Source organism: Ornithorhynchus anatinus, chromosome 4, assembly GCF_004115215.2.
Source record: "Ornithorhynchus anatinus isolate Pmale09 chromosome 4, mOrnAna1.pri.v4, whole genome shotgun sequence".
Lineage (NCBI taxonomy): Eukaryota > Metazoa > Chordata > Mammalia > Monotremata > Ornithorhynchidae > Ornithorhynchus > Ornithorhynchus anatinus.
In genome coordinates this window covers 609267-858513 of record NC_041731.1, presented here as the reverse complement: position 1 = coordinate 858513, position 249247 = coordinate 609267, and the positions used below count along the sequence as shown (strand labels likewise).

Here is a 249247-nt window from a genome sequence, read left to right as displayed (position 1 = left end):
ATTACAGAGTTTACAGGGTTGGCTGTCCACTCAGACTGTAAACATTAGTGAGATCCAGAAAACGGTCCAAACGACCCCTCTGACCCCACCTGAGCGCGGTCGCCTCCTGCCAGCACCTGAGCGGCAGGGCAGGTCTAAGGCCTTTTGTGAGGACAACCCCCGCCGCTGGCCAGGGAGGAAGAAGAGGAGGAGGAGGAGGAGCGGGCCACAAAAGAAAGGAGAAATGCTTGGGATGCTCTCGGTGACTTTTAGATCCATTTCAGGCCCTTGGAACGACTCCTGCTTTCAGAAAACCGCAATGTCCCCGGTCCCCACTTCTTTCCCTCCAGGGGTTTCTGAGGGGTGGTCTGTCAGGGTGCAACTTCTGTCCATCCACCAGCCCCTGAACTGTGCCACTTGGGTCCCCAACCTCCATGACACGGCTCCTCCCCCGCCCACCCCCTCACTGCTCCATCTCCTAAGGTCCGGCCTGGACCTCTTCATTCCCTCGCCAGGATCGAGTGACCCAGCGCCATCTTGGCCGAGTGCGTTTAAAGCCAATGCCACTAGTACCAGAGACAGAGTCTCTCTTGGCACATAATGCAGTTGAGGAGCAAGTCCCCTCAAGGGCTCGGGTTGCTCAGCCTTACCTACCCAACCCTCGGAGACACCTGCCAAGGTTGTGACCTCTTAAAACAGGTGAGTTTGGCAAGCTCATTTTCATTTTCCACTCTCTGGGCTTCACATTTGAATGCCATATCTAGGAGAAATGGTGGCGAGCAGAAAGAAACCCGGCTACCTCCTCACGGGGGAAAGCGTCTTCATGCCCTCTCCCTCCCAAAAGCAGTTAGGGTCCTCTCCCTGCAGACTGGTGCACAGGTCTCCTGCAGTCCCTCCCCTCCTTAAACATCCCCTTGACTCACAGAGACTTGGCCTGCCGAGCAACAGAACCAAGCAGTGCCTACCCCGACTGGGGCCAGGCCCCAGCTTATAGGACAACTTCCTCAACTCAGATTTGCTTCTCATTGGAAATGTGGGCCATTTGGAGTGGTCAAGTAGGCCCTGGGCTGGACGACTGCCCTCGGAGCATTTAGGCAAAAGCCCCGACCCCTCCTTCAGGGTTGCTTCGGCAGGGACTGGAATTCACCTCTGGCCCTTTTCCATCTCCCCTCCACTGCCTTCCCTGAACAATGGAGTTGGGCAGAAGCTAGGCTGCAGCTGCTCATGACCCAGCTAATGGAAGATGGTGAAGACAGGGCAGGGGAATCTGACTATGGCTGTGAAGACAAGAGGGAAAGGGAGCTGAGCTAGGCAGCTTACAGCCAGACTGTGAATCAGCCCATTCTTGGGTGGGAGCGGAAGAGAAGGATTTAGTTTCCTCCTCCACCCCCCAACATCACTTTGCCTGTTGCTACTTTAAATACCAGATTAGCTCCTGCAGTGTTGGAGGTATATCCTGAGGCTCTGTGCCCAAGCAGCATTCACTACTGCTGACAAGCTGATTAAATAACCCTTGCAAAGCTATTAGCCCATTGGCCAGAAAGAAATCTCTTGGCACAAACATGGGCCACCTGAGAGAGCCTCTCAACCCATTGACTTGAATGAGTGCTTCGTAACATGTCACCGTAAGCTCCTTGAGGTCAGGGAGCGTGTCTACCAAATAAATTGTATTGGACTCTCCTAAGCACTTAGGACAGTGCTCGGCACACAGTAACCACTCAGCAAATACCAGTGATTGATTGACTGATGGAGGTCAACTGGATCCAACTTGACCATTCCTGGTCTCTCTGAGAGGAAAAGAGAGAATCTTGGCACTAGGGGAGAGAGTTGGTTTGTTTATTTTGTGGTATTTGTTAAGCTCTTTCTATGTGGCAAGCACTGTTCTAAGCACGGGGGCAGATACAAATGTATCAGGTTGGACACAGTCCCTTTCCCACTTGGGGCTCACGGTCTAAGCAGGAGGGAATAGGATTGAATCCCCATTTTACAGTTGAGAAAACTGAGGCACAGAGAAGTTAAGTTACTTGCCCAAGGTCACACAGCCAGCAATCAGCAGAGCCGGGATTAGAACTTAGATTCTCTGACTCCCAGGCCCGTGCTCTTTCCAGTAGGCCATGCTGCTTCCAGGACTACCCACTCTGTGAACCACTCTGTTAAGGGTCCTCCCGACTCTGCAAATAGATAGAATTGGGAAGTCGGGAACTGGGATACTGAGGAAAGTCTTGGGATCCCCTTCCCGGCCGGACTTTGACAAGAAGATAAATGGACCATGAAAGTAGCCCGAGGCCTGAAAGGTCACTGTGGAGGGACCCCTGGGCAAGCATCTTTGGGGCCAGGCCTGTTGGTGCCAACTCAGCACTCTAGAATGGAAGCATCTCTTGGGCAAGGAAGGTGCATTTTGCTTGGATTGTCTTCTCCCAAGCACTCAGCACAGAGCTCTACACTCAAGATATAGATTTAATCAATCATTGGTACGCCCCTGAGGATTAGCAATGCCAATCCACAGCCCTGATCCTGGTGCCCGCCGGGACTTTGGAAAGGATGAGGCTGGCCAGGGGCAGGGCGGAGGCTGCCGCGTCTCAGTGCATTCTCTCAGCAGGTGGGACTCGAGTAAGGGCTAGTGTCCCTCCCATGGACATCTCTGCTCTAGAGATGAGCGACAGTGAGCCCCAGGCATCACCCCACCCGTCCCTGACCTTTGGGTTCGAGCCTTCTCGCAGGCAGCAGAGGATCACTCCCGGCCACTGGGGCCATGGACCCATTCCTTTACAGTGTCCATCCGTCCATCTGTAGATGGCCAGCTGAGCCCAGATGGAGGGCTCTTTCATACCTCCAGAGGTGAAGGCCAGGAACCTGGTGTATGACCTCTCTTGTGACCTAGACCGGAAAGGGACCAGCAAACAATTCTGAGTCTGCCGGGCAGACAAAGGAGCATTTAGGGATGCCCTCCGGATGATTAACTAGATGGATGTCATTCTCCCTGAGGAGAAATAGAGGTGAGAATTGGGCTGTTCAGGAGGGAGATATTTTTTCTTTTTTTGTTGGCTTGTTATAGGAGGGCCATAATCTGACTATGGCTGTTCTCTACCTGCCTTCCTGTTAATAGGTAAGAGGTAATAGGTTAATAGGTAAGAGGCGGCCTTTTTGCCTCACTGCCTGGAAAACCAATCACTGTCTCTCCTCCTTTTCCTTCCACCTCTCCTCCTTCTGCCTCTTCTCTTCCTCCCACCTTCTCCTTCGCTTCATCTCTCTTTCTCCCCGCCCTCTCTGTCCTCTTCTTCCTCTTCCTCCTCCTCTCCATCCCCATTCTCCCATTCCTGTCTTGACCATGACCCATCAGAAGGTGCCATTTCAATGGCCCCACTGAAGCCCCTTGTGAATCACTATAGGACCTTGATAAATTCTCCTTCTCCGCTGTTTGTTTGGCATTACTCATTTTGGGAGAAGACAATGCAGCTCAGAACGTGAATATTAATTACCAACGAGATTGCGCTATTAATCTTCCTTCCCCCTCCCCCGCCCGATCTGTTGCGGGAGGTGATGTATGGCAGGGACCGTAGCCCGGTCAGGATGCAAGGTGGAGGGCTGACAAGAAAATTAAGTAAAAATGAAATGCTCCGGGGGTTTGGTTAATTATAGTATTTGTGTGTCACACTGTGCAGAAGGAGACACTGAATCTGGAGCTCCTGGGATATTATTTCCAAGCTATACTTAGCCAGCCAACGGAGCACTTGCCTGAGCAAACACCGAAGGAGTGGGGAGCTGCCTTGTTCCAGGCCATCGCACATCGCACATCACACATTGCACAGCCTTCCAGCCTAACCAGGCTGGCCTACTCCCCGGGGTGTAGTCCCGGATTCCCGTTTTACAGAGAGACAGACCAAACCAGCCATTTCCCCAGGGTCTAACCTGGGTTACCATGCTACAAAGAGAGGCACCAATCAAACCCTTTAAGGAGAGGGACTGTCAACTCTCCTTGCAGGACAACATCCCAAACACACCATTTGGATCCTTTAGCATTAGCACCCCAACTTTCAAAGAAACAATCCGAAACTTCCTTTTTGTCAAGACCATGGCTTGGCTATTCATATGATTCTGGGCGATTCCTCACACAATAGCCTTATAAATGTTCAGTGTTTTCTCCCTGGGAATATTGCATGATAGCTACCTCTAACATCCACGGGGCACGTCTATGAAGCCTGGAAGAGGCTCGTATCCATCAGAAATTGGTGGAACGGAGAATCAAAACGCTTCAGGGTGGAATTTGGCACATCACATGTCTGTGGGAAAGATGCAGAGGTCACTGGAGGAAGTCGACAAAGACTCAATTCCGACCAACGTTTCTCAGTTCCCTGAAATGCCAAAGTCCAGCCCTGCCCAGTTGAGGGGATTCAAATCCAAACAGACCATCCTCTGAGTTGGCCACGGAAAGGAGGGAGCCTCCTAGCCAGAGGACACTGAAACAGGGCAGAAAAACAGGCTCAGTAGTCTAATTTAGGTTCTCATTAACTGATAGAAGTAGAAGCAGAAAATTTCAGGCAAGAGTAAAGCAGCAATCCAGATGTGGTGTTCTAACCCACCTCACACTCTCTGCACCTGCCTCCTCCCCCTCACCTCGGGGGCTTCACAGAGACTGACCATGGAAGGGTGGAAGGTCAGAGGGGTCCCCTTCCCACTTCCAATTACAAAACTGCCAGGGATCCAGCCCTGGGCTAATTTTGTAGAACACAGCTGATCATGGCTTCATCGCAACATTCACTTGAAAAGAGTCCCTTGCACCAATGGAAAGGGCCCACTTCAACATCCTTCTTTGCTCTGGTCTCTCCCATAAACACTTTGAAAACTAGGCTTTAATTAAGGCATCCATTATCCAGAATGTGACACAAAGACAAATCCAGCCAGAAACTTGGGCTGCAGGCGAGCAGCCCCAGGTCCCGGGTCCCAGGTCAGGAAGACCTACGCATTGTCTGCCTTTAGTTGATCTCCCACCTCTCCCTTTTAGCTATTAATGAGGCCATTTTTTGTAATGAACACTTGATAATCTAAATGAGGACCAAGGCCAGTCCTCCGTCAGGATTTTAGCTTCGGGTCTACCGGCAACCATCCAGCGGGTCTACCGGCAACCATCCAGAAGCTCCTTCAGGGGCTGTACATGTTAGGAGGGCCCTTATGTTCTCCTGCCTCACTGGACATTTCCCCTTTGCTCCTACCTGGAGGCCACTGGGAGCAAAAGGGAATTTCCTGTACACTGATATCTCTTGTCCAATTTCAGCATTCTTTTCTCATTTCCTGGGGGAAGAAAACCCTGGACCATCAGCTGAAGGGCTAAGATTGCCTGTCTCATTCAGATTCTTCCATGGTGTGGGGGAGAGAGGTGTCAAATCCCCCTTCTCCTCAGCTCCCCGGCACAGAATCTTGTGTGAAAAATTCTACGTAGGATTTTTCAGCAGTTTTCCCCACTGTCGTGAAAAAGAAGAACAATACTCCTCCTGTGGGTTTCCTACCTGCAACTCGGCTTTGCTCCCCCACAGGCTCCACCACTTGGCTGTCTGAGTCTCCCCAAACAGACTCATCCACCCTCAGAGCCACCACAGTCATTAAGCCAGGTAAGCTGGCAGGGGCCTTGTCCGGCCAGGAGGAGAGTGGTTGGGTCAATTCCCTCTCTTACCTCTGAATGTCTGAATCCCTGAAGTCAGCCTTGCCCACAGACCCTCGCTGGGGCTTCTCTGAAGTAGGGGCACTATGGGGATGCTGACACCATGGGAACACTACTCTCTGTGAGTAGTGCAAGCGGTTGCTGTTTTGGCTTCGCAGTGGAAACTTAAGGACAGAGCGGTGACCTTCCCATGACCCTAGGATGACCCCTTCTGCTCTGGCAGATGGGGTCGGAGGGCGGGGGGGAATGTTTGGCTTCTGCAGCTGCAACTCAGACCCCCGAAAGCAATCGTTCTGTTAGCAGGGGCTCTGGCTCCAAGAGATTCCACAGGTGGAGCAGCAGGGCTCTGAGATCACAGCCCGCTCCAGCCCCATAATGAAAAAGGACACTTGGAACCAGAGTTTTTTCACTGTAAGCTCTGAAGCCACCAGGAATGGTGAGATCTTGAGGGGTGGTGGGGTGGGTGGATGAGTGGGCGGGGACCTGGCCATCCATCCATCCATCCAACCATCAAATCACCCATGTCCAAGCCACTTCGGAAGTCAGAAGAAAGTGGACCAGGTGGGTCGAGTGAAAGGGAGCTGTGAGTTCCAATCCCGCTCCCAAAGAAAGCTTGCACATGTACAGAACCATCCTCCTGCATCCAGGCTCACAGGGCCGAGGGCCACCACGGGAGGTCAGCGGGAAGTCAGTGGGTGGTCAGCAGGAGGGCTGCTCTGAGCTCACCCAACACCTGCTTCCCACCAGAATCGGATTCTCCTTGGAAGCTGCTGGACCTAGGGAGACTTAAAGGGCTTTGAGAGCCCCAAGGACTCCTGGAAACCTAGATCTTTCCCTGGACCACCCAGGAATGGATCCTTCAGGGATAGAAGAATTTGGAAAATTCCCAGCCCAAGGCTGCTAGGTGGAGACTGGGCTCAGCGAGCTGATGATCATGTATCTACCCCCAGAAGTTATTACAGTGCTTGGCACATAAATGCTTGACAAATACTGCAGTCATTCAGCAAGGTCTCTGGAAGGTTTCCTACAGAGTGATGGTTTTCCCAGTGGAAGAAGGGGCTGGTGATCCCAACAGAGTGAAGCTGAGCCTGCCCACCATTCACCGAGTGAGGCAGGTGGCATTTCCTGGTGGTGTGGGCTGGGCATGGGCCGGGGGCATGGCCCCAGTGGCCCGGGCCAGGGACGTGGACCTGAGGACGTGGGCTGGGGGCATGGGAGGGGACTAGGGATGTCAAGGGGAAGCACATCCCTAAGGGTCCCCATACCAGAGATCTTCTCCTACCCCGGGCCTGGGCCATGCAGGCAACAGAAGGTCTTCTTCCTGGATCCAGGGAATGACACGGGAGGGGTGGAGGGGTGAAGGGGCTTTGAGTGTTCCACAATACGGGGGCCTGGGACACTGACCCGAAGCCCAACTAGATTGCATAGTGGAGTTGGAGATGTCCTGGCTAATTTCTTGCCTGGAGCCCCAGCCCCTCCAGCCTCCAGCCCCATTTACTGACCCGCAGAATGACTGCTAGCTCCAGCACAGCTGAGCTCTAAACCCTCCACCCCCACAAGCAAAGTCTTGCCTTCCCAGCAGGCCAAAGCACAAGGTAATGGCCCTCTCTCTTCCTGAGCCCCCAGGAGTGGGGAGGTTCGGGTGTTCCCTTCATTTACAAATCAAAAGCATTTAGAGACAATCTCTTTTTTTAAAACAAGGATTGCCCTGCCACTTTTTATTAGAAAAAAATATACATCGACCTCTGACCCATCCTTACCCAAGCATTCCAAAAATAGAACTCGTGTTCATGCAGGCGGATGCCGCACAAAAATGATAAGTGCATCAATGAGGACAAAATAATCCAATAGACTCTCTGTCGTTCCAACAATTTTCCAGTTTCCTTTAAAAATTCCAGCTGCCCAGTAAATTGTTGGAACAGGAGGAGATGTAGTTTAATAAATGAATAATATCACTTGCTTTTGATTATGTATTCCGTTGCTAGTTTTCCTTGTGTTAATAATGCATACCAGTTGTACAAAGTGCATGCTTTTTTTTTTTAATTTTGAACTGGCAAGCTAAAATGATCCATCTCTTCCTGCCCCCCTCCCCTCCCCGTTTTAAAAAATGTTGAATACAATCTAGAACCTCGCAGTTTTAAAAAAGGTTAGACCTGGCATACAGACTGCTTACATGCTTGTTTTGGCAAAATGATGAATCAAAGGGTTTTTGGCTTTTTTTTTCTTTTCTCTTGGAAGCAGTCTACAAGTCGAAAGCTTGCTGTGTAACACAATCGCTGGAGAAGAAAAAAAAATGGAATACCTGATGCTTTTAAATGTGTCACGGCCTCAGCTGCAGACTGGAACAGCCCCGGCACAGCGCCCCGCCCCGCCCCGCGGAGAACATGTCAGGCCTGACGGTCCCGGGCCGGGGGGAAGGGGACGGTCCTCCCACTCGTGGGCAGCTTTGGACTGGGGCCGAACCGCTGCCGGTCGCCTCTGGACCCGCCACGGGGGGTCACGCCGCTGCAGCTTTGGATTGGGGCCTCACGCCCCCCTCCCCCCGGCTTCCCCTGGACCCTCACCCCCTCGGGGACGGCCCGCAACACCGCAGCTTTGGATTGGGGCCCCGCCACTCCCCGCCCCCTCTGGCCCCTCAGCACCACCAAACGGTGGAGGGTGGGGGTCATAATGTAAGGCATACTTTGCTGGAAAAGTAACAATCCATGCTTCATGCTCAGTACTGAGTCACCCCGGGAGGCTGGCAGCGTTCCGTCCCCGCCGTCCCCTCGCTCTCCGGCGGGGGAAGGCCCCAAATCAAAGACCCGGAGGGAAACCGAGGCGGAGGCGCGGGCCCCCTGTCAGATGGACCGCCGCCGCCTCATCAGCCCGTGGCTCTCGGGGAAGCTGAAGGGCCCCGGAGAGACGGAGCTGACAGGGGAGGGGAAGAGGCTGTTCTTCAGTGTGCTTGGCGAGATCTCCTCGATCTTGTACGAGATGGAGTGAAAGTACTGGGGGTTCAGCTTGGAGCTGAACGAGTTCTGGTGGGAGACCACCCTGCTGGTGTACTCACGGGAGCGGTAGCACAGGCAGGAGCAGACGGACTGCAGGTCCGCGACCTCCGCCCGGAAGCGCGGCGGCCGGCCCCGCCGGGGGTCTCGGCCCACCCCGGCCACGGTCGCCGCCGTCCCCGCCGCCCCGCCGCCGCGGTTCCCGGCCAGCGACGCCCGCTCCTCCGCGTCCCGACGCTCGTCCTCGCTGTTCATGGTCAAGAACCTGAGCACCACCAAGTTGAGGAAGGCCCCGATGACCGTCAGGCCCACCAGGATGTACATGAAGCTGAAGGCCACGTAGAGCGGCTTCTTCTGCAGGGCTCCCTTGGTTTGCAGGGCTACGTAGTCCCCAAACCCGATGGTAGTCAATGTGATGAAGCAGTAGTAGTAGGCGTGGAAGAAGCTCCAGTCCTCGTACTGGGAGAAGGCGGCCGCCCCGACGCAGAGGGTGCCCATGCAGGAGAAGAAGCCCACCGTGACCATGTTCTCCATGGACACATCCGTGCTCCGCATCCCGCAGCACTTCTTCACGCGCTTCAGCAGGTGCTTGACGAAGGTGTTCATGCGTTCACCCAGGCTCTGGAACATGACCAGCGTGAGCGGGATGCCCAGCACGGCATAGAACATGCAGAACGCCTTGCCCGCATCGGTGCCAGGGGCCGCGTGTCCATAGCCTGCAGGAGGGTGGGGGTGGATGGAGAAAACACACGATGGCAGGTTAAAGAGGAGCGAGGCAAGGCTAGAGCGGCAGCTGGAGGGGAGGAAGTGGCTGCCTGGTGTCTGGCGGTTGCCCCCAACGGCTCAGCGCCTCCGGGCTCGGGGCTCGTTAGGCGCCTGCTGTACCACCACTGCTCTCTCTACCGCCTCCACCAGAGCCTTTGGTAGCATCCCTCCCCAGCTGTTGTCCGAAGCCCTAAACCGACCCCGGGCAGGAATGGTTACAGCCGCACTGGCCACTCGCCACGAGGCTGGTACCTGGCTCCTGGGCTTCCTCCTTCATGCCCGCCAAACCGTCGCCAAAGTGACCGGCCAGTCCTGGCTTCCTTGCCTTCTTCTGGGTACCTACCCCATGAAGAAAGTCTCAGCCTCTCCCTTCCCCTTCGCCCACGAGCCCCTGCAGGCTCTTCAGAGCTCCGGTCTGGTCCCCTTTGTACACCCACTGCTTGGGAGAGCTCTTTCCAGAACAATGGGTCGCCAGCCCGTGGGGGTCCCCTGCTACTTGTCTCTCCCTTCAGCGATGTCTTGCCCAAATTGCGGGGACGTGGGTGTCAGTGAACAACAAGCTGGCAGGACCCTGAGTTGGTGGTTGGGTTCGGCCCGGCCAAGAGGGCCGGGGCCCGAGAGTCGGGGTGGATGCCCTAGACTGCAGACGACAAGGCTTTCAGCCTAACTGGACGGCCCTCTGTGGCCGTGTCTGCTGGTCTGGCCGATGGCCATCTCCCGAACCTTCTCCCTCTGCCGGAAACCTCAGTGTGGGGTGGGTGGAGGCGGAGAAACCGCTGAGGTAGCAAGACTGGCCCAGGGCGGGGAAAGATGCTGGGAGAATGGGAAGTGGGATCACCTTCTTGCCCAGTAGCCGTGCAGGCGGGGAGGTCAAAGGGCACTGAGCCCCGGGCCCAGCCCCACCCACAGGGGAGTGGACACAGCCCATGTCATGGTGAGGGAACACCCTTGTCTCGCGGGGGTCACCAGCCAGAACTCGGGCAAGATAGTCCCTGGGCATCAAGGAGCTTCCAGCTTTCCATGTCTGCCCAGAGGCTCTTGGACTGAGCCTCTGCTTGGCTCGGTGCTGGACACTCTCTGAGCGCTTAGTAAATACCATAAATAAGGGAAGAGGAGGTGGTCAAAACATTGCAATCTGGTTTGTCTCTAATGTTGTCTCTTCCTTCTTTCCCTCCTCCGTTTTCCTTCTCCTGCTCTTCCTGGGCCACCTTCTGCTTCCCTGTCTCTCTCCCTCACTCTCCCCTTCCCAGCTCCCTCCCATTCCCACAGGATGGGAGTCCCATTGGGCAGTAGTTAGAAGGAGCTCAGGGCCAGACAACACTGGGGAGGAGGATGGTAAATGAACTTAACACCCCTCGAGGTTGCAGGGCTCAGTGCAAATTCGGCCACCTGATGGCACTGGCCTCGTTCTCCCAAATCACCCAAATCTTCTCTGTTCACAACCTTGGTGACAGGTTCAGACAGAAGACCTACTAAGGCCAAGGGTGAAACCGCTAACAAGTCCTTGTCTCTCCCTTCCTACCTCAGATAGCTGGTTGGGCACAAAAGGAAGAATTGAGATGGTGAGAAGGGCAGGCGGGGGAGGCCCGAGGGAGGAGGAAAGAGAAGCTGCACAAGCACCAGACAGGGGAAGATGAGCCATGCCTGACAAAGATGTGGGATGATTATTCAGTGGAACCCTGGAGTAGATCTCCCATGGGTCACACGGGGCATCCCTGGTCGGTCAATGGATCGGCCAATGGGCTGATCGTTGGATCCCCCAGCCCACGTATGTCTCCACATGGCACTGGGGCTCAAGGGGCGAAAGCGGTGTTTCTGAGCCTTAACCTGGAGTTCACCGGGCAGCCCCTTGCAATTTGGGGGTGAGAGGAGGGAGGAGAGACCACCCGGGAGAGGGGTTGGGAATCAAGAGAAGCTTTCCAGACATTCTCCCAACAGCTCCCAACACCCGCTCCATGCCCTCCTATCGAGAAAGATCCTTCAGAGTGAAATCCATCTCCTGCCTCCTTGCCTTCCATCCCGGTCCTGCTGACCCCAAACCGGCAGCCCTTGCCGCTCCAGTCATCGCCCCACTCCGGTTTCGGAGATGCTGCCCTGGCTCGCCTCTGGGTTCTGGCTCATCCCAGGACTCTGACTTATTGGCCTCAGAGAAACCGTTTTCCTTCTCCATCAGCCCCGGGGAATGGTTTCTCAGGGACACGGGGAGAGCAAGGTTATTAAGTGTAGCGGCATATCTGTCCTGTCTATTTAACTGACTGCAGATTACAAGAGGGCCTGAGGGTCAGTAGTCTGATCGCTTATTGTTTTTTGAACAGTCAGCTTCCTTTCTTGTATTGATTTTTGGCTAAAGTTCCGCCTCACCCATCGGACGTTTCCTCCAAGACACAGGTCTGGGTGGCCAGGGGGCCCCGAGGGGCCCACGGTCATTGCAGCTGCGGGGGTTTCATGTCCCTCTGTCCCATCATTCACACAAGTGTGTGCACTGACCATGCACGTGCACGCACACACGCACACACCTGCACACGCACACTCAGCAGGTCAGAGGTGACTGGCTGCTGTGGCTCCTGGAACAGTAGGAGTGGTGGTGCCAGCTGCAGAGCAAACCTGGGCTCGGCAGGGTCATTCATTCATTCAACAGTATTTATTGAGCACTTACTCTGTGCAGAGCACTGTGCTAAGCGCTTGGATTGTACAGTTCGGCAACAGATAGAGACAATCCCTGCCCAATAACAGGCTCAAGTCTAAATGGGGGAGACAGGCAGCAAAGCAAAACAGAACAAAGCAAAACAAGCAGTCTAGCACAGACATCATCAAGATAAATACAATCATAGAGATGAACACAAGGTTCAGCACAAGCCCATGGTCCCAGGGCACTCATTCTTACTCTGCTGCCTCTGACTGAAAAACCATGAAGCTTTGAACCCCGGCCCTGCAGCCCAAGGTTCCCAGTCGAGAGAGGCCAGAGATTAGCGGTCGGCCAGCAGTTGTCTGCCCTCCCTCGCTGCCCTTATCTACCTGACCAAACTCACCTGGGCTCGAGCCCCACCTGACAGTGTGGGACTGGTTCCTTGGGCCTGGGCAGGGCTTTCTCCAGGGAGGAGTCAACTGCCTGGGCTGAAGAGCCCCAGAAGAGCCCCAGGAGAGGGGAAGAAGGTGGCCAAGTGGCCGGGGGGAGAGGGAGACGAGACTGACCGTCTAGGGACCGGAGTTTCCCCTCCTCATGTTGATGGCGGAAGCCAGATCCTCTTTAAGGGCTCAGATCAGACTAAGGCCACTCTGTAGGGTCTTGGTTCAGGCTGGGCTGGGCCATTCTGGGAAGTGAACCTGAGGGGTCCCAGGAAGAACCCTCATGGACTCATTATGGTCCTGGCCCCCAGTCTCAGGACCCAGGGGGAAGGGTCTCCCTCCCCATCCACCTTCCACTGCACCCACTGCCCCACTACAATAGGACAGAAAGCCTCCTGCGATGAGACCCCCGTGACGGACTGTGACCTGCGTTCTCAACCGGCAGCATTCGCGGGAGAAGTTCGCCGAGGAGTTGGTGTCTGAGGATCGGCCCATTAATCTTTGCCATTTTTCAAGGAAGAAATTCTCTGCACTTCTAGTAGGATGGAGGGCTCATCCATCCTGCTTCCCTACCTCCCGCCCTCCCTCTTTCCTTCCCTTGCCCTCCCTCGCAAGCTCCCAGCTCTCTTTACGCCGGCTTAGCCCTGCTTTCCTGTCTTTCCTTTCCAGCCCTGGCCCTTCCCTCACCACTGGAGACCCAGCCCCTCTATGGCCCCCCAAGCCCTGGCCCTGGTGTGTTGCAATAATGATGATGGTATTTGTTAAGCGCTTACTATGTGCCATGCACTGTTCTAAGCGCTGATCACCCCAACCCCACGGTAGGGGGCTTTGCCAGTGTACTGCGGCATCACTACAGCTGCATTGGGTGAAGGAATTTGGCAGTGATGGCCACAGCCCCAGGCCCAGAGCTGTCGCTATCTGGGCCTGGATGGACATAATCTCAGGGATAGAAGGGGCAGGGCTCTTTTTGTGCAAACACACACACTCACACAGATGTAGAAAATTCTTGTCTGGAAAAACAACTTTGTTGATTTTCTCCTTTGGGAAGAGTCTCGAGTTTGCTAGACTCTGTTGTCCTCCCAAACCCGCCCCCACCATCCCTGCCACAGCTCCTGCCCACAGTCAGTATTTGCAGATTCCACTGTGAAGTTTGGTGCCGGATCCTTTCCAGGGAACGCCGCCAAGCTCTGGACCCCAAGCTCTGGACCTTAGCCCCGACCCGTCCCATGAGTCCATTCTGGCTGGAATCTACAGCCTTGCCAGCTGCCGAGAGTGATTCGTGCAGCCTTGCTAACTTTGTAACTGACTTGGGTTCACAGTGGTGGTGTCAGGGAGTAGGCGCTCTGGGACAGAGGCGGGGAGGGAGGCACCCACCCTGACAGGAGCAGCCAGACAGCCTCGAGACAAGCTCTGCCCTCAGGTCTCATGGCATCAAATGGGGCGCTGGAGGCAGGGACAGTGGCGGCAACCACAGACCTGGGACTCCCCCTGTGGCTGGCAGTTTGGGACACTGAAGTATTTTTTACTGACTTTATGCCCAATTTTAGCACACTTTTCCATCCATTCCTAGAGTTTATGGGTGGTGGGCAGCCCCCGTAATATGGGTAACCCCTCCCCGCGGCAGCTCTGGGGAGGGGAGAGAGGAGGAGGCAGAATGGCCTGGAGGAAAGAGCACGACCAGACCCCCTCAGCACCCCCACACAAACTATCTCACTGAGGTGGACAGGTGGAGCAGCTACACAACAAAGATCCGGGCTGGGGAGGGGGCTGATCTTGGCTAAAAGGAACACAACATCCAGAAGACCCAGGGCCCGAGGCAACCACCGTCCAGTTCAATGACCCCCTACCCTACAGCATGACTGGACCTGGAACTGGCTCAGGTCTAGCTGCTTCTCCATGGAGACACCCTGGCTCCCTCCCATCCATCAACAGCTTGTCCCCCAGTTGTGGCGGTCCCTCTAGCCTTGGCCAGAGCCCCAATCTAAGCCCCTTCACTGGACGCTGGCTCGGGACAACTTAAAAATGTGTCCTAGGTCACACCAATGGCCACCCCAGAACAAGAAATTTCTCCTCAAACTTCTCAAATGAAACACTGTTCTCTTCCTTGATCCCTAGAGGCCTAACTCCTCTCATTCATTCATCATTCATTCGAAAGTATTTGCTGGATGCCTCCTGGGTGTAGACCCCTGCCTGGGTGGCTGCCGGGTGCAGAACACTGTACTTGACACCCCCTGAGTGCAGAGTCCTGTACTTGGACATTTGGGGGGATAGAATAGAAGCCAGACACATTCTATGCTCTCAGTCGACGAGACAGACACAGACTACCCATACACCATAGGTGCAGAGGAAATCAGGGATAGAAGCGACCGTCCTCAGCACTTGAGTGTAGCCTCAATTTGTTTGCCCTGTCAGTCGCCTTTTCTTAATCCCTAAGTTGGGAAGACATGAGATGGGATGGTGGGGAGTCACTCATTGGGAAAAGTCTAATAGAGGGGGTGAGGTTTCAGGAGGGATGGAAGATGAGGTGAGGAGGGAGGTTGAGGCAGTGGAAAGGGTGTGAGCAAAGGACTGGAAGCCTGATGAGGATGATAATGATGATGATAATAATAATAATAATGATAATAATGACATCTGTTAAGTGCTTATTGTGTGCCAAGCACTGTATTAAGCACGAGGGTAAATGCAAGATAACTAGGTTCGTACCCAGGCCCTTTCCCACATAGGGCTCACGGTCTAAGTAGGAAGAAGAACAAGTATTGAATCCACACTTCATAGATGAAGAAACTGAGGAACAGAGAGGTTAAGTGAGTTGACCAACATCGCACAGCAGGCAATCGGCAGAGCTGAAATTAAAACCCAGGGCCTCCGACTCCAAACCCCACGCTCTGCCCACGAGGCCACCCGTTTCCAGTTAACGAGATGCTGGAGCTGGCCCCCAGGAAGGGAACTCGCTAAAAGATGCCAACGCTGAGGTCGGTGAGGTTGTTTCGGCAGTCGATCGGTGGTAGGGGGTGGGGCGGCAGGCCGGGCTCCAGGGGCGGCTCCATCCCCTTTCTGAAGCGAAATAGCACTTGGTAAAACCTAACAGAAGTGGAGCCGATGGAGCTACTGGCTGCCCTCCACGCCCCGGGAAAGCGGCCGCGCCGGGGCCAGGGATCACCAGCCGAGAAGCAACACGGTGTAGCGGATAGAGCAGAGGCCTGGGAGTCAGAAGGTCGAGGGCTCTGATTCTGGCTCTGCCACTTGTTTGCTGGGTGACCTTGGGCAAGTCACTTCGCTTCTCTGTGCCTCAGTTACCTCATCTGTAAAATGGAGATCGAGCCCGTGAGCCCCGTGTGGGACGGGCACCGTGTCCAACCCGATTTGCTTGTATCCGCTCCGGCGGTTAGGACGGTGCCTGGCGCACACTAAGCGCTCAACGAATACCATCATCATCATTAACAAATACCACAATTATTACTATTACAGAAAGCATCATTATTATTAACAAATACCACAATTATTATTATTATCTCCGTCCCCACCCCCAGCGCGACCCCCGGTTGTGACGGGAGCCCCCGCCGGTGCCAGTGCGACGCTTGGCCCCCAGGGGGCGCTCTGCAACCACCGAGCTTGTCCTCGGTGGCGGAGGATCCCGGGAGTGCCGCCAATCTGGCTGCGGTCCATCGCCGCCGCCGCCGGACGACAGGCGGACCACCCGGCAAACTTTAGCACAGCTTCGCTCTTCCTCCCTCCCCTCTTCCTCCTCCTCTTCCTTCCCCCTCGCCGCCCGCCGGAGCCCGGCCCAGGTGCGATGCGAACGGCACCTTCCAGCCATTCATTCCACCCCGTGCACGGCAGCCGTCTGTTTCCATGGCAACCCCACCCCCCCCCCCCCCCCCCCCGGGTATCCTTAACCAAATCAGGGGGCTCAGGGAGAGGAGATGAAACCGAAGAGAGAGCGTCCGGGAGGAGAAGGGGAAGCGGAGAGGAAGGAAGAAGGGAAAAGGGAAGGAGAGGAAAAGGGAAAGAGGAAGGAGAGGGGAGGGAGAAGGTTCCCGTTGACCACTGAAGCTCAATAATTCGAAGTCTCTGTCGATGGAAGTGTTTGACCAGTGTTTGATCAGGGACTCGTGATCAAAGCTTTCTACGTCTGGGTCTGTGCTACCAAATTCTCCAGATCTTCTAGGCTCCTTGTATCTTCCCCACAGTCCCGATGTTTCCGGTTTAGCGGGGAAGCTGCCGAGAAGCCCCTGCCCCTGTAGACGGGTTTTTTTTCCGGCTGCTTGGCTCCCGAGCCAGATAGGAAGTCCCGGGGCTTGGGGCCCCCACAGAAGGTGCCTGGCACCCCGGCAACCTGCACTCTCATCATGGTAATACGTAGAGGGAGCAAAAGAGTTTAAAGATATGTACGTAAGTACCGGGGAGTGGGCCTAAGTACATTGGTCACACAGTGAAGAGGGAAAATAGAATTGGCTCGAGCATTTAGTACAGAACACCACACCAAATGGGCGTTCAAAAAATGCTGCCACTATCACCTCCAACCCCCCGAAACCCTTCTCTAGCATCCCAGGGCCTCCGGCGCACGCCCGCCCACCCAGACTTTCTGACAGTGCGGCGGAGCAAAACGACACCTCGATGACTGATGGGGGGCTGGGAGGATATTGGTGCCTGAACCTTGTACCCGGCGAGCACTAGTGCTGGAACATTGTCTCCTCCAAGTTTCATTGTTATCATAAAGGATGAATTAGGTGGTTCATTAAAATGCCCAGATTGGTTCTCAGAACTGCTGTGTCATTAAGTCCCCCCTCCGCCCCTCAGCGAGGAGGATGATCGAGGGCCTGCCCCCAGTTATTCCTCCACTCCGGAGAGATGGTTCCGTACCGACTACAGGTCATATTCCTGATCCACAGGGGGCCAGCTATCATGTCCCCCAGCCCCCGCCCCATCCCTCTCCACACACGCACACACCCATACACAGAACGAGCAGCCTCCCTGGCCCCCTGGCAAGGGTAGTTCTGCTCAGAGAGGGTCAGGGAGCCAGCTGGGAGGGTGAGGACCAATCTGGGAAGAGCCCCGGCTGAAGTCTACAAAACCCCAAAAGGTGTGGGCGAAGCAAGGAGAAAACCGATGTTCACCAAAACCCACAGTGCCAGAACAAGGGGAGACCTGCGGAGGAAGCCAGCAGGACAGCAGGACAGCAGGGTCCAAACAGATATAAACAGGAGAAAACTTTCTCGCGCAGAAGGGGGGGTAGGCTGGTGAACAGATGGAATCCAGTTACCACAGGAAATGGTTCGGGCCAGAGCTTCAGCGAGGTGTAGGTACATCTATGGACACCATCAGTAGGGTGTAGACCTTTCCATTAGATTGTAAGCCCCTCGAGGTGAGGGGCCTTGCCTTTTACTTCTATTGTACATTCCCAAACTCCCAGTCTACTGTTTGGCACATAGTAGGCACCCAGTAAATACCACTGAATCCACCAATGAATGGAAGAACCCTGGCAGCTGCCCAGTAAATTTGTCTGCCCTGAACAAATCAACGAGATGATGGTTCCGTTGGTCGTGTCAGGGTAGTGAGCGACCTCTGGGATCTGGTGGACTACAGGTGGGGAGCCGATCCCATTCACTTTTCTTTATTCTTTATTCTAGGCAGCCACACAAAGGTGGCCTGAAGGGGTCCTTCCAACTTCCAAGAAACACTTCCAACTCAATAGCATCATAGACTACACCCTAGGGGTTCCCAGAGGTGGTTGGGAACTGCTTTCCAGGGTCGGCTATCCCCGAGAAGGGAAGAGGGAGAAAGTTCCAAACCTCAGTGCTGGGCCCTAGCCAAACTGCAGACTGCCTCGCTGGAAAGTGTGGGCTCCACCCACCCCAGACCTTTTTGGGGATGCCCCTGGCCCTATAACTGGTCAGACAATGCAACGGGCAATGGACCCACAATGCCTCGCTTCTCCAAGCTGCACTGGGAATAACAGACCTCTAAATCCTGAACCAGAAGAACCAGTTGGGGACAGGGGAAGGAGAGCCACCTCCCAGCAGAGCAGCCATAGAGCAGCCAGGGAGCAGCCCTGCTCTCAGTCGGGTCAGAGACAGCTACTCCCCCAAGGGGGGGGGGGGGCCCTGTCTCCGCACCCCGGATCCGACGAGAGGGTTAGCCAACCTGCTCTCTGCCCCTGCCAGCATCGGGGAGGCCTTGGCTGCTACTGTTCCAACAGTGACTTGGGGGAAAATCTGCCAAACTGAATCTCATCTTTGATTTCACCCTGCGGGGGAAAAGGAAGCAGCTCCACGAGAAGCACTGCGGGCACCTCAACGGGCCCAGCCTCCAGCCACAGTGGGGCCAGGGCAATCAGCGGTGGAGGGCCTATCTGCAGGAGGACGTGGGGGGAAGCTGTGTCATTCTATCCCTTGAGTTGAAGAGTAGCTTGGACGACAGATGCCCTGACCTTACTCATGCCTGGCCTCTCCATTTTTGACCACACCCCGGGTGGGTTGCTGTGGATCGTGACTGGCTTTAGTGTGGTCTAAGGACTCATTTCATGAGAGGTTTTTGAAGTTGGCTTTTGACACCTGATGCCCTAAAAGACCCCCACCGACCCAGCTTGCCGGCCCCATCCAGGCCAGAATACAGAAAACCTCAGAACCCAGGGTGGGAGGCCCTCCAGAGGTGTCGGGTCCAGCACCACCGTCAGCCCTGTCAGCCCCCGGGGAGGTGAGGCCACTCAGCATGGGCATCCATTCTATCGTCACCTCCAGCGCCTGAGGGTCCCCACCTTCCTCTTTGGTCATCGGTGCCACACATCTTCCAACCGCAGGTCCGGTTTTGACCACAAGCCACTGAAAGCCGTTTTTCGGATCAATGGGCCGCACCCTAAGAACGCCTTCCCAGCAGACAGTCATCGCCTCCCTCGACCCGGCCTGCCTAACCCACGCTCTGTGAGGACAGAATTGGAGACGGTGTCACATGGATCGGTCAGTCAGTCACTCAATCGTATTTATCGCCCCAGAGCACAGGGGGTGTGGGGCAGGGTGACTGCACTCGGCCCCCACAGTCCCCCCACCCCAGGACCCCCAACACTCAGAGGTGGCACACGACACTGGTGAGATCATCGCTGCTCCAGACATGCCAACGCTCACCCCATTTGCCTATCCCTGACCCCTAACACATCACCGGGGAGCAGCGTGGAAAGGGAAGATCCGGGTCATATTGTCAGCAATCGATACGGGACTCCAGCACCAGCCCACCCGGAGTACTGCAGCCCGGCAGTGCAGCTGACCCCGGGCTCCTGGAAGCCTCAGCCCATGGCAGTCAAAGAGAGGAGACAGTGCTGGGGATGGTCTGGGAAACAGAGGAGTAGCCCAGAAGGCAGGACCCTGTGGGTCACATAGAAATTCCCTCCATTGCTGATGCACTAACTGGTCCCCGGTTTCCTGAAGGAAAAGAGAAGAAATGCCGGACAGGGAAAGATTTGGGCCCCATGGAGAATGGGGCTTGGCATCTTGGGTTTAGGGCTGTCCTGACAGGAGAGAGATGGGTCTTCATTTACTCCTTTTATAGGCAGCAAAACTGAAGAACAGAGAGGTTGGGTGCCTCACCATATCTCACAGCACAGTCCGAACCACAGATAGGCTAAGTGTTTCGGCTACATCACACAGCAGGTCCCGATGCCCCGGCCTCCTGACTACCAACCCCAATGGAGGCTTTCCCTACCTCGGGACTCTCATTTTTGATGAAGAATACAGCCCAGGAGAGTGGGCTGACAGACCTGAGCAGTCTGCAGGAATTCACCCCGACTGATCGGCCCGTGTGAAGACCCCTCATCGGTCTTGGAGGTCTGCAGCCTTGCCTCTCCCCACTGTTCAGACTCCCGTGCTCCCCCTCTACCTGGGTGCAGCCCACCGCCCCCCCCCCCCCGACAGCAGCTGTGGCCTGGGGGACTCCCAGGACTGCCCACCAACCAAATCACCCCAGTGAGCCTCAGCGTGCAAATGCCGCTGTCAGACCTGCCTGGCCCCTCCCTGCGCCCCTCCCCCCCGCCTCCATCTACCTTTTGGGGGATTCTCCCTGGCTGGACACAGCCTGTTCTCCAGGGAGAAAAGGACCCTGCCAGGTCCTGAAGCTGGTGCCAACGGCAGTAGCGGGAACATATTTGGGGAGAGCCCCAGGGATGTAATGCATTGTGCTAAGCGCTTGGGAATGAATCTCAGCAGCCCGAGCCACAGGCTCTGCCCACAAGGAGCTCACTCTGACTCCGAAGTGGAGCTCTGGGCCACGGTCTTGCTTTGGAAAATGAGAAGCAGCTGCTGTCGGTGGAGGCAGAAAGAGCACACCCACTGGGGCAACTCTGTGCCCACCTAGAGTCTGCGAGGCTGATTGGCCAAGGTCAGGTGGAGTGTCAGAGGGTTGATGGATCCCCCTTGGGTGGCCCCTTCAGGTTGGGCTGGGACCAGGAATCAGCTCACAGAAATGGGTTGGACCGTCCCAATGCCAACATGCAACCACTCAACCCCAACTGGGAATTCCTGGGCCAGCCGAACACCTGAGTCCCGGGCCAGTGTCCTGTCAGGCATGGGGTGACACGACCCCCCGAGAAGCACCCAGAGTCACCGGGACCAACCACGATCAACTCATGGTCGGGGAGCACCTGGGGACAACACGGCCCTGTTTAGCTGCTAGGGGTGGATATACAGGACAGAGAAGGGGAAGGCCCTTCCCTAAAGGGGCTTACTTAGGGAAGCAGTGTGTCCCAATGGACAGAGCATGGGCCTGGGAGTCAGAAGGACCTCTGGGGTTCAAATCCCAGCTCTGCCACTTGTCTGCTGTGAGACCTAGGGCAAGTCACTTAACTTCTCTCTGCCTCAGTTACCTCATCTGTAAAATGGGGATTCAACTGTGAGCCTCGTGTGGGTCGGGTAATGTATCCAACCCAATTACCTTGATTCTAGCCCAGTACCTAGTACAGTGCCTGGCACCTAGTAAGTGCTGAACAGATACCATTGTGATGATGATGATGATGATGATGATGATGATGATGATGATTAATAGCAGTAGAAGTAGTATTACCCTCTCGACCTGGCCATCGGCAGGATTTGTCGAGCACCTACCAAAAGCAAAGCACTTGGGAAACTGAGCACTTGGGAACGTACGATCAAAAGAAAACACATCTTCCCTACCTTAGAGGGAGCTTAGAGGATAATCAGGTTGGCCACAGTCCCTGTCCTCTATGGGGCTCACAGTATAAATAGGAAGGAGAACAGGTATCGAATCTCCATTTTATAGATGAGGAAACTGTGGCACAGAGCAATTGGGTGACTCGCACAAGTTTCCACAACAGGCGAATGATGGATCTGGGATTAGAACTCAGATCTTCTGACTTGCGGGCCCACGCTCTTTCCATTAAGCCACAAACCTGGCCTTCCGAGCAGCCCTAGTCCAGGACATACTGGCCACCGACCCCAGCGGGCCCCTGGGGCTGACGGCCTCCCACCTTGCTCCTCTTCTTTGCAGAGTCCTCTGTGTTGGTCTTCCCCATTACACTGTAAAACTCTCCAAGGGCAGAGATCATGCTTTTGGTGTCTGGTACCCCAACCCAAGCACTGAGTTCAACTCAGCCCCAGGTGGGCGCCTGGCATGGGCTCTGCCCACAGTAGGACTCAATAAGTTCCACTATTACCGCTGCTGCTGCTGCTGCTGCTGCTGCTGTTTTGCTACTACTACTATTACTCCTACTTCTCCTCAGCTTGTTTATGGAACTTCCAATCAGAAGTACCACACACGTCCCAGTTCTCTACATCCCACACAAGCCTCCGTAAATATTCAGCGTTTACTAGAACACTGGTGCTAAATCGAGCCTGACTATCACCCCGGAGAGCCTAAATGATGGTGAGATCTAACCAATTCTCCCGACACATTTGCACGGTGTCACTAGCTACCTAAATAAGCACAGTTACTTGCTGCCCTAAACCTATCGCACACAGACGAACCCTTAAGCTTCTAAGAAGGCCGGTGTGGCTTTCACAACATCCTCTTCGCCTGCTGCCCCCCAGCCCGGCTCCAGGCAGGCCGCGCAAGAAGCTCGGGTGAGCGGCCGCGAGACGAGACAAGGTGAGCAATTACAGGGACCCGTGGGCTTCTCGCGTAGATTATCCCTCCCCAGGCCTCCGTCGGCACCTCTCCCTCCAGTCCCCTATATCGCCTAAGCCTACACGGCCCCGCGGCGGCCTTCGACTGACCAAACGGGTCCCAGGGTGCAAGGATGGAATGGCCGGTGAGAGCAGAGAGGGCACTCGTCTTTCGGGGAGCTTGTGGGGAGCACGGAGGTGGGGCGTGAGGGAGGGCACGTCGGTAGGGAGAAGCTGTATGGAACAAAACTAACGGTGCCTTTGGCGTGGCTCTCCTTAAACAGGCTCATCCCCTTCCCCCGTGAACAGCTTCCTCCCAACCTGGAGCCGAAGACTGGCGGGCCCCAAGCCTAAGGAAGGCAGAGCGAGAAGCCTCAGAAACCTGATCTAATGGGACTAGATAACCCCCAACACTTAGCACAGAGCTTGGCGTAATCATTATTATTACGGTACCGCTGAGCACTTACTGTATGCCAAGCACGGTACTAAGCACTGGGGTAGAAAGAAGATAATCAGGACGGACACACTCGTCGTCCCTCATGGGGCTCACAGTCCAAGTAGGAGGGAGGCACATAATAGATGTTCGACGAATACCACGGGTGCGATTATTCCGAGAGGCCCCCCCACCAACTGCTAGCCCCCAAACCAACCGCGCCCTCCTGTCATTCCCCTTCCCCTCGCTCATTTTAATTACCGTCTCTCACAGGCCAGGCCGATGGGCCTCTAACTGACGAACGATGGACGAGAGTCATACGATGTGGACATTCCCTCAGACGTTCGTCGCCTCTCTGCTGGGAAGCGGAGCTTCCAGGAGGGGGAAGCTGGGCGGTGGCCCTGGGTGGAGGCATTAGGCGGTGGCACTAGGCGGTGGTGTTGGGTGGTGGCACTGGGTCGCGGTGCCGGGCAGAGGCACTGGGCGATGGCACGGGGCAGCTGGCGCGAGGCCGACGAGCTCCCGCGGCAGGACGGGGCCGGCTCCATCCGCCTCCTGGAGCTGTCCCGTTCAGCACCTCCGTCCAGCCCCACAGCCTGGAAGACCGGATGGTGACCCGGCGAAGCCGCTCTGGGGAATAATCGTATCCCCGTACTAACCCATCCCGACTCCAAAGCCGCGGCTGGAGGAATCGTGTCAACTGAGTGTCTGCCCGGTGTGCATTCCCGCCCCGGGCACCGGGAAGGAGTACGCGGGAGTAGCCGGGGGACCCGGCTTCCGATGCTGACTCCGCCACTCGTCCGCGGCATGACCTCGCGCAAGTCGCTTAACTTCTCTGGGCCTCAGTCACCTCATCTGTAAAATGGGGATTAAGACTCTGAGCTCCGTTTGGGACGTGGACTCTGTCCGGTCTGATTATCCGGTATCTAACCCAGGGCTTAGTCCAGGTCCTGGCGCACAGCGAGCGCTTAGCAAATACCACTGAAAGAACAAACAAACAAAAAAAATAGACCCCATCCCTGGCTGCAAAGGGGAGCCCAGTCTTAGAGGAAGGAAGGAGGGGTTTGGTTGTCACACACACGAGGACAGTCTCAAACTCTTCGGAAACAGATCAGAGTCTTCGTGACACCCGCAGAAGCCCAATGGGGAGGGAAAAAGAAGAGTCGCGACTCTGGAGAATAATTGCTCCAGAAGAGACTCCATTTAATGGGTGGCTGGTCTTGTGGGGTGGAGGCAGGGGGTCGGTACCCAGGGATCCAGGGCCGGACTTGCTGGACACCCCAGAGAGATGATTCCCCGTGCTTCTACTGCCAAAGCCTTCACTGTAGCGGCAGGATACGGCCATCGTCACGGAAGACCCCCGGCCCCATGAGGTCGACCGATCGCATGGGCAAAGCGCCTCTCCCTTAGCCCGGGCCAGAGGTAATTGGCTTAATTGACTCCCCCTCTGAAGACCCTGTGGTGAAAGCGGGGTGTGTGGCGACAGTATCTCGGGGTTAGATAAAATAGAAGAGTGTCTACAAAGATGAGCTTGACTCCTCGTTGCTATTGTTCAATCCAAAAACAATTCTCTAGAGGACAGGGCTTGGGGTGGTTTTTGTCCAAGGCCAGGGAGCTCCTTAATTAGCATTTATATTGAAAAGACAAAAATGGTGGAAAAGAGGAAAGACGATTCTGTTTGTCCGCCAAGATGAAACCGACTCTCGCAAAAGAGCTCTGGCCCCCCACCTCCTGCTCCCAGACTCTCTCGGCCCGCTTTCGACAGGACTCTTTCCCGACGCACCTGTTGTAAAATTCTCCCGGAAAACATCTGAAGGAAATTCAACTCACGTTCCTACAGTAGGTGTGACGGTCAAGCAACGACTTGTCAAAGTCCCCTGAGAAGACTGGCCAGTCATCCCAGACGGAAAGGCAGCGGACGGTCTGTGCCTCGCTCGGACCGGGGCAGAGCCAGGAGGGGCTCTAACAGGTTGGTCCCGGGGAGGGGGGCGGGGGTGGTGGGGAGGAGACGGAGTGTGGGAGTTTCAGCTTCCCCAGACTTTCCGAATGCTAAGGTGAACAGCACGGGAGGCTGCAGGACCTCGGGGAAGCCAGGTCCAGATGGGGAGCTGATCTCCCTCACTGTCCTTCCACCCAGGGCGCTGCCGGCCCCGCCGTCAGTCACAATAAATGCAGGCACAGTTTCCGATGCTCTCGCTGAAGAAAGTTTTTTGCTGATACTCAGTTTTGGAGGAAAATGTATCTCTCTCTGTTTCAAGGGAGCAAAGTATCATTTACTTCTTGCTCCTCCTCTGTTTCCCTGGAAACAAGTCCCCACCATAGATGGGAGAGAGAGTGAGCGATGCCGACCGTCCCCGACGGTGGCCGATGGCAAGCACACCTACAGATGTGCCTGACTCAGTTGCTGATTTGGACTGGGGATTGCAAAGAGGGCTGGTCTGGTGATTTGGTTTGGAGTCGGGGAAGAAGGGGCTGGACCAGTGACTCGGTTTGGTCGGGGGAGGGGGCTGGACCAGCGATTTGGACTCCTAAGGAGGCAGAAACGTGCGGAGCACTGAGGTCCACCTTAAAGCGAGCAGCCACCGGCCACTGCAGCCCAAACTGCAAGAAATCCACGTAGGCCAAAGTGCTCACCGCTCTTCCCAGCGGGTCCCACCCCTTGTATGCAGCCTCCCCGAGGGACACTGTCATCATCTTCATTCACACCAATACCTCCGGAGTAGCAACAACCTGAACCTCTCTGGCCAAGGGGAACGGTCAAGGAGACAGACGAAAGACATGAAGACGGCGGATCACCGGACGGCCAGTAGGATGGGGAATTGGAGGAAGATGGTTCGAGTCCTCCCTTGGGGAGAAAGCAAGGGAGGGGTGGGGGAGCAAACCAAAACTCTGCCAAAAGCACACACTTTTCTGGCTGATGAAAAGAGATGCCCCATACGGTGTTTCCAGGTGGCAGTATATACTTACAAGTTCTGGACCGTGGAAAGACATTGTCCATCTCAGCTCCCCTAATAGAGAGCAAACCTCTTGGCTACCATAGGCTGGGAGTGTGGGAGGAGGGGGGGGGGGTGGGGGTGGGGGGACTTCAAATCACCTTGGACTTGACAGAACACCAACTGTTGGACAGAGAGACAGACGGGGACACACACAGGTGGCTCAGCGCACAGAGGCCAGAGTCTCATTAAGGGGACCCTCCAGACCCAGTTAGATCCTGGAGCAGTACTCTCCTTATTCTGTGCCCGACATCAGCTCCGTTCACAACAGCTTGGAGAGGAGGAGCTGGGCCCCCATGATCGATTATTCTTCAGTGGTCACCGGCTGCCCAACCCCGCTGGCATCTGTGTATTCTCCGGACCTAAAGTCACGGCTCCGACGCCGGGGACCGCTTTGCCCTCTTTTCCCTAGACACCAACTGCTCCGAGTCCTGGCTGTACTTCCCTCACTGCCTGGGCCAGGGGAGGGGGGAGCTCTGCCCTGCCCAGCCCCCCTCGGCTCCACCTCAAAAGCCCCATAGACTCCACCCTCCCGCTCCAGTACCCTTGGATGTACCCGGCTGGATCCTTAGCTGTGCCGGTTGCAAAAATAAGAGCCACACAGAGTCACATAGAGGTGTCAGGGTGAGGGATGGGTGGGGGGGGGGAGGCGCGGAGGGGGCTGGGTTACCGAGTTAAGGAGTTAAGTAGTTACTGTGCCAGGAACTGGTCAGATCCTCTATCACTGAGCAAGGCACCAAGGCGTGTGAGTAGCCGGAGGAGCCGACCGAGACCCGTTCTTTCTCTTCACCCGCTCTTCCACCAGTCTCTCATCACCAGCCCAGGCACCAGGTAGAACACCACTCTCCCCCAAACACCGACAGCCGAACAGCACCGAGGACCCAGAGAGCCAAGTGGCTGGCAGGGTCGGGGGGATGGGAGCAAGGGGAGAGACTGGGTTGGGGAGAGGGAGAGATGGGGGCACGGAGGGAGAACCAGGAAGAGAGAGAAAGGGAGAGCCGATGAAGAGGCAGAGCTGGGAGGGGAGGGGAGCTGGAGGGAGATCTGGGGAGAATAACAATGGTTAAGCGCTTACTACGTGCCAAGCGCTGTTCTAAGCGCCGGGTTAGATACAAGGTGATCAGGTTGTCCCACGTGGGGTTCACGGTCTTGATCCCCATTTGACAGATGAGGTAACCGAGGCACAGAGAAGTGAGGCGGCTTGCCCGAGGGTCCCACAGCAGACCAGTGGCGGAGCCGGGATTAAAATCCAGGTCCTCTGACTCCCGAGCCGGTGCTCTTTCAGCGAAGCCACGCTTAGCACCGGGAGAACCGGTGAGGGGAGGGGAAACTGAGGGGACCGGGGCGGGGATCTAAAGTGGGCTTGGGATCAGCCCTCCTTTCCTCTCAGGGGAACCTTCTCTCTCTCTCTCTCTCTCTCTCTCTCTTCCCCCATCTCCCCCTCCTCTTCGAGGCAGGGGGACCCAAACACACCCACGGGCCGAGAGACACCTAAACACAGAGACGGGCCGAGACACAGAGACGGTGGCCGGGGGTGGGGGGGAGAGACGCACCCAGAGACAGGGAGAGCTATGGGCCCGGAGAGGAGAGGCCGGGGCTAAGGGGCCTCGGGCGGCCCCGAGAAGAGTCCCGGAGAGGCAGGGGGAGGGAGAGGGAGGCCGGCCAGGGCCCTCGGGGCGTCCGGCCGTCGAAGCCGGGGCTCTCCGTAAGACGGGGATTACTAATCATCATCATCATCATCATCATCGTCGTCGTAATGCTAGGAAGCGCCGAACAAATACCGTGTCCTTACAGCGTTCTAAGCGCCGGGATGGAGAGAAGGCGATGAAGTTGTCCCGCTTGGGGCTCGCAGCCTCGATCCCCAGGTTACAGGTTAGGACCGTGAGCCCCACGTGGGCCAACCCGCTGACCTTGCATCCCCCCCGCCCCCCTTGCATCCCAGCGCTTAGAGGAGTGGTTGGCGCCCAGTAAGCGCCGGACAGATCCCCTCGTTACTGTGATCATCGATATTATTTCCTGTCACCGAGCTAGGCCCCCCGGGCGGCCCCCCGGGCGGCCCCGCGCTCACCGATGGTGGTGATGACGGTGATGGCGAAGTAGAAGGAGCCGGCGAACTTCCACTGGACGCCGGCCCGGTGGGGCTCGGCCTGGAGGATGACCAGCTCCAGCTGGCGGTAGTCGTCGCGGCTGATGTTGTACTTGCCCTGGATGCGGGCCTCCTCGGCCCGCAGCCGCTCCTCCTGGCGCATCTCGTGGTCGGACTCCAGCGCGTCGAAGACGGCGGCGCCCACCAGCAGGTAGGTGAAGGTGCAGGCGATGAGGCTCAGGGTCCGCACGTTCTGCCGCTTCATGGCCGCCCGCCGCAGCGCGCCCGTGCGGGGCGCATGTCCCCCGGCCGGGGGACCGGCCGTCTGCGCCCACCGGCCGCCGCCCCCCGGGAGGCGCGGGCCGGCGCGGGGCGGGCCCCGCCGGGGGAGGGGCAGCTCCCCGCCCCCGCCCCCTCCCCTGCCCCCGCCGCCCCCCGCGGGGCCGGGGCGCCCGGGCGCCGGGGGCCGGACGGAGGGGGCGCGGGGGGCCGCCGGGGGCTCCGGGGACGACGACAGGCACAGGAAGCTGCCGGGCCGGCGGCTCCAGGTGCCCTGCAGCCCCGACACTCTGCGCAGAACCTCGCCGAACCAGCCCGTCCCACTGCGCAGGGCCATCAACGGGACACCCCCCCCCACCCCACCCACCCCCGGCCCCCGGCTCCCGGACCCTTCCCCTCCCCCTCCCCCTGCGGCTGTCCGGCCCCGGAGGGGGCGGGGGCGGGGGCGGGACCCCCAGATGGGGGGGCTGGTCCGGCCGGGTCCGGGAGTCCGGGCGCTCGGGGGAGGCTGCGGGGGGCTCGGACCCTCCCAGTTGAAACCCCCCGGACGAGGCGGGGGCGGGGACGGGCTCCCGGGAGGGGGGGAGGGGAGGGGAGGGGAAGGGGGGCGTCTCCGCCCTCCGGGTCCCCTTCCCTTCCCTTCCTTTCCCTTCCCTTCCTCTTCGCCCCTCTGGGGAGATGCGACTGCGCCCTCGCCGCCTCGGCCTCTGCGCGCAGGCCTGGCTGCTCCGTCTGTCTGTCTGTGTCTGAGTGTGTGTGTGAGTGTGTGAGCGCGGTGGCCTCCCCGCCCCGGTGCGGGTCGAGGCTGCCCGCGCCCCCTCCCGCCCCCCCCCGCCCGGGCACGGTCCGCCCCGCTGGGCACCCGGGACACCGGGCTCCTCCTCCTCCTCCTCCTCCTCCTCCTCCGCCGCCGCCGCCGCCGGTCCCTCTGCCCCCGCGAGGCCGAGGGAGGCGGCTGGGGGTGGGGACGGGGTGGGAAGGGGGCGGAGGAAGATCACGGCTAACAACCCAGCCCGCGCCGGGGCCCGAGGGAAGCTCCGCTCAGGGGAGGAAGGGGTGGGCGGGGCATCGCCTGGGGGCGGGGGGCTGCAGGAAGCCTGGGGCTACAGGCTGGAGGCTAGAGGGCTGCAGGCTGGGGGGGGGGGGGCTGGGGGCTGGGGCTACAGGCTGGAGGCTGGGGGGCTGCAGCCTGGGGGGGCTGGAGGCTGGAGGCTAGGACTACAGGCTGGAGGCTGGGGGGCTGCAGCCTGGGGGGGTTGGAGGCTGGAGGCTAGGACTACAGGCTGGAGGCTGGGGGGCTGCAGCCTGGGGGGGCTGGAGGCTGGGACTACAGGCTGGAGGCTGGGGGGCTGCAGCCTGGGGGGGCTGGAGGCTGGAGGCTAGGACTACAGGCTGGGGGGCTGCAGCCTGGGGGGGCTGGAGGCCGGAGGCTAGGACTACAGGCTGGAGGCTGGGGAGGGGGGCTTCAGGCGGGGGGGGAGGGCACAGGCTTGAGGCTGGGGGGCTGCAGACTGGGTGGGGGGGTTGCAGGCTGCAGGCTGGGGGGGCTGGGGCTGCAGGCTGGAGAGGCTGGAGTCTGGAGGCGGGTCCGGGCCGGGCGGGGCCGGGTTTGTGACTGCGGGAGGATGGAGCCGAGAGGTTCCAGGTGGGAGGGGAGGGAAGGAGCCAGGGACGTGGTGGGCGGGGGGAGGAGGAGACCTGGTGGCCGCGGACCTGCTTTCCCCACGCGGTCTGGGAGGGAGTCCCAGCCTTATCGGGGAGGAGGGCGAGGGCGGGCGGGGCTCCGGAGGCCCGGGGGCCCGAGAGCTGGGGGCCGCTGCGGGCTCTGCGGACGGTGCATTGCCCTCCTGCTGCTGCTGATCAAGACCCTGCCGTTCCCGCTGCTCCAGCTCCTGCTGCTGCCGCTGCTGCTGCCGCTGCCGCTGCTGCTGCTGCAGGAATCCCCCGCCTTCCCTCTCCTCCTCCTCCTCTCCCCTCCTCCCTTTCCCGGAGGGAGTCAGTCATCCCCCGGCCGCCGCGCTCCTCCGGCCCCTCGGCCAAGGCCGGGGACGGGGAAAGGGGAGGCGGGCGCTGCGAGCTCTGTGGCCAACGCTCAATTATCCCTTCATCTCCGGGGACGCTCAGGAGGGGAGAGGGGAGGTGTCGCCCGCTGCCAGGGGCCCATCTGTCCGTCCCTGGCCCCTCTCCTCCTCCTCCTCCTTTCCCCCGCCCTCGCCGGCAGAGCGCGATGAAGTGGGGTGAAGAATCCCCGGGGAAGCCCCGGAGTGAGAAAATTGAGGGAGAAAGGGATCAGGGTCGGGGAATCCACGTCCATTCGTTCGATCGTCTTTACTGAGCGCTTACTGCGTGCAAAGCACTGTACTAAGCGCTGGAGTGATTATGGCATTTCTTACTCTGCGTCAGGCGCTGTTCTAAGCGCTGAGGTGAATCCGATCAAACCGGGTTGGACACGGCCCACGTGGGGTTCGCGGTCTCGATCCCCATGTTACAGATGGGGTAACTGAGGCCCAGAGAAGTGAAATAACTTGCCCTAGGTCACACAGCAGGCAAGTGGGGAGTGAGGATTAGAACCCAGGACCGTCTGGCTCCCAGGCCCGTGCTCTAGCCACTACGCCTGCAGCCCTGTTTACTCCACGTCCCCGCCTTGCCCCCCCCCCGCCAGAGTCCTGACCGTGGGTTGAGGCCGGGCTCGCCTTCCAGGCTAGGGAGGCCGCGGGACCTTTCCCCGGTCGACAGAGGTCCCCTTCCTGTCCCCTCGCTCATCCCTCGGGGATCGAGAGCCCCGGGAGGAGCGAGTCTAAGTGGGGACGGTTTTCCCCGCATCATTCCCACCCCCGCCAGCCCCGGGGCTGAGGCCGGGCCACCCTGGGGCTTCTAGCCGAGGAGACCACCCGCCCTGCCCCCGCCCAGCTAGGACCGGCCACCGTTCGGAGCCGCTTTCGCCCTAACCCGAAGCCCCGCATCGGACCGCCCCGGCCGGGGGAGGTGGACTAGTTGGGGCGGGGGTGTGATTCCTGCAGACCCCAGCCCGGGGCTCCTTCACCCACTTTTGGGCCCCTTAACTCCCTCGGGGAGGAGTCCCAGTGGACGCCGACCGACCTCGGACCTTGGGGGCGGTCCGCCCGGTTCCGACTAGAGGTGGTTGGAGGCCGGGAGAGGGGGAAGGGGCCCGGTCCAGGCACGGGGGAGGGGTCGGGGGTCGGGGGGTGGGATCGGATCGGGGGCGGTGGGGGGGAGGTCTTCTTTGAGACCTGTCAGCAGCCTCTACAGCAGGAGCAGCGGCGGCGGCACCGGTAGCGTTTAGACTGTGAGCCCGTCGTTGGGCGGGGATTGTCTCTATCTGTTGCCCAGCTGTACATTCCAAGCGCTTAGTACAGTGCTCTGCACACAGTGAGGGCTCAATAAATACTACTGAATGAATGGTAGAAGCGGCAGCAGCAGAGGTAACAGAAGAAGCAGTAGAAGAATAGCGGTAACAGGAGTCACAGCAGCAGCGGCCGAGCCAAGTCGCTGGACGCAACGCGGTTCGGGAACGCCCACCCCTTTCGGCTGGGGGCAGGCAGGTGGCTGAGGGCAGATCTGAGACTAGAACCGAGCAGACCCTGAACGTGGAGTGAAAATGTCCTTCAGTCCCCCCTCCCCACCATATCCCTTTGGCGAGTAATTAATCCGTGTGGCTCCGGGAAGTGATGGGAGGCCAACCACACACACACGCTCCTACATACACACACCTTCATTCACGTATGCATACGGACACATTCAGGTGTGCATGCACGTGTGTACACTGCATTGTGCACACTGCATTCAGAGACTGGTACACTCACTCGTGAACACACTTTTATGTGCACGCACAGACATACTCGCATACTCACATGCGTGCATACATGCATGCTTGCACACAGATGCACAGAGAGGTATACACAGGCATGAAGATACCCCACTCTCTCCCTGACCTCACTAAATCAGACAAGCTGTGAGTCCTTCACCACTGACAGACTTCACCACTGGGCCAAGTCACATCAGAACTGAGAAAAAGCAAAAACGGCTGGGAGAGGGGAGGAGGGGCTGGGGTGAAAAACATGGGGTGGGGGGGTAGGGGAGTGGAGGGAAGGAGGGACAGGGAAGGGAGTTGGGAGGAGGGAGGAGGGACGGAGAGGGGAAGAGATGGGGAAGAGGGGAAGGGAATAGGGAAGAGGGGCAGGGAGGGGAATAGAGGATCTGAACGCGAACCTGTTTTCAGGGGATCGGGGGCCGTGTGGATTTTTGGCACGAAGATCTCCCTGCCGTCTAATCAGCCGTCCAGATGTCTGACCGATGGTTCAGGTTCAGGAATGGACAATTGAACAGTGGACAGTTGTTCCAGTGGACCAACTCGGCTGTGGAATTCTTTCAGAACTGTCCAACTGCTAAAGGGCAGGTTTGGGAGAGAAGAGGGAGAAGTCCTGGCCATCCATCCTAAGGCTGGAGAAGATGGTGCCATGTGCACCAGTGTATTCAAATGGGCATCTTTGAGTATGGGCATGTGTGTGTATATTGTTACCGATTTGTACATTTCAAGCGCTTAGTACAGTGCTCTGCACATAGTAAGCGCTCAATAAATACTATTGAATGAATTGAATGAATGCATGCACAGAGTGTGTACACGCATGTTGCTCATATATATGTGCAGGTGCATATGTGTGCCTGGCTGCACCTGCAGCAGATGATCCCATGGTCAGTGGCAGACAGACAGGGTGGGTCCCTCCTGCGGGAAATCTCCATCAGCATCTGACGGGAGTCTCCCCGGAAAGGACCGGTTCCAGTTGGGGGTGGGAGGAGAGGAGGGAGCTGGTGACAGTAGCACAGATTCCATTCCCAGAGGCTCGTGGGTGACTCTCCTGGACTTGGAGTTTGGTAGCATCCAGGAGCCCGAGTCCAACTGCCGGGCTGGGAACAGTGACTCTGGGCTGAGAATCTCAAGGCCAGTGGGTTTAGGCCGAGACTTGGCAGTGGAAGGGTATGAGAAAGCTCTTCTGAGCCCCTGATTAGGACGGGGTGGTTGGGGGCGGCGGGGGAGGGGAGACTGGCTCCCAAGGAGTGATCCCCCCCCACCCCCACCCAACTAAGGCTTTGTGCACTGGAGGCAAAGTCTGCTGTCTGGCAGAAGGAGCATGGGACTGGGAATCAGGAGACTGAGATTCTTGTCCCAGCTTCCCAGATCTGCCACTGCCCCATTGTATGACTCTGACCAAGTCGTTTGACCTCTATGGACCGCAGTTTCTGACACTGTAAAATGGGGGGTAATATCCTCCCTCTCCCTTCCTCTTGGTCTGTGTGCCCCATGTGGGACAGGGGCTGTGTCCGATCTGAGGGGACCCGACCTGGGCCTGGGAACCCATCCCCCACGGAGAGTGGCATCCTGATGGGGGAAACTAGGTCCGACACCCAACATGTCCACTTGAGAGATCATTTCCAGAAACCGACGCAGCAGATGCAGCCACTTGGATTCTTCTTTCCAGAGGGAATCCCTGACCAGGGTCCTGAGACTCCCAGAGCCTCCGTGTCCGGGGGAAATTGGGCTTGTCCGAGGTTCATTCGATTCCCCAGAGCAGAGGGGACAGAGAGAGGCAGGAAAGAGGGGAGGGGGAGGAGGAGGAGGAGTGGAGTGGTGAGGGAAAGGAAGAATCGAGTCTGTCTGCTGAGTGAGCCTCGTAAATCCCTTTCCTGAGCAGAAATCTTGACAGTCGCCGGAGCAGGAGCAACACTCGGAGGGCCGGGACCGGCGGGGCCGCGGACACGGACGGCTCCTTTCACCATCGTCTGCCTCCAACAAGGTCGGCCTGGGCGCTGCTCCCTTGGGCATCACAGGGCAAGCAGGGCTCAATCTTGTTAAATCTTCTCAGGCAGAGCCCATACCGGGGAAATGGGACAAAATCAACTTGGCAGAAGAAACAGAATCCACCCACCCAACCGTAAGGCTCTCTGAGCCTCTACTGGGTGCCGAGCACTAGACCGACTGGGTGTAGAGTGCTGAATTGGGTGCCCACTAGGTGCCGACAGCTGGACCGGGCACCTAACGGTGCAGAGCATTGAACTGGGCATCCAGTGATGCAGAGTACTGTACTGGGCGCCCACTGGGTGTAGAGTGCCGAACTGGATGCCCCACGAGCACTGGGCTGGACATCCAATGGGAAGCAGCATGCCTCAGTGGAAAGAGCACGGGCTTGGGAGTCAGAGGTCATGGGTTCTAATCCCGGCTCAGCCACTTGTCAGCTGTGTGACTTTGGGCAAGCCACTTAGCTTCTCTGTGCCTCAGTTCCCGCATCTGTAAAATGGAGATTAAGACTGTGAGCCCCGCGTGGGACAACCTGATTACTCTTGTACCGCCCCCACCCCCCTGCTTAGAACAGTGCTCGGCACGTAGTAAGCGCTTAACAAATATCGTTATTATTATTATTAAGAGCACAGGACTGGGTGGCCACTGGGTGTAGAGCAGTGTATTGGTTACCCCCTGGGTGCTGAGGACTGTACTGGGTGCTGAGGATTGAGAGGGTAGAACAAAATTAAAGATCAGATCACTGTCCTCAAGGAGCTTCCAATCTAGCAGTCAAATCCAGGCAGGGCCTTGTGTCTCAGCAGAGAAAGTACCACCTGTTCCCTTGCCTGCCGGGCTGGGGCATATGAACATTCTGGAGGCACGAGGGAGCGGATGACAGGAAGGACAAGATGGTCCCCGGTGATCTGTGCTCTCGATTCGGTGACAAGGCACTGCCATCCCCAGGCTTGGAGCAGTTGAGGGGCTCTGCTTCTTCTTCTCCACCAGGAGGCTTTGACAGGCAGTTGTGGCTGCATTTTGTTGAGCTGCAAAGCCCACCGCAGTCGTTCTTGGTTCCAAGAGGGTGAGAGGGTACCTGATGCACAAAGGTAGTAAGAGCCCCTAACAAGGTGATTCACTCCCTCCCGGTTGCCAGTAGGTCTTTCTGGAGGCTGCGCTGAGTGTGCAGGATGTGGTCCTCAGCAGTGCCACGCAGCCAGAATGGGCGAGGATCCCAGTGCGGCAGAGGGTCCAGCAGACCTGGGACAGGGGCTCCCACACCAAGTCCAGAGCCAGGTTTCTGGGCTCCCCAAGCTGCCCTCCAGACTCAGAAGAGGCGGGCAAGGGGGTGGAGTTCGGGGAGACCACCAGGGAAACAGCCACAAGTGACACCACGCCTCCGGCCTGGAGCAGGAGGCACGGGAGTGGGTGTTGGTGACTTGCGTGGAGCTGGCCCTGCCCCCTGGGACCTGGGCAGGAAGGTGCCAGCCTCTAGTCTTGAACCCCTCAAACCACTTCTGATCAGGACTCTTAGATTAACCCGGCTCCGGGTCATAGCCTCGGATTCAGCCCAGCCCCAGGAGAAGCCAGTTCCTGGCTCTAGAACAGCTCAGGGCCCTGCTCCAGGACCCCTCTGGAGCAGGGCAGCACCACCTCTTCTACCGACTGGGGGTCTAGAGCAGTACAGTCCCATCTCCCCCAATCCAAGTTCAAAAGCAGGGCAGTCGTGCCTCCCCTACCGCCCAGCCCCCGGGCTTTAGAAAAGCGCAGCCCCCGTACTGCTCAATTGTATGGCCTCTTTGGACGGACAGGATGGAAGATCTCATTACATGTCATCGCAGTAGACTGCCCATCACTGGTGAAGATCACACACCAGAGACAACTACACACACACACGCCACATGTGCACACGCACAAACAGAAGACAGAGGCAGAGGGCATCTAAGGAAAGCATAAGGAAGTTTATTTGGGTAATTGGGCTCATACTGGACGTAAGCTTCTCCAGAAGCAAAGATCTGATGGTTAAATAAGCAGGAAATTTCCTTTCCCTCACAGCAACGACCAAGGACTCGGAAAGCAGTCAACACTCGCCCCGAACGCTCAGGGGAGCTGACTGGGGAGCGAGGAGGGGACAGGTGCATGGAGGAGCCTCAAGGCAAGCCTTGATTTCAAAGCAATAAGGAAGGAACAGAGAAAGGGGAACGAGGACAGAGCAGAGACACGGCGGGACGACAGAGCAGAGAGATGTGGGGCATGAAGACAGTACGGAGAGACAGATTCAACCTGGGCACAAGGACAGCGCAGAGTGACAAGGGCCATGGCGGTGGCCAGAACAGAGACACAGGGTGCAACGGTGGACAGAAGCCCGGTTAGTGATCAGTGCCTTCTCTGCCCACGCAGGCAGGCAGGCAGGTAGGCAGGCAGGCAGGCAGGTAGGCCTGGTCAGTAACCAGGCCTTTCAGGAAAGGCTGAAAGGAAAAGAGAGGAGAAGAGCTCCAACCGAACCCCAAGTCAGGGAGAGCTGGGGGCCTGCCCAACAACGGGAAACTGTCGCTCTCCCCTCCCTGCAGCTCTCGGAATCGGCCCAGGTTCCCAGGACACTTATCCGAGGGTTTGACCGGTTTCGCTTCACAGAGGAATCTACACTCACCTCTCTGCTCATCCCTCGCCCCAGCCCCCGGTGAAGCCCCACCTGGGGCAGGAACCCCATCGCCCGACCCGGCAGCAGAGGCTGGGGAGAGCCTTGGCCCTAGAGGCCGGTAGTCACCAAGGTCGTTCTCCACATATCCTCGTTGGGAACCCGAGGACAAAACTGGCTTGTTCCATTTCAGTTCCGGCCTTTCACGTGTCTTCTTGTGTGGGGCAATGCCGCAGCTCCCGGAGGTGGAGGGGGTCACCCGGCCAGGGCTGGCTCCAATACTCCGGACTCCAGCCCTTGCTCCCGGGGCGAACACAGTGGCTAACTGGAGGCCACACGGCAGGCATCCAGGGAGCTCCCAGGAGGCACACAGCGGTCAACCGGCAGGCTCCAGTGTGCACAGAATGGATACGCAGGGAGCGCCCGGCAGGCATACAGCAGGTACACAGCAAGAATCCAGTGGGTACACAGGAAGCTGGGAAAGGCAGGGGAAGAGGAAGAGGAGGGACTAGGTGGGGAAGAGGAGGAGGAGGACAAGCCCCAAGGGGTCCCAGCTATGGGGTGGTGGCCCCCCAGTGGGGGAGCCACTTGCCCTTAGGGCGACAACCCTGGGCCAGAGGAAATGATGGACACTCTGATCCCGGGGCCCGTTCCCAGTTGGCTCCACCACCACTGCTGCCGCACTCCCAGAAGCGGGTGTCCGGGAGCAGTCATGGAGAGCAAGCGAGAGTGGAACTGGTGGTGGGGAAGGAATGCAGTCAGCTTGAACGGCCCAGCTCCGCTCAGGACGCCGGTCTGGACCTGCTGCCGGGCTCATGGGTGCGGATGTGAACACTGGGTAGGCAGAACCAGGACAGGGGAAGTTCCTTGCTTGGGTTGTCTTCATGAAATTTGATGTTCAGGTAGAAGTCTCCCGTGTAGAGAAAGAGCAGGGCTCCAAAGCACATGGAGTTTTCTGCAGGCTGAACCTGAGAGAGAGAGAGAGACACAGAGAGAGAGAGACAGGGGGTAGGTGAAGGATGGAGAGGAAGGAAGGTGGAATAAAGATGGGAGAAATGGGGAGGAAGGTGAAGAAAGAGGGGGTGGAGAATTAGTCACAAAAAGGCATCCAGGTAATATTATTATTATTATTACTGCCACTAAAAGATGGAGCAGAAGAAAACATATGGCTCTTAAAGTGTTTTCTTTGTCCTTCTGCCCCTCTGCTGCGTTTTGGCTCGGTGCTCAGGGCTTAGTCCAGTACTTGGTCCCAAGTGTACGGTAAGTACTCCCAGACTCCCATATAATTACTACTATGTCTTCCGGGGGGCGCAGAGCAGCTCTTGGCACCTCTTGTCAATCACTGTAGGCCCGTCCCAACCAACCCTTCCACACAGCACAGAGTGGAGGCTGGCCAGGAGGCTGGCTCGGTCCCGGCGCTCAGGTGGCTGCCGATGTGGAGCCGGGTCGGACGGAGGACGCCCAAAGAGCTACTCCAAGAGTTGGATGGGGCGTCAGAGGAGGGCCCAGGCATCAGAGAGGACATCACGGCTCTGAGCCCCTCCCCAATGACCGCTCCTCCCCAGACTCCCCCACCCCAGCATCCACCCATGTCCTTCCGTGGATGCCAGCACCCGACTCGTGGGTGGTAGGCTGGACCTGGGGCCGTGGTGGAATGCAGTAGTGAGGAGATGGGGGTGGGACAGATGGTGGTAGGATGAGTGTGGGCTCAATGAATCGATCTCATATCTGTCGAGCACTTGCAGAGCACTGAACTGAGAACTTGGGAGAGTTCAATATAACAGAGTTGGTAGTCATATTCCCTGCCCACAAGGATCTCACAGTCTACAGGGGGAGGAGGCAGTGGAGGGACGGGGGCGGGGCAGGGTGGTGGCAGTTGGACACGGGAAGGACAGGATGGTGGACGGGAGGGGTGGCCCTGGGGCAGCTAGACTTGCCCCACTTGGCCCGGGTGGCCACTTCTGGCCTGGGGTCCCCCTAGCCAGGGACGTGACCAGGCGGGAACTAGCGGGGCACTTACAGCGTCAATATGGAACGTGTCAGAGCCCACGAAGGAGACGGCGCCCTGCAGCTCGTAGCTGTGAACGCCGTTCTGGTAGTCCTGGAACGGGACCACGGTGAGGGCGAAGGGCCCGACGCAGCCCGCGCTCCAGTTGGTCAACTTCACCTCCAGGCGCACAGGGTCTCCCACCGGGCAGTCGGCAACCACGTCACAGTCACACAGCTGGCCGTCCACCGAGACATCTGCAAGGCACCGGCAAGCCTAAATTGGGCCGGGCCCAAGAGCACCTGTGACGGCCCCCGTCTGTGGTCCTGAGCCCACCCAAGCCTCCAGCCTCCACCCCTACTCACGCCCCAATCCCGCTCCTACAGTTTTTGGAAAACCTTTGTGACACCTGCCCCGGCCCCTAGATAGCAAGGGGTGGAGTGCAGTTGAGTGTGAAGAGTTCCACTTAGCACTGAAACGAGAAGCTCCAACCGAAATGTGAACAAGGGCTGTCAGAGTTTAATACCAATGACTAGGGGAATTATTCAGTTCTTACTCTGTACCAAACACTGTGACGAATGCTGGAGTAAATGCAGTATAGTTGGATCGGACAGAGTCCCTGTCCCCCCCCAGGGCTCACAATCTAATGGGGTGGGAGAGCAGGGATCCGATTCTCAGTTTACAGAGCCTCGGTACAATGGTGGGCTTTTCCCAAGGTAGGGTACAAGTTGGGCTCGTGATCCCCCTTGCATCGCTCGATCTCTGCGGCGACTTCCAGTGCCCGCAGAATCCCGTCGAGTAACCGAGAGGTGAGCGGGAGGGAGTGATGGGGCACTAAGGAATAAAAGGATTTGAGGGGGTACGAGGGACAGGAAAGTCTCTGCCTCCCTCTGCCGTGTCTCTTTTATTCCCTCCTAGGTTCTGCCCTGTCTCCCCCATCTCCAAGACCTCCGAAGCCCCCCAGCATCCTGGCCGGGACAACGCAGTTGCCGGAAACCCAGACCCCGGGGAGGCAGCCGCACCCCTGGAGGTGCCGGACGGTGATGGCTAACCCCCGCTCACAAGCGGGTAGATGATTGACCAAGATCCAGCATCGCTGTGTACACAGCAGCTCCCGGGGCCCGGCCCTGCCCAATCACCCCTGAAGGCCAGTGAGCTGGATGTAATGGAGGACAATAACGGAGTGCCTGACTCCAGGAGAAGCTCGGCCCTCAGCACTTTCTGACTGGGAGGTTAAGGTGAGATGCTCCCATCTCCCCCAGGCCCCAGGCTGGTGCTGCGGGGGGGAAACTAGGTCGGCTGGTGTGCCCAGGTCGGATGCCTGCTGCCACTGGATGGGGCCGGACAGTTTCCGCAGCCCAGGACTGGGAAAGAAGTCGCCCCGCAGCCCGGCTCTTCGCACAGCTCTGGGCGGGATGAAGGGCTGTGTTCCACACGCTTGTGTGTGGTCCTCCACCTGCAGGCCTGCAGGTCCCGAGACCCAGAGTGGACCAGTGTGGGTTCCCAGTGGGCTGGGAGTGGGCTGCGTTTGCTGTGCTGCCCGGTGCAGTGTTACAATCATCAATCAATCAATCAATCAATCGACCATTCATCGGGGCATTCTAGCTCGACCAGTCCAGCCTGCCCTGGCTGATTCTGTGGCTCCTATGCTCTCATGATGCATCTCACCACCCGTCTCCTGGTTCCGGCTGGGGCTCGCTAAGTGCGCACCGGTCGAGGCCACCCATGTGCTCAGATAGGCGGTGCCCTCAGCTCTGCCCCACTCCCGTGGCACAAAATTCCTACTAGGAAGCGGGGGAGTCACAGCTAGGTGCGGAGCGTGTTTCCGCTGGGCAACACGACTGGACGCCGCTGGGACTTGGGGCCACTTTCCGAGCAGGCAAGCCAGCCGGATTTGGCAGTGCCGCTGGAGGGGAGGAGATGGTTTGGCACAGGTGGGCACACGGCAGGAGGCATTGGGTCTCGGCACACGTGACGACATGGATTTTCCTGAACATGATGGGCGAGAGCCAGAGGTCCAGATGTCCCTAGGTGGTGAGGGCCGTGAGCCACCCTGCCTAGAGCGTCCTGAGGGTAACCCCTGCTCAGCAGGCCAGAGAAACTCCAACATGACTTCAGCCCAGTTGCTGCCCTGGGCCCACCTTCCCTCACCCTGTAAAACCTGGAGCTGCAGAACCTTGGGGTACAGGAGCCGGGGAGGGAGGGAGGCAGGATGGAGGAGTGGGGTGGCAGGGAAAGGAGAGAGGACAACAAGGGAGGGGAAGGAGCAGACGGCGTAGCTTTGAAGAGGCAGACACAATTATGTGCTGACCAGCGCAGGGTGGCCAGCTCATTAGGTGAGAATGCTTTTCTGAGAATGATTTGCCGGCTGCTGGAGGCGGCGAAGCCGGCATTATCAGATCGTCTGCAGAACGTCAGCCTGGCTCTACCGCACCTGCTGGAGACACAGATGTGGCAGGCCACGTCACGGGCTGACCGGACGACCCTCAGCCCCCGCTCCCTCACCCACCCTCCCAAAAAAAGGACCAAACGGCAAACTCGGGCAGCAAGAATGCGGGGGGATTTGAGCCTTGGTTCAAATGGCTGTGGCCTCTGGCCAGGAGCCTAGAGCAGGGTGTCCCCATTCATTGGAAACCTGGACCAGAAGGAGGAAGGTTTTATAGCGTAAGCTCCTTGTCGGCAGGGAACATGATAACCAATTCTGATATTATTTGCTCCCAAGTCCTTAGTACAGTGCTCTGCACACAGTAAGTGCTCGATAAATACGATTGATTGAGGAGCTGGGAAGGTGTCCCTGCGCAGACTGGTAGGGGATGGTAAAGTGAAGGGAAAGAGCCAAGGATCCCTGATCCTCCAGTCTAGGTGCCAGCCTATTGGTGAGCACATGATAGCTGCCCAGTACAGTGATCTACACGCAGAAGGTGCCCAGCACACTGCTCTGTACACCAAAGGCACCCCGTAGAGCACTCTGCACCTGGTGCTCCTGGTACAGTGCTCTATCTAGCACACAGCTGTCCCATACAGTGCTCTGCACACAACAAATGCTCCGTCAAACAGATTAAATGAGCTTTCTAGGGATAACACTGGGTCCAGAAATGGGAGTACCTGCTGAGATGTGTTAACCAGTCCTGAGCCTTCAACTACACTATGTCACTCACATGTCCGGGACCAATGGGTTTTCCTCCTTCAGAGACACCCATTCTACCTGCCTGCATGCCCTCCGCTTTCTCCTCCATTTCCACTGAATTCTGCAACTTCGGATTCAGCCTCTCAACCACGCTGCTCTCTGCTTGGCTCTGAAGGCAGGGCCTTAGCCCGTGAGTCCCAGATGGATGGGGACTCTATCCATCCTGGTCATGAGCTCCCCTTCTCCCTCTACTCCCTCTACCGCCCCCCCTTCACCTCTCCGCAGCTTAACCCTCTTTTCCCCCCATTTCCCTCTGCTCCTCCCCCTCTACCTTCCCATCCCCTCAGCACTGTACTTGTCTGCTCAACTGTATATATTTTCATTACCCTATTAATTTTGTTAATGAAATGTACATCGCCTTGATTCTATTTAGTTGCCATTGTTTTTACGAGATGTTCTTCCCCTCGACTCTATTTATTGCCATTGTTCTTGTCTGTCCGTCTCCCCCGATTAGACTGTAAGCCCGTCAAACGGCAGGGACTGTCTCTATCTGTTGCCGACCTGTTCATTCCAAGCGCTTAGTACAGTGCTCTGCACATAGTAAGCGCTCAATAAATACTACTGAATGAATGTTACCTTCCCCTGGCGTTCAGCACAGGGCTGGGCACACAGGTAGGTTTAATCAATGCCAAGATTACTCTCCAGGCCTCTAAGTGTGGGAGCAGGAGGTGGTGTGGGAGATGGGGGAGAGGTTGCAGTTGGGTGACACTTGGGGATGATATTCTGATTTGTCTGGAAGTCCTTGTTGGTGCTCTCACACTGTGGGGTGTTATCAGGATCTGTTGGGGAAACACCCCAAAAATGAACAGTCTGTTCTGTCTTCACCGTTTTCCATCCAGAGCTTCCAGTCTCTTCCTAAAGCATTTTCAGAAGAAATCATACCCGAGCTGGTTGTGGTCTGGTCGGAGAAGCCGCAGATCTCCCTTCCCCAGCGCCCCGGGCACCCCCATGAGCTTGGGTGCCTGGCAGCACTCCAGCTCCAATCCCGGGACCACCTGCAATTGGAGGGGGATGGCATGGGGAGAGCTTGGGCAGGGCAAGAAGGTATCCAGCTGCTCCAGGCCCCTCCAGGACCAGACTGTTCCCCTGACATCCCCAGAACACACACACACACACACACACACAGCTCAGCGGATCTCCAGGTGACCCCAGTTCTCCTTGCCACAGCTAGTTGGGCCACTTGGCCTGGGACAGTCTTCTTAGAAGTTCCTCAAACATTACGGGGAAAAACTGACCTCGGGTCCCTAGGCACCTCGACGGGACTCTCCCCACTCCTTTAGACTAGCCCAAAAGCAGACTGAAGGCCCAGAAATTCGCAGCCTTTCGCAGAAGCCGTTTGGCCAACAAATCCAAAAAGGCAGACTGTGGTTGAGGTCAGGATGCACAATCCCTTTGCTAAGCAGAAAGATTTAACTGTGTGACTGACTGCTAAATTGTAAACTCCCTGAGGGAAGGGATCGTGTCTGCCTATTCTATTGTACTCTCAGGCGCTTGGGTTCAGTGCCTGCATACTGAACACGCTATAACATGTATAACCTCCTTGAGGCCAAGAATCGTGTCTACCATCTCTACAGTATTTTCCCATCTGCTCAGTACTGATCTCAATAAATACAATTGATCAAATGATTGATATGAGACTCCCCCAAGCACCCAGAACCCAGCAGGTGCTCAGTAGATGCTACTGTTGGTCCATGGGCAACAGTGACCCCTGGACCAGGGGCTGTGTTTAGGTTATAACTGCAGCCCCTTTCCCTTGTGGCACACCATGGGCCACAGCACGCCAAAAACACGTCAAGGGCCAATGTGGATAACTCCACAATTCTTGTCCCAGGGACTCCTAAAGACTCGGGTCAAGTCCTTAGGGAATGTGTCTGTTATATTGTTATACTGTACTCTCCCAAACGCTCAGTTCAGTGCTCTGCACACAGTAAATGCTCAATAAATACCACTGACTGACTGATTGGGGTGAAGCAAGCAGTGAGAAGAGGACGAGAGGGAAAGCGGTGACAAATGCCCATCTCTAGACCAGTCACTGGGGTCATTTTCCCAGGGCTCTGGCTGCAGAGCCTCAGCCATCTGGCAGCCCTGGTTACTATGCTCATAATAACAATAATAATGATAATAACTGTGGTGTCTGTTAGGCACTTACTATATGCTAAGCACTGTACCACCAGGTCCCACCTGGGGCTCACAGTTTAAGTAGGAGAGAGACTAGAAACTGAATCCCCATTTTGCAGATGAGGGAACTGAGGCACAATATTAAGTGACTTGCCCAAGGTCACACAGCAGATAAGTGGTGGAGCCAGAATTAGAATCCAGGTCCTCTGACTCTCAGGCCCATCTTTTTTCAACTAGGCCATGCAACCCTAGAAGGGACTCAATGAATAACAGCTTTGGGGGGAGAAGGGAAGGCATGGAGGAGGAAAAGAGAGGGCAAGACTGGGGAGGAGGAGATGGGGGGTGGGGAAGGGAGTGTGTGGGGAGAGAGAAAAGAGTTTGGGAGAGAAAAAGTCATGGAGGGGTGCCAGAGAGTCAGCGGTGTCACACGCCAAGGAGCAGAGCACCTTCACTCACTGCTCCCCAGGCCTTTGTGGTCCCCTGAGAGAGGTCCCCCACCCCTGGAGTCCAAATGGGGGAGACTGGGCAACCCTGAGCAGAATCTGCGGTGAGGGTGGGGTAGGAATTTGCTTTCAGAAAGGTGTACAGCTATCCCATTTATCGGTGTGGGGTCCAGCCCAAGAGTGCTGAGGGGCACCGACGGATCAAGTGAGTCTTGGAGTTGACAAGGGAAAATGGGAAACGGGAAATTGTCCGACTGCAGACATTCTGCGGATCAGGCCACAGGTCAAGGTCCAGGAAGGGCTGTGGACTGACTGGGTCTGATCGGTGGAAGGGAGGGGACCGTGGGGTTGGCCTGGAGGTGGGGGCCCCGTTAGAGCACACGGGTCTGCCAGTTCGGGACCTAGAGACTCCTGGAGACAAGCCAGGAGAGACGAGGCCTGAAGCCTCAGACACGGCCTCGTTGACTTGTGCTCAGAGAGGACGCTTCTATCACTGTTCCCTGCATGCTGATTTCCTGACCGACTAATAATGAAAGCCATACGTTTTGAAGTATGTCAGGCTGACAGACTGGAAATTCCAGTTCCCAAAGGTACGTTCAATCCTTTATTAAAAATAAATTGCGTCCTCAAAACGGTGAATAACATTTTTGCTGGTACCACTCATGGGTAGCTACGGATTTTCATTTCAGCTTGCGCATGCTGCGTCAGAACAGACGGCTAGCCAGGAGTGTTGGCTCGGGCAGTGTTTAGTGGATCCAACTTTTGTGCTCTACTCAAAAGCCCACCTGGCTCTCCTAGGATGTGGGGACTGTGTTCTGGTAAAACTCTGAGATAGGGGAAACTTTTATTGATGAGACACCTCAACCAATCAATCAGTCACTCAGAGCCATGAAGCGAGCACCACTCATAAGCATTTAAGAGAGTTCAGCAGGAGTGAAAGGTCTGGGTCAGGTCCCCTTGGGTTTACAGTCTACGGTTCACCCCAGATCCCGAAGGCCTGGATAGAGTGATTGATTGATTGATTGCCTGCTGGCAGCCCAACTCCCCAGATTGTCACTGTGGGATTGGCAGGCGGGGGGGGAGGGGGTAGAAGTATGTGTGTATGGGGGGGGTGCAACCGGTGAGGGTGGGCTGGGCAGGATCACAGGTCACATGAACTTTTTTTCCACACCTTCCAATAACCCACAAGAGAGAAGAGGCACTGAAACGGCACTCCAGGGGAGGCTGCAATTAAGCAAACAATAGCTTTGGCTCTCAACAGTTTCCAGCCAGCACGGCATCCAGGAGCCTTTCAGCTCACCACTCCATTTGTCTAGAAAGACAAATTGAAAACATCTCTCCCTGGGGAGGCTGAGGTAGAGGGAGGGGGCCACTGGGAGGTGAAGCCATGGGGAGAGGATCACTAGTTGGGGGAGGGGGGTGGTCACAGGGAAGTTGGGAAAGATGATTGGGGAGGGTAAGACCACAGGGAGGAGGGGGCTACTGGAAGGGTGAAGCCATGGGGAGAGGGGTCAATAGGAAGGGGGGACACCGGTGGGGAGACCCTGGGAGTAGTGCTGGGTGCCTACTTCAAACAGAGCGCCATTCTAGGGAGCTACTATCTACTGGGAACGCCCTTCTGGATGTGCCGACAATTTTCTGAACATCCCCTACCTACACAATGCTGAATTTTGCCCCGAGGGAGCCATGATGCATTCCCCTCTTCTTCCTTGCCTCTAGGAGCTCACAGGCACACAGAGCCGACCAAAACATTTTTAAAGCCCTCCAGTAAGCCCACAAGGAAAGAATCTTGGATTGAACTGGCAGGTTCGAGAAAAAGCGGGATTAATGCGAGAAGCTCTTCTCTAATGTAAACGTCCAGAATTGCATCGTGGACGTAGGCGCCGACTCCGCTCCCCGCCTTCCCGGCTTGTCAGCGCCGAGCCGTGGGCAGAGAGGATTACTGATGAACGAGATTCCGGGATTGGGAGGAAGCCCTGGGACCTCTGGCCTCCAAACATTTAACCAGTTCCACCGGTAGTTTTCTCTTCCCGATTTTCCCCCGTTCATCCGGCCAGAGACACGAACTTCATTCCGACCATCTCTAAATCCCTCCCGCAAACTGCGGCGAGGCTGATGCTACAACAAAAAGCGGCTCCGTCCACAGGCAGGCTATAAATAGAACAGAGTCTGCAAGAGGGGTTTGGCTCGGTCTTTCCCTTGGGAGCTCCAAGAAGCCTTTCCTCTGCTGCTTCTCTGCCTGGGCTGGGATTTGGAAGTTGGCACAGGGAGAGAAATTTGAGGCCGAAAATCCCAGGAGATGGAGAATAAAGCCTGGCGATGCCCACCGCTCCGCTAGAGCCACAGGGCGAGTTCCAGGCTGCGGCAACTACCCGGCCCTGCTGGGGGCGTAACAGGGCCGGCAGCTCGCCCTGTTTAACGGTTACCTGAAATCAACTCGGAAGAAATTGGATTCTAACAACCAAGGAAAGGAAAGAAAGCCCTGGGGAACGGTGACTCAAACCCCACAATCCAATTACTCAACAGCAACAGCCACGGCCCTGCAATAGCCACGGTGGCAGGTGCAAACACAGACGCAGCTGCAACCACAACAGCACCCTTCCTCTTGCCATGCACTGCCCAATCTGGACCGTGAGGGGTCCGGACCCCGGAGCCAGCGGGTGCTGTACGCCTGGGACCAGCACCGGCAGGCTGAGCGGGTAGAGCGGGCAGGTGGGAGCACCGGGGAAGCAGCCGAGTACCCGTTCCTGCCACTGGCCACGTCGCCTGCCCTGCTGCGAGCCTTCCCGGACCTGAAAAAATCCAGAAACCGATGAGAGGGGGCCAGCGGCTGCAGAAGGCCACCGCTCCACTAGGCTACGGCGAGCAGACCGGGGGTGGCCCTGCTGAAGCCCCTTGGGGGTTCGGTGGATTGACAAGGAGCCAAGAAGGCTGGGATGTGTTGAGGAGGTCTCGGGCCCCGCTGTGGGCTCAGGACCCCAGACTGCCAGCCTCCAGGAAGCCTCCTGGACCAACTATGTGTTACACGTCACACCACACTACGTGTTACAGCTCTCATCACGCTGAGCCCACCTCCTAACTGCACCTCAGTCTTCACTCTCCCATCTCCACCCCCTCACTCGGTGCTCCCTGCCAGCCTGGAACTCCCTCGCCTGCAAATCCACCAGAGCACAGCTCTCCCCATCTTCCAAGATGTCCTAAAATCCCAGCTCCCCTAGGAAGCCTTCTCCCAGTACCATACGGTCCGCCCCCACAGACGTGGCATCCCAACAGCCGTGGAGCTGGGGCTGCAGTAGGGAGTGGTCTGGCCGGTTCTGCTCACAAGGGGCTGGTCTAGGTGATCGCTTCAAACCCCCATTAACCTGGGGCTCAGTGGTTCACTGGGAAAGTGTGGGCAGAGACATCTCCGAGCAGAATGGATCCAGGCCAGAGAGGGGAAGCGGCAGGGTATGACAGTGATAACGATAATAATAACAATAATAGTAATGGTGCTATTCGTTAAGCACTTCCTATGGGCCAGGCAATGTAGTAAATGTCGGGGTGGATATAAGATAATTGGGATGGACACAGTTCCTGTCCCACAAGGGACTCTCAGGCCCAATCCCCTTTTACGGATGAAGTAACTGAGGCACAGAGAAGTTAAGTGACTTGCCCAAGGTCACACAGCAGGCAAGTGACAGAGCCGGAATTCGAACCCAGGTCCTTCTGACTCCCAGGCCCGTACTCTACCCAGTAGGCCACAATAAGTGCCGGAGCATGGGGTGAGTACTGAAATGCTTAATGGGGACAGGCCCAAGTGCAGGGATAAGGGAGGGAACCACAGCACTTGTGCGTACAGCCCCTTATACTCTGCTGCTTCCCTTGTCGGCAATTTATTTTAACACTTGTCTTCCCCACTAGATGGTAAGCTCTTTAATAATGATAATAATGATGTTGGTATTTGTTAAGCGCTTACTATGTGCAGAGCACTGTTCTAAGCGCTGGGGTAAACACAGGGGAATCAGGTTGTCCCACGTGGGGCTCACAGTCTTAATCCCCATTTTACAGATGAGGGAACTGAGGCACAGAGAAGTGAAGTGACTTGCCCACAGTCACACAGCTGACAAGTGGCAGAGCTGGGATTCGAACTCATGAGCCCTGACTCCAAAGCCCGTGCTCTTTCCACTGCGCCACGCTGCTTCTCAGAAGGGAAGGGATCATGTTTACCAACTGTACTCTATTGTACATTCCCAAGTGCTCAGTATAGTGGTCTGCACACAGAAAGGACCCAATAAATACCACTGATTGATTGATCAGGGAAGACTTATTGGAGGAGCCTATGATTTCAGTAGCAGCTTTGAAGATGGGGAGAGTGATCTGTCAGCTATGAAGGGAGAGGGAAGTTCCAAGCAGTTGGAAGGTTGTGAGCAAGGGGTTGATGACGAGAGATAAGATTGGGGCACTCTAAGTAGGTTGATGTTAAAGGAGCGAAGTGGGCAGGCTGGACTGTAGTGGGAAATGAGAGAGGATACGTAGGAGTGGGAGAGATAATTGAGTGCATTAGAGCCGACGGACAGGAATTTCTGCTTGATGTGGAGATGGAGGGGCAATCATTGGAGCTATTTGAGGAGGGGGAGATGTGCACAGAATGATTTTTTACAAAAACTAGCTGGGCAGCAGAATGAAGGATAGACTGGAGGGGGAAAAGGCTGGAGGCAGGGAGGTCAGCGAGAAAGCTGATGCGAGAGTAGAGATGGGATATGGCAAGGGCTTGGACTAGCTCGGTAGCAGTTTGGAGTGGAAGGGGTATATTCCAGAAATGCTGTGAAGATAGATACGGTGACAGACTGACTATGCGTTGGAATGAGAGAAATGAATTGAGGAAAATGCCAAGGTTATGGAGTTGTGAGGCAGGGAGGATGGTAGTGCCGTCTACAAGTGATGGGAAAATTGAGGGGAGGAGAGGGTTTCAGTGGGAAGATGAGGAATTCAGTTTTGGACAGGTTAAGTTTGAGGTGTTGGCGGGACATCCAAGTGGAGATGTCCTGAAGGCAGCAGAAAACGCAAGACTGCAGAGAGGCTACGTGGCCTAGTGGAAAGAGCATGGGCCTTGGAGTCAGAAGACCTGAGCTCTAATCCCCGCTCAGCCGCACGTCTGCTGTGTGACCTTGGGCAAATCACAACTTCTCTGTGCCTGTTACTTTCTCTGTAAAATGGGAACGAAGACTGTGAGTACCACATGAGGCAAGGACTGTGTCCAACCGGATTAGCTTGTATCTAGTCCAGCCCTGAGAACAGTGCCTAGCATATACCATTAAAGAAAAAAAGGAGAGAAGTCAGGGTCAGAGAGGTAGTTGAGAATCATCACATAGCAATAATAGTTGAAGCCATGACAGCAGATTACCTCTCCAGGGGAGTGGGAGTAGATGGAAACTAGGAGGGGACGATGATGATGATCATGGTGGTATTAGTTAAGAATTTACTATATGTCAAGCCCTTTTTGAAGCACTGAAGAAGATATGAGCTAATCAGGTTGGACACAGTCCTGTCCCACATGGGGCTCAAAGTCACAGTCTTAATCTCCATTTTACAGATGAGGTAACTGAGGCACAGAGAAGTGACGTGACTTGCACAAGGTCACAGAGCAGACAATGGCAGGGCCGGGATTAATAACAATGGTGGTACTGTTAAGTGCTTACTATGTGCAAAGCACTGTTCTAAGCACTGGGGGGATACAGGGTGATCAGATTGTCCCACGTGGGGCTCACAATTTTAATCCCCATTTTACAGATGAGGTAACTGAGGCACAGAGAAGTTAGGTAACTTGCCCAAAGTCACACAGCTGGCAAGCGGCAGAGCCGGGATTAGAACCCACGACTTCTAACTCCCAAGCCCAGGCTCTTTCCACTGAGTCACGCTGCTTCTCATTAATAATAATGTTGGTATTTGTTTAGAGCTTACTATGTGCCGAGCACTGTTCTAAGCGCTGGGGTAGATACAGGGTAATCAGGTTATCCTATATGAGGCTCATAGTCTTAATACCCATTTTACAGATGAGGTAACTGAGGCACCGAGAAATTAAGTGATTTGCCCAAAGTCACACAGCTGAGAGGTGGCGACGCTGGAATTAGAACCCATGATCCCTGACTCCTAAACCCGGGCTCTTTCCACTGAGCTATGCTGCTTCTCAGCATGAGAAGCAGAAATGAGACCTGAGAGACCCCCACAGTTAGGGAATAGAAGACAGAGGAGGAGCCGGACAAGGACAGAGATGGAGAGAAAGAGAAAGAGTGGCAAGAGGAGTAATGGTGCCCCCGTTACACCTGCGGGTGGGCTCCCCAGTGGCCAGGGTCTGACCTACGCACCCCCCGGCTCCCACTTACAGGAACAAAAAAGGCCAAATGGAAAAACAACTAAAGCCGGCAGTGCTGGAAAACCCTCGTCAGCCCCGGCGGCTGGCTCTCCGGGGGCACAGTAACCATCATTCACTGGACCCACGGTCTACGTTTGTCTGTCGGTTCGCCATAGAAACAGAATTCCCCAGAGGGGCAAGCTGCATCTGATCATTCTGTTCCGAAATACCAAAGCACCAGGAGCAAGACGCCTGCTCCCTGCTCTCAAGGGGCTTACGTTCTAATGGGGCTCAGGGGGCAGACGGGCGCCAGGGAGAATGATGACAGCACGGGAAGTGGTGCAAATAAATGTGTTAGGATCAAGGAGCCATATAAATTTATAAAATACAGATAAATAAAAACACACTTGAGGGAAAATGTAATATGTTTCACCTTTAAAGGAATAATATTTTTAACTATTAAACAGCTGGACCCTTCTAGTGATCTCAGAGCCCCCACCCCCACCACCACTCCTATCATGAGACCATTACTGATATCTTCCACATAAACGGGGGAAAATGATGATTCCCTGCTGAAATACATTCGATTACCTGGGTGTCCTCTTTATGTTGAAATAAGAGTGAAATGCCGCCAATTTCTCTGCCCCATCTCCTGACAGCAGTAGCCCATTTTGTTGCCGTTGGGGATGGCAAAACCCACCAATGGGCTAGTTTGGGCAGTCGCCCAGGGAGCAACAGCAAGAGGCCTGGCTACAACTGCGTTAGTGAGGAACCCCATCATCACCAGCCCAGGACTACCAGGACCAGCTCTACAATATCGCCAAGATCCGCCCTTTCCTCTCCACCCAAACGGCTACCTTACTATTACGGGCTCTCGTTATATCCCGGCTAGACTACTGTGTCAGCCTTCTCTCTGACCTCCCTTCCTCCTCTCTCACCCCGCTCCGGTCTATTCTTCACTCCGCTGCCCGGCTGATCTTCCTGCAGAAACGATCTGGGCATGTCACTCCCCTTCTTAAACAACTCCAGTGCTTGCCTATCGACCTCCGCTCCAAACAAAAACTCCTCACTCTAGGCTTCAAGGCTCTCCATCACCTTGCCCCTTCCTACCTCTCCTCCCTTCTCTCTTTCTACCGCCCACCCCGCACGCTCCGCTCCTCTGCCGCCCGCCTCCTCGCCGTCCCTCGGTCTCGCCTATCCCGCCGTCGACCCCTGGGTCACGTCCTCCCGCGGTCCTGGAACGCCCTCCCTCCTCACCTCCGCCAAACTGATTCTCTTTCCCTCTTCAAAACCTTACTTAAAAATCACCTCCTCCAAGAGGCGTTCCCAGACTGAGCTCCTCTTCCCCCTCTACTCCCTCTGCCATCCCCCCTTTACCTCTCCGCAGCTAAAGCCTCATTTTCCCCTTTTCCCTCTGCTCCTCCACCTCTCCCTTCCCATCCCCACGGCACTGTACTCGTCCGCTCAACTGTATATATTTTCGTTACCCTATTTATTTTGTTAATGAATTGTACATCGCCTTGATTCTATTTAGTTGCCATTGTTTTTACGAGATGTTCTTCCCCTTGACGCTGTTTAGTGCCATTGTTCTTGTCTGTCCGTCTCCCCCGATTAGACTGTAAGCCTGTCAAACGGCAGGGACTGTCTCTATCTGTTGCCGACCTGTTCATTCCAAGCGCTTAGTACAGTGCTCTGCACATAGTAAGCGCTCAATAAATACTATTGAATGAAAGGACTGGCAGGAATAGGTCCAGGAGTGGATGAGGAGAAGCCGGATGGGGCTCTGCCACCGGCAGAACCAGAAAGAGTATTGGAGCCACTCTGTCGAGCCCCTCTTCTCTCCGACCAATCCCCAGCTTGAGCACTCCCAAGCTCACCCCCTGACTAATGTCTGAACTGGACCCCTGGTCCTAATTCCCTCAGGCTCTGCCCTCCTGAACCGGTCTGATCTGCCAGCCAACCAGCATTGGCCCGGCGCCCGTGGGACGTCCAACACCATGGAAGGGCTCTGGTCAGGTCTGGGAGCGTCAGCCTGAAGAAGCAACAGGAAAAAGAGAAATCCTTGCCCTCCATTAGAGAGACGTCACATGGGCAAATTGGACCTGTATGCCATCTGATGAGTTGCGATGAACATCCCCTACAGATCGAGGTGAGTTCTTTGTGGGCGGAAAATATATGCTTTGCTTTGATTGGACTTCCCCAAGTTCTTAGTACACTGCCTAGCACTCAGAAGGTGCTCGATAAATACCATTAGTTTCACATTCTCTACAAACATGTACTTAATTGGTTAATCAATCGTAGTTGTTGAGCACCTGGTCAGGGGCCTTAAGTCAGCAGCCCAAAGTCAGCAGCCCAAGAGCATTTCCTGGACTGACTCCAGTGCTGGTCCGGGGCCCGGGGTCCTGTCCACTGTAAGTGCATGAAATACTGCAAGTTGCCCCATTGGTGATGCAGGGTTTGCAAGCGGGGCCCTCTGCGGCCTGTCAGTCACCATCGGATCAGCCAACTGAGGAATATTTGGACTCCACTGAGTAGTTCTCACTTGTGGAAAAACACCGACGACGCTCCCCTTGGCTGCTTCCTGCAGGTTCTCCTGTGAGCCAATCCATCTTTTGTTCATGCCACAGCAGCAGTCGGGCTGGCGGGCCTTAGCCAAGGCATGACCCTTGGGCTCGATCTCTCAGCCTGGCACTGTGTCCCAGTGACAGGCTGGACTCTTCCCCGCTGCCCCCTGCACCAGGCCTTCCCCGGTTTGAGGAGGGTTTGGGCTATTAGCAATTCCCAGATTCCAAACCCCTCAGGTTCTCTCTTTGAGTGGTGATGGGGTGGGTTTTGGGGGCTTTCCCTCCCACAGAACCCCTTCCTGAGCAAGGTCACTGCCAACCACTGGGCTGGAGAGATCAGCATGGCTTCGTGGAAAGGGCATGGGTTTACAAGTCAGAGGATGTGGGTTCTAATCCTGGCTCTGCCACATGTGCTGTGTGACTCTTGGGCAAGCCACTTAACTTCTCTGTACCTCAGTTACCTTATCTGTCAAATGGGGATTAAGACTGTGAGCCCCACGTGGGAACACCTGATAACCTTGTATCTACCCCAGGGCTTAGAACAGTGCTTGGCACCTAGTAAGAGCTTAACAAATACCATTATTATTATTATTATTGTTATTATCAGAACAATCCGTGTCTGGAACTAGGGCTGAGGCTGTCAGCCCTGAAAAATCACAGCCTCCTTCACTCTCCCACCCTGGAACGGCCCCTTCGGAGCTCAGTCCTGCTCCTCTCTGCTTCCTACTTATAGCAGAGGGCAGGAGAATAGAACAAAGCAGAAAAGAGGGAAAGATCCCAATACAAACAATAGAACCAGTTGGTCCTGGCAATCCCCAGCCCTTAAGTAGCCAATGAGGCTTTCCCCGACCGATGGTCCAAGGGCTTCAGGTCTGGGTCCCTGCTCCATTTAGTCCACAGCCTGCAGATCTTCAGCTGCAGGGACCCACCTGCCCACGGCCCAGTTTCTGAATCCAGCATCCTTCCCCAGGGATGAGAGAGTGTTGGACTGTCTTCCCTTCCGGCAGTCCCCAGAGGCTCAGCTCTCCCTCTTTCCTCTCATTCCCTCTTTTCCAAATCCTACAATGCTTTTCCCAGGTGATGGGGGGAGGAGGGGCCTGAAAGCAGGGTCAAAATTAGCCCACCTGATGAAAAGGCTTTGCCCTGGAGGGGGGCTTCACAAGGCTTTTAGCTAAATGACTGTCTCCTCTTCAGCTTTCCTCTCTCTCAAGTCCTGGCACTGGGAGCTGGTCAAATCAAAACAAACACACACACTCTTCTCTCTCCCTCTCTCTCTCTAGCCCCAGAATACTTAAACAAACTAGCTGACCTCAGGGACCTTTAGGAGCTGGCTTAACTGCTACTTCTCCCTTCTTTATTGTGTTGGTGGGAACTTTAGTGACAGAACAATAACGAAACTCAACTTTTCAACTGTTAAAGGAATTTCTGCCAAAACTTGGGAAGCGGCTGGATGCAGCTCTTCTTCTCCTCAGGAAGCCAGATGGGGCTGAACGCTCTTTGCATCCACCCGAGTTTGCTGAGCCACTTTCCCCTGGTTTCTCCAGCACCCTGCTGCAACAATCTGCCCTGCAGCTGCTGCCCAGCTCTACCATCCTGCCCCAAATCTGCAGCAAGACCAAGTCTCGACCACACTTCAGGCTCCCTTGCCTTGTGAGCATGGGCAAGGCATCTTTGTCTCCCAGGCCACCACTTTGCCAATCGTACGCTTGTTCTTGAAACAGCCAGTGGCCTCTGAGCTTCTCCCAGATTTCCCCAACTCCAGCCATCCTGGCCACCAGGAGCTCACCCAAACACCTCGATCTCAGACCTACCATGGCTGGGTGAGCAGACTCCCTTTTTGCCCAGGCTCACGTGACTTGGAGGGTGAATCAGAGCATCTCACACCCCCTCTCGCCCCCCCAGCCTCCCCCACCTCAAATTCAGGTTCTTCTTCCATCCTTTTCCTGTCCGGGCCGTGGGCTCAGCTGCCCAGACCTGCCCCAACACCAGGTCCGGCAGCCAGATGGAGACAAGTGCAGCAGCTCCCGGCTGAACTCAGTTTCCAGTTTCTCCTCAATTCACTCTCTAGTCATTGTCCCCTGGGGCTGCTGAATCTTAGATATGCTAGACTTTTCATAACATCAGCAGTAGACATAGCATTTTCTGAGCACTTGCTAGGTGCAGAGCATTGTACTCATAAGCACTTTGCAAAAGTACAAAACAAAGATGTGACCTGTTCCTTGCTCGCAAACAATTTCCTATTGGGGAAGAAAAACTCTGATTCCTCACAGGGTTCCCTCCTCTGCCTTCTCCTCCTCCATTCTCTCTCACCACTGCCCTCTACCTCTCTACTTTCTCTCCCCTCCCACCCTGCCATTGCTTCTTGGGACCCGGGAACCCGGGGTTTGACGATAGGTGAAGTCTCCTAAGATAAAGTTAATGGGACCACTGCCCCATTGGCATTTGGTGGCCTGCATCTTCCCCCGCCTGATGTTCTCTCTGTCCTGGCCCACTGCACTCTCTCTGCTGAGCCCCGGAGTTCACCTCTTCAGTCTCTGTTAGTAGCATCAATCTAACACTCAAACGGTCCCTGTAGCCACGAGCAGATTAGCTGGAAAATGAAACATTTTAGGTAAAATCCACTTTAAGCAGGAGAAATCCTTTTTCACATAAAAGAGCACCTAAGAAGGCAGATGTTGATGGAAGAATCTCACCATTGTGTGCCCCCCCCCCCCCCCTCGCCACTCTCTCCAAGTTCAGAGTTGTTCCCTCAGCAAAGTGCTTCCAGGGGCCACAGATAGCTCCAGGGGCCAATTAATCTAGTCCCCTACCTCTGGATAGGAGAAGGTTGGGCTTCCAATCCTCATTTATCTATCCAGCTAGAGTTACCCTAACTCCCTGAGGAGCTGCTCAAAGGAGAAAACAGGAAAAATCCACCCTAAAGAACAGGGTAGGACCAATCCCAGTCCAGAAAAACAAGTTTTCCAGAGAAAGGATACTCAACTGACACTCACCCAGAGCACTTGGGGGACCACTTTCTGAGAAGCTGGGAGCTATATGCCCCATCATCATCATCATCATCAGAGTTCTGTACTGAGTGGCTACTGTGTGCAGAGCATTGTCCTAGGTGTCTACTGAGTGCAGAGCACTGTTCTAGACATCATTAGGGCAAGTTGGCGTGTAGTGAGAGAAGAGAGCTCCCTGGGAGGGAGCTGCTGCCTCCCCAGGGCTGGGGTATGTGAGATGTGAGAGCTCTCGGGGAGGAGAGGTTGGGCCCAGGGCCTCCGACCACTCCTGCAGCACTACCTCATTGGGGGCGAGTTGGGGGTACGTGGTTGTGGGTACATGCGGATGTGTGAGTGCATGAGAGTGTGCACATGTGTGCCTCCCCTCCCTCTCTCCCGGGCTCCTACACGGGGGCGATTAGTAGGTTGGTTTAAAATCTGGCAGACGTTCACAATGGATTATTCCCTAGATACTGAGCTTAACGCCCCACCAGTAGGCTGCGCTAATTAATTTGATTTTATTTTAAATACTTCAAATACCAGCTTTGACCACGATATGCAGATTGATGCTAAACCATATTCAAATGAGCAGCATCCTGGCACTGTAACAAGGCTGCAGCATTGGCTAGCACTGCTTAAGCCTGTTTAAGTAAGCCAAGCTTGCATCCCGAAGTGATCTGGAGCCCACCTTCGGACCCCAGTGTTCCTTCAGAAAGAGAAAGGGAACAGCAGCATCAGCTGAAGAGGAGCAGGAGGAGGAAAAGGAAGAGGAGGAGAAGGAGGGAGGAGGAAAAGAAGGAGGAGGGGAAGGAAGAGGAGCAGCAGGAGAAGGAGGGAGGAGGAGAGAGGAGGATGGAGGACGGAGAAGTGAGACGAGAGGAAGAAGAAAAGCAGCTGCATCCCCACTCCCATGAAACAGGACCAAAGTGGGCTGGGTCTCCCGGGAAGCAGTGCCCAGCCCGGGTTCCCACTTGTCTCAGATTCTGTGAGCTGTCCGCAGCGCCAATAGTCCAAGCCTGTTGCCAAGCTGGAAGGGGCTGGGCAAGCCGCAGTCAGGAGGTACTTCCCAGCCGGCGAGGCCCTCTGCCAGCCCGGCAGCCGTCGACACCAGCCCAACTGTCCCATCCAGTGACCCCAGCCAGATGCTGGAGGGGGCTGGGAGTGAGGCCCTTTGGCTGACAGTGAGGTGCTGGGTTTCCTGGGTTAGGACCCAGGCAAGATCCAAAGAAGAGGGGTGGGCAAGGCAAGGTAGAACTGGGGGAAGACAAGCTTTGTCTCACTACTCAAGATTTCTCAGGTGCTGCAAGTGCAAGGGAAGATGGTTTTCCATCAGAGCAATGATGTGAGTTTTGGACAATCTGAGATGTGCATAATTAGTTAATAAACCAGAACCCCTTTTGCGGCCTTTCCAGACAGGGACAAATGGCAGAGTTTAAAAATACCAGCCCTTGTAATTACCCTAAAGTCTAGAACAGCGGTGAAGGAACAATCAGACTCTCTTGGGTAAATCATTTACTTTTATAACTTCCATTAAAGATTAAAGGGAATTAAATTAAAATTAAGCTGTGACCAAGTCTAAAAGCCAATGGAGAAAGAATGAGCCCCACATCCTTTCACCTCACCAGCCCCCAACACCAGCACCTGCCACCACCACACCTCACCAGTCCCTGTTTCCACAAGCCTCCGGCCCCTCTTTGGCTCCCATCCTCTTTCCGGCCTGGAACTCCCTCCCTCCCCACTTCACATCTGGCAGACTACTGCTCTCCCTATCTTCAAAGCCCTGCTAAAAATAACATCCCCCCCAGGAAGCCCTCCCTGACTAACCTCTCATCTCCCCACCACTCTATATCTGGCCTCTGTTGCCACTCCAAAGCTGTGTAGTTGCCGATACACTTGAGTACCCAATGCCCCAACCCCCATCCCAACCCCTGTTGCAGTGATGTACGTATCTTTATTCTCTTTTGCTTCCTCCTCATTGAGCCCACTTTCCCAGAGTCTCAGCCCTCTCCCTGGCAGAATGTCTGGCACTTTGGGAGGAGCAGTGTGGCTCAGTGGAAAGAGCCCGGACGTGGGAGTCAGAGGTCATGAGTTCTAATCCCAGCTCCGCCGCTTGTCAGCTGTGTGACTTGGGGCAAGTCGCTTAACTTCTCTGTGCCTCAGTTCCCTCATCTGTAAAATGGGGATTAAGATTGTGAGGCCCACGTGGGGCAACCTGATCACTTATATTCCCCCAGCACTTAGAACAGTGCTTTGCACATAGTAAGCACTTGATAAATGCCATCGTTATTTTTATTATTATTATTATTGAGCCTACTTTCCCAGAGCCTCAGCCCTTTCCCTGGCAGAATGTCTGGCACTTTGGGAGGAGCAGTGGGGTTTAGTGGAAAGAGCTCAGGCCTGGGAGTCAAAGTATCTGGGTTCTAATCCCACCTCAACCACTTGCCTCCTGCATGACCTTGGGCAAGTCATGCCACTTCTCTGGGCCTCCATTTCCTCATCTTTAAATGGGGATTTGATACCTGTTCTCCTTCTCTGGGACTACGAGCCCCATGGGACCGGACCTGTGCCTGACCTGATTATCCTGAGTCTCCCCCAGCATTCAGTACAGTGCTTGGCACATAGTAAGCACTTAACAACCACCACCACCTCCACTATTATTATTATTACTGTTCTTAGCCCTGACCCACATAGACGCCCGTGGAATCTGGCAGGGCCCCGCAGAGGAGAGCACCGTGTAGCAAACTGCAGCTTTCCCAGGGGGTTCCTGAAGGAAAGGTCCCTAAGGAACGCCACGGCTCTGAACCACAGGAGGAGAAGTGATCGTGACGATCAACCACAGATGCGACTCGGCATCTGAAGATACCAAGGGAAGGAAAGGCCTCAGACCGGATGAGATTGGATCCCAGAAATCCCGAGGGAGAAGAAAGGAGAAAGGAGAAGAATGCATGCACCACATGGATGCCAACAGGAAAGGAGAAAGAGTCCTGAGAGACCGGGGAAAAAGTGATGGAGAAGGAAAGGTGTTTTCCATTGGAATTCTCTTCTACTTGTGACCAAATTAATACAAAGTAACACTTGCAAGCCATCTATTAAAAGCCCTGTCAGAGCTCTAACTAACCTCAGCGGTCCGGGATCGAGGAGGTTCCAGGGTGCTGAGGATCCCCTTGCTATTCGGAAAGGAGACCTTTGAAAGTCAAGGTGGGTGGCAATGGTTGGAAGGGGTTCAGGAGTGGGAATCCTCACCTAGTAACCCCAATCTTGCACATACCATGAAGAGAAGAACTGGGGGGGGGGGGAGGGCCCTTTAGGACATCAGTAGGGGATCAAGTGCTCCTAAGGGACATGGGAGATGGTCTTGGAAAGGTGAGGGTCCGTGACACGTCCTAAGCATCCAGGTACAATGCTCTCCAATAGCGAAGTGTTTAGATGCCCCCGGTGGGCACAGCTCCCCACTGCTGGGAACTGACTCAGAGTCATTTTAGGGGATTCATTCAAGGGTAGGATGAGTAGCCGGGGTGATCCATTCACAGAGGGCTAGAATCGTGCCTCTAAACCACCGTCCCGCCATGGGACTCGGTCTGCTTTGCCTCGATGACCTTTTGTCTCCCCAGTTCAGCCACGGGCTTCGGCAAGCTTTGGAATGAATGACCGCTCTATCGGTAGCGAAGCCAGGCATTTGTGGAGTGATTTTTGTTTTGTCTTGTATTTTTGTGATATCTGTTAAGTGTTTATTATGTGCTAGGCACTGTACAACAGCTCGAGTAGATACAAGCTAATCAGGTTGGACATCTTCCCTGTCCCACATAAGGTTCGCAGTCTTAATTCCCATTTTACAGATGAAGTAACTGAGGTACAGGGAACCTAAGTGGCTTGCCCAAGGTCACACAGGAGACAAGTGGCAGAGCCAGGATTAGAACCCAGGTCTCTCTGACTCTCAGGCCCATGCCCTACTCTCTAGGCCATGCTGCTCCTTAACATCGCTTTGAACCACCAATCAACACACCACCTACACTGCCTGGTGTCTCGTGGAAAAAAATTAAACCAATTAACACTGGCTGCCATCCCCGAGAGCCAAGAGAAATACACTGACGCTAACGAGCAGCCTAATTGATATCTCCACACATTTCCATTTTGCACAGCTCCTGGTGATTGCCTCAGTAGCATATGCAAAATCAATATTTAGTGCAGTTGTGGCTTGGCAGAAGGGGAGGGGATGGAAATCAGAGCTCCGACCCATCACCATGAAAGATGAGAGTTGGGCTTGCTCAGTTGGGCTTGCTCACAGTGTTCCGCTCAGGGAAAGTTTGTTTCTAGAACACAACTCCACAGCTCAGTGGCTTCATTCTCGGAATTCTGGAACATCAAAGACAACCAGGGCTAATGAGGTCATGCAGACCTGTTTATACATCGGCATTAGCAAATTGCTCTAGAGGTTTCCTCCTCGGAAAGCTGGTGAACCTCCACACATCAGAACGGAGCACGGTCCCAGAGGCCAACACGGGTACCTCGTCTCTGGAGGCGGGCGAGTTTCCCGCTCGGGGCCTGGCCATTTTTGACTCCCGTCAATCCTCGTCCACTGCAGCAGACCAAAAAGAAGCTCTTCAAATTTCTATAGCCAGGCAGAGTATCATGAGGGTCAAAAATGTCCAGTTATTCAATTCTCTGAGTCCCAACCATGGCAATACTATATAACTGTGCCATGGTGCTGCCTGAGTTGGGTGACAACAGATATAATACGTGACTATCGTACAAGGTTCGTATGCACATGTAAGGATGCCAGTGGGAGTCTCGAGTAGGCGAGGGACCTGAGGAAGTGTTTTCTTTCTTGTTCAGTCTGACTGAGGTTAGCGAAGGCTTTAATGGGGAGCAACCCCTATTACGCCCCAAACCAACACAGACCATAAGCATCTCCCTCCTCAAAATATGAACAAAGAAACCTCAACACCACCACTAGATCGTAAGCTCCCCAAGGAGTTGGAGGGAGAGGCAGTAGGCCCCGGCCCTGGGCCCCCAGGTGCCTTAGGACCCGGCACTCAGCCCTCAGAGGGTTTCTGTGGGTGGGAAGCTTACCGGATAATGTTGGCTGACACGCCACACGCCCGACCTTCTTCCTCACCTCCCTCACTGCTTTATATTCAAAAAGGTGAGACACCGCAGTTAGCCAAATGAGGTTTCACTTCTGTCTCCTTTTCTCATAAAATAAAATGAACTACGGCTATGGTCTCCAGAGACTGAGAATGTAGCTGTAATTATTCCGTCATTTAGTGCCTTGTTTCCTGTAAACAATTCCGCTTTTTGAAATCTAATCAATTTGCTTTCCCAGAAATACTTCCCAAATTCATCCTCCCCACAGATGAGTCCCTAAAAGCCCACGACCCACCGGAAAATAGACACCGAGCCAGGCTCCATCTCACCCGACGGCGGCAAGACGTCGCCTTCGCCGTCACCAGTACCTCCTCCATTTTGGCGCCTAGGCTTCTTTGGCCCCATGAGCCTCCAACTGACTGTTAGGACACCAAATTAGCATGGGCTAGAACCTGGGACCCTCTGACTCCCAGGCCCCTGCTCTATCCACTAGGCCACGCTGGTTCTCGACTAGTAATAAATACCATTAGTACTATCACCCTTGTCTCTTGGGCTTCCAGGGTTTCCAGAGGTTCTCTTTGCAGAATCCCAAAGGTTTCAGTGACCAGAGGACAGCTGTAATCTCATCAATTGCTAATCAGAAGAGAGCTGTGATCTTATCAATCATCAGTTCGGGATGGGGCAGCAGTTCAAACAATTCTAAAATATTTCCTTTTAGGGCAAAATTGTGTTTGAGCCAAAACTCATTTTAGGCAACAGAAGTTACACCAAAAGTTTCTCTCTTTAAGCTCATCGTGGTCAGGGAATGTGTCTGTCATCGCTGTTGTACTGTACTCTCCCAAGCGCTGAGTACAATGCTCTACACATAGTCGGCGCTCAATAAATACCAATGATTGATTGATTGAATGCTACTCTGGATCCCTACACCTGAGATTCATTTATGCATGCCAGTTTTCTTTAATGAAGTACTGACATTTGGTTCAGAAAAAAAGAAACTGTGTCACAACCCTACAATCTTCTCTGTGAAGCAATGAATCTGATGCTTGCTGCTGGGGCAGGTGGCCAGCTGAGAATCGTTCCCGTTGTGGAGCCAGGCACCGCTGGGTATTAAGTCCCGTCTGGAGGCTGCCCACCACTCAGGCACCAGTCCCCGTTTCTGTCCGGGCTGAGCCAGCCGAGCCAGCTGCCCTTTCAGGGGTCTTCCCGCAACTGAGGATGTCAGCTGACCCTCCTCATTCTCCTTGGTCCAGTGACCCAAACCTGGCGGACGCTGACAATAGTAGCAGTTCAGGAGGGCCTCTCTGCGGGGCAGGAACTCTGCCCTTCGTGATTATTTAGGAACTACCCAGTGTCTACTGTAGTGCTCAAAACATGGACATGATACTATTGTTATTATCACTGCTATTGTTAACAAGAGGCTGCCAGCTAAGGCGTTCAATCTCCCTCCCTCACACCTTCCCATGCTCCAGCTCTTTCCCTGCCACCTTCCTCTCCCTCCTTCCCACCCTCCCCTTCCTCCCTCCCTCTCTCTCACCCTCCTCCCTCCCTCCATTTTACTCTTGTTTCAAATGGATTAATTTTTAAAGACAACTCGCTTTCCCTTTCCAGAGGGGAAAAGAGAGGGGACAAATTTCTAAAAATACCCTGGCCTGTCACAACCGTTAACTATCACACCCGGCCAAGATCCGGGCTGATGTAACTGGGAGAAAAACAAGGGAAAGGAAAAGGAGGGAAGGGAGACACAGAGCAAGCTGCCTGCATCTTCGATGGAATTAAAAGGCATTCGTCATCTTTGTCATCTCAGGCTTTGCCAAAACTGCCTATTCGGCAACCAAAAGTGACTAGGGAGAATCCAGACAAATGCCAACATCAGAACTATTCAAAGCTAAGAGCTTTTCTTGATTGCTGTGACCAGTCAGTCAGTCAATCGTAAGTATTGAGCACTCACTGTGTGCAAAGCGCTTGGGAGAGGATAATATAACAAAATAATAGACACATTCCCAGACCAGAGTGAACTTACAGTCTAGAGGGGGAGATAGACATTAATAGGGAACGTCCTGTTCTACTGTTGTATTGTACTCACCCAAGGATTTAGTTCAGTGCTCTGCACATGGTAAGCGCTCAATAAATACTACTGATTGACTGCTTGACCAGTTACCCTCCCAGGCCCGGGCTTCTTCCAAAGCCAGGTTTCACTGGGGTGAGTTCTGGGGCCCCAATCTGTGTGGGAGCTGGTCTCAGGGGCCATGCTGCTGTCAGCATCCCATGGTCTCCAGCATCCCGGTTGGAGCTGTGGGATCCCGGTATCTCTGCAGGCCCAAAATGGCCTCTGCTGCCCTAGAGGGTCCCGTTCCTTTCCTTCCCTCCTCTTCCTCCTCGGCCTTCTTGGTTCCCAACACTAACAGCACCCTGGGAGATCTGGAAGAGGGGGGAGGGATGGGAGAGGTGTCCCAGGATCTCTTTGGGGGGCTGCTCCTGGGCCCACACACAGCTTGGCCAACAGCCCTTCTGCTCCCTCTCACCACCCCTCATGAAGGGAAGTATGGTTTTTTAACTGAGTTGGGAATCGGTGGTAACTGTGGCAGCAGCGGTGTGTACTGCACGCCCACTGAGGTAAGGACCTGTGCTAAACACTCGTGAAGGTCAACAGGATCAACTGGGGAAAGCAGACCTAAGATTCTGAGCAAAGAGTATATAGTTATTTTGCTCACTCTGCTCTACTTTGCGAAAGCTTCTTCTGGGGCCACCTTTGCTCTGGCCAGACACCATGACCCTTTGGCAAAATTCAGAATGAGGTGGCTGGCCCCTTGGGGGCGGTGGCAGGGGATCGGACCAAGGGTTGGGTGAAAGCACTCATAACACTGCTGCGGCTACTATTATAACTATTAATAATTATAATGGAATTTGTAAAGTGCTATGTGTTAAGTGTCCTTGTAAGCACTGGGGTGGGTATAAGCTATTCAGTTGGGATCCAGTTCTTGCCCCACATGAGGTTCACAGTCCAAGTAGGAGGGAGAACAGGTAGTGTACAGATGAGGAAACTGAGGCGTAGAGCAGTAAAGTGACTTGCCTAAGGTCAAAGAGCAGGCAATTAGCAGAGACAGATTTAGAACCCAGGTCGTCTGACTCCCGAAACTCTGCTCTCTAGACTGTGAGCTCACTGTGGCAGGGATTGTCTCTCTTTATTGCTGTACTGTACCTTCCCAAGCACTTAGTACAGTGCTATGGCACACAGTAAGCGGTCAATAAATACGACCGAATTGAAAAAACATGAATTGAACTAGGCCACGCTGCTTCTCCTCCACGAGACCCGAAGCCTGGATCTCGTGAAGAAAACAGTCAACCCTGGAAGGGAGTGTGTTCAGGCGGCAGTCAGCGGAGTTGGGTGGAAAGGACAAAAGTGTCACCTTACGGAACCTCGATCTTACCCTGCTGAGTGAGTAACACATTCGTTTTATTACAGGCCTGCTAGGAACATTTGAAAACAGTAATCTGATTAAGTAGTCTTCAGCGTGCTGCCTATTTTTTTTTTCCAGCGTGAGGGAAATTTATTTTGTGCGTCTAATCTCTCCCAATGAGGGGCTAATTTTTTTTCACTGCCTGGTGGTGCTGAAAGCTGGTTGGGGAACATTAGAGGCTCGAGCTGAAAAAATGGAACACCAGGTGCTTTTTGATGCATCTGTGTAAAATGCTAATAATACAATCTTCACATCAGGACAAAAAAAAAAGCCTGCCGAAAATTGAATCTTATCACTAATTCATGGGTTTAATGTCTATCATTAGGCCCCAAACACACCACATTTTCCAGAAGATCAGTTGAGCCCCATTTGAATAGGAAAAGGCAGCTTTGAGGAAGCTGGGCTGTGTTGAGCTGTGCTCCGGGCTGCCAGCCGCAGGCAAAGCTTCTGGGTTGCTCCTAGGTAGATGACAAATGTGGATCTACAACTAAGGCTTCCTGCACCTGGGCTGCTCCTCCATGCCCTTGGTTCTCATATTTCCACTGGTCCATGGAGAAGTAGCCGGAGCTGAAAGCTGGAACCCTCCCCAGCTGGCAAAAGAGACCACAAGCCCAGGATCCTCTCAGAGCACATGGTGGAGAAGGGGAGAAGAGTGACACTCACAAAATCAACAGTTTTTACTACTCCCGGGGTTGGGGGTGGGGGTGGGACAGGCTATTTGACATCAATTAGGCCCAACTACCTCCAGGAAGGAGATTTCTTTTCTCCTTATCTCTACAGCCCTTCCCATTGTTTAGTATTATTTAACAACACTTCAAGCAACCTGGCTATTGTCTTATCTAAATCCCTCAGCAATTTCCCTTCACTTGCTACCCTTCCTTCTCTACAGAAGCCCTGGCATTTATAATAATTTATAATAATAATGATGGCATTTGTTAAGCGCTTACTATGTGCCAAGCACTGCTCTAAGCCCTGAGGGGATACAAGGTGATCAGGTTGTCCCACGTGGGGCTCACAGTTTTAATCCCCATTTTACAGATGAGGGAACTGAGGCCCAGAGAAGTTAAGTGACTTGCCCAAAGTCACACAGCTGACAAGAGGCAGAGCCGGGATTAGAACCCATGACCTCTGACTCCTAAGCCCGTGCTCTTTCCACTGAGCCACACTGCTTCTCTTAATAATGCTAATAGTTGTGCTGTTTGGTAAATATTGTTCTAAGTGCTGGGATAGATACAAGAAACTGAGGTCCAACACAGTCCCTGTCCTGCACAGGGCTCAGAGTTTAACTAGGAGGGAGAATAGGTATTGAATTCCCATTTTATAGATGAGGAAAATGTCCCCAGGGTTGTTCGATAAACATCATCACTACTATTACAGTACTCAGTATAGTGTCCTGCTCTCAGGGGGCACTTACTCAGTGAACACCTTCATTAATCATCCACTGCTCAGGCCTCAGGCTGTTCAGGATCTTCAGGGTCAGGGGTTGAACTCTTGCACCACCCTCCCACCCAACTTTAACCAGGACCAGTGGATCCCAGCAAGGAGCGTCTCCTTCCCAGGGCAGCAGTGCTTCAGGACAACCATCCTTCAGTGGGGCCTCAGGCCCCAGCTGCAGTAGGGGTGAAATGGCTCCCCGAATCATGGGCCCTGGGGCAGGGCGAAGGGCAGGGAGTGGTGGGAACTCCACCTGAGAGGAGCAAGAATGGGGTGGAAGCTTGGGGAGACTCCCTGCTGCTCGAGATCAAGCTCAGGAGAAAGCGGCTGCCATACGACATCTAGCAGGTGGCGGGGAGGGCACGGCATGTGGGGAACCAGCTCCCTGCCGGGTCTCAGAGTTGGGAAAACAAGGCCCCAGAGGAACAACCATTTCACTTCAAAAATGGAAGTAAACAACAGCGCGGAGGAGTTGGATGAGCAGACTCGGGATTCTCATTCTCCAGACAAAAAGACCACAGAATGCTCTGGCAGGTACTTTTTCAGAAATCCAATTTCTATGTAAAAAGGAGATGTAGAATTGCAGATCTCTGGCCTTGCCTTCATTTGTCGAAGAGGCAGGGGGAGGGGAGAGGGTACGGGTATCATGGTTGGGAGTGGCAGGTGGGTAGGGGAGCAAGGCTCCAGTGCCACAGTGGGAGACTCTCCTGGCTAACTATACAGTCTCATCATGGCCTCTGGCTCAAAGTTTATGTAAAAGCAACTTGGATTTTTCCAGTCTCAAGTCTGTGTCATTACTAGAGAAGCAGTGCGGCCTAGTGGATACAGCACGGGCCTGGGAGTGAGAAGGACCTGGATTCTAATTCTGGCTCCAACACTTGGCTGCTGTGTGACCTTGGGCAAGTCACTTAACTTCTCGATGCCTCAGTTACCTCATCTGTAAAATGGGGTCTGAGACTGTGAGCTCCATATGAGACAGAGACGGGTGTCCAACCTGATTAGCTTGTATCTACCCCAGTGATTTGTACAGTGCCCAGCATGTACTAAGGGCTTAACAAATACCTTTTTTTTTTTTAAATTGCTACTGGTTCTAGCCCTGCGTATTTTTCTTTTCTTAGATCGTTTATATATTTCTACCATATCATTTCCCCCTTTCATCCTTGCTTAGTGAAACGTTCCATCTCTTGCACATCTGAGAAGTCCTCATAAATCAATCTTGGGACAATATTTGTGGTTGTTTTCTCCAAGCACCCTTGAATTTATCTGTGTTTCTGCTACAATGGAGCCCACACCGAAGGCAAACTTCTGGTTGGAATCTTCACAGAGTTGGCTGGGGGCGGGCGGGCGGGTGGGCAGAGAGCCATTTGACTGCCGAAGACAGGTTTTGCAGGAGAGTCTCAGCTGTGCGATTTTAAAAGGTTTAAACACCGGATGGCCTATGTTTAAGACTCTTGCTACCAAGTATCATTGGACGGCACAGTTTGGGGTGAGAAATAAATGACCAGGCCCTTTTACCCTTCAAAGTACTAGAAAACACCACCCCATTCTTGAAGCTTTCCCAGACTGTACAGATACAATCCCCACTCACAGATGTCCTCACAGGGCCCTCTGGGCTGGAAAGGACTGATGGAGCAGGGCTTGGGGGGATGGGGATGGGGATGGCAGGACTGGGCAATGTCAACAAAAACAGCCGCTCAGGTCATGGTCTTTCAGTCTTCCCAGCGATAGACCCTGCGTGTTGATTGCTTCTCCTACACCCACAGGAATGGTTTTAAAGAAATGCAATATTTGATGCTACTTTAATGTGCTTGCTAATTTGCGGGGCCACAAGGGTGACTTGGCCCAAATGTTTCGGGCTGATGAATTCTGTTTGAGGCAGCTCAATCCCCAGCAGGCAGCAGCATCCCCCACAACTGGCTGGCCCTCACACTGATGACCCCCTGCACAGAACTGAGCAAACTCACCTCAAGGAAGCACAAGTTGCCTAATGCCTATTGACAATTTTTGCTTGCCTTCTGCAAGGTCCCTTTCCCTGGAAGATTTGCCAATAACGATAATAATGATAATAATAATGTTGGTATTTGTTAAACGCTTATATGTGCCAAGCACTGTTCTAAGCGCTGGGGTAGATACAAGGTAATCAGGTTGTCCCACATGGGGCTCCCAGTTTTCATCCCTATTTTACAGATGAGGTAACTGAGGCACAGAGAGGTTAAGTGACTTGCCTAAGGTCACATGGCCGACAAGTGGCAGAGTCGGGATTAAAACCCACGACCTCTAACTCCCAAGCCTGCGCTCTTTCATACTTTTTGCTAACCATATTCAGCACAGAGTACAGAGCAAATAGAAAGTACTTGTTTCATTCTTGACCAAGCCAATTTTTCTATGACCCATTATGAACTGCCCCCCCATCATCTTCTCCCTCCATTCTTCACAGTCTTCCTCCCAGGGGCACCTGGCAGTCCTGAGTCACATTTCCCTGGAGCCACTGAGATGGAAGAAGCCTCCTCCCTCACCTCTATGATGGCTCCTGTATAACTCCTGTGCACTATGATTGAGAATGCCCTGATGAGATCAAAGGGGGGAAAAATAAATGAAGTCTTTAACAAATGAAAATTTTGATTGATGTTTTGGACAGTCACTTAGCTGCAGAAGCTTTCATTTTCCATCTTTTAAAAACTATCCCAGAGTGAACCCAAAATGCAGAGCACTAAATTATGGTTTGAGGAAATGATCACTGGCTACTACCCAATTCTTATCTATTCCTGGTGTCCAGTGGGTGTGGAAGGGGTGAGGTGGGAAGGGAGGGGGGAGTCCGAGGGGCTGGGAGGGAAAGAGGTAGAAGGCAGGAGTGGGGGGAGAAGGGAGACAGGAGGCACAGACCTTTGAAACTGAAAATCAGCCAAGCACAAACCAATTAACACAACCAGATCAATACTGAACCTGGAGGGGCCAGGAAATCCCAGGTGAGGGATCACTGAGCCCCGCTGGGTAGCCACAGGCCAGATACAAATCAGCCAAGAATATAATTCCATCCCCCTGCTTTAGCCTGAGCTGTTGCCAAGGGGACGGGCCACTGGGCCCACTGCCAAACCCTGGAGCGCAACAGGCCAGGGTGGGGGGCATTCAAGCCCTCTCCCTGGCCAACTCCTCAGATAACCAAACACTGTCGTCCTCAGATAATCAAACACTGTCGCTGTGGGTCGTCCTCAGATAATCAAACGCCCTCGCTGTGGGATAACCAAACACTGTCACCCTTGTGGTGGGCGTTGAGTGACAGTGGGATTGGGTCTGAAGGCGGCCTGAGGGGGAGAGACCTTTGCGCTCCTAGTTCTCCCCTTATACAGCAGGTTTTAAAGCAGCTGGGGAGGCACAGATGATGGGCATGGGGGTCTGTGAGACTGAACTCTAACTCCCGGGGAACCTCACTGTGATCTGGAACCTCAAGTCAAGTGCCCTCCACACTTTCACTGCCCACCTTCCAGTGGATTTTGGGCCTTCTGGATTTGCTTTCCTCCATGTACTTTGGTATTACATCAATCCTGCTCCATGCCAATGTACTGAGGGCCGTTTTGACACCACGCTAGTTGTTAAGAAGAATATTTGGGAGGTGCTCTCCACACTCTATGACTACGATCCACCCGATGGTGACGCTCACTTATGTGGGTTTAAAGGCCAACGCAGGTCCACCACCTCAGCCACAATGCGCATAAACGTGCATACACACAAACACACACACTCAACCACTCAGAACCTTGCCTTGTTGTGCTGCTGTGGGTGACTCTAGCACCATTCATGACAGTCGCACTTTCCATTTGGGAACATGGAAGGTGGACCTCAAAACTTGAGTTCTGGGCATCTTGGAAATTGCACTTCATTTTCCACCATCAGCCACAGATATTTTCTTTGACTGGTCGCCAACCCCCTCCGCGCCCCCACCTCCCCCGCTGATACCCCTTGCTCACTCTCTTCTACATTCCCAGCCAGGGAGTTAAGACAAGTTGACAACTAAGACAACTTGAAGGTCTTGGAGCAAAGGCCCTCACAGACCCTCACGGCCCTGGCTATTAGTCCCAGGTGTTAAAGAATGCACCTCCAAGTGGCGGGGGCAGTGCCAATGAGAGCTCCAGGTTTTCTCCAAGACACTGTTGACCCCATTTTACCGAAGAAGAAAATGAGGCCCAGAGAGGTTAGGAGACTTGACCAAGATCACGCAGCAGGCCAGCAGCAGAGGAGGGACTGAGCTGATAAATGGATTCTTCTAGTCTGGCGGTTTAGGATGCTGCGGTCCAGGTCCCGAAACCGGCACAGCACCAGTCCTGGACACTAAAGTAAACTCCTCCAGGCGGCAGAGGTGGCACCGACTAGAGCTCAAAGTTTTCCCCAAGATGTCGGGAGCCCCCCAGGCTCTGAAGTTGTAGCTGCCGTGACCAAAGAGACCGATGAAGAGCGGTTTCATTAAAGCCCAAGCCAACCTATTGTGGTCCCTGGAGCCCGCTGCTATTTTCAGCCTGTGTTCTGTGCTGGGTCTGAACTGTATTCTATATAGACGTTTGTCAGCAGGAAATTGACGTGATGGGATCAGGTGTCACCGCCCTGATCCTGAAGGAGCTGTCCGACCCCTGGCGGGTCCTTTGATCAGGCTGCCTGAGCACAGACATCTGTCGGACTTCTATTTTCTCTCCTTATATCCCTTTGCCTAAGATCTCTGTGGTATCTGGCTGCTGATTTCTCTTTCTCTCTCTCTCTGTCGCTCTCTCTCTCTCCCATTTTTTTTTTGCCCCTCCTTAAGGAGGCCCCATTTCCTCACATCTGGACAGAAACCCTGTGATCTCCCAGGTCATTCTCATCCTGGTCAGGTTTGTCATCCTGGTTGGATTCAGGCTACTGGAGGAAAGTGGGCACTTGTGTCTACCAATTCTATTGCATTGTTCTCTCCCAAGTACTTGGTATAGTGCTCTGCACACAGTAAGTGCTTAAATACACACTGATTGACTGATCATGCAACATCCAAAAGCTCCTGACCCAGGGGGCAGCAGTCAACTTGTGGTGTTCTGGCTGCTTTCTGGAGCCTCTCTGCTGGTGTTAGGCTTGGAAGAATTTGAGATTGGAGCAGCTCAGCGGAATAATGCTGAACTAGGATGAAAAATAACAAACCTAAGGACCATCCTGCCTTCAGAGCAATCCAGAGGAAAAGATGGTATATACGTGGAGGCCAAGATCTTTAACTAACTCTCCAAAGGTCCCAGTAACCATGGTTGAACCAGATTCCCACTTAGTAACCATGGCCAAAGTCAAGATTTAATCAGTATTTCCAATTGGAAAGAATATCAGAGAGATTCAAAGAGTGAGGTCTATAAAACGAGATTTAAGGTCATGGAGGTTTGTTTAAGGCTAGAAATGCCAAGCTTGATTGCTTGATTACAAAAGTCACTCAACTGTATGGATGCCCTAAGGCTTTGGCTTTGGGGAAAGTGGATGGAAAATTTATTATGCTGAAACAATCCCAAATTATAACAATAATAATAATAATGATATTTGTTAAGTGCTTACTATGTGCCAAGCTCTGTTCTAAGCACTGGGGTAGATACAAGGTAATCAGGTTGTCCCACGTGAGTCTCACAGTCTTAATCCCCGTTTGACAGATGAGGCACAGAGACGTTAATAGACTCGCCCAAAGTCACACAGCTGACAAGTGGCAGAGCAGGGATTAGAACCCATGACCTCTGAATCCCAAGTCTAAGTGCTTTCCACTAAGCCATGCTGCTTCCAAATTAGCTCCCTCTGGCCACCCTTCTACCTTAGGTATAGTTCAAGCAGAGAGAAAATGACCAAATCATCTGGAAAGCTTCATCCAGCAGAGAACCAGGCCAGATGAGATTATGATGTAGGGAAGGAGTGCAGTCAGCACAGCATAAAAACAGCCCAGAAAATTGACGTTTTTGCGAGCGTTCTCTATGAGGAAGCCTTAACCCTGTCTGGATATGTTCCACTAATGTTTGGAGGCAGTATTTTCTGGGAGGTATAGGCTAAAACAACCCTTTTGCCCCCTGGGATTTATAGTTTTTCTTGTCCTTTCCTTCCCTGCAATTCTTTTGTTACTTTTTTAGCCAGGCCTGTTAGGTCTGTAAAATGCACCACTCCAACTAACACCTGGAGTCAGGAGAAATGCCTACTACACACTGAGGCTTGCCGGGAGTGGCAGATTGTGGGTGTTTACACCAATCAATCATATTTATTGAGCACTGTACTAAATGCTTGGGAGCTCATTATGGGCAGGGAGCCTGTCTGCTAATTCTGTTGTTATTGTACTCTCCTAAGTGCTTAGTACAATGCTCTCCCATTGATTGATTGAGTACTGCTGAATAGGCATATTCTGAAGCCTCTTCCAAACCAGAGAGTTAAATGACCCATGTGCTTTATTAAGGCTGTTAAGCTTGCCTGAAACTGAGGGTCAGAATCCTGGGTTTCCCAATTTACCAATCACAGGTTGCTACTAAATTCAGCCCTGGGTACAGACTCTGTTCCCATTTTCTTTTTCCACTTATCACCTGAGTTTACTTCCTATGTATGGGTTGGTGAAACCTTGGTGCACAGGAGGGACTGAGCAGGGTCCCATGACAGACATTAATTAGCAGAGCAGAAGGGCAGCGTGGCCTAGTGGAAAGAGCACAGACCTGAATGTCAGGAAATCTGGGTTCTAATCCTAAATTCAGCACTTGCCTGTTATGTGATCTTGGGCACGTCACAGTGGCCTTTGGTTTCCTCATCTGTAAAATGGGGATTAAATACTCGTTCTCCCTTCCCCTTAGACTGTGAGCCCCTCGGCGGGGAGGGATTGTGTCTGGCCTAGGAAAACTACCCCAGGCCTTGGCACATAGCAAGCATTTAACAATTATTATATGCTACAAGGTGTTCTTCACCTATCAGAACCTAGAAAGAGGTGAGTAGGGGACTTCTGCCCCACCCCCCACCACGTGACATTAGAAAATAACATGATTAAGAAGATCATGTGCTTTATCTGTAACTTATTATATCTGTAATTTATATCTGTTATTTATTTAGATTAATGTCTGTCTCCCCTTTAGACTGTAAGCTCGATGTGGGCAAGGAGTTGTTGTACTGCTGTTGTACTGTTGTTGTACTGTCCTGTCCCAAGCGTTTAGTACAGTGCTTGCCAAAGGTAAGCGCTCAATAAATACGAATGACTCACTGATAGGACAGGATCCACAGGCTGGCTCAAGCCTTCTAGCCAACTTCTGCTCTTTTCCAAAATAGCAACATAATAATTATAGTGACAACTGTGGTTGTTCAGGCCTTTCCCCCTCTCTAGCTCTGCTTCATTCTCACTGCTTTTCTGTCGCTGCTGAGGGAGCCTCGGAGGGTGGGGTCAGAAGTCTCTACCGTGCTCTGCACACGGTACACTGTAAGGCCCTTGACAGAAGGAATCGCTATCGGCTAAGTCTGTTGTTCTCCCGAAGTGTTCAACAAATACCAATGATTGACTGATAATATCAGAGGGAATTCAATCCTGCCCTGGGAGTGGAGTGGAGGCAGGGAGGGGTACCTTAGAGAAGCAGCGTGGCTCAGTGGAAAGAGGCCGGGCTTGGGAACCAGAGGTCATGGGTTCGAATCCCGCCTCTGCCACTTGTCAGCTGGGTGACTGTGGGCAAGTCACTTCACTTCTCTGGGCCTCAGTCCCCTCATCTGTAAAATGGGGATTAACTGTAGGCCTCACGTGGGACAACCTGATGACTCTGTATCTACACCAGCGCTTAGAACAGTGCTCTGCACATAGTAAGCGCTTAACAAATACTAACATTATTATTATTATTACCCCACCCCCAGGGGTTTCAGCACAATTCAAAAGGCAAGTGAGAAACAGCATGGCTTAGTGGAAAGAACACAGACCTGCGAGGTAGAAGGATCGGGTTCTAATTTCGACTGTGCCACTTGTCTGCTGTGTGACCTTGGGCAAGTCACTTCATTTCTCTGGACCTCAGTTCTCTGATGCAAAATGCGGATTAAGATGATGATCCCCACGTTGGACATGGACTGTGTCCAACCTGATTAGTTTGTATCTACCCCTGCACTTAATACCGTTTTGTGTTTTTTTTTTTTTTAAGAGTCAGATTTCATTTCTTGGCTGCATCACAAACAGAAAGAGATAGAGACGAAGGCACTTCTCCACAGGCTATACTGAAATATTCAAGGAAATTTACCTGAAGGACCCCTGCTCCAGAAAACTCCCTGACATTCCCTGAGGGATGGGGAAGAGGATGCGAAGTGGTGTTGATCCTTCCCGTATCCCATATTGTTTCAGAGGCTCCCCACTGGAACCAGGGGGGCCCACGGCCCCACCTGCAGCAAACGCCTGTGCTTTTGGACTCGCTTTTCAGTATCTCTCCTAATGGGAGGAGATGCCCGCCTGCCCCCCAACTGCCTGTCTCTAAACCCGAAGTTCACTTCATCTGCTCTTCACCTCAGCAGAAGCAGAACACCAGCCCAGTGCTTGGACCCAGCCAGCTTGAATAAATCCCCCCTCCATCGATAGCCATACGGCAGCTCAGGCCTGCTGGCTGATGTGTCCTGTTAACCATCCCTGTCGCAGAAGCCGGACGGGTCAGAGGTGAGCTGGGAGAAAGGGCAGGAGCCACGGTCTGTCAAGGGAAGGGAACGGGAGAGTTCCCTCCTTCACCAGAGTTACCCTGACCTCAATTGCAAAACTAAAGTTGTTCAAGTAACATGATCAGTTCCTGAAAAACACAGACAGGGAAGCCTGCGAAGATGAGAGACGAATCAAGCCGCACAATCTCCCGACTAAGAGGAATTCAGGGCAAGGAGGGCGGAGGAGCAGCGGGAGCCGAAGGGGAGCACTGTGAGCACTGTGAGCACTGTGGCTATTTTTAAAATGGTATTTTTGTCACCATAGCAATCCCCACAAACTTCTCAGAAATGGTCTTTAAAAAGCCTCGGTGAGCGAGAGCTCTGAACTGCTGTGCGATCTAGAGCTTTGAAGTGCAACTCGTGCCTGTAGCTTTGTCGCTCTTTACTGTGCTGGGGTAGGGGGGGACCATTTCTGCAGGGAGGAAAAGAACGGGACTTGGGCTCCTCAGAACATCTGATAAGCTGCTTGGAACAGGATTCACCCTGACCTCAGGCCCCCTACCTAGTGCTGAGAGGACCAGGAGGAGCAGGGTGAGAATTTTCGTTACCCTATTTATTTTGTTAATGAATTGTACATCGCCTTGATTCTATTTAGTTGCCATTGTTTTTACGAGATGTTCTTCCCCTTGACTCTATTTATTGCCATTGTTCTTGTCTGTCCGTCTCCCCCGATTAGACTGTAAGCCCGTCAAACGGCAGGGACTGTCTCTATCTGTTGCCGACTTGTTCATCCCAAGCGCTTAGTACAGTGCTCTGCACATAGTAAGCGCTCAATAAATACTATTGAATGAAAGGAAGAGGAAAAGGAGCTCTCTCAGGGGCCAGGCCACGTCTGAGGGCCAGGGCTTTGACTCCTGAGACCTCCTCAGACTCCCTGAGTTGTGACTGGGCCTGGTAGCCCACCCCATACACAGTCTTCCAAAGGAGAGGCGTGAGGGAGGAGGAAACACTGCTGCTTCCACTCCATCACCAAAACCACCTATTCGGTCTGGGTCAGGAAAGTAGGGCCTGGGGCTGGTCCACTCTTTGGTTTGCTCCATGGGATCAATGCCCAGAGGGTTGGGATGACTGATTTCAGCTCTTCTCTGCTCCCGCAGGGGGAGGCACCTCAACCACACAACTGATTGCAGAGGCAGAGGCACCCTGTCCCCCTCCAAACAGGAAGGTGGCTTCCCGGCCCCCCCAGGGACTCAGAGGGCTGTGTTGGCCACAGTGTTAAGGACCCAGGACCGCTCCTGGTGGCCCAAGAGTCCAGGCCCAGCCTGAACAAGGGGCTCCTTCTGGGAAGAGCAGAGAGATCTGTAGGATCAACAGGAAATTTAGCCCAATTCCCTGGACACCTTGCAGAGCTCAGCACCACAAGTTACAACCGCAATTTCTCTTGGCAACCCTGAGGAGCGAGGTCAATCTCTGCTTTCACCTTCAGTGATTCACTCACTCAATCAACCAGTGGTATTTATTCAACATTTACTGTGTGTGTGCAGAGCACTATACTAAACACTTGGGAGAGTACAATACTGCAGAGGAGGAAGGCTGGGCCTGGCTAGGTTGGTTCTAGACGCGGAATCTGTGGGCTGGGCCTGGCCAGGAGGAGGGCCCGAAGGGCCACCCTGTCATTCTGCCAGTGCCGAACACAACACACACAAAAAGGTTCTGGCCCAACACTGGGAACAAACCGTATGGTGCCCAGGCCCTTGAGGAATTTAAAACCCAACATCCAAAACCCTCAATAATAATCCTCAGAAGCATGCTGAGCTGAACCTGTTGTGCTGGACCTAACCAGTCTACTGGAAAAGACTCCTTCTCCCTTAGTGACTCAAACCTTTCGGTGTTGGTTGGGGGGGAGAAGGGTAGAAGTACACATACACACACACACACACCCCACACCACCTGAGACTACTCTCCCTACTGAAGGGGCAGTCCAGGAAAGAAAGGATGCGACATGCCCTTCCCACCGTTGCCTGCCCTATGGCTACCTCTGGCCCGGCGCCAGACTGAACTACCCACAAACCAATGAGACAGTTACTTCTACCCCCACTGGGTGCTCTCTGAGGAGCTCGTTTCCACAGAAAGTGCCACAAAGGCCAGCAACACCTAACTCACTGTTGCCCACTGAGTCCGTAGGCCAAGGTGCCATCATAGCACAGGAAGCAGGGAGTGGAAAGAACCATAGAACAATTCCATGAGATTTCCCTTGGAGAAGTCGTTGAAGATTTCCAATCTCTTACTCGCCTGTCCGTCTCAGCCCTCTTCACGCCTATCCATCTAAGCCCTCCCCTTGCCTGTCCGCCTCAGCCCTCTCCACGTCTGTCCGTCTCAGCCCTCTCCACGCCTGTCCGTCTCAGCCCTCTCAGAAATGCTCAGAGAGGTTGCTTCCTGACTTTAAATGGACTAGAAGAAAGCGATTCCTTTGAAAACACTGAACGTCTAAATAACCTCATTTCCACTAGGCTACAGACCCCCTTGCTGGGAGATTCCACTCTCTAGAGCAAACTTGCCTTTAGGCCTAGGGATGGTCTGGGGACAGTTCCGGGAGGCAGTTGTTTGGACGAGGGGAGTTCAAACTCACCGGCACTCACGACCCAGAGCAAGACAGTGTCTCCTTCCTCGAAAACCAAGAATGAATCGAATGAATGAATGAATGGGAGGGAGGAAGCCGCTTATCCGCAATGCAGCTCTCCAGGCTCTCAGACCTGCCTGCAAAGTTTCCTCACAGCTCCTGAAATAGCAGTGGCAAGTTCTTTTTTCACAATTCTCTCCCTTTTCCCCTGCCACATCCGCTAATTTGAACAAAGCTGCTTGTTAATTAACTAGTCTAATTGGCAATGCTTCTTGGCAGATTTAGCGGCTTGCTGCAAGCAGAGAACAGTACAGCTAGGGCTGCTAGCAGTACGTATTTATCCAATAGATTTTCCTTCTTTTGCAAATTACCAAATGATTTTGACCCAGTAAACTCTCCCGGTGCCTGGCAAAGGTTTCCAGTTGCGAGGATGTTGACTCTCCCCGCGCAGGACAGAAGCGCTCAGATGATTGTCTCCTCCTGAGCTTCATGTGGCCACAGACTGGTAGCCACAGACATGCTGAGCTGGGTTCCCGCCACCATCCCGGGAGCTCTTGTAACAATCGGGGGCTGGCCTCAGCAGCTCGCGTGGCATATCCTGGTCCACGTGGAGGTCCCTGGTGTGCTGGCTTCGGGGAGGGAGGAAGACAGCCCCTCCCTCCTATCCTGGGCCCACACCAAAGCCTCTGAGCCATTTCATGCCCCTTCCCCTGGCTTGTCATCACTGGACCAAAGGGAGAGGCGGGTGAGGCAGAAAGTGTGGGAGATGGCCCTGCGCAGTGTAACTGAAAACATAAATACGACCACTTGATGGATCTGTTTTGATGACCAATGATCCAGAAAAATTAAAACAAAACATTTGCACTTCAGAGCAGTACCCTATGCAGCGCAGTGTACCGAGCGTTTGGGAGAGTGCAACAGAATTGGTAAACTTGATCCCTGCCCAGAAGGAGCTGAGAGTCTGTAGGCAGAGCACTGTCCTGAGTGCTTGGGAGAGGACAGTAAAGTTAGAAGACTGGCTCCCTGCAGCATCTCGTTATTACTATCTGCCATCAAGGCCCAACACCATCCCATTCTTGAATTTCCTTGGCCGGGGGCTGGTTTCTCTAGGAAATCTTGGTGCTGCAGATACCCCTCAGAAATGAGGCCTGCTCCAGGCTATCACTCCATATGAGCGGCTGCAGTCATCCTCACAGGCTGAGATGGCCCAGACAACACCCATTATAGCACCAAGCTGGAACCCCGCTTAAGCTCTCTTCCACACGGAATGAGAGAAAATTCCTTTAGGGGCCCCATTACAAGGCATTCTCAGCCTTTAGAGCATGCCAGAAAAACACCGTAATGGGCACGTGCCACTTCCCAGCAGCGGCCTGATTCTGCTTCACAGTTACACATTTCAAAAATAATCCAGGCCACCGGGTGAACGTACATCTTGGGCCAAATCCCCCTGGAGCCTCTGGCCTTGACCCCAGGGAACATAAAATTTCCCAGGGAAGGAAGCCAAAGCCTCACTTTAGAAGGGTTCCTTCCACCCAACGCAGTCTGAAAAGGGGGGCTGTATTTGCATTTTTCTTTATAGAGCCCCACAGAAAACCAAGCATAGCACTAAAAATAATCAGCCCAAACAAGCAAAAACAGTTTTGCAAAGTTCAGCAGAGAGAGAAGCAACATTATTTTCTATGAAATGGAATCTCTGGGTGGATCACTGTCTAGCTGTGGGAGGGTCACAGGTTTCCCTGAAGTAGCCAGATGCTGAGGCAATGGAACCTGCGGCTAGAGTAGTGGCTGAGGGACCACAGGCTCCCTCCCAGGCCAATAGGATACCCTGTCCATCATTCATTCATTCATTCCTATTTATTGAGCACTTACTATGTGCAAAGCACAATATTAAGTGCTTGGGAGAGTACAATGTAACAATAAATAGACATATTCTCTGTCCACGGTGAGTTTACAGTCTAGATGGGGAGACACACATTAATATAAATAAATAAATTATTATTTATTTTGGGTGTAGCTCAAGCAATTGCCATCGCCTGGAGCTCCTCTCGTGGTCAACGGCTGAGTCCCTTACACTCAGTGAGAAGCCCCAGGCAGCTGGGAGAGAAAACACGCCCGCGCTATGTAACATCATGCCTCGGGAAGGTAGCTCGCCGGACCTTTGAGCTGCCGCCAAAGACGCCCTGCTGCCTGGCCTGGGTGGCAGGAGAATGCAGGCCGCCCGCACTCCTTTCCCGCAAGGGGAAATTCTGATGCGAATGAAGCCGACGTCCCCCCATCAGTCAAGTGGCTGCTCGATGGCTCATTCCCGAGCCCATTCTGAGGGTGACATGAGGCCTCAAGGGAAGCCCACACCTCTCCCTTCCCCATCCCTGGCCATGAGGCCGGGTTCAAGCTCTCAAACATCCAGTGCTGATGTGCATGGATGTGTGTGCCTGGGGAGCAGCTCCACAGGTTAAAAGACTGTAAGATCAGGACTGTTCTTATCGCAGGTTAAAAAGTCTGACGTTCTCACTCTTCTTTGTGAAAATGATTAAACCCCCAAGAAATGGTCAGCAAGATGGGCTGCACAGAATGCCTTCCTCTGGATTACGTGAGCGTTCAGTAGAGCAGGCTTCAAAAACCACTTCTGCCAGAAAGCTGCTGCTTACATCACTTGCTGCTGTTCTCCCTCGGCCTCCTGATGGGAATGGGCCTGGTGATGGGCGGGTTCGTTACGGTGCCTGAATTTCCTGTGACTGACCAATCAATCATATTTATTAAACATTTACTGTGTTCAAAGCACTGCACTAAGCGCTAGGGAGAGTACAGTATATCAGAGTTGGCAGACACATTCCCTGCCCACGACGAGCTTATCGATCAATCGATGGCATCTATTAAATGCTTACTATGTGGGGCATAAGACGAGAGGAGATGAGCAGGGCACTATACTAAGCACTTGGGAGAGTACAATACAGCAGAAGTCACCTGGGGCATAGCCCAGAGGCAACTCTGCCCTCTGTCACCAAGGGCTCAGCGAGAGCAGGGACTGGTGACATCGCTGTCCTTGGAAAAGATATCAGACTTGTGCAGCCCAACCAAGAATTAGCACCGAGATCATTTGCACAGGAGTCTAATTCTGCATTCTGCACAGCTCAGGAATAAATCTACCTAACTCACTTACATGCATTCGGCTGTTAAAGTAGCGAGTGACCCTGCAATAACGACATTAGAAAATCACGCTTCTTCATCATCTTGAATGAGGCTCAACCGTGCAGCCCGGTGAATGGAGAGAAGCATGGAGAGGATGTCGATTTGCTCCTGGAAATACATGTCTCCGGGGCCATTAGCCAGGAGACTTGATGCTTCGATGTCCCAGAGGCTTCCCGACTAAAGTGAGCGTGAGAGTTTGCATTGTCACCATCTGGCATTTATTGAGCACTTACTGTGTGCAGAGCCCTGTACTAAGCACTGCAAGGATGCGCCGCAGGGTAGCCTGCAAGGCCAGTAGCTCTAGCAGATGAAAACGGTACACTGGAAACAGTTTGGTGAATCAATCAGTGATAAGAACTGAACACTTACTGTGTGCAGAGCACTATACTAAGGGCTTGGGAGAGTTTTACAGAATAAGTAGGCATGACCTCTGCCCTCAAAGAGCTTACACTCTAGCAGGCAATCAATCAACAGCACTGATTGAGGGTCTACTCTGTGCAAAACATTGCACAAAGCACTTGGGAGAATACAATAGATAACAGAGAAGATTCCCGATCTTTGGAAGCTTAGAATCTATGTGCGCAGAGCACAGTACTGAACATTTGAGAGAGTACAAAAAAGTTTGTAGTTTGTGGACACGATCCCTGCTCTCACAGAGCTGAGGGTAAGCAAGACAGACTGAAGTAAAGAAAATTAAAGTAGAGCCTTTATGGTTGAGCACTAAGCGGTCTCCCAAATCAAAGCTGCTTTCCCACAAACCCCAGCCCCGAGGTCACTGGCCTGGTCACAGATGTGAGTGGCTAGAGAGAGAGAGAGAGTGTGCGTGTGTGTTTGGTGGGGGGAGTCACTTTCCCTGGTAAGGGGCAGCAATTACAAATGACTTCAGGTTCAGGGTCAAAGTTCAACATCTGGCCCTACAGCCGGGCAAAGGAGGGACCCTGGATTTAAATGGGCATTTTGACTTTTTGACTGGCTGCCAGGTGTCATCAGGGCCTTGACACATCCATCGGCAGCACTGGACTCTCAAATTGGAAGCGGGGAGGGAGTGGGAGAGACCCACTCCCTGCACAGGGCTTTCGGAGATCAGATGGTCAGTGGGCCAGTCCACTGGTCTATCTGTCTGTCCGTCAGACAGCCGACGAAACTCCCGGAGAGATATGGGTGGCCCCAGCACTGCCCAGGACATAGCGCCAAGTGAAATGTTGAGACAGCCTCGAGGTCCCTGCCCTTGAGAAGCTTAGAGTCTCACTGGGGAGGGGGAAACTGGCAAGAACGACAGGAGAACGTGGAGATCCAGTGACCCCTGCAGTGGTGCCTTCTCAATCATTCCATGGGAGAGGTGACAACCACTTCCTCACTAACACCAGAGCAGCAGGCTCTACATCAGAAATGGGCTCACTGGGCTCCCAACCATGTCAGACCCTAGGACCCACCTGCCCGGCTAAGCCCTGTCCACACCCGCCCATCCTCCCGACCACTCCTAACTATCACCTGTGCCCATGTCAACTCTACAGGCACATAAAGACAGCAGCTCTGTGGGGAGTGGGGAGCACTCGTGGCCAAGAGGGAGCAGAGACCCTCAGCTAGGAACGTGGGGTCGGGCGGACTAGTTCTGGGCGCGATGTCAGGGGGAAGGGTGGTGAGGAGAAGAAAATTGATTCTCAGGTTCCTAAGCAACGCCCGGACGTCAGCGTTCATTTCAAGAGACCAGCTGTCACCTGCGGCAATAAAAATACCTTCCAGGGGCTACAGGCCATCGTGGGTCAACACAGGCCCACCCGGGGCAGGCAGAATCCTGGGCCAGATAAAAGGTCTGGCTGGACAGGCTGAGGGTAGCCCCCCAAACCCAGTATGTAACTGTTCACTCCCATGGCCCAGCTGGGGGCCCGACACCCCAGGGAAGAGCTGACCTGCCAGGGAGGGCAGTTGCAGGCCAGCCGCAGAAACAAAGCCAGCAGATTCACCGCTCCTGGTTGGACCCTGGGGATTCTTCTGTCACAGAGCAAGGAGGCCAACTCAATCCCACTTTGCCAGGATGAGGTATTCTCTTCAGAAGTGACAGCAGGGGCATCGGTTAAAGGTGGTGGACTCAGGGCAGAGTTAGAGGACTGGGAAATTCCCAGAACTTCGGAAATCTTAGTCTCCTCTCAATTTGCAAGACTGAATTTCCCAAAGTTTCCCATACAGCTTATCATTATAGCATGGGAAATGTGTTCTCACCCGTCCTCTGGCCCAGCCTCGAGGAAAGGAGGGAAGCTCGGTGCACGAACCCACACCCGAGTCTATTTGCCCTGGCAGATTGCTTTCCTGATGGGACACTCAAAGTGAAAATGACTTTCATGCCAGGTTTTATTTGAAGGAAAAGCCACCCTCCAGCCAAACCCCTGGAACTAAACTAATGAGGAATGGTAAGAATTCAGGTGGAAAGATCCTACCACATTGGCCCGGGCCTTGGCTACCCTTCATCCAGACCGATCCCCAACAGACACACCACACTGCAGGCCCGCCACTCCAACAGCATCAGCAGGAGTTACATCAGTTTGATGTAACTCAGAGCTGGAAACTTTTCTTGCCCTCTCTCTGGCCCAGACCATCTATGCCAACTCGCCCAGGAACAAACTAGGGGGCATTCAGAGAGGAAGGTGGGGGGTCCACCCTCTGAAAAGGCAAGTATTCTTTCTACCCACCCACTGTGCTTTTGGGCTTTGTTCTTGCCATCATTCTGAACCGGGAGAGCCCAGGGTACAGGAAGGTAGTAAAACCTGGCTGGAAGATCCAGGAAAAGCTGCTATCTTCCTGCTGCCTCTCCCAGGCTCTGTCACCGACAAACAGTAGGAGGGAAGCCCCAAGAAAAGAAATTATTAGGCCCGCTGGCTATAGATTGGGAGGGAGCTCCAGAAGGGAGGGAAGGCATGAGCAAAGGGTCAACAGTAAAGGGGAGACAAAGAAGAGGTGTGACAAGAGGATAAGCTTGAGTGGAGCTAAGTGTGCAAATTAGGGTAGAGTTGGAGAAGACAGTGGATAAGTAGGAGCAAGAACGATAATTGAGTGCCTTAATGCCAGTGGTCAGAAGAATCCATGTGTTCCAGGCAACCTGTGGAGGATTTTGAAATTTGAGGAGACACTTGCAGCATGATGTTTTAGAAAAAAGAGCCAGCAGAAAAGTATGGACTGGAGAGGCTGATGCAATCGTCGAAATGGGATATGGCAAGTGAATGGGCCAGCAAGGTAAGTGATGGGACGGAGAGAAAGGAGCAGATTCTGGAGACGTTGTGAAGGAAGAACTGACGGGATTGGGTTTCCTGACTGAACATGCAGGTCGAAAGAGAGAAAGAGTCAAGGATAATACCAAGGTGGAAGGTTTGAGAGACAAGGAGGATGATGTTGTCAACTTGCTGGGAAAGACGGGTGGAGGAGAGGGTTTGCTGGAGAGAAGATGAGAAATTCAGGTGAGATTGCAAGGAGAGATGTCAGGGCCGGCGAGGTAGTTGACAGCCATCCACATAGAAATGATAGTTAAAGCTAGGGGAGCAGATGAGCTCTCCAGGGAGTGGATGTAAATGGAGAACAGGAGGGGACCCAGAACTGAACCTTGAGGACACCCACAGTTAGGGAGTGGGAGAAGAAGGAAGAGGGAGCCAGTGAATGACCGACAGGGAGTGACCAGAGAGGTAGGTGGAGCACCAAGAGAGGACAGTGACAGAGATAGTGTTTGCAGGAGAAGGAAATGTTCCAGAACCATTATATGTAACCTTCATGCCACGGAAGGGCTTTCTCCTCAGGGATATTCAATTTGAGGAAAGAGAAGCTCAGTTAGGAAAATGGGGTTATTTAAAAACAGTCTACAAGAAACCATGGGGTTGTTTTAAAACAAAAAACAAAAAAAGACTCCCAAGTAAAATGAACACTACAGGAAAAAAAAGAAAAAGCAAGACGAAAAGGTATCGAACCGGAAGCCTGAATGCCTAAATGGCTAGATGAGAGGTTACCATGGAAAAAGAGCTTCACTGATCTAGAATGGGAAAGCCAACAAGAGAGTGGCTGTTCAGCAGCAACTGGGCACAACCCAGGAACAGGAAACCAGCTAGGGCATTGGCAAGACCTGGATTTTGCCTGAAGTGACATTTATGCCAATGGGAGGAGAAATGTAGGTTTTAGATCCTAAAAAGACAAGATGATAAGAAAATGCCCAGGAGTAGCAGTAGGTAAGGCACAAATTACAAATAAAGTTACCCCGGAAACAGAGGAAACAATCGTAGCCCTAATTAATTTTAAATGTGGGATAGGTAAGTATGTTTGTTTTCAACTTTAGGATGACGTGGGAAAATACAAGTTCTGAAACACAGAAGGCTGGACTGTGCCCCTAGAATTTTCAAAAACTAAAAGTTAAGAATTTACCAAGCACAAACCTTTTAAATTGATTACAGCTTAAACTGTGATGTCGGCAAAAACACATAGTTCAAAACAAATCTATCTCTAGCATTACACAGCACATCCAGTCTAGACAGTAAATGATCAACTGCTCGCCACTGGGTGAAGTCAGCATATTCCAGGACAGAGGGCAATCTGGGAAGAGAAAGTCCAGTGGCAAAAATCCATCCAGGAATGTGTGAGAATGTAGAATTCCAACCTGACGCTCACGGCTCACATGTGGAGCCTGGTACCTGTTGAAGATCACAGCAAATCCCCTCCTTTGAACTCTAGAGGCCTTGATGGGGGGCAATTGTCAGCATCCCTTGACTCTATTTATTGCTATTGCTCTTGTCTGTCCGTCTCCCCCGATTAGACTGTAAGCCCTTCAAAGGGCAGGGACTGTCTCTATCTGTTACCGATTTGTACATTCCAAGCGCTTAGTACAGTGCTCTGCACATAGTAAGCACTCAATAAATACTATTGAATGAATCCCTTGATCCATGAGGTTCTCCTGAAGCCCAAGGGGATCCCCAGTGAAGGGAGGAAAACGTTGGGCAAAATATCTTCCTAGCATTGGAAGGCCAATATTAAGCCTAGCCTTGCAAACTGTCTTTTCAGTCTTCGGGTGGTGAAATTGCTGATCAGACTGGGGAAAGTCACCTGACTTCTCCCGGCCTATACTGCAATGCTAAGAATGCCCCGTCCCCCATGACCTCTCACCACATCCATCCCATCCCCCAGGCCAACCCGGACCGAATAGAGTCTTTGGCTCTGAGAATCCAGCTGGGCGGCACGGTGTCTGAGGATCTGGTGTGAAGGCGATGGAAATGGGCGTTGGATGCCATTGGCTGGAAGAGTCTGGGGGAATGCCTTTTTTTCGCTAGTCAGCACTGAGCGGTCCAGAAAAGTGCAGTAGTTCCTCACTTGGTTGTGAACGCTCTGACTCAGCCAATTGCCCGATGGCCTGGCAGGTGAAAAGGAGCAGACATTTTCCTGGTGTTCAGAGGCTTCTCGTCATCCCGGGGTGAGTGTCTTCCACACAAGTCCTCTCCGGGAAGCACTTCCAGAGTCGGTCACCGTCATCATTACCATCACCATCAGCTCTGCCACAGCCCCCGGGAGCAAGGAAAAGGGTCTTCAGTGGATGCCAAGTGGACAGATTTGAATGCCTCTTTTTTAAAAGTGAAGCAGCTCTTTCTGGGATGTGGGGGTTTCTGTTGAAATTCTTTGGGAAAATCACCTCTTTGAGCGATGGCGTTCCCGATCACTGTGCTACCGGGTTGCTCTACCCCAAATCTAAACAAATGAGGGTTCTTCTGCACAATCAAAATTCCTTTGTTTATCTTTCATACAAATCAGTCTTTTTTGACTGCACCAATGGCCATCGCTTCCCCGATCCCTCAAACCCTTTGGACTCGCAGGCGGTCGGCAGACTTTTCCCATATCCAAACAAACAGGGCTGCACACCGGACGGGCGAGTCCCAGCGGGCCCCGGAGCCAAGATGCTTAGCAGCAGCAGCAGCAGGAGGCATGAGGTCTAATTCTCAGCCTGACACTCCCCACCCACCCCCTACCAGAAATCCATTAGCTGCCCTCCACCTTCATTTTCCCACTGTGAACAGGTCAGCATGCATCCTGCCCCCCGGGAGTTGGAACGAGTGATAGACCCAGACACGGATGGGGAGCATAAGCTGCTCTTCAGTCCACAGTTGCTGCAGTCTGGAAAAGTGGGAGTGGTCCAGCAGATCCACCCCACTGACCAGGATGGGCAGAAGTCCCCCAGGGAGGCTCCTTCAGAACACTGGACTAGGAAGAGCTTGGGGACGGAGGCGGGATGTGTGGGGAAGAGAGAGGAGTTGAGGGAAATTAACAGGGACCAGCCAAGCACCAGGCGGGTGGCACTGGGAAATAGCACTGGGAAACTGCCACATCCATCTACCAGCTGGCTCCCAACTGGGGCTCAGAGCAGCTCGAACGATTGCTTTTCTCCCCTGCTGAGTCCCGAGACCACATGACATCCCCAGAGACCTGAAGGAACATGTGCCCCTCTGCCTCCTCCCCAATTCTCCTTTGGAATGGGATGGAGACAAGCAGAGAATCAAGTCCTGGGGGCCCAGGGCTCCTTGGGCCCCTATGGGCAATGGCTTCCTTCCTCTCCGGTGAGGGGGTGGGGACCTGCAGGGTAGAATCTGACCCCTCTCCTCAGCACTGACCAATTTAGACTGGGAGCCTCATGTGGGACAGAACTGTGTGCAACCTATCATAAATCTATCCCAGCACTTGGTACAGTACTTAGCACATAGTACACACTTTACAAATGCCACAAGTATCACTATTGTTACTATTATTACAGTTGTATTGAGTTCTACATTGATACCAGGCTTATTCCGCTCCTCACTCCGACAGTTGTGCCACGTTGTGCTATTTCCTGGTTCTTCCTCCTGCTCCAACTAATTCAATCAATCATACTCACTGAGAGCTTACTATGCACAGAGAACTGTACTAAGGGCTTTGGAGAGTGCAACATAAACTGAGTTGGTGGACATGTTCCCTGCCCACAACAAGCTTACAGTCTAGAGGAGCTGTAATTACAAATAATTATTGCCTGTCTGTCTCCCCCTGACATTAGAACTCAAGCTCCTTCAAAGCAGGAAACGAGTCTTGCTTCTGCTGTATGCTGTGGCCAGGGACTGTCTCTCTTTGTTGCTGAATTGTACTTTCCAAGCGCTTAGTACAGTGCTCTGTCCACAGTAAGTGCTCAATAAATATGACTGAATGAATGAATGATAACTCTTCCAAGCAGTGTGGAAAATGTTGGATAGGGTCCCCTGCCCTGTGACTCCCCTTCTGACAACCTATTTTTGAATCCACAGGCCGGAGCTCCCTTGAAAGTCTAACTCCCTGCTCTATATTGGGTGACTACTGTGAGCAGAGCGCTGTATTCATTGACTGGAAGAATAGAGACAGAGGTAAGAGACACGGATCCTGCCCTGTGGAGGCTCACAATCTATTAGGGGAAACTGGCAGATGCAAGGCAGGCACCTTATTACCTCAGAAGCAGAGAGAAAACAGCAGATGGATGGCCGTGTTCGTGTGGAAAATCTTCCCCTCAGCTGCCTCCGGGGCCCCCGGGCCTGAGCTGGAGCAGCTAAGAATACCTTCTGTTACAGACCAAACTGGGAGGGAGCAGCTGTGTGGCTTGCTGGTCTGCTTATAAATAGACTCTCGCCAACGTTAATGATCTCTTCATTAGCATGATAGGTAACTACAACCCACATCACCATCACCACACACCAACTCTAAAGGTTTGGCTGGGTGGCTACCGAGCCATACTGGAGGCTTCTAAGAGACAACCCTTCTTCTCCAGTGGCAACCAAGGTCAGAAGAGAAAAGGGACATTTCTCTTCCTAAAGGTCTTCCCCACCCTCTCCTAATCTGTCTGGGGAAGCCTAGACACACAGGATGCTGGCCCCACTGCCTTTGGCTGGGAATTATCCTGATAAGCAGTGTGACCTTGTGGAAAGAGCATGGGCCTGGGAGTCAGAGGACCTGGGTTCTAATCCCAGTTTCCTCACTGTCCCCCGTGACCTTGGCCAAGTCTCTTATCTTCTCTGTGGCTCAATTACCTCATCTGTGAAATGGGGATTCCCCCCCGCCACCCCCACTGTAAGTTTACTGTGGGCAGGGAAGGTGTCTGCTTATTGTTATATTGTACTCTCCCAAGCACTTAGTACAATGGTCTGCACACAGTAAATGTAAATACGAGTGACAGAATGAATAAAGACTGTGAGCCCCAAGGGTGACATGATGTTCGATCTGATTAGCTTACATGTGCCCTGGGATTTAATACAGTGCCTCGCACATAGTAAGCACTTACCATTAAAAAAAAAAATCACCCTGGCCTGGGCTCTCTGCAGCAAGGGATTAAATTCAGTTGACAGTCCTGCTTGGAGTGAGTTTCAAACCTCTCGGGGTGCAAGAAGGAAGCCCTGAGCCCTGGAAGTGTCCTGACCCTCTGGGGGAGGGGCTCACAGGGGAGCCTGCAGTGTCCTTTGCCTGGCAAGGTCACTCTTAGGGACAATTCGGGATCACTCACAGAGTCACTCCCAACTTTCTCCCATCACTTACATGGGAAGCTGCAGATTGAGAAGCAGTTGAGAAGCAGTGTGGCTCAGTGGAAAGAGCACGGGCTTTGGAGTCAGAGGTCATGGGTTCGAATCCTGGCTCGGCCACTTGTCAGCTGTGTGACTTTGGGCAAGTCACTTAACTTCTCGGTGCCTCAGTTACCTCATCTGTAAAATGGGGATTAAGACTATGAGCCCCACGTGGGACAACCTGATTCCCCTGTGTCTACCCCAGCGCTTAGAACAGTGCTCGGCACATAGTAAGCACTTAACAAATACCAACATTATTATTATTAGATTGGCCAGGGCTGACCTGTTGCAGAAGTTAGGGAGCATTTGCAATTATCCCCAAAAGGGCTCTTTCTTCCATGAATGTTACTCAATCCCCACTTGGTGTGGGGATTTATTAATATTTATATATTATGCTATTTATTATTATTGTTGTGCTATTGTGTTTATTAAGCACTTACTAAGAGCCAAGCTGTATGCTGCGGTTGGGGAAATCGAGCCTCAATCCCACATGGGGACAGTGTCCCCTTCCCACATGGGGTTCAGAATTGAAGAGAGAGGAGAGCAGGAATCTCATCCTCATTTTACACAGAAGGAAGCCCACTGAGGTAAACCCCTTGCTTGGGATCACCCAGCATAAGGGTGGTGGAGCTGGGATTCGAACCCAAGCCTCCCAATCCTTAGCCCCATGCTCTCTCCACCAGACCATGCCACCTCCTTCACTTTCCCTACCTTGAGTGGGATTCCTGGCCTTTGTCTCTAATGCATTTGATTCTATTTATCTCTGGCCACTGGTCCAAGGGGGTCAGGACCCAGAATTTCCCCTTTGCTAAACTGCCCCCAACTCTACCCTCGACCTGGGTGTCACTGTAACTGCATGAACACACCTCTGGTTCTGGGTCCAGGTTACTGATGAGAATGCTCTAAGCCCACCGTTATGGCGCCAGAAAGTGACCCTGGCCCCAGAAGGGCACACTGAAGGCATCTCTAGGCCTGGGTGGGGTCTAATCCCTGGCCCAGGCAGAGTCCAAAGCAAGCCCCAGAATGCACTGCTGCCTGCTAAGGGACAGAGAGATACTCGTGGCCAATTCTAGGGTGTCTCCAGTCTGAGCGCTTCCAGAGCGTTCTCCACTGCAGCTTCTCAGAAAGGCCAGCAGGCGCCGAGGGTCCACCTGGAAGAGGAGCCAACCAAGATGCTCCCTGTTTCCACGGGGGCCACAGCTGTTGCCTGTCTTGCTCGATCTCACTTGGAATCTGGTCTGCGAGGTCCGCCCCCAGAGCCCCATCATTTATTTGCAAGGCTGCGCTGCAGCCATTTGGCTCTTGCAGGAATCCATCCCCAAGGAAGGAGGTTGTGCAAGTTGCCAGATTCCACTTCCATTTACAGGAGTAGATGAAGTAGGTTTTACCAGCTCCAGTGACTGCAAGAGAAGGAGGAAGAGAAGGAGGAGGAGAGGAAGATGAGGATGAGGAAGAGGAGGAGAACCAATCCAGCACTCTCTTGGAACAACAACGTTACCCTGTCTTGGCCAATCAGCCATCTCGGCTTGCCTCTCTCGATATTGACGCTGGCCCCCAGGCATGCCAAAAAACAAAACCCCCATGTCCCCAGTAATAAACCTCTTTCAGGGTCTCTCTCTTTCTCTCCCTTCCCTCCCCCCTCTCTCTCTTCTCCTGGGGGGAGATGGTTGCTGCATCTGTATTTCTGTACAAGTCGCAGTGTCTTTTCTCTATGTAGCTAGCTCTTGGGGACTGTGAAATTCTCAGAATCCTCTCTGGGGATGCTCAAAGACACTTCCCCTGACAGTGAGATTCATCCGTGGGGGCTTGTGGGGCTCAAAGTCCAATGAGGAACCCACAGTTCTGCCCACCGACACTGAGCGCGCACACTCAATCACACAACACGTAGACCCATAGACTGTCCCTGGCTGCACCAGGCTGTTTGTGTTTTGCAGCATTCGCAGTGTCTGGTGCTGTTTCACTGTCTGCTGATCCTCACAAAGCTTCTTCTCCTAGAATCACAGGCGCCTTTCTGTATCGCAGCACACCAGGCTGCTCTGTCTGCAGCAGTTGACACCCACAGTCGGGTTTCATCTCTGGATGTCATTCACGCATTGGTCCGAGCCACTCCCTCCAAACTGTTCTCTGTGCCTTAAAGTTCTCCTCTCCCTTAGCACTTCTCACCCAGTCTCTCCCAACCACCACATCCCCCTAATTTCCTTGGGGCCCAGCTCCTGGGTGGGGATTGAGAGACTGAGAAAAGCCTCTTCTTCCTTTGCAGGACAGAGACCCTCACCTCTCCTCTCTGTCCCCAGGCTGGGAAACTCTCCTACCATTGTGCAACTCCTGATGCTCCCCAAACCTTCAGTGGAGAAGGCCCTCTCTCTTAAGCGGTAGGATTCCCCACCTTCCCCTTCCCAGCCACCAGCTTGTCCAGAGCCGCCAGGGTCCAGGAGGTAGGGCCAGGAGCTGGGTTGCCTTTCCAAGGCTTTGATTGCTCCAGTTCTCCAGTTGGTAGCCAGAGAGGCAGCACCCCCAGACTAGCACTGAGTCTCTGGAGGAGCAAGACTTACTTCCTCTAATATGCAGGTCCCAGTGTGTGGCCTAGGGCCAATTCTCAAGGGATTGGTCATGCTGGAGAAGACCCACAAGAGGTGAGGTGCAGTGTTGGGGGGGTGAGAGGCATTGGGCAGGTTACCATCATGGGAAAGGAGGAGAGTGAAAGCTAATGGGGGCTCAGGAAAGATGAGGGGCCAACCCAGGGCATCGGGGGGAGGAAGCTGTCAAAGGAGAGTCCCAGAAAAGCATCCACAATCAGGACAGAAAGACATCGAGCTCAGGAGATGCTACAACTGGAGTGGACAGATGCCAGGTTTTGGGAGATGCCACAACGGTGGAGGACAGAAGCCTAGCAGCTATTTTAATGAACAGGTGTGCATGCATGTGCGCATGCGCGCGCACACACACATACACGTGCACAACTTGCCAAGTTCTCAAGCTTCCTGCATCAGGGAAAAAGCTCAGAACTAAGTCAATGTCCTCACTAGAAGAAGACAGCTTCTAAACACATTAAACCAAAATGCTGAATCATTACCTTTTCCCTTCCCCTCCACTAACAGCTCCTCAATTCTTATGCCCAAGAAGACATTTGTACCCCACCCAGAGAGTGTGGAAGACACACACGCAGGAGATGCAGTGCATGATGACTTGGTCTGCAAAATAGATCATTATGGATCCACAGTCAGGACCCCAAAGCAATTTCATGAATGGTGACAATTCCAAATGGTATTTGCTCTGAAAGATGAGCTCGAAGCAGCTGGTCCTGCCAGTTTCCGGTGCCTCATGCATGTTTCATCGGGCTAAGGACAAACAAACAGTAGACAGGATGGGGGGTGTGTGTGTGTGTGTGTGTGTGTGTACACACACACGTGCAGGGAAGGAGTGGGGGAATTAAGCAGAGGCAGGCAGGTGAAGAAAACAAAAGGACTAGATATCTTGATCAATGTCTGAGGCCCCACCACAAAGGAGCATCCAGAGAAGGGATGGACTCAGAATGCGTAGCCGGTGGGAGACTTCACTCCCAGACTTTTCGTCCCCCTTGAAGGGGAGAACTGTGATGGAAGGATCACCTGGAAGAGGATCGTGCTCACTGAGCAGAGAAGCAGCGTGGCTCAGTGGAAAGAGCACGGGCTTTGGAGTCAGGGCTCATGGGTTCGAATCCCAGCTCTGCCACTTGTCGGCTGTGTGACTGTGGGCAAGTCACTTAACTTCTCTGTGCCTCAGTTCCCTCATCTGTAAAATGGGGATTAAGACTGTGAGCCCCACGTAGGACAACCTGATTCCCCTATGTCTACCCCAGCGCTTAGAACAGTGCTGGGCACATAGTAAGCGCTTAACAAATACCAACATTATTATTATTATTATTAGAGAGAGAAGAGCCAAGCATGGAGGGTGGCACTAGCACAAGAAGAGAGAGAAACACAGTGACTTTGCTTATACGCCGAAAGACGAAGGCTGTTTCCGAGAGGTGGGAGGCGGCCCCAGGACTCCGGGGACCCTAGCCTTCCTCCAGAAGGAAGGAACTGAGTGACTAGTTCCACAGAAGTGATTTCAAGCTGGAAGATGACCCACAGCCCCAAGAATGGGGCTACAGAGGTGAAGGGAATCAGAAAGTTGAACAATTATCCAGTCCCTTTGCCCTACAGGGACTGCCAGTCTCCCCCCAAAAAGTCACTATCCTCTCAGTGGGGATAGGGACACTTAAGGTCTCTGCCCCTGGTGGGCTTCCCTTTCCCCTCTAGCCAAGGGGCATCCCAAGGGGTCTGAAATACTTTAAGGGTGGCTCCCTTTGCCTGAATCCACCACACGCAGAGCTTCCACTCTCCAGAGGAGATTAAAGGTTGGAATGGCCACCAGGCATTCCCCTCTCAACATCCTAGTTCTGAGTGCTTGGGAAATGCTTGGAGGGATTTGAATTTTTCTCTAGTTCCTCCACCCAACCTGGGTAAACCAGAAATTTGTGAGTGCCGCATGGACTGGCAAAAGCAAGCTTGTAAACTTGACTCAAGGCATAACACAGAACTAAGAGTTTAACACACTTGGATGAAATTCACTAGTAAAAGTCATGTTTAAATATGAAAGAGAACTCAGCCCCTCTAGTAGCATACTCAGAGAGGGTCCCACCATTAGTAGAGCCATCTGGAAAACTAGAGGGAGACACACACACATACACACTTCTACTTTAATCGCATTTGGTTCGCACCACTATGACACATGGGATAAAAAAGAAACAGCAACTTGAAGAACTTGCAATACTCTAGGAAACTCTGAATATTGTTCCTTTGGCAAAACTTGCGTTATGTAACCACAAACTGCATTTGGTTTGCTGCCCAAAAGTACAAGAGAAATACACCATACATTTTAGAGAATGTGGAACTCGCTGGGACTGAACAATATGATGTTTTTCAATTTTTGGTGATTTATTGTACATCTTTAAGGACCAATCTCAGTTCAAAAGATGGCCTTTGACCTAATGAGTCATTTTTGAAACTCACAGCAACCGTAGGCACAGTTGTTGTCTAATTCCTCTAAGAGCAAAACGTCTTAACCGGTAAAACTGCCACGAAGCCATCAGAAGCAGAAAGAACAAGACCCAGGGGAAATTGTTGAGTGACTGGGAAAGAAGGCTGCAGGGCCTCCAGCCTTGATGATCTTTAAACACTGCCCCTTCTCACCTGTCTAGGATGGTCTGGGTGGGGTCTGCTTTAAACTGGGTGTCCGGCCCGGCAAGACCATTTAAGGTCTTTGAAAACGCATCCCCGTGACAGGTGGAAACACACCCATGGGTACTGCAATATATAAGCCACGCCGGAACTAGGGGTTGCTCTTTGTTCCCATCTATACAATTTGTTACACCAGGCCTCATTCTGGATAGAGGGCAGCCAATGTCACCGACGAGATTACAATATTGGAGAATCAAAATAATTTTCCCAGATCCCAAGGAGAGTGAAAATGGAATTAAAAAACGAGTCTCTGGCCAAGATTGTTTCTCTCTGCAACACATTCCTTCAGCCCCTGGAGCGTTGTTGAAACCTCAGATGTAAACTTTGAACAGTCTCATTTTCATAGGAAATGCTATAAAATCAAAGGGTGGCCAAATGTACTCAAAACAATCTATCATTTCTCTGTTGCTCTGCACTGTCCCAAGCAGGCAGCTGGATTCCCAACCGTGCTTCCACATGTAAGACGACTTGCTCCCCAAGCTGTAGCCATCATGGTCCAGAATGAAAGACGTGGGCAGCGGGCACAGGAGGAATTGTGGACCAGTGTGCTATCAGGCACTGAATGCAAAGATGAAACCTACTGCCACTGGGTTTGCCCCAGCACAACCTCTGCACTTAGGCAGCAGGGCCAGTGAAGGAAAAATGTCCATGTCTCAGGGGGGACATCTAAACCTAGGGGAAGCAGGGAGGCAACAACCTATGTTAACCAACCTCTGCTTTTCCTCCATGACCCCCAAGAGCTGGATGGGGAAGAGGAGGAGACACAGTCCTGATCGGGGAGAGCTGTGCACCATCTGACACGGCACGGTGCCCATCCCCAAAGCTGACTTCGCTCATCTGTTCCCACATCGAAACACTCAAAAAACAAAGCAAATGTGAAGGAGGCACACCGTCCAGAAACACTCATACCAAGCGCTTACAGGTGCCTCCAATTTCTCCCAGACATGAAACAGAAATTATCATAGAATTCATAAGACATTGAATGTGTTGCATCTCATTTCTGGGCAACACTGTAGAAAAATGATCTTACCTGCAAGTTCCAAACCAGGAAGATGTTCTCCGTTGACTCTTCCAAACCCAACTCCTTTCAAGAGAGGCGTCCTCCCACCCACCACCCCATTGGTCACTTTTCGGGACACTTTTCCCTCTCAGTGAAACTTACTTCACCCCTGACTTAATTTACAGCAGGTGGTCACTGGATTTGGGCCCCCAGATGGCAGGAAATGAGGTGACTAGAGAATAAGAAGAGGCCATCCACCCACCCTTGGGATAACCGGGCCCAATACAGGTCTCCCAGCACTATAGCAGAAAATTACCAGAGTTCCTTCTAGAGCTCTCTAATCTCCCACTGTCCCCCAAAGGGCCATTCTCTTTAGCCGCCTCCCCAGGGAGCAGACTGGGGAAGATGGGAAAACGCAGCCCAGATGGATGCATGGCCTTGGGCCAGGACTCACCCCACTGAAGAGGCGCCAGCTGCAGGTGCTCCAGTACCAGCTGGTTCAGGATCCCCTCGACACTCGCCTCTCCCTGACGCTTCAAAGAGGGGTAAACCAAAGTTAAGGAAAATTGTCTCTCGGTCAGAGCTCGTTGGCAGGACAATGAAGACTGCAGAAAACCCTCAAGTCCCCCTGGGGTTACAAACTTACAAATATCTTGCAACAGTAGAGTTTGGTGGCATGGTGAACAAGAACCCCTGGACAACCCCACATTTTTAGAAAAAGACACTACAGTGGCAAATACCACTGAGACATTGGATACTTAACTTATGAAAAGAGTCCCAGGCCAAAAGAAGATATCCAGTTTTATAAAAGAAAATGATCATTACCTACAGCTTTTTCCAGAAAAAAAAAAAAAAGGAAAATGCAGTTGGGCATTTTCCTCTAACTGAACACTGTCTTTGAATGCAAGAAAAATACAAGGTTATTTTTCCTTAATCAAACATGCAAACTCTGACTCACTGTTAAATAAAACCAATGAGTCTCTCCATGCATACTGGGTTCCCGCTGGTTTGAGTTTGTCACATTATATATCTTTCGGTAATTATACATATTATTACAAACTGGGCTCACTTAAGTGAGTTCATAATCTGGGAAGCCATAAAGTTGCCCAGCAAGCCCCCACATATCGAGAAATTGGGTTTAGACACTTGGACGAATGATGTTTCCCAAGTGCTAATGTTACAGCCTTACACACCGCCCTCTTCTCCTTTTCTAGACACGAATGAAAACAGCCCTGTTGACCTCAGTTAGTAGCAAGACAAAGGAAGAGCTTGGTTTTACAAGCTCCAGGGATGGTGTAAGTGTTTTTCTGAGCACAAGAAACAGGACAGAGACAAATGTGGATTCCCTCTGTCCCTTTCTCCCCCTCTCCACTCTGTTCCTATTTCTGTTTCCCAACCCAACGCTTTGTTTCCAATTCATTCTCATTTTTCTCTTTCTCCCCATTTTTGGCCACACCCCTTCAGGTATGCACGCACACCCACACACACACAGACATACATATTTGCTCTGGATGAGTTCCAGGGACATCTCATCAAAACACCCACATTTAGATGGTGCACATGCAGATGGGAGGGGTTGTAGTCCCCTGTATCCCATGGCCCTGACTTGCATGGGGAATGCTCCATACTATTGATTTTAGCACGACCACAGCCCCAACTAGACCCCCATATGCATACACATAAGATATAAAGATAAAGATGATTAATTTACCAATCATCAGTAGTGAATATGCATCATGCATTAACTCCGTTGCCACATAAGATGTACAACTGGATAATACGTAAGCTCCTTGAGGTCAGATACTGTGTCTACTTACTCTACTGTACTCTCCCACGTTCTGTACTCTCCCATGTTCTCAGTACAATGCTTTGGACACAGAAAGCACTCGGTAAATAGCACTGATTGAATTCCTAGATTTCTGTGCATCGTGCATGGTCGCCCTGCTTTCCCCAGTCACCCCAAGTCACAAGTGCTGACTGATAAAATGTTCAAATCCAAGCCTTCCGATTTTAGGGACTGGAAGGTGAAAGGGATTTAAATGAGGTTCTCACCATCCCACAACCTCACGTGTATGTTTTATGGTACTCTTCCAAGCACGTAGTACAGTGCTCTGCATACTGTAAGTGCTCAGTAAATACGATTAAATGAAATGAATAAATGGATGTTGCTTTGTACCAGTTGAAGGTTTGTTTGGGCTCAGAAAGATGCACTGGAAAGAGAACTTATTGATTATGTGAATCCATAATCTTTTAATAAGTTTGCATTACTGCCAAAACACTGAGATATTTGGCTTGTTCATAGCATAGGAGCATACTTGGATTATTAAAGACGGTTCTCAGCAGATGCATTTTAAACTGGAAATTTAACTACGTTCATTCCATAGGTATGCCAAACACTTGGGCTGCCACCTCTTCGCTTCTGATGGTGATAGCTTTGGGTTTCGGGCCATCGGTTACGAAACTGGCTCAAAGATGCAGAGATGATGTGAGGCTGACAAACGGAAATGTGTTTCAATGGGATAGTCCTCTTCTATGATGACACGAACGGGATCGTCGGCCGCAATCACCTCCAATAAAATATCGCCTTCGAAATCGAAGGTCGGCCATATTTATCTCCCGTTATGGTGCTCTGGTGGGGAGGAGCATGTGCATGTAAACTGCCCCCATCACCAATGACCCCCACCGCAAGATCAGGTTGAGTGTCCGCAGCAAATCCCTGAAGGGGAAGGAATGTGTTTACCAACTCTGCTGTAAGTGCTCAGTACAGTGCTCTGCGCACAATAAATGCTCGATAAACGCCACTGATTGATTCCAGATGATCTTGCTACTCAGTCTGATGGCGCCCACACACTCCCTTCCATCTCCAGCCCATTCTTCGTCCCATCTCTGAACAAGCAGCTCCAGCGAATTCAACGGCTTAACTGATGGAGCTGTTGGTGGTTCTGAAAACCCCCATCTTCAATCCTGAAAAGTTGCTCTCCTCCTCTGCCGCGCCCACCTCCAAAAGCCACAGTTCCTGCCTTGGGCTCCTAATTTCGCTTCAGAACCGATTTGGGTTTTAAAAAAATTGCTCAGAAAAAAATGGCTTCTCCAAACCCTGTTTCCCAGGCTGCAGGGAGGAAACCTAGGCGATTGCAGGGGGTCCGCAGGGGGACCGGTGAGATGAAAGGAACCAGGAGCAGTGGAGCAGAGGAGGGCAGGGCCCCGCCACCTCGGGGCCACCTGACCCACCCACGGCACATCCCGGGCAGCAGGTCCCGGCACTTGAGCCCTCACGAGACTGTCACAGAGCAGCAAACCACATAGCAGGAGGAGGAGGAGAAATGTCGTATCACGTGACATCTGGCCCGTCCGCTGGGGCCACCGCGGCTCACTTCCCAACCGACCGAGAAGGAAGCCAGCCAGGAGGTGAAGGCCTCAGTCAGCCACTCTCCAGCCGTTGTGGTGGGAGGTTTGGGAGTGAGCCACAGTCCCAGGTCTGGACAAAACCATCAGCCGGAAATACTGTACCGCAGCTGCCTTTGCAACCAGTCAATTTAGATTCAATGGGGCCCGTCGGCCCTTCTGCTGCCCTGCCAATATAATGACCCACCGGACGGGGACTGACCCCCGGGCGGTACGAAAAGGATAACGGGGCATATTAACGTCATACAAGTCACATCTCTCCAGGGATGAATCAGCCCAAGTTACTTACGTCAACTTCCACCCGATCTGGCAGTTGGAAGAAAGAACTCATTGCTTCACTGGCCACTCCCTTAAAGTCGACTACAGGAGAGAACTCTGACACTTGTAGTCTCCCAAGTACTTAGTACAGTGCTCTGCACTCAGAAAGCACTGAATAAATACGACTCGTAGATTTATCTCGCTGGGCTGAATTTAAAAAGTCTCTGTTTTGTGCCTGCTCCCCGGGGCCTCCGCTCCAGGCACCCTGCTATGAGGGTGCATTTTCAAGGCCACCTGGGTTGATTCCAGCGGGAATAAATACAGAAGGAGGGAGGCACCTCAGCCCCACTTCAACTGAAATCAATTAGCAAATTTTCATAAATAGAAATTAGACTAATGGAAAACTGCTTTAAATGATTAATGAACACTCCTCACCACAAATCTGTTTTCTAATTTGCATCCTGAACTTTCAGAATGCTGATTTTGTTATTATTCTGATCTCTCTAAGTGCACTACTTAGGGCTTTGAAATGTATCTGGTGAAAGCTTACCAATATCAAAATATTAAACGAACAAATACAACCCCATGCAACTGTCACAGTATAGAAAGGCGAGGATATATTTGGTGGTATTTCTGAATTTTAATTTACTGGAAACTCCTTAATTTAGAGGGAAATATTACACAACTCATAGGTTCTGTGTGTCGGACAGAGGCAACATACCTTCAAATCATTTTTTTTTTTTGCTCACCTAGAAGGGCGTCTGTTCTCCAAGGTCCCAGCTGAACTTTTAAATGACACCACAGTTGAGGGCTCCTTGACCTCAAGGTTCTGATTTCTGAAAAGTGACGGGAGAATGACGCTGCTTGCCAGCATTCCTGACGACTCGTCGGAGGATGAAGGGGAGGGGAAAGATGGTCATCAAATCTAGGTCACACTCAGAGAACCCGCTCAGATCCCACGGCGCCAGACATTCATTCACCTTCTACAGTCCCCAGACAATCAAAATGCTCGGGCCTTCTTGGCAATCAATTCTAGCCAGCCAGGAGATCAAAGGCCGCTGGGCCGAGTTATGAGTAATTAGGAAACACATCTTCCCAGCAGCCCCAAGGTATACCCAGGCCACACCATATATTTGAAGATGAAATGAAAGTTGCCGGCGGGAATCGGAGAAACCGAGGACCGCTGGGTACAAGACAGACGTTCTTTCGATGGAGCGTGCTTTGGCTGAAACAAGGTTTCTCTATTCGTGGCCTTGGAAGAATCCGACCAGCTCTTGGAAAAGTGGGCAGTGAGCTTCTCAGAACGGACCCTGCAGATCTGCCACGCTCCCAGAGAGCTCCGCTAACTCCTCACTTTCCGGATGAAGACGGCGAGGCAGAGAGACATCTTGAGGGTTTCCCACACCACAGATGCAGGCTTCCTATTTTCACTCCTCCCCAGAGAGAAACCTCTCCTAGGAGGAACTGCCCCCAACCATAATATGGGGAGGGGCTAGAATGAGGCTTAATGAAGACTAATTTTCCCAGGCCACTGTTGCTCAGGGTTGTGGCACCCTGAATGGAAGAAAGGGCTCCAATTCTTGTCCTGCCCAGACCCAGGATCAGAGGTGACATGCCAATAAGTGAGGTCGCTGCATTGATTCATTCTCCCAGATCAGGGCCAAGAAGGCACCTGGGCTTTGTCCCCCTGACATGTCTGATTCCTACATCAGGTGGTTTCCAGACAGATCCTTAAGTTTCTGGGGTGGCCAGTCCAGTATGGAGATCCCTGGCCCATGAGGAGGGACAAGCCCCTGGCCATTCCTGGGGAGAACTGGTCACTCTGGGGTCCCCTGGGTGGGGGTGGGGGGGCATGACAAGGGACTGACCCCAACTCCAGGTCTGTTGCAAAGCTGCTGACTGCCAGAGTGGCACATTCTCAAAACCCAGTACATTTCCAGGCTGCACAATGCACCAGGAATAATACCATGCTTTTTACGCTTGGGTGGCAGATACAAAAGACCTCAGAAGGGAGAGAGGCCGAAGGGAAACAAAGAAATGTTCTGACAGGGTAATTTACAACACTGATAATTGTGGGGAGGCAACTTTTCCACATAGTAAAAGGAAGGGAAAAGGTAGAGGTACAAACACAGACTTGAAGAGTCTACTCTTACTAATGCAAGAACCCTAATGCATTCACATACATAAATCTTGATTCCAGGTGGACTCCTTTCCCCACAAACACTCTGCAAACCTCGAGAAATGCAACAGATGGCATGGGTACAGGTGGCCATTTCCAACACGCAGTTCGATCTGTGAAGCCGTTCTCACATTCACTGGGATGACCTGATTGATAACAAATGCCTCCTCTCTACAACCTCCCAGCTGGAGAACACTGCCCTCTAAAAAAACACTGACACCATGACTTCCAGTCCATACCCGGCAGTAGTGCCCATCTAGGTTCCATTCTAGCAGTCAGACTGAAGCTAAACAATCCCTGGGGAAGGAAAGGAAGCCTCAGGCCAAGTCAAGGGGAATAAGGGTAAGCGATTCCCCCGAAAACGCTCACTACTCAACTCAATGGGAAGGGCTCACTAGCTGCTGGCCAGTCACCCCGGATGGCCATTCCAGGTGGCCGTTCTGGCTGGACACTTCAATGCCAGAGAAACAAGTCCTCCAGGGTACAAAGAGTGACACTCTGTGCCACGCCTCTATGGGTTCCTTTTTCCTAGGGTTTCTTCCTCAGCAGCCTCCAAGGGCCCCGCGGCTCATGGTGTGTGTGAGCAAAGGCTTCTGGAAATGATGGAAATTCAATTCTCATCACCTCCCACACCTGAGCTGTGCCCCCCTTTTGGGATGCTTCTCCGACAGGACAGTTCCAGCTGGGGGCGTGAGGTGACCACAGTTTGGAAATGATTACCCTTTCCACGTTATTGTTCCCCCTTTGGACAGACCTGCAGGGACATGCCCCGGTCACCACACACCCACAGATACACTTCTGAAAAATCCATGTCTCGGTCCTGACTTGCCAGAGAATGGCAATGGCTGGTTCGTGGGTGTTAGATTAGACTCATTGGTTTGAAAAGCCTTAAATATTGACAAAATAGACTTTAAAGAACATGAGGAGAGCATTGCCCAATTCAAACTTTGGCTGTCCCATCTGCTTGGAATTTGACTAACAAGACCAAAACTCTGCTGTTCATTTGATGCCAGATGTCAGTACCAGATGCTTAAGACGGAGACACCGGGTTCTTACTGAAAGTGAACTCAATTCCCATCATCAAATTCCTCTACATTCTTTTCCATGATGGAGCAGTATACCTAGCAGAATCTTTTGAGGAAGCACAGTGGACATGTTTGTGGGAAAACAGCCAGCCCCCACGGATGGGGCTTGCTGATCTCAAGTGTGAGGGTCATCGCTGCTCTTGCTCCAGGGGAGAGACCTTGCCTCGCTCTTCTGGCTTCGGCTGATGCTGGGGAGCGGTGCCGCCCATGGTGAAGCGAGGCTGCATGGAAGGTTATGTGACTGGGCAGGGAGCTGCAGAAGTGAGCGCCCACGATTGCAGGCTCCAGAAAAGAGTCCCACTGCCGGACAGATGGTGCCATACCAAACCAGAGACACCAAAGCTAGATAAAACTCAAAATTCTTTAAATGTAAATCAAATTTTCAACTGAATTGTAAAAATAAATAAATAAATAAATCCCCCAGAAACAAACATGACTTGAATTCCCAAAATCTATTGCTTCTCCAAAATGTACTCAAAATGGCAACCCAAACTATGTCTTCTGTTTTTGCTAGCTGTGTGGGATTTTCTTCTTGAACATGCTGGTCCCTCCCTTCCTCCTGGGTGAAGCCCGGGACCCCAGTCTCCTCTCTCCCTCAGGACGGGGCCTGGGACTCTGATCTCAGGCGAATGAACTAGAGCGATCCAGGGCTGGTCCGGTCCCAGGAAGGGGATGGATGGAACAGGGTTCAAGGGTGAACAGAGAGGAATGCATATTTTTCAATCACACCTATGGGTACTTCCCTGCTTGAAAACTTGAAAATCTCAGTAACCCTGACAGGACCATTTTGGTTTCAATCAAATCTGATCCACATTCTTTGCTGAAACTACTTGACAATACTCAATGGCTTGGGGGGGTCTTCATAGTAGTTACATCATTTTCAAGCTGGAAATAAAGATTTCTCTTAGAGTATGCCAATTTTCATGAGATGTGCACAAGATCCAGTCGTAAACAGGTTATGACCTCAAGATGATGACCTCCATTTTGTTCAGAGGTAAGCATATGACATTTCTGGACTATTTATAGACTAAACAACAGACACAATGCTCTCATTAAATAGTTCACTTCATTTCCCCTTCAATGAACTGAAAAGTTGTGGAAGGAGAAGTTGCCATGGAGAATAAATCCTACACCAGGCTCCAGCACCACCAAAAGGATATGATACGCCAATGGATGTCGAGTTTGCTGTTGATCTCAAGACCTCTTGCCTGCTGCCGCTCTTCCTCCAGTTGCTTCGGGTTTGCAAACTGAAGGCTTTCACTAAGAGTTCCTGGGAAACTTTCAAAGTTGAACTTGTCCACCTGAATGGCCATGCTGAGAGAGAGAGAAAAGAACTAATCAAGCAAGTTTCTCCAAATGTCCTCTGCCAGATCATACATACCAGCATGACAAATTAGAACGAATCATTATAATTAGTAATTCATAATAAATTTGTTCCAGTAAAAGGAAACAAAATAGCTACTAATGATGTATCGACCTTTGAGTCTGTTCAGCTGATTCAGTACATTGAAACCAAGATTCAAGCTTGTGAGGTTGCCTATAATTAAAGTAAACACTTACGTTATTTCATTTCAAAGTGTGAAAGATACAAGATGCAATAAATTTGTCATATTTTAAATAATGTCATATTTCTAATTTCTCTTTAGCATGGCACCCGGGGTCGTCTAATCCATTTTTCCACCTGGTGGGACTGCAACTAAATACTCCAAAACAGACGAATTTCAGCATCAACAGCATTTATTGTGCACCTGCTGTGAGCCAAGCACTGTGCAGAGGACTTGGGGAAGTAGAGCTGCCCTCAAGAAGTTTCCAGCCTAAGCAGGGAGGGAATGGTGGCAGTTGCAGGTGGGGTGCATGGCACAGCTGGGAATCAGTGAGTGTTGGTGCATGGCATAGTGGATAGAACATGGGCCTGGGAGTCAGAAAGTCATGGGTTCTAATCCCAGCTCTGCCACTTGTCTGCTGTGTGGCCTTGGGCAAGTCACTTTACTTCTCTGTGCCTCAGTTACCTCATCTGTAAAATGGGAATTAAGCCTGTGAGTCCTAAGCAGGAGAGGGACTGTGCCAACCTGATTAGCTAGTATCCACTCCAGTTTAGTATGGTGCCCGGAGCACAGTGAGCTCTTAACAAATACCGTAATTATTAATTATTATTATTAACCTCACAGCTGAACTACCGGGGCCACACCACCACCAAGGCCGCGCCAAACTTCAGGCATGTCTTTCTAGTTTCCTGGGTTGGGGCAGGCAGCCACTAAGTGAGATTAAGGAGACCACACGCAGACAAGAGTCCACCAGGCGACCACCATGCTCCTGGCTGAGATTCGAGGGCTCCGCGGACATGCGGTGCTAAGTAACGGCAACATTACTTCTGTCAGGCTGACCTGAGAACCTCGCAATAACAACATGAGATTCCTTTCCATCCCACTGGAGCTGTGAGAGGCAAGCACCATCCTGTCCTGCAAAAGCTAAAGGTCAGAACATTTTTCTGATCTTTCGCTAAAAAGGTCAGGAGAAGTTCAGTGAAATCAGTCTGTACCTGACAGCCAAAAAGAAATGATACCTCCCACTTGCGATGGCCAGTCGATCGATCATATTTACTGGGTACTTACTGTGTGCAGAGCACTGTACAAGATGCTTAAGAGATTACAGTAGAACTAGTAGACACGATCCCTGTCCTCAAAGAGCTTATTGTCGGTGTGCGGAGCACTGTACTAAGAGCTAGGGAGAGTACAATAGAGTTAGTGGGCAGGTTCCCTGCCCTCAGGGGACTTACAACCTAAAAGAGAAGACAGGCATAGACATATTCATTAGGGGAGCAATCAGCATACCTGACTGCATCTGACTGTCCACAGACATACCCGTGCAGAGGGAGGCACAACGCATAAACCTATACTAGAAGTGGCAACGGGGACAGTTGGGAATTTGCCGAGGGACAGGGTGACTGGCCCGGAGCGGGAAGCCCTGAGTCCGCATGCAATTCCAAGCCCCTTGTTCAGACTGTCAGTCTCTCCTTCCTCCAGCTGGGAAGGCTCCGTCCTCTCTTGCAGCCTCCCACATAGGAGGCCCCTGCCCCTCCAAATCCCAGTGATCATTCCTGCCGGCTCATTTTCTGACTGGCCCTCCGCCTAGGACCTTGCTGGCGTGTGAAGGGGAAGCTGGCGGGCTTTTTAAGGAATAATCGAACAGTGATATATGAAGTTACTCGCTTTAGTCCTAAAATAATCCAAACTCTCGGGAACAGGGGTTCATACCAGAGCGCACTGTTCCAGGCTGGCACTTTAGCCAGAGGGAAAGCAGCTGGGAGAAGAAGACACGAAGGAGGTTCAGCTCCCAAGACCCTCTGAGGACGGACCTGGACAGTCTGTACCCCATCATCCACCCAAGCCGCTTCAAGGCACGACGACATCTCATCTGCACATCTCTCCTGGAGGAAGTGCGACTGCAAGGCACTACAACCTTCACCATCAGTCTCTTCGATTGACAGACCACACGATTTGCATACCTCTAGGTGGTGACAACGCTCTGCCCGGGGAAGTGAAACGGGAGGGCGGCCATCCCAGCTGGTGCATGGGACAGTATATCGATCAAAGCCGTCCCAGTGTACAAATTCTACACTGCGTAAGGCAGCAAAGCCTAAGACAAGCGTTTTGGGACTGGGAAGCGGGAGACTCGGTTCCAGCTCCATTTTTGCCATGGACCTGCTGTGTGACCTGGGGCAAGAAACTCTACCTCTCGGTGCTGCAGTTCCCTCGTTAGTGAAATGGGGATACTATCACCTGCTGCCCATCTTCTTCCGGTCATAATATGAGACCCACAGTGCTGTGACTGTGAATTGGGAAATGAGAGCCCTGTGAATTCCCGGATGGGACTGTTGTTGGGGAAGGGGGGCATCCTCTTGCAGCTACCTTCCCAAACTTGCCCACTGCATTCTGAAAGATGGGATCTCTGACTTTCCTGCCGAATGGTAGCCATACTTTGCAGGCCAATGCCCAATCCAGATAATTTTGTTACGGGAGCTGGTGGGGGAGCATGGCAGTGATTTTGATTCCCATCTCGTGTGACTTAGTCTTCCCAGGGAATGTCCTCCAAGTGGCCTGAATAGAAGGAGTCTCCCGCCAGAAATGATGGATGAGTGATGACTCAATCCAAGAAGGGGGGAACCAGAGGGCCATCCACAGATAATGCAACTGAACAGTTGTTCAGAGTGACTTGGAGGTCCAAGTTCAGCAGTAGCCCAAATGAAGACAGAATGCAATCGGGTCCTTTCAGATGATTCCAGAATATCAGTCTGTTCTGCATTTTTTACTGGTAGTTATTAAGTGATTACTGTGCCCAAAGTACTCTGCTTAGCACCAGGTTAGAGACAATCAACAGTGTCACTTTTCATAGCGAAGTATGACTGCCTGTGCAATAACTCCACAAAACCCTAGGCCCAATTTCCTTTCGGAGCCCCAAATTGATTTCATGCAGAAAGAGCGTTTTCTTTAATATCTGAATGACATCAAGCCAGAGATAATTTTCCCATGAACCCTTACAAGGCCAATTAAATTAACAAATGTGTTCTGGAGAGCTTCACTGTTTGAGATCACTGAAATGACAAGATCAGCTAGCTGGGATGTAAGAGTTTCCAAAATCTCATGGAGGATTTTGACAGGATCGAAAAATCTATTCCCAAACTTGGGACATGGGAAAACCGAAATCCAGGGAGGGAGGACCTGGTTTCAGACACAACTGATGACACCATCAACTGAGGCCAGACCCCAAGGTCCTGATCTCCACCACCTCAAGTGACCTGAACCTATAATCAATCTATCAAGAGCAAGCAGGAACCTCAGCCCTGGGCCACGCATATGCATGCGTGTTTGTGTGTGTGTGTGTGTGTGTGTGTGTGTATGCATGGGTGCACAGAGTGTGTATAAAGTATGTGGCTGCTCAGCAGGGCAGGTGAGTAGAGGCAGCTGCTTGTATTTCTCCTACTGGTATAGCCAGAGACCAGGCCCAGAGACACTCAGTTCTTTGCAAAGAGGCTGAGCTGGGGAGAGGCCCCACCAACCAGTCACCCAGCACCATCTTGGTTGGAGATCTCACGGCCCGCAAGTGTTGTCAAATATATTTGCAATCGACAACTCATATCTACTGTGGCATTAACAATGAAAAAAAACCAAAACTGTGACCTTCCCCGACAATGGGATTGCCAACTCTCCAGAGGCCAAGAGACTAATGAAAGTCATATCACCCCTAAAGACCTGGGGCCAGAGAACCCACACCCAGCTGTCTCTGATTCAGGCTACAGCTTCAGCTTGATTCAAATTCCAACACTCTCCAGCCTGACCACGAGGCCATGCTCCTGAGTATCCAACTCTGGAGTTGGAGAATCACAAGGCCCCATACCATTTCCCCCCGGCACAGCCAGGAGCAAGAACATATCTCTAAAATCACCTTTCATTTCTGCTGATGGGCACTTATTTCACAGCCTTTAAGCACTTTTCCTCAGCACCAAAATGAGTGTTGAATAAAATGAGAGGTTGCTTTACTCTTCAAATCACCTGGCCTATTGCAGCCCTTCTCTTTCCTCAGAGTCAGCAAGATGTGGAGCAAGGATTCCATCCTTTCTCTTTTGATTAATTCCATATTGATTTACCTTTGCATATATATATCCTGGGGTAAAGCTGCATTGTCCTAATAATTCAATCCACTTTTTTAATAAAATCCTTGGTCCACAAAGCACAGAGAATAGTGACCTCGCCCCCCCCCCCCAACACACCCTGACCTTCTTCACAACACTTCTCTGTCCCAATCAATTTTGTCTCTCTCACACGCACACACACACAAACCCCACCCCCCTACACAATCCTAAAATTATGCCATTTCTTCACCAACTAATTTCACTCAGCCAAAAGCCTCTCCACCCTGAAATTTGTGACTGCTGTGATAAGCCCTGGGTGAACCTCCAAGAATCTCAGTTGCAAAGCAATGTGGTCTAACGAAAAGAGCACGGGCCTGGGAGTCAGAGGACCTGGATCCTAATCCCAGCTCTGCCACTTGCCCACTGTGTGAACTTGGGTAAGTCACAACTTCTCCGTGTTTCAGTTTCCTCATCTGTAAAATGGGGATTAAATATCTGTTCTCCCTCCTACTTAGACTGTGAATCTAATGCGAGACAAGGACTGTGTCTAATCTGGTTATCTTGAATCTAACCCGATGCTTAATATGGTGTTTACCACACAGTGAGTGCCTAGCAAATACCACAATTATTATTATTATTATTATTACTACTGTAATTGACCCTAAGTCCATAGGGGCTCATGTGCCTGGTCCCAGCTTAGCCCACTGGTTGAGCATTCCCTGTTAAGGCAGCCACAGTCCATTGATCTCTGTGATGAAAGCACTGCCCTGGGAAGACCCATTGATCGAGGTAATTGATCAACCACTTACCGTGGGTGGAGCATTGGATGAAGCATTTGAGAAACTACAATGGAGTCAGTAGACTGATCTCAAATAGTTGGGATAGTTGGGAAGCCACTCTTGGCCAAGAGTCTTGCCCACATCCCACCCTTCTGGCTCGGAACTGAGCCCAGGCGATTTCAGTTCCCTTTAGAAATGGGGATCTGAAATTCCACGCTCAGAGTTTGATTCAACCGTTATTTTGTTGGGGGAAATTAGGTGAGTGGATCTGTGGGAAAGCGACACGTTAAAAAAGGATCAGGTGCTGTGATCGATCAAATTTATGAATTATTTCAAAATCAGCCAAGGAGGTCCATAAAAATGATAGCTGTTCTTATGGGACACCTGGGCCTTTGTTTCACAAGAGGACGCAGAGAGGAGGAATAAAGAACCTTTCTTCTACTCATTCAATCCGACTCCAGCCCAGTTCAACAGAACATCCCTCCCAGCTGTGCCCCCACAAGCCCCTCTAACCGCAAAGTGGAGGCTTCACAATCTCTTGGATTCATAAAGAAGTTCCGGGAAACACCTATGTATCGAAATTCTTGACTGTCTTGATTCTAAGAACATTCATTCTACTTTAGATAAAAATCAAAAAGTGATGTGTGTGCTCCCAGGTGAATTAAAAAGTGCTGTACAGCAACACAGCAGGACGGAATGATGTCCAACTTGACTTGCCAAGTCCTAACAGAGGATACTCAGACTCTCACTCACCCTATACTAGTTTCTCTGCTAATCCCCCAAAACCCTCACCCAAAAGTGTCACGCCAAAACCAACTGTTGGGTATTGGTCGAGGTTGCAGAAATATACAGTTAAAAACACACACGCGTGTACGCTGTCTCTAAGGCTCCATGGCTTGCACATACCCCTTTCAGTTCACCAACAGCCTTATAGACTTTGAATTTGGTAGGGAGCTCCTTTGTCAACACACTGCTTTGCTTTGCAAGACGGGCCTTTCTGATTCTTTTCCTTTCCTCTGTGTCTGTCTGTGCATCATGTTCCCACTGGGGGAGTGGATTTAACGAGCAAATAGGCAGATGGGGTGTGGCATCCTGCAAAGTGTACACAGGAAGAACAAAGTTGCAAAGTAGGGAGTTAATGATTGTTGGGTAGGTCTTTTTGGTAGGAAGCATCAGTTAGTTCAAAGCCGACTGAATGAATCAAACACTTCTGGCACTGCCAGAAAATGATCCCCACCATCCCAAACTCCTCTTTGCTTCATAGGGTTGATGTCAGCAGTGCTTGTGTGCAACCCGTCAGCGGGTATCCAGACACATCCCCACTGTACTTGGCTCAGGGAGGGAAATATAAGGAACAGGGCCATTACTTTAAATCCGGCCCACAAAACCGTTGGACCAAATTATACTGCTGTTCTTCATATTTGGAGCTAGAGCTGATGGCAGTGTGGGAAGCCAGGTGGTTAGTACGGAATGCGGGACACCAAAGGGAGCCTCCCCAACTCCAATTTGGCTCATCGAGTTGGCCAGCTCCTCAGTGTTGCTATGGTTATCTCCTAATAGGTCATGCCCACATACAACCTCACCATGGAACCACCGAATGTCCTCTGTCTGTATCACTGTCCATCCCCAACTGCCCTGACTGAAACAGCTTCACTTCCATTCACTCCTTACCAACTTCCAAAATCATTCTGTTTTTCCTCTTCCACCCCTACCTCTATGGACCCCTTGTCTTCGCATCGATTCGAGCCCTCTTGAGTTCATAGTCTTCTGATCCTCTCCTTGTACTTCCAGAGTCCGCCAGCAGACCCAGCAGGCCCTGGATGACAGCCAATGGACTTCCAATGATGCGGGACTGCCAGGTGGCAAACCCGGCGTGAGCTTCCAAGAGAGCAGACGCGCAGGCTAACACCAGCTGTGCTGCTGCTTCTTTGATCGTGTGCAGAGTGACCGGTCCAGAAGGACATCGGCCAGGACTGTGCTGGGGCTGGGAAGGAGGGAAATGTGAGCAGAATTCTGTGGACGGCTCTCCCACCTTTCCCCCGGAAGCGAACGTATTTGAAATCCCATTGTCTTTCCTCAATTTGGGAAAAGTGGAGGCGGGCACCTGAGCCACCCCTGACACTTTGCTGAGGGCGGGTCCCAGCCCCGGCGGCCACCAGATCTAGGGCTTCGTTGTCCTCTGGAGAGATGGAGACAACCACAACTTGGGAAGAGAATGATGTCAGCGGAGAAGCAGAAGCATAACCAAGGAGAATATCACTGTGTAATTTGAAATCGCGTTCAGCAGGATTCAGCCGCGGCCGATAATACCACATGAAAGACCAGGGGCTCTTCTTCAAAATTACAGATAAATTGCTTTTTCCCAAAAAACAAACACAATCCATTCTTTAAAGCAAACCAAGTCTCAGCTGCATAGAGAAAAAGAGAAAGAGAAGGAGGGTGCTTTTAATTGCCATTTCGCCTCCTTGCAGTTCTTTCTCCCGATAGTCTTTCTGCTGCAGGTCCCAAGAAGTAATTAAGTGTGGAAATGAGAATTTGTCTTGGAGGCGGTTGACGAGAAGCTGACGAGGGGCCCGTTACATGGGTGCGCTATGAAGATGAGGTGAGTTCACCTGAAATTTCCAACCCCAGAGGCAGTGCTGCGGGGGAAGGGAAAACAGGCCGCATCAGCCTGGACCTCATCAGTCTCCCTGGCATCGGCTCCACGGAACACTGGTTCTAATGCTCCACCTCCGGGCACAACCGATCCTATGTTCAGAGCGATTACCCGGAGAGAAGAGGCCCGGGAAACTCATGAAAATGGAGCCCTGAGATAAGCCAGGAGAACCCACCACTGAAAAGAGAAAGAGCCATGGGTTCCTTTGGGGGTTGAGTATTTTGTGGGCCAAAAAGTGGGCAGTGGGTGGGAGGAGGGGGCAGTGATTGATGGAGCGGCCTGAAGGGCACGAACAGAAGAGGGATGATTCTCCTTGAGCAAAGGCCTCATAAAGATCCGGACATAAAGAGGCAGACAGGAAACAATACCAGGCCTACACGGGACACCCTACTCCTCCCTCCACCCCACCCTCCCCAGTGCAGCCTGGATCTGCCCTTCAGTGCAAACCTCATGGCCGGGTGCGGTCACACGTCAATCGACTTCAGTCTTTCCAGCCATGCTCGTTCGCTGGGACAGGACCTCAACTGTCAGCGGCACCACATTTGAGCATGCAAGTCTGCTAGAGCTCTACAAGCCACTGGCTGGAACCGCAACACACACAGCCGTGCTCATTTTGGAATCTTTTGGATCTTGGAGAAAATCCACATCACTCGGGATTCTCGGGACCAACCCAAAGACTAAGCCACCCGTTCTCCGGGAACCGGCTGCCGTCTAGGCACCCAGGAAAGCCGAGGTCCGAGCACCCCGGTTCTGATGTCACAAGCGTGCCACAGTCTTGTCTGCCCAGCAGGCCCATGCTGTCAGATGATCGCTCCCAAATTCCCCAAGAGCCTCCTTGCTACAATGCGGAGGGAGAGCATGGATGCAGTCTGGCAGGGCTGAGGGTGTTCTAAAAAGAAATCTTTCAATCAGAAACCTCCTTGAGGCAGATCGTTTCTGTCCAAAAAGCCATTCTCATCTTTCTGTTTTTCCTCGACCTGCAATTGCTTCCCTCTCTCTGACGGCGGGGTAAGTAATCTTGGCAGATGTAACCAGCAGGCCTACTGCAAATCTCTTAGCATCTGTCCATTCAACGTCGATGAAATGGTTGCCTTGACCTCTCGTGTCTTACCGCAAACTTATCGAGGCTCACAAATCCTCGGCAGCGGGTACTATGAGGGCAAATTCAAATGCGGCCAAAAAAAATTAAAGACCTTTCCCCGAGAAAACAAGGCCGAGTTGGACGGTGACGGAGCTGACGGAGGGAGACAAATGTTCACAACACATCCCATCAGTCAGCCCCCGGCTCCTCACTGGACTCCCCCTTAGTTTCTCAATATCCTTTCTCAAATGCTATGATCAAAATTGCAGATTTTCCTCCTAAGATGCTGACCAGCTAGAGGGCAATCGAAGGAGTGCCTCCAGGCTCTTGTATATCCTAAGTCCTGTGAATATATCCCAGAATCAGTCAATCAGTGGTATTTATTAAGCACCTAAATGGTGTACAGAGGACTGCATTAAGTTCTGGGGAGAGTACAACAGAGGTAGAAGACATGACTGCCATCAAGGAGCTTAGGATCTGCTGGAGAAAACGGACACAGAATAATTACAGAAAGGAGGAAGAAGAGAATGAAAAAGTGACTCTGTGGATGAGTGAGTGCTTAAATAGTAGAACATGCAAGTCAAAGTGTACCCACAGGTGGCTGTGAATGCAGATGTGCTACAAAAGTGCTCACCTGGTAGCTGGGAGGATGTGACCTGGGGGAGAAGGAAAGTCAATCAGGGAAAACTTCAGGAAAGCTCTGAAAACAGAGAGCTGAAACCCTCTGTCTTGAAAGAAAAGCACACGGCACTGTGGTTTGCAGGCCAAATCTATTACTACTGCTGGAACCCAAAACTCTCCACAGCCGCCCAGCCCCCTCCTTCAGTTCCCTGCTACTCCAAATTCACAACACACAACTGTTTCAGCTGATCAGCAGAAGGCCGGAAGAGGTGTTGGTGCCAAGTGGATGAGGAGTGACTGAAAAGGAGGCTGGCTATCTACACCACATTTCCCTCGAAGGCCAAGCTAGAGGAAAATGACCTTTCCTTCAGCTCGAGGGGCTTGGGCTAAATCAAGTGAGAAGCCCCCAAGACTGGCGGTGGTCAGAACTGGAAAGACCAGTTCTGAAAAGAACAACTGGACAGTCCTCTATGAAATGTCAGCTGATTAGGGGGCGGTGGGGAGAGGGAGCCCGGGGGAGGGGAAGGGTGAGGCCGGGACTAAGCATCTCCCGGGCCACAGGCAAGGGAGTGAGATGCAGCAGTGAGTGGACTGCTGGGACACCACCATGGTGGACCGATCAGCCTGGAGGGCAGCGATCGGAAGAGGGGCAGCTATCTTCCAGCAGAATTTTGAGAAGATCAGATTATATGAAAACCAGCCCCCTGAGAGAGAAATGATAAAAAGCTGAGCCTACAGTTCTTTTGCATTTCGGCTCCTGTCTCCCCTGGTCTGACAAGAGAGGGGACATGCCCAGTCTGGTCAGGCCTGCCTAGGGGCACTCAAAGCCCTGTCCCAAGCCTGTTATTTGGTCCCGTCCCAGGATGGGAGACTGAATCCTCACTGTAGGCAGGGTGATCCCGACACTGGAGACCATGGAGTAGGAAGGCACCACCCCAAGGTTCTTGATGGTACCAGGTGCCCCAAGGGAGCAGTTTGCTTATAGAAAATCACTTCCCTACCACAAGCACCATATCTTCACCTCCAGAGGGTTTCTTCACAGCAGCTAAAAATAGCCACGGCAACCAAATTCCAATTAGTAGTAATAGCAACAATAACCTTTGTCGGGATAAACTTTAGGTGTGAGGCTCAGAGATTGTTGCTATGGAGACAGCAAGCCCTTGCTGGCAAGGTGCTATTGAGGAGATCGGCAGGATCTGTCACCCGAGGACCCAGACGGTGTGGTAACCTATCTGCTTAACCACTATGTAACACTGAATTCTGCTCTCTCTCGCTCCCTCTCACTCCTCAGAGAGGCTTAGAGTAAGGAAATCGGTCCAGAGAGGCACAGGAGAGGACCTTGGGTAAAGATTGTGGCTGAGGGCTGTGACCTGTCTGCCAGGGACAGGACTGGATGGGGACAACAGGCAGGGCTGTGGACCATGGGCTGCAGACCGAGGTTGAGGGCTGGGGACAGAGTTGTGGGCAGGAGCTACAGTCAGGGGCCGTGGGCGGGTAGTCTGAACAGCAGAATCCCACACCCCAGCTGGGGCCCATGGTGTGAAAGAAAGGAGATGTGTTTCCTTGTCTTAACGAGGGAGGGAAGAGCAGCTTGTGAAGGAATGGCAGCCTGGGAGTCGACTGGAAGGCAGGGCAGCAGAAGCTGCCTGAGTTCATCGGCAGTGGGCTGCAACTGGCCTATCCAACCGATTCTCAGAGGTCGAGTCACGAGCTGAGAGCAAGAGGATGGAGAACTCAATGTCTGGGCAATGGCATCCTTCACCAGGTTGAGGCCTCGGCATGACAAGGCCCAGGGGATGGAGGTCAGGGAGTGGCCCCCAAGTCAGAGGAGCATCATACGGCACTCCCAAGAGCAAATTCTGTCAGGGAATAAAGCAGCTGGATCTGGTTCCTACCGGCCCAAATCGCAGGCCGAGCCTGCACCAGACTGCGGTGGTGTTACCGGGTGCCCATTGCTGTATAAGATCATGGGTGAGGGAAGAGAGGGGGCCGAACATGGGGCATAGGGAGGTATGGTCCTCATAGAGCTCCCTCCAGGTCCAGACTGGGAAAGGTGGCCACCCTGCCCACTCTAGGCAGCAGCGTGGCTCAGTGGAAAGAGCATGGGCTTTGGAGTCAGGGCTCATGAGTTTGAATCCCAGCTCTGCCACTTGTCGGCTGTGTGACTGTGGGAGAGTCACTTAACTTCTCTGTGCCTCAGTTCTTCAGTTCCCTCATCTGTAAAATGGGGATTAAGACTGTGAGCCCCACGTGGGACAACCTGATTCCCCTATGTCTACCCCAGCGCTTAGAACAGTGCTCGGCACATAGTAAGCGCTTAACAAATACCAACATTAATAACTGTGACAGATATTGAGTGTTCATCATGTGCCAGGGACTGCTCTAAGCACTGGGGTAGATACAAGCAAATCAGGTTGGACACAGTTCCTGTCCCACATAGGGCTCCCAGTCTTAATTCCCATTTTACAGATGAGGTAACTGAGGCCAAGAGAATTGAGGTGACTAGCCCAAGGTCACAGGGCAGACAAGTGGCAGAGCCGGGACTAGAAGCCAGGTCCTCCTGACTCCCAGGACCGTTTTTATCCACTAGGCCATGCTGCTTCTCAAGTCAGGCCCAGTGCCAGTCCTGGGGGAAGAAGAGGACATACTGACTGGGGCCCATGACCCAAAGGGATCCACTCTGGTCTGAACGAGAGTCTCTTATCTAATCAGTCGAGGAGAGTCAGGTTACCTGAGGTGGCCAACACCTTCAGAGACAGGAATCAAATATAAAGCGACCTGGACAGATTTGAGTAATAGCCCCTGGCACATAAAAATCAAATCCCAAGGGGACAGATGCAAGAGGGTCCACTTGGAGATGAAAAATAAATGCCCAAGCACACAGTGCGAAGAGTGGATTAGGCACCAGGAAGGTTCAGCAGAGACACCTTCAACCCAATGCTCCAGGCCAGCATCAATAGCAAGCGGGGGCTGGGGTTGTGGACAGGAGAATCACAGATCTTTTCTCTGTCTTCCCTAGTGGCCACAGCCAGGTCAGTGTCCGGCTGGGGCCCAGCTGCTGACACAGGGTACGAGGCTGCGGATGTGGGTAGAGCAACAGCACTGATTCTTTCAAATGGTGGGAGCTTGGACCCAGTGGGAAAGGTTAAAAAAAAAAAAGTTTTCTATTCGAGAGAAGGGACCCATAGCGACTGGGGTGACTCAAGGTTCCTGCATGGAAGAAGGTGATGGTAAAGGGACAGTTACAGGCTAAATGCGGGCTTTCAGCTCCATGAGCATTCTCAGGGACTCTGTTTGACTGGTTGTTCTCTGTGTCCCTGAGGAGCAAACCAGAGGGATGATGATTAACCTCTGGTAGGGGTTATTGGGAATTTGTGGAAGATTTTTAAAAAAGATCAGAAAGCCACCTTCCTGGAGAGCTCAGTCATAAGTCATCGGCCTGGAGGTGATTGGACCGTGCCCTCTTAATTTGGAGTTCCATGGTCTAGGCTATGCAAAGTTTTAACTTTTCATTTCTATTTCAATACAAAAAATCAGAAGCCACTTCAATAGGGTTAAACCTACTGGAGCTATAAATGTAATTATTGAGAGAGAATGAGAGCATGTGTGCGCGCGCACACGCACGCGTGCGAGAGAGAGGGAGGGAGATGGGGAGAGAGGGAGAGGCCTGAGAGCAAGGTACATTTGCTGAATATCCAAGGGATACCTCTGATGCTTGGAAGAAAGAGAAAACTTAGTCCCATTTTACAATTCTGGGGAGCCTTATCCTCCAGTCAACACAGGCATCTGGGGACAACATCACGCTGTTATTCTCCAGCGGGGTCCTAATGAGGAAAATCACTGCAAATGAAACATCCGCATGCCGTTAGTTCATCCAACAATCCCAGAAAACGAACCCCTGCACATTTCGATTTCTGGCCAATTCATACCCCATTCATAGCACTTAGCAATGGAAACAAAGATGAGAGTGTGGCTCATGGGGTGTCTTTTTTTCTCCCCTGGTTTTCACTTACAGGTGCTTTAAGCCACAGCTTTGGTCCTTGTCTTCACAAAGAAACTCCTGAACCCAACACAGTGACTATAACCTTCTGAACTACTTAAGAATTAGCTGGGGGAAATTCCCAGAATTACTAGTTCAATCAACAAATCCTGTGGCTTTCTTCTTCTGTGGCTGGTTCAAGCAACCCACATGAGAGGCAGAGCAGGTGCCAACCCACCTCACAGCAAGCTGCCCTAAAAATAGAACCAGGAGAGAGGAGTGGAGCAGATCTGAACCCCGGACACCACAGACATTTCTCCTGCCTTTCACTCCTGGGGATCCAGGGAGCTTGAGCAGAGCCTATTGAAGGGATAAATTTAGGCTGGAGGTTTAGGAGGTCTCTTCCTCAAAGAAGCAAGAAGGATATGTTAATAGTGTTGGAGTGCCTTTTTCTTTGGCTGGAGAAAATCATTGGGTTGCTGGCCACAGCTGGAATTTAGTTCCATAAGTAGAACTTTTAAGGAGGAATGGTCAAAGGGGGTACTCCCGTCCCAGAATAGTGAGTAGAATATCAAGACACAAGATTTATTATCGATTGCCTTTTGTGGGCCCTGCTCTGGCTTGTAGGGCCATCCCTTCTCTTCGGACTATCTGCTCCTGGTGCTTCCTCACTGCCCAAAAAACTCTTTCCTGTTTTCCTCCACCAGCCTGACCAATTAATCACAGCTTGACGGGCTGATCGCTGTCTAAAGGATTTCTTACTTTGATTCCACCCTAAAAGACTTCCAAAGAGTCAAGGGAGACAGATCCTTCACCGATCTAATGCCCATATACTTAAACTGTCGTTCTAACTCCCAGCCGCAACCCACCGCACACCAATCCCTGGATAGCCCAAGATTCCCGTGAATTGTCCGGGAACAACTCAGGAAGCATTGGAACTCCTTGGCAATGTTCAGGATGAACTTGTTTTGCTGGAGACTTCCGCACATTTTCGTTCTTGATTATTCAGTTTTCACTCACAATGTCAACAAACTCAGTGCTTAACCAATGTGACTCTAAAACTCAGTCAACTCAGGGAAGCAGCATGGCTCAGTGGAAAGAGCACGGGCTTGGGAGTCAGAGGTCATTGTTCTAATCGCGGTTCCACCACTTGTCAGCTGTGTGACTTTAGGCAAATCACTTAACTTCTCTGTGTCTCAGTTACCTCATCTGTAAAATGGGGATTAAGACTGTAAGCCCCATATGGGACAACCTGATTACCTTGTATCTACCCCAGTGCTTACAACAGTGCTTGGCACACAGGAAGCGCTTAACAAATATCATGATCGTTTTTATTATTATTAACTCAGTAGTATTTCCTGAGGACCTAGTGTGCCAAGTAGTCTTCTACGCACTTGGGAGAGCCCAATAAAGACTCTGACTACAGACAGAGCTAACACTCTTGCAGGGTGATCAAGTGAAAGAAACTGAAGGCCTAGTGGGCAGAGGAGGCATAGTTCCAAGGAATCACAAGAGGAAATGACCATAACCTCATTTGCCAAGACCAGCAGAAACAGGACCTCCTTCTGTCTCTCCTGGATGCTCTAGCTTTCTTCTTTCACCTCTAAAGGAAAACTATACTTCACCGCAGACATACCTATATGATGCCTGGGAATACCTTCTCCCATTTCTGGTTCCACTCAAATTTCCCAAGGATTTCAAGGCTCCTAGGCTTTGCTGCTTTTCCCCTTCAACAAAGGACCCATATCCCTTTATACTCGGGCCCAGCCCGGCGCTTGGCTCCCTGAGTCACCTGGAGGAGCTGTCGATTCTGTCTACAGGCTAGGCACACTTGGAAGGGCTGCAGCTAAGGCCGAGTGATGCCGTATCGTGACCCGGTTCCAAGGTTCTGGTAGAACCGGTCCAGGACACCACTTCTCAAAACTCAGAGCCTTACCATCGGAACTGAGCTTGACCTAGAGAGACTAAAATCAGGACCCTAGCGCTGGGTGTGGAGATTCTGACTTCCTTTTTCTCCTTTGGTCAGGTCAGGAGGAGCAAAGGAGCAGCCAGCCCCGATAGAAGGTGGGTTTTCCCACTGCAGATTGGTGAGAGCGCCACCGGGGGGAACTTGGGGCGTTCACTCAACAGTACGTGTCCGTCAGGGTGCGAGGAGCCAGAAATGGCCACGCATGGATGGGTGAGCATGCGTATGGGATGAGGCCCAGGGAGAGTTCCCTAGCACAGGCTTTCCCTGACCCGGAGCCAGGTGAGAACACAGGGCTCACCCACACCCACGGAGAGCCCAGGGACTTTCTGAACGGAACTTGATTCGGCCAGCATCGCCGCACACTGACGAGCCGTCGGCGGTGCCAGTCGGCCGGAGTGCTGCTGCCGAATGGCCGCGATCCTCCTTGATCCAACAGCTTCTGCGGGGAAGCATTTGATTCCCTCACAAAAGTCCCTAATGGGCCCTCACCCCATCCTCAGAGAACGGTTCCTCCGGCCTAAGTCAGAGCCAGGGCGGGGACAGCATCTTGGCAAATCCAAGTGAAACCTCAGATTTGCTCCAACCATGGCAACAGGCTTACTTACCTGAGACATTTAATAATAATTTATAACAGCCAGCCCAGATTTTCCCTCTGATTAACATATGGATTTCTCTATGTCTCTCAAAACCTATTTAATAAACTGAAACAGCAACAGCTAAAACAGTTATGGGATTTCTTGTATTTAAAAAAAAAAACCAGCCGCAAAACCCAATTGCACTAAAAGTTTCACTTGGGGCTGCTTCAAAGCCGAACATCGGCATTCAAGCCGTGGTTTTCATTGTAAAAGAGCGGAGACATAGGGTCACCCGTCTGACCGGCCAAGCAGTGACTTCTCAGTGTGACCATTTCTCCGTTTGACCACTCTCTTTGGATCCGTCCAGGTCATTTTCCACCTGCTCCCGCTGAGACTCCCAGCCCCTACTCCCGACAATCTCTGAGTACACCGAGCCACAGGGATTCGAACTGCTACAACGTGCTCCCTCCCCCGCGGCCTCTCTCCACCACCCGGTGGAGCAAATCTCCTGGAAACCAGATGCCTTTCCACCCTGGCACCCAGGGCCCTCGGTGCCCTCCTCTCCCAGACTGCCACGCTGTCTCCCCGTGGACCAGACTGACCCTCCTCTGGGTCACCAAGGATCCTCCACTCTGACCTGCCTTGCACCCCCTGGAGGAAAGCAGCCTGATGCCGCCACCACAAAACCTCAGGAAGGCTGTGGCCACTGAAGCTGTAGTGGTCGCTGTATCTGCGGTTGCGTCTGTGGTCTCTGACCTGTGAGGAGCATGAAATTCTGCTCCTTTAGCCACCAGCTCCTTACAGCTCTTTGCTTTTATTCTGTATATCTGTCTGTGCCTTTACGTAGATCTGGTGTATCGTTTCATCTTTCCCTATGTGTCTATCACCAGACTCTGGCCTCCTTAGTATTTTTAGATGGTTAACTCCCTGAGGGCCAAGAACTGTGTCTAATTCCCACCTGTGAATTTTCCCCCAGCATTTAGAAAGTGCTCTGCACACAGTAAATACTTAATAGGTCAGATCACTAATACAACTTCTACTGCCACTGAAAATCTCAGATAGCCAACCTGGCCCTGTGGCTTTTGCCCACTCAGGCTCCCATTCAACTGAAAGACTGTTCCACGTCTCCATCTGGTGACAGGGCCCGGATTCCTCCAAAAACATCCTCCTCTACAGGGACGTCTCATGTGCGCATAGGTGTCCGGGTACATTGTCTCTATCTGTTGCCCAGCTGTACTTTCCAAGCGTTCAGTACAGTGCTCTACACGCAGTAGTCGCTCAATAAATATGATTGAATGAATGAATGAATGGGTACCCACCCTGTGTGCCCACACAGAAACAAAAGTCAGTTAAAATGCTCCTTCTACCTCAGATTCCCTGGGAGGGGAGAGGAGGGAGGCATGTTCGGAAGGGAGGAGTGAGGTGCAGAAAGTGGCGAGAACAACTGGGACTATAAACATTTAAAAAATTCAGAAATGCAAGTTCTCCTGGCTCCAGAGTCTCTGCAACAACATGTTGGTTTTGCAGTGGATGTGGTCGGGCTCCATTTCCTGGAGGAGAATGACTGCAGGACTAAGAGCTGGTAAAATGGGTGGGAGGCTGGCTACTAGGCAGAGGCAGCAAACCCACACATCCCCAGGCTTCACTCCGGCAAAGCTGGGGGCGGTACATGCAAGCCGGAGACTGTGTCCAACCTGAATATCTTGTATCGACCCCAGTACTTAGTACAGTCCGTGGCACATGACACAGTCCCTGTCCTTCATGGGGTTCACAGTCTTTAGCTGTAACTCCAGAACTCAGGGGCTGAGACTGAGAAAGCAGTTAAACGAGCAGTCGAGCAAGGGATCACCTCCCAACCTCACTCGCACTTCTGGGTTCGGGCCCTCTCCAAGAGCACTGCCCAGAAACCAGAAGACAGCTCAGTATGTAGGAACAGGGTTCTACCCTGACTTAGGGAAGACTGGGAGGCAAGCTCACAATACTCACCGCTGGCACTCTCCAGCGTGCAGAATGAGATCTTCGTTACTTTTAGCGCTGACGGTCAGCTCATGCTCTGTAGAGTTGAAGACGTCCAGGAGGAGATGGCACTGACGAGTGCTGCGGGAGAAAAAGTGAAATCACAGTTGGACCAGGCAGAACTGCTCAGCTCCTCAAGGAGAAATGCTCTCCACTGAGCCCCTTCCCACCAGTCACCTCAATCCTACTCCTGGATCTCAATCATCCAGTGAAATGGGGGGAACAGATTAGATGTGGTGAAGATGGTGTTTAAGCAGCCCCAGGCTGCTTAAACCCTTTGGGAAGATGGAAGCCTCACGGTGCTGGCTCTCGACGGAGCCTAGGTTCCAACGAGTGAGGCTTCCTCTGTGCAAAGCACAGGGGAGAGAGGCCCAGAGACGAGGCTTGCTCATCATTCCTGTCTCGGTACACCCTTATACCGTGATGGGGGGTGCTGACCTCTCTTTGGGTTTCCCAATCCCCTGTCCTGCGACAAAAATAGCCATCACCAAATTCTGCATCATCGCAGCCCTTGGGCCCTAAGGGCCCCCAGCCCTCCCGCCCCCCAGACCGAGTGAGACTGTGATTACTGTCTCAAGTGAAACAACTCCTATAAATAATGGTAACGATCATTACCCCTCGCCACTACCCAACCGAATACCATTTCAAATGGATTCGGAGAAAAAAGTCACAAATATGACCATTCATCATAGGATGCAATTATTTTGTAATTTAAAAACAATTAGATGCCGAAGAAGAGTGGAATGTTAAAGGCTCCTGGGGGTTTTATCAAAGGCAAAGTTTTCCCCAACGGAAAGAAGGCAACGCCTGGAAGAGACAGCTCCCAGTGGGAAAGTCATCACCATGAACCTGCACTCATGGGTCGAGCACTAGTGCCCTGAGCTTGAGGCCAAGGTGAGCCCAGACCGGAGCCTCTCTCCCATTTGGGGATACCACTGGCCAGCAGTGGCCACTCCCCGGGTGTCCAGTCTCTGACTCACCTGGGCTCTCCCAACCGCTCAGGAAAGAGATCCCGGGCAGCCGGCACCCTGTGAAAACTCCTCAACCCATCGGTTGATGGGGTCCAGGACTGCCACTGTTTATTCTGGACTATTTGGTACAGAATTTGATTTTCGGGGAAATGGTGATCATGAACAGTAGCTGAGTCCAGCTCAGAACAGAGAGATGACTCTGCCATTGGGCCTTGCCAAAAATACAGTCAAATTCTGGGAGGGCATTAGTTAAGGTAGAATCACTTATATTTGTATTCACTATGTGAGAAGAGCAGTCTAGCCAGGGGAGCCTGTTTTCCGGGGCCTGGGACCAGCTCAGAGCTGGGGGAGCACTGACCTCGTGGCTGGAAGAGTGCTGACACGGGTGAAGAACACAGAGGCCTCCACGTCAACGTGAAGTCCCAAGGAAAGGTTCCTGTAATACCCATCTATGTGTCCGGGGCCCCCAGAGTATTTGAAGTTCAAGATGGCTTCCAGCGTCTAGGAAAAGCCAAACACAAGAAAACAGACACAAGGATTTACTATGCACACATTTGGCTGCTGAAACTATTTTCAAGAACTCTGTTCCTTCAGCAGAACTCTTGGCCTTCTGTGTGACCTTGGGCAAGTCACTTCACCGTCCCCTCGTCTGTAAAATGGGGGTGATGACACCTCCCTCATCCTTACCCACATCCCACTCTGAGGATACAATGAGCAGATTGATGCGAACGTGATTCAGAAAAATAAGAGCGCAGTGTCCCCGGCCCTTCCATGGCACTTGTCAAATAATCTCGAATCATAGGACAGTTCTCGCTACCAACCGACTGAGGAGAAAAAGTTCTGCTTCTTAACGATGATTCCTGGTCCAGTCCAGACTGCCAGTCCAGAGACACAGGCAACAGTCCCCATTTTGCCCCAAACACAGCAAACTACTTTGGGAAATGATTTCACCTCCCTCTGCACCTCCCTCCCCTTGCTATAAAAAAGCCCACACGGATCATAATACAGGGGAGTAATGGAGCAGAAATCAATTGACTGATGAATGAAAGCTGTTCTGGAAATACAAAGTGATGTATAACTGCCAAGCATTATCACAGGTAGGAAATGATTCACTGTTTCTATTCTTCCCGAATCGACTGTGTCAGGACTCTGTAAAACAGAACAAAGGTTGTAATTACAGAGAAATGTATCGGCCTAATTTATGAAATCAAGTAAAAAGAGGTTTCATACAGCTACTGGGTCTTATTTTCCTTTTTCCTTTACAAAGATGTTCTCTAGCTTAAATAAACGAGTCTATTTTAATAAAATCATGAAATGAGCTGCAAGAAATTAAATTCAGCAAGTTTTACTTTCTTCCAGTTAGAGAACGGCAATCACCGCAGTAGTGTGCCCAATTTCACCTGTTTGACCTTTACAACTCTAACTTTCAGAGAAGAAAGTTACAGGCAATTATCATCAATACCCTAGATTTCTGAAGGCTTAGGACAGGCACAGAGGTGAATTTTGCCACGCCTCCTCTAAGAAGCCTTCCCTGGCTAATCTCTCATCTCCCGGCCCTGTTTCTCTCCCTACCGTATTACCTACGTGACTGAGATCATACCCCCTAAGCACTTGCGTATCCCAACCCCAGCCTTACAGCATTTATATACATATCTTTTTACTCTGTTGCTTCCCCTACCTGTAACTTATTTCAGTGGGTCCAACTCTCCCCACCCTGATCGCAGGTTCCTTTAGGGCAAGGATCGTGTCAGCCAATTCTATTGTAGCCTTCCAGGTGTTCGGTATGGTGCTCTGCACAAACAGCCCCATCTGGAACAGGGACTCTATCTGATCTCATTATCATGTATCTATCCTAGTGCTTGGAATAGTGCTTGATGCATAGTAAGCACTTCATAAGTACCATTATAAAAAAATCATTACAGAGCAAGCACTCAATAAATACCATTTACTGACTAACTTTATTACGTGGCTAACACCACAACCAAAAAACAACTGGGACAAAATGGTGTGCACAGGGTGATGGGGGTGGGTTGGGGCGGGAAGAGGAGAGAGATGTTTCCTATCTAATTGGATCCTGCCACCTTTCGGTCCTTCCCTTCACCACTTTCCTTTCTGCCTTTCCTTCAGGTCTTGCTTCCTCCCAGACTCCTGGACCTTGGACTAGGGCCTGCCCATTATGCCCCATCCATTCCCTTCTCTAAGCCCCAACGTCTGCCAGCCACCTTGCCTAGCGGCTTCACTGGAGGGAGATGGCAGGGATGACAGCTGAGCAGGGCTCCTCTTCTCATGCCCCACACTTGGATCAGGGGGCACCAGCGACACCAGTGGCCTCAGCGGCCATGGAGTGGGCAGGCGGCTTTGTGCCGACACCCCTCTGAATTACAGGAGGAGTAATGTGAAATCATGCTCAGGGCAGTTTAGCCAGCCTGTGGCCCTCCCACCACAGCCCCAGTGACCAGAATTTTGCCACTGAAAGCCATGGCGGGGAAATGACCAAGCGATGAGGCCAGCTCCTGGAATGCCCGGAGCTCTCCGCGGGTGAATTCTAAAATGCTCTCCTCTCCCACCTTCTCCCAGAATCACCAGCAGAGAACTCTGCCTGTTGGCTTCACTGCATTTTAGAGGAGGTGTTAGCTGCCAGATTTAATCAACTCCTCACACTTCTTTCGTATTCCTTCTGTACCCAGAGACCCCGAGCTGTGGTTTTAATAAATCTAATAAAGCATAAATAGGGATTTTCTGTTGGAAATTATGCAGCAGAGTAATTTATTAGCAATCAACTGTATTTTACTTACATTAATATATTGTTCCAAGCAATAAGCAATTAGTAAGTTTTCCATTTACTCTCACTTAGTAATGAGAAAAGCTATCAGCCTTCATAATGAAGCATTTAAATGTTGCTTATGGAAAACATCAAAAAAATATATTTGAGACCACCTAAAGCCACAGATTTTAGACTTAACGAAATGAATATTCCATCCTTCCAGAACTATGCAATTAAGATTCGGACGCAGAGCAAACACGAGGCCCTGCCCGTCAGGAACCTTACTGGGAGACAAGCGAAGATGCAAAATATGCCCCGAGAAGGAACAGAAGTTGCTTCCGATGACATGGCTTTTGAGCTCGAGTGTCAGCTCTGACAGCCAGGAAGGTCCGAGCACTGACAGCCAGGAGAAGCTGCGGCACCTCATGGCGGGATTTGCACCGCCCCTCTGAGCGGACTCTGCAGATGCGTTTTCTAGACATAACCCAAGCCTTCGGCTAGCCTGATAAAAACCTTGATCCCCCACACCGCAGGGGAGGAAACTGAGGCCGCAAAGAGATTTGGTCATTTATTCCAGACCAGTCATTAGTGTGATCGCCTGGGAGACCCTATCCTTGGGCCCCTAATTCTAGTCAGCTGATGCACAGCAACAGAAAAGAAGGAAAAGGTGGAGAAAGATCCCTCCCACAAAGGGTATGCTGCTCTTTCAGCTGAGGCCTGCCTCCTGGTGAACAGGTTCAGAAACTGCACTCTTTTGGCATACTACCACACTACTGATATTAACGACGATAATAATAGTAATAATAGTATTATTACATATCATTATTATTGGGGTATCTGTTAAGCACTTGCTAGGAGCCAAGCACTTTGGGCAGGGGTAGATACAAGACAATCAGGTCAGACACAGTCCCTGTCTCATCATGGGGTTCCTAGCCTTAAGCGGGAGGGGGAACAGGTACCGAATCCCCATTTTACAGAGGAGCAAATTGAGACACAGAGAAGTTAAGTGACTTGAGAGGCAGCGTGGCCTAGTGACTACAAACGCTACAGGAAAAAAACGCAAAATCAGAACAGCCTCAGCAATCGCTAACAATTCAAAGGAAAATGACAGCCACCACACCCAGGAGACTAAAAACAAACCTAGCTGAGAAAGATGTGATTTCCCTCTGATCAAAGCAGGCAAGTTGGACAAAAACTTTACAGCAAGAAAGCACGGGCAAGCTATTGTAATTGATCCCTACCCGATTCTAACACATCTTGAGAAGTCATGGTATCCAACCCATTTAAGCTAATGACGTGGCATGGGCAGCCTTTCTTATCATTATTATATTAGAGACATAGCTTGGAAAAGTAACGATCTCCAAGTCTTACCCTTTAAAAGGCCTAGCACAGAAATTAAATCTCAGTAATAATAATAATTGTGGCATCTGTTAAGCATTTACTATGTGCCAATCACTGTTCTAAGCGCTGGGGTAGATAAGAGGTAATCGGGTTGTCCCATGTGGGGCACAGAAATTAAATCTCAGTAATAATAATAATTGTGGCATCTGTTAAGCATTTACTATGTGCCAATCACTGTTCTAAGCGCTGGGGTAGATAAGAGGTAATCGGGTTGTTCCATGTGGGGCTCACAGTCTTTAATCCCCATTTTACAGATGAGGTTAACTGAGGCAGAGAGAGGTGAAGTGGCTTGCCCAAGGTCACACATCAGACAAGCGACTGTAACGTACTGCCCTGACCTCCTGCCTTTTTTGAAACACAATAACGACATTGAGAGAAATGCAGAAAATGCCCGAACTCCTGCTCCCATTCTCAATGGCTACTGCCGCTGCCTCCACTGCCAGTCCACCCATCCAACCTCTCCTCGGCCTCCCTGCATTCTGGATTTGTCCCTGAAGGTCTCGGGGATTGGGATCTCCTTCAGCCAGGTTGGGATCCATAGGCGGATGTCACAGATGAGTGTCGGTGCGGTTGCACAGGCTCGCCACGCCAATGGGGCATCTCCTGACAGGCACCCCAGCAGCAAGCAGGGGAAGGGGGTCGGAAGGAAAGAGCCGTCAGGAACCTCCACCCCCCCACACTCTTCCTTTGTCACATCCTCACTGAGCGTATCCCCATCTCCTCTACTCTTGCTCCTGGTGGCTTCGGGCCCGCCCCCTGGTGGCTTCTGCCCCTTCTTTGAATCCTAAAGAACCACGACAGCAATCTTTCACACCCCGAATTTTCTCTCCTGAAGAAAGGCAGTCCTGGGAACAGTCTATTCTCAGGCCAGAGTCTTGCAGGAAGGGGCTCTAGGCTGTGCAGCAGGGTCTTTGAGAGAGGAAGCAATCATCAGGTCCCTGAGGACTTTTGGTAGAACCTTCCCAGGATTCAGGGCTGGTCTGTGGCTCCTGGAAACTTTCTGGCCTTGCATTTTGGGAATCCAGTCGACCTCCCACTGTCTGAGTCCGACTCTGTTCATTCGATCAGCCGGAGACCTCAGCTCTATGGCAGGGCTGGGCACCATCTGGGCCGCACCCAGCCCCCATCCAAACCCATGATCCAGCAGCCCCCTTCTTGGGCAGGGCTTCGGGCCGCAGCCTCTGACCTGCCTCAACTTCCTCAACTGCTCGGGATTGACCCGCAGGGAGTGCAAGCAGCAGAGGACACAGTGCTGTCTACTGCTCCGGAGGCATCCCACCGGCTTTCGTAACCCCAAGCAGCCGTTTGGTTGGCCATGAGGGAACCAGGCGGAACTGCAGCTGGTCCAATACAGCCCATCCATCTGTGAAGACCAGTTCGAGTCCCCATTCTGGGGTCGAAGCCTTCTGAGGCAAGATCCAGTCAATCTATCAGTGGCGTTTTCTGAGCATCTAGCAAGTCCAGAGTGTTGGTGCTTCGTTCTCAGCTCCTCAATCGATCATTGGTATCTACTAAACACTTTCTATCTGCCAAGCATGGTACTAGGAACTTTGGAGAGTACCATACCGCAGAGTTGGTAGATATGATCCCTGCCCACAAAAGGGATTGTGTCTGTTTACAGTTATACTGTACACTCCCAAGTACTTACAACAGTGCTCGGCACACAGTAAGCACTCAATAAACACAATTTAATGAATGAGCTTACAGTATATAGAGAGGAGCTCATGGTGTCCTCCACTAGCATGCAAATTTCTTGCGGATGTGAATGGGTCACAGGCTTCCGTTAGACTTTGCTTTGTGCTTAATACAGTGCCTTACATTCAGTAGGCACTCATTAAATTCTGTTGAGTCCTCGAGAGCTTCCCAGAAGCCAAAAGCAGGGCCCCTATGCTCAAGGGGTTTAAAAGTCTAAATAGCGAAGGGTGGGCAAGGTCTTACAATGAGACTGAGCCCTACCAGTGCACACACTCTCTCTCGGCCATCTCTTAAGTCATTAGAGTCAGTGCAACAGACACTGCCACGACTGTGAGGAATCACCAGCCCCCTGGGGGATTTCTCCAGCTAAGCAGCATTGCTTAGGCAGGTTTGGGATGTCTCCTGCCTTCGTCCTGATCCCAGGAGCCAGAGAAATCAAGGCAGAAACTGCTCTTCCAAAGGGAAGGGCTCATTCCCGGGTGGCTCATTCGACTTGGCGGCAGGAGCGGGCATGGGACTCCAGCAGGATCCCTGGCTCATCTGTCTCCGTTCCTGTCTGGAGGAGTCACTGAGCAATGAAATTGCCCCATCCCTTTGTGAAATAACACAATGGCAGTGACAAGTGGTGGGAGCTAAATATAGCCCGGGTAAGAGCCGGGGGAGGATTCGATAATGCAGCCCCACCTACCAGGAGCCTCCTTCCCCTGGCTAAGTCAGCCCGCGCCTGAGAATTCCTTTCAGAATCACGTACGGCAGCTCAATAAATCCGCCTCGGGCTTAGAAAGCATATTTTAAATTGGAGCCAGCTAAAAATAGCTCTGCTTGTAACGAGAGTGGCGATGTGAGGGGAATAACAGTCAGTGGAAGAGGCAGAATCAGCGCCCCATGCTCTGGCCCAGAGACCAATGGGGCGTTGAGAAGGTCACTCCCACCCCCAGATGGTAGGCTGAGGGTCTCCAAGAGCAGCAGTGACTTGCCCAGGGGGACAGTCCTGGAAACAGATTTCAATTTCCCTACAGAATGAGACGGAGAGAATAGGAATGTTCCAGGGGGAGGATGTAGGTGGTATCTGAGAATATGTGTGTGTGCACACACATGTACGTGTGTGTGTCTGTGTGTGTGTGTTTGGGGGAGGGGGGAACGCGTCCGGGAGGGATTCATCGGGGTTGTGGTAAGAAGATGAGGGAGGATGACTAGAAGGAAATGAGATTTGGGAGTAATGACTATGTGCCATTTTAGACTTACTCTAACGTTATTAGAGTTCATTCATGAAAAGAAATCTAGATCATCTAAAAAGTCCCGGTATGAATTGCTAAGCCTAGTGTTTGTACCAGTTCTGAAACAGGAGACTTTGTGAACATGGCCAAAAGCCGAGGGCAAAAGGGCCCTGGCAGGTCAGTTTGGTAAAGGAATACTGATTACTTTGTCTCCAGGTAACACTGTTACCTCAAAGTCCTTTAGGAGAGTTCCCACTTTCTGTCTGTGCCCTGAAGCACCAGATTTTTTTTCCTTTGTCATAGCTACATTTACATTGAAAAATGAAACTACCACTAATAAAATGATGTATTACTGAAAAGGTTCACCCAAGAATGCAATTCAATTTGTTTTAAAAATGGATTTTTTTCCATCAACCAATGTATTTATTGGGTGCTTCTTATGTGCAGAGCACTGTACTAAGTGCTTGGGATAGTACAATACAACTGAGTTGGTGGACAGGTTCCCCACAAAAAATGAGCTTACAGACTAGAGTTCTTAAAGCATCAGGTGAGTGACATTGCAACTCAAAAACCTCCATTCAATGCAACAAAATCCAGACTGTATGAGAGAATCGGTCACTAGATCTACATCCCAACACACACCAAACCAAGATGGGGTTAGAAAACCAAGATGTTTACCATCTCTGGCTGCCTCTCCACCCTTATTTGTGAAGCCTCTCAAACTAAACAAGACCCTAGTGCCTTGCTGCAGGTGGAAGTCAAGACTTCAAAAGAGATGATTTCTCTCGCCGGACAAAACATAATTAATAGCACGGAGGCTCCTCCCACTCTGCTCCTCCATTCAATTGAAAATCTAAGCAGGTGAATGAATATTCACGTGTGAGTCCAGGGGCCAAGAGCAAGGCCCTGTTACTAGACGCCTGGAAGTCAAGGCGCTTGGGAGGCTGGGAGCTAGAGCGAGTCATGGTGCCTGGGACCCACCTTCCCGGGAAGGCTTCCAGGTGGCCCTGGAGATTGGGGTCCAGTGGTTGGTGAGGGAGGTGACAGAAAAGCACTTTTGTGGAGCTGGCAAGGGGGAGGAGAATACAAACAGGTCCTGAGGGGGTGGTTGGGAGCCTCTGGCTCCATCCCAAAGCCCAGCAGAAGTGGGACAACCTGTCCTGTCTGGCTCAACCCCAGGGCTCTACCAGGATCCCCAGCCCCGGAGCAGGAAAAGGAGTTTCTGACTCACCTCTAGAACCCCCGGGGCCATGGAGCTGATCCAGAATCGGGTGGGACCCCATCAAGCTCTAGGTTTCAGGCAGGAGAGAGGCACTGTGGCCAGGGTCACCTCCGAAATCCCTGCCCACCCCCCATCTGGGTGTGGTGGTAAGAGGAGGCTGGATCTGTCGTCGCCTATATTCATCCCTGCCTTACTGCCTGTTAGGCCTAGAGTGGGCCTTGGGGCCCAAAAAAGGGAGTGGGAGGCACCTGCCAGGTTTCTACTTGGAGGGGGGAGACCTGGCTGCCGCGAGCGGGGCCAAGTGAGCAGTGGGTCCACCATTTTAACTCCTCCTGCAGCCCCATGTGGTTCATTCATTCATTCATCCATCTGATCACATTTATTGAGTGCTCATTGTGTACAGATCACTGTACTACACACTTGGGAAGTACAATACATCAATAAAGAGAGACAATCCCTACCCACACCAGGTTTACAGTCAAGAGGGTTCTGAGATGTGAGATGAGCTACCCCTGACTGCGTACCCACTGACTGCCCAGAAGTGGAGTAGGCCAAGGTAATTACTTGGCCCCTACAGGGTTAATTCTTTGGGGATGATGCCCCTCTAGTGTCATGGAGCTGAGGCCCCTGAATAAGTCCATATTTGCCCTCTTAAAGATGTCCTTCAGGAAACAGCTGAAATGAATAGCTTACCTAGGGAAAACTTTTGAAGCTAGGTTAGGTGATTGAAATGCCGAAGACACAGAAAACAAGGCAAAGTAAATAATGAATGTAGGCTCCAAATGCTCATTTCAGAACACCATGACTCATCCCCAAATATCCAAATGGAAACCCCCAAACTGTGAGTCACCCGGAAGCTGGACAATGAGCCACTTGCCAGGAGTTGTGCTACTGCTTGGTCACAAAGCCAACTCTAAGTGACAACTTCTCACGTCTGGGCATCCTATGGAGCCAACAGATACCTACTAACAGAGAGCTACTATATCAGAGACAGAAAGGAAGCATGGCCTGGGGCTCCTGCCTCTCCAGCACCAATGCCAACAGCATTGACTTTGATGATAACATTTGTCTCTCCCATTAGAGTGGAAGCGCCTTGTGGGCAGGGGCATGTCACTTCTTTATTCTGCATCTGTCAAGCACTTTGTACAGTGCACTGTATCAACTGGGCATTCAGTGAGTACTTCTACTATCACCTCTACGATGACAATCCTGACAACATTGATGATGTCAGTGAAGATGATGGTAGGGACGGCACCAGAGGACAAGCCACTCTATCAGTAACCAGCGGGCAGAGGGATTCGAGACTGTCAAATGAATGCCACCCACGCTCACACCTGTAGAAACTGCCTGCTCTCCAGCCGGTTGGACCAAAGAGGAGCTTGAGTGTTATGCCTGGAAGGCATGCTTACTCTGCCCTGGAAGGGCTACCAAGTATCTACCAACCCACGCCCTTGCCCTTATTTTTCAGTGGGATCCTTTTATCCCCATGTGCTAGTTAGAAAATCCTGTTTTCAATTAAACGCTCATCAGCTAGCCTTCTCTAACTCTGGTACGTGCACCAAAACCAAGTCTGCAAATGGGTGAAAAGCTGGCAGACAGTCAAGCAATTAGAAGAATTTTTCACTTATGCGTACGAATGTCCCCCACCAGGTAAATAAGGGGGCTACGTCATCACCTCTCAGGCATTTCCTTCCCCAGATCACATTGACCCCTTTCACTGCTAAAATCTCTACCCCGGATTTACAGCAAGATTTAGTAATAATAATAATTCTGTTATTTGTTAAGTACTTATTATGTGCCGGGCACTCTACTAAGCACAGGGGTAGATACAAGTTTATCAGGTTGGACACAGTCCCTTTTCCACATAGGGCTCACAGTCTCAATCCTTACTTTACAGATGAGGAAATTCAGGACCAGAGAAGTGAAGTGACCTGTCAAGACCACAGAGCAGACAAGTGGCAGAGCTGGGTTTAGAACCCATGACCTTCTGAGTCCCAGGCCCATGTTCTATCCTCTAGGCCATGTTGCTTCTCCATCAGCAACAATTAGCAATTTAACAGCAACGGAATGCAAATTCTGCTTAGCATCATCATCACTGGTATTTATTGAGCACTTACTATGTGCACAGTGCTTGGGGGAGTACAATACAGAGTTGGCAGACACAATCCCTGCTCACAGTGAGCTTACACTCTAGGGTGAGAGACAGACATTAATATGAATAATTTACAGAAATGTACATAAGTGCTTCTCACTGGGAGCACCTGCCCTCTTAAATTCTCAAAATTCCACACAGGATTTCCCCCAATGCCAAATAATGAGATTTCTGTAGCTGACAGGTGATTTATGTTTTATTCATCTATCACCCACATGGGAGTGCTTCTACTATCTGACATATGAGTAATATTCTAAATGACTAATATCAATAAGCATGTTCCTGACACAAGCCAAGAAGAGACTAAACAGAGAATCACTCTGGTAGATTTATAGAGAACCTCTTCTCCTGAAGCGCTCGATATAAACACAGACACATCAACCCTATACTTGATTGATCTAACCAGGGTTGTGGATTTGACTTGAAGGCGGCCCCTGCTCCAGCCCCCTTAGGGGTCTGTCCCCTTTCTGCTCAAGAGCAGGTCCCAGGGTGGTTTGTCCCAGCTGCCTCCACCCAATTCTAGTGATGGGACAGGAGGGAGGACAGGATAGGGAGATGAGAGGTTAACCAGGGAAGGAAGGCATCCTGGAAGTTAAGTTCATAGCTTAAAACAGAACCAAGCCCTTGATAATAAAACCAAACAAGGAACTGTATATTTGAATGGGCCCCGGGAAGGTGGCCAAGAGTGAGGTTTCAGTTCTGTTCCTTTTTGATTCTCATGCTGGAAGGCTCTTTCCTGGGTGCTCTTGGGAACCCAGGTTGTGAGCTGAATCTAGTGTCCCATGGGACCCTCATATCAATCTTTCTTCCTTTAAACTTGGTTGCTCTAAATTTAACATAGAACTTGTGCTCTCTGGATCACCTGCCTGCAGAACATGCCACCTTGATAATGAGGTCCATTTGTCACTTTCTTTTACTGAGATTACTTAGAATCACTCTGCAAAAAAAAACACCAAAAAAACCCTCGCATTTTCCATCTTTCTCATCTTATTATTTCTGGAGTGACTCTTCAGTGCACAGTGAGTGATGGAAGGAAATTACTGCCTTGATGTTTGGGAACGATTTTCTCCAAGAAAATTAGTGCTGCCGTAATTTTCATGGACAAATCCAATGTATCCTTCCTTCTTCCCCTTCTCTTGTACATGACAATAAAGATCCAGTCATCCCTTCTGTGCAACTAGATCGCCTAGTAAACCTGAAGCAGTGATCACCTGCCTCACGTACCAAAATGTCAAATTAATCCATTTACTTTCTGCAGTCAGCAATCCGACGCTAATGAGTTGATCACAAACAGCACCATTCTGGACCCTTGTTCAATCCTCATTCATTACAATGCTTCGTTTGGCATGACAATTCTGTTTTGACTAATAAATTAAGTCACTGAATATTAACCGCATGAATAATGCATGAACTTCACCAGGCCAATGTGAACTGGATTACTTAATCTTCATGTTACACTGAGCAATTCAACCTTGAATTTCCCTTGGGGCTCTAATAGCATATACATTTTTTTTTAAAAAAAAAACAGAATTCATTATAAACTCGGGGGAAAATGGCTTTTGGAAAGGACAGAAACAAAATGCCCACAGTTAAATCAACAAGCTGGATACAAACGTAGGTGAGTGGGACAGTGCTCTGCCAGTCCAGCAGAGCCACCGTGATCCCCATCATTCCGAGACACTCACACAAAGCAACCGTGTCCATATGGGTGGAAGGTCAGAGAGCACTTGGCCAACTGAAGCAGTGTATACCCTCCCCAGCACTTAATACAGTGTTCTGTACATAGTAAGCTCTCAATAAATACCACTGATTGACTGATTAAGAGCAAGAAAAAAACTACTTCAGGGAGTGAGACGTGAAGCAGATTGCCTTTGCCCACTGATAGGTCTGCAAGTCTGAGAAATGTGGTCAGAATCTGGATGATAATCAGAGACGTGGTCAGCTCTCCCTTCTCCCAGGGATCCATCCACTCTAGATCCCCCAGCACCAACACTGGAATCACGGTGACCTCTTTTCATCTGTGGCTGGAAGCTTCCTTGATGTGATTTTTCTGCCCTTATAAAAAGTAAACAGAGTGGTCGGCCCTCCTGAGTCACGCCAAGACTTGGAAGTAAGTGAAGACTCCATTCACGGGATTTCAAAGACAACATTTACCATATTAGCTTAACTATGCCTAAGGGGAGATGAAAGTCTCATCAACTGGTAGGAAGAGACCTGGTATTTCTACAGCACACTGATTGGGGTTGGGGTAGGGGTTTGATGAAAGTCTGCCAACAAAACTGTTGAGAACTGCAATACTTGGGATCTCCTCATTTCTGAAAAGGTCTGCACTGAGGACAGAGGGATATATTTTTATTTCCCTATTTATTTTGTTAATGAGATGTACATCCCCTTGATTCTATTTATTGCTATTGTTTTTGCCTGTCATCCCCGATTAAACTGTAAGCCCGTCAATGGGCAGGGATTGTCTCTGTTGCCGAATTGTACATTCCAAGGGCTTAGTACAGTGCTCTGCACATAGTAAGCACTCAATAAATACAACTGAATGAATGAATGAGGTCCAGGGCAGAGGGAGAGGTAAGACCAGGTGGGTGACATCCCGGGCACAGCTTGAGTGGGCTCTGTTGCAAACAATACGGTTTCGCCTGAAATCAAGGAACGCTGCTTTGGTCCCCATCCCTGATCAATTTGCTATTTGAGTCTGAAACAACAACAGCTACCCGGGCTTGCCAGCAGGTCTCATTCCAAATTCATAACCAAGAGAGGGGGAAAGGGGGTGGATGGCAGACAGCCTGAGTAAGGGATTTCAGGCGCTAAAATGCCCTAGAGCAGGGAAAAAAAATCCCAAACCCAACTGGCACAAGTTAAGCAGCACCTGAACTCTTTTCTGGTCTGCTCTTAAAGCTGCTCTTCTCTTCTCCATATCTTCTACAGTTCTATACAACTATCCTCTCTCTTTAGCTTGAAGTCGTTTGGGGGCACTGTAGTAAGTGCTTGAGAGAGATAACAGAACCACAAGGCACATTCCCCACCCACTAGGAGCCTCCACTCTAGCAGATATCTGAAATCCTAACCCGAGATGACATCCATTTCCAGACGTACATTCCGGGAGAACGGGCCCCTGCCCGTGTCTCCTTAACTTTCATTCATTCAATAGTATTTATTGAGCACTTACTATGTGCAGAGCACTGTACTAAGCGCTTGGAATGTACAAATTGGCAACAGATACAGTCCCTGCCCATTGATGGGCTTACAGTCTAATCGGGGGAGACAGACAGACAAAAATGATCCTTAATGATCCAAATGAGACCAAGGCCCCTGGGGCAAAACTACCCTCCTCTCTGGCAGGGAAGAGATCATGCCATTTGGCGGAAGGAGGGTCTAAGGTCTGGCTGTGGTTGGTGTCAGGGCTGGAGTTGTGGTCAACCCCAGATCCGATAATCCTCTAGACTGTAAGCTCCTTGTGGGCAGGTCACGTGTCTACCTCTCTGTTATACTGTACTCTTCCAAATGCTTAGTACAGTGCTCTGCACACAGTAAGTGGTCAGTATATACCACTGACAGAGTGGCTGTCGCTGTGATCAGGAGGAGTTCAGGTAAGCAGTAACAGGCTGGAAGTAGAGGAGATGCACCTCTCTCCTCCACACCCCAAGCCTGGCCAAACTCTGGCATAATTTCAAAAGCTTTTGGTCCGCATCCTCATTCATTCATTCAATTGCATTTATTGAGCACTTATTGTGTGCAGAGCACTGTACTAAGCGCTTGGAAAGTACAATTCGGCAACACATAGAGACAATCCCTACCCAACAACGGGCTCACAGTCTAGAAGGGGGAAACAGATAAAATAAAACAAGTAGGCACGCATCAATAGCATCAAAATAAACAGAATTATATATACACATCATTAATAAAATAGAATAAATATGTACAAATATACACAAGTGCTGTGGGGCGGCTGTGGTAGAGCACTTATACACAGGGGGTAGAGCAGAGGGAGGGAGTAGGGGCGATGGGGAGGGGAGGAGGAGCAGAGGAAAAGGGGTCCTCTCTGAGGCGCAGAGTCCTTATCATCCTTCTGGCTACATGAGCAAATTCTGTCAGGTTACATGTAAAGCCCCTCTAGACTATACGCTCGCTGTGGGCAGGGTACGTGATTACCAACTCTGTGCGCTATGCTCTCCCACTGGACTTAGTATAGTGCTCCTCACAGCAGGAAGCGCTCAATAAATACGATTGACTAATTGATTTAAAGCGGAAGTCTGTCTGATCCGTCAGTCTCGAATGAAAACTCCAGGAATCATGCATTCCAACCTTTCATCCAACACATTGTTTGCCACACTGTTCAGGTGGCGGTTCATGGGAGGTTCACCTGGGGTCACACCTTTCGAAGACAATGCCAGCAAAATGTTGCCAGCATCTTTTCAATAGCCAGGTGAGGAGGGAAGTTGTTTTGGTAATTTTCCTCCTCCTCTTCGGGCGGTGCACTTAAAGACCATTACAGTTTTAACACAGTTATTACAGCAGCAGAAGAGGGCCTGTAATTGGGGGATTTTACAACGGTAACAAACGAACCGGGTATCGTTCGACGTCAACCCTGGAACCTTGCCACGAGAGCCAACTTGAACACTAAACAAAAACCCAGAGGAAGCGCCAATAATTCACTGCCCCATTCTAGCCCCAGAGAGCTATAACAATGCCAACATTTATGAAAACAACAACAGACAATTCATGCTTTATGAGCTTGAACCCAGTTATGAGAATCCATTATTAAAATGTCCTTAATTTGCCTGCTCTAGCTGACTTTGATTTGATCTATGGGGGTATGTAAATGCTGTTGTCTTCTCCACTTAATGGTCATTTATTTCAACCACACCCAGGATTTAATCCTAAATGCCCTCGCCTGCCCCACCGGCCGCCCAGCCCAATAATTTTGATAACCATTTCATAATGGCTCTTTGGGCTCTGGGGTTTTCAACACCTGATGCTCGAAGAGGACTAGAAAGCTACAGTGCACGCCCAATTATGCGTTCATCGATAAGTAATGTGCTGTGCACACTGGGATGTATGCCATTCGGGGACACTAAATTCCTCCTGCATCATCGGCTAGCTGGTTTTGGGCCGAAATCTCTCCCAAGGTAACCGTGGACAAAGTGAGATCATTCAGAAGGCTCTGAGGCCTCGGGGTTTCACAGATTATGACTAATGCTGGGAAGTGACGGGAAAGAAATCATTAGCAGTTTTTTTTACAGCTGGGGGGATAATGGGGACAACCTTTACACCTACAGAATGGTGACCTGAGTGGGATCGTGGTCCACCTCCTTCCTCTTATCCCAAGATGATTTCTCTACAGCCCTTGAGTTCATTTCATTAAAATTCACTCAAATGGTCATTTAAACTAAAGCACTTTTTTCTCCTCTCTCTCACAGGGGGTGAGGCCTGGGTTGCACACCCCGAGGGAAGAGATGAGTCAATGGCTTGATTTATTGTCTGTAATTTACAAATTTTAGGAAACTGTCACAAGCTGAAGCCAGTACCTCACATGGACTGAATCAGCTATTGTTTCTAGGGGGATTAATCAACATCAGATCTATCAGTAGGATTGATTGAGCGCCTGCTGCACCTGCAGCACTGTAAAAGGCACTTGGGGGAGTACAACATAAGTCAAAAAATGTTCCCTGCCCTCGAGAAGCTTACGGTCCAGCAGGAGTATGTTTGAGTTCTGTCCCTAAGGAACACACAATCAGTGGTGTGACATCAGTCAGTAGAAAGAGGCACAATCAGAGCAGAGCAAATTTCTCCATTGAGTACTTCCAGAGGGGGGAAAAGTATGAAGGTGAGGAACAGAATGGATCCTTGACCAACCAGGCAACGGCCATGGAGCCAAAGCAGCCTGCCCCTCGGAAGAGGGAAACCAACAGGGAACCGCCTCCAGACCACCTGGCCCAAACCTCTGACCTGCATTACTCCCTGTCCCCGGGAGCCCGGGGAAACTCCCACAAGCTCCAGCTCCCCCAGACCTCCCCATTGGCAGAACTTGTGGTGCGGGGGGGAGGGCAGGAAGTGAGTGTGTGTGTGTGTGTGTGTTGGGGGGAGGCAACCAGAGCCCTGGGGGCATTGGGAGAACGGGAATCCAGAGGCAGGGGAGCAGAGAGCTGGGAGTCAGCCACATCCAGGTGTCCAGTGGTCCCAGCAGGCCAGCTGGCAGAGAGCCAGGCCCAGTGGGTGGCAGCTGGCAATGGGGAGAGGAGAGCTTCAGCCACCCAGTGGGAGGAAGAGGGTGGGGACAGGGAGGAGGGAAAAGCCTGCAGCTTGTTCAAGGGAATCAGCTAGCTTCGCTGTCACACAGCACAGCGATTCAGAAACGCTTGACACTAACTCCCTCCGCACCCCCAGATGCTTGGAGCGGAACTGGAGACACACTCGTCTCAGAGCAAGCTGGCAGCAGAGCTCGGGAAAAGGTTGGAATCATCGCGCCGGGGTCTCGGTCCCTCTTCTCCTGGCCCGGGTGGCCGGCAGCTCCTGCCCCCCGGGCAACTGGCCATCTCCTGGAGAACCCGCTCGTGCCTGGGAAAATAGTGCACCCCGCCTCCCATTGATGAGACGGGGGCATGAATGCCAGCATCAGCATCTAACTTGGTTTCCACTTTGATTACTGAGTCATTTTATCATCCTTCAATTTGCTCCAAAAATAAGTATGTCAAGACATTCACCGAATATAATGAATAGAGCATGGGATTTTCTCAGCTCGTGTCTTTATTAACTGGAAAAATGGATCATTAGCGCTTCCTGATTTGTGAATTTCTAAGTTAATTCATGGGAAATAGATGCATCTTTCATAAAAAAAAGGATTTTTAAACAGGGTTTGCTCTAAAAGTTCAAAATATATACATAGAGATAGAGAAATAAAGAACTTTGCTGATTTGAAATTTTTCCTTAATCAAAAATACGGTTCATGAGAAAATGAGATTTGCTTCCTCAGATATTTGGAAAGCAAACACAGTAGCTGATTAAAATAATCTGTGCAGTCAGGCCTCCCAACCTACCAGAATTCTATTAATTGGCGGCTTCCAGGACACGCCTGGGCCAGGATTGGACGGTTTCATGTGTCAATAACTCCTATCTGTCTGTGCACTCCACCAGATCGTAAGCTCCCAGAGGGCAGTGATCGTGATCAAGGGTCTCACTCCTGCAATACTCTCCCAAACCCACACCACCACGGAGTTTCGCACTCGACAGGCACTCAGGAAACCACCCCCAAAGGATGAGGACATTAGCCAGATTTGGCTTGAAAGCTCTGGGTGGAATTTTCCACCTCCCTCCCCCTCAGAAGTGGAGAACCAGGAAAGAAACCTTTGGGAAGAGGCTAGAAGTGAAGAAACCGTCAGGCCACCATCAGGGCACGATCATCACACACGCTCTCAAATACGCATTTGGTATAAGCGGGGGGGGGGGGGGGGGGGAGTTTCTGAATGAGGCCCAATAGGGTTTAACGCTCCTGCAGAACCAGAGTAATTTCCCTAAAATGGAATGACATCATTCTAAAGAGCCACTTGATGTGAATTAGTCTCAAAGAGTTTGACAGAAAAGAGAAACATTTAACTACAGGTGATGACTCCTGTATAGACACCTAATACAAAAAAAAACCCAACAGACAACTCAAAAGATTTTTTCTCTGGCAAGAAACAATGAAATCTAGACCTGAAAAGAATCTCAGATGCAAATGGGACTTCCTCTCCCTTCTGAATATAATCAAGGATCCATTTACCTAGGAAAAAGGACACTATTTTGCAGGAAATGACTAATAAAACTTAACAAGTCTAGTAACTTTTAACTTCAGGGTTCCTCTAATGTTTTCCTTTGTGAACCGCTGCCAGGATTCTCCTATGGGCACAGAATTCAGATTTTCTCTCCCACTAGATTGTAAGCCCCCTGAGGTCCAGGACCACTTCTTTAGTGTCTATGTACTCTCACTAGGACTTGGGACAGGGTTCTTCACACAAAAGGTGCTCAGTCAATACTACTGACTGATAAATTGACTGCACACACTCCCAAAACACTTCTTTTCCTGCAGGCTTTTGGCCCCTGTGGACTTGTTCTGTGGAAGAGGACCTGAGGAGGAGAACATGTGGGCAGGAAGTGGGCTGATGGTAAGGGAATCTCCTTCTCCCTCAGCTTTTCTGTAAGATCAGGGAACAGAGGGAGAAATGACATTGTCAAAATCCGAAGGTTAGGGTTTGGGATCCTCCAAATTACAATGCTTAGAAATGCCATGCAAAATTCTATTTTTCTCCCCCAATCCCCCCCAAGTCCTTGAGCATCTGCCTGACCCCTGTTGAGTGGCTGCTAACCCCCACCAGGAACAGTTTCAATGGCTTCCAGACCAGCTATCCATGCACCTCTCATTTCTCATGGACAAAGAGAATGAGATCATGTGCTGCTTGGTGAACAGGGGTGACTGAGGGACGGAAAGGCTTCCAAGAACAGCTCACGTTGTGCCAGAAATGGCTGCACCTCTATTTTGTGGCATGAGGTGGACTTTCACCTGTCAGGCAGAGGTCGGAGTTCAAAGACTCTCTTCAATCTCAGGCAGCTGCAAACCATCAACAAGTTACTCTGCATGTGCATTTGCACACACACACCCAAACACAGGCACACCAGACAGAGGAGGCTAACACAGCTTCATCTAGATTTCTCAAGAAAGACCCAGGTTTGAATCTCAACTCTACCTCCCTTGAGGTTGGGTGATCTTGGCCAAGTCACTTAACTGTGCCTAAATTTCTTCATTTATAAAATGGGGATTAAATATCCAGTTCCCTCCCCCTTAGATGTGAGCACTCATTTGGGACAGAGATTCTGATAGGATTGTACTGGATCTACTCCAGCACGGAGCACAGTATTTGGCCCAGAGTAAGTACTTAAATGCCACAATTTATTATTATTATTGTTATTATGGTGCATTGGAAAGGCATGCTGACCCTGCATAGCATGACGTTATATCAGGCAGTGAACCTGAGCTACCTGGGCCCAGAGAAAGTCACCAAAAGCAGCAGAGAGTAAAGAAAAGAAACACAAAACCAATCTATGAAGCTAAGGAGAGAGGCTCATTATCATCTGATAATACAGTTGTGCATATATACTGTACACATATATACCTTCATGATTAGTTAAGAGGAAATAGCATTCACACTGAAAGTGTGCACTTTTAATTTCTCAAGTCATCCAGATACTTTCAAAATGCAAATGAATACCATAAGTAGGTACACCATGTGGAAGTTAATTTTCAATATAAAATCATCCCTCTTCAATATAAATCATCTTCAGGGCAAATTCACCTATCTTGTAGTCTCTTCGTGGTATTAATGCTTTAAAAACATTGTTAAAGCCATTGGCCCTCATGAAAGATTTCACAGATCTCTTCCTTTTTGCTCACGCCCATCCAGGCTTCTCTTTGTCTTTTACCTCCCTCCAATCCCCAGCCCAGGAAAGTGCATAATGCTGCCCGAGTCAAAATCCCGAGGGAGAAGATAGCAGAAGCATAAAAACATGAAGGTACAGAAAGCTTCGACGCACAAACATTTATATTAAACCGTCAAGCTCTAGAGTTTCTCAAGTGCCTTGCTCATCTGAAAGGTAAAAATGATTTCATCGTATCCTCCCGAAGCTATTTCGGCAATACAATCTTTAGGTAGGAAATAGAGAGGCAATTCAGCCTCAGCAAAGCTTGAGCTCTGAACTGGACACCAAAGGGAACAACCAGGGAATGGTAGAGGAAGGATCCCTTCCTTTTCCAAAGTGCCCAGCCAGCTCAGTTTCCTGCTCTGATGATGCCCACGACGGCACCCCTTGTTTGGCAGAATTTTTAAAAAGACAAAAAAAACTCCCAATTTGCTTATCTACGAGCCAGGCTGTTGCTATCATTCTCTTTCCTTGCCAAATGCACATCTTTCTCTGAGGACAAAGGAGCCCACAGAGCAGAGGTCCTGTCTGTTGTCCTGCTCCGAATGGCACTGGTCCTGCAGCAGTTTTGATTAACTGCCTGAGGAGGAAGGGGTGACGGTAGCGATGCTACCAAAATGATGACCACAAGAATGACCACAAAGATGACAGTGATGATGGTACATTTTGGGGGCACCGTGATGCCAAGTTCTTCAGGGCAATATCCAGATTCCTGGTTCTTGGTTCTGAGGACCAGCAGGAGGGGCTTAGGGAAGACACCTCCCCACCCCGCCCCGCCTCGCCCCCCCGAGGTAGGGTTACTAATATCGACCTCCACATCAAGCCCAGGGAGCAGGAACTTCTCCAGTGTGGAACTTTGCCGCCAGCCCCCATCTGCCCACTCCTCCCACTTCACAGAAGGAGAATGCCCACTACTGCTCTCAAGCAATGTCTACACAGATTATTTTTGGTTCTTTGGTAAAATTTCAATGATTAAATGGCTCAGAGAACATCAGGGGTCTGAGGTCAGATTTTCCCTTCCACTTTACTGATCAGAATCTCTGTCTTGGTTGAAAGGCACCTAGTTCCCACCTGGACGTTTACTCGTGAAAACATCCCAATTTTCCCAATTTCAGCCTGCTAGTCATTGCTCTGGCACTTGGTCTTCTTCCCGGACAACATGGAACAGCTTAAGCCAAACCCTCCCAAAGGGCCCCCTTCTGGCCATCTCTAGCAACCTTATTTTTTTTCCCGAAAGTAAACCACATGTGGTGCACTCTTCCGTGTTTCAGGAAGCTTTCTAAAGAATTTAGCTCAATAATGAAAGTGCATTTGCATGGTGCCCCGATTTACAGAGTGAGGAGGAGAGCGTACTGGGTACCGTGCTGATTTCGCACAGTAAAATATTGGCATGTGCAGCAGAAAACCAACATTAGTTCACTCCAGCTATAGACTGTAAGCTCCCTCTGGACTGTATGCTTGTTGTGAGCAGGGAATATGTCTGTTTGATGCTATATTGTACTCTCCCAAGTGCTTAGTACAGTGCTTTAGCACATAGTGAATGCTCAATAAATACAATTGAATGAATGAATGAACAGCAGAGATCTTCTCTAACTCCAGGCCCATTAACCCAACAGTGTCAGGGTGCATAATAATAATAATAATGTTGTATTTGTTAAGCGCTTACTATGTGCAGAGCACTGTTCTAAGCGCTGGGGTAGACACAGAGAAATCAGGTTGTCCCACGTGGGGCTCACAGTCTTCATCCCCATTTTACAGATGAGGGAACTGAGGCACAGAGAAGTTAAGTGCCTTGCCCACAGTCACACAGCTGACAAGTGGCAGAGCTGGGATTCGAACTCATGACCTCTGACTCCAAAGCCCGTGCTCTTTCCACTGAGCCACGCTGCTTAAGCCAGAGGATGACCTGCCTCTTTGCTGATCTCACAGCCTTCTGTCTCTCCCCACTTCAGTCCATACTTCACTCTGCTGCCCAGATCATTTTTCTACAAAAATACTCAGGACATGCCACCCCATTCCTCAAAAAACCCCAGGGGTTGCCCATCTTCCTCCACATCAAACAAAAGCTCCTCACCATTGGCTTTAAAGCACTTTTATCACCTTGCCTTCTCCTACCTCACCTTTCTACTCTAATACAACCCAGCCAGCACATTTCACTCCTCTATCTAGTGCTAACCTTCTCACTGTGCCTCTATCTCGCCTATCCCAATGCCAACCCCTCATCCACATCCTGCCTTTGGTCTGGAACACCCTCCTTTTTCAAATCCAACCGACAATTACTCTTTTTCTCTCTCTCTTCAAAGCCTTATTAAAGGCACATCTCCTCCAAGAGGTGCTCCCAGACTGAGACCACCCCCGAACTCTCCCACTCACCTTCCTCTTCTCTCACTCCCTTCTGCTTCACCCTGACTTGCTCCCTTTGTTCTCCCCTCTCAGCCCCAGGGCACTTTTGTACATATCTGTAATTTATTTATTTATATTACTATCTGTCTCACCCCAGTCTTGACTGCAAGCTCATTACAGGCAGGGAATGTGTCTGTCTATCGTTGTACTATACTCTCCCAAGCACTTTGTATAGTGCTCTGCACACAGTAAGCACTCAATAAATACGACTGACTGAATGAATGAATGACCATGGCTTTCCAGGTCTCGCCATCGCTGGTGATGAGCCTTACTAGTTATCCTCACCTGGAACAGCACAACTCCATGAACAATGCCCAACGCTGCTGCTAGCTAATTGCCTTTCCAAGAAGGGGTTCTCATTTGATTGCTAATTTCTCTTTTTTAGTAGGGGTAAAGAGGGAGGGTGAGGGTAAAGTTAATTGATTTTCAAGAGAATTGGAGTCTGTAAAGATAACAAAGATGCAATTAAAGAGATCAAGATATGTTGAAATCGTCCTTTTCATTATAACAAATTACTGGCTTCAGTTTGAGCACATTATAAGTGAAGAGGTTCAGGAGGTCTGAGGCATTTTGTAGAGGGGTAACAGGGTATTCCTGGGGTGCCCTTAACTCACCCACTCATTACCAACAAGTCCTTACTGCCTTGGCTATAAAGCACAATTCTCAAATGTGTATGGAGATTAGTGAGGCTGACAGTATAAACCTGCCTGGGGTCTCTGGAGCCCCAAGACTCCCGCTGTTGATGCTTTTCCCCTCAGGTTTCTGAGACTGCTTCACAGTGGCATTATTGGCCAGGTCAGAACTGGGGGAGCCCCACCTGACCCATTCCAACTGCCAATGGAGTAAAGCAGGAATGCACGTTGGGCCTGGACCTGGTCGATTTATTCTACACAGCTATACTGGAAGGTGCAACTAAGGATCACCATCATCTTATATCCATAATTTATCTATTTATATTACTGCCTGTCTCCTCCTCTAGACTGGGAGCTTGTTGCAGGCAGGAATATGTCTACCAACTCTATTGTATTGTTCTAATAATATTGTACAATACAAGTGAATATAGCACTTGGTGGTGCTCTGCATATAGTAAGCACCCAATAAATACCAGTGATTGATTGTTCAATGTTTTTACAGCTATGAAACCCAGACCCCACCCAGGTATCACATCCAGCAAGTCGAGCAGTTCCATCAGCAGCATTTACAGACCACTTTCAATATCAAATTGTAAACACCTCCTAGCATCAAAGCTATTCACTTGTATATTGCCAAGCTTAAATTCACTCAATAAATGCTGCTGAGTGATTGATCATCAGTGGCATTTATTGAGGGCTTATTATATGCAGAGCACTGTTGTAAGTGCGTGGGAGTTAGAATGCACTTGCTCACCGCTAGGAAACTCTTCCAACTCCACAGACTTGAAGCATGATGCCTAAATCTGAAAAGAGAGTCATCAGCCAGGTGATGACTCAACCCTGCACCAGGGAAGCCATTCACACAACCAAAAACTTATATTGGCTAACACAGAGCTCTGTTACCTAGACAGCACAATGACCAACAAGCCAATGATAGACAAGGAAGTAAAATCAATCAACCAGTGGCATTTACGGAGCACTTATTATATGCAGAGCACTTGGGAGAGTACAATAGGCCAGCATATCCTTTGAGAGATTGTTGAACAGAGTGGCGACAACTTGGGGTCAGGCTCCAGACCAAACTAAAGGTAGACGAGAGCTGCAGCGCTGACCCCTCTAGACTGTAAATTCATTGTGGACGGGAATATGTCTGCTAATTCTGTTGAATTGCACTCTCCCAAGCGGTTAGTGCTCTGCACATAGTAAGCACCCAATAAATACCATTGATTGATTGTCCAATTTTTCCACAGCTATGAATCCCGGACCCCACCCAGGCATCACATCCAGCAAGTTGAGCAGTTCCATCGGCAGCATTTACGGACCACTTTCAATATCAAATCGTAAACACCTGCTAGCATCAGAGCTATACTCAACCCAGCTACACTAGGTGGGACTTCTGAAGCGAATGAACGACAGCAGGAAACCCAGACTATCACTGAATGGGGAGCAGCATGGCCTAGTGGAGAGAACATGAGCCAGCGAGTCAGAAGGACCTGGGTTCTAATCCCAGCTCCATCATTTGCCTGTTGTATGAGCAAGACACAAATTCTCTGTGCCTCAGTTACCTCATCTGTAAAACAGGGATTAAGACTGTGAGCTCCAAGTGGGACATGGACTGTGTCCAACCTGACTGGCTTGTATCTACCTCATTACTTAGTACAGTGCCTGACACAGTAAGAGATTAACAAATACCATAAAAACCCCAGAAAATTCCTGTGAGGAGAAAATCTCTGACCAAGGGGTCAGAACAAAGCTACCCTGAGGTGCCAATCATGGAGGCAGAAACTTGGAGCTTCTCTTCTCAATCACTCAATGGCATTTATTGAGTGCTTCTTAGGGGGCACAGATGTGTCCAATCTGATTAGCTTGTGTTGACTTCAGTGCTTAGTACATTGTCTGGTACCAAGTAAGTGCCCAACAAATACCACTAAAAAAAAAAAAACCCACAAAAAAAAAACAACCAGAGACTGTGCCCAACCTGGTTAATTACTATTTAGCCCAGCCCTTAGAATAGAGCTTGACACAAAGTGCTTTACAAATAAAATGAATTATAATATAGGGAGCTGAAATTGAGAAACTAGAACAGAGGACCCTGTCAAACAAAGCATCAAAAATGCTGCCTTCCAGCTGAAAACTGGGAGTCGTTTGCGGAGGCCAGACCACTGCTATTAATAAAGGAGCAACTATTTTTCCTTTCTAAGGCACATGAGACAAGGCTGCAGAAGACAAAACAGTGTCAGGGGCTGCAAACCATCAAACATGACAACACCAGGGTCAGCCTTTTTGTGTGCACAATGTGGCTGAGACTATGGGTCCCACCTGGGCCTGAAATTCAGCCTCCCTCGCACTCATTGGTGAACTTTGCCATCCATGATGTCCTCTTCGAGAACTGAGGGCAACAACTTTAAAAATATGCATCTTTCCTTTCTCCTTTATTAAACCCCACCAAAATGACAAATGAGAGGAGCCCAAGGGAGTGAAGCTGGAACTGGAACCCTCCAGAGATCAGTTCCCCCTTTCCCCAATCCAGTAATGCTGCAATGATTCCCCACTTGCTCGGGTTTTCTGAAACTACAAAAGCTGCTGTTTCCCCTTCAGGGATAATTAGCCCTGGTTAAAAGGCCAACAGGGAGACAGGGCAAAGTGATGTCTCTCCTGCCGGTAATTAACTGTGCCCCTATCCATTTATCCCATTTATTCTTAGTTTAAAAATAAATTGCGCCCGAGAACACTTTTGTTTCCTTCTTGCTGGGCAACATTACGAGAGCATATTCAGATACTGCCAGCTTCTTGGAAAAGCACTTGGATTAAGGGAAAATGAGCTAAAGGGTTAATGGTAACCATGGCAACTTGCTTCCAAGAATAGCACCATCTGTAATAGCATTCATGCTGTGGCAGTTGACAGAATGGTTATAAATATACCCATTAACAGCCCGAACTGAATCTTTAAACAGCACTATAGGGACAAAAGTTGTCTAAAAATAGCTCCACAATACAGATTCTGAACACTTGTCCTTAGGAACACTCTGACACACACACACACACAGACACACACACACTCTGCTTTCAATTATTTCTTTTTTCCACGTGCCTGGAAACGAATATAGCTTTTTGCGGCATACAATACACAACGTGCCTTCTTCTGACCTTCTTTCCCTACTACAACACTCCAGATAGGAACCTGGAGCCCTGAAGAGATAACACTGACAGACCCCATGTCAAGTACATGCCAAACTTACACAAGCCAGGTACTACTAACAACACCTGCAAAGGGCAGCATTGGTCGACCCCTGGCCACGGCTTTGGTCGTGTCCCACAGAGATACTTGAAGAGCTCCCAGTGCTCAGGCACTAACGGTAAGGGATCAGATAAGTTTACAGCATAACAAGCTGGGACCTTGGTGCTGCCTGGGCACAGACCAGGAGGAACAACCTGGGAAGAGGAGTTTCCTGCAGTGGCAAAGCCCACTTGAATGAGGGTCCAGAAGGCAGGCCGACGTTCTGGGAGTCCCCGAGGGATCGGCACCCAACAAGGTTGGGGTAGAGTCTTGGGGCTTTTTACCAACCACTCAAACCCCTCCCCTTCAATCTCCTGCTGAGGTAGGAGCCTTTGGGGCCCTGCTCCAAGTCCAGGTAGAGGCTGGCACTAGGGAGCTGGCTGCTGGTGGGGGTGAAGGGGGAGGTGGGTGTGGAATGAACCCACAGAGCTCCAGACCCTGCCCTGCCCCCCCCAAGCCAGGCCGTGCTTTCAGTCTGGTGACACACTGGAGTCTTTCCACCCACATGCCTGGGCCTCCTAGAGGGGATAATAATTATAATTATAATAATGATGGTACTTGTTAAGCACTTACTATGTGCCAGGCATTGTACTAAGCACTGGGGTGGATACAAGCAAATTGAGATGGACACAGTCCCTGTTCCATGTAGGGCTCACCTCATTTTGCAGATGAGGTGACAGAGGCACAGAGAAGCAGAGTGACTTGCCCAAGGTCACCCAACAGGTAAATGGCAGATCCAGGATTAGAACCCATGACCTTCCAACTCCCAGGCCCGTGCTCTAGCCACTACGCCATGCTGCTTCTCAGCCGGGATGCTTCCGGAGGTTACCACCAGCCTGGGAACACCTTCCCAAGACTCATTAAGGACCAGTTCATGAGCCTGGGACACCAGCTGGCCCAAGAGAAACTCTCGGGTCAGTCACCACCCGTTCTCCCACACGCTAAGCGACATGGACTCGAGTCTGGGACGGAGAGAGAACAGGAAGCGATGGATGAGAATCAGGGCAGCTAGCCCAGAACGAGGCTAGGCAGAGAAGCTCAAGACCACCTTGTTTCATGTGGACACCTCAGTCCTATAGCAAGGTTCAGGACCCTCCACCCAATCTGGTGGGCAACGACTGGTGGAATGCAGCTCAAATATGGGAAATCAGCTTCCCGGTCCCAACGGCCTCACTTGGAAGCTCCTCCCCAGACATACCAGACTCTGGACCTGGCAGCAAGCCAGGATTTTTCAGGTCCCTGCTCAGAGACAGGACAGGATATCTATACCCTTTCAACCTTTCTGCTAAAAAATAAATCTCTGCCCCCAACAGAACTCCAGAAAACAAAGACACAAAGAATCTCCACCAGAAGTGGCTGTTAGGGTATTTACTGAGTGCCCACAGGGCACTTGGGAAAGTACAACAGAAGCATGTGTCATGCTCCCTGGTTCACAAGGCGCTTACCCTCTAGTGAGGGACCAATCTGAGATTTTTTTCCTTTGTTTTGGCTGTTTTGTTCCGTGAGGCCTCTTGTTTCTATCAGCCTATGATCCGTCTCACCCCTGAGTCAGAATTAGAGATTTTTGGCCTCTCTTTGAAGCTGATTTATCCCAATAAAACGAAAGGAAATATGATCGGCCTCCGGTTTCTGCAAGATGCCGACAATTCTTTTTTCTATTTTTACTTTTTAATTTCCTGCTGCTTTTCCATCCCTCGCTGCCAATAATAAAAGGTGTTATTTTCCCTCCCCCGAGAAAACCAGGTGCTCTCAGCAACACATCTGTCTCCTTCGACAGAGGAGGAACTGACTGGGGTGGAAGGGCAATACTCAGAAGGTACGTCAACTCCTGAAGCAACCACTACCCGGTCCTGAAACTCCCCTAGCCAATTAAAAGTGGGACCCTACACCCTACCTCCTTTTGGGCAGTCCCCAGGTCCTGCAGTGTCCTATTTCCCAGGCAAGCCAGAGATGGGTGTGAGACCAGGTAATTGGTTCTGGGCTTAGAAGCGTAGAATAGACACCACGACTGGAAGGCGGCTCAAGGGAATCGGAGCACTGTCTTTAATGTGTGGGGTTGGCCTGTGGTCTCTACTTCCCAACTGCTCCCCGCTGCGAGGCCGTGGACCGGGGAGTGTGGTGTGGGTTGATGGGAGCCTTTGAGTAGTGAAGAAACAGACAAACACTGTGACACCTTGGCTAGCGCTGGGAGAGAAGGAGGAACCCAACTGGGAGGAGAACTCATCCTGATGGTACCAGGGGGCAGGCGGGAGGATCTCATTCCTGAACCTGGAGCTGAGATCTTGAAAGCCAACCAAGGCAACCCAACTGTCAGACTTCAGCTTCCCACATCAGATTTGATTTCCATTTCTTTGGTATCAAAGTCAGGCTCTGTGGACAGCTTGATGGTGTTCAGAGTCTGCATGGAGCAACTGCCTGCAAGGAATTTTCAAATCTGAATTTATCAGAGACAAAAACTAGTCCCTCACTCATCTGAAAAACTGGCTAGTCAGGTTTAAAAAATTTTTGCTAGCGTAATACAAGAAAGAGGGCAGGGTTCACCGAGTGAGCTATTCTGAAGGAACCGAGATCCCTTTAGAAGGTAGTATGTAAACAAGGAGAAACGGCTCCCTGGATAATAAAAATACCTAGAGCATCCACTTATGGTGTTAAGTACTCACTGTGTGTCAAGCACTTAGGGAAATCGTAGTTAATCAGGTCGGACACTGCGCGTACCACACTGACAACAGTCATGGCACTTACTACTCACAATCACTGTGGTGAGTATTATGCTTGAGAATTTCACAAAGCACCAAAAACAAAACCCCAACCCAAAACCCTTCAAATAGAGACCAAAAAACCCAGGAAAAGTATTTTAACCCAAGAAGAGCTCTCGGGTGAAGCGATTTGAACTTTTTCCCTCTCTTCAGCCGACTCCAGGAAGCAGCAGCCTTGGGCTGAGTCACTTCTTCCCAGGGTTGTTTCTTCCACAGCAATCGTTTTACAGGTTTAGCCCATTTCCAATTAACTAACAGTGTCACCTGCTTCGAGGAAAACTGACTAAGTGCCCTGAAGCGCCAGCGGGGCCTAAAGAAAAACATCAGAGCAGGCCGGCGGGCAACCCCAGGAGAAGGGCTCGCTCTCCTTGAGCAGAGGATTTGCCAAGACTGGGGATGCTGGAGGCAGGCTGGAAAGAAACAGAGACCGACAGGCTCTGCCTGGGATAAGGCAAGCCTGCCAGCCCAGCGAGGGTCTAGGCTGCTACTCCCACAATGCAGTGCAGCCTGCGGGTTAGACAACCATCCTGACACTTGGGAACAGGATTTCCCCATAAGCGGCATCGCTTCCGAACAGCCATGACATCTAGAGACCCATCCGTGTATACCCACATATGCACATAGTCATCTGTAGCTACTGTTTGAGGGTCGGGCCGAATGAGAGGGGCCTGGGTCAACTGTCCTTCAGGTGGGCCGGAGGCCAGTCAGCGCAGAGCGGGATTAGAGTCATCAGGCCGACAAACCCAGGAAGTCGCTGTTCACTCTGGAGCCGAGTCTGTGGGCGGAAACAACTGGGGGCCAGAGATCGGAGCCAGTGGCTCTGGCCCCTGCTGGACTCTGGAGTGTGGGTCCACCTCTGCCTTTGGAGACAGAAGGGGAGCAGAGCAGCAGTGGCAGGGGGTGGCCCTTGTGGGATCTGGAGGCTTGGAAATCAACAAGACAACTGAGCCCAATGCCAAGGGGTGGTCAGGGCCCAGACATCCAGACAGACAGGCTCCCAGCCAAACAGAAAAGGCAACTAATGTCACCTCTCCCTCAGCCTGACTTGTCTGCCTGACCTAACCAAATTTTGAAATGAAACCTACGGTAGGGTTTCACTCTGTTTGTATCACGAAGTCACAAGTCATGGAGTGTCAAAGATCCATTTGCTAAATAAGAAAGGGTCTGGGGGATGGGAAGTTAGAAGGGACCTGAGAACCTAAGCTTCTTTTAGGCCCCACAATACAGGGGGAGCATACATGACCCCTGAGGGGAAAAGCAGGAACTGTTAGATCTCTGCCACATCCACTTCAAAGAGTGGAAACCTTATTGCCTAGGAAAACTTGCCTTCCCGGGACACATCACCATTCCAGACTCCAGCCACCAAGACTCGTGGTGCCCCTGCAGCACACAGAACTGTCACCAGTTAGGCAGCAGTGGGGGCAACGTGGCCACAAGTACAAATGGGGTGTCCTCAAAGGTACAGTCCAGTATCACCTCAGAACAACCACGGCAGGGGGGAACATGGAGCACTCTGTTTCCTGGTCCATCCAACTAAAACACTTGAGAGAACAAGCACTTGCCCAAAGCCCTTAACCTCCATCACTCCAAGCTCGCAACCTCAGCCAGCATCAATAGGTCTCCAAATGAGTCTTCAAAGACTCCGGCAAGGAAAGTGGAAAAACGTTCTGGACCCAAGTGCTCGGATAGAGTGATTTTTACGGTCAACGCACCAGTCCCGCTAATGCATATGAAATCCACTGTCCCAGCAGAGAGACCTGCACTGAATTCTCTTCCTGGGGCAGCAAACTGTGAGGCTTCAGTTTCCCACAATCAGAAAAGTTTGCACTCCCCACTGTGCGCTCGCATGCACGTGTGAACACACACACACACAATTTCAAAGCAGTTCCTTCTCCTCTTCCCCTCATGTCTTCCCAATTTTACCTCCAGTCTTTTGCACAGAAAACCCAAGGAGTGTTCTCACTTCCTTCCTTTGAGGCTGGGGGAGCTCCTTACCTTGACATGACTGAAGTCTCCAGCTTTACTGCTTTCGGGGGGGTTGGTGGGTTTGCTGTCTACTCGGGGCTTGACCACCTGCCGGAATGGACTGGAGAGGGGAAGTCCGCCGACACTAATTCCATCTAGAAAACATAAACACATCACAGGTCAGGCTTCATTTTCCGAGTCTGCACATGCTCTAAGCACACTTGGCAAGGAGTAGATGGAAGAAAGAATTCTCTCTCCTTCTAAAAGCTGCACTTGAGGATGAGATTATCTTGACACCAAAGGTCAGACTGCGTTTGGGTAACTGGGGAGGAGGCCCACAAGCAAGGATTCAGAAGGAGGTCCATTTATGTGAGAACTCTGCCTGTCCACTCATCTGCTCTGACCTGGGACAACAGCTTTGAGAATGGATCTGATTGAGTGGTGCTTTGAACACAGCAATGGGTAGGGAGAATTTTTCATAAATTGGGGCTGGCCTCAAAGTCGTATTAACAGGGCTGTCGGATAGCCTATTAACCAGGAGCTGAACTGGGGTTTCCAATAGCGTGTACTCTCTGCCACAACCCGTGCTTTTGCAAGGACAAGTTTGCCCAAGAATGCGAAACTGCCTGGGCACAAGATGGTCGTGTGTACTGTCAAGATGCCAGGACCGACAGCACGAAACTGAGCGTTCAGTCAGCGACTACAACTACGACCATTACCACTACTGTTAAGAACAGTGCTTGGCACATAGTAAGAGCTTAATAAATACCATAATTATTAATTATTATTACTGTCACGCTCTGCCTGTAACATTTTCATAGGTGAAAGGAACTGCTCATACTCAGACCTTGGACTGTTTAAAGTTGGATCCATTCAAATCAGTAGGGCCCGATGGCACAGGGACACTGGCTATTTTACACAGCAAAACAGACAAGATGCGTTCTTGAGGCCAGGGATCGAGCGAATTAACTCTGCTATACTCTAAGTGCTTAGTACAGGGCTCTACACATTGACTGAATCCCTCAAAACATGGAGATTGAATTTCCACTGCCAATGCAAATGATCTGGCCATTAGAGATAATTGTGTGAAATGAACATGTTTGCATTTGCTTATTGCAAGAGGAGGGGATAATTAGGCATTATTGGAGGCAGGGAAGGGTGGGATGGCACCCGATCACCAGGCCTTTGCGCAGACCTGGGAGGGGCCTCCTTGTGGCTACCCTTGACCTGGTTCTCTCTGACCTCCTGTCCTCTGTCACCTCACCCTCACTGATGCCCTGTCCAACTTCACTGCCTCCACACTACTGAGATCGGTCGGATATGAAGTGGGAGGGAACTCCAGGTGGGGGGGGTGGGGGGGTGGAGATGGGAGAGACAAGAACACAATGAAGCAATTAGGTTGGCTGGAGGGAATGAAGAGTGCAAGCTGGGGTGTAATGGGAGATGAGAGTGGATAGAGGAGAGAATGCTGATTGAATGCTTTAAAACAAATGCTCAGGAGCATCTGCGTAAAGCAGAGAAATGGGAGATCATTGGAGGTTTCTGAGAAATATGGAGATGTATGCAGTACACTTCGCACTCTGGAACTCACTGCTACTTTACAATAAAGTTCAAACACACAAAGAAACAAAGTCCTGTAGGGTCCAGTTCAGCAAGGCTGAGGCAGGGGTGGAGAAGCTTAGCGACATTATGCCTGAGCCTGACGTCACATGCAGCCATTCTGGCCTCCCTCTCCTGCACCCTTAGCTTCTTTTTGCATCAATTTGTGGGTTGTGCTGTGCCAGAACAGATCGTGGGCGTGGGGAGAAAGTTACCTCATCCCTCCCATCGTGCTCTCTCTAAGCCATGTCCCAGACGGAAGCCCGTGTCCTACCAGAGTGGAACCTAGTCCTCGGGAAGCCATTTTTTCTCCTCGCTAGGGCCCCTACTCGGATCAACCACCTCAGCACTAATGCAGTCACTCCTCCCCTCAGCATTTTGGCCTGTAGAGACATTCATCCACACATCCATCTTTCCATTCTCCTTTTCCTTCTGTCTGTAAATTATTTTGTGTCTGCCTGCCTCCCTCCCCTAGACTCCAAACACCTGGAGGACAGCAGTAGTGCCTCCTGACTTGATTGAACTCTCCCAAGCATTTGTTCAACTCCGTGAACACAGTCGTTATTTAATCAGAATGACTGATTGAAAGCAAAGAAGAGCACAGTGGAAGGCTGAGCCCCCGGCAGGTCCCTACCTCAGCGCTCCCAACTCCATTCTCCCACGTGGCCTTCAGAAAACCACCTGGACCCCTGTACTCTCTCCACAGAGACAAACCCAAGATGGGAAAGAAGATTGTAGAATATCTATTTCCTAGACCCAAAGTTACATAAGAACACCTCTTCTAGTCACTCCAGTAATAAAGAGGTGAAAAGCTTCACAGTATAGAGCAGCACTCCAGAAACGCATTTTCTGATGGCAATTTTACGGGAAGCCTTCCTGGTGACTTGGGGTGGCAATGCGAAAATTCACCGGGCAGGAAGTACTTTGCACCCCTGGCAAATAGTGAAATGTCCTGAAAACCAATTAAGGCAAAGGGTCTGGAGCCGGCCGGAGGGCCATCGTCCCTCTCCGGCCCAACAGCCGTGTAGGAGCCTAAACAGAGAGGCTTATAATTTACCGTGGGCTAATGCATTTCAGTAGCCATTTTATCACCCACAGGACCGCCAGAATAAGAACTAAGGTGGGTCGCTGTTGAAAGCCGGTACATATTTTGCAGTTCCGCTCTACTCTCCGCCAGTAAGATCTGACAGCAGAGTGCTGGAGGAGGCTCATCCATGGCCTCCCCTTTTCCTCGTCCCATCTGCTAGGGTCTGGATAGAGCCGCACGGCATCTATCTCGGTCCCCTCTCTCCCCGCTCCTCTTTGGATCCTCGAACCAGAGAAGGTTCTGTGCATCCTGCACTGGCAGAGACAGGTGTGCAAATGAGAACGAAATCTGATTTTTATGCCTTGGCCTCTCATACACCCTAAAAGTGGTGTGGGAACAGACTAGCCATGGTATATATTAATCCCCTCCTTGACTTTTCCTCTACATCTGAGCTACCAAATTCCTCTATATTTAAAAATAATCTCACAAATTAACACCAATTCTTTAAAAAAAATAGTTTCTATAAACTGTAAGCTCCTTGTAGGCAGGGATGACATCTATCAGTTCTGTTGCATTGCACTTTCCCCAAGCGCTTAGTATAGCACTTTGTGTACCCCATAAATTGGTTAATTAGCACAAGCTCAATTAATGTGTATTATTTTAGGTTAAAACCATAAGCAGCTCGTTGTGGGCAGGGAGTGCATCTCTTTATTGTTCTATTTGTTATAACGCACAGTACTTTGCACACAGTAAGCGCTCAATAAATATGACAGTGAATGAATGAACAAATAGCACCTTCAATTTTACACTTAAAACAAAGTGTCTTGCAAAATGTAGGGAAGGATCTTACGCTGAACTACACGCTTCACTCCAACATCAGAATCTAACAGGGCGGTGACTATGAGCGCGGTGCTGTGCTGGGCGCCGACTGTGTGCTAGGTCCTCGGAACAAAAGTAAAAGGCCTGCACCTCGCCCTGAGGAGCTGACGGTGTCGGGCTAGAAGCCTCATATTTCTGCCGCAATTCCCTAAAGTGACTGGTGAAGCATGTTGCACACAGTAGGAGCTCAATACTTCACTGCGGCTGCTGCTTCTGCTGACGGCGATGAGAGGTTTCGTAAGAGCGGGCTGACACTGAGTGGGAAGGGAGACCGGGCCTATCCCGCTGTCTCTGACCTGGAGGTGACGCTACCGACGGCGGGATCAAATCCACGTGCTCGGAGCAGCTGCAAAGGCCCAAGTGCCCTCCCCTGACCCCCCAAATCCTCTCTTCCCCAGGGGCTTGTGAAGAGAGTCGGCCCTCTGCCACACACTGATGCAGTTCCTCCTGCAATGCTGGCTCTGCTTTGAATCTGCCTTTTGAGATCCCAATCTGCTCGAGGAGAGCAGGCCCTCTGTCAGTTCGCACACCCCGGGTTTCCACACCAGTGCTGCTGCTACAGTGGCTGAAACTGGGCTTGGCTGTGTTTTTCAAACTGCTCTCTTCCGCCCAACCTGCTCCTGGATGCCCCGCTTAAACTCGGCAAACTGATACGCTGCCTGGGTTTCCTGCTGTCGATCCATTTTCCTCCGGGGCCCCACCCAAGCGAACTGTGCAGCAGTGAGTGGCGGTCCAGAACCCTCTGGTGGCGTTAGGGATACAATACATTCAGACCAAATGACAGCCACCCCGATTCTCCCGCTTTACAGGAGGGGAAAATGCAGGCGTGAGGGCTTTAGGGCAGAGGCTCCTCAGAGTGGAGCTGACTGACGGTTTGCCAGGCTCGGAGTCTCTTGTGCTCTGTGCAACGTAATCTCTCGAGGCTGAACCTCCACGGTAGCCGGACACAGACACAGCACGTTGGGTGACCGCCCTTCGACGCAAGCAAATGGCGAGCACAAGCTGACTGCTACGTAAACCCTCTTTAGCAAGATTCGTGGTCTCCTGTTTTAAAGTCAGGAGAGTCTGGTGCCCGCTGGGTGTATAACAGCTGTCTGTTCTTTCCCAGAGCCTAGTATAGTGCTCCGCACATAGTAAACACTTAATAAATAGAGAAGCAGCGTGGCTCAGTGGAAAGAGCATGGTCTTTGGAGTCAGAGGTCATGAGTTTGAATCCCAGCTCTGCCACTTGTCAGCTGTGTGACTGTGGGCAAGTCACTTAACTTCTCTGGGCCTCAGTTACCTCATCTGTAAAATGGGGATTAAGATTGTGAGCCCCATGTGGGACAACCTGATTCCCCCGTGTCTCCCCCAGCGCTTAGAACAGTGCTCTGCACATAGTAAGCGCTTAACAAATACCAACATTATTATTATTATTATAATAAATATCACCACCAGCACTTCATAAATACCAGCACTACCAGAAAGGGAGTTATTTCTTCATCATCTATCAGGCAGTAAATCTCTAGCATCCTGAAACTGAGAGCAAGCTGTGTAACCTTCGGCGAGTCACTGAAAATTTCTGTGCCTCAGTTCCCTCATCTGCAAAATGGGGATTCAATACCTATTCTCCCTCCTACTTAGACCGCAAGCCCCAGGTGGGACCTGATTATCCTGTATCTGCCCCAGAGCTTAGCACAGTGCTTGGCATATTATATGCACTTAAATACCACAATTAGAGTATTATTATTTAAAACCACAGTTGTACAGTGCTAAAGCAATTCTATGAAGATTTTGCAAGGGGGGGTATTTCCTGGCTACTTTCGGCCTAGATGTCCTCACTCTCCAGAATACAATTTCAGCTTAGCTTGGCGCTCTCTCTTCTCTCCTGTCCAAACTTCATTCCACTGCCTGGATCATTTTTCTTAAAAAAAAAATTCAGTCCTTATCTCTCCACTCCTCAAAAACCTCCAATAGCTGTTCGGGCACTTCCACGGACAAGAATTTCTTATCATTTGCTTTAAGGCAATCAGTTCTCCCCATCCAATCTCACCTTGCTGATCCCCTATTATAACTCAATCCACAGACTCTGCGCCTCTAACACCAACCGAGTCACTGTACCTCCATCTTGTCTATCTCACCGCTGACCCCTTCCTCATGTCCTCCCTCCGGTGTGGAATTCCCTCCTTTTTCATACCCGACATTTTACCACTTTCCCCATCTTTAAAACACTCCTAAAATTATACCTCCCCTCAGAAGCCTTCCCAGACTAAGCCCTCATTTCCCCCATCTGCCCTCCCCGTCACCTATGCACTCAGATCTGTACCCCTTTAGCATTTGATATTCACCTCACCCTTAGTCCCACAGCACTTACGTAGATATCCTACACCTTGTCACGTCCCATTTAATTTATTTTAATGTCTATCTCCCCCTCTAGACTGTGAGCTATCTGTAGGCAGAGAATGTGCCTACCATCTTTGTTACACTTTATTCTCCCCAATGCTTAGTAGAGAGTTCTGCACACAGTTAGCCCTCAGTAAATACTGTTGACGGATGATTGACTGACCCTCCGAGAGGAGTCAAGAATCCCTGGAAACAAAAAGGCAGAGTAACTCCAAGCTTCAAATTGGTAACAGGAGGGGCTGTTCGTGAGGGACGGTTCTCTCTTCAGCTCCAGAAAACAAGAACATGGGACCCGATTGATCCCTGGGTGAGCGACAGGAAGCACTCAACACCCGGAGAGCGAAGCCATGATTTGGAGCTCCGACGCGCTGCAGCACAAATCAGAATTTGGAACGTATCACTCCCTCGTGTTGTCGAGAAACTCCTCCATCGCATAACTTAGAAATGCGGACCTGGCATTTTCCCTGGGTTCTTGGACAGGGCCAGCCGGCCCGATGACAACACTCACGGTAGAAAATGTAAGTCATTAAAATGGGAACTAAATCAGCCACTAAATAATTCTTTAAAGAAAAAAAAAGCCAAGTTTTGTTTCCCAAAGGCTCTGCTAATGTCCGGCAGGAGGAAATCTCGCCCCAGATGGTCAGTGGCATCACTATCCTCTTGCCCTACATTCCTCAAACCTCACGGGGGGGACACCTTTCGCCAAGACAAGCCACAGAGCAGCCACTCACCAGGCACAGATGGCCGCCCAGTTCACTCTACCAGCCCTTTCCCCCATTCTGACCCTCCCGCAAAAACACCTCTACCACCTCCCTATTCACAATGCTGCTTATCATCCACCACTCCTCCTTCCTCTCCTGGCTCCTGGTAATGCCCCAGTCCTCCGTCCTCTCATTGCTCCCGAACGTGGCCCCGCCCATCCCCACTGCTCCATTTTCTCTCCGCTCCAATGCCGCCCCCATTCTCCCCAGTCCTCTGTCCTCTTCCCGCTCCTGATGCTTCTCCATGCCCTCTCCCCCGGACTCCTCCATCCTCTCCCTGCTCCCCCTGCCCTCCCTTACTCCTTGAAAATAAAAATAATCTGGCTTCCCTTTCTCCACAATATAAAATAGCCTAAAATAATACAACCATTTTTAAACAAGGGTCTGAAAAACTGCTTAAAATTCAACTTGAAAGATACAAAACCCTGGGCACACGTAAATTTTTGTAATGATGCAGTTTGATATAATCATTGAAAAAGCCTCCCCCTGCCCTTGTCAACACTGTCAAAAACCATTCAGAAACTGATGCTTTATTAGATTCCAAACCCAATCTGGGCCGTGTCCAGAGAGGTTAATATTTATTCCACACCCTCCCCCAGCAGGATCTGCATGGAGCAAACATGCAAATCATAAACATCCCAAGCACTGGGCACAGAAGTAAGCTTGGAAAAATCAATATTTCTAAGGAAAATTATTTCACCACAATATCAAGGAGTGGCACTGATTGCCTACTATTTCCTAACCATGAATGATCTGCAGGTTTAGCTTTAAATTATTCATATGTTGTGGTAGACATATCTTAATTGCCAAGGTGTCGACCACACTTTCTTGACCTGTGCGGCAGAGTTGTTTGCTCACACCTGGTGGCCCCACACCTCTTATTTATATAGTGACTTCCTTTCCCCAAAGACTTGAAAGGGGAAAGATGGTAAAATGAAACTTGCTAGAGACTAGTGCTGATGCCAACATCACTTCAGTGCCTACACTGTGCTAGGCAATGTGCTGAGTGTGCCCAAGGACATTGATTCACACCAGGAGGTAGACCTCGCCCATCTGCCCGCCCACCCGCTCTGGGGTCCGGCTACAATCACAGAAAGCTGTGCAGCAAGCTTTTCCATTCTCGATGCAACTGGAGACTTCCCTGCAATGCTGAGGGTCTCCAGTTGCTGCAGCCCCCTCCCTATTCCCCATCTCATGGGCTGGGGGTGCTGGCGGTGGCCCTCTTTCCTCGCCAAAGCTAGGGGAGGAAGCTGCTTCAGATAACTGTCGAGGAAGGATTTTTCTTCCTAGCCTTTCTACGATGGGCCATTTCAGCTCACATACAAAAGCTGTTTAGGGCACTCATCTTCCCCTGGAACCCTCCCTCCCAACCCCTCTCTGGCACAAAGCCAGGAAACAGCAGTGGACACTAGAACCTCAGGTTATGCACTGGGGGAGATACAAGGTATTAGAGAAGCAGTGTGGTCTAAGGGAAAGAGCATAGGGCTGGGAGTCAAGAGATCTGGATTCTAATCCCAGCTCCGCCACTTGCCTGCTGTGTGATCTCAGGCAAGTCATTTAAGTTCTCTGTTCCTCATTTTCCTCATCTGTAAAGTGGTGATTCAAAACCTTTCCTTGCTACTCCTTAGACTCTGAGCCCCATGTGGACAGGAACTGGGTCTGATCTGACTGAACTGTATTTACCTCAGGGCTTAGCACAGTGTTAAATTCACAATACGCACTTTAACAAATACAATTTAGAAGCAATCACTGTCGTCGACATGGCATCCATCGACCATCTCCCTAGTGCAATGCGCTGAACGAAGCACTGTGAGATTCAAGAGGCGGGATGCCAAGGATCAAGAAGGAATGCAAAGACCACACCGACGTGGAACACTGGCGGTGAGTGGGGATCGGAGTAGGTTACTCACCGTCATTGAGATCTTGCAGGAGATTTTCCTGGCATGAGAAGTCCAGCTTCACTTTAATGTTCACTGTGAATGTTGCGATCTTCCCCGGTGCGAGAGGAAACTGTGCAAGCGTGTCCTCTAACTTCCAGCTCAAGAAGTCCCCATACAGCTTTTCTACGACAGACGATTCAAAGAACACCACAGGGCAATTAGTCATTATTCTAGATGTGGGAGAGGGAAGCACCATCAGGACTGTTTTCAAGCCCAAAAGGTCAAGTAAAATAGGACCATGCCCAGTCCTGAGAAGACATGATCAACTGCTAACTGCAAATGCAAGTTTGTTGCTCCAGCGGATACATCATCTTCCTTTCAGGGAATCCCATTTGTCCCGACAGCCCCAACCCAAGGGGGAAGGGCTTTCCCGTAGGGTCGGTTTCCTTCACCCCAAGTGGCTGTGTGGCAGCAGAAGTAATGGGAATTACTGAGTATCCACTGGCATAATATGAGGTCCTTGGGAAAATCCAACAGAAACGTGAGGCACACTCCCTGCCCACAAGGAACAGCCACTCGAGCCAGCATATGGGGCTGGCAGGCCACATGAACGGGCCTTTGCTCTGGAGCCAGGGGCAGGCCAAGGCTGGCAGGGAGGCAAGTCATAAATTTGTTCACTGAACAGTGACACCGGGATCTGTGGCTATGGCAGGTTGCACCATACAGGATCTTCCACGGGAGAATGCCACGGCCAGGTCATCCCGTCAGCCTCAGTCGATACCAGACGGATGGTGGCAGGCGGCTTGACCCACTACTTTCTTCAGAGGATGGGCAAGAGGAAATGAGCTGACATGGAGGTGGGTGGGATTTAGGTTAGAGAGAAGGAAGAACATTCTGACTGGTGAAAAGGGAACAAGGGAAGTGTGGAATCTCATTGCTTTCTGGAAGCAGGTATATAAAATGTACGTACAATCTACAAAGTCAATTATTTGCCTTACTCTTGGATTTCCCACTAGTGGAATCAACTGAGGAATCATTCACTCGTCCCTCATCTGCCAATCCCTAGGAAGGGAGTGGGAGTCGGGAAGAGGATGATGATTTTTTAGGCCTGGTTCCTAAAAACCTGAATCTATAAAGTTGAAAGTAAAGGATCTCCCTCAGTGGATAGCAAGCATTTTAAGAGGAAGCTGATTTTTGAAGTACACCCTCCTGAAGTTCAGAGTGATTTGGGCAAGAAGATGGAGAACATCAAGTGCACTGGACAGCAGCAGAGAGGGAATTGGTTAACAGGATCAATCAGTGGAATTTACTGAGTGTTCACTGTGTGCAGAGCACTGTACTAAGTGATTGGGAGAGTACAACAGAGTAAGTAGACAAGCTCCCTGATCCCAAGAAGCTTATAATCTAGAGCAGGAGACAGACATGAAAATAAATCATGGATCTGTACATAAGTGCTACAGGGCTGAGGGTGGGATGAATATCAAATGCTTAATGAGGATAGATGCAAGTGCATAGGTGACTGAGAACGGAGGATTAGGAGAAATGAGGGTTTAGTCTGGGAAAGCCTCTTGGAGATGTGATTTTAATAAGTCTCTGAATGTGGGGTGAGTGGTGGTCAGTCATATATGACGGAGGAAGTCAGTTCCAGACTAGAGGGAGGATGTGGGCAAGGGGTCGGCAGAAGGATAGACAAGATCAAGGTACAGTACTTACATAGGCATTAGAGGAGCGAAGCACGCAGGCTGGGTCGTAGTAGGAAATCAGCCAAGTAAATCAGGAAGGGGCAAACTGATTGAATGCTTTAAAGCCAATGTACGCTCATTGTGGGCAGGAAATGTGTCTACCAACTCTGTTATATTGTACTCACCCAAGCACAAGTGCTCTGCACACAGTAAGCACTCGATAAGCACTCAATAAATATGATTGATTGACTGAATGTTAAAGACTTTCTGTTTGATGTGGAGGTGGATGGGCAACCACTGGAGGCTCCTGAGGTTCTCAAGGAATAGCCTGGAGTGAGCACAGAGAGGAGTGAGTTACCTTGCCAGAATGAACAACCTAACCTGCGGAGTACATGGGGAATATATCGGCCAGGGGCTTCAGGAGAAATAGCCAATGACAAGAACTGGACAATCACAATAACCCATTAGCGTATCCTGCTATGCAAAAATCACTTCTGCCACCTCGTTCTGTGCCTTCCAATGCTTGGGCTGAAGTGACTTCAAACTCTTTTTTCTTGGAGGTCTTGTAGTCCGCAGTAACTAACCGGCATGGACACCCTGGCTTTCCATGGGGAGACTCCCTGAGAAGCAGCGTGGCTCGGCGGAAAGAGCACGGGCTTTGGAGTCAGAGGTCATGGGTTCGAATCCCGGCTCAGCCACTTGTCAGCTGTGTGACTTTGGGCAAGTCACTTCACTTCTCGGTGCCTCAGTTACCTCATCTGTAAAATGGGGATGAAGACTGTGAGCCCCACGTGGGACAACCTGATTCCCCTGTGTCTACCCCAGTGCTTAGAACAGTGCTCGGCACATAGTAAGCGCTTAACAAATACCAACATCATCATCATCAAGGGAGCAAATCTTTGCATCAACCCACAGCGCCAGGTGCCCTTGACAATGACGGGCCATGTTTTTTGTTTTTTTTCCCACACTCTGAACTGGGAAAAGGCTTTGTTAACATCAGAACCTTGCAGTCAAAGGAAGGACCTACATGCCTGATGGCTCAATAAGTAACAAATGCTTGCCAAAGCTGGGCTCAGTCCTCAGTTCCCAGTTTAGACCCACCCTGAAAGGGGGTGTGTGAGTTCCAGCTTACATACGCGTGCCTGCCCTTCTAACAAACAACGAAGACGCCAGCGATCCCTTCAGCACATGGCCGCTGGTTCCCTCGCACTCAGGCACTTGATTCTCAGAGACAGGGAGCATTTATTGTCACGATAAAGCCAAATCGGGCTAAGGTAGAGATACTGGACTGCATACACTCAGGACATAAAGCCATTTGGACATTCCTCGCTGGGAGCTCTGGCCACCCTGGGGGTCCTGGATGGGCATTTGGGGCTCTGTAGCCATCTTCCCTTCTGTTTGCTGGACCCTGGTCAAGCGCTGGGCCTGAGACAGATTGGCGACCAGAAGCAGCAGGGCTGAATGGGCAGCCTGCCCACTGAAACCCACGAGTGCTCGCTCTGCCGTAGGACCTGACCGTCTGGACCTCCCAGGAAACACTGCCTCCTGCTGAGCCTTACACCTGGTGGGTATCTGGACACACTGCCCACATTGGCCTGTGACAAATGGGAAAAAGGGAGGAGAGCAGTGGAACGGGGAGGCCCAGAGCTCATTGGCATCAGTTCAGCAGTCACGAAGGCGGACACTAGAGAAGTCGATGCCTAGAAAGGAGCAGAAAGCAAGTGGCTCCTTGGAATTTTAAGGTAAGGGATTCCCGGGGGGAGGGATAAAGGGAGCATGTTTCCCCTTCTGGGCCCCTTTCAGGCATTCTGGGCAAACCTGACTCCAAAGAGCCCAGTGGAGGGACCGCTGCTTGTCTACCAAGAGGCCTGAAGTCTTCCTGGGCGTCGGGAAAGGGCCCTGGCTACAGAGCGGTTTAGGGGAAAGGCTCCAGATGGAAAAGGCTCCAAATAGAAAGAAGGCAAATAGCGATTGTGCTTAATGCGCTGAAGCCTGCTGGGATGCCAGTGTGCAACCTCTCAATAGCTGACCTCTCTCTCCACTTTAGGCGATCCCTAGATTCTATGAATGAGCCAAATATTCTCGTCTCCAGATTTCTAACCTTTGTCCTGTACCGTGTGCAATGAAGACTTGGACCTTCAAGAAGCTCCGCCTTGAGGTTGCCAAACTCAGCCCAGGTTTAAACACTTGCTGGCTCTTGTGAAGATATGAAGATTGGGCTCCGCGAGAGTGGGCAGATCTCTCTCTCTCTACCCCCCCATCCCATCCACTCAGGGAGCAATAGTGGGCCAGTATGGCTGGAGGTGGGAAGGAAGAAGGTCAGCTTGGGGAGCGGAGTGTGCCTCAGCAGGGGTAAAGACTTTGGAGACCCATCTGCTAGACAGATCAGTGGTGCAGCAAAGAACCCAATCTCATTCAGACTCGGGGTGCAGCACCCCTAGCTGAGCCTGCCCTCGGCCAGAGGCCCCCTCCTGTTCAAGGATCTCCACCACAAACAGCTCTGGAGCAGGAGCGGGTCCTAGCTACGAGAAGACAGGCCCCAGAAGGCCCAAATTCCCAAGGGCAGGCGATGAACCTGCAAAACCCTGCCTAGCACAGACAAGAGCCACAAACAATGCCACCACGTTGAATGGAAGATCAAGTCACATGACTTCGGTAATGTTCCTGCCTCTCAGGATGACCTTCCCCTTGCAAACAGAACCATCTTAACAACTCCCAGATGAGCAATAGGGGGCCCTCGGGGACGCTCTCCAGCTCGCCCTGCTGCCAAATGCTGGGAGCCTCGATGTGGGCAGCTGGATCTGGAAGCTGCTGATTTAGGTCAAGGAACTCAACTGAAATTATCTGATGCCACTGATTTTTACCAGGGAATATTCACCAAGAAAAATCCCCAAAGTGAAGAAACTTTGAAAAATCAAAATCTATTTCAAAGCGTATGTCAAGTTTACTCTTTTATCACAACTCAGGGAGCAAAGCAAGGGCCATGGCGTCGAGCTGTGGTGAGGTTTCTGCACTTCTCTGGAAGACCTGCTGAGTTCTCTAGCAGGCACTGGAAAAGGAGGTAGCTGCTGCTGCTGATGTCATCATCAGGCAAAGCAGCAGGTCCGGTTCTCAGCGGGCGGTGGTCCACCTGATTCATGCACACTCCAAGATTTACTGCCCCCCACTACGGGGAGGAGATTTAATTTTCTTCCTGGGGATGCTAATGAGTTGCAAATAAATCGTCAGAATAACGATCGGAGTGTCTTATGTGGTACCTGCTGCAGATGGGCTCCTTCTACCCGGGCGGGCCATTGCTCCTTGTTCTGCGAGACCCCTGTGATGTCACCAGAAGAACACCTACATACACTCGGCCCCAGGGGCTGATTACAGAGCCGCCTGTTAGAGATCTCATCCATGGGGATTTTGCCTTGCCAATGCCACTCTTTGACCATCTTTCTGCCAGGCGACAGGCCCAAGAGAGTCACTGCAGGCAAGCAGGCTCCCAAGACAGTTCCGTGCAGGGACCTGAGCATCAACAGTGGCTGTCTTTGAGCTCTCGCCAGCCTGACGTCTTTTCCCCCGTCCCACCCGACAGGTACCCCTGCCGCCTAGGCTGGTGCTAAACCTCCTCCTGGAAAATTGCTATTAATCTACTGTCTTTTTTTAGTGGTCACCAGGGCAGGATAATTACGGATAAACATTCTATTTTTGGAGTCTCCACTCTGGGAGTGAGGGCTTTAAGTAGTGTGCCACCTGGTGGTGGGCTTGAATTTAACCGGCTGTAAATTTAACCAGCTCCAAGGGGCCCGGCCACTCGGGGAGGGGGCTGAGAAGGTGAGCAGACTCCCCTGTTAACACAGCTCGCCTGCCTTTGGGCACTTTAACCTGTTAAATTGAAAAGAAAATGGAAAACTATGAAAAAATAGCTTTTGAGTAAGAAAATGAGCACTTAACAGTGTGAGGGGGCAGAGCACACCGGAGGAACAGGAGCAAGCAAGAGGAGTCAGAAGAGGGTAGAAGAATCACGCATGGGAAAGCGCTGTACTAAGTCATGGGCAAATACAATATAACCAGATAGGACACTGTTCCTGTCCCACATGGGGCTAATGGGGAGACAGAACATATAGCTTTACCCCTCCTTTACAGATGAGGGAACAGAGATGCGCAGAAATTAACTGACTTGCTCAAGGCCACACAGCAGGCAAGTGGTGGATCTGGAATTAGAAGCCAGGTCTCCTGATTCCCAGGCCCATGCTCCTCCCACTAGGCCATGCTGTCTTTCTACTCAATTAACCAGTGACCTCACACTACTATTTTCCTCTGCTACAGTCTTTGGAGGAAGACAGCAACATTAAAAAGCCCCCAAACTTGCACGACAGTACTCAGTTGTAGCACCGAAGAAACCTCAATCACTTGAGGGCTTAAATTTTGGAGTTTTACATGCTTCAGGAGTTAGTCTTTAAATTTAGCATAAGATTTTCTTTTCCTAATGGAGATTGTGCCAGGAGGAAAGATTAGTATATCCTAGAGGGGAGTGAACAAATCCACAGTCTGGGGACTAGCTTCTGGAGGGAAAGATAGAAAGGATGTCAGGGGGAGCACCCTTCTACACTAGAATGGAGGTCAAGGAGGACAACTGTCAATCACACGGTTCCTCTGAGCCTTTCCCTGCCACTGTCGGGAACAGTCTGCTGTACTGGACAACCCCGTAATAGCTCTTCTTATCACCCCAGGCATCAAGATGCATAATTTGGTATCTCAAGGAACTCTGGCACCTCTTCCTTTTTCAGACCAATTCAAAAGGCCTCCCACAAATCAAATCGACATTCTGAACATTGTGTTCACCCCCAAGCCAATCAATTGCCCTACCCTGAGACTACAAGGCTTATTTTGTGACTCTTGCTTTGGCCAAAGAAATTAAGAGAGTTCTTTTATGTGACTTTTCCCCTAGGGAGCCACATTTTCTCGCAACTGGTTTGGCCTCAGCAAATATTAATGAACATAAGTGTAATCCCTAATCAGTTACCACATACCTGTAAATCTCTCTACCCAAAAAAGAAGGTTCTGGCCTTTTCGGATCCCCTGGCAGGACTGTTCCAGGTCTTACTTCTCTCCCACTTCTCCCTCGCTTGTCTTTTCTCTTGTTCCGCCTTCCTGCACCTCTTTTCAGAGCCTCTTCATCACCATCCCCAAGGACCTTGCCTGCAGCAACTGTGTTCCCAGGCTGCCCCAAGCACAAATCTTATCTTTGCCTTCACGCTTCTCCCAAGCGACTCCGGTTTTTACTGTGCAATATAGGTCCAATCCTTCCAATGCCCCAGGCTGCCAAACTCTCTCTCTCTCTCTTCTTGTTCCCCCCCAGACGCTTGCTCCCCTTGTTCCAGCTGTCATCTTCTCCCAAATGATCCCACACAGTGCTCAGCTCACAGTTCTTGGCCCACAGAAGGAGCTCAGTAAATAGTACTGATGGATGCCACACTGACCCAGAGAAAGACATGATGCTCAGCAGGTGACATGTCAGCCGTGTCACCTCTGAACAAACAGATAGCGGTTCACTGTCAGAGGCAACAACTCTGACACATCAGAAAGCTGAACATGCCACCCCTTCTCTGTCCCTAAGCAATGCTCCATCCAGCAGCACTTCCAAAGAACTGTTTGCACCACTCAACATCCCTTTGTCTCTGTTGCCCACCCCGGATCTAATATGGTACTCAACCTTCCGTCCACCCTTAGGCAAACGTTTTCTGTATGTCCTAGTGTTCCGCTGTCCATGTATTAAAACTGACAGCTCTTCACTGCTGGAGAACATAATTGACAAGAATTATTCCCTTTGTGTGTTTTAGAGGCAGATGGTTTGTTTGCATGAATTTAATTCCACACGGAAATTGATTAAATCTTGGGACTGGAATGAAATAAGAACGACTGCTTTAATTTTTCACTTGTAAGTGTATTTGCTTGAAAGTGGCTCTCCCATCATCAGCTCTACGGATACCTCAAATTTCTTTTACATTCTGGAAGCCTGTTTAGGTTTGCATGGGAAAGCAGGCAAGAACATTTTAATTTTTCAGAAATACTTAGGTTCAACATTCAGATGAATCTGAGAAGAGAATGCCACTAACTTATTGCTCTCTTGGTGACTCTTCAGAAGGGAAGAGAGAGGGAGGAGGAAGAGGAGCAGAGAGGAAGGGAAGAAGAGGAGAGAGGGAGGGAGGAAAAAGAAAGAGAGGGAAGGAGGAGGAGGAGGAGAGGGAGGATGGTGAGAGCGAGAAGGGGGAAGAGGGGAGGGGGGTTGGGGTGGGGGGAAAGTGGTTGTGAGACTAAGATGCAAAATTGCCAAAAGTTCCCAGAACTGCAGAGAGCAAACTCATTAGCACCACTGGGCCTGTACACCCTGTATGCCAACCGATTCACTGTACTTCACTGCTGACCTTTCACTCACATCCTGTCTCTGGCCTGGAACTCCCTCCACCTTCCTGTCCAACAGACAATCACTTTCCCCACCGTCAAAGCCTTATTAAATGCACATCTCCTCCAAGGGACCTTCCCCAACTAAGTCCTCTTCTCCTCTTTTCCCACTCCCTTCTGCAACAACCTTGCAATTGAATTTGCACTGTTTAGTCACCCCTCAGCCCTTATACACGTATCCAAAATTTATTTATATTAATGTCTGTCTCACCCTCTAAACTGTAAGCTCCTTGTTGGCAGGGAATGTGTCTACCAACTCTGTTATATTGTACTCTCCCAAGCACATAGTTCAGTGCTCTGTACACAGTAAGTGCTCAATATATGCAAAAGAAAAAAGTGTTCCTGTGAGTGAGGACTGGTGGGAACAGTCAGTCCTGCACGGTCTTCTCAGCCACTCAGGCAAATGTGGATGAAGGGGCATAATCTTTGACTATATAGTACATATGTGCACGAGTGAATGAGTGTGTGTGTGTCTGTGTTTCAATTTGCCTTTCGCAGCCCAGTGCCGCCCCACAATTAGGGGCTTTAATAAATGCTTTTGCTGCTACTGTGGCTGCTGCTGCTGACAGTACAAATTTTGTATTAGCCAAGCTATTACAATTGCAAATCGACCACAGAATGAGCTAAAAATAATCTAAGATGCCTACAACTTCAGGGTCTAACAGTTTGCATGAGCTATTTTACTCAAGGCTGTTTGCTTTGTGGCCACCGGCCATTTAAAAACATTTTTAAATCACTGTACTTATTAGATGCCGTGATGAAAGTCGAAAGAAAGAAGACATCCCACGTATCATGATCCATGTCAATATGGTTAACTTTCTGCCCACAAGCGCTAGGGAGGGGCTAGCTCTCCCACTGCCGAACGCTGGTCACCGGCTTCCGGGCATACCTTGGGCAGGGATGCCCAGCCAAACTACTGCCCACCCTCCATCTACCGGGCCTCCTCTGTCGAGCCAGGGCTGGCCTGGGCTAAAGGGCTTCAGCTTAGGGGGTTTGAACTGCAGAATGGCAGGAGTCACCGCCCCATCTTCCATGCTCCCTTATGGACTTATGTCATGGGTCTGATTCACTCAACCTTCACACACAAATGAAATCCACTTCTCCCATTCTGAAACAAGCACCAACAAAACCACAACGACCCATTCGGAACGTCTGCTCCCTCTGCAGGGGAATGGGATTGGGCAATCGGCCTGGGCCCGCGCCTCCTGGGCCCCTCCCGGAAGACCGTGTCACAAAGTCTGTGGGGCCTCTGCGGGCCAGCTCCGCCTCCCCTCAGGATGGTATAGGAAGCCAAGAGGGAATGATGTCTGTCCAAGTGACAGCAGCAGATCGGGGGCCTGACTCGTAGAACCGTCATCACGGTGAGCCACTGATTGACCAAAGCGCCATGAAACCTTGGCTTCAGGTTCTGCCAGCTCACAGCTCGGCTGTTCCCCAAATCCAAATCAGAACTGTCCAGAACTGAGCATGGGATGCCACCCAGTTGCGTCTCACCTCATTTTAGTCATGGGTTCTTTGAAGGATATAGCATCAACATTTTCACTTGGGAGTTTTTTTTAGGGGTGGGGTGCTATTTAAATCAATAAAAAAACCATTTAGAACTCCTCTCAATCAAAGTTAGAAACCTCTAATGGGGTTTACACAATTGGGCTACTCCCGTTTTTTCCTACTTTCCCAAACGAAGAGCACCCGTGGAGAATCCTAGCATCAAGCAACTTCTCTGTAAAGAGAATAATAGCAATAAAAATGGCACATAAGCACTTATTCTGTGGTGAATGTTGGGGCAGATAAAAGATAATTAATCAGTCCCTAGCCCACCTGGGGTCCATAGTATAAGAGAGAGGGAAAGCAGGCATCTTATCACCATTTCACTGATGAAGAAACTGAGGCTCAGAAAAGTTAAGTGATTTGCTCCAGATCACAAAGCAACCCAGTGGGAGAGCTGAGACTAGAACTCAGATCTCTCGTCTCTCAACCCCATGTTCTTTCCACCAATCTATGGGTAACTGAAGAGGATGAGAGTGAAGCCTGAGTTTATAAATTGAGAGAGGCTTGGCCCATATGCTAGAGAAGTTTGGAACAAGAGCCTTTTCTTTATTCTGAGTCTTACAGCCAGGGAGAAATTAGGGAGGAAGAGAGTTGGGGGTCCAGGGCAGTGAGGGCAGCCTCTAAGCCCAACAGTTTAGGTTCAGTTGTCCAGGATGTCCAGGACTACCCCAAGCCTGCTGGGTGGAGTCCTGGTGGCGGGGACCCAAACGCTCCTAAGAGGAGAAAGAGAAAAAGAGGCAGATGCAGCAGGCCCAGCCTTGTCCTGGATTTAGGAGTTCTCGGGAACTGGAGTCTGGGCCTCTGGCACTGCTCCCCACAAGAGCAGGCCCTCTCAGAGGGCCCCTCGAGAGCAGAACCAGGCGGCTCCACTCTGAGAATGACCCAGTCATTGATTGGTGGGTTGAGCAGGGGTCGAGTCAGAGCTCAGAACAGGAGTTCATCTCGAGCACTCACTTCCCACACCCACCTTTGGTCGTGACCATTTTGGAGGTCACCTCCAGTTTATCCAGTGGCTCGGTCCCAATGTTCTCCAACTTAATGATCAGTTGCTGGGTTTCTCCGTTGAACAACTGGACAGATACGTTGGTCGATATTTCGTCACCAGAGGAAGGTTGCAGTGTGTGAGCAGACCTACCCGGAATGAACAGAAAACGCTGAGCCAACATTTCAGAATTATGCCAATCCGAAGGAAATGTAATCCAGAATACAACAAAAATCATGAAAACAGAAGGTGGAATGTGAGCAAGCATGCCGGCAGATGTGCCAGCATGGGGTTTCTGAGACAGGTGGGGTGCACGACTGGAAGGAGGGGCTCTGAGATGTGTTCATTTTTGCTCCTCAAAGCAAAGCCCCAACAGTTAGACTCATGCTTATTGGCAGGCAGACTGACAGACCTGGACCAATTTTTGGAGGGATGTGCTACCCAGACCGGCTCGACCGGATGCAGCTTTTCTCCCCTCTAATTCTCTAATCTCCTGGCCTGCAAAGTTTGGTCTCCTCACCAGCTCTCCCTCCATCTAAATCCCTTCCTATCTGGTTCCTCACCCACCAGTCTGTGGAGACAGCTCTTACCAAGGTCATCAATAAAAACAAAAGCAACAGTAATGATAATAATAAAACTACCATCACCACCACCACCTTGGACTTAGAGGGCACCTATTTTCCCCATTGCCCTTTCCTGTCAATTATCTCACTTCTCTCTGCGAGGAAGGGAGAGGAGGTTATCACCATCCCTATTTTGAAGATGAAGAACAGATCCAAAGAGGGGCTAGATGACTTACCCAAGGTCAAAGTGAGCCAGTGCCCGAGCTGGGACTAGAATCCTGACCTCCTGACTCCCAGCCCTGTGCTCTTGCCATTAGAGCACACTGGTTTCCTCTAATGACCACCTGGTCAAATCTAAGAGTCTCCACTCTGCCCTCCTCACCACATTTTGACACTGTTTATAACCCACATTCTGGGTTTTGGCAGCTCGATCTCTCAATCTTCCTCCTGCCTCTCTGATCACTGTTTTGAGACCTCTTTGCCTGTCTCCACCTCCTCCTCTGCCTCCTTTCACCCCACCATCAATGTGACTTTGCCTTAGCAACGGGGCAAGACACTAGGCAAGCTGGCTGCTCAGCCATCCTCTAGGTCCTGGTGGGAATAAAGGACTGAAAGGCTGAGCTAGAGATTCTCGTTTTTACCCCCTCCCCAAATTTCAAACCCAATGACTCCAGGTTTGGTGGAATTCTTGATGTTTCTGGAGAGAGAGAAAGAAAGGGTTTTTTGTTGTTGTTTGTTTGTTTTTATGGTAATTAAGTGCTTACTCTATGAGTCAAGCACTGTTCTAAGAGCTGGGGTAGTTACAAGTTAATCAGGTTTGAAACAGTCCCTGTCCCACATGGGGCTCACATGCCAGGTTGGAGGGAGGAGGAAGTGGATTAGGCATATTCCTGAGCCAGCATGGGACCGGGGGTCAGGAGACTTGGGTTGTAGGCCATGCTCCACCACATTCCTTGCTGCCTGACCTTGGGCAAGTCATGTAACTTCACTGGGCCTCAGTTTCCTTAGCTGTAAAATTAGGATAAAAGACCCACTCTCCCTCACTCAGTGAGCCTCATGTGAGACAAGGATTGCGTCTATTGTGATTATCTTGTGCTCCCAGTGCTCAGAATATAATTAGTACTTTATATCATCATTACTCTTATTATTTCTAATACCTTTAGCTGTTGCCTTTCCACATCAACTGCTCATCATCATAACAACCCACCTGTCTTTCCACTTAATATTCTCAAGAGAATTGATCCTAACTTAATAAATGAAATTATTACTAACCCCCTGTGAGCTCCTTCCTAAGTGTTTAGTACATCACCCTGCACATGGAAGGAGCTAAATAAATGTCACATATTGGTATACTCCCATCCATTTAAGAACAGTTTTTACAACAGGAAAACATCTTATACAAGTCCCAAATCCATCCAAAAGGGTGAAAAGGTGTCATTCCATCTCATACCTTGGCAAGGAAGTGCTGATCTGCAACCTGGGTAAAGCAGGAATGACCTCCACCGTTGAACCATTGGTTTTTATCCCAGGGAGATTTTCCAGCAAGCAGTCGCTGAACACACCAAAAACACAAGTGTGGTAGCCTGGCAAGGAAAAGACCATGAAGAGTTTTTGGTCGAAAGTCACTTGCAGCCTGGGACTGTGTTGAAGCTGCCAGACCACTGCTGTCCCCATTCTCAAAGCCTTCCAAAAACCCACCTTTTCCACAAAGCTTTCCTCAATTAAACCTCCAGCATCACCAAGCTGTGCTAATCCAACGGCCACCCTAACGACTTCTATATTTTCACCCATCCTCACACTTAAACACACACACACTCAATTGTTATTTATGCCACTACCACTTATGCCTATGACTCCTCCTATTCCCATTACATATGAATATTTTTTTGTCTGTCCATCTCTACCATTAGGTAGTAAGCCCTTTACCAACAGGGAACATGAGTTTCATTTCTACTGTGCTCACTGATACCTGTTGTCCAGTGCTATTTGCTGCTGATGAAATTAAATCTCTCTCACACTTCAACTGACCCAGTGAAAGCACTGTCTGGGCTCTTTGCTTTCTAGGATTCTGCTTCCCTGCCCACTTCAAAATGGGCTATCCGGTGCAATTGTACAAGCCAAGTGTTGTCATGCTAAGCTGCAGAGACAAAAAACTGGTGGAATGAGCCCACCCACACTACACTACATTTCCCTGGCACATGAGAAACATGAGGACCTAAAGGACAGGACTTACAATTACTTATGCTAGGCTTGAAAGCATTTCAATCAAGTTCATCCTACCCCAACGATGAGTTCAGTTCAATTTGGAACTCCAAATCAAACAGCAGCCTCAAGAGAATCCCTTTCATTACAATGTTTTGCCATTTTTGAGGCACATGGAGAGAATCAGTCTGATCCGACTGGGTAAGCAAGCCATCCGTTAGGTGCATCGATGTTTCTAGGCACCTTTGGCACTTCTAGTCTCAACTCTGTAACTGTTTCAGGCCTTATCCTTCCCTTTCTCCTGCTCAGCTCTCTCCTGAACAAGCACCCTTGTTGACTACTCAGACTCCGCTGCCCTCCCCACCCACCCCGCCGGTGGTCCTCTCCCACAGTGTCTCAAAGGCCTTAGCAGCCACTCTCATGGAGTTAAGGATGACCTCCCCCCTACTTCTTGCCTCCTCTAGCCAAGCAATCTACACACTCTGTAAGAATGGTTTGGTCTTCAAAGCACGCAAATGAATAACCAACTTCTCAAGGACCTTAGCTGGCTGGCTTCTTGCAGGAGGAGAAAGAAACAAGCCTCCAATCCTGAAACAAATTACCTGTAGATGTCGCCTGACATTTTCCCGACAGCCAGTAAAAAAAGCAGAGTTTTTGTCTGAGGATGGAGAACTTTTTTCTAGACATCAAGGCCTCCGATCTCTCCCCTAGCTGCCTCCTCCCTTACCTTTCAGTTCTCTTCTCCTGCTAAGCCTCCGCTTGTCTTCTTGCCGCCTTTCAAGCTAACCTTCAAATTGTGTCTTGCCCTCCATTCTCCAATCTCCCACCCACTGTTCATGTTCTTCCTCATCCTGTCTGGAACTTCTTCTTTCTCAAATCCATCAGACCATCTTCTTCATGACCTTCAAAGTCCCCTAAAAACAAGTTCCACCACGAGGCCTTCCCTGACTCTTCCTCAAACCCTGGTTCTGTCATTTCATCAGCTGCCCTTAAGCATTCATGTGAATGTTAGTTTATTACTTCTCCCGATTTAATCTTTTATTCATTTTTTTGTTGATTTTGGCTTTTATCAGATGTATTCATGTTTTTCCTCTTGTTCCCCTGTGTGACTGCCTGCCTCCCCTTCAGTCTCTAAGCTCCTCCTGGGCAGGAGCCATGTCTTCTATTTTTATCACACGTTCTCAGGCGTCATTACTCTGGGCAGAGGACGTGTTCAATAAATACGAATGATGGTGATGATGGACAATTTGAGAATGGACAAACCTCAATGTAATGTGAGATCTCACTGATCCCCCTTGAACTGTAGCTACGAAGCAATTGGTCCTTACCATTAACAGCAATCTGCCCTGTCGTCTGAGGGACTCCGACCAGGGTCACCGGGTAAAGGCCAGATTCGGCGGGCAGAGAAAGAGCAGCAGGGAGAGACTCAAACTCTACTCCACTTGTCAGCAGACCCTACGAAGAGTGAATCATGTAAAAGAATGTTCTCAACATCCATGCTTTGTGTCATTTCATTCTTAATGAGATCCCACACCAACAAAGCCGAAAATCCAGGCAAGGTACAGGAGAACCCTTTGAAGTAAATTTTCCAACAACTGCCCTTGAGCTTTGATCCCTTGTATATGGACTAAAAAAACCCCAAAACCACCAATGCCAAATGGTATACAGTGCCATCTCTGATTTGGGCCATAAGTATCAGTTCAATCTTAAGCATGAAATCTGTACCCAAATCCCAAAGACCCACTGGAGAGGTTTTGTTTATACTGATGTTAATGAGCTGTTGCAAAAAAGCTGGGAAGCAGTATAGCCTAGCGGATAGATCATGGATCTGGGAGTCAGAAGGACCTGGGTTCTAGTCCCGGCTCCACCATTCTCTCCTGTGTGACCTTGGGCAACTCACTTAACTTCTCTGTGCCTCAGTTACCTCATCTGTAAAATGGGTATTACGACTGTGAGCACCATTAGGGACAGGGACTGTGTCTAATCCGACGTGCTTGTATCTACCCCAGCGCTTAGAACAGTGCCTCTCACATAGTAAGCGCTTAACAAATACCACAATTATTATTACTATTATTATGAAGAAAAGAATCCTTACCTAAGAGAAAATGGCAAATACCAGTCTCTCTCAAGGGCTAGACACTGAATATTTATGCTTCTTTCATATTGCAGATAATGCTTGGAGCAGAGATGGCTACTAGGATATGTTAGGGTAACTGAGAAGAGCAATGTAGGCCCCCATGTCCCTTCCCCAGTGGGCTCTTGGGAATTATATCCTCTGGTAGCAGCACCACCATCTTGCTTTGCCATTTGTCAAGTGCTTACAATGTGACAAGTACTGTATTAAGTGGTGAGAAGAAATCCCAGGACAATTGATTCAGGTAGGCCCATCTCCCAGGGAGAGAAGAAACTAAAAGAACAAATTCAATCCAAGACGTGCCCTGCTACAAAAACCATTTTAAATGCCTACAACGATAACAAATCCCAATCCCTTTGAAAAACCCTCTCATAATTCATGTTCAGCTTCAAATTCCAGTTGAAGGCCCCGCTATGCTTGTTCATGCACTGTCGTATGTGGAGGTGGGCTAAAAAAAGAGCAGAGATCAAACACACAAATGCTTCTCCACTAAAGGGAGAAGCTTAAAAATTGACATGAATGAATTATAATGCTTAGTGGCTCGACATAAACAAATCTTTGAGACTCTGTGGGGTAAAGAAAAATAATGGCATGTTAGCTTAGGAATGTTATAGAAAAGCTAGGATAGACATCTGGATGGGGGTATACGGAATAAGGAATACTATGGTCTGATCATAGCCTGCAACACTAAAGTTATACAGAAATAAATATGTGGGAGTATCCTGTCCACCACTTGACCAGGAATGAGGAAAGTGGCAGGAATTGTTACACGAGACTGGGAATGCTGAAAAACTAAGCCAGGAAGTAAGAGTGAAGACTTAAATTAGTCTCACCTATACTGACTCCAGAGAAGCACAGAGAAGGTTTTTGGATAGGAGAAACAGCTGCTTTCTGAAACAGGTGTCTCACCTCCAACAGGACAGGGTTAGAGGCAGGATTCAAGTCTGAACACTGCTGGATCTGAGGCAGGAGGCACGTGTGAGTGAGCACAGTTTGGTTTAATGTTCTTGCTGATGGAGAAGGCCAATAGAAAACCCAACCCAACAATATTTCCTTTTAGAAAGGGAAATCCTGAAAATACCTGGGCCTCGTTAGAAAAAAGGCTGAAAGGTCCAAGAGACTGGAGACTGTTAACCAAACAGCACCTTTCAGGCCAAGGTGAAATAAGGGGAGAAGGAGCGGCTTCCAAATGAAAAAAGATCAAGCCCTCCGTCAGGAACCCTGCATGGCTAATTGGGGAGTGAAAGAGGTCACCGGGGAAACAGGCCATCCTTTCAAAATGGAAAGTTCACCTATGCGAAGCAAACAGTAAAGTCCAAGAAGGGGGTTATGGCAGGTACACACAGAAAATGAGAGTCCCCTGGCTAAGGATGAGACAGAGAAAAACAAAAGACTCTTCAAAATTACCAAAGACCATAGATATGTAAATATAGATAGTTGTGAGTCTCTTATGAGTACGTATGTGGCTGATAAGGCCAATGTGGGATCCACAGTCGAACACCTTGGACACCCAAAAAGGCTCTCCCTGTTGTGTTGTTTTGCTTGATGTTTATAGTGCCTGGCACCGTTTTCTATTTTGCCTCCTTGCCTCTCTTTCCTCGTGAAACCAGAGACCACTTCACAACTGTGGGTGACAGACGTATTGGAGCGAAGAGGTGACAGACGTATTGGAGCGAAGAGGAGGCAGTCAAGAGGTACAGTGAATCCTTGCTTTGAATGTTTGCTAAGGTAAATGCTGGGGAGATAGTTTTTTTATGGCATTTGTTAAGCATTTACTATGTGCTAGGTACTGTACTACGGGCTGGGATAGACCCAGGATAATCAGATTGGACACAGTCCCTGTCCCACACAGGGATCACAGTATTAATCCCCATTTTACATATGAGGTGCCCGAGGTACAGAGAAGCCAAGTGACTTGCCCAAGGTCACACAGCAAACAAGTTGCAGACCTGGGATTAGAACCTAGGTCCATGTTCGTTCCACTAAACCACACTGTTTCACATTCTCAAAACCTTCTTGTTGGGTCGCAGACAAGTCTCAGAAACTGAACATAATTTGGGGGTATCATCCATAGAAGGCGCTTATTAAACTAGGCACAAACTAGGTTATTCAAGCCACCGATCTGAGCCCCTGGCCATCCCCACTCTGAAGGCTGGCAGTGTAGGCTTCAGGAATTTGTATTCTCCATCTAGGTTTGTAGCTGTTGACCCAGACTGTGAAACAGCTTAGAGAATCTGAGGCGTGATCTCGAAGATTTATTTCTTAGACACACTTTCTAACGTCCCCAATTTTAACTTGAGTTATGGCACCGCACTGAGGCATGAACAACTGCAAGACTGGCACACATTCACTAGAGACAATTCCAACTAACACAATTTTAGACTTAAACCCTGACCCCAAAAGGCCTAAAGAGTAAAATAAAGATGCCTCCTGATGTGAGACTTAATTGAACGGCTGTCTCATTCAAATCCAAGTTCCTTCAAGTAAGGAGCTGCCTTCTAGGAGTCCTTTTTCTTCGTTTGTTTGGGGCTTTTTGCCGTATTTGTTAAGTGCTTACTTCATTCCAGGCACTGTTCTAAGCATCGGGATACATACAAGGTAATCAGCTTGGACTCAGTCCCTGTCCCACATGGGCTCACAGTCTTAATTCCCATTTTACAGCTGAGGCAACTGAGGCACAGAGAAGTTGATTAACTTACCCAAGGTCACACAGCAGACAGGTGGCCTGGGTTCCAATCCCAGCTCAGCCAATTAATTGTTTTGTGATCTTGGGGAAGTCAATTGACTTCTCTGTGCCTCAGTCTCCTCAATAGAAAAATGGGCATTCAATAACTGTTCTCCCTCCTAGACAGCAAGCCTCATGTGGGACAGGAATTGTGTCTGACCTAATTGACCTGTACCTACCCCAGCACTTAGAACAGTGTTTGACACAGAATCAGCACTGAAAAAACATCATAGAAAATAAGTAATAGAGTCAGGATTAGAATCCAGGGCCTTCTGGCTCCCAGGCCTGTGCTCTATCCACTAGGCCATGCTGTTTCTCAAGACTGCTGGGGAATCCTGAGAGTTTCCTTTTCTCTTATGAATCTGGGATGATTATGGTCAGACTGTCTTGGATTCTTGAATTAACTCAGAAACATCCCCACAGAACTACCTGATAAGCTTCAGTAGTTTCCTAGGGTATCTGCTTCTGATGAGGAACAAAACACTGATTGTCCATTTTTTAAAGAAACTATCATTCCTCAGCACTCATCTATCCTGAGAGCTGCAGAGCAGGGAATTAATACCCTGTTGAAGAGCAGAGCAGGGCAGACCAAGAGGACTGAGCCGAGATCCAGGGCAGCTGTCAACCCAGCAGCAACCACACAAACGTGTGGCCTCTGACCATTAGGAGACAATTAAATGTATATGGAAATATTCATCCCTGCATACTTTGTGCAGGAAGGATGCCAATAAAGTTCAATGAGGATTTCTTAGACAGGCATGTAATGATTACATCTCAAAGAGTTGACTGAGTTCTGGCTGAAATCAGGTCCCATTTTAATGCAAACGTAAGAGCAGATAGCAGCAGTACTAGAAGAAAGCACAGAAATGCCCCTCTACCCTCCCACCCCTAGCGCCACATGGGGCATTAATGTTTCAAGGGGGCAGAGCTGCATTGTATAGGTAGTTCAATAGCAACAATCTTCTTCAGAAGATTCCTCTATCAGAAGAAATCTACTCCCCAAAGCCTAAGAGGCATGTTGCTTTTTGCCTGCTTTACCAAATTCTGAGACCCACCAAAGCAGCTGACCTGACTGGTGAGCTATAAGCAGGAAATGAATGGGAGGAGAAGGTAAAATGAGCATTTTAAACTGCGCTGGACCATGGGGAGACAACAGATGTTCCTTAGGCTTGGTTTCTCCTGGCTGGATGAGCATAGCCCTCTGCTCCTCTCAGATGAGCTGGTCAGACCAGACTAGACCAGACATTCTAATCCCACCTCTGCCACAGTGAGCTTTGTGACCTTTAAGAAACTCACCTGGTATACCAGCAAGACCGCAGTGTAACCTCCCACGTACTACTCACCCAGTTGTGCAATACGGGGCAAGCCTTAGCCCTAATCAACAAATTACAAACCCTTGTAATCCAAAAAAAACTCATTTACCCATAACTTCAAGGGTTCTGCCCACTTGATCCATCCAAGACCTTCCTCCAAACGTGGAAATAAACTGCATTCAGTTCTCCAGAAGCCTATTTTAGCCCCTCTGGCAGAGTTAGGCACTTTGGGGGGAAGTACTGACTCTCGCAGATCTCTGAGGGATCATGTGGTGCACTGAAATGAGATTTGCACAGCTGGAGGTGGCAAATCTCTGAAAGGTGAATATCCAGTTGTGATCCATGTAATAGTAATCTTGGTGTTTGTTAAGTTTTTTACTCCAAACACTCTGCTAAATGCTGGGAGAGATACATGATAATCAGATTGGACACAGTCCCTGTATGACATGGGGCTCATAAACTAATCGGGGAGGGAGAACAGGTATTTAATCCCCGAGGCACTGAGAAGTTAAGTGACTTGCCTATACGTTGCTAAAAGTAGATATACACAAAGAGATTACTATTTCTCTCTCTCTACATATATATACATATGTATATATAAATATATGGGGGGGGTGTGTGTGTGTGTATGTGTGTGTGTGTTGGTGATGGACAGAGTCTCCCAGTGAAAACAAGCCTCAGTTCGAGACAACAGGATGTAGACCCAGCGTGGAGAAATAGATTCTGGTACTGGTAGTGTGTACAACGTTACTTGCACTCTCCAATCTCTGCCCATTATGGTCCAGTTCGGGCACAATGTGCGACAAGCTGGGAGGCAAGCAGGGGTGCGGCACGCCGCAAAGGGCACGCCACAAAGGGCACGTGAAGGGTTTTTTTATGTACAGGATCGGCCGATGGCCAAAGCAACTATAGCAGAGTACCAACACCGTGCCATAGGCTGTGACCTACACTTACCCATGCATTTGAATATTTAAAGAGGCACTAATATACACCAGGAAAGGCGGCAAGTTCCCAATTCTGGAGATTTGATCTAGCAACGTTACCTTATATTGCCCTCTAGTGTTGCTAGACACTATCTGAACTATCATGATCTCAAAGCAGTCAGGGCAAGTTGGAAGGTCTACCACAACACAGAAAGAAGAGAGTCCAAAGAAAGGCAGGTGGCAGTGAGTGACATTCTTCCCAGAAATATCTAACACTCCGATGCTCTTAATTAAAGGGGATTAAGCCATACTGTGCCACATAAACAGTCCACCATTAAGGGGTGAGGTTTACAGCAGATGAGCTCTTGCACTTCATAAAGAGTTGTTTTGTGGGTATTTGTTTCTAAGAGAATTTCCTGAACTTTATCAATGGACCATTTAGATACATTGTGATCCATCCCCTGTAAGCATGTACCACATCACATGTGATGATATCTGTTGCTGAATTGTACATTCCAAGCGCTTAGTACAGTGCTCTGCACATAGTAAGCACTCAATAAATACTACTGAATGAATGAATGATGATAACAGTAATAATGATGGTATCTGTAAAGCTCTCACTCTGTGTTGAGCACTGTTCTAAGTGTTGGAGGTAGATAAAACTTAAATCATGTTGGACACAGTCCCTGCCCCACATGGGACTCACTGTCTAAGTGGAAGAGTGGAAATGTACTGAATCCCCACTTTACAGATGAGGAAATTGAGGAACAGAGAAGTTAAGTGACTTTCCCAATGTCACACAGCAGGCAACTGGCAGAGTTGATATTACTACCCAGGTACTCTGATTCTCAGGTCCGTATTCTATCCGCTAGGATTCTCTTGTGAGGGAAACAAGCTCTTGAGAGGAGTTTCCAGGTCCTGAATCTACCCATAGAATTGTCCAACCTAATTTGGTAAAGAAAAAAGAGTCATTTTTTTCTTTAGGCTTTTTGATTATAAATAAAATTAGATTTCTCTGATCAATCTAGTCAATGCTCTTTTTAAACAACATTAGCCCTTTTCCTTTGTAGGTTTTGCCATGTCGCATTCCTTTAATGCCATTTGAATCTCTATAAACCTCTGAATTTATAACTGAAATGATTCCAACTGGGTAAGTGAGAGTAAAATACTTTTATTTATTCATTCGATTTGTATGGCCTCTTTCCCCTAAAAATGTGCTGTTCGACCCTGCCTTCGTGATTATTTTTAACCTATCCCTAACTGCTAGGAAATCAGAGTGAATATTCAATTTCAAAAGACAATTTACTAGCCATGTCAACATGAAATTCACATGCTTTGCTAAAAGCCTGAAAGGCTTTTCTAGGGAAAAAAGGATAATTTCATTCACATAGTTCCTGAAAATGCTCAAGTGTTTGCATTTCTCTCATCAATAAGTCACTGGCAACAACGATTATCTACTGTGCCTGTTCGTATCCTATTTTGACAAAGTTCATGAACCCGACCCCTTTGAGAGCCCATATAAATGAACAGGACTAGTTCTGCTCCCCCCACCAACTATAGGTTTAGAAAGCAGCTTTCACTCTCTGGTTCAGGGTGTTTGCCCAGAAAGATCTCCAGGCTCATTAAGCTCACCGAGGGCCATTAATCCTTGAAGAAAGGCAGGCGTTAAAGTACAAGTCATCCCCCTGTCTGTTTAACCTTTAGCAACCAGCTTCCAAATTGATCTCCCTGGCTTGTGTCCAGGAGCAGATGGATTTTATCTGCTGGGCTATCAACAGCCAGGTCAGGCAGGCAAATCTCTGATGAGCTCATAACTCTTTCTGCAACCAGCGATGCCTACGCAAAGGTGGGATTTTGGAAATTTGTTCCCAAATGTGTTTTGACATCAATGTGAACACGTATTGGGACCCAGAGACAGGTGCCAGGAGGGGGTTGAACGGGAAATAGGGAAATGGCCGAAGTTCATTTCTCCGGGCAGTTGTTTTAATGACAGGCTTTAGAATGCTTCATATCAATGGGATTAAAGTGCATTTTTCCATGACTGAAGATTGGACCCAAGCAGATACATAAATGTCAGAGACAGGAACAAAAAAGTTAACATTTGAATAACCCCTTGGAACCCCCAAGACATGCTTCTGGGTAAAAGTTAGAAGTTGAACACTTTCCCCAACTGGGGCAACTTGGCTAGGCAAGGTTTTGGGACAACAGCACAGGGAGTCCAGGGAAAGTGTGGGCCACAGAGGCAAGGAACAGACACGCCAGCAGGAATCCTGCAGAGCTAGTAGAGGATCAGAAAGAAAGCAAAGAGAAGACACCATCTGTGGAATACTCCCCCAAGCAAGGAAGAGGGCAGGCCGCAAAGAGTGGGAGGTCAGGAATAACTCTCAGAAGGGCACTTTATGAGAGATGGCAAAAGACAACAACAACAAAAAACTTCCATTTACAGCCAGCTGCTGCAAGGGAATTGGCAGGTGTCACTCAAGGCTCAAAGGTCAAAGGGGGATAGATGAGGGGCTTAGTGACTTCTTGGCTTGATTTTTGCTTGTAGCAGACAGGACAGAGGACCTGAATCAAGTGTGTTTCACAGATAGGCTCCATCCAAGAGTCCTGAAGGAACATGGAGGTGACATGGTGGGACTCCTGGGGCACAATGGACAAGGCGGATAAAGAATGGTGGGTCACCCAATCCTGCCACACCGGGACCAGGGGCACCCAATGACAGCAGGCTCAGGGATGATCTCTTCAATACAAAGGGAAACTAACAAAAGGAAACAAAGTCAACCAAACCAAATGAGGAAAGATGCTAGGCCTACAGAACATGGATGCTATTCAGACAAAAAACACCATTAGGTTTGAGTGGTTTGGCTAAACTTATCGACAAAGCTTCCACAGTGGTTAATAAAGGGACAATTTAGGGGCAAAGAGAGAATAGGATTTGGTACATTCCTAAAGATTAGGGTGGGCGTCAGGAAGGGCAACTGTTATACTACTCCTCCAGCATCCTGGTGCCACTGTGGGAGACACACCAAGTACAGAACTGGAGAGATATGGCGTCTCAGGCCAATTATGTTCTTGCATTCACAGTGATGAGATGCTGAGAAATGACAGGCCGAAGGGACCAATATAGAACAAGAGTTGAGCAAGCACCTTGTGGTGCTAAAGCCAACCCCTCGGTCAGTACATCTAAAGAGAGGACTAAAGAGTTGGAGCAAGGTTTTCTGACACGTGAATTTCAAGAAAAGCCAAGAAAGTGAACTATGCCCAACACTCTGCCGGCGCTCAATGAATACTTCTAATTGACTGACTGCTTACCATTAGCTAAATGACACTCCATCTGAACAAGCAGAACATTTTGCTCCCTAGACCATTTCTCAGCTCGAGCGAACAGAAAAGCCTTATTCCCAGGGCGGCCTGGAGGCACCAGTCTGCCTTGCTGGGGAAGACAGAGATGCTCCTTGGACAGACCATATTTAATACCTGCCCATTGTCCCAAGGGCTTGTGTGTTCTCATTCGGTACCGGGAGAGGGAGAACATTTGTTCTTCATTGCTTATTGTCATGAACGAGCCCCCGGCTAGCATCCTCCACCAACCCCTTGGTTTCCAAGAGTTAAAGAGACATTAGGAAATCCAGACCTCCTGCAGAGAGCTTTGCCACCGCAATCGATAACCTCCAAACAAAAACATTCCACTCTGAGCTCTGGGGAGGAAATCAAAAACCATCACCATCCTGTAATATTCTAAACTGTCTCTGCGTAAACCACTTAACAAAAATCTTCCAGAGTTCGCTTAGAAAAATGAATGCACAGTGTAGACCGTCTCCAGATATAAAATGAATTCATGATTATAGCTCAAGAAGGAATTCCACATTTTCTGCAAACTGACTAGGGAATTAGGGGCACAGCTTCAGTCAACTCTGACAGAAATTGAATTTCTAGAAAAGAATGATGACTTAAAACCCAGAGGGAAACCCAGAGGGAAACCTGCAATGGTTTGTTAAGTGTCCTTCCCAATTTTGTCTTCCTAATTGCCTTGATCGGGTTATTATTTTTGAATCATTGAAAGGAACTGCACTTAAATCTACAGGATACAAATCTAGCTTTTAAAACCCCTGCTAGTTGCAGGCATTTCATATAAAAATAAAAAATTGAGACTTAAAAATGTATCTAGTCTGCTAACCTTTGGTGCTGGCTTCATACATGAAAAATTATTGAATGGGGATCTGCCCACTTCGTTCCTCTCACACTAACCTACTCACTATGCCTCAATCTCGTCTCTCTTGCTGACAACCCCTCGCTCGCATTCTCCCTCCTGCCTGAAGCTCTCTCCCACTTCATATCTGACAAACCACTCTCCCCATCTTCAAAGCTCTACTAAAATCATATCGCCTCCAGGAAGCTTTCCCTGACTAACCTCTTATTTCCCCATGCTATTCTCCCTCCCTTCTGCATCACCTAAGTAATGAAATCCATACCTACAAAGCACTTTGGTACTCACCCCATCCAACAGCATCTATACACATATCCTTATTCCCTGTTGTTTTCCCTACCTGAAATGTAATGTTCGTCTCCCCTCTAGATTGTAAAATCACTGAGGCCAGGAATTGTGTTTACCTACTCTTTAGCACTCTCCTAAGGGCTTAGTACAGCACTCTGCACAAGACAAGTGTTCAATAAATACCACTGATAGATTGATCCAAATTCATGACTGAGGTTGAATGCATCTCAAGTCACCTACCATGTTTTCCACTCGGAGCTCAAAAGGCATTGGATTATACACCATCAGCTGGACTTCACATACATCTCCTTGAACCCACTGGAAATCTGTAGTACACAGAGAAAAATTCCAGATAGTTATTTTTCCAACTTCAGCCAGCAACATATTCTGTGTGTAGGAACAAGCACACAGGTGATCTTCACTATAATCTAACCTTCAGTGCTTTGCTAAAAAGTGGAATCTACCATTTTGACAGGCAATTCATAGAGTTGTTTTATTCAGGTCATCTACATTTGAAATTAATCTCTGGCATTCCAGAGTTTGCACAGAGAATTGCAACCAGATCAGTTAGACAGAAAACAAGTGAGTAAAAGAATCTATTGTCTTGAGACTTAGAACAATTGTTACATTGAGTATTTTCCTCAGAGTATAATGATTCAAATAAATAATTTAAGGAGACAGATAACTTAGCAAATTAATACTAAATATTGGAAAGCTGTTTTAAAAATTACCCTCATGGGTATCATTTTCCCAGAGACCTGACATCCTGTTTTGTGATAATCATTCATTCCAGGTACACTAGGATTTGTTTACAAAGCATGAGAAAAGCAATGCAGAGATGTGGGATTCTGTAAGCCTCCATGCTGGTCCGGTTGATAAGAATATTACCATAAAAATGCTAGTGTGCATCCACAGAACAGACATTCCACTTTCCTTTCCAAGACAGAGAGGCATTTACACGTTGGGTTTTATGATGTTGCAAGAGAAATACTGCATTTTTATCATTCAAACGTATAGAATCACAGTGCAACGAGGAGTGGTCTGTCCATTCGGGATCATATGGGATGTCAACCAGGGTGAGATTCAGCGGGTTTCTGGCATTGAATATGGCCAATGAGTGCCAGTGATCCAGAAGATCTGATTTCCTCAACACTTGGGCACACATTTTCACGTGATTCACCTTTTTGGTAAGCTCCTGGTAGGCACAGATCGGGTCTACCAACTCTATTGTATTGTACTTTCCCAAGGACTTAATAAAGTGCTCTGCACACAGTAAGGGCTCAATAAGTACTACCGACTGATTGAATGATTGAGTCTCTAAAAGACCCCTTCATGACCCGATGTCTAGATCCACATGAAGATGATGCAGACTGCCTGAGTGGGCCAAAAACTCCAGCTGACTCTCAGGGATGGGCTACTACATTTAAAACCTTTTACAAAAAACACTTACTCTGGGCATTTATGAGTAGAAACTGTCTCGGCTACAGAATGATACCCGTAATTAGCCCTTTGACAAATGGTTTTCCTGTGTAACTGGCATGACTGCCAGGGAAACAGATGCAATACAAGGACTTTCCATCCTTCCAGAGAACATAGTTAAGTGACAGGCACATGTGGCCTGCATCTATTCAGTAGAGGATCAGCTGGGTGAACTGCTATTTTGCAGACTCAAAAGTACACATGCCACTGCTCATCAAAAAAGCAGAAATGTCGTTCATGGAGAAGCACTGGAGGGAAGACACAGTTATTAATTTGGACACTGTCCCTGACCCACAAGGAGATCACAGTCTAAACAGGGGAGGGCAGAGAAGCAATTCAAAAAGGACTATCGCCTCACTCTGGTTAGCATTCTGAATTGGTCCCATGAAAATAAAGCGCCAAGCAAAGATAACAATAAACTAAGTTCAGTTGCCCACAGGAAATAATGTAAAAGACATTAAGGCATCAATGCATTCTCAAGGTCCAAAAAATTATCCAACACGATGTAAGTAATTTAAACCCCAGTTACAAAAAGGTGACAAAGCTATATGGTCAAATAAATCTGTAAATACTCATCCAGTGTGATCTTTCACATTCTGGTCAGCAAAAAGGCACCTTATGCTAACAAATCTACTATTATCTGCGCTGAATAGGTGTCATTTTCTAATGCTCTACTAACATGGACTTTGCCCATTCTAGCAAGTCAGTCAAAATGCTTCAAGGGGTAAGAAGGGAGGTGCTTAGCTCAAGGCATACTTTGCAACCTTTCCTCAATACCGAGGAAGAGCACTAAAAGAAGTGTGTTACGGGTGGGGGCGGGGGGTGTACAAGACAATAGGCTATATTTAACAATTCAAGAGAAAACAGAAGGATTTTTTTTTTAAATAACCAATAATGACTTCTTGTTCCATTGAGTCTTGATGGCTGCTGGCTTGGCCAACCATGAAAAACAGGCTCCAGTGCCCTTACGATGGCTCAGTAAATGAAGTAAAAGCTCCACCTGGATTACAAAATAGTACAGTAGCTGGTGGAATGTTACACCCAAAAGGCTTGTGTTGTGAAAAGAACATTCCCTGACTCTTCCCTCAAGTTCTGCCACATCTCATCAAGGAAGTACATGCTATGGCAGATGTGACCATTCCCACTTCTGAACTCCTAGAAACACTACCAGGCGAAAGAAAGGGGCTTCAGGAAGCCCTTCCTGGGAAAGGAACAGCACCAGAATTTCCCATATACACTGTCCCCATCTCAAGATACTTTTGTGTGCGATTTGAAGAGGACGCAAGGGAAGACAGCTAATCCAGGGCCATAGAGGGGCTGGGAATTGGCCCTCACATAATTGAAGCGGCTCTGGGGGAATGACTGTCCACGGAACTACATCATTGAATTTCACCTGGTGGAACAGAAACCTGCAGTCCCTAATCCCCTCCGTGGACTGTGATATCACAGATGGTTTTGCATCACCTTCCTCACATCCTCTCATTACCTATTAATGGGTGACAGCATGAGTTTTGGAGAACAGGGGTTTTCAAGAATGCAACTTTAGCCTTGGAGCAGGAAGGACTGTTCTACTTTCAAACGAGATGACAGCTAAAAACAGCTACGGAAAAGGAACACATGCATTTATTTGGAAGTCTGGTCATTAAAGCCATCAGAATAAGAGACAGAATTAGGCATGGTTCAAGATTAATGTGGAAAAAAAGACCAGGACTTGTGGCCTTACCTATTTTCTTACTTTGCTCTTCTCCCCGGTGGTGTGCGATAATCGGAGAGTAAATGAAGGGACTCTTGGTTGATGTGTTCTGACCCAATAAGCTTTTAATTTTCTGGGGCCGCAAGCTGGCAGGTAGGTTCAGAAGTTTCACGCGCCTGTTGATTTAAATGGGACCGAAAGAGTTAAGCTACATCTCAACCACAAAAGTCTTCTGGCACAAGCACCGAGAACGAGCTCTTCCAGGGAAAAGCAAACACAGCTCTCCATCAAATATACCCGCAGATGAGCTGGGAGAAGAATCATGACCAATGAAGTTGGAGACTTCTTAAAGGATAATGACAGAAATGCCAAACAGTGATATTGGCCACCAAATCCATAGCTTCACCTTCTAAATCGCCGGTCCATCCCGGGGCCAGGCTGAGCAACAGTTGCTCTTACCTTACGATGGGGAGTTTGGTGAAGGGAACAGGAGGCAAGTTTAAACCATCCGGGAGTGTAATAAACTCCATGGTGCCAGGGCACTTTGATGTGTAGTTCTCTAAACTCTGGGTTACATCTTTTTTTTCTAAAGCCAAAGGGGAAGAAAAGAGACAAGAAAAATGGTCTCATCAGCCATGAAGTCACATTCAATCAATGTAAGAGGATTTTCTTAAGGATATTAAAATCTTTTTTCCAGTCCACCCAAAAATGGAGTTACCTGATCCAATTGTAAATCTATAGCTCAACCAATTTCCACTTCTAAGTATCATTTTTAAAGGGATTAGGAGACTAAGAAAGCAATAAATAGGGTTTTGGGAAATGTTCATGATGGCTTTCTCAACTTTCAATTTACTCAGGATTAATCTTTCATAGCATTTAAAGAGTTATGATCATTTATATTCTCACGTGCGCCCATATTACGTATATGAACAAAATATTCACCTCCACAAACCCACAGCAGGACTCCATATTAAATTTCCTCATAGTCTCTGGGAAAACCCCTCCTGCAAGGAGAGTCCAGAAGCCCCCCTCTCTCTACAGCAGGCAGGCAGGCCAGCCCAGAGGGTACACACAGCTCGGAATTAAGCATCCAGGGTCTACATTAATGAATAGGTATGGTCTATGACCATAGGGAGTTTACCGCTGCAACAGGTTAACCAAAACTCAGGAGAGCTGTAAGAAAACCATCAGGCCAAAAGACCACTTACCCAGGGCCCTGAAGTGGAGAAGATTGAGCCATTACTCCAGTCCCATTAGCCAATGCAATCTTTTGAGAGATCTAGAGTAGGGCTGCTCCAATTTGGATGGCCCCAACTCAGATAAGTGGGGAAGCTCTTTAGGGCTTGGGGCCCAGAGTTTCCAACAGCATGTGAACCATGAACAATTACACTCTGCCAGCAGAGTCTGCACTGGACCTGCCATGGAAGCCAGTGCCGCCCCTCCCCTACCTAGCAAATTTCCATGGTCAAAGCCTACTGAAAATCCAACCTCCTCCAACAAGCCTTCCCTGATTAATGCCCAGTACTCCGAGCTCTATAAACTCAGATACTTAGTTTTATCAATCTTCAGCACTTGGGTATCTATTTCATTCAACTGTATGTATTGAGCGCTTACTGTGAACAGAGCACTGTACTAAGCACTTGGGAGGGTACAACAATAAATAGACACGTTCTTATTTGATTGCACATCACGGTTGCTCTGTTTATAATTATTTCTTATTTCAGTCCCCCCACTAGAGTAAAAGCTCCTGGAGGGCAGGAACTGTGTCACTTCTTTTTGTCTCCCCCCAAGTGCTTAATATAATGCACTGTATAATAACGGTGGTATTTGTTAAGTGCTTACTAGGTGCAAAGCACTGTTCTAAGCGCTGGGAGGATACAAGGTGATCAGGTTGTCCCACGGGGGGCTCACAGTCTTAATTCCTATTTTACAGATGAGGTAACTGAGACACAGAGAAGTTAAGTGACTTACAGCTGGCAAGCGGCGGAGCTGGGATACAAACCCATGACCTCTGACTCCCAAGCCTGAGCTCTTTCCACTGAGCCACGCTGCTTCTCTGTATCTAGTGAGTGCTCAGTCAATAATACCATAACTACTACTACTACTAGCCTCCTTCCTTTCTCTTGCTCTCCAACTCACTTGACTAAGCAAAGCCAAGAATCTGCTGAGAGCAAACACCTTCTTTCCTTTTTTTTTTAATGGTATTTCAGTGTTTACTATGCACCGGGCACTGTACTAGCCCTGGGTAAGATACAAGTTAATTAGGTAGGACACAGTCCATTTCCCACATGGGGTTCACAGGCTTAATCTCCATTTTACAGATGAGTTAACTGAGGCCCAGGGAAGAAGCGACTTGCCCAAGGTCCCTTGACTTCCAGTCCCTTGCTCTTTCCACTATGCTATGTTGCTTTCCTCTTTTGGTTTTACTGTGATATTCATGCCCAAAGGGAAAACTTCCTTCAGCTCCCTAACCTCCCAGGTTTCATGGGGCTCCGATTTCTGCTTGTGAAAGGTTCCTTCTATGCTTTGAGTTTCTACATTGTTTTAAGTGACTTCACATCATTTCCTTGTCAATTTCGGATTCAGCTACATCACACAAAGCTGTACTAACACTGCAGTTTCTACAGAGGAGAAAAGCATATTCTGATCAAGCAGGCAGACGGTAGTTTAAAGTGCGGGTGAAATCCAAATTTGCATCTTTGTTCTTTGCATCTAAATCTAACTGACATTGTTGTGCCAAACTAAATGGCAGTTTAGTCAATGACTCATACTTAATGGCCTCTACCATTTAAACATTGAAATGCACCAGATATCTTATTCGAAACCTGGCTCATCTCATCTCATAATAAGTCACAAAAAATCCTATTACTTTGAGAAACAGAAGTTTTTCTCCAAAACTGGATGATAAAAATGCAATTGGATTCCCTAGTAGTACAACGATGACAAATTGCTATGTGAAAATATTTGTCTAAATGCACACTAACCCTCTTATCTGGTCCTCCCTTAAGGCAGTTGGTGCTTTGTAGATGCTACACATTTGGACACCATCAGGCTCGAAACGTTCCGCCTGACCCTCATTCCAAACCAAACACTGTGCCAGTTGCTGACTCACACGGAGACTGAAAAATTAGAGTGAACACCGTAAACACCCAGGGGAGGTTGAATGGGACTACATCTTCTCATTTTAACACAAAGCCAAAACTCTTACCAGGCTCTCCATAGCAATCTCAAAATAACTTGAGGCGATGAGGGAAAAAAATGGAGCCAGATTAGCAGCCCAACTCCTCTGACAACTGTCCAACTATACTTTACAACTTAGAATGGCTGTGAGAAGGAGGTAACAGCTCGACTTCAGAAAAGGAAAGAATCCAAAACAACTCACAGCCAACCGGCTTTTCTTACCCCCTGAATTTGAGTCTCAACAACTTGCAAACAATATGCATTTCCCGGCTCTCAAGGACCAGGAAATTGCTTTGTAAACAGCCACGTTGCCTTTGGAGATGCTGGGGGCAGGGGTCTCCTTCTCATTTAGTGCAGCACTAACCCTTAATGAGGCCGGGTGGGGGATGGGGGGAAGGCTGGTTCCCACTCCCTACCCTCACCCCCAGGACACAGCAGGCAGTTTTAGGATTACATACCTGAAGGTGAAGATGACCAGGGCATCTGCCCCAGAAAACCAAGCAAACTGCAAACTGGGCCAAAAAAACAACACATCTCCCCATTTCACCACTCCCTATTTTCCAGTTTCGCATCCCTTGCAATGGAGAACTTAAAGAAGGAAACGAAAAAGGGAAAACAGCATTCCCAGGGTCCTCAACAGTCTTCCCTGAAGCACATCCTACCACCTGCTTGTGCATCACCCAAATCAGAAGTTGGAACCTCATGTGAGAGAGGATGAGCAAGGGAACTGAGACTGCATTTTAACTAGAGAAGCAGTGCAGCCCAGTAGAAAGAGCACTGAACTTGGAGTCTAGAGACCTGGGTTCTATCCCAACAGCACCACTTGCTTGCTGTGTGACCCTAAGTAGATCACTTCTCTGGGCCTCAGTTTCCTCATCTGTACAACAGGGAATAAATACTTTCATTCATTCATTCATTCAATAGTATTTATTGAGCGCTTACTATGTGCAGAGCACTGTACTAAGCGCTTGGGATGAACAAGTCGGCAACAGATAGAGACAGTCCCTGCCGTTTGACGGGCTTACAGTCTAATCGGGGGAGACGGACAGACAAGAACAATGGCACTAAACAGCGTCAAGGGGAAGAACATCTCGTAAAAACAATGGCAACTAAATAGAATCAAGGTGATGTACAATTCATTAACAAAATAAATAGGGTAACGAAAATATATACAGTTGAGCGGACAAGTACAGTGCTGTGGGGATGGGAAGGGAGAGGTGGAGGAGCAGAGGGAAAAGGGGAAAATGAGGCTTTAGCTGCGGAGAGGTAAAGGGGGGATGGCAGAGGGAGTAGAGGGGGAAGAGGAGCTCAGTCTGGGAAGGCCTCTTGGAGGAGGTGATTTTTAAGTAAGGTTTTGAAGAGGGAAAGAGAATCAGTTTGGCGGAGGTGAGGAGGGAGGGCGTTCCAGGACCGCGGGAGGACGTGACCCAGGGGTCGACGGCGGGATAGGCGAGACCGAGGGACGGCGAGGAGGTGGGCGGCAGAGGAGCGGAGCGTGCGGGGTGGGCGGTAGAAAGAGAGAAGGGAGGAGAGGTAGGAAGGGGCAAGGTGATGGAGAGCCTTGAAGCCTAGAGTGAGGAGTTTTTGTTTGGAGCGGAGGTCGATAGGCAACCACTGGAGTTGTTTAAGAAGGGGAGTGACATGCCCAGATCGTTTCTGCAGGAAGATGAGCCGGGCAGCGGAGTGAAGAATAGACCGGAGTGGGGCGAGAGAGGAGGAAGGGAGGTCAGAGAGAAGGCTGACACAGTAGTCTAGCCGGGATATAACGAGAGCCCGTAATAGTAAGGTAGCCGTTTGGGTGGAGAGGAAAGGGCGGATCTTGGCGATATTGTAGAGGTGAAACCGGCAGGTCTTGGTAACGGATAGGATGTGTGGGGTGAACGAGAGGGACGAGTCAAGGATGACACCGAGATTGCGGGCCTGCGGGACGGGAAGGATGGTCGTGCCATCCACGGTGATGGAGAAGTCTGGGAGCGGACCAGGCTTGGGAGGGAAGATGAGGAGCTCAGTCTTGCTCATGTTGAGTTTTAGGTGGCGGGCCGACATCCAGGTGGAGACGTCCCGGAGGCAGGAGGAGATGCGAGCCTGAAGGGAGGGGGAGAGGACAGGGGCGGAGATGTAGATCTGCGTGTCATCTGCGTAGAGATGGTAGTCAAAGCCGTGAGAGCGGATGAGTTCACCGAGGGAGTGAGTGTAAATGGAGATACTTATGCTCTCTCCTCCGAGACTGAGTCCTATGCAGGACTGGGGCCGGGTCTGACATGACTACTTGGTATCTACCCCAGCACTTAGCACAGTGCCTGGCACATATTAAGTGTTTAACAGACATTATCATTATTATGTTAATACTAACAATAATAATGATGATGACGATAATGATAATGTTAGCAACAGGTAGGACTTCAAGGGTCAACCTGAGAGAATGGAAAGTTATGGTCCCACAGAGGCAGCCTAGAGTGGCAAGTCTGAAGAAGGCAGCAACTTTTCAGAAAACGAAAGAGTCAAAAAACCAAAAACTTTTGTATAGATAATACAGGGTTCCACGACTTGTTCTTTCCCACTGCGGTTTGTTTTGTACATGCCAGCTGATCTTACTGCAGCGAAGCGAGCAACGTGCCGGGCCTTTTCCTAGGACAAGGTAAATGCATTTAGGTGGGAAGAAAGAGGAGGACTCAGAAGCCATCAGAGTCAAATGGCCTGATCAACCTGACCTGAAAGATAAGGATAAAACCTTGGGAGCTTTTGTGCATAACAAGAATAAGTACTCAGACACTGGAATAATCATGTGCTAAGTTCTGAAACAGGTACAAGGAAATCAGATCAGACACAATCTCTGTTCCCTATGGGACAGTCTGAGAGGTAGGAGCAGGAACAGTATTTATGAAGTGCTTACTTTGTGCAAAGCTGTGAAAGAGCTAACAGGTGGGAATTAGCCATGGACCCCATCCCTAGAATGGCTCGCAATCTAGAGAGAACAGGTATCTTACCCTCGTTTTACAGGGGAGAACCTGGCCTTCTGACTCCCAGAGCCATGCTCTTTCCATTAGGCCACACCTAGAGACTCCACACAGAGTGGATTCAGGGAAACTGGCTGACTGACAGGCAATTGTGTGATAGTCAAGAAAGACAAGCTGGAGCTGTCACGTGAGAGTTTAGAGTAAGAGTAGCCAGCCAGGGTCTCGGGTAAGCATTTATTCTGCAGTTGGCCCACATGTAACCTTTCAGTGATGTCATTTTGGAAATGGGGTCTGGGGTCAGAGGGCTGCCACTCAATGAAGCTCTTTTGGTTTACATTCTACCTGATGGGAGTTTGGATCGCTCACACTAATTCCCAAAACAAATGCAAAGTGGGGACTCTGCCTTAGTAGACAGGTGTGGGTTAGCTTGGCCCATGGCTCGCTCTCACTCTCACAAGCTCAGGAAGCAGTGAAATCAACTGTATTCAGTCCTGAGATGGGACCAGCTCTTGGGGAAGGATCACACCAAACTGTGGGACCACACAGAGCTTATTCCACACAACCCCAGAGGCTATTGTTAGTGAATTTAGTCAAATGTGATAGGTAAACAGTCCCGACCATCTTATACCCTATCATACTCATTGAACATCTACCTCCAGAGCCCGTGCATAGGAGCTGAAGAGCTCTCCTCCAAAAGTTAGCCCACGGCACAGTCTCGCTTGCTGAATGCTGGTGACTTGGGTTTGCTGCACTGGGATCTGAGCTGGCAGGCATTTAAGCTCCATGCCTGGCCAAGAACCCAAGCTCCTTGCTTTTAAGAAACAGCTTTGATGAAACTGAGGGCAATGCCACCTGACATTGGTGAAGAACATGCTGGAAAGAGCAAAACTACAAGTCGGACCAGCGACCCTGAACCTCCCAATCCAGAGCTCTGGGGTCTATTTGAGAGCTGGGGTGGGAGAGAGACTGTAGGCAGTCTGAGCCCGCCCTGATCCTGTTAGGGCTTGGCTAAGTACCAATCTAATCAGCCCTGGTCCGGCAGGCTTCCCCACGTCCACACAAGGCTCAAAAGTGGGGAACAAAGTTCTGCAGAGGTATAAATCCTAAAAACCATTTCATTAAAATCTGTGCTCCACAGTCCTCGATGGCATGAAACCAAATAAAAATGAGAATATTTAACCAGTTACATAAGGAAGACTAACGAGTACTTGTGCAAGAACAAGCTGCAGTCACTTTTCTTTAGCCATCATTCATTCCAGCACATTAAACCAGTTCATTAGCAAAGTGTCAGCAAGGTAATTCCTCACTTTCACTCGGAGAAAATGTCAAGTGTTAATTTATATCTGTGGCCCGGCTCGGTCTGATTAATTAATCTTTCATTTACTTCAGCACCTAAATCAATAACCCCTATGTTTATAAAAAAATGTTTGTAATTATCTAATAGAACTTATAACTTCTGTCATTAACCTCACCGACACTGTAAATAAGATAAGGATGACAACCCATGTCCAAATGAGGACTGCTTCCTCAATTAATCAACGGTATTTATTATGCGGTTAGTACGGGCAGAGTACTGTTCTGATCGCTACCTGCTTCGATCAGGCCCACCTACAAATGCTAAGGGGTCCTGCCCTCCCTGCAAGCTTACAGAGCCTATCAGGGAGAAAAAAAAAATCAACTCCAGGAACTAAAGACTTCAAGGGCCTGTTCTGCAGGGGAGAGTTCTGAGGATGGAACAAGTCACCAAGTAGTTGCCACTCTTTGAAGTTGTGAAGGAGTTTCACAAGTCACCACTCCCTCCCTAGGTTGATGAGGGCTCATTTGGTAGCAATGCCCCCTAATCTCCTTGTGCAGAACAATTATGTGACCACTCTTGAAAGCAGTTCCCTTAGTCTGGCCCTCAAAAGTTGGGTCACCCCAGCATCAGGAAATGGCTGAAACCGTAATAAGGAAATCGGAATAACTGAGCCAACGCACTTGAAGTTTAGAAATTCACAAGGGAAGAAAAAAAATTAGATTAGTCTGGAGTCATCACATCAATTTCTCTTTTATCAAAACCATTTCACCAGGAAAAAAAGGAAAATTTGAGTCTTAAAGTGGAAAGAAGGATGCACCAAGAGACCCGAGAGATACCTCCAAGATAAAAATGGGTTTCTGCCACCAGAATCCAGGTCACAGAGGAAAGTTAGAGACCTGGGAGAGGTCTTGCCTTGCCTTCTCTTTTGAATCCTTCTTACTGGATTTCATCGTTTGGTTTGTCATACAGAAACCCTTCTACCCGCCTCCACCGCTTAATTTGATTATTAAAAAGACAGATTTGGTTATGGTTTCTTTTTATAATGCCTTAAGACCCTAAGATGCTTTGTACTAAATGAGACCATTGAGGCCTTTTTTCAAAATCGTCTCTCTCAATTGTAATGTCCACTCAGGAAATAAGAGAATCAAGCTATGCTACGAATTGAGCAGGATGCAGTAAGAAAGCAGAGACATTTTTATCATGATTAGCAGGAAACGTTTCATGCCCCAATGGGGCCCACCAGTAATATGTTTCTTCTTCTAGCCCTCTCTGTCAAGATGGATCTGGATATGAAAACCAACACTTTACAAGGTAGCTGATCTGAAAGGGGCCATTATTAGATATTACACGTAAAAAAACAAAAAAGCTATTAAAATTAAAAATGCTTGTCTGAGAAGGGCTAAAATTAAAATTCCCTCATCCAAGTCCAAAGATGAGGTGAAATCAATGCAGGCCGGACTGGACTTGCCACATCATGTGCTGCGAAGTTCACTCCTTGCTGCAGTGCCTGGCACTGTTTACATTTTTCCCACCTTCCGCCCCAAGACAGTCCACCATTTCAGACTGCCGCCCACCAGACTGCTTACTCTCAGATGCTGTTAACTCAGCTGCCTGCTGTTGGGCCTCACCCGCTGACATTGCCTTTCACTGTGTCTTTAAAATGTTTCTTCCTCCATCCTGATTATAGTTACCCTCTTTCAGCCCACCACGGAAGAGCAGTTTGGCAATCCTACTGCACATGGGGGATGCTCAATGAATTCTAATGATGACTCGAGCTGTTGGGTGGATAATTAGGTTACAAATAATTTATTGGTTATTTGCAGAACTGAACACGACACACCAGTCAGGGGCTCACTGATGCGGAGTCTTGCTGGGAGTCTGCCTTATCTATTATCCAAACTCTTGGCTATACAAGTTCTGGATTATCCAGAGGACTCTCAATCCCAAGCAGTTCAGATCATTTGCTTTCATTTGCATCCTTCTGGTTACTGAGGGAAGCCATGTCTCTCGGCTTCCTTACCATTGGTTTTAAAGCACCCAGTCACCTTGCACCCCCCACCTCACCTCACTGATTTCCATCTACAACCCAACATGCTCACTTCACTCCCATAATGCCAACCTACTCGCACCGCTGACCCCTTGCCCTTGTCCTCCCTCTGGCTGGGAACTCCCTCCACTTCCATGTATGTTAGACCACCACTCTTCCCCCTCCTCAAAGACTTCTTAAAATCACATCTCTTCCAACAGGTCTTTCCCAACTAAACCATTTCCACTGCTCGCTTTTACCTTCTGAGTCACCTTGGGACTTGGATCTATACCCTTTCAGCACCTGATGTTCATCGCGCCTTCAGTCCCACGGCACTTATACAAATATCTGTAATTTATGTTAACGTCTGCCTCCCCCGCTCTAGACTATAAGCTCCTTGTGGGCAGGGATCGCTTCTTCCAACTCTGTTATACTGTATTCTCCTCAGCGCTTAGTACAGTAGTCTGCAAACAGTAAGTGCTCAACGAACGCCACTGACTGACTTGATTCTATTTAGTTGCCATTGTTTTTACGAGATGTTCTTCCCCTTGACTCTATTTATTGCCACTGTTCTTGTCTGTCTGTCTCCCCTGATTAGACTGTAAGCCCGTCAAACGGCAGGGACTGTCTCTATCTGTTGCCAACTTGTTCATTCCAAGCGCTTAGTACAGTGCTCTGCACATAGTAAGCGCTCAATAAATGAATGAATGAATGAATGAATGATTGTTTGGGACACTGTCTCTGGGGGTCCCTACCTCTTTGTACTGAGGGTGGGAGGGTTCTGCCTTAAAGCAGTACTCTGAGGAAATGAGGTAACCCTCAAGGGCCCTCCCATCCCTGCTACTGAACTAACCCACTTACCCTGGTCAGACAGGAAGTCCAGCATGGTCTGTAACAGGAAGGACAGGTGCCGGACAGAGAGAGCAGGGTTCCCCATTCTCCTAGAAGCATACACCAGCTCATGGAGCAGACGCATCTGTACTGCGGCCCAACCTCGATGAGTTCCTGCAATGGAAGCAACCAGTCAGAACTGACAGAATTTTAAGAAGGCCTGCTGGCCTGGAAAATGTTGATCAATTTAGGAGCAAGGTGGTGGAGAGAATAAAAATGGGGTGATTCCAAGTTAAAACCTCAATGATCAACAGAGGAAAGAAAAAAAAACACAAGATTTTGCTTCAGAGCTTAGAGTTGGAAAAAAAGTTCCAGATCCAGGATTAGCCCTCTCAACCAGAAAACTACATATTTGTTATATTGATTTCTAATCACCATAACAGCACACCATTTGAAACTGCCCACTTCAAAATTAATTATGATAACCCTGAAACAAAAGTGCTTTCTAGCACAGCAAATTTGAGCATAATTATGAAAATTCCTAACTGAAAGAAACGTGAATGTTGATTTCTTCTGACATTAGTGATTTCTGTTGAGGTAGGTGTGACCAGACAAGTGAGGAATGACTCCAGGCACTGGGGAAGATGACAGCACATGCAAGAGAAAGAGCCAAGGAAATGGGCAAAGGGCAGCCAGAGGGAAACACAGGTCAACAAGCAGTTGCCATGTGCCCACAAAACGACCAAGGGACTCCAAGCCTGTCCTCAGAGAGGTCTGCAGCCATTTCTGCAGCTGCCGTCCAGCTTCTCAGCACCAAGTGCCAAAAAACTCTGCTTGCCAAATTGAAATTTGAAGCCCACTTAACCTGGCCCTCAGTGTGCCCCTACCCTTCAAACCTACCCACCTGCTTCAAGAGGAATTTGTTTCACATACCACTTGGGCTCATCATAACAGGGGAGATTTACACTCAATTTTGACAGGGCAGACTGAGGATTTCCTGACATTCAATCAGTGAATCAATGGTATTTATTGAGCACTTACTGTTTGCAGAGCACTGGACTAAACATTTGGGAGAGTACCACAGAATAAGTAGACCCAATCTCTGCCCTCGAGGAGCTTGGATTTTCCAGTTATTGTTCCTGTAATCATCAAACAAGATTCCCATGGTCTTTGTCTCCAAAGAGGGTCATGTGGCGGAAAAGGAGAGGAGGACCGGGAGCGAGCTGCAGTTACCAGGTGAAGCAGCAAGGACTAGGGTATAGAGTGTGGGCCTGGGAGTCAGAAGGCTTTGGGCTCTAATCCTGGTTCTGCCTCTTGTATGCTGTGTGACTCTGGGCAAGTCATTTAACATCTCTGTCCTTCAGTTATCTCATCTGTAAAATGGGGACTAGGAATGTGAGCCCCTCATGGGACAGGGACTGTGTCCAACCTGATTAGCTTGTATCTATCCCAGAGCTTAGTTCAGGGCCTGGCACATAGTAAGCGGTCAACAAATACCATAAAACAAACAAACAAACCATAACTGAAGTCTTTGGGATCCAGAGACAGACTGTAGCCGGGCAGGGTCTCCAGCAGCAGCTTGTAGCAGGCCCTCCACCCGGGCTCAGGGATGCTCGGGGCTACACACTGCATGGCCGCCACCCGCTTGAAAAACGCAGACTTTCGGTGGAAGCCAATCAGCTCATAGAGCTCAGATAGGATGCTGTAGCGCTGGATTTTTTCTTCTTCTGAGAGCTGTGGCACCGAGGAAAGGAAAAGTCTTGAAGTGTTACATTAGGAGGCAGGCAAGACGGAAAGTTATATTCAAGAAACCATGTCCGATCATATCATATATCCTTACCCAAGGACTCTCTCTAAGACATCGGTGGAATCATTAAGCCAAATGCTCTGCAAAGGAATCTAAAGCTTGCTCCATTTTAGAAAGTTTAACCCTCATATATATTTTTATTTGTATATTCAACCACTTATCCAGTTATATCATCCTGATACACCTGCACCCAGCCCAATTCTTGTTCTCACTATTTGAAAATAATCTACGGCTGGATTCCCTCTGTCCCACAGAAAATTGTAAACTCCTTGTAGGGAGGGGATGTGTATTGTGCTGCTGTTCTATGTCTCAAGCACTGAGCGGTAAAATGCAAAATGCTATGCCTCAGTAGGTGCGCCATAAATACTACTGATGCCAATGATGATAATTAAATGCCATCAGAATCAATCAGTCAATGGTATTTATTGAGCAATTACTTTGTGCAGAGCACTGTTTTAAGCATCTGGGACAGCATAAAACAACAGAATTAGCAGACACGTTCCCTAGCAGAATGAGCATCACAACTCATTATTCCCTGGTCAAGTTTTCCGGCAAACGGACTGAAATGGGTCAACGAGAGAAAAACGTCTTGGGAAAGTCTCGAGGGAGTTAACCAGATAATCACAACTGCAACCACCTGAGTTTGGAACCGCTCCTCATCTTTCCAGTGCAATACTGCTGACATCTACTGCACATTGTGAGATTTGCACACACCATCGAAATCACAGGCCTAAAACCACTAGCTACAAGTGAGGGCTTTTCTCAAATGGGTGCATTGAGCCAGTCTCCCAGGCAAACCAGTCCCCCTCAGTGCATCCAAAGTCAGAAGACTAATTCCCAAAGGCAACCCACACCCCAAGGAACCTGCATCTTGATGCTGTGCCAGCCTCAGCACGTGTGCCGAGATGCCCACCATGCCAACCTCCAGCTAGTTCAGCCACCAAAGTTCCAAGGCCATGCCAACCCCAGGCCCCCGCTACTCTTGCCAGTCCATCCCGCCTTGGTTCGGGGGGTGAGTGAGCTCACAGTGGGTGAGTGGCTGGGTGGGAAGAGGAGGATCCTGGTGCTGCCCCCAAAGAATAAGGAAAGTGGCCCAGGTTCTCCCAGGCCGGCATACCCAAGAGCCAAGCCTGAGAATGGCACGACAGCAAGAGACAATGATAGAAATTGATTCATTTCAGCTCTGACCCCAGATTTGCCACTAAGTCCCTGGGGAACTGGACAAAATTCATTTCACCTTTCTGGGCTTTGCCTGGAGAAGGTATACTAACACCTTGTTTAGAAATTCACAGGGGAAGAAAAAAAATTAGATTAGTCTGGAGTCATCACATCAATTTCTCTTTTATCAAAACCACTTCACCAGGAAAAAAAGAAAAAGTGAGTCTTAAAGTGGAAAGAAGGATGCACCAAGAGACCCGAGAGGTACCTCCAAGTTAAAAATGGGTTTCTGCCACCAGAATCCAGGTCACAGAGGAAAGTTAGAGACCTGGGAGAGGTCTTGCCTTGTCTTCTCTTCTGAATCCTTCTTACTGGATTTCATCGTTTGGTTTGTCATACAGAAACCCTTCTACCCGTCTCCGCCGCTTAATTTGATTATTAAAAAGACAGATTTGGCTATGGTTTCTTTTTATAATGCCTTAAGAGCCTAAGATGCTTTGTACTAAATGAAACCATTGAAACCAATGAAACAATCTCTGATCCCAGATTTGCCACTAAGTCCCTGGGGGACTGGACAAAATTCATTTCACCTTTCTGGGCTTTGCCTGGAGAAGGAATACTACCACCTATCCAGAATACCATCCTCAGTCAACCACATCTTAGGGGGAATGAGCAGGATCCTTTGGCCACTCCCTGGAGAGCAAGAACCCTCCCTGTCAGATGGGGGAGACCATTATTGCACACTGAGCAATCCCCACAAAACTGAAAGGGGACAACACATCTACCAAAGACCAAATATTTTGAATGAGATAGTTTATGTGTATAGAAGTATAATATTTGATTTTCAGAATATCTTTCACATCCTAGTCATCAAAAAGATACCTGAAGCTAACATCCTAACAACTTAAAAAACTTCTTCCTGGGCTTGAGGGTCCCCTTTGCTTTCTTCTGCTTCTACAGGGCCAAGGTAAGGGATACTCTCCACACCAAGCTCCTCAGTCAATCAATCAATGATATTTATCAAGACCTGACTTTGTGCTGAGCACTGTACTATGTGCTTGGGAGACAAAAGAGTAAGTAGACACGATCCCTTGCCCGCAAGGAACTTGCATTCCCACACTCCCAAAGAGTACTTTACTTTGTATGTCATGCCAAATGTAGAAACATCTTCATTTTGAATCAGAAAAATAATGGGTTCATCCCTCGGTTCTTCTGGGAACATTCTATCTACTCTCACTTGTCAAGCACACTACAACTCAGCTGTGTCACATCACCTCTGCTCACCTGGCGAAGATTAATATAAACTGCATTCTGCAGAAACTCAGACGCTTCCATGCTTCTCTTCTGAATTGCAAGGACTCTCACTGCCTTGATGCAAGCTTCCAACTCAATCACACCAGCATTTTTATACTGGAAAACACAAAAGAGACCGATAGTGTGAAAAGGCACTTCTAGCTCTCTGTCAGCACAGCCAAACACAATAAAATGCTTAGAAGAGCCCTGATTTGAGGAGCAACACATTCACAATAAATGTCCAGGAAGTTCATTAAAAATTAATCATACTAAAATGTAAGTAAAAAAGTCATAGTCTGGTAACTTTTCCTGTAAAATGTTTAACTATTTAACCTGCTGTAAAAAATATGTCTCTGACCTGCAAAAGGCAACTACAGGTTTTCATACTTAATTATAATTTGCTATTTGGATGCATGTTATTGACCAAAGTCTTCATCAAAAAGCTCATGGTTATCCCGTGCCAGGCAACCAGGCCTAAGAAAAAATCTACCGACAGCTACATAATGCTTTAGCATCATAGTCTCAGAATGCAACATCAGGCCCTTATCAAGCAGTTTTAAAAGTACTAAAGTTTCCTTCCAAATGATGATGATATCAATAATAAACTGGGAGTGAAAAAAATCAGCAGCGATGTCACCGCTTTCTTGTCTTTAATCAGGCAGTAAAATCTAGTTAGTGAGTTTGCTAGGATGTAGCAAGGAAATGTCAGTGAAACTGTATTCAGAATAAACTTCTTAGACAAGGAAACGATTATTTGTTGCAATGGGGCCTCGCCTCATTGAGGACCATCATCTTACCTCAATACAGGATTGACCCCGGTAGTGTTCATTACCATACCCGTTGTAGCATGCCAGATGTACCAAACTCAACATGGGGGAAGTGTAAAGAGCAAGGACTGAGAAGTAACTAATGGGCTTCCTTTTGGTTTGATGAGTCCCTGGCCGAATTTTTCTTCCCCGGAGCCCCACCCATTATCCATGTACCTGGGGCGTTAGCAATAACATCCTGTTCTCCTCCAGATGGCCTGCGGCTCCAAAAGGCTTAGCGGCACAAGAAATGAGATACAAATTCACAATGGAGATGGTACAATTAAATATTTATAATGCTACAAAAATCACCTTGCTATAATAGGAAATAGCCTCTTTATATTTATCTATTATGTCTTCTGGGCTGAGGCAGTTCTTGGCACGTCCTATTTCTGCACTGGTGTCTGCATTGATTCCATTTGTGGTGAGGGCACCTGGAGGGAAGAACAGACAAAATGGGTAAAAGTTTATAAAGCAGTGGAGAAGGGGGACAAAACAAGAGCATGAATAGCTAAATTGAAAAGATTACTGGTAAATACAAATAATAAAATTAGAGAAGACTTGAAAAGGCTTTAGATGGTTTACATTCTTTCCACTTCCATAAATTGCTTGATTATCAATGAGTCCAATTAAATTTAATTGACTCATAACAGAATAATTTTTCCCGCTGAAATATCTGATGAAAGAAGACTAAATTCATTAAATGGAGATAGCGTTCTTCCAGCTGCTGCCCTAAATGGCTTTATGGGAGCTATACAAGAAGCAAGAAATGAATTCCTGGCAAAAAACCAATTCCACTCCTGGACTCTGAAAACGAAACAAGCTTGCAAAACCTTTAACACACACTCACAAAATTATGAATCACATTCAGCTTGGGCACCAAGGAAAGTAACATTTTAAGAGTCCAATTTGTTTTAATGCTCCAATGGAAAAGAAGCCTTCGCCTGAAAAGAGGCAAAAAGTGCTTGTGAGAAAATGTCAGGAAAAAGACAGAAACTTTACGCTTCTAAACCTCAAAGTCCTTGAATCAATAAAATGGGGGAAACTCCCTTTTCAGATAGGTATCCAACAGCCCAGGTTGGTGAGAATAAACAATGCTCAGCACCACGCAAGGCATTTAATACATGCTTTCGGAAAATTATCACAACCTTGAAGGCGATGATGTCGAGGATGACACTAGACAAAATTGGCAGTATTTTCTAGGAGATGTTCATGGTGTCCATTTGTTCCTGCTACATCTGTCCAAAGCCAAGCCCCAACCCTGAAGGAATTGGAAGAGAATGGACTTTTGTCCCTTCTTCCCTCACCTCATCTGCTGCCTCTACCGGCAACCAACTTCTCAGACTTACAAATCCTTTCCAGAGGAACCAGAAATTCACATGACATTTTCATGAATCATTTTAAGGAAATCAGCTGTGATTTCTATTTAAAGGATCCCCCATCCAGATGAAAAAGATAAGTGCCAGGTCCTATTCCAAAACCTAAAAATCAATCAGTTATATTTACTGAACACCTACTGTACTAAGGCACTTGGAAGAGTACAATATAACAGAACATTCCCTGCCCAGAGCGAGCACAAAGTTATGATTTAAGCCTTCCTAGAGATGGTCCACTACCTCCAGCACTTAGAACTATTAGAACTTAGAACTTGGAACGATTAGACTGTAAGCCCGTCAAACGGCAGGGACTGTCTCTATCTGTTGCCGACTTGTTCATTCCAAGCGCTTAGTACTGTGCTCTGCACATAGTTAGTGCTCAATAAATACTATTGAATGAATAGAACAATGCTTTTCACATAGTAAGCACTTAAATACCATCATCATCATCATCATCATCTAGTGGGGAATCAAAGATCCTAAGTTATTCACTTACTAACTGCTTCTAAGGATTTCCCTCTAGACTGCAAGCTCACTGTGGGCAAAGAACATGTCTGCCAACTCTTTCGTATTGTACTCACCCGAGTATTTAGTACAGTGCTCTGCACAGAGTAAGTGCTCAATAATTACCACTGATGAGGATTTCCCACAACACAGACTGGTCTCACAAGGACATCAGTCTAGTCTGGCAATATTTTAGAATTTGCTATGAAAATCATTGATTTTACTGTAACTGCAGATGTCCCTTCTGAAGAGGTGGGAATGTGGTTTTTGGCTTGGCCTCAGCTTTTGAAGACCCTGAGAAGAAACACTCATCAGTGAGATTTGCATAAAGGACACAAGAAGAAGGGTTGGGCACCTCCTTGCCCTCTTGGACCACTTGGATTGTGTACAGCACTCTTATCTGTTATTATATGGAAAAAAAATTGCTTTCCAGCCTATTTTAGTAATCAGGCCTTTCTTTCTAAAATATCCACAAGCCTGTACCACGAAGTGTGGATACAACTTTGCTTCATGTTGATGAAATAGCATCTCTTTAGCCTCATGTGTGTAGTTCTCCCCTGTGACTTTACTGATGAAACACAAAAGTTGGCAGGATCAAATGATGATACCACAGTGCAAAAATAAAAAGATGCTATCAATTCATTCTATAGTATTTACTGAGCGCTTACTATGTGTAGAGCACTGTACTAAACACTTGGAATGTACAATCCATGAGAAGCAGTGTGGTTTAGTGGAAAGAGCATGGACCTGGGAGTCAAAGGACCTGGGTTCTAGTCCCGGACCTTTCACTCATCCGCTGTGTGACCTTGGGCAAGTTGCTTAACTTCTCTACCTCAGTTACCTCTTCTGTAAAATGAGTAAGACTGTGAACACCATGTGAGACTTGGACTGTGTCCAATCTGATTAGCTTGTATCTACCCTAGTGGTTAGTACAGTGCTTGGCACATAAAAAGTGCAAGCTAGTCATGGACAGGGAATGTGCCTCTTATATTGTACTCTCTCAAGTGCTTACACAGTAAGTGCTCAATAAAGTATGATTACCTGATTAATAAATACCATTTTTAAAAAAGCCATCATGTTTGCTTAATTACCTTTTTCCAAAAGATCACAACCAGCAATTGAGAAACCTTAACAAATCCCCACTAAAAAAGCACTCAGACACGTGACAGAAACCAAGCAGAGAGATCATGTACCTGGGTCAATGAGAACTTCTTGGGCTCCTGGAAAAAAGAACAGAATAATCTTTCACTCTGAAAACACAACTATGTTCACAAACATTCTCTCTGTGCAGTGCCATAAACCCATTACAGCTCATCTGAAAACTTGCTAAAGAAGACAGCACCTTGTGAAGAATAAACATGTATGTGAAACACGTATGTGACTTCATACTATGTTTCACTCAATTTGCACAAGTGTTTTTTAAACACGTGATTAAATGGATGGTGGCTGTTTGTTTCACATTCAAAGAGGAAGATACTTTTTTAAAAACCTTGAACCTTTGCACAGGGCTGTTCCGACGTAGATAAATAAAAAAGCCCACTCTTCCTAAAGGTATTCCTCATTCACAGCTAAAAGTGTTACAAGAGAAAGTGTTCGAGATTTAAATCCATTAGTGTCTGAGGTTTTTTATGGGTCAGTGGGGTATAAAAGATGGATACAACTCAGCTTTCTGCAGTTCCATGTTAATCTAGCACACTGAGCCAATTGGTTTTATAGTTCAACAGTAACTATTTATATGCTACTGAGCAAATCTTATTTCTAGCCATTTGTTTTCACTGCATTTTTTTTTTTAACTGCGCAACAAATATTATGCTTCATAGATTCTGGAACCCTTATTCGTTTCACACTGGGATGTATTTATAATGACTTCCCAGTGGCTCCACAAGCAGTAAGCCAAAAAAGTTAATCTGAGGTTTAAGAATTGCCTGGATAAATGAAACTTGAAAAATGCCATTTTATTTTAGGAGAGGTTATGCTGAAGGTGATCTTACTATTTAGGAAACAGTTCTGAACTTTGTCATTATTAGGATGGCGCTCCAAAGTAATTGTGAAATGTTAAGCGCTAAGTTTGCTATTATGGCCTCACCCCATCTATGTGCCCAAATACTTTTACTAAAGATGGCATAGTGCAGTGAGTGCTCCTCTAATGGGCTGAGGGAGCTTTATACATTTTCAAGGCCCTTTAATCAATGGATTGGAATAAAGAGAGGGAACGACAACATGGGGCTGATGTCCTGGCACTAGTACATGGGAGAAATTCCACTAAACTCCTCCCACCCTTCCCCAAACCCAACAAGCAAATGAGCTTGTTGAGTAATGATCTCTTGGGTTTTCAGACACCTTGACTTTGCCCAGGACACTTGTTTTCTGAGAGGAACAATGTAGTCCTCTGTGAGCTCCATGTGGGACAGGGACTGTGTCCAACCTGATTAACTTGTATTTATCTCAGTGCTTAGAACAGTGTTTGACACATAGTAAGTGCTTAACAAATACCACAATAATTATAATATTGTTAATAGACTGTCCTTGAAAAACTATTCCTACTCCTTGCATAACCAACAGCGCTGGGCTGCTAATTGGTTGCTCTCCACTTCAGACAGCTGACCCTATAAGTCCTGGGGCCTGAGTGCCACCTTCCTGCAAACTGATTCATATCAAAAATTAACAGTCAGCATGAGTATTAATGTCCACAGTTCCATCTCTCTTATAAAGCTGGTGAATAGCCCTGGAAGCCAAACGGCTCCAAGACACCCAGGCTTGCTCCTGAGCATCTGTTCATGGCAATAGCTGCTTCCTAAATTCTCCTTTGGACTTCGCCAGACAGTTTAGCTAGAGCCTGCAAAACTTCCTAAGATTTTCCACATGCTGCAAAGCTAAATAAAGACATTTTAGTTCTGCAGACAGAGCAGCTTTTACATTTCTTGAAACAGTTCCTTGTCTTCATTCAGCAGAAAAAAGACAAAACAGACCCAAGTCCCAGAGCAAACCTCTGTGGAAACATTTAAATCCGATTAGCGAGAGGAACATCTTGGTCCTTTAGATAATCCTTCAAATCGTTTCTGGGTATGGAAGAATAGCTGTGGCAGAAGAAAAGGAGAGCTTACTTGTAAATCAGGCTTGCATTTTGGTCTTCTGATGTCAGGTGAAAGACTTTTATCATTAGTGACTGACTGGAGATGACAGGGAAATGTAAACATCATCATCCTAGTGCATTACTTAGTGTAATAGTGAATTACTACAGTAAGATGAAGTCAGTGGACTCTTCCGAGCACTTAATGGAGTAAACTGGTAGTGCTTTGTGTACAGTAAGTGTTCAGTATATACCACTGATTGATAGGCAGGCAACAGAAAGAATCTGTAGTGAGCCAAAAATGGTCAAAATTTTGATTGCTTCTAATTGAGGTCATCAAAAAGATCTAAGGAGACGCTCCAGGAGAAAAAGGTTCATTGAAGATGTTTGAGAGAACTACAAAACTCTCCTAAATCACCCTTTAGTTTTGTAGGTTCTTTTTTAGTTGAGGTAGTGGAGCTGCTCAGTCTCAAAGAAATCCATGTGCATTTTATTCTGTTTTTACTTTTGCTGTGATTTAGGGGGGCTGAGATAGAAGATGAGAAAATTCAGAGATTTCCACCACCCATTGCTATATCATTTTCAGATCACTTTTCCTTGGAGAAGGGAAAGCATCTTCAAGAAGCACTGGTAAAATAAAAATTTCATAATTCAATGAGAAACAGTAATTTTACATCTAAGGTCACCCAAAATGACAAGGCTCAGCTATGCTTGCTGTGTCCACCACTTTACAGAATCACAAGGTGTACCTGATTCTATCCGGGGGCTTCCAAACAAATATAATTAAGTGAAATATTTGAACGACGCCAAGTCTGATAAGTCAGCTAATTAAGTGGTCTCAGGTATGGCAGGGCCATACTGGGAGGCTGCAGGAATACTCAAGGGATCCTTTAGATTAAACGGGTGCACATCAAGAAGACTGAGAAAGGGGTTTTCCTCGGTTAGTCTGGCAGTGTCCAATAGCCCAGCCCAGTCCAGCCCGAAATTCCTGGACCACCCAAAGCCTGCCAGTGAGCTCAGTTCTGAAATGTACAGCAACCACCAGAGGTTGACAATGCAGGCTTCCAGACTGCACTGAAATCATTTGGGGTCTTTCACGATAAAACAATAAAACTATTGGTCAATGAAGCTGACCAAGGCACTTGAGGTGCCTCCAGTTTGGGAGTTAAAAATAACAGGCAAGCTGTCCCCATGCTCTGAAATCATTTCTGTTATAAGCTACGCCTGAGTGTGGTTCTCTGGACTCATTTCAACCGTTCCTTAATGATTATGGACCACACTTGGTTAAGGAACCTTGGGTCTGCTGGGGTCCTTTAGCAACTAAACCCAGCCCACCTAGGAGGCAAAATTGCACTCTGCCATACTCCCCCGACCCGCTGCTGTGGGCAGACACATGACCGGCTTCTCACAATAACGCGGTGCACCATATTCAAATAAGCACGTGTTGTCGGACAAACCTTCCCTAGTTCCCTGACGGAGTGGCCTCGTGTTCCGGCAGAGCTGAGGACCTGCTGAGTTACTGTCACCTTCTTGATAATCAGTCCTCACTGATATCAAAGTGGAATCGAAATGAAATGAGCCTGGCATGCCAGACTCCCAGCTCTACACATTTTACGGTCAAGTCAAAATCCAGAGCTGTTCCACCCTGTGCCGAGGGGGCTGACCGTGCTCTCCTGCCTCTATGAAAATGCAAAGTAACCCCAAGCCCCCGCGGAATGAAGAGCTTACCTGGTCGATGCCGGTTGCCTGAGTCAGCTGGAAGTGAGCTACCTTGCAGCCGTCGAGCCCCCATTTTACCCCCGGTGCCTCCAGGATAGTGATAGATCACAGACGCAGAGCATAGTCCTTCTAGGGCAGCTGAGCGACAAAAAAAAAAAAATCAAAATTCACGCAATCAGCAGAGCTCCAGATTCATAGACGCAAATCACATCTAGCAATACAGCTGTTTCCTTACTACCCACACTGGCTTCCGTCAACAGTTTCTTAAAAAGAAATAAAAAAACACAGTGCAATTGCCTGGCTTCTTGAGCACCCACTTTCCTCAGGGAGTAATCAAGGAACAGCCGGTCCCCGGTGCCTCGAGGTGCCCATTAAGAGCTTCTGATAAACTCTTGTGGATGATGAAGACTCAGCAGCTCCCAAGAGGCTAATTTGAGAATTTTTGATAAAGATCGCAGTCTGTTGAGTTGAAAGTGCTTCCCAGAGAATTCATTTCTAGACAGAACAACTTCTCCCAGGCTCCTCTCTGATTGAACAACCATCTGGCTGAAAATGGATCTGTGGTACCAATTGCTTCACTTCAACAGTGATGAGAACAGGTCAGATGAGTGCCCTCAAGGCTAACATTGCCACCTTGGGGCACTGTTTGGACCCTGGTGAACTCTGCAAGGCAGTCACACTTTCTTGGTAGCTGAAAGAGCCCAGGAAGGATGACGTCTTTTGGAATCATGGTCTTAAAGTCAATGCCTACTGCTACTTGTCACGCAGCAAGTTATGTCACTTATGCGTGCCACACTGTGGTTGAAGGTTGGAAGGGAGCAGCTGTGTGGAAACCGGTCCAGAAGGTCTTAAGTGCTTAGTACAGCGCTCTGCACAGAATAAGCACTTAATAAATACCATTGATCTATTGACCACGATTGTGCAAATAAGGAAGCACTGTGGAAAGACAAGATTAGCTAGTCAGCTTCCTCACTCTACTTCTCAAATGTGCCTTTGGGAGTAGCCTCACTGAAACGTTATGGCATTTCCTGGGCGCTGTATACTAATAACATGCCTACATGGGGTTTGGGAAATTCTTATCTTTACTCCTTGAGGGCATTAATATCCTCAGGCCCTAGGGGATCCCCTCACTTCCCTCTTGATTCTTGATGGCAAGACCGACTACCTCAAAGGTGGGACTGAGATTCAAATCTTACAAGAATCTCATCACGGATGAGACTCCCTCAAGTGGAATCAACTGCATTTATTGAATGCTTCCTGTGTGGAGAGCACTGTATAAGTTCTTGAGCAAGTACAATATAACAGAGTTGGTAGACATGTTCCCTGTCCAAGAAACTGAGGACATATTACATCTGCTATTACACCACGCTGTAGTTGAACTACTTCCTCCTACAGCCTTCTGCTCCCACTATCTCCAAATAATTTGTGTTGGTCTCCCCACACTGGGCTGGAAGCTCCTTGAGGGCAGAGAACATGGGTCTTGCAACTCTCAGACTTTCACAAGCATTCAGCACAGTGCTTCACACTTGATGGGAGGGGCCCAAATACCACTGATGGACTGTATGATTCGATAGACAGAAGATGGTGTTCACGATGACAGTTGACGGATGACACCCTCCCTTGGCTGGGGATCAGGCCCATCCCACTTGTCAGGCTCATGATATCTTTAACTCAACTCCATTTCTCAACTTGGCTGCCAACCTGGTGGAACTTCCCAGGCGGTCCAGTCTGGGGGTTGGGTAGGGGTGGGGTGGGGTGGGGTCAAGGCAAGTCCAGAAGAAAGGGTAATAACTGCGGTATTTGTTAAAAACTTACTATGTGCCAGGCACTGTACTAAGCACTAGGGTGAATACAGGCAAATCAGGTTGGACAAAGTCCCTGTCCCATATGGGGCTCAAAGTCTCAACCCCCATATTACAGATGAGGGAACTGAGGCACAGAAAAGTGAAGTGATTTGTCCAAGGTCACACAGCAGAAAAGTGGCGGAGCCAGGATTAAAACGCAGGTCCTGATGACTCCAAAGGCTCTACACACTAGGCCATGCTGCTGCTTCTCCAGAAGGAGCCTTGCTCCCGGGGGTCAGGCCTCCCCCTGTGCCGTAAGGGTACCTTTGGACCTGGGTCTTTCCCACGCTGAGTGCTCGGGAGGTGGCTACCCAAAATCTAGGGTTCCCTTGCTCACCGTGGTATGATCCTTCTGGAAAAATGAAACGAGCAATACTCATACTCTGATTTCATTGCTCTGTGACATCATTCAAAAACCTGGGTCTTGGGGTGTTTTCTGCCCTTTCAGCCTTGTGCCAGCCCTATTCAAAAAATCCTACCTCCAAGCCATAAAAAGTCATTTACAGACCGCAGAAGCTCCACCGCCATGTGGTAATGAACCAAGGAATCCTGCAACATCCCTGCTTGAAGGCACAAATCGCCAACATGCTTCCGCATCCGTCCTTGGCACCGCTTCTTATAGTGTCTGGAACACAAAAGGCAGAGGGCATCAGAACCAGTCATCCAAGGGCTCAGTGGCCGCAGAAGCCAAGGCCACCATGATGACTAGCAGTGACCAAGACCATTAACTAGCAGATGCGAAGGAGGCTATTTTATCCTCCCCCATTCAAAGCCAGCAACAATAGCTCCCCATTGTTAGTTCAGGAGGGTCACCTTCAGAAAGCATTTCTGAGTTATAGGACGCTGTTCAGCCTTCGGAAGATCTATTCTGTTACAAAATGTATGTTCTATGTGGACGACAGACTGGGCTGAAGTTTTTCTTTTCAGAGTTTAAAGATAATGAGGCTATGATGGGAAATTGTCGATAACAACAAGAAAGCTGCTAGGCTGTCAGCTAGTTGTGGGTAGGGATAGGGTCTGTCAGTTCCATGTTATTGTTATGTTGTACTCTCCCAAGTGTTTAATAAGAGTGCTCTGCACACAGTAAGCACTCAATAAATACAATTAATTGACTGAAAGTGTAAGTTCCATTTTTTTAAAATCATTTTTCCTCCTTGACTGAAATCTAAGCTAATGATGCCACGGCATTGTCTTTAACTTGCTTAAGGGACACGAGAGGATTGGGGGTTGTGGGGAGTATGGGAGTCAACCCTTATAGAAAACCTACAATTGCAACAAAACCCTGGACCTCCAAGGTTGAAGCCAAGGGTTTGATGGTGCTTTGGGGAGGAATCATAATCAAAGTCCTCACAAGTTGGCGAGAGGAGATCTGAGGCCTTCCCGTCACCACAAAGCTCCCGGAGCCAAAACTCTGAAAACGTCTTACTTAGGACCCAACAACTTTGGCTTAAGAAACCCTACAGGGTAGAGTAGCTGGAGTACTGATTTTTTTACAGATACCAATAGGCGATGTTTTAAGGGACTCTAAAGAACAAACACCTTTACCTATGGCCAGAGAGATTAAGGTAATCCCATGGGTAGGGGAGAGCTGAGGGGCTGTGCCCAGGCACCGGCCATGCCCACTGGGGGGGGGAGGGGAGATCTCCAGGAGCCATGAGTTTTCCCTCTCTGATTTTCTCTCCAAGCACTTAGGACAGTGTTCTGCACTCTGTAGGGGTTTGATAAATTCTAGGGATGAACTGGACAGAGCTGCTGAGAGCTCCGCAGGCAGAGATCTTCAATTCTTAGGCTGAATTGAAAAAACAAAAGTGAACGGGGATAGAGAGTGGGATTTAAAAAAAGGGTCAAGACGTAAAACTCCATTCCTTAACGGCAGTGGGGGTGTGAAGGGGGTGCTCAGAAGAAGAGCTGAGTGGGTGAGACTGTGCCGTCAACGGCCTCCCTCTTCTTCCACCCTAGAAGCACCGAGCAGGAGGACACTGATCAAGGCACTGGTTAACAGGGCAACCCACCTCACTCCCTGAACTCTCCCCCACCAACACCTCCCCCCGGCACCTCCCTGGTTGGGCGAGGACGGAATCAGCCATGAGGCTTCTGCAGCCTTAACTTGAGCCCAGTGTGGGAGGGGGCCATGCCTTTATCTATGCCAAAACTTAGTACGATGCTTGGCACCTGGAGAGCGCTTAACAAATACCATCACTCTCATTATTGACCTACTTCTCCTCGGCTCTCTCTGTGACAAGCACCAGTTCCCATTTGGGAGGAAATCGGGCCCAGCCCAGTACGGAATGGGTGCCATGCTCTGGGCGATAGAACTAATTCTGCCAGTTCTCTGAAGAGACGTAATTGGTCAGAACAACGCCCACACCAGATTCCCTCTCTCAAAACTGACTTGGTACATAACCAAGCAAAGAGAGGATGGGAATTACGGAGATTTCTGCTTCTTCTCTGCCACAAATATCCCCCCCAGCATTCCGAGGATTCAACAGAGTAGGTGCAGCTTAAAATGGCCTAGAGAAGAGTTTTTGGACAAAGAAATTCTGACAACCCAAAAAGTAGAGAAATCAACTAGTAGAGCGACCATTCAAATGTGCCAGCTTTTGACTGGTGCTATGAAAAACTCAGATTTAGACATAAATCCTAACATTTAGGTAGATGAATTGTATGTATTTTAAATGACTCCTTTGATTAGAAAAAAAGAAACTCCCTAAATGGTTCAAAAGTTCTGGCAGTGTATCATTTATCACCTTCGTAAAAGTTATGTGTTAACTTTACATCAAGTTAAGCTTGTAAAATGCTTAATAGATGTCACAATATTGTGGCAAACCTCTGAAAAGCAAGCTTGAAATAGCATCTTCCAAGTGCTTTCCTACTCAAACTAATCTTTCACACTTCAGCTCACCCTGTCAGCCACACGAGGGGATGTGTGGGCCGTATCAAAGTGGCGTTGGTTTTCACCCCCCCGGGGGGGGGGGGATCAGTATATTCCTTCTTTCCAAATTTCTTTCCCAAGAATACAAAGATGATTTTTTTTTCCAGGGAGGCTTTATCTAGAATAACACCGATTTTCTACAGGTCCCTCTAGTACTTTAAGCACATTTCTGACAGAGGCATACAGATTATAAGAATTATTGATCAAGAAAAAGAGAGTCTAAAATTTGAATTTAAGCACTTGAATGAAATGTTGATTTCTCAAATTTTTTTTTAAAGAAAAAGCCAAGAAGCAAACTATAAACAATATCTAGCTTAAAGCAACACAAACAAAGAAATCAAAGTTAACACTGAGAGTTCAGCCTTAAAGCAGAGGAATTATTGCTTTCAAAGCTGCAAAACTTAAAATGAATGAGAATTTCAAAGCTAGGGACAGCAAGATTTAGCCACAAAATTTAAGCCATAATCCAGTTTCAGCAATAACTAAATTCCCCCGAAATACTGCAACGTCTGACCCTTATGTTATTCAAATATTGCTCACTGAACAACTGTAAATATGAAAACCATGGGGGGAACATGGAGGAATGAAGGGTCAGTGTGGGGGAAAAGACTCAGGCATTTGCTTAGTCCTGTTGCCAAAGGAAAGGAAACAGTAGTTTGAAATTAAAATAATAGCCAGTTGGGGACCTGTTCATTTCCACAATTCAAGGTAAATGCACAAATTTCTTCAGAACTGCATTTCCACCTAAGAATGGTCCAACCTTTCTGTCTCTGGGAAGAGACAGATGCAGAGATGTCTTATTAACTGTATATGCAGCTCCAGTGAGGGGTCAGGGCCACCAGTCTTCAATAGACTTTGAAGAGTTTCAGACCAAACCTACGAATTGCAGTTTTCTCTCCTACACCTTAAAATTAGTCGAGAAATGCCAATAAAGGCAAGAAGAGTGCTAGAAAGAAATGATGGAAGCTCGCAATACCACATTTAAAAAAAATGAAACCAGAATGTGGATTTCAAAACCTGGAGCAATCAGACCTGAACTGGAGCTGAATTGTGGGTGGACAGTTTGGATTATTTCCCTTCAGTAGCAATAAAAAAAGTACAGAAAAATCACGCTATTTTAGAGGATTTTAGTTACACAAATATTCATTAGCAGTGAGAATTCAGAAAGAGTATAGCTATCACCCCATGAGATATCAGAACATGTCAAGAAGAAATCGAAAATGTATTGCACTGTCCTCAGTTTCTAATTGTTAATGCCCAGTTACAACGGCAGCCTGTCTCATGAAGGGAAAACTTAGATTCTGATGTCCTCTGATTGGCCCTCATTAAGCCAAAGCTTACTTGCCATCCTGCATAACAGTCAACGGAGATAACTGAAGGATGTTAGTGGCCACCTGGCAGAGCTGGACTAGGCAGTTTGTGTCCCTGACAGGAGAGTTGGGGCAGTGAAGGGGAAACCCCTCTCACTGTTGCCTGAAATGACCTTCACTGCCATTTCAAAAGGTGGGAGGTTCCCAAAGCTTAGCAGCATTGGATCCCTTCCGCTCCCATAGCCAACGAGTAGCGGCAGATATCGTGAGCCACCCAAGGAGCCCATTTGGGATAGCCAGCCGAACCTGCCACATTACTACTGGTCTGGGCAGCACTCCTCATCTGCCTGCCCCTCTTCCGAGGATTCCAAATATTTACAATCATCCGTCATTTCAGACTCAGCCCGCCACCGCTGTCATCAGTCCACACTTTCCAGATGGCGCGAGGTTCCCAAGAGAGATTCTTGAAGGAAGATGACCCCTCGGGATCAGGAGGAAATCCAGAGTCTTGCCTGCACTGACCTCTCATCTTCATAGGGGACACGGCTGGCCTACTCTAGACTAACTACTTGTCAAATTTATGACCTGCCTCACTCTCGCCTTTAGAAGGGGTGAGATGATGAAAGCATCCCTTTTACTCTTTACTTTTACCCTTTTACTCAAAAGCATATTAGTCTTTTATGCAATAATAGATGTTTAATGCAAGCATTTGCTACAAGTAAGCATCATTAAGCATTTAAGAGCAGCTGTCGTTAGACAGGTGGTTTCCAAAACGCTCTAACTCCTCAGCAGGCCCCAGCAGGCTCTCAGATGGGCCTCTGCCGAGGTGGGGCCTGAGGTCCCTGGGAAACGTAGCAGCTTAAGTGCAAGGTGGTGAAGGAGAGCCATCCGCTAGAAGGAAACTCCGTACACCAAAAAATAGGTGCACTTTGAATTATGGCGGCTCAGATAAGCGAACGTTCTTTCTGTTTCTGTAAGGAAGCGATGGGGCGTCTTATCAGATGGGAGAATGGGTGTTTGGAATGAATGTGGCCTTAGCGGGGTTTTATGGTATCTGAGGGAGCAAAGTCGACTGATGCTTTTCGCTAGTGCCCAGGAGTGTGGCACTCACCAGACGAGAGAGAGTCCTACCTTCTTCAGTTGGGGGTATCAGAGACCATTCTCTCCCCTTCTCCTTCCCCACCCCTCCCCTTCGCTGAGAGGGCTTTACACACTTGCTGAGAGAGCTTGGTCTTTCTTACTCATTTAGGTTCGCTTTAGGCCATTTGGGCCACGGACCAGTTCCACTCCCAGGGGGTTTCTGGCTGCCACATCTCTGGCCTATGGAATGGCACCGGCCTGATGGAAGTCTCGATTTGGCCCAAGGGGAGGAGTCAGGGCCATCTCTTCTCCCTCCTCCCTCTCCTGCTCACCAAGTTCGGGCCCACATTCCCGTGACTGGGGAGTGAGCCAACCACCAACAGAGCGGCCTGAAGACTTAGTCTGGCTCCACTGTTATGCTGGAAGCCTTTCAGGGCAGGAGTTAGTGTCTACTAACTCTTTTGTGCTCTCCCAAGTGCTCAACACTGTGCTCTGCACATAGTAGACTATCAGCTCCAGGAGGTCAGCTGTTATCTCTACCAACTCTCCTAAGCGCTCAGTACTGTGCTGTGCACACAGTGAGTACTCAATAGCTACTTTTGATCTACTGCTTTGGAATGAAGGACAGTGGTGAGTAAAGACCAAGACCCCTTGGACCTCATCTGCAAGGCCTGGCAGGTCGAGGAGGGGTGGTAGGGGAAGGAAATGCTGAGAGGGAGGCCCACAAAGGGAACGCCAGCACTGCTGGTTCTGGAGAGGAAGGGAGTCGCACCCTCTGACTCCACTGAGGACAGTCCTCTTCCTTCCCCGCCCCCACCTTCACAGGTGTGCTCGCGTACAATCAATCAATGGTATCTGTGGAGCACTCACTGTACCAAGCGCTTGGGAGAGTACTATACAAAAGAGTTGGTAGGCATAGTTCCTGCCCAAAAGGAATTTATGGGTTGCTCTCACCCAGCCTAAATCCAACAGCCTTGGGAAAACGTGAGGCCCAGCCAGGCTAATTCCCAATTACAACAACTACAACAACGACGACGACAAGGAGCAGCCAGCTAGCGGAGCAGCACATGTGACTTTGAAAGTCGCAGTCAGTCTCCCTGTGTAGATGCATCAGCCCTTTCACTGCCACTTCCACCGGGGGACAGTGACTCGGTGGATCAATCGCCACAGCCTTTCTACCCTGTGCCCTGTCTCATTCTGCCGACGGCCACAAGGTCCAGGGTTTAGGAAAGTCTGAGTCTGGCTGACCTTGGACGGCTTGGCACCAGCCCCACTTGCAGACCCAGTTCCAGGCTGGATACCAGCCTGCATCTGGCTCTCAGGGTAGGAGGTGCGGGGGCTCCCCGGGGAAGGGAGAGGCACGCCCAGTGCTTCAAGTAGCCCTGTGTGCCACAAACCCACTATTAGCACAGCACCGACGAGCCCAATGATGCCCTAAATCCCTAGGCTACCACAGTACACAGTTCATCTTGACCTGCCATCAGTGAAAGCTGGCTTTGGTTTAAACTCTGATGAATGTGTGGCCACCAGAGACTGCACCAGGACAAGGCAAGGCCACTGGGTTCTGGGCTGGTGGAGTTCTTGCCTCCAGTCCATGGTCCATTTAAATGTTTATGGGAATTCTGTCCCACTGGGCATGTTCAGAACATAGAAGTACTTCCCAAAGGTTGATCTACACACAGGGACCACAAAGACTTCACGGATGCTCTCTCTAGTAGTTTCCAAGGATCTCAAAATGCTTTCTGAATACTCACCTCATTGTCATAACTGAAAAGGGAAGTAACTCAAGTCCCATCTTTCAGCAAGGGAAACTGAGGCACAAACAAAATGACATGCCCAAGGGCCAAGAGCTGGAAGCAGAACCCAAGAGCCAGGGCTATGTCACCTGACCTACACCTAAGAAACGCCGCCAAACTCTCCGCTGTTGCCCAATTCGCTAGCGTCCAATCATACTGCTAAAGCATCATCATGCACATCACACAGGAACAGCCCAGGTTGACATGCTTCCCGTAAACCAGGATGAAAGAGGGGCCCTGGAGCTTAGTGTTTGTTAGTCTAAATGATCTATTGAAGACATAGTTATTGACCACCACAATCCCCTGGCAAAAATCAGTATTTCAGACTTTGTCAATTGAACACCATGTTGCCCACAAGTGGGTCCCCAGAGGATTTTGAGCTTTACTAAGCACCAGCAATTGTCTAAGTGCTTCAAAAATCATACAAGAGGAGCTTCCATAACATATGGGTCCAGGCAGCAGTACATTTTGCTTGAGGTTTTTTAAGAAGCGATGGAAGGCGTGGGAAGGCAGCATTTATAGAGTGCTAACGATGTTGGTGAAACGAAACATGTCCACGGCCTACCTTTTCAGACCCAACAACATACTCACAGGGCGGTATGATAGAAAAAAAAAGAAAGAAAGAAAGGAAAAGAAAGAGGACAAGGAAAAATTAGAAACACACACAAGGAAAAAGAATATTTGTAACAGCTACAACACTTCATGGTATAACAGAGAATCTACTAGACAAACAGGATCTTTTGACGGCATTCAAGAAGGAAATGCATTTTTATATAAAGTGCCCCTGTAGTAAACAGAATTGATCCGCAGTTTACATTTAAGTAGCAAACAGATTTGCTAACAAATACGACTTGAAATCCCCAATCTTTAAGAAGGTTCTTGAGGTCTTATCAATCAGTCTCAGATGGTTGAGGTAAGAATTACTGGCAACCTAGTAAGTTTCCATTAACCAGAACTCTCCTAATGATTGGGGATTTAGGGCTCAGGCTAAAAAGAAAACAAGTCCTTCATGTAACCATTTGTTTCTTGGCCACTGTTCAGAGCAGCAAGTAGAAGTTGAAATCCTGAGTCTCCGTCCCTAGCCAACTCCACTTTCCCAAGCGTCTTGAGGTTTGCCGGAGGCAGGGAGCTAGACCAGACTATCTACCTTACGACTTGCTCACTGAGAAGAGAGCCCGTTCCGGTTCTCCAACGCCCAACAGTCACTGAGGCTAAACTCTGGAGTTGGAAAGGAGCCTGGCTAACCACATCTGATTACTTTCACCATCTTCGGCCAGGTGTTTTCTGGGGACCTTTTCAGGTTTGCGAATGGAATCGACACAGTGGCAGCTGCTCTGGCAATCAGAGACAGCCCAGAGACCTGAATCTCTTCCTTGGGGAAAACCTATCATGTAGGCAGGGAAACAAAAGCTACTTTTCCAAAAGGGACAGGCCTTTCCGAGGCAGAAGCTGCTGCGCTGCGGGGTTGCTGACTTTGGGGACTTGGCAGGTATTCACTCAGGCCCCGGTGTCATTTGAAGAAGGCCGACGACCGCGGCTATTACAGTGTAGAGGTCTCTCCTCAACCCCCTTCGGCCCTGCTGCCACCAAGCTGGTTTTGGGCAATGAGGTGGGTATGGGAAGTGGAAGAAATGAAAAAATAAAAAGAATGATAATAATACCACCTGAGTTGTTGCCTAGCGCCTTTATTTCCAAAGTGCTCTTACATGACTTATCTCATTTCTGTCCTCACAACAAACCCTGGGATTCACCCCGCAGCCCGAAAACAAACAGGCGCGAATCGTACAGCGTAGAGCCGTACGTCTCCTTCTGCGCGTGGAACTTCTCGAAGGTGTGGGGCCAGTCCTTGGCAGAGCAGCAGTCAATGATGGTGATGAGGCCCACGACTTTGCGGTGGGTCTGAAAGTCTCCACAACACAACAAACCCTGGGACGTAGGTAGAGAGGCCAAGTATCATTATCCCCATTTTGGAGATGAGGAACTGAGGTACAGAGAAGTTATGTGACTTGACCGAAGTCACAGCAGGCTGGCGGCGAGGCACAGACCCGAACCCGGGTCCTCCGGCTTCCAGACCAGAGCTCTTCCAGGACACCAGGCAACCTCCCCTAAACCAAAATCAAAAATAAAGACAAACTCCCGGAATGGATGGACCAAATGAGGAGCTCCACGGGGATGGAGTCCCGGGTCCAAAACGGGCCCACCTAATCCAACTAAATTATTCACACTGGAAGTTGCAGCAGAATTCTAAACGTTAGGGTGAAAATCAGAAGTCAAGAAGGAAGCAGAGTTAGCTGCTCTGACCCCCTTATCCCAGAAATTCACCTTCATAGCCTTGTGGCTCTCCTGGCCGTGAAACATCCCACCCGGCAGGCCTTCCAGTGAGCCAAGGTTGGGGTAGCAGGAAACCATATCGGTCGCAGGAAGAGGCGCAGGACCGAGCCTCGGGGTAGAACCCACGCCTGTGCCCGAGCAGTCCAGCTACTTACCTACTGTCTGTGTCCAGCCCGACAAAGTCCTTCTTCTCAAACGGTACACAGAGAAGTGGAATCTTATCTCCCGACTTATCAGTGGCCCGATCAAGCCGTTTAGATTCCAACACGATGAAGAGGGAGTCGATGAAGTCTTCGATTCTCTTCTCCACCGTGTCGCACTCCTCGTAGTTGGGGTAAAAGGCCACATCCGTGCGAGGCTGCTCGGCGATCTCGCCCCGCAGCCCAAAAACAAACAGGCGCGAATCGTACAGCGTAGAGCCGTACATCTCCTTCTGCGCATGGAACTTCTCGAAGGTCTGGGGCCAGTCCTTGGCGGAGCAGCAATCAGTGATGGTGATGAGGCCCACGACTTTGCGGTGGGTCTGAAAGTCTCCCCATTCGTTATTCTCCGGCGGGTAGTGATGGCGGTAGCGGATGTACAGCACCCGCTGGGAGTCGCGCACATTGATGTGGCTCACGGTGGAAATCCTCTTGTAGATGTTAAAGAAGTTCTCCTCGGAGACGATGCCGACGGGCTGTACCACGACGAGGAGAGTCTGGTGGTCCTCGGCACACTGCATGTAGTCTGGGACGCTCATCCTGAAGCGATCGGAGGCTGGTTGGAGACAAAGACACGGAATCAGAATTCAAACTGGCTCTCGTGGACACGGCCTGCCCAGGAGGCAACTTGGCCGGTGGGGATGAGAGCGTGCGAGCGGCCCAGACCAGCCCATCAGACTCTCAGTCCCCAGATCTCCACGCCCAGACAGCGGTTCGTCCGTTGGCTATGACGAGAGACTCTACCATCCTCACCTTGGGTGCTGATTTCAGAGCAAGAAGTAAATTAAGCCTGCTCTCTCTCCAACCGTCAGTCATCCCCCGCCCTCTGAACTCGGAGCAAATGGGGGGGAAACCTGACTGGAGGGATTATTCAGCGGGGTTAGCTAACCACTTACCGTGGGCCAAGGACTGTTCCAAGTACTGGGGTAGATTCACATTAATCAGGTCAGACACAGTCCCTATCCCTCACTGGGCTCGAAGTCTAAGGCAGAACAGGTGCCGAATTTCCATTTTACAGATGAGGAAACTGCGGCACACAGACATTAAGTGACTTGCCTAAGGTTTCACGGCAGGCAAGTAAGTGGCAGGACTGCAATTAGAAGCCAGAGAGGAACAGAGTGGAAGAGACAGGGGAGGCCCAATAGGCCACGATCAGGAGACTTAGCCCAGGGGGTTATCCCAACCGCTGGCTTCCCAGGTGGAGGTGCGGCTCAAAGGCACAGAGAAAAGATGGGGTCGGGCAATCTCAGGATGGGGCAGCTAACTTTCACTTAACAGCTCCAGGCCGGTTTCCCCAAGAAACATCATCACAGACTAGTGAGCTCCTCAATCTGGCTCCGCCCTAGGACACGCCTCGAGCAGTCAGGTGGTGGAAGGCAAAGCATTTCTATCAAAACTGAAATCCTAACCCATGCTGGTGATTTTCAGTCACCACAGGGCCCACCACTTGACACTGCAGAGTGGGAAAGGCTAGCCAATGGGTCTGGGCTGGTGAGGATGTGGCCGGGCCTCCAGAGGCCAGGGGCAAGACTTCTGAAAGCGGCTCAGGGCAGGGTAGTACACCGCTCAGAAAGGGAAGATGTTCATAAGAGTGGCACACTTTGTTCCCTAGTGCTGCCCCTTCACAGCAGCATTAATAATAGCATTGGTTACACAGAATGGCCTAATGGAAATAGCACGGGCTTGGCCGTCAGAGGACCTGAGTTCTAATACTGGCTCTGCCACTCACCCACTGTGTGACCTTGGGCAAGTCACTTAATGTCTCTGGGCCTCAGTTCCCTCATCTGCAAAACAGGGATTCAATACCTGTTCTCCCTCCTACTTAACCCTATGTAGGAGCTGATTATCTCATATCTACCCCCACACTCAGTAGAGTTTGCCGCATAGAAAGCACTTAATACTATGATATTAATAATAACAATAATTATTATTATTAATGAGCACTGACAGGGCAGAGCACTTTTATAAGGGCTGGGAAAGGATCCAGAGGTAGGAATTGGGCACTGTCCCTGGCCCTCCGGAGACGGTAAATGGGGAGACGGGACTGTCAACAAACTTGTAAGTGACAAAACAGGAAGGCACTAAAACAACATAAAACACAAAGACAAATACAGAAAACAAAAATTAGTTGGGTACTGGGGCTAGAGGAGCAGAATACAGAGAAACACTGCATTAACACTGTTACACATACCACTTCTTTCACTATTCACTTTCATTCGTTAACAATTGTCTCTAGGCTTACATTTTTTGTTACTAATGTAAGTAAACTGTCCACCTTCTTCCCCCTCAATGAGACTGCAAGCCCTAAAAAGACAAGCACTTTATCTGCTACCTTTTTATCACATGTTCTTTAGCAATTTGAGTGGTCTGCACAAAATAGGTGGTTGACAAATACAGAAGGTGATCACCCCTTCAGCTTTCCAGTGAGTTCAGGTGAGGGAGGCACCACCTGAAGATGGGGAAAATGAATGAATAGGCAGTTGACTCTTCTAGGTCTTCTCCTTAGCAATTTGATCGCTCTGCACAGAATAAATAGGTGGTTGACAAATACAGAAAGTGATCACCCTTGCGGCCTTCCAGGGAGTTCAGGTGAGGGAGGCACCACCTGGAGTTGGGGAGAATGAGTAAATACGGCAGTTGACTCTTCTAAGTCTTCTCCTTAGCTATTTGAGCGCTCTGCACAGAATAGGTGGTTGACAAATACAGAAGGTGATCACGCCTGCAGCCTTCCAGGGAATTCAGGTGAGGGAGGCACCACCTGGAGATGGGGAGAATGAATGAATACCCCAGCTGACTCTTCTAGGTCTTCTCCAGTCCCACAATACTAGGGACATTAAGGATCATGTCCCTTCTTAAGAAGCAGCACGGCCTCCTGAAAAGACCACACATCTGGGAGTCGGAGATCCTGGATTCTAATCCCGGCTCTGCCACCTGCCCACTTTGTAACCTCGGTCACATCACCACCTCTCTTAGCTTCTGTTTTCTCATCAGGAAAATGAGGATTAATCCTCACTTCAGGAAAGGCAGGGGCGGAACGGGGTGCTGAATGGAGATATAAAGAAGGTATGATGGTGGCGGGATCTGATGATTTGAAGTTTTCCCTGTGCCCCTCTGTTTTGGAGACACACACGCATGCTTTAGGGCACCTGGATTTCTGATCTGGAGAGATATGGGAGGCAGTGAATATTGTAGTCCTGTGCCCCAGGGCCCGCAGACCCTTACTTACCCGGTGGCGGAGGAGGAGGAGGAGGAGGAGGAGGAGGAGGAGGAGGAGGAGGAGGAGGAGGAGGAGGAGGAGGAGGAGGAGGAGGAGGAGGAGCAGGCCGGTGCTCCCTCGACGGGCCCAGCCTCAGGCCACTGATCGCTTCCTCCTAAGCACCGAGGAAGAACGAGACGCTTCTGCGCATGCGCGGAAGTAGCGGCGCCGAGGCTCCATTCCGGTGGATCCCGCGCTCCGGGCTGTGTGGGCGACCCGCAGGGGGTAGGGGCCGTTAGGCCGGAGGGGGAGCGACCGCCCAGACGCAGGGACAGAAGGAAGACGTGGCGCGGAGTCGGAACCGGAGGGACAGAAGGAAGCGGTGGCGCGGAGTCGGAGCCGGAGGGACAGAAGGAAGCGGTGGCGCGGAGCCGGAGCCGGAGGGGAGGTGGAGCTTTGCGCGGAGCAAGCTTGGGGAAAATAATAATAATAATGACGGCATTTGTTAAGCGCTTACTATGTGCAAAGCACTATTCTAAGCGCTGGGGAGGATGCAAGATCATCAGGTTGTCCCCCGTGGGGCTCACAGTCTTCACCCCCATTTTCCAGATGAGGTCACTGAGGCAGAGAGAAGTGAAGTGACCGGCCCAAAGTCACACAACTGACACGAGGCGGAGCCAGGATTTGAACCCATGACCTCTGAATCCCCAGACCGTGCTCTTTCCACTGAGCCTTGCTGCTTCTCTACTTTTTGCCAGGCACTGTAGTAAGCGCTGGGGGAAGATACCAGATCATCAGATTGGACACAGTTCATTTCTCACGCGGGGCTCATGGTCTTAAACATCATTTTACAGATGAGGTAACTGAGGCCCAGAGAAGTTAAGTGACTTGCCCAAAGTCACACGGCTGACCAGTGGCGGGGTCAGGGTTAGAACTCACCACCTCCGACTCCCAAACCCATGCTTTTTCCACTGATCCAGACTCAGGATGAGACAAGGGCCTTGATCAGTGTCATGGTTGTTTAGATGGAAAGAAAGGGATGTTTTCTGGAAATCTTGTAAAGAACAAATGGGATTTGGCCACGGACTGAATATGGGAGGTGAAAGATTTGGAGAGGTTAAGAATGCCGGGGTTATGAGTTTAAAGCATGTGGAGGTTGGTGGCATTGTCAAATGTGATGGGAAGGTTAGGGGTAGGAAAGGACTTGGGAGGAGAGATGAATTCAGTTTTAGATACGTTGAGCTGGAGGACATCCAGCGTGGCTTAGTAGCAAGAGCCTGGGCTTGGGAATCAGAGGACGTGGATTCTAATCCCGGCTCCACCACTTGTCAGCTGTGTGACTTTGGGCAAGTCACTTCACTTCTCGGATGAAGACCGTGAGCCCCATGTGGGACAATCTGATAACCTTGTATCTACCCCAGCGTTTAGAACAGTGCTCAGCACCTAGTAAGTGCTTAGCAAATACCATTATTATCCATACAGAGATGTCCTGCAGGCAGTCGACGGTACGAGATTGCAGAAGAGAGAGGTTGGGACCAGTGAGGTCTCTTTTGAGAGGTTGCAGGATCCCGTACCGAACCAAGAACACAGAATCGAAGATATCATCTCTACCCTGGAACTTAGTCTGACCCTCACTCTATTATTATCATTTATATTATCAATCGATCACTAAGCTCAACACCGAATAACTGAATCTGATGGATGGGTGGCCCTTAAGCTGCACCAAATGGCAGGAATCAGGCCAGGGACATCCAGAGGTTGGCTTAGTGGAAAGAGCCGGGGCTTGGGAGTCAGAGGTTGTGTCTCTGACATATCATCTGTGTGACTTTGGGTAAGTCACTTCTCTGGGCCTCAGTTACCTCATCTGTAAAATGGGGATTAATAATAATGATGGTATTTGTTAAGTGCTTACTATGTGCAAAGCACTGTTCTAAGCACTGGGGGATGATACAAACTAACTTCTTCCCCTCTTCGAAGCCCTACTGAGAGCTCACCTCCTCCAAGAGGCCTTCGCAGACTGAGTCCCCCTTTCCCTCTGCTACACCATCTGCCCTTCCCCTCCTCACTGTGCTCATTTGTATATATTATTACCCTATTTATTTTGTTAATGAGGTGTACATCTCCTTGATTCTATTTATCTTGATGATGTTGCCTTGTTTTATTCTGTTTTGCTTTGCTGTATGTCTCCCCCGTTTAGACTGTGAGCCCGTCATTGGGGAGGGATTGTCTCCATCTATTGCCGAATTGTACATTCCAAGTGCTTAGTCCAGTGCTCTGCACATAGTAAGCGCTCAATAAATACTATTGAATGAATACAAGGTGATCAGGTTGTCCCACGTGGGGCTCATAGTCTTCATCCCCATTTTCCAGATGAGGTCACTGAGGCCCAGAGAGGCAAACTGACTGGTCCAAAGTCCCCCAGCTGACAAGTGGTGGAACCGGGATTAGAACCCACCACCCCTGATGCCCAATAGTAATAATAATGTTGGTATTTGTTAAGTGCTTACTATGTGCAGAGCACTATTCTAAGGGCTGGGGTAGACACAGGGGAATCAGGTTGTCCCACGTGAGGCTCAGTCTTCATCCCCATTTTACAGATGAGGTAACTGAGGCACAGAGAAGTGACGTGCCTTGCCCATAGTCCCACAGCTGACAAGGGGCGGAGTCGGGATTTGAACCCATGACTTCTGACTCCCAAGCCCGGGCTCTTTCCACTGAGCCACGCTGCTTCTCTAAGAGTAGGAGCCCCACTTGGGATAACCTGATTAGCTTGTATCTACCCCAGCACTCAGGACAGTGCTTGGCACATAGTAAGCGCTTAACAATTATTATTATTATTGTTATTATTATGATTATTCCCAGTGGAAGCGGGTCGAGTAGCCGACCTCGGCCCACCCTACGTGGCTGGTGAGAAAACCCGGAGAGGAGTCCGTGAATCCCATGGATCCGGAGGGACAACGGGGAGAACTGCGCATGCTCGGGGAAAAGGGCCCGGCGGCCGGCTTTCCCGCCCTGCCTCACGGCGGACAGTGAAGAGCGGCGGTCCGGCCGGCGGGGGCATGGCGGGGGAGGCCGCAGGCCCGGGTTGGCCTCCTCCACGAGTGAGTCCGACAACGGGACAAGGACAAGACAAACCCTCTTTCACCGCCCCCCTTCCCCACCCTCCACACGGAAGTTCCCTTTCCTGAGCCCCCAAAGAAGGGGAGGGCCGGAAGGGACGCCATGGCACGCGCCCAAGCGGGGAGCGAAGGGGCCCCGTCGCCGTGGCAACCAACCAACGGCAAGCCGGGGGCGCGGTCTGGCCCCTCCTCCCTCCCGCCCCTTGCACATGCGCCTTACCGCCCCCTCTTGCGCCTGCGCCGTACCCCCTTTCTGCCTGGGCCGCACCCTCCGGGCCGGGGGAGCGGGCGGGACGGCGCCCCCCGGTGGCGAGGGGCCGCCGCTGCAGGCCTCGTGCAGAGAGAGCCGGGAACCAACAGATCCGGACAGATGAGGTCACTGAGGCACAGACAAGTTCAGTGACTTGCCCAAGGTCACACAGATGATAAGCGCCGGAGGCGGGATTAGAACCCAAGGCCTCCGACTCCCAGGCCCTTGCTCTTGAGCGAGCGGACATGATCCTGCCCACGAGGGAGCATCCAATCTAAGGGGGAGACGAGCCTTAAAAATCAAATTACAGATATGGAAAATAGAGTATAAGGATATTTACATAATTGTTCTGGGGCTGGGGTGACTAAGTGCTTAAGGGGTCCAAGTGCCTAGGTTCATTCATTCAATTCATTCAATCGTATTTTTGGAGCGCTTATACTGGGTGCAGAGCACTGTACTGAGCCCTTGGAAAGTACAATGCATAGATGACAGAGGGGAGGACAGGGTGGAGAAATGATAATGGTGGCATGTGTTAATAATAATGTTGGTATTTGTTAAGCGTTTACTATGTGCAGAGCACTGTTCTAAGGGCTGGGGGAGATACAGGGTCATCAGGTTGTCCCATGTGAGCCTCAGTTAATCTCCATTTTACAGATGAGGTAACTGAGGCACAGAGAAGTTAAGTGACTTGCCCACAGTCATACAGCTGACAAGTGGCAGAGCGGGGATTCGAACCCATGACCTCTGACTCCCAAGCCTGGGCTCTTTCCACTGACCCACACTGCTTCTCTAATGCTTAATGTCCGCCTCCCCGTCTAGATTGTGAGCCCTTGGTGGGCCGGGAATGTGTCTGTTTATTGTTTATGAGAAGCAGCCTGGCACAGTGGATAGAGCACAGTCCTGGGAGTCAGAAGATCATGGGTTCAAATCCTGACTCCTCCCATTGTCTGCCGTGGGACCTTGGGCAAGTCACTTCATTTCTCTGCGCCTCAATTACCTCATCTGTAAAATGGGGATTGAGACCGTGAGCCCCACGTGGGACAGGAACCGAGTCCAACCCGATTTGCTCGTAACCACCCCAGCATTTAGTACGGTGCCTGCAAATGCTTAACCAATACCATAATTATTATTATTCTATCATACTCTCCCCACTGCTTAGTATACGGAGAAGCAGTGTGGCTCAGTGGAAAGAGCACTGGCTTGGGAGTCGGAGGTCATGGGTTCTAATCCCGACTCTGCCACTTATCAGCTGTGTGACTGTGGGTAAGTCACTTAACTTCTCTGTGTCTCAGTTACCTCATCTGGAAAATGGGGATTAAAACTGTGAGCCCCATGTGGGACAACCTGATTACCTTGTATCTACCCAGCGCTTAGAACAGTGCTTGGCACATAGTAAGCGCCTAACACATACCACCATTATTATTATTATTGTATCTACCCAGTGCTTAGAACAGTGCTTGGTACATGGTAAGCGCTTAACGAATACCACCATTATTATTATCATTGTATCTACCCAACGCTTAGAACAGTGCTGGGCACGTAGTAAGCGCTTAACAAATACCAAATTATTATTATTATTGTTACAGTGCTTTGCACACAGTAAGCGCTCAATAAAAACGATTGAGGGACTGAATGAACAGGCATCACAGTCGTTATTACAGAAGAGAGGAGTGGGCAAGCGCTTTGGAGAGTGTTCCGCACCCAGTCGGCGCTCAATAAATACGACTGGATGAATGAAAAGTGGAAGCGGGTTAAGAAGTTGAGAGCTCACCTCCTCCAAGAGGCCTTCCCAGACTGAGCTTTCCCTTTCCCCTCTGCTCCCTCTCTGCTCCCCCTTCCCCTCCCCTCAGCTAAACCCCCTTTCCCCCCTTTCCCTCTGCTCCTCCCCCTCTCCCTTCCCTCCCCTCAGCAGTGTGCTCAGCGTGGCTCAGAGGAAAGCGCACGCGTTTGGGAGCCAGAGGTCATGGGTTCGAATTCCGCTCTGCCACCTGTCAGCTGTGTGACTGTGGGCAAGTCACTTCACTTCTCTGTGCCTCAGTTCCCTCATCTGTCAAATGGGGATTAAGACTGAGCCTCACGTGGGACAACCTGATGACCCTGTATCTACCCCAGCGCTTAGAACAATGCACATAGTAAGCGCTTAACAAATACCTGCATTATTATTATTATTTGTCTATGTTTTTATGACCCTATTTATTTTGTTAATGAGGTGTCCATCCCCTTGATTCTATTTATCGTGATTGAGTTGTCTTGTTTTTGTCTCCCCCGAGTGGACTGGGAGCCCGTCAGTGGGCAGGGACGGTCTCTATCTGTCGCCGAATGGTCCGTTCCAAGCGCTTAGTCCAGTGCTCTGCACATAGTAAGCGCTCAGTAAATACTATTGATTGAATGAATGGATGAATGGATGGATGGATGAATGAATGAATGAAGCCTCGACCTGGTCACCGAGAAATGCCAGGAGTTGCGATGCGTGCGTCTGCCACCAGAGGGCGCCGCAAGACCAGCAGAGTCTCTCGAGCCCCCGGTCCGCCAGCGTTTGGCGGAGGATCAAGACCCCCCCCCCCTCCCCCTCCCCCCAGTCGGTCCTTCTGGCGCTTCTGCCGCGTGGCTCAGTGCAAAGAACCCGGGCTTGGGAGTCCGAAGTCAGGGGTTCGAATCCCGACCCCGCCACGTGTCAGCTGGGTGACTGTGGGCAAGTCACTTCACTTCTCTGGGCCTCAGTGACCTCATCTGTCAAATGGGGGTGAAGACTGGGAGCCCCCCGTGGGACAACCTGATGACCCCGTATCCACCCCAGCGCCTAGAACAGTGCTCTGCACATAGGAAAAGCTGAACAAATACCAACATTATTATTTTTATACCAGCATGACGACGATGATGACGATGATTATCCAGGGTCTTCGCTGGAAGGCTCCACGCGAGCCGGGCCGAACTACAACTCCCAGAAAGCAAAGCGGCGGGCGGCGCCTCCTTCAATGAACTTTATTAGCGGACGGAGGCCGCGGACAAGACAGGCCAGGACGGGCCAGGACGGGCCAGGACGGGCCGGGGCAGGCGGAGGGAAGATGGCGGACGGGTTGGGAGGCAAAGGCGAGAGGTTGGCGGCCCAGCGCCTGGTGTCGCTGCCCCTGTCCCGCATCCGGGTCATCATGAAGAGCTCCCCAGAGGTGTCCAGCATCAACCAGGAGGCGCTGGTGCTGACGGCCAAGGCCACGGTAGGTCCCTCGGGGCCCTTCTCTCCCGCCTTCCCCGGCCCCGCTCCCTCCTTCATTCATTCGGTACTATTGATTGAGCGCTCACTAGGTGCACAGCACTGGACTAAGCGCTTGGAATGCACAGTCCGGCAACAGAGAGAGAGAGAGAGAGAGAGACCATCCCTGCCCATCGACGGGCTCACAGTCTAATCGAGGGAGACGGACAAAAACAACCTAATCGCAATAAAGAGAGTCAAGGCGATGGACACCTCATTCACAAAATAAATGGGGGTCATAAAAATGTATTCATTCGATAGTATTTATTGAGCAGTTACTAGGCGCACAGCACTGGACTAAGCGCTTGGAATGCACATTTGGGCAACAGAGACCATCCCTGCCCATCGACGGGCCCACAGTCTAATCGGGGGAGACAGATGGACAAAAACAACCTAATCGCAATAAATAGAATGGAGGGGATGGACACCTCATTCACAAAATAAATAGGGTCATAAAAATATTCATTCAATAGTATTTATTGAGCGCTTACCTTGTGCAGAGCACTGGACTAAGCGCTTGGAATGGATAATTCGGCAACAGATAGACCATCCCTGCACATTGACGGGCTCACTGTCTACTCGGGGGAGACAGACGGACGAAAACAACTTAATCGCAATAAACAGAATCAAAGGGATGGACACCTCATTCACAAAATAAATAGGGTCATAAAAATAGAGACAAATGAGTAAAAAATATAGCAGCCCGGGGTGTCCTCCCCTGCCAGGGCTGGACAGAGCTGTGCAGAAGGCCCACACCGGGCAGCCTGAATGATGGCTTTTCTCAAGTCCTAGCGGTTTGGTTTTTCTTTGGGGGGGTTGTATTTGTTAAGCCCTATGTGCCAGACACACTGTCCTAAGCCCCGGGGTAGATAGACGGTAATAGCTCTGTGCTAGACACTAATAGGGTAGATACAAGATAATCATACACTGGGGAGATAGAAGATAATCAGGTTGGATACAGTTCATGACCCATGTGGGACTCCCAGGCTTCATCCGCATTTTACAGATGAGGGAACTGAGGCCCAGAGAAGGAAAGTGACTTGCCTAAGGTCATGCTTCATTCGGTAGTATTTATTGAGCACTTACGAGGTGCAGAGTACTGGACTAAGCGCTTGGGATGTACAATTGGGCAACAGATAGAGACCATCCCTGCCCAGTGATGGGCTCACAGCCCAAACGGGGGAGACAGATGGCAAAACAGAACAAAACTAAACGACATCATCAAGATAAATAGACTCATGGAGATATGTACCTCATTAACAAAATAAATAGGGTAATAATATATACAGATGAGCACAGTGCTGTGGGGAGGGGAAGGGGGAAGAGCAGAGGTTGGAGGGGAGCAGAGGGAAAGGGGGGGCTCAGTCTGGGAAGGCCTCCTGGAGGAGGTGAGTTCTCAATAGGGCTTTGAAGAGGGGAAGAGAGTTAGTTTGGTGGATGTGAGAAGGGAGGGCATTCCAGGACAGTGGTAGGACGTGGGCCAGGCTGACAAGTGGCAGAGCTGGGATTAGAACCCACGACCTCTGACTCCCAAGCCTGTACTCTTTCCACAAAGCCACGCAGCTCTAAGCACTGGGTAGATACAGGCTAATCGGGCCAGCCACAGTCCCTTGCCCCACATGGGGCTCACAGCCTTCATCCCCGTTTTACAGAAGAGGCACCTGAGGCACAGGGAAATGAAGGGACTTGCCCAAGGTCACACAGCAGACAAGGGGCGGACTCGGGATTAGAACCCATGACCTATTTCCCAGACTAGTGCGCTGTCCACCAAGCCCTACTGCTTCCCAGACGGAAATGGGATGTTTGGTTTGCTCAGCACAGCCAAACCGGATGGTGCCAAAGGGACTTGGGAGCAGCTGTTCCAAGGTTTCACAGCAGACAAGTGGTGGAGTCAGAATTAGAACTCAAGTCCTCCCGACTCCCAGGCCTCGGCTCAATCCATCAGGCCAATCTCTCTGCCTTAAGTCACCCTGAATCTCCTTATATGGAGGGGGAGTGCCGGAGGACTGAGATCAGCAGCTTTCTCAAGGGACGCTCTCTTCTGCCTGTTGCTTCCAGTCTGTCTACAAGATCCATCACTCTCGTACTTGGGAGCTAAAAGAAGATGGGTGTGGGTGGATTTGAGTTTTACAAGGTGTCTAGTATAGCTTTCTCTGTCATTATATGTGCAGGAAGTGTAGCTTACCACACCTATGCTAGGCAAGGTTGGCAGAAATGATAATAGCATAAACTCTTACTATGTGCAAAGCACTGTTCTAAGTGCTAGGAAGGATACAAGGAGATCAAGTTGTCCCACGTGGGACAACCCCATTTTACAGATGAGGTAACTGAGGCTCAGAGAAGTTGAGTGACTTGCCCTAAGTCACACAGCTGACAAGTGACTGAGCTGGGATTTGAACCCATGATCTCTGACTCCCAAGCCCATGCTCTTTCCACTGAGGAGGAAGGGCGATCAGTTGGGAGGGGCTGGGTAGGAAGCTAGCAAAACTCTTAACGCCTCCTGAGGCCCAGTTACTATTGATCGAAGAGCTAGGCCCTTGGGAGCAGCCTGCCTCTCCCTAGATGAAACCAATTTCCTGAGGCAGGCCCTGCTGGCCACTTACCAGGGCAACTAGTGTGATGCTGTTCTGTTCTGGACCCTCTGATCCTTTAAAGTGTTTATAGAAGTGGATTGACTTTTTCCAGGCTTTTCCCTGGTCATAATTTAAGGTGACTGGCCTGACCTACTTTTCGACTCTACACATCTGTCCGTGCACGTAAAACAGTGCTTCTCCTGTCCCAAGGCCCTGGCTGGCATCTCCTGGTTAATTTTCTTTTCCTCAGATCAGTGTCTCCTCCACCCAGCACACTTACCATCATACTAATTTGTGTAGTCTACTGATCAGGTACTTACCTATTTACTTATCCACCTTTCTTTTCTCTTTTTCCTCCTAATAATATTAATCTTGTACCTACCTCAGTGCTTAGTACAGTGCTTGGCACATATTAAGTGCTTAACAAATACCACCTTTAATAAAGGTAATAGGGTAAGGTAGTAGTACCACCATTAATAAGGTAGCTTGGGTAAACTACGCAGTAATCAAGTCAGACACAGGAGACTTTCAGTCTAACTGGAGAGGAGAACGGGTAATCAATCTCCGTTTTACACTTGAGAAAACTGAGGCTCTGAGAAGCGACATGCCCAAGGTCCCATAGGGAAAGAGTGGAGCTGGGTTTAGAACCCAGGCCTCCTGACTTCTAGCCCTGTGCCCTTTCTCTGGGCCTCACTATCTCCAGACAGTAAGTTTAGGTCTGTCTCCCCTACAGGCTCCTGAGACCAAGAGTTATATATATCTTTGGCCTCTGTTTGTACTCTCCCAAGTGCTTAGAACAGTGCTTGGCCCAGTAGGCACTCACTCTTGATTAACTAGTTGAAAACTGCGTTTTTGGAAGGGTGCATCAAAGTGAAGATACAATATCCCTTTCCTGATCCTTCCAACTGTCTTATATCTCTTCTCCTATTCCCCGACCCCAGTAATCTTTAGCCCTCAGGCCTCCCCAGATGCACGTTACTTCAGTCTCTCTTGTCATTCCCTCAAGTTTACCCAGCTTCTGAGTTTTCCATCATTTCAGACCACTGAATTTAATTCCAAGCGTGGTCTTGCCGCAAGCCCCTTGAGGGTTCAAAAGCAAGACTCAGAGGTCATGTACATAATGTTAAACACCCGCCTAATCCCTGTTCCTGGCCAGGGGTTCCAACAGATGACTGGGCTCTCTGGTGAACGCTTGGGCGAGGTGGACAAGAAGAGAGGAGCCAGCTAGCCACCTGGCCTGCTTTAGCGTCTGTCCCAAGGAGAGCGTTTCATTGGGCTGGCCCGGGAGGGCGTGACCCATAGAGATCTGAAGCTTGGATCAATAGGGAGGGGGATGTCACAGGAAGCAGATAGAAATGTGGTTCCAGCGAGGATCCCCTGAGATACAACAGTGCCTCCCTCCAACCCATCCTCCCCACCCTGAGGATTTTGGAAACAAACGGCACAGTCCATCTGAGGGCCAGTAGTGGTAATTCCAAGATGTTGAGCGGGGTCTGCCCTATCCTGGTCTCTGGTCAGTGCTGGCAACACTCACTCTCCCCTCTTGACTCCTGTCTTCCCGTCTCAGGCGGGGTCTGCTCAGACAGTGTCCGTCAACTCATTGTGTGCGGGTTTCATTCCCTGTTTATGTCTCTTGCTGCTGCCAGGGGAGGTCGAAGGAAATGGGCAACGCCTGCATCGTCAGTGGCCTGAGGGGGCGAATGACGGTTGACCCCCTACAGTTCCATCTGCCCCTGCTGGGTCTCGTGCCTCGCGATGTACTGTGAGGGTCGGAGTCATCTGGGGGCCGAAGGTCTCCCTGCTCCTGGGCGGATGGGTGGCCGTGAAAACGTTCCCGCGATGCGATCCCAGTCTGTTTTCCAAATTGTATCATCTCGGTTGCCTGCCTTGTTTCAGGAGCTCTTCGTTCAGTATCTGGCCACCTATTCCTACAAACACGGCAGCGGGAAAGAAAAGAAATCCCTCACCTACAGCGACTTATCCAACACGGCGGAGGAGTCGGAAACATTTCAATTTCTCTCAGGTATGAAGTTCTAGAATGCTGCTATTGCCCCAGCGCACGGTGGACAGGCCGCCCATCCCTTGCAGGGACCCTTCCCAGATGGGGTGGCACAGTGTGGTGTGGGGAAATACTTGGATTCTAATCCCAGGCCTGCCTCTCGCCTGCTGTATGAGCTTGAGCAAGTCACTTCACTTCTGTGTCCGTTTCCTCATTTGTAAAATGAGGATTCTATATTTGTTCTCCCTTCTTCTTAGACTGGGAGCCCCACATGGGGTAGGGACTGTGTCCAACCTGACGATCTTGTACCTCCCCCAGCCTTTAATACTGTGCGTGGCACATAAGCTTGAACAAATACCATTGTTATTGGTAGTATTATTGTCTGGAGGTGGTGTGGGGAGGGGTCCCCGGGGGCCGGGAAGAGCAGTCGTGGAACCAGCTTGGCTTGAGGCTTGTCAGCTCCCGGCAGAGCCGCCGCTTAGACGGCCCGACTGCTCTCCGGGGACTCCAGGGGGCCGGGGGCTGCTGAGCCGAGCTCTCGATGCCACCTGCCAGGTTAGCTGGTTGGCTGCAGGGGTCTTCCCAACGGTCCACCCCTGCTGCTTGCACGGTTGGAAACTGGCCTCTGCTGGATCTTTCTGGGCAGCTCAGCTTCACTGTCTGTAGAAAGTTGAAGCTCTGTGTCATTTTGTAATCTTTTTTGCCAACCCCCTGGGCTCCTTCCCAGAATCGTCTGAACAGACCCTGGCTGGAAGGGAAAGCAAGTAAGACTTCGGGGGCTCCTGATTGTGCCCACTCGTGCCATAGTACTTATTGGGCAGCCACTATGTGCAGGGTGGTGAAGCTGCTGGGCCCATAGCGGCTTCTAGGGGAGATAAGACTGCCGCGGGGCGGGGGGAGGCGGCCACAGCACCGCCTGACCATTTAAGGTGCTTCTTCCATCCGTTTGTAATGGGACTGGCTTTCTTCTCCTCAACATGTTCTTTCTTTAGAAGATCCTAGGAGCTTCTGGGAATATAGGTTTATTTGCACATCTACACGAGGAGCTTGCTGATAACACAAGTTTTGTCTCTTTTAGATATATTACCAAAGAAGATTTTAGCTAGTAAATACCTAAAAATGTTAAAAGAGGAGAAGAGGGGAGAAGGAGAGGAGGAGGAGGACGAAGACAGTGAAGACGAAGAAGCGGAATCCTAAGGACGCGGCCCCCTTTCAAAAAGCTCATCTCACTGGTGCCGTCTCCCCGCGCACCCTGCTTCTGGCTCCATGTGTCTCATCTCTTGCTTCTCCAAGAAAGACTCCAGCAGGGATCATTTCTTTTTCTTTTCTGGCTAAACCCGGGCACGTACCATGCCCACGTACCTGGGCAGTTGCCTGAAGTGGGTGAGGCGGCAGGGGACCCTTCGGCCCAGCGGCAGCGGCCCCGGACAGCCGACCCCTCAGCGTTAAGGGAAATGGGCCTGGCCTTTTTCCCTTACCCCGTGCCGTTTTGAGGGTCGTCTGAGTACTTCTCAAACTGAAGTCACTGTAACCTGTGTGTATTCTGGACTATCTTTCTTGGAGTGGCATCCGCCTTATCAGTGAAGCACCCGAAGGGGCCATGAACTGGATCCTACAGTACCAGGTTCTGTAGAGCAAGAAAATGTAATTTTGCTGTTGGACAAAAATGACTATTTTTTTTTACTGTAAGGTATATTTGCCATTTTGTATTTTTTAGAGATGGTGTATAATAGGTTTTTTTCCCAATAAAATGTTTGGTAAAATGAGATTTTTCCCTTGAGCCAAAGCTGCCTCATCGTTCTTCCTGCCTATGTTGGCGGGAGGCTCTTGGCACCTCGCCCTCAGAACAGCCAGTGACCCGACATACCAAAGGCCTTTGATTCCCCTCCCCTTCCCCGAAGAGCCCAGTTGCCTCCACCACCCTTCCCATCCCCACATCCCCTACGTCTGGGCTTCCGGCGGGGGGGAGGGGCGGGCATAATTCTGTTCAATGTGTCGCCTGTCTGCGGAGGGCTCTGTTAGGTGTTTCCCTAAAGTTGGAAAGAGTTTTGTTACCCAGTTTTAATCAAAGGAGCCAAGCTGGGGAAGCAGGAAGGGAAAAGACAGGAAAGGAGAAGGGCAGGTTTTTCCTCTTCTGTCTGCACTCCCCAACCCCCTCAGGGCTCTGCCTAACCTGGGGCCCCCACCCCAGCAGGTTTAAAAATCGGTCTGTGTCAGGCCCCGGGGAGGTAGCCGCAGCCGATGGGACCAGTTCAATCTTATTTCCCCAAGTCTGACACAAACGGAAGAATAATAACGTTGGTATTTGTTAAGCGCTTACTATGTGCTGAGCACTGTTCTAAGCGCTGGGGTAGACATAGGGGAATCAGGTTGTCCCACATGGGGCTCACAGTCTTAATCCCCATTTTACAGATGAGGGAACTGAGGCACAGAGAAGTTAAGTGACTTGCCCACAGTCAAGACATCGCCGCTGCCCAGCAGCTCTTGCTCACCCTGTCGAGGCTCCCCCGTCGGGGCGTACGGTCGGATTTGGGTCCGGAATTCCTGGGACTTGATGTATGGCTGTGGCTGGCGCCGGGAGGCTCACCCGTGCCTTTCCCATTCCCCCACTCACAGTTGCTGAGAGGGAAGAGGTGTGCGAGGACTGGGGGGGGGGGGGGGGAGGGGGGGGCGGTCCAGTTTTTCAACAAAACCATCACCCAGAGGTTCCAGGGTGCTCCTGCCCAGGCCTACCCATCCACCCCCAAGGCCACAGGGCCCACGGGCTCCGTAGCAACCAGAGTTTCACCCTGGAACGGGTCACAGCGCATAGCGAGAGATTTGATCGGAACCAAGAGGAGAGTCGCTAGTAGAGGTGAGGGATTTTATTTTCTGCTGACGTACTATGAGAGGCCCAACAAAATTGACACCGTACAAAATAACTTTTATAAAATATCATTCACATCATATTTTGTCAAGATTTACAGCATTTTGAGCTTGTTATGAGTTATGCATGGAGGTGAAAAACACTATGCTGAATCTTCTGTATATATATATATATATACATACACACACATACGCCCACACACAGTATGAAACAAAGCAGAAAATTACTGTTAGTTTTTCCATGAATTTATTGCAAAAGTAGTGCAAACTATTTTACCTAGAAAGCTGCAAAACAAACTTGAAAGGACCCATCTAAGGTGAAATGCAGCCATAGACACTCAATTTCAGACAATCGTCTAGCTTTCTGCACCAGTTAATCTTCCCTCAATAAAGACGATTCCCCATGGACAACCAATGGTATTTACTGAGCTCTTACTGTGTACAGAGCACTGTTCTGAGCGCTTGGGAAAATACAGAGTTGGCAGGTGTTTTCCCTGCCCACAATGATTTAAATTCCTATAGGCTGGGGGGTGGAGAAAGGGAGGGAGAGGGGGAAGCTGAGAGAGGAGCTGGGCTTTGAAGAAGCCTTGCTGAGCAGGCCAGGCACCAACAGCCTTTGAAGTCATGGCCCCACCAAAAGGCTTATGTCAAATGTTGGTAAAAGTTCTAATATAATGCATGATTTCTATTTTTTGAATTTGGAAACAAAATTCCTGGCTCCTTGCCAACATTGAGAAAAGACTCAAGAAAGCAGCACAAACAAGAAGAATTATGAATATTATTATTCCCTGATTTATCAGGATCCCTTCCTTTTAGTCTTGAGTAGAGTATAATTTCCCAATTCTCCCCCAGTGCCTCCACCCCACCACCCCAATTCAAAGCAGAGAAACTTTGGACCAGCTACTGCATCAAACAAGTAAAAAAGGGCACTACATCTTTAGAAGGTGAATTTGAAAAAAAGGGTCTTTTAAAATCCTACTGGGATCCTAAAAGCAACACTCAAGCATACATTTATACACACACACACACACACACACACACACACACACAGAGAGAGCAATTAATACGCTCAACAAAAGAATGAAAGCATACAAAATGCTACATGGAAAAGAGGAACAAAATGCAGCATATTCAGGCTTTTTTTTTTGAGGTACCTATAATAGATTTTATCATCTGACCAAAAGTTCTACTGTAAAGTTAAAAACTACCAATTTAAAGTCCTTACAAGAAGCCAATAGTAGGGCATTCAATATTACTGAGAAAGTGCAACAATGCTGATCGTTTCTATGCAGCATATTAAAGAATGATTTACTCTTTACAAAATCAAGCTTAGTATAGCCCTGATGGAGCAGTTTTATAAAAACATGTCATGGGGCACACAATACCCCTGAATTTGCGCATCTGCAGCAGACAGCCTTAGGAAACAACTTGAAAATTCAGCCACTAAGGAATGTTGGTTCTCTCAACTCCCACCTCGACCTTTTGAAAACAGACAAACCTGACGCTACTCAGAGAGTGTCCTAGTCGGTATCAGTTACTGGTATAAAGTCAAACTCTTCAAAATTCCAAATAGAGTAGTTTGTATCACAACATAAAAGTTCCCAAAAGACTTTTAAGTAAAAAGAGATACTGAGTAGAAAAACAGAATTGTAAACTTGTCAAATACAAAAGTGTGCAGAAAAAATTCTCCTTCCAATGTTATTTTCCCCATCTTACTGGGCATAACCATACAGTCCTTTCCTTTCCCAAGCAATCCCCCAGGAAAGCGAGAGTTCCCAAGATTCCAAACAATACTTGGAAAGATGAGTGGTCCGAGTGCCATCCCTCACCCTGGCCACAGGTATACGGGTGTCTGTTTCCTCTCGCAATAACCGGGAGTCTCCATTCCGTCTGCACAGTCAACTTGCAATTATCTATGGCTGACGCTCCTGGATTTTGCATTTCTCGCGTCCTTTGCCTCACTCCTCCCATTTCCTTTTATCTATTTCACTGGCCCCTCCTACACACAGAGCTTAGGAAAGGAAGATGATGGAATATAGAATCCACCGCCAATTTTGCTGCCATCTAGCACCTGGTGTCAAAATTGGGTGGGGGAGGACTTTGATATCCGTGGCTAAACAAGGACTTTGGGGTTTCTTTGTGGATTTCTTTACTGCACAGGCAGCCAAGGGTTCATTGTAGAGAATGCATAGAAGAGTTTCAAATTTACGGTTTGAGAAATGTCAATTTACAGATACTTTTCCTGCTCACAAAGATTCTGCTGGGATACTGAACAGTTCATGGTTTGAAGGCAAAACAATTTAATTCCACTGCCACTGGCCGTTAAAGTCCATAATCGCCAGTTTTCACATGCACTGAGACAACACAAAGGCACGAAGAATTAAGAACTCAAACCGCAACCTTGTTATTTGGAAAGGAATCCCGGCTGCTTCCAGAAAAATCACCTTGCTGTTTGGTCACTTATTCCAACGTGATTGACATTTAGCAAATAGCACCCGACTCTTTAACTGAGGTAGATCCACACTGGAAAGAAAGCTGGGTCCCCTCCACTTAATTTGTTTCTGATTTCAAATGGTGGTGGTGGCGGCGGCGGCAGGTGGTTGGTTGCTTTTCTTCCCTGTCGGTCACAAACACACACACACACACACACACACACGCACGCACACACGCACACAGAAACCAATGGCACTACCTGAAGAAAGCTTAGAACGTGAACAGGGTCAACCAGGGTATGCACATCCTATCGCCTCTCTCAATTCAAACAAAAATAAGTGAACCATTAAACCATCTCAGAAACTGGAACTTCGGGGACTTTGATGACTTGACAAGTGCCGTACAAGAGTCCATTTTAGATGGAGAAACAGTGACAGCTGACAGGCTAAGGGGGTCACGGTCCCTCTATCACTAGCACTATAAATTTCCCTTGAATTCTCATATGAGAAGCCCTTTTGTAGCATACTATCTTCACTGGAAAAATGAAACCTCAAGCTACCGTTTTGGCATACCCAGAAACCTACAAATTTAATATCTCATTAAGGCTTAATCTATAATGGCATTACCACACAGCATCACGCAAACAAGCTCTGAACAGATCCGGTTGCCCACAATGAAACTGCGTGACACCTACATGAAACCCCAGATTGCTTCTGCAATGAGAAATGAGTTCTGGTCAATTATACAATCCAGAAAGCAAATGAAAATTACAGAGAAACTCACGTTTATAAATAAATCAATTCATGCAAGCAATCTTGGTTTTACAAAACACACACTGAATGGTTCATCTTCATTGCCAGCACAAGACAGCGTTACAGAGAGCTAATGAGTCTGTCTATATTTTGTACCATTTGAAATGAGGCCCCAACTGTTCAGCTCTTTAGAAAAGAGTAATGGTTGTAAAACATTTTGATTCAAAATGCCATCAAAAATTGTTTTTCTGGGGAGAAACTCAAAAGAGGCAATAATCCACACACAAATGAAAATCAAGTTCAGTTTGGGTTCTTGATTTTATAAAAAATAAAACTAGAAAACTGTGAACCAAGGGTAAAAGTTCCCTCAGTACATGTCAGTTACATAAACCGAAGTACCAGAGGTAAGAAGAGTCTAGATTTAAATTCTGCATTTGAGTAGTTAGCTACGTTACTGCACAGAGACCTATTCTCTTACCTGTCAATGAACTATCTTTTTATTTGCAATATTTGCCTCATTTTCCTATAAAATATAATTGCCATTCATTAGCTATATTAAAACTAACATTGAACAATTCTTGACTAGCTAATAAATTGTTATTTTGGTCCCAATTATGAAAGGGGGGAGGGAGGTGGGGGAGAGAGAGGGAAAGGGAGAGAGAGCACGTGCGAGAGAGAGTGTGTGTGTGTGAGTGTTTGTGTGTGTGTAGCTTTCCTCTTCAGCCAACTTCTTGGGGTCTGAAAATACCTAGTTTTTCAGGCAAGGGGACTTGACAAGCAGTCAGCAGAGGAGATAAGAAAGAAAGATCTATTCACCACAGTCTGTTGGTTTTTTAAGGCAGGAGGAAAACTCTAGTTTTTCTAAGCCAGAGCTTAATTTTGAGGGTCAAGGAGTTGCTAAGATTCAAAGAATTGGCCATAACAATATTCATAATAATAATAATAATGATAGCAATTGTGGTAATTGTTAGCCCTTTGTGCCAAGCACCGTATTAAGCATTGGAGTAGAAACAAGACAATCAGCAATCAGGTCAGATACAGTCCGTCCCACAAGGGGCTCACAGTTTAAATAAGAGGGAGAACAGGTATTGAATCCCCATTTAACAGATGAGGTAACTGAGGCACAGAGCAATTAAGTGACTTACTCAAGGTCACAAAGCAAGCCAGTGATGGAGCCGGAATTAGATACCTGTGCTTTTTCCACTAGGCCACGCTGCTTCCATAGAAAGATTTCAAATATGTGAAAATTGGGCTCTTTTCCTGGGTTCCTCAGAGTAGCAACTCCTCTGACCAGGAAGTTAGATGTTCAAGAAGCTCAGGCGAGGTAGAAAGGATTAAACTGGACCCAAAGCAGCAGTTTACTCATTCTATTTAGGTCTCATAAGCATATTGCATCTGGGCACCTCCAAAGCCCTTTGCAAACACGTTGTCATTATGTCATCAGGGATGTCCAGGTCCAAGAGCCAAATCACTGGGTGTCCATTAAGTTGATGGGGAGTTGCTTTTGATTCCTGCAAGATGTCCCACACCCCAGGAAACGTGAACTTTGTCTGACTCCAGTAGCAGTACATCAGGGCCTCAAGTGAGTATCCTCAGAAGATGCTCAATAAATTATTTTCCTGCTAAGGGTTTTGTCAACTGGTATCTCAGTCCGTAGCATAAAGGCTGAGCAAACACTTTGAATGGTTTAGTCAGGTTAGACACAAGAGAGTTCACTGCTTCTAAAATATAGTAGAAGTCTTCATTTGTTGGATTACATGGGCTCATGTCCCACCTGCAAAGATTTTGAAAGGCAGCTTTCAAACCTAAGAATCTTGCCAAGGCACGGGACTGAGTGAGGACTCCAGCCCTACTTTACACAGAGGAGGTCTTTATTGTTCTTAGGCTGGATGTGGTGAGGAAAAATAAGGATAGTTCACCTCCTAAATTATGGATCTCCTCTAGAAGTTTACAGTCGTGGGGCGATACTCCTTCCTCCCTACAGTCTGAGCCTTGGAAGTCAGAGGCCCAGAGTTAAAGAAATCTGCATTCTTTGCTACTTGCCTGGCCTGGAAGGGTATTTTCAAAGCTGGTGTAGCAGTGTGGTGGCACAGTGAAGAGCACTTTCATGTTTGCTAATGACCAACTCTCCCTTACAGACAATGGGATGAAATAGCGACCAGAAAGGTCAGAAATAAGCACTTGGTCTCAAATCAATCCGGGCTGGTGGGAGCCTACTGGGAAGGACAAGGCTGGCTGCAGAGCAGAAGGATCAGAGATGATTTCAAGGAAGTTGGAATGGCTCAAATCTGACCTGTTTTCCTCTATCAAGATTTACATCAATTCATAAAAATTCAAATAATTCTACTCAAGCAATTAATTGGCACATCATCTCTCTCTCTCTCTCCCTAGCTCCCCCAACAAACCCCCAACCAGATACGTTAAATACTTCAGTAGCAACTGTTTTGGGGGTGAGGGAAGCCAAGGTCCAGAGCCAACGGGTAGCCCCAGAACTACAGCCATCCAGAGCAGCACAGCCTCACACTCTAGAAGGAAACAGTTTTCCACTTAGAGCTCTCCAGAAGTCAGGAAGAGGCTGGTTTAAGATGGCCACATTGCAGTCTTCTTTTTCCTAAACTCATGAAAATAACTGCAGTGCCAGCTTTGAAAAACACCTAGCATTTAGACTAATCTGGACAGCGAGTGTACATTTCACAGATGTGCTGAACCACTCCATTAAAAATCTCAAGTCTGAATTCTTTTCGCTCTCCGAGGCCCAAGCAGAACCAATGATTCCCAGCCATCACCATGAAGCAGGAACTTGTGGTGTCAGCAGCAGTCACTGGTGTTGGCTTTAAAAGCTCTAATCTCCCACTTGGTTGTTTAGGTTGTTCAATGGCCTCAGTTTCCCCAGAGCACAAGTTTTCACCAAGCAATTTGGCTGGAACGCCATTAGGAAATTTAGTTTCCCCCATCTGACAGCACATATGCACAAGCATGGCGGCATCAGGAGAGGTGGTGTGCTCTGGCGCCAGTGGTCCAGAAAACAAGATTCACCAGGAAGACCACCACTGCATGGTAGAAGAACTGAACGCCCTCTTAACACGCTGCCAGACAAGAAGGTGGTACCCAGCTAACCCATAGGGTGATTACACATGGCACTTGCGTTTTTCAGAGGTGGTGGATTCATGGTGAAAGAGGACTGAAAGCATCAGGGTCCAGAAAAGGCCCAAAATAAATTAACCAATGGTGCTCCTGGAATTTTGCTCTTTGAGGCATTCGCATCTTTCACTCATGTGAACTGGGACCGTAGGCCTCGTCATCGTCATCATCATCAGTGGTACTGAGCGCTTACTGTGTGCACAGCACGATATTAAGAGCTTGGGAGAGTACAATACAAAAGAGTTCCTCAAGTAAAGAAGACTTTTACCCACAACCCAGGTAGGGCAGCTATCCTTACACCCTTGGACTTCATCTCACCCACTCATTCTGACCACTTCTTGCTAAAGGTTTAAATTCATCGCTCTCGTACAATCACTTTTCCCTCACCAGTCTAAGCTTCCAACAACCAAGGAGTGCAAAGAAATCCTAAGGATTCTTCCCTAAAGCACTGAGAGGGAAATCGCTGAATATCCAGCCCAAAATACATGCTGAGGTAAATGAGAAGATTTCTGACAGCAAAGTGGTCAAACCCCAAAAAACAGATTTGGATTCATTGTAAACAACAGGTACGAGCACAGATTTCTCTACGGTTCCATTAAAGATCCCCGTGAGTTCCCCTGATATATATTTTCCCTTCCCCCTTAGTGTGTTGGCTGGAAACTCCTGGTTCCTGGCAAGAGGGACCCCGTTCCTTACATCGAGAACCTCACAGAGCCGAACTAGTCTCCCCAGGTATTCGCAAACACAAACGCTCAATACATTTTCATTTGTAAAATTTAGGCCAGTTAATGATAATAATAATAATGTTGGTATTTGTTAAGCGCTTACTATGTGTTAGATTTGAGTTGGGAGAAATGCATCTCCAAGGTTACACAGTCTAGAGTCAAATAATATTTTTAAAAAACGGTCACATACAACTATGAAAATAAATTATTTGCATCAGACTTGCTATTTAAAGCACCTTCAGGTTAGCTTTACGTATGTGTTCGGTGGGGAGGAGGAAGGATGAGGATGGATGCGGAAGGGAGGGAGAAAAGAAGCTGGGCACGATGGGACTTTTCAAACAATTCATAAGGAAAGCGTAACAAAAGTGCTTTTGAGTAGGAAACAGTAAAACAAAACTCACTGGATGAGTGGACTAGTTCCCAATGTCATCACTCGAAACCCTGCATAAAAGCCCTGGAGCCAGACTCGGGGGAGGGGCAACTGCCTGCCCAACTTACAGGAAAGCTTTTAGGCAGAAAGCGCCAGTCCGCTCTTCTCCGGCCCACCTCTGGCCGCTCCTGCCTCCGGGGGCAGCAGGGGAAGCAGTGAGTAGGCTCACCGGAGGGTCACACTACGGGTATGGCACAAGCGTGTTCATGCCAGAACCGATCGAGGGCTTCAATTTTGTCTCTGCTGGCAACATTTTGGCTCTTTTCAGGGTGGGAATCTGGAGTCTTAGAGCAAACTAGAATTTTATTCAAAATTCAGAGGTAGCCTTTTCTGCATCTGCTTGCTAACTAAAGACACTAGGAAACCACTAGTTGTAGTGATTTGGCCAAGCCAGTACATTCACTTTAGATAATAAAACAAAATGGCAAAGCACACTGAATCTGCAGAAGCTCGGGCACATAGCCTAATGGATCACATATCAGAGTCATACATACACAGAAAACAACTCTAGGAGAACACA

General features: G+C 49.8%; 3 protein-coding genes across 3 annotated transcripts; 1 reads left to right on the top strand and 2 right to left on the bottom strand.

Annotated features, from left to right (window-relative positions):
• Window positions 1-7319: 7319 nt before the first annotated feature.
• KCNK9 (potassium two pore domain channel subfamily K member 9) lies at window positions 7320-28374 on the bottom strand. The gene is made up of 2 exons (XM_007661420.3): window positions 28057-28374; window positions 7320-9341 (listed from the first exon to the last, which is right to left on the bottom strand). The coding sequence occupies exons 1-2, from the start codon at window positions 28337-28339 to the stop codon at window positions 8476-8478; spliced, it is 1149 nt and encodes a 382-aa protein (XP_007659610.2). The 5' UTR covers window positions 28340-28374; the 3' UTR covers window positions 7320-8475.
• A 7713-nt stretch (window positions 28375-36087) lies between these two features.
• TRAPPC9 (trafficking protein particle complex subunit 9) lies at window positions 36088-227254 on the bottom strand. The gene is made up of 23 exons (XM_029062397.1): window positions 227221-227254; window positions 223950-224550; window positions 214825-214970; window positions 212511-212639; window positions 208906-208932; window positions 206145-206266; window positions 205018-205143; window positions 202286-202502; window positions 200799-200942; window positions 190937-191063; window positions 190508-190653; window positions 187546-187631; window positions 177044-177170; window positions 174964-175096; window positions 172936-173099; window positions 162322-162474; window positions 153794-153918; window positions 123182-123324; window positions 121823-121933; window positions 103708-103861; window positions 96075-96165; window positions 38806-39029; window positions 36088-37753 (listed from the first exon to the last, which is right to left on the bottom strand). Exons 2-23 carry the CDS (start codon window positions 224531-224533, stop codon window positions 37568-37570), a joined length of 3465 nt encoding a protein of 1154 aa, XP_028918230.1. The 5' UTR covers window positions 224534-224550; window positions 227221-227254; the 3' UTR covers window positions 36088-37567.
• Window positions 227255-230223: 2969 nt separating this feature from the next.
• On the top strand, window positions 230224-240161 carry CHRAC1 (chromatin accessibility complex subunit 1). Its single transcript, XM_029062398.2, has 4 exons — window positions 230224-230291; window positions 233424-233774; window positions 238279-238405; window positions 239460-240161. Exons 1-4 carry the CDS (start codon window positions 230250-230252, stop codon window positions 239576-239578), a joined length of 639 nt encoding a protein of 212 aa, XP_028918231.1. The 5' UTR covers window positions 230224-230249; the 3' UTR covers window positions 239579-240161.
• Window positions 240162-249247: the final 9086 nt, after the last annotated feature.

What these genes read in the sequence shown, in the direction of transcription:
- KCNK9 (XM_007661420.3), bottom strand. Translation starts at nt 28,339, where the DNA reads ATGAAGCGGCAGAACGTGCGGACCCTGAGCCTCATCGCCTGCACCTTC. An exon ending in CACCGTCATCACCACCATCG is followed by an intron (nt 9,342 to 28,056) that starts GTGAGCGCGGGG and finishes ACCCTCCTGCAG; the next exon opens with GCTATGGACACGCGGCCCCT.
- TRAPPC9 (XM_029062397.1), bottom strand. Translation starts at nt 224,533, where the DNA reads ATGAGCGTCCCAGACTACATGCAGTGTGCCGAGGACCACCAGACTCTC. An exon ending in TTTATATTAATCTTCGCCAG is followed by an intron (nt 202,503 to 205,017) that starts GTGAGCAGAGGT and finishes TCGGTGCCACAG; the next exon opens with CTCTCAGAAGAAGAAAAAAT. An exon ending in CACGCTGGAGAGTGCCAGCG is followed by an intron (nt 103,862 to 121,822) that starts GTGAGTATTGTG and finishes TCTCTCTCTCAG; the next exon opens with CATGGCCATTCAGGTGGACA.
- CHRAC1 (XM_029062398.2), top strand. Translation starts at nt 230,250, where the DNA reads ATGGCGGGGGAGGCCGCAGGCCCGGGTTGGCCTCCTCCACGA. An exon ending in CGGGTTGGCCTCCTCCACGA is followed by an intron (nt 230,292 to 233,423) that starts GTGAGTCCGACA and finishes TTTTTATACCAG; the next exon opens with CATGACGACGATGATGACGA. An exon ending in TGCTGACGGCCAAGGCCACG is followed by an intron (nt 233,775 to 238,278) that starts GTAGGTCCCTCG and finishes GCCTTGTTTCAG; the next exon opens with GAGCTCTTCGTTCAGTATCT.